This window comes from Diabrotica undecimpunctata, chromosome 1 (genome assembly GCF_040954645.1).
Source record: "Diabrotica undecimpunctata isolate CICGRU chromosome 1, icDiaUnde3, whole genome shotgun sequence".
Lineage (NCBI taxonomy): Eukaryota > Metazoa > Arthropoda > Insecta > Coleoptera > Chrysomelidae > Diabrotica > Diabrotica undecimpunctata.
Window position 1 is genome coordinate 150,240,950 of NC_092803.1, and position 281,881 is coordinate 150,522,830.

A 281,881-nucleotide genomic window follows, 5' to 3' on the forward strand; every position below is an offset into this window, starting at 1 on the left:
TCTTTGTTCAGATACTTGGATTTCTGGGTACTCCCTGTAAAATTCGGCATACAGTTGTCGATTGTTGATCGTTTTTTGACCGAGGTTTGTCACCTTATAATAAAAGCGCAAAATATTTTCATTCATGGACATGGCGGTCGTCCCGCTTGGGTGAGCACCGGCGGATGTTCCAGCGCAGCAACTTCAGCAAGTGGAGCTCTTGTTGTTGTTTGGCTCATTTGGGGTTCTTCATGTTATTGGGCTATAGCTGATTGTATGACAGGGGCCCGCCTCCTCAACACCCTGCCACCGACGTCCCGCATGCTGTCACGTCCAGCGCCAGCTCCAGACATGTCTTGGCGATCCCCAGGCAGCGACCTTAAATATAAATTAATATACTCCATTTTCATGGGTGTGCATTTTATACCTACTGCCAGGTGTTAGTTTTTGTTTCGCGACCGGTATCTCTGCTACCCTCTGGGTATTGGCGCTACGAATACCCAAAGAGCATCTTCCATTCACAGGAGGCCGCGTCTGATAGAAGAACTGACAAAAAACTCCCACAGGTAAAAAACTTTATTATTATCTTTATCCCCATTATGTTTTTTACATAACCTAAAGATCTATATATAAAATCTGTCATATCCATAGACATTTGTATTGTACATCTATGGTAATATCCTGTTACTCTTCTTCACATTGCGGCTACAGAATACCATAAAAAGGATTAAGGGAAGTATTACATTTTACAGTTAATAATTAATAATAAAGTTAATAATAATATGTTGATTATATGTTAATATATTTTTATGTGTTAAAAATATATCTGATAACTTTGTGGTTATCTACTAATTTCAATCAATGACGTAGAGCGCGACTTTTGATCGCTTACGGCTCACAAAATTTATAAACATTTAGTTTTAAATCCGAACACTTATTATATTATTTAAGTAAAAAATGATAATTTTCACTGTGTTATTAACTACATTAATAATAATTGTAGTAGCATGTTTGTGTTTAAATATATTTGTTAAATTTCAAACTGCTTGGTGTAGGAGCAATGTGTATCTAGGAGGAAAAACAGCTATAGTGACAGGTGGTAGTCAGGGTAAGTGTTTCATTTTGTTTTTGTTCTAAGAGAGTTTATCTAAGATAATTTTAAGGGAATCTAATAAAACCTAACTTTATCAGTTTGGTGTAAGGAGGGGCTAAAATAGAGAGAAACCTGTGCACATACGAATTTTTTAAGTGTGAATTTTTTAAGTGAATTAAAAGTATACCTTCGTGATTGGCATAATTATCTAAGAATGGACGAAGAAACGTAGATGCAGTTCCTATCACAAAAATAGACACTAGTATACGAGAAGCTATACGTTCTTTTATCAGGTAAAAGGCAAAATTGCGGTATTTTGCAAAGGGAAGCTGTTACGGAAATTTAAAATTTTCAACCAGAATATCGTCATAACTAGCAGCATCATTCTTGAGAGGTGTCGTACTTAAGTACTGAAAAATTACTTTCAGGTAAAAAATAAGCAATTCAAATTAACATTAGTAAAACTGTTAACAAAAATCTGAGTAAAACTGTAAATCAGTATAATTCTAAAATAAAAGAAGAGGCGGATGAAAAATAATCTCGGTGGAACCATCTCCATAAATTATTGTTAGCAAGTGAGATCTGAGCGAGGCTAAACTTTTGTTGGGCTGTTTAACTAAACATTTTCACACTTAAATCTGAATGAAATAATACAACAGGTCAAGATGAGTTGAGCAATTTCAGTCATAAACAATGCTTCATATATTAGTTTCTCTGCGATTACTCGTGTGCGATCTTATACATCTTGCAGTTTACTAGAGAAATTTTTGTTAAGTTCTCTCTAAATTTGGGTTTCTTTAAATGTTCTTCCATAGAGTATAGATTGTTTATTGTCAAAAGAAACTATTAGTTAATTGACTAATAAAAAAACTGACTGGGAGAGCTTCAAAATAAACCTTGAACACAAAATTAATCTTGCTGTGCCATTAAGAAACACTAGGCAACTTGATGACGAATTAGAAGTTTTTATAAAAAATATCCAACAGGCAGCTGGAACAACTATCCAAAAGAAATCAGAGAACTCATAGTAGAAAAAAGGAAGTTAAGAAAAAAATGGCAGCAATACAGAGCTCCACGAGATAAAACTAGTCTAAATAATGCTACACAAAAACTAAAAAGGGAGATACAGAATATAAAAAATTCAACAATTAATTCTTTTTTAAATAATTTAACAGCTGACCAGAACACAGATTATTCGTTATGGAAGGCAACAAAAAGAATGCAGAGACCAATTATTCATTCTCCTCCTATCAAGTTGGAAAACGGCAACTGGGTTAGAAGTAACGAACAGAAAGCAGAACGATTAGCAGATCATTTAGAAAGCACGTTTAAACCCAACGACAATGATGGTGAAGAACTGAGATGGAAAGAACCATTCCAAACTGAAGAAAGAATAACGTTGACATCACTTAGAGAAGTATCAAAGAGATAAAAGAGAATATAAATCCTAAAGAAGCTCCAGGATATGATCTCATAACAGGAGAACTATTAAAAAATCTACCAAGAAAAGCCATAGTTAAGCTGACACACCTCATAAATGCTGCTTTTAGATTGAGATATGTTCCCAGACTCTGGAAAGTAGCCGAAGTGATTATGATCGCCAAACCAGGTAAATCTCCTAATGAAGTGACATCCTATCGACCAATATCACTCATTTCGGTGATGTCAAAACTATTTGAAAAACTTCTATTGAAAAGATTAAAACCAATAATAGAAAGAAAAAATCTTATACCAAATCATCAATTTGAATTTGGTAGATTTGGTAGGTCTTCCTTTAACACTACTCTTTAAAGTCAACAATCCCAATTGTAATGGAGGTGGGACAGAAGCCACTGAGTTTGTTATTTAACCAAACGGAGGCTCGATTGATAGGGATTCCTCTACACCTTTATCTACTAATTGTTCCTTCATTTCCTTTTCTAGTCCGTAAAAAATAATTAACATCGGTTATTTGTTTCCGGGTCTTCAAATAACAGATAATTGGAAATTCATAGCGAATGAGTGGTGGAATTTTTTTCATTGCTTGGATGCTTTGGATAGAAAACTTGTTTAAATCATATCACCAGCAATTTGTGGTTCATATTTCTACAATTACATGAAGACATATAGTATGGATCTAGTTGCTATTACTAATGAAAATTATATTATGTGATTTCGGTACGAAAGAACGGATCTCTGATAGCAGTATTCTAGAAACACAATTATTTTTGAAAAATTGCAAAAAAACCTACTGAATATTCCACCTCACTCTGATATCGGAGAGAAAAACCTGCCATAGGTGTTTGTAGCAGTCGATGTCTTTTCCTTATGAACCGACAAGTTAAACCTATTTAGGGAAAGTGATCGGAACAGCACACAGAAAAAAAAATTTAATTACAGATCATCGCATTGTTGAAAATACGTTTGCATAAATCTAGTAGCCTGTTTTCGTAGTTTTCACACAGCCATCATTTTGGAGGTACAAAAATATTAAATCGTCAGTGATGACACGTCGACATTTAACTATACCTGTATATACATACACGAATTTTTTGATGGCGATAGTACAAAAGATTGTACAACCGCCAGTGAGTTGACGATGCAAATTTTTAAGCTTTACAACGAACTCATCCTGCTAATACGACAGTATCCGCCAAAGATACAGGAAACAATTTTATGACATACTTTGCAAAGGAAGAAGTGCCTTGGCAAACCGATTTTGTTAATTAAATGAACATATAGGGAAACGTATTTAATTTTTTTTAGATACGAACTATACAAAATATACAAATAATTCATACTTACAGTTTAAGAACGAATGCCTGGGAATATCTTGGTCTTCAAAAACGAACAAATCATTACCAAGTATCATTAAATGAGCTTAAATACTTTATCGGTGTCAGCTCCAGACTTCATTAATTTTTCTACCTTTTTCTTTCTCTTCATAAAATTCTTTCCATAATACGTAAGTTTTTTTCACAACTGCAATACGATCTGCTTTTGGATCTCTTGCCTTTAGTTTTTGTATCAGTTTTTTATTTATCGTCTCCTTTTTTCCCCTATCGTGGTACTTTTTGCTTTTAATGCACCAGAGGCATGGCTCCTGTTCATAAATCGAAATAAATTTTTCGAGACATTCTCAATGTCCCTTTTTGAAATACTCTGAGGCGCGATAGGGGCACTCTTATAGCCAGATGCTATTCGTGTGGGAGTCCTAAGTACAATAACTCGAACATGGTAACCCTAACCGATCAATGCAGGCTAGCGTGAGGTAATTTTTTCCTGTGTTCTCTGGCGACTTATCCACGAATCTGAACTGCTTACTCAGACCTCAAGCCTCCTCTCCGGGCTTCGCTTTATTCAGCTACTTGGTGCTCAAGGATTTGGACCCTTTGTACCTAGGTTTTGAGGTTTTGGTAATTTTTTTTGTGGCTTTTGCCTTTTGTTGGTGTTTTTAATTTTTTTTTGGTGGCAGAAGCCGGTTTTCAAGTTTATTGTGTTTTTTTAATGATGTTCTGAAATAAAAATCATATTAGTGGGTTTATACAGTGCTGTGAATATATATGTTACTAAAGCTACGAACTTATCTGCTATTTTACATATTGGCCAGTATCTGTTGTTTTAAACGTTTGTGCTTCCATCGATGGAACGCGTCATACGAACTTAATCCTGGCTTTTTCAACCATCATGTCAATCACTCTTACTTGCTGAAGTCCGCTGAATAAGAAACATTTAGCGATTTATCTGGCTACATTTACTGCTACATTACTTTAAATTGTTAAACCTTAATCCAGTATGACTTCCAGGTATTTAGCCTATCTTTTCTATTCGATGAAATTATTTTGCACTGTCAGTTGTTCCCCTTGGTTTTACCTCCTCTTTTAAAGAGTACTGCTTGCATTTTTTTCGGAATTTATGGCTTTTCATTATATATGCTCCATTCTTCTATATTGTCTAACGCTGTTTGTAAATTTTGCTGTTTCTGTATTTGGTCGCAATCGCTGTGTCATTGGCATAAAGGCTGAATAGTGTTCCAAGTGTTATTGTAACATCGGCGGTCTATACTCTACTCTACACAGTAAGGGTGACAGGACCGTTCCCTATATGGTACTCCAGCTTCCGGCGTTCTAAGTGTGGACAGGAACTCTGTCCTATTTGAACTCTGAAGCTCAGGTTGCCCAAGTATGAAGGGATTAGTCTCTTCATGGCTCCACTGTATCCATAGCCTCTTATTTTACATGTTAGTCCTTTATGCCAGACTCTATTAAAGGATTTGCTTAAATCCAGGAAGGCTGCTCCTATGTGTTGCTTATCGTTGAATCCGGCTGCTATGTAATCTGTTAGTCTGATTACTTGTAGCTCGGTAGAGTGGTTTTCTCTGAAGTCGAACTGAGGTTCTGGAATTATCAGACCGGAATTCTGGAATTCCGGTCTGCTTCCGACTGAAGTCTGCTGAGTATGACAAGCTTTCCACAATCTTGCTGACTGTTAGAAGTAGGATTATCGGTCTGTAGTTTTGTGGAAACGTGGTGTCTTTTACTGGCTTTGGAATCATGATGACATGGGCTTCCTTCCATCAGTTTGGGAAGACACTGTATCTCAATATTGCATTTGTTATATTTGTTAGAAATTCTATGGCTTTTCCCATCGGAAGCACCAACATCGATCGATCCCTTCCTCTTTAAGTGCCGTCTCCCGATCGGAGGTTGGATATCATCATCACTATCTTTACTATATCTTCTGCTGCTGTAAAGAGTTCTATAGAACTGCATTTAAACCAGTCCTTTAAATTTTTCAACCATGACGCTCTCCTTCTTCCTACACTCCTTCCTCCTCTTATCTTTCCCTGTATTATCAGCCTTAGCAGTTCATATCGCTGTCCTCTTATTACGTGTCCCAGATATTGTAACTTTCTTATTTTTATTGTGTTTATTATTTCGTATTCTTTGCCCATTTCTCGCAATACTTTCGTGTTTGTTCTGTGTCCATGCTATTCTAAGCATCCTCCTGTAACACCACGTTTTAAAGGACTGTAACTTATTTATGTGTTCTTGCTTTAATGTCCATATTGCAGTATCGAAAAACGTAGCATCTCAGTGCTCTTACTCTCAGTTCTAATCTAAGGTCTTTGTTGCAGAGAATTGTTTTCATTTTTACAAACGCATTTCTTGCTATTTCTATCCTTGCTCTTATTTCGGTTATTTGACCATTATTGTCTGAAATCCAGGTTCCTAAGTATTTGTATTTATTAACCCTTTCTATCGGTACATTTCCCAAATGCGTGTTTGTTGGTATATCGATCGACCCCGCAATTGGTCAAAAATCAACTGTTTAAAACTTGTTTAAGTCTTTCACACTCATACTCAATTCCACTTGCGTAAGTCTTACTTGCACCTTTAAAAAGTACAGAATTTCCACAAGTCTCATGACGCTTGTACAGTTAACCTTCTTGAGCAAGAATTAACATACACACGTTCCCGTTTACTTGTGCAATAAACTTGTGGATGTATACTGCTCAAGTATAGTGCAATGTCTATGGGGGCCTTAAGAGAACAACATTAAAAATAATGTATTCAATTAAAACCAAGTACATTAAATAAATTAGATAAGAGTAAATTTTTCCGAATTAAAGAAAAAGTAAAAAAAAATTTTTGTCAGCAATATTTCTTACCAAAATAATTTTTGAGTATTAAAAGAGTTGTAAATATGTGTGTTTGACGCTTTAAAAAACTGAATTGCTTACAATTATGTATACGGTTGGATGGATAATTTAAATTATGTATCGCATGAGTTATATTTCTATTTAAAAACATCGATAACATCACGGCGTAACCGGTAAAATAAAAATCTTGAACAGAACATGAGTTTGAAACTAAAAATTATACAGAATATTTTTAAGACATCAGGCATGTTTTAATTCATTCATTTTATTTACCCAATACTATATAGCTACTACGTCTAACTTACATAGAATATGATTTTCTTAAAAACAAAAATAAATAAATAAATTTTTCATATATTTACTGTTTTGTATAAAACTTAAGAGGTAGGTGGTTAAATGATATTAGATAAATAATAATGAAGAAAAATGCAACATTTTGTTTGTAAATAAATTAACGAAAAATAGCAAATACAACTGTGAATAAATTATGATATTAACTAGCCTTACTCATTATTGATGTCTGTATAAAGAATATAGACTCACCTTTTGAAATATTGATGTCGTAAGATTCTTAGCCAGTGGAATCTCGTTGGTACCACGTCGTCGAGACGCCGAGGCCCGATAGCACGAGAACCAAAAAACTCGGTGCGTTTCATTCGCTGCTTAGAGATGAAGTGTCGTCTTGAGATCGTCAGAAACCACCCTCTGTCCACGTTTCGAGTTGGTCGGTAGCAAGAGGGTATACCCATAAATCACTCTATTGTATTGCGATTTTGAGTGGCGATAATTTAAGTTAATTGTCATGGTAATACGATACTTTGCATCAGTTTCTATATTTGTGACACAAAATACAAAAGAGAAGCCAAATTCTCCGTACTTAAAACATAATAAATGAGATAGCCAGTTTAACAATTTTACGAAATAACAGGAAGTAATATATTTTAACAAAGTCGTTAGAATACAGCATTGACTTAGATCACATTATAGTACACTAAAAGAAAAATATTAAATGTAAAAATATGAAAAGAAATACTACATACTTTCCCAAACAATTACTTTAAGGATTCTGAAAAAGTCACGTCTCTGTAGCAAAATAAATAATTTTTACCTACAATTACATACGATGTAAGAAATTTATGCACGTAACTTATCTGTCCCTTTCTAAAGAGAATGCGAATCTTACCATGGGATCGAACTTATAATTAACTTCCTCTTCTTCTTATACGCTTCCAGCATCTAAACGTTCATCTGTCCTCCAGCAAGAGTAAAAATTCCCCCTACATTTCCAATTCCGTAACTAAACTCTTATCTCTTACAGTTACAATTTTTTTTCATCCAGGTCATTCTTCCTTCTATTCTAGCCAATAAAATCTATCATAATATCTCATAGTTATTACCTCCTATTATATGTCCCAAATATAAAACTTTTTGTTATTTTATAATTTGTAACAGTCCACGTTTCGTTTCAACTTTTCTTAACACTTTCTCATTTGTTACATCATGATTAAAATGTGATTTTAATTTGAGAGATCTTGTTTCAGGGCACTATGGACCATATTATTATGGACCATATATAATATTTTACCATGCTACGTTTTAAGCGTAGAAAAATTTTCCTGTCATCGCAGTTCTTATTTTAGATTTGTTCATCACCATGAAGATATTTGAACTCGTCAAACCTTTCCAAAAATTTACTATCTACTAAATTTGGATTTTTAGGACTGGTTATCTTGTTTGTTAATGATCATAAACTTTGTTTTATCAATAATTTTGATTAGGCCAAATACTTTTTCTGTTCCGTGTTGTTTACCTCTTTTAATTGGTTGTGGTGTTGGGCTTCCACTGCTAACATAACTGGGGGCAAGATTGAAATTTTCTCCAAAATAGTGTCAAATAAAAAAGAACATAAACATGACACTTTCTTACTTTATTATAAACTTCAACGTACTTACAATTGACATAGGACACGGTTGCGACTTACATTTGGTCGGATCAGCAAATATACTCACCAGATTGAGATATGAATATGAATGCTTTGTGTTTAAATTCGTTGCTTTTTAAATATGCGGCTAAAGTTCTTGCAAGGCTTGTTTTTTACAATAATAATTTTCATTTATTTATTTATTTATTGTTTTACCAATGTCACATTCGGATTTGACCTAATTTTAATTCGAATGTGTGTAAAACAATTTGATTTGGGTTTAATTAGAAATTTAATAGATTTATTAAAATTTCTTAAGATTTTGTTTTCCTTTACCGTACATGGTTTGAAATCGCTATCTGAAATATCTTCTTCACATAGATAAAAGGGGAGATAAAATACAGCCTGGCATACCCCCTTACCTTAATTAAGCAAGGAAAAGAGGAAGAAAAACGCGGATCAGGATGGCAAAGGGTTTCCTGGTTGAAAAATCTACGTACGTGGTTCAACACAACAACCACAAATCGATAGGCACTACAAGAAGAAGAAGACACCTCCTCTGCTATTTGCATTTCTTGAGTTGACAGTAAGTTTTTGATCCGGAGCTTCTGTCGATTTATTTCAATATAGATTTTAAATAATCTATAGATCCCTTGTAGGGGAAACCGGGGAAATACTGCGCACGGGGGAATATCGCGCATCAGTATCTTGGCAACACGGCGTAAGTATTGCAACATTCAACACAGTGCGCCGTCTCGTATTTGCTAGCCGACCACATGTTTGTAATATGACTACATTCGTAGTATTGGTTTAGACAAGGTAACAGATTGTTTGTTTTTCGTGTCGGGGTAATTTCGTGCTGCGCGGTATTACCCCGTGTAAGAATTTTTGCTGATATAGTGTTTTTATTGCATTTTAGATTCCAAAATGCCCCGTGCTTACGTTCGGGGAACTGAAAGATTAAAATGGATAGAAGATGAACTAAAAGCTGCGATCACTGCTATACGATCTGGGCGAAAAATATGGGAAGTAGGTCGATCATTCAATGTTCCAGAATCCACTCTACGTGACAAACTAAAGTCCAATAGCCATAAAAAAATAAAACTTGGCAGGAAACCAATTTTTAATGATGAACAGGAATCCACCATAGCCAACCATGTTAAAAAGTTGGCGAATATGTGTTTTGGAGTCACAGCATCAGAACTAAGGCGTTTAGCATACCAGTTTGCTGCAGAAAATAAAATAAAACACCGTTTCGGCTCGATAAAGAAGATCGCTGGTGAAGATTGGTTAGAACTCTTTTTAAAACATCATCCAGACATTAGTGTTAGAAAACCCGAAGGTACCAGTCAAAACCGCATTTCTGCATTCAGTAAAGATGAGGTTGAACGATTTTTTAACAATCTGCTCACAGTTATGGAAAAGTTCAAATTTCCTGAGAGTCGAATTTTTAATGTAGATGAAACGGGCATTTCTACGTTCCAGAAACCATAAAAAATTTTGGCACCAAAAGGTCAAAAACAAGTAGGATCCGTAATATATTGGGAAAGAGGGAAAAATGTTACCATAGTATGCGCTGTAAATGTTTCAGGACAGTTTGTCCCTCCTATGTTATATTCCCTCGAATACGTATGAATTCACAATTAATGAGAGGATGCCCAATTGGAGCAATCTACAGATGTTCAAAAAACGGTTGGACAAATGAAGAGTAATTTTTTGACTGGATAAAACATTTTTGTCAGCATATAAAGGCCTTCAGTGCTTCTCATATTGGATAACCATGGGAGTCACATTTCTTTGGAGAATTATACTTACTGCAGATCACACGGAATTGTTATGGTTTCACTTCCCCCTCATACCTCACACAGGCTTCAACCTCTTGACCTAACTTTTTTTAGACGCCTAAATAATGCTTTCAATCGAGAGTGCGACTTGTATCTAAGAACCCATACTCATGAAAAGATCACATATTTTGAACTTGCTTCCATTTTTAACAGAGCATACCTGAGAGTTGCCACGATGGACAAAGGACTATCCGGGTTCCGTGCTGCTGGAATATGGTCCATAGATCCTAATAAATTCTCTTAAGATGATTTCAGCTTAATAGATCACATTGAAGTTTCAGATATGCACGTTGTAATGGACTTAGAAACCGACGTTATCAATGTTGACAGGGCCCTTGATCAGTCGAGATGTGACGAAACTCTGCAGAGAACTCCACCGAGAAATACCGAACCCCAACCAGGACCATCGAGATGTGATGAAACTATGCACAAGACTCCATCTTATAATGCCAAATTGAAACCTGGAACGTCAGGAAATATTAAAACTCAGTTTAGTATACCCATTGAAAAGCAAGCTCCTCTTCCTTCCAAATTTATAAAGAAAAGTTCCAAATCACGTGCAAAACAACACTCAGAAATTTTCACTTCCACGCCACTAAAAACGCATTTAGAAATAAAACAAGAAAAGAGAATTATTAAGAAAAAGCTGAAGAGGCCAAAAAAAAAAATTAAACCAAGAAAAAAACAACAGGAACCGTAGGAAAACTGGCTACTAAAGCAAAGAAACGACCTGTACGCAAGAAAGCTGGAGTTAGAAACTTACATTTTGATGATTCTGAGTCTAAAAGTTATGATGAGAGTAAGCTTTATGATGATGATGAAATTAGATGATGTAGATCTAACATTAGAAAATGAGGAGTGTTTGGTGTGCGGTGAATTCGGACGAGACAAATAAATTTGGTACCGTTGTGTAATGTGTTCGAATTGGGCTCATTCAGTATATAGTGGTTGGGACTCAGCAGTTAATTATACCTGCGATATTTGTGCCAAGGTCGAACGAAAGATAGTCAGAAAGTAAAATTATCTCTCTAAAATGAGGAGTGTTTGCTGTGCGGTGAATTCGCACGAGACAAAGAAATTTGGTACCGTTGTGTAATGTGTTCGAATTGGTGTCATTCAGAATGTAGTGGTTGGGACTAAGCAGTTAATTATACATGCGATATATGTGCCAAGCTCGAACGAAAGACAATCAGAAAGTAAAATTATCTCTTTAATGTTTTTTTTTAAATTTTGTCTTTAAGAAAGCTGTTTTGTTTACAATATTTGCTTTATTACAATCAATTTTTTTTTCGAATAAAGATTTATTTAATTCTGCGCAGAATTACCCCGTACTTGGGGGAATATCGCGCAATGATAGTTTTTTAAAGTAAATTTTTTTCTTCAAAATCCGTTAAACTTTAATCCTATTTTTTATGAGAATAACGTACACAAGATATACAAGTTTCAGTAGTTAAATTATGGAAGTTTGTTTGCACATAGGAAACTTTTTGTAAGTATTTTACCTTAGGTGCGCAGAATTCCCTCGGTTTCCCCTATTAACTCCAATTTTTTTGAGTCTGTTTATTATTATTTGATGTTTTATGCCATCAAAAAAATTTTGACAATTTTTAAATGCTATAAAGGCTCTTTCCATATGTCATATTTTTTAATAATAAATTACATACATTACATGGCTTATCAATTGTATTTTTAAAATCAAATTTCATTTTACAGCTGACTTCACATTTTTTTTTGTTCTTGAATGAAACATTTTTAGAAATACTTTTAAGGCATGACTCATTATGCTTTTAAGTATGTAGTCTTCACAATTGTACGCGTTGGCTTTTTTTGGCAAAGTCATTCAGATAGTACTTCTCGTCTATCACAAATTTTGATAAATAGCCGACATAAATGTTTTTACTTACTTATTTACTCTGTGGCGTTAAAACCCTTCGTAGTTTTTAGCTGACTTGGCAAAATACCTTCATTCGTTTCTGTCTTGGGTAAGCTCCATCCAATTCTCCAGGCCCATAGCTTTAAGGTCTCCTGCTATGTTATCTCTCTAGCGGAGTCGAGGTCGTCCACGTGGTCTTCTTTCAGTTGGAGCTTCTTCCCATACCAGTCTTACTATTCTTTCGTCAGAATGACTTCTTAGTTGTCCCGCCAACTGGAGTCTTCTGGACTTTTTTCTTTTATTATGTTATCGTCTGGATATAGTTCTTCGAGCTCTTTGTTAGTTGTGATCCTATATGGCCTTGCTGCTCCATCAAGCAGAGGACCAAAGATCTTCCTTAGGATTTTTGATATTGTTATTCTACCCAATTTTTAGAACCATACTTTTCTTATTGCGGGATTTCGCAGAGGTATGATAAAAAAATACTGAACAACTGAAAAGACTGAAATGACTGAAACAACTATAACCACAGATTGTATATCTATAGGTATATAAATTATATATACTGCATTCTGATACGGCTGTGTATAGTTGTAGAATTTCTTAGTCTCAGTCTCCTTATCTGCCATTTACTTTCTTTCATTCCATCTCTCTTTTGTTTGTGTTTCTTGTTAGATGTTGCAGACATGTGGTCTCTTAAAATTAACAATTGTTAATTTAGTCTTGATAAAATCAGCGTAGTCCACGATAAGAATGATATGCTTCCCCTCTTCGGGCACTCCTAGAGTGCCATATGCTTTTTTTTTAATTGTCTTATTTTATTTCATATGTCCCTAATTATTATGTTATATTTTTCAGTGTTATTTTTTAGTTTACGCCATTCTTCCATTCTATTAAGGATCTCTTCTGTCATTCAAGATTGCTTTGATTCTCGCTTAGTGTATTTGACCAATATTCTTCTGCAGTTTGCTTCCCATTTGATTATATCCCATTTCTTATTGCTTATTATTTATTATTGCTTCCCATGTGATGATAAGTGTTTCGGAGTTTTTCTATATTATAGACTCAAGTTCTTCGTTTTTGTTAGTTTCCTTTAAAGCATCGATGTCTTACCTTATTTTTTTTGTAAACCTATTGGTTTTTCCCTAAAATTAAAGTGTTCTATTAGAGGATTGTGGTTTAAGTGAATGTCCGTTCTAGGACATGTGACCCGTCTCACGTCATTTCGAAAATGCCTATTGATCATAAAATTATGGATTTGATTTCTTACTATCTGTTGGCAAGTACCCTGGGAAAATTTTTATGTGTAGAGACGTCTTGAAAATATTATCAGTATATACAAAATAAAATTAAGCAGGCAAAGCAGATACTAAAAAATAGATGCGCAGACATCGTCTACTTGAAGGGGAACAGTATGGCCTTAAATAAATAGCTTTAATATTGGTAAATAAATACATTGTAAACGACTATATCTTGATTTTCGTTACTTCCTATTCTTATACTTGTCTAAAATACTCTTATATCTCCACATTTGTTATAATTATTTTAATCAATAGTTTTTTCCAGGAATTGGCTACCACATTGTCCTAAACCTGTTATCACGGGGATGCAAAGTAATAGTGGCTGATAGGCTTGTAGATGACGAAATCAAACAACGAATAATTAAAATAACAAAAAATCGTGAAGTTTATTTTGAATATGTGGACTTAGCATCGTTTAAGTCTGTTAGAGAGTTAGTTGAGAGAATTAAAAAGAAAGAAGATAAAATCGACATATTGATAAATAACGCAGGCATTGCAATGTGGTTTGGTCCTTTATCTGAAGACGCCTTGAGTGTAGTTATGCAAGTTAATTACTATAGTCCGTTTTTGATCACTCATTTGCTAAAGGGTAAGTAAATAATATCATTACATTACATCGTACTTTTTACTATCCATTTTTCCATGTATATATTGTGGTCCATTCATTCCGTTTGACTTTCCTTTGAATATTTATGGTTTTTAAAAAAACCATTATTTTGACGACGTTTCGGCAAGGTGGCACTTACCATTGTCAAGTTAGTTAGTCATTCTTCTTGCTAGTGCTTGAAATAAACTGACTCTCCCGGTCGAAGCGGTTACTTATATAGTCAATCTTGGCGCGCTTGTTATAAACGTTTCTTGGTAACGGTTCTTGTGATTGTTCCTGTGAGATAATAGGTAGGAGGGATCGTACTCGTCGGTCTTGTTGCTGTTTTATTTTTGTCTTTTTCTTCAATACCGTTTTCCATGTCGTTGAAAGTCTTTGAGCACCATCCCTTGGGTTGAGACTGTTAGGACTATTAGGAATAGAAATAGAAAAAAAGTATGGGTAGCGAGATATGGTAAAAATTTCAATAAGTGATTACCGGTGGAAATAAACTAAAAAAAATAAATCTATTTGCTCCTGTTCCACCAGTGAGTGCGGCAACTAGTCAGCGTCTGTTCACCTAGTTGGTGCAGCGTCTTTAGGATCCAGGAACTTAAAATACCTGTTGCTATAACAAATGAGTAACTGGGCCCAAATTACACGTAACGGTATAATCGCTAAGTTACCCCAGGTGGACAATCCACTAGTTTAAGGATGGCAGCAACTAGGGACTTGGTTTGTAGCAGACCCAGATCTATAAGAAAGTGCTCGAGCGAGTCTAAGTGCTGGAACAAAATCCCTAAAATGATGACAACCGAGCCAATCTGTAGCTCTAAATTGTGTAAGGTAAGCAATCTTTGTTTGTTACCCAGTCGATCTTCTTCTTCTTGTGGTGCCTATCCGTTACGGATGTTGGCTACTAGCATGGCAATTCTAACTTTATTGACCGCAGCTCGAAATAGTCCTGAAGTGGTCAAGGAAAACCATTTTCGTAAGTTCTATAGCCAAGATATTCTTCTTCTGGTCCCCTCTTTCCCTTTCCCTTTCCCTTTCCCTGTAATATAAGTTGCAGCAGGTCATATCTATGATCGTTTCGCATTATATGTCCAAGATATTCTAGATATAATTTTAAATGTTTTATCCATCCGACGTAGAACCTCAATGTTTGTTATTCGGTCCACCCAGGAGATCCTCAGTATCGGTCTATAACACCACATCTCAAACGCCTCGAGTTTTCCCATGGATGCCTCGGTTAGTGTCCATGATTCAACCCCATAGAGCAGCACTGTAAATACGTAGCATCTCAATAAACAGATTTTCGTTTTTAAGAGTAGGTCGTGGCTCTTAAATATCTTGCTCATTCTGACAAATGCTGACCTGGCTTTTTCAATTCTTTATTTTTTCTCAACTGAGTGGTCCTATTGGTCGTTTATGGTGGTTCCTAAATAGTAGTAACGGGGCGCTTGGAGTATTTGTTGCTGATCTACCAGTAATTGACTAGGTGGAATATGCTTCTTACTGATGACCATGTACTTTGTTTCAACATATCTTACAACATAAACTACATATCTGATGTTATTCAGGCGCTCACTATTTATGAGAATACCCTCTTCGATATGCTCTAAGGCCTGGCTCATGACGTGTTCCGAAAAGACGTTAAATAATAGGGGAGAGAGTATGCAGCCCTGTCGTACTTCTCTCTTTATTGCAACTTCTTCTGTTGCAGTTGCCTTTAGTATATATTCATGAGCTTATCGTGCTTGATTCTGTCGAAAGCTTTCTGGTAGTCGATAAAGCATACATAAATATCGCAGTTGACGTCTCTGCACCTTTGAAATAATACGTGAACCGCGAACAAGGCTTCTCTTGTAATTAACGCATCCCTGAATCCAAACTGCGTTCGTGAGATCTGTGACTCTCATTTCTGATAAATTCTTCTGTGTATTATCTTTAAGAAGGTCCTAAGAATGTGGCTCATTAGACTGATAATACGAAGTTCTTTGCATTTTTTTGCATTAGGTTTTTTAGGAATAGCTATAAATGTAGATTTTAACCAGCTCTCTGAGATTTTTCCCGAGTCATATATTTTATTGAACGTTGTCGTAGGCCATTTTACTCCTTCGTCTCCCATGCTTTTTAGAAATTCTGAATGAAAGTTGTCGGGCCCTAGTGCTTTGCCTGCTTTGGTTGCTTTATTTGCTACTTTGACTTCGTCTTGAGTGATTGGTGGTCCTGTGTCGTATTTCATAATTATCTGGTTGTTATCTCTATCGTCATCGAATGTCTTCTCAACGTATCTCTTCCATATATTCTTTGTTTGTTCAATGTCTATTACCGGGTCGCCATGATCATCAGTCATATGTCCTGATCTCTTGGGTTTGTACATTCCTGCTGCCTCTTTTACCTTCTTGTGGAGATTAAACGAGTCGTGTCTACTTTCCAATGATTCTATTTCTCTGCATTGATCTTCCAACCATTTGTTTTTGGTTTCTCTAATAGTTTTTCTTATTTCTTTGTCAATTCGTTTATACTCCCACATGTCTCTGTTTTTAGCCCAGTCGATAGATTTAAAGATATATAGTGGACTAACGATATGATTTTAAATTATAGAGTTTAAGTCATCTATATTCTTATCCTTTGCTACTAAAATTGTTCGTTCACTTAACGAATTGTAATTTTTGTGGTTAGCAATGATGTTCGGGAACACTTTATTAATAAGCTTGTCTTTTGTTGAGACAAAATGTTAAAAATTCGACGAAAATGAAAGCAGGCCATTTCATTATTCGACACAAATACGGCCATTACCGATAGCCAACAATTGCTTGTGGAACTCTTCGACAGAAAGAACGTTTGTCAATGTAACTTACTTATTTGTAGTAATTCAGTTTATTAACTTATCTTGCATTTGCTTCTGTTGTGGGTTTAACATTGGTACATTCGTTCGAACTAATTGGTTCAATGCATCTCAATCATATTCACTTCCGAGTTCCAATTCTCGATTAAATGTGACGTTGAATTCACGATTTGGTAAGGGGAATTCTAGCTAAACTAACAAACTGCCACCTGCAGTTTAGCGGGCAAAGTTATATATCTCCTCATTCATCTGTAGATTGGGATTCAATAAACTAATACATCCACTATGGAGGTGGATCTAACAGATCCACATTCAATTGGATAGGGGCCTTCTTCAAGAGTCACAACCTCTCTCTTGATACAAAAGTAAGAATGCTGCGATGCTACGTCTTCTCTGTTTCAGATTATGCGAAATGAATCCAGATATGCTCTTCTTCAAGCCATCCTGCAAGGAAAAATATTTGGAAAACGAGGTCCAGGAAGAAGAAGAAAACCTTGGTTAAAGTACCTTAGAATTTTCCGCGCTGCTGCAGATAAGACAAAGATTGCCATGATGATCGCCAACATTCGTAACGGATAGGCACGTCAAGAAGAAGACACTGACACAAATTCTAGTTGAAATGTCATGTCACATTTCACCCTTGTGCTTTTTCGCAGTTTACGTGGCTTTGATGGGAAGCATGCCGAAATATTGATCGCAAAAAATGAGCATACCTGAATTAGAGGTGCAGAAAAATTTGCTTCAAGCAAATTGAGCTGTTGAAATGCTGCGCTAAATGATGGGTATACTAGGCCTTTGACAGTTCAAAGTAATTGAAATGACATCGAGCAACGAGAAGTAATTACTATTTTATTGGGAATAAACCACAATTAAAGGTTAAAATAAGTTTATTGGCGTTTCAATCTCCACTTCGGAAATTGTTCTCAAAATAAAAACATAAATAAATTAAACAATTTTACATTTTAAAGTAGACGACTTTAAAAATGCCAATATGAGATTTTTTTCCTGGTTTTTTCCTCATCATTTACTATGGAATCGCTAACAGGAGAATTTAACTGTCATCATGGCATGTGGTTGTCTTTTTAAAGACGAATTACATGCTATGATTTTTTCTGATGGATATTCTCCAGTTAAAGTTGATTTTATGTAATCGAATGACCTATCTTACACTAAAGTCGTTCCGGGAACGCAACTGAGCAATATTGGCAATATCATATTAAAGTCGTCTAGTTTAAAATGTATAATATATGTCTGAACTGTCAACATAAATGAGTCAGTTAAAATTAAATTATAAGAAGAATTTTTTCACCACGAATAAAAAACAAAATTTGTTTAATTTATTTATGTTTGTATTTTGAGAACGATTTCCGAAGTGGAGATTGAATCGTCAGTAAACTTGTAACTTCAATTGTGCCTTATTCCCAATAAAATAGTAAATAGTTTAAAATGCCACAAGAAATAGCTTCAGAACAATATTGAGCAACGAGAAGTCAGGAGGCTTCTCTTAAATAGCGAATTAGCTAAACCGCAAATCTAAGCTTACTGAAAGCTTTTTAATTTGTTTATTTTTCTACAATTTTTTAAAAGATATTAGAACAGTTTAACATTATTAAAGTTAATTTAATTGTAAACCCAATCTATTATGTTATAAATAAACCTAGAAACGAAATAGTTTTTAAAAAACTGTTTAGATTCTTAATAGTTTTTATCAGATAATTAACCTTCTTTTTTAGATCTTTTAAAGAAATCACCATCTGCTAGAATAATGTTCACATCCTCAGGATTAAGCTTTCTTGCTCAATTTTCAGAGACTAGATTCAATAGTGATGAAACTAATGATTTAGAATATAATAGCTCAAAATTTTGTCTCATAGCCGCTGCAGATAGCTTTGCTAAAAAATTAAAAAAGTACAATATCACTTCAAACTCTTTTCATCCAGGTCTTGTTAGAACAGATATGTCACGAACATTAATGGATCGTCAAATGTCGTGGCCACAATTTATTTTAGGATTTTTTGTAACTGCTTTAACAATGGTTGTTGGGAAGGTAAGTGTTTGGCAATAAATGAAATCAGATATTTACGCTTTTGAACAGCGTTTTGCTTTTGATCCCGTTTTCTTTTTATTTCTTCTTCTTTATGTACGAACGGACGCTGAATCACGCAATTTGTTTAATATACTATGTTGTATGATTTTGGACTTCCGAAGTACCGGGTGGTCCAATAAGCCGATCTCTCGGCTATATATCAGAAACTATTCATGTTATAACTTTAAAAGAAAAAATTCCTTGGTAAAAGTGACCAAGAGAAATCGCTGGAAATAAGTTTCTGGGTTAACCGCTAGGGGGCGTAACCTGTAAAGAAAAATTTGAAAACCAGTTTTTTGTGAAATATGCCCAATTATACCAAGTGTTAAATAAGTAAACTAGAAAGAGGCCTAAATTCCGCACAAAGTTGTTCAAGTACTTTTTTTTTATTTTTTCAAATAAAGGGTGGGGTACAGTAGAAAAGTATTTGTGGATAAATACCTATAACTTTGGTTTGGATCAACCGATTTTAACGAAATTAGTGTCAATACAAAGAGTGTGGATGAATTAATTTACATCTACTATAAAATAATTGCATTTAGTTTTAATTGTCATGGGTAGAGGGTACTTTTGAATAGAAAAAATTAAAATTTGTTTTTATTTAAAATTTTTAATGGAAACACCTATTTATTGTAAATTATAATGGAACTGGATTAAATTCTTAACAAAATGGCGCAAGCCGCATGTTGATAGCTTTTGTCGAACTCGAGATATGAATAAAAACGTATAAACATAAGTAAGTATAGTATTGACTCACCCTTTATTATAACTTAAAATTAAATATGTGAAAGATCATACAAATGTCTAAATCATTAAAACTTAAAGTCCAATTAAATTTTCAAATTGTTTTCCATCGTTGTCCACACAAAGATATAATCTTTCGCACGTAGACATAACAGCTACCTCAATCTTAGTTGTGGATATACTATTTATTGCGTTTATAATGCGCTGTTTCATGTCGTCTCGCGTGGTTGGTCAAGTTTGGTACACTAAGTCCTTCAATCTTCCCCACAGATAAAAGTCTAGACATGTTAAGTCTGGAGATCTAGCTGGCCATGAAAATATACTTCCCCTTCCAATCCATTTATTCGGATAACTTGCATAAAAATAATCTCGAACTCGTCTGGAAAAGTGCGCAGGACACCCGTCATGTTGTTATAGCATATCTCTACTTGTTTGTAAGGAAATATCTTCCAATAAAATAGGCAACTAATTTTCCAGAAAATCCAAATATGTTTCTTCATTTAAAGTTCTATCAAAGAAATATGGACCTACGATCTTTCCATCAACTATACCACACCAAACATTAAGACTCCATCTACCTTGAACCTGCACCTCATGTATCCAGTGCGGATTTTCTTCAGCTCAATAATGCATATTATGCAGATTAACACCACCCGCACTATTAAACGTAGCCTCGTCTGTCCACAAAATTTTTGACATGATATGCGGTTGTTCTTCTAGCAGACCTAACATCCAATTGCAGTAATCCAGCCTTGCATCAAAATCTCTCATGTAAAGCTTGGTGGAGAACTACATGATAAGGATGCAGTCTAAAAAACAGAACAACAAATATTGGTGAAAAAGAAACCACTATATTTACTAAAACTCAAAAAATCTTGAAAAATCCACAATTGTTTCACAAAATAAATCGTGCATAAGTATTTTTAAGAAACAGATAAAAGGATAAAAGCGCCGTGTTGCCGTTTTTATCGGAATATTAAAATAACAGTTGAATCTAAAGTTTAAAGGGGATTCCAAGTTTCTGACCTAAACGTTCACTCTATATTATGAAAAACCAACCTGTGATGTTTTAAAATCCTTAGAAGAGTAGTTTTGGGTATGTTTAATTCTATAGAGATTTGCCGACTACTTATATGTGGATTCTGTTGAATTAAAGCAAGAACATTGATCGTTTAAAACAAAAGCAACATCGTTTAAAACAAGGACGATGAAAACTACCAGTTTCTCTTAATCTTCTTGCCTTTCTTTCAAATACTTCTTTGCCATAATGTCTCCTATCAGGATATCTTACAGAATATATACGTGAGGCAATAGCGGCATTTTGGTGACATTCGAAATAAACTACAAACAAATCATACAATTCTGCATTTGATATACTCATCACGAAATATTAGTACTGATAATTAATTGCTAATATTAGCAAAATTAATATCTATTGAAAAAAGTTCTTAACAATGTTTTGACTGCTGTCAATAAATAAACAATATATGATCTCCCCGTCAAATTCATTGTCGTAGCCTACTTAGTTTCGAAAAAACAATTTTTAATCATATGAAATAACAATGGTCAAAATCGGTATCAACGTTAAGATTCTTCTGCTATAAAAAAATTTTAAAGTACCTACTGACTTATTTTTTAATTTAATTTATAATACAGGGTGAGTCAATACTATACTTACTTATGTTTATGCGTTTTTATTCATATCTCGAGTTCGACAAAAGCTATTAACATGCGGTTTGCACATTTTTGTTAAGAATTTAATCCAGTTCCATTATAATTTACAATAAATAGGCGTTTCCATTGAACATTTTAAAGAAAAACAAATTTTAATTTTTTCTATTCGAAAGTACCCTCTACCTATGGCAATTAAAACTAAATGCAATTATTTTATAGTAGATGTAAATTAACTCATCCACACTCTTTCGAATGACACTAATTTCGTTAAAATCGGTTGATCCAAACGAAAGTTATAGGTATTTATCCACAAATACTTTCCCACTCTCTCCCACTCTTTATTTGAAAATATAAAAAAAAGTACTTGAACAACTTTATGCAAAATTTAGGCCTCTTTCTTGTTTACTTATTTAACACTTGGGCATATTTCCCAAAAAACTGGTTTTCAAAGTTTTCTTCACAGGTTACGCCTCCTAGCGGTTAACTCAGAAACTTGAAAGTTATTTCCAGCGATTTCTCTTGGGCACTTTTATTAAGGAATTTTTTCTCCTAAAGTTATAACATGAATAGTTTCTGATATATAGCCGAGAGATCGGCTTATTGGACCACCCGGTACACTGAGGATTAAACACACCACACACCAACTCTGGTCCAAAAAATATACAAATAAAAAATTTCGGACCCAGCTGATCTCTTCCATTCTTGTTCCCTAAAGTCGCTTTAAATTAAAGTTGCTCTTCTTTCTATTCGCGGTTATTCTTTCTCATGGCTAATTGTGATAAGCCAAGAAATGCAACCACAAAATGTGTTAACTGTGGACAAAGTCATCCAGCAAACTATCGATGCTACATTGTAATAAATTATAAAATATTATAAACAATTGTATAAAAAAAAAACTTCCCACTCATACCCAATGCGATAATGCCAAATAAAGACCCACCAATACTAGGTCAAAATTTTCAAAATAAAACCTATGGACAAGCAATATCACAAAATATAACTAAAGTTGCCAAAAATACACAATATCTAGGTACATCAAACGCAAATATCAATATTAAGCTCGAGTATTTCAAGTACAAACTAATGAAGATGAATGAGCCTATTACAAATTTAAAAGAGGTTATTCTTTGTATGTGGGTATATTTTATTTATTACAAATTTGGAAAAACGCACTCAAGGACAAATCGTAAAACAGAAATGGCTAATCAATTAATAATCCTTAAATGGAATGCTAATAGACTTCTGCAGCACCAACAAGAACTGCAGATAATTGTTATCCCATATGCCGATAATTCTAGATTATAGAAAAAAAATGATATATGTACCTTATTGTCGAAACACATTTCACCAATGAGTCATCTATAAGATTTAAGAGATTTATGACGTAAAGTTAAAGATGGAAGCGCAATTATTATAAAAGGTACCTACTGCATAAACAAGAAATAGGGCATAAGTCTGAACAAATACAAGCTACATATGTGAATGTTAAAACAAAAACCTACAAAATTGTAGTAACAGTATTATATTTCCCATCAAAGCATTCGATCAAAAAGGAGCAATATATACACTTTCTTAACAGACAAGGATACATATTCATTGTGGAAAGTGACATCAACACAAGGCACACTTCTTGGGGAACTAGATTTACCACAGCTAAAGGCAAGAAACTTCTGACAGCAAGCAATCAGCTTAAATGTGAGAATATTGTGAGAGACTATGTGAGAAAAGCTATTTGCTTATTTCTTTATTACTCATTTTAAAAGAGAAAGTGTCCTCCATTTTTTTTTAATAGTAAATTGTCAAAATTAGTTCAAACTTTCTATTTATGTGTAGCTTTTAGATGAAAAATGAAAAAATGCAATGAAGATATGTCTGATATAGAAGAAATTAATGACTCAGATGACGGAGAATGGAGCGAAGAAGACGGAAAGATTGTAACCAAAGGAGACCATAATTCAGGTTCAGAGATAGAGTTGGAAGACATTGAGGAAAATGAGGCTGTTTATGCTAGTGACTTCGGTTCCGCTATGGAAGTAGATTCTGACAGTCTGCCTGGCGAAATCGGTAATAACTTGATGATAGATGATTTGTAAAATGCACGATATCATTATAAATGATATCGTGCATTTTACAAATCTGTATATTAAAAAAAAGAGAGAGGGGGTTAATTATAGCAGAGAAAGAGCAGTTAAAGTTACAAGTAAATCTGAAATGATGGCTTTGTTTGAATTATTGTTTCTAATTGGTACTAAAAAAGGAAGTCGGACTAATATCCAGAAACTGTGGACAAATGACGGACCAGGTTTGCCAATTTTGAGGGCCTGCATGAGCTATAGGCGGTTTCAATTATTGCTGCGTTGTATAAGGTTTGACGATAAAGAAACACGAGAACAACGTCAAAAATTGGATAAACTGGCGGCAATTAGAGTATTTTTAGACAAGTTATTTTTAGACAAGACAACTGTAAGAAATATTATAATCACAGTTACTATGTAACCATAGATGAAAAACTGGAACCTTTTAGAGGACGATGCAGCTTTATCCAATATAAACCGACCAAATACGGTTTAAAAATTTTTGCGCTTTGCAATGCCGAAACTTATTATACCAGTGCTTTTGAAATTTACTGTGGCAAACAGCCTGAGGGACCCTACTGTAAATCTAACTCTCCATCTGATATAGTAAACAGACTAGTTGCGCATATAAAAACTACTAATAGAAATCTAACCACCGATAATTGGTACACCAGCTATCCTTTGGCATGTTCACTTTTGAAACAAAAAATTACAACCATTGGTACTCTGCGAAAAAATAAATCAGAAATACCTCCTGAGTTTTTGCCCCACAAAGATCGTGCAATTGGATCTTCGTGCCATGGTTTTCAAAAAGAGGTATGTATGGTGTCTTACGTTCAAAAAAAGTCAACATCTGTAGTATTACTTTCTACTATGCATGATGATGGAAAAATTGACGAGAAAACTGGAAAGCCCGAGATAATTCTTGACTACAATAAGACCAAGGGTGGCGTCGATACAGTCGACCAATTATGTGGGGGATATTCTGTTTCACGAAACACCAGCAGGTAGCCCTTAGCATTATTTTATGCTCTTTTCAATGCTGCTGGAATAAATGCCCAGGTTTTATATAACAGTAACCAAAACAACGCAAAGAGGCCAAGAAGAATTTTTCTTAAAAATTTATCATTTCAACTTATGAAATCTCACCTAGAGAAAAGGTCTAAAATGTCGTCGTTACCTTCAGATATTCAGTTATTTTTAACGACTTACAAACCTAAAGAAGATGCACAAAAACATGATGTACCAAGAAAAAAGCGGGGACGTTGCGCCATATGTGGAAGACAGAAAAATAAATTTACGTCACAATTGTGTGACAAATGTGATAATTTTGTCTGTCAATTTAATGGAAACTGATGAAAGTGACTAACTTTTTATGTTTACAGTGTTTGTTATGTAAAATATACGTTTAATAAATATTTAAAACAATTTCCTAAAACTTTATTTACTTATAAGCCATTTAAACAGTTCTAGAACTTTAATTTGCTGCTGGTAGCATATTTGCACCACGCGTCCACTCACGCGATAATTATAGGCGCGTCCGCTCGAGGGTTAAGTAAAAAACAATGTATAGTTAACTGTAAAACACAACAACGGTTTACAAGACCATCCTTTCTTAAAAATTGCGAAACGTAATACTTATTCGTTCAAACTAAGTTGGCACCACTGGCGCCATGCGGTTAAATAAATTTTCTAGTATTACAAATGACTTCTTTCCTTTCCGTTTAAACCCTTTCTTTAGATAAAGAGAATAAATAAAATGAAATAAATGTGTTGGAAATTGAAAACAATACTTATTTATTTTAAGTAAATTTTCATCAAGTAACTAAAAAATTAAAGAATCCGTTTCCATTGATAATAAAAACTTTTAATCTGTTTTAGACTGCTGAAGAAGGTGCTCAAACTGCCATACATCTAGCATGTGCAAACGAAGTTGAAGGAGTAACAGGAAAATTTTTCGCTGAAACGGTGCCAAGATTTAAGCCGGGATTAGCGCATGATAAATCGCTTTGCAATGCTATTTGGCTGCATTCTGAGAGAGTTGTTGGACTTAAAGATGAAGAAAAACTGCTTTAAAACTTTTTCATATAATGCGAAGTTACATAAATGTAAATGTTATAACAATTTTTATGAGTTGTTGTTTTTATTATTTAACGTCCTTTTTTTTTCAACATGAATTTTTTTAAATAAAAACAGTGTCAATGGTCATTGCAGCCGAGACACACTAATTTAAATAAAAACATTTATTATTATTCATTTATCAATGTAGTGCCACTATAAACATATAGTTTCAAAAGTTACCTACGCATCGCCCAAAATTTTCGCTATTATTAACTATTTTCAGAAACTACTGTTATAGATCATTTATAGAAAAATATCATATATTTTTTTAAAGAGATACTGTTTTTTTAAATAAAAAAATTTTGAAACTAAAAAAATTTATTTCTAATTAAAATGTATTTAACAATTTTATTATCGTGTATTTCCACAACAGATGTCGATGCAAGCCAGGATTCGAGCTCTAATACTGCTAACAAGTCGATCAGTCATTTCCTGTGGCAGATTCTCCCATTCTTCTCTACAAACAATTGTAAGTTCATGACGGGTTATAGGAGGTTTCTTTGGTCATGATCAGTTCTGGAGAGCACATCTCAAGCATGTTCAATGGTAGTCATTCTGTCATTCTGTCTCAAGGTAGTCAATAACTGCTTGGGTTTTATGTAGGCGGGCGTTATCATCCATAAATATAAAATTTTCACTCACAGCTCCTCGCAATATTCTCATATGAGGTTCTAAAATCCTTGTGATGTACCTTTGTCCTGTTAAAGTTCCGTCAATAACCACTAATTCCGTGGGTCTACCTGCCAAAACGAAATATCACTGCCACCAGCGAAAGAATGTATGGGATCGGCATGTGCTAGTTCTGCAGCCCTTGTTGACTCTCGCCAAACACAAATTTGCCAGCTATCGCTATAAGCAAATTCTGGTGTCGTCTGAAAAAAACACAAAATTTCAAAACCGTTGAGGGAGCTATATGTGTTCTTGAGGCCACATGTTCTTGGATGCGGTGCAAAACATGTCTAAGTTGTAGCTGAGGAACTCTTATTGGTCGACGACTCCTCAAACCTTACTCTAAAATTCTTCTTGTTATAACCAACGATACTCTAACTCCTGTTGCATGCCTAAGGTCTCTTTGGAGGGCTTGTACAGACAGAAGAATTTTTCCGAATAGAACTTTTGATATATCTATTCTGTTGTTCATTGGTAACTCTGAGTGTACCAGAGCGAGCTCTATTTGTATCGAATTTGCCTTCAGAAACCTATTCCATATCCGTGAGACATCACTCAATCACTCTGAGAAACACCCACTCTTTTCGCCACGAACCACTGTGAATGGCATTCTTTAACTAAACCGATAATTCTTGCACGGTCCAACTCAGAAATTAAATTACGCTTCATTATAAATCACGTTTTCACAAATAAATGTTTACAGCTTGTCAAAACCAGACCAATTAAATGAGTATTTAAATAAAATAAAAAACCAAAAAAGGTGTATTTTATATAAAAAAAGGCCTATTAAATATATGTGATAAGGGTACAGATTTGTAAAAGTGAAAAAGTCGTAAATACGAAGGGTGACGCATAACTTTTAAAACTATGTGAATGTAGATATATATATATATATATATATATATATATATATATATATATATATATATATATATATATATATGCTTTTGATGTTAACACCGGAGCTATTTGTGGTTTCTATGGTTTTGACTCCGCATTGAATAACTTTGGTTTTCTTGCCGAAGTTTCTGCAAGATTACATTTGCCATTGTCAACTCAGATTAGTTCCGCTTCTTCTAGATGTTCGAAGGAAACTCATCAGTTCGATGTTCATTAGTATAGAGATGGTCAATAAGCATGAAAATTTATGCAGAAGCTTGTGGATATTACCTGGTCTAAATTTTGTGTTGCTGAACCCAAAAAATCCGCGAATATATAATGCGATCAAGGAAACCATTTTCCGTTGAATTACTCTAATATACTATTTAGAATATTATCATTAAGCAAGTTTGTTCTGTCGTCGCCTAGTTCTTATAACAAACTTCCTTAGATTTTCAATCCATTTAATCTCTTTGTCGATACTCCATAAATATCGAACTCTTGAAGTGAATTCTTCAATATTTATCAACTTTGTCTTAGTCTAGGATACTTATGGAAACTAATTATTTGGCGTATAATCAGGAACATTAACACTACTTACGTATGAATAATACTTAAATGATTTGGTGCTCCATTTTGAGATATTGAGAAAATGTCTTATTCAGTGGGGATAATATTTATTAAACAAAAATACTTTTTTACGTGCATATTTCATAAAAACGTAATATTTTGATAAATATTTCACTCTAGCTCAAAGAACGCGCAACTTGTACACTGTTATTTACAAACGACATTCTATTCAGCTTTAACGTCAGATCAGAACTATGGAGCAAAATAAGTAGCAAGCAAGTAAAAAGCCTGAGAGACTTTCACACACCTTAAGTAATGACATTAGGGTGATACAATTCATTAGAGCGTGGAGGATTAACACGTGTAAACAGAAATCACTTCACCCCGCCCCAATACTCCAGATCACCCACTTACCTCCCGATAGCACACGTCATCTGTATTGCTTAGTCGGGCCTCGTATCCCCGCTCTGAGTTACGCCCAGTTCGGTGACTTGGCGCTTAAGGATGTGGGCCCCTCTTGCCGTTTTTTGGGTTTTGTTAGTATTTTTGTGGCTTGCACCTTTTGTTAGTGCTTTATTATTTTTAAGCCGTTTTTTGTAATTTTTATAGATTTTTTTAAAGGCTGTCTGCAACATATAAAATCAACATTAGTAAATACACTGTCATGATAAAGGTGAGCGTGTTTTCTTCTTCTGATATAGCTATGGTTATCAAACTTTATTATATGTTTGCTAATGTTTACTTTTTGGGTCTTCTGTACTTCCATCTATGGTACACATCATACCCTAATATTACCCGTAGGATCTGGTTTGGCTAGTCTTCTAACTCAGCGAATTTTGTTCTGGATTTTTTCTCCATAATATCCAGTACACTTATATGTTTTAGACCTCTGAATAGAAATAGTTCAGCGACGTATCTGGGCAAGTTTGCAGCTTCTTTAAGACAGTTGTGTGCTGTTTGAATCTTCTTTTTGTTGCTGTGACTTGTGTGTCCCCATGCAAGAGATGCATATGTAATTATAGGTAGTATGATGCTGTTTATCAGTCTTAATTTTGTTTTGCTGATTTGCTTCTTCTTCCTGTGAGTCCTCTTATTGTAGCTCTGGCCGTTGCTGTTCTCTCAACTGTCACGTTAGCATGTAGTGTGAATGTTAGATCTTGGTCCATTGTGACTTCTAGCTATTTCGCTTCATTTTGCCACTAAATAGGTCTGTCTTGCAGTGTTAGCTGTTCTTCTTGGTTATCTCTTCTCTTTTTAAAGATAACCGCTTGGTTCTGGATTTATTGCTATCTTTAATTGGATAGTTCATTCTTCTATCGTATCCAGTGCAATCTGTAGATTTTGTACTGCCCTATCCAGGTTTTCATGTTTTGCCGCGATTGCTGGGGCGTCTGCATAAAGGCTGATTAGTGTACCGGGTGTTCTTGGAACGTCGCCAAAAATAAGTGGAACGAGCCAGTGTACACTACTTATAAAATCTGATTAACTTGAGTTACTCATTTATGCCCCTACTAGCAGAGTACGGCCACTAGTTTGGCGACAAGAAACGCACTTTTACAATATTGAAGAAAAGTATTTCAGAGTGCGGAACTAACCACTACATGGTAAGATCAAAATTTTACCTACCGTATCGTCCGCAACCGCTACATCGAAATGACAACCAACCAGCACAATCAAAACCACTGAAAATAAATCCACCCAAATACAATATTGATGCACTGCAAAACGACTCAACATCATTTTTATATTAAGTTACGGCTTAACCAAAAATTAACAAACCTTATCCACTCTTCAGCTCAGAATACCTATTAAGAGATAATAACTAAAGTCAATGAAGCAACTTATGAAGCACTCGGCACGATCGAAAGGAACAACAAGGATGCTCCGATGTGGTGGACAAATGACATCGCTAATGCAGTACACAACAAGAAATAAGCATATCAGAAGTGGCAGCAAACAAACGACCCAGATGATAGACGAATATACGCAAGATCAAACAGAAAAGTAAAAAATCTAGTAACTAAAGCAAAAACTGTTTCCTGGGAAAGTAAATGCAAAGAGCTCAACAAATATCAACAAGATCAAGAGAAGCATGAAAAACGGTAAAAAGCTAGAGAACAAACAGAAAAGAAGTGAGTAAAATAGATTTAATAGAAGAAAGATCTTGGATCGAACATTACTCACAACTTCTGCTTAAAACAAGACCGCAATTCACGAACACCATTACAATAACATATAGTGATATACAATGAAGACGTTGAAATAACAGTGCAGGAAGTCGAAAATGCAACACAAAGTCTAAAAAATCAAAAAGCATGCGGACCACAAGGTATCCTGAACGAATTATTAAAACACAGCCCACAAGTCATGCGGTATTTACTGGCCTATGTCTTCACATTACTCTATAAAGGACATTGACCACCGGAGTAGACAAAAGCACATATTAACAACATCTACGAAAAATGAGATAGAAAGAATTGTTCAAATTACAGGGGGCTAAGTGTCATAAATTCACTCTCAAGACTTTATGGAAAAATAATAAAAAATAAAGTTAAAAAAGAGATGACAGATGTAGAAGAACAAAATGACTTTCGTGCAGGCAGATCCTGTATAGATAGCATATTTTCTCTAAAGCAGGTTATTTAGAAAAGATTAGCCCACAATCTTTTAACTGATGTAGTCTTTATAGATCTGACTAAAGCATACGATAGTGTACCACTTTTAATGTTCTGGGTAGCAATGGAAAAACAGGGAATAAATAAAAAAATATAAAAGCAGTACAACAGCTTTACAAAAATATGACGGTAAACATTAAAACTGAAAACAAATTAACTAGAGAAATTCCTATTAGTAAGGGTCTAAAGCAAGGCTGTTGCATAGCACCTACACTTTTCAAAGTATATCTGAATAAGGCGCTCTCATTGTGGAAAAGAAAATGCTGTAATATGGGTATTCCAATCGAAGACGAGATATTGTACACGATACACTTTGCTGACGACCAAGCCATTCTAGCTGAAGACGAGAGCGATATAGACTATATGCTTAGAAAACTGGAGGAGGAATACACCAAGTGGGGCCTTAGAATTATTAATATACAAAAAACCGAGTATTTAGTTATAGGAGAAAAATCAAAAAGCCTATAAATTGAAATGGGAACTATAAAATCAACTAACACCTTCAAATACTTAGGGTTCAAATAACATCAACTTTAGGTATCAACACAAGAAAATAAAAGAAGAGTTTATAAAACATTAATAGAAAGTATTGGATTTTACGGCGCAGAACTTTGGAAAATTAATTAAAAAAACATATCAAAAATTAAGGCAATGGAAATGGACTATTAAAGACAATATTGACATAATACTAGACTTGATAGGGTGAGCAACGTAGACATTAGGAGAGAAATGGAAATTGACCCAGACATAATAGATACTGTCGAAGCCAAAAGACTAAACTGGTATGGACACCTGCACATAATGTCTAAAAATAGATGGCAAAAAAGATAGAAAAATGGACTCCGCCTACTAGAAGAAAACAATGACCAATAAATGCACATATATTTTGCTGAATTTCAAATTAGTTTCAGTTGAGTTTCATCAGCAGGTAGTTAGCGATCCTTTGAAGTAAGTGGACATTTTAACCAGTGCAGTCATCAGTTCACAGTGAAGAAATTCCAGGACTAACGTTGTATGAATCCCAGGACGACACTGTGGGAATCCCATGACCAACTCAGCAGAAGTAGTCAATTCTTCTCAGTTATGGTTTCGGTGCATACATTTCGACATGGGTACCCAATTTTTTATGGACGGCCATGCCTCCTGAGGTCGTAATTACGACTGTGTGCGTGTAAGAATTTCAAATCAAAAGTCTATTCATTTTCCAATAGACGTTAGTTTATTTACTCTAAAACATAAAGATACATTATTGTATATTTCATTGCAAGAAAAAAGTTTTTTATTGCCGTTGTTCTGTTTGATGTAGCGACTCTAAAGATGGTTAAATAACCGATGCTAAAAAATTACATTTCCCTCGTATATAGTCAAACACAGAACAAAAACTCGATAAACAAGTCGTTATGAGAATATTTGTATTGTTTACAAATCTTATCAACTTATAAAATTTATTTGTTCATGACCTTCATTTTATTTAAAGAAAGTTTGGTATGTTTAGTAATAAACAAAATGTTATACAGAACAGCTAGAAGTATAACGTTTGTAACAAACAATTTTATTAACAATGAACGCTCGTATTTATTCAAGAGAAATTTTGCATCTAAGTTAATTTTTAATGAATACGGTAATCCAGTTGATGTAGTGAAAAAAATAACGGTGACAGTGCCAGAACCATCATCAGATGAAGTACTAGTAGAAGTCCTCTCGTCGCCTGTCAATCCTGTGGATATTAATATTATACAAGGCAAGTATCCAGTGAAAAAAATCTTCCCAGCAGTTCCAGGATCGGAAGCTGTAGGAAAAGTTATAAAAGTTGGAAAATACGTAAAAGACTTTAAAGAAGGTGATCATGTGGTACCTTTAGAATATAACTTAGGTACGTGGACGACGCATATGGTGTTATCTAAAAGTATAATTAAAATGGTACCAAATAGTCTACCTGTGGCTGAAGCTGCTATTCTTATAACAAATCCCCCTACGGCGTACAGAATGTTAAAAGATTTTGTTAAGCTAAAAAAAGGTGATACAGTGATTCAGAATGCAGCAAATTCTTCTTGTGGGCAATTAATCTTACAACTTTGCAAAATGTGGGGTATTAATTCAGTAAATGTAATTAGAGATAGACCAAATATTAGTGAGTTAAAACAACAATTGAAAACACTTGGTGCTACACATGTTTTAACAGAAGAAGAATTTCGCACTACTGATATTTTCAAATCAGGAACAGTACCAAAACCAAAGTTAGCTCTAAACTGTGTTGGTGGTCAAAGTTCCACCGAATTACTAAGAAAGTTAGATCAAAATGGTACTCTAGTGACTTATGGTGGGATGTCCATGCAACCCGTAAAAATACCTGTGTCCGCTTTAATATTTAAAAATATTAGTTTCGTAGGGTTTAGTGTTAATATCTGGAATAGCAAGACGGACATTAAAGAAAGGAATAGAATGTTGGATGAACTGATATGTATGTTTATGAATGGTGATTTGAAAATACCACCTTTTCGTGCTGTGGGTTTAGATAATTTCCAAGAAGCGCTGGAAGCAGGACTATTAAACAAATCTGGTAAAAAATATCTTTTAGAAATTAATAAATAATAACACAACTAGTATGTGTTTTTTATAGTTAATTTAATTTTATTTATATTATATAAACTTACTTATCAACTTGCTTTGCATTTTTTGTTGATTTTGCGCTACCACAACGTAGGTACAGGCTATCAATAAGAATTCTGTGTCAGGGACAACTTCACTAATTGTCTTCATACTAATTATTTATAGTTATTATATTCAGGCACTGCATTTATTTACGAAAATAAATTCTAGCGTCAAGGTGTTTTAAGATGTCCAATTACATCATTTTCTTATAGTAGTTGTACAGAATATTAAAGTTTCTAGGTATTGTATTAAAAAAAATACAAGGATTTTTTTTTAAATTTATTCATGCCCCAAACCCAAAGGGTCATTATTGGCGTAGTACAATTTAAAGTTTTACAATTATTTACAAGTTATTTAGTACATTTATGGAATATTTATAAGTATGATGACAAATTTTTCGTATCAGTTACGTCACTTAATAATGCTTGTAAGGTATCTTGTAATTTATATTCAAGTTTCTAAATGGAATATAAAGGACATTATAGTAAAATATGGTGAGCACTGAGTACAGTATCTTATAGGTGGCATTGCGGTTTTAATTCACTCTCCAGCAGATGTTTATGGGTGATGGTGGTGTGGCCTTTTCACATAGGAGATAAAATGTAAACACTTATTTGAGGTTGATTTCCTAGGTAATATCGAATGTTTTACTTCTCATAGTTTGGATGTTGAATAATTCCGCTTGGTCTGCCAAGCATTGATTGTTAAGTTCTTGATTATAGATTTTACATCTATATGTAGAATCGTTTTTTGTTTCTACAGCTTCTGGACTCAAGACTGCTAGTTTTCCCAAGGAATCTTCTTCTTCATTACCAACAATTTAGATATATGAAGGAATCCACACAAAGTTGACATGTATGTTCATAGTTTACAGTTGGTTTAATGCTGATTTAAGAGTTGATAAGTAGTAGACTTACTTAGTATTTACTAGGTAAGGGCATTTTGCACATCTTAACGAGGGTACCCTTTGTTGCATTGAGGATAGCAATTAACCAGCTCTGTAAATAGTTGTTAATTTGGGAAGTTTAATTAATATTTTTCTGCTATTTAACATAAACGCTTCTCCCACTTCCTCTATAGTTTTAGAGCCACCGGAAAATACAAAGATTTGAATTTAACCGTTTACTTAATTTATTTTGACAACTACAATATTTAATGTCAATCAAATATGAAATAATTTAATCATCATCTAAACATTATAATTCAACATAGTCAGCATTACAACACAGTCATTTAAAAATCTTGTTCAGACATATCGGTACCAACGTACCACGGTAAAATATGATATATAACCATCGATTTTAATCATAGACGTATATGTCTATGATTTTAATGAAGTTTTGGAATTAAGTGGTGTTGGATATTCTGTAACCACCGTACAACAGCCTATCGAACTCTATAAAATTTCTCCTTGGTGTAGTATCCACACTGGTGAATTACTAGCTATCTCACGTGCTTTCAAACATGCAGAACAATATCCAAATAGACACATAGTCATATGCACTGATTCACTTTCCTCTATACACTCCATTAATGGATACTCCACCAACCACCCTCTCGTCCAAGATATTTATGACACATATCAGCTTCTTATAAACCAAAACACTCTGATATGGTTTCCATCCTATGTCGGGATTAGTGGTAACGAAAAAGCCGATTGCTTTACCAAAAAAGCTGCATCATCCATGGACACCATTAACAATATACATATTTGCAACGATCTAAAAACTAGACTGAACAAGCTTAAACTATCCACCTCGCAGATTCACTGGAATAAAGTTACTTCAGCGCTACATGAAATTAAACCCTCATTGAATGCACTTATTTGTCCCAGTTTATCTCGGAAAAATATGGTAATCACATGGAGATTGCATATAGGACATATCCGTCTAAGACATGGCTATCTTATGACATCATTTCAAAATATCAGCACTGTAATACGACTCTCAACAGCTCTGTAACAGCTCGGTATCAATCATCATCATTGGTGCTACAGCCCTATAAAAGAGCCTCGACCTTCCCAAGTCTACTACGCCAATCAGTTCTATCCATTGCCAACTGTTGCCAGTTTGCTGCGCCTATTTGTCTACCATCCTCATCTACACCATCCCTCCATCTGAGTTTTGGTCTACCCCTTTTTCTACTTCCCACAGGTTGTGACATAAGGATTCTTCTAGGAGGGTTGTTCTGCTGTGATCTTGCCAGATGTCCTGCCCATCTTAGTCTTCCTATTTTTATAAAGGATACTACGTCTTTACCACCAAATATCATCAATACTATCTTCAAAGAGGTCCTAAGCAGCACCGAACAAATGAACAAGGTGATCAAATTCCTCGAGAAAAGTCAATTGATAACATAAGATAAATGTTATGTTAAATGTTTTTATTTTTTTTCTTTAAGTTAAATGTTAACTATATCATTTTGTTATTTATATCATATTATCATGTAAACCGTAAATTGTAACTCATGCTAATGACCATGGATGTCACATGCACGTTAATTTAAATAAAAAAAAATAGATTATGCTTCAAGTGAGGACATTCAAATCCATGAAAATGATCAAAGAAATCCTTAACAAGAAATATATTGCTGTACCAAACAAGCAAGACCAGCTTTTGTAAAATATAAACCGCTACCACGTAACTGCAATCTTTCTTTTAATCTCCATCTACGGGATGATTAAATGCTATGTGTCTTCTATACTGTTATACGCTACGAGAGATAAACATTTAAAATACTTATCCGCCATTAATAAGTTTTCGAGAAGAAGAGGTTTTCGAAATGTGAACCCTGCGAAGAATATTCCGTATACCATGGACATGGACTAGGATGACAAACGAGGAAGTCTTAGAAGCTCAAATACTAAAAGAATTGTTCAACTTGATTAACGTATGATAAATTGGATACCTAGACAATATCCTGAGAGGGAAAAGATATGCAATCGCAAACTAATTTTTCCAGCGAAATTTTAAGGGTAAGAAAGAAGTGGGTCGCAAACAAATGTCATGGTTATGGAATATAAAGAACTGGACAGGCATAAATCACACTAGCGAGCACTGTCATATCGTAAAGGATAGACGTCTGGCCTTAAGATAATTGCAAAGCACTCAACTGTAAGAAGATAAAAAGCAAATTACAGTAATCTCTTTCTGAAAGATTCAAGGTATATCAAATTTAAGCGGTCAGTACGTAGTTCAAGACACACATTAGTTGCTAATTTCTGCTACTCATGGTAGATGGCACCTACATACTATGGGTGAGAATCATGTCTTTCAGTCTTCTAATAAGAGCTTAGTGTGGCAGAAGTAATAACTTTTAAACAGCTTTTCCTCATTACAAAAATTTGTTGCTTACAGATTGGAGGTATGGCATTTAATAAGGCATGTAATAATTACAGTAAAAAGAAAAAACTGGTTTAGGTATTTATTTCTTAGTCCTTACAAATCACAAATCATTTTAAGTTAACTTTTGGAACTTTTGTTATTACAGTTTTATTTTTATAAAATAGTTTTAAATATTTTAAGGTAATATTTAAATATACGACGTTATTTATTGCAGCTAAATTATACACAATGTTATTCTTTTTACGCTCTGCCACCATCTTCGTTGGCTGAATATCACATTTATCAATATCCTAATTCATGGACAAAGCAACTCAGAGAATATTTTTTGATATTATATCATAATATCATAAGGTAGTGAAACTAAAGACAATAAAAAATGGTAAAATAAAGCTAATGATGGATACATAGTGTACATGGAGGTGTTGATTGATGAAATATATTGTTAATTCGCTAAACATAAATATTGATAATCCAACATACTTTATTTGTATTTATTTATATTTGTAGCTTGTGGTTAAATAGATATATTTATTTGATTTTTCTTTTAGTATCTTTATCTTTGGATACACATAAAGCCGTCGGTCCCCCTGGTCTAGGGTGCATCGACACTAGTCACTTAAAACATGGTTAAAGATGTAATTGGCTCCAGAAACCAGAAAGCACCTACCCCAAAGTATCTCTTCGGCAAAAATATCATACGACATTATTATTATTAAAACTAATAAAGGATGTTAGTGGTCTAATAACTAATGTGTAGGAAATACTGATAAATTTCATTTAAGAGTGGAACTGCAAAAAGGTCAACTTTGGATCATCTTAACCACTTAAAAAAATATACTTTTAGGTTTTTAAGTACGATGAGTTTAAGAAAGTAATATGGAAATGTTTGAAAATGCTTTCAGTAGCTAGATAAGCAATATGGAAAATAGTAATGGAAGAAAGTGTTGTGTGACAAAACTAAAAATCTTAAACGGTAAACTCTAAAATATCAAATACAATGTACTGCACTACATATTCGCAAATTAAAAAAGAAATAAAACAACGAATTATTACTTGTGTGATCCAGGATAGAAACATGTAAAAAACTTTGTATGGGCTTGTGTGGGCTTCCAGGCGATGAGATCGAAGGTATGTATGGCCAGAATCAGAATTAACGAATAGTCTTCCACATTTGGACAGTCTCTTGTATAGACTACTTGTATGTGGATCGATCTCAATGTTTTTCTATCCTTGTAAGTAATTTCTTTAGAGTAGTGTAAAGCTGTTAGTGACGGTAAATCTAATGTCCATTTATCGATGTGTCTGGTCATTCGTATGTTGAATAATTGATTAGATCAGAAAACAGACTCACACAAAGCATTACGTACACGCTTCAAACCATCGCTAATCAGCCCAACACAATTCCGTTATTTTTCTTATTTATTGCACTATTTTTATTTTTGATTCAGCCAACATTAGAGACCAACTATCTTAACTTTAAAATACCCTTATTTCGAACTCAAGGTATTTCATCGCCTATTCGATGAAGAAACTGCTCAATTTGACAAAACCCGAATCAAAGAGCATCAAAGATGCATCAGATCTGGTATTTTCTCCCTATTGTTTAAAACATACTCTCTTTTTCTAAAAATTTCTTTCTGTTTAAAAATATCTACTTCTTTTTCAGCAAAATTCTTTTATCCTAACTTTGCACTAAAGCCGGTATCTCACAGAACGTGGAAAGGTGCTGTTGGCTGGTTCACGTCGGCAAAGAGAAATAGAAAAAAATAACAGTGAAAAGGAAAGAGAACATGGTTGGCACTCCATGTTGGTGCGATATTAATAAATCTTTACTTTTTGATAACTACTCCAATGGAGTAGTTAACCTCGAGATCGATGGTTTATTCCACCAGTGTTGCTGGTAAAAATTTTAGTAAATTTGTAAGGTAAGACCCGTTGATTTGAATTAACTAATAACATGTGATGACAAGCCTACATATGAGAATAAATGTATGAAATCATCATTACAAAATAAAAAAAAATTTCTACATCTTATAAGCGAAGGTAAGCGTGGATTTGTGCTTATTATCTAACGCATCCAATAGTGGATGTGTAAAATAAAAAGAAAAATCAATAAATAGAATAGAAGTAGGACCATGAATTAGGATTGTGAATTTAAATATTGTTGACAATGTCCAATTATTTATGAGACTGGTTTTCTAAACTCTAGAGAAAGATTGGTGGCTATCTGCACGCAGGACCATAGCCTTTGTCCCAAAATGTACGGTAGAACTTTGGCAACCTGAATAGATCCCTGAAAAATAAAAAAATTATTTACATTATGTAACATAATTAATTGAATATGATTATTATTTAATATTATATATGGGTTTTATATTGTTATTCAACATGTTTATACTAATCTCCACTTCACCTTAATTGGTCATTCCTTAAGTTCTCTTAGTTCTCCTTTAGGTCCCTCTCTTATGATTTTACCAATTCCTTCCCTATAGCTCATTCTAGACTTTTCTGGTCTTTCGTTATTTTCTCTATTTTATATATTCCTGTTTACTCCTATAAAGTCAATTTCTGTAGCTTTGGGCATCTTCTCCACCTTTGATTATATTGATTTTAAAAGAACGGCATTGCCATCTTCACAGATAGTCAGACAGCGCTTAAGGCACTCAGTTCTGAAGAGGACAATTTTAAGCTAGTATGAGATTATTTAGGTACCCTAAATAAACTAGGAGACCGTAGCAAGGTTAGGGTAACCTGGACACGAGGGTCATAAGGGTAATGAAAAAGCAGATAAAATGGCCAAAAGAGGCTCATTCATTGGATCGGAACCTTTCTGCAGCGTTGCAAAGGTAGTAACAAGAACAGCTACAAGAAAGTGGGTAGCACAAAAATCCCTGGAATGGTGGAGGAATTCACCAAGACAACGACGGGCGAAACAGTTCATTATACAACATTCGTGAAAATTTACAGCAGACCAAATAGCAGACCAGCAAAGGCAGGAAAACCCGTCAAAGCCATACTAGGTCTGTTAACAGGGCACTGTAAGCTGAATAAGCAGTTAAGGAAGAAACAGTAGAGCACATTTTGTGTCAATGAGACAGCCTGGCAAAGTGAACTACAGTTAAACCATTCTCTAAGGTTCTTCAGCCAGGAGATGCGTCTTCTTCCTATGCTTCTTCTTCCTTGGATCCTTCCTTGCATAATAATTCTCAGTAGCTCATATTTTTCTCCTCTGGTTATGTGACCCAAATATTCTAGTTTTCTTCTTTTTATGCTGTTCATAATTTCTAACTCCTTATTTAGACGTCGTAGTACCTCAGCATTGGTAATCCTTTGAACCCACTGAATTTTTAATATTCTTCTGTAACACCACATTTCGAACGCTTCTATTTTCCTTATGTGTTGTTTCTTCAATGTCCAAGCTTCCATTCCGTATAGTAAGATAGAAAATATGTAACATCTTAGAGCCCTCAATTTGAGATGCAACTGAAGGTCTCTGTTGGTAAGCATTGTCTTCATTTTCACAAATGCTTGCCTTGCAGTTTCAATTCGGACTTTGATTTCTCTGCTTTGGTCATTTTTGTCATCAACCCAGGTTCCCAGATATTTATATGTCTCTACTTTTTCTATTTTTTCTATTTTTTTTTAATAAGATTAAGATTTTTTTAATAAGATTAGTAGACCACAATATATCTGAAAAGTTGGAGATAGATGCAGTGGAATAGACGAAAAGTAACCTGATTGAATCTATCTATCTACTGTAGACCATAATATTTTTAACTACAGTATATATTATATATTTTTTTATTTACTGGTCACATAACACGTTATTTAAAAGACTTTTAAGTCTTTGCCAAGCTTTTATTTTTGATTCATTTTTCTCCAAGTTTTCTTGCTGTCAGATGCATAAGTATTTTGATTTGTTTCCTTTTTTCTTAAACTCTGTTCAATATATGCCTCTATCAATTTCTTTTGTTACTTGGTCATGTTATATTTGCTTTTTGATTTCTACCGTTGAATTCCAGCTCTTATTAAATTTTTGTTTCTCTGAAAGTGGTTTGTTATACACCATTCGTACTGCAGCGAATTAAAATATTGTACATTTTATTAACTATTATACAAGTACTCAAGACTTTAGCAGCTATTATCCATGTATACACTTTCCATTAACATCTGATATACTTTTTATTTGGACCTGCTATAACCAGGGTTCTTGTATTAAGGCGATATCAAACCTATATGTTACAGATATTACTTTGAATGTATCTATATTTATTTTTTTTTATTACATATAAATAAAATTTTATAACTTTGAATTAAAATTAGGTTTGTTCCAACACTACGAAAATCCGCCACGTAACTTTTTACTATACTCTTTTTCTGCCCAAAAATTTACGAAACATTTTAAAAAAATTTCAAAATATATTCAACCAAAAATTTTATTTTCTCAAGACTTTTCATTTAACTTTTTAGACCATTTTCGAAATTATTTCATTGAACAATTGTAATGTTGTCAGATGATAGGCATTAGTATCATAGCCAATGATTAATTTCAGTTCATTTTTCATGTAATCTCTCACTAACTATTCCAATTCCCTTGATGGTTGTTCGGTAACATCATATGGGAGGTATGCTGATCTGAGAACTATCTCCTTCATAATTTCTCTCTCTATGTCCTTTATCTTTACTGTCCTTTAGTCTGTGGAACAGAAACCATACCCAGTCTTCTGTGTTAAGGTCTTGATTTTGCCTCTTTAGACGGTTCCTGATGGTTTTTTTTATCAAGATCTTTCTCGGACGCGAGTGAGGACCATGGGGCGCTCGGGAATATTATTTGGATCAATTATATTTAAGTTTGCTTTCTCCCACAGACCCTCAATAGTCTTTATTATTTCACTTCGAAGATTTTTTTATATACTTGTTAATACAGTTCACCCACAGGGCTCCTTCGCTAAACGATGTTTGATGGAACTGCAGAAGTTCATTTTGACCTCCGATAGGAGCCTCATCAAGTGCTTGCTCCAGTTTGTTAATGATCAAATTTGCTTGAGCCCGATCTAGTTGAGTATCAGGATGGTATCTGTGTGCTACCACCATTCTGAATACTTTTGTCACGGTGCTTTATGACCTAGTCTGCTCGTTAGAGCATCTTGGTTTCTTAGCAACTCTACGAGGGGGGTGATGGTATTCTCCATAAGTCTCTTTTATCCTCGGGTGTTGCTGATTTGGTTTTCTTGGGATTTACTATTTTCCATGCCCCAGCAGCCATTTTTGCCTTTTTTTCTCATCTTTCGTTGTTGAGCTCTAGTGGGTGTTATCTTTTTTTTTTATTATTTAAAGGCAGCCGCATCAACCATATTGGTTATTAGCGGATGAATTTAAGGAAAACAATAATGAATTACAAATAACAAATAAATAATATACTTATATGTGGTTCAATATGTTACAGTCTCTTAAAAAATTCACAATATTTTCACTGGTACACTCACTAAAAATATCCCTTACAACTGATAGAATTTTATTAGTTAGTCTTTCAGCACTATATTTGCGACACTCCGTTAATACGTGTTTTACTGTTAACGGCACGTCACAACTCGTAAATTTTGGTTGAGGTTCCTTCTTCATGAGATATTCATGTGTGAGTTTGCTGTGTCCTAATCGGAGTCTGGTTAATATAACCTGAAGGAACCGGCTAGGGGCGTTGTTAGTCCATCGTCCAAAATTTGGTTTAATTTCTTTTAACATTGAGGATTTTTCTTCCCAACATTTAGTCCAATTACATATCAGCTTTTGTTTAAAGTACGGATTGAGATCTTCTGTTATTGGTTTTATTGTCGGTCTGATATTTGGGGAATTTGCTATTTCTCGAGCATTTTTATCAGCTAGTTCGTTTCCTTTAATGCCTATATGTGATGATACCCACACAAAGACTAATGTTTTGTTTTCCAGCTGCTGCATCGTGTTTTTAATTAATTTAGCAATCGGATTGCAAGTGTACATTTTTGACAGTATATGGAGGGAATTGATTGAGTCAGTAATAATAAGGAATTTATCTGGTTTGAATGTTTGTATGTGAATTAGAGCTCTGTATATTGCATACAATTCTCCAGTTATCACAGTGGATTCTGTGGGCAATTTGAAACTTTTTATTATGTCTCTTATAACAAATGATGACCCTACACCAGAAGTTGTTTTAGATGCATCTGTGTAAACTTGGATATATTCAGGGAAAGAAGAAAGTATTCTATTATAATTGCTTATAAATATGTGTGGGTAAGTTTCAGATTTATGATATGATGATAGTTCTAAATTTAAAGTAGGCTAAGGTATTAACCAGGGAGGTGGCGTGTTTACGTTTGCTGAATGTGTTGAGGGAAAGTTAAAAATTTCAATAGAGTTTAAAATGTTTTTGATCCTTAATTAAAATGGTAAATGTGTTCTTATATTTATATTTGATAACGATGACTGAGTAAGAAAATGGTTGTCAGGTTGTAGTGATGATTGTTTTGAAGCGTAAGATAGACTAAGTAATTTCCGTCGTTCATGTAATGATGGCTCTCCAAGTTCCTACTCGAGGCTTGCAACAGGAGTTGTTCTATAAGCTCCAGAGATTATGCGTAATGCATTGTTGTTTATAATGTCTAAGATTTTTAAATTTGACCTCGACGCTGAAGAATATGAAAATTTTAGAAAATTCAAAAATTTAATGTTATTCTACGACCACGCGGCATCTACATACAAAAATATCTAAAGTTGCATTTGTTACTCCACTATTTCTTATTTTAGAAGCAGTAATAGCGCTGACATGACCGCTACCTAGTGGTACAAATAAGGAACTAAAATCATGATCAACTGATTGTTTTGTGTATAACCTTTGCCGACAGTAAAAAATGACAGTGAAAGATTCTTCTATATGCGTTTGGTTCCACTAAGCGTTCTACTAGGTGTTCTGTTACAATCTGACTAGATGTTTGCTTTAAGCTATTAGTTTTTTAAATTTTACTGGGAGTAAAAATCATTCTTCTAGTTATTCTTCTATAATTTAAACCGTTTTTCAAATTATGCATTTTTGTTATTCTTCAGTGCGTTTCTTGCGTTTAACTTAAAATTTTTCGGAACTATGAGTATTCGTTCTAAACAGCTAAAACACTTTTCATTATATGTTTTTTTTTTTAAATTACAATCGTTGTATTTTCTATTAGGCCAAATTAAAACTTTATTTGATTTTTACTGCGCAATACTTACCAAAAACTTTTTCTTTCGTCCTGGTTCTTGTCCAAAATAAACAAGTGAATCAAAAGGAACACTGAAGTTGCCCAAATGCTTTTTCTGCTTTATTGTTTCGAATCTACTCGGATCGCAGTCCAAATCTAATCGGATAATGCCGTCCTTGGGATCAAAGGAGATTGAAAGCCAAGTCCATGCTAAAAAAGCCAAGATAAATATTAAATTTTATTTCTTTTTAAAACTATAGTTTTAAAATTTTAGACAATATGTTTTCAGAACACCGAAATTACTAGAACATACTAAATTAAAATCAAGATCAAGATCAAATGACTTAAAATCATTTAAATCAAAATCATTTTGAGAATCGCATTAGCTACACTTTACGCTGATTTGTATACAAGTAGTTATTACCTGCCATAGGAGACTTCCGATGATGCTTAGGCAACCCCCAATCAATTTGCTTGATCTTACTCATTCCCTTCAGTCTATACTTCACTGTAAGCACACCTATTCTCGAGTTTGAAATTACTTGAAACCAAGGACTTAGTCTTCCAGGAGAATTCACCGACATGAGAGTTCCCAAATTATTTTTTTGCTGTCTTATTAGAAAAATTGCTGTGAACCCTTTGGGGTTGTTCATGGATAAAGTGACGTTAGTGGCATTGGATAGAAGAACGTTTCCGTATGGTAGCCTAAATTTATATGCCGGAAAATTTCGGATTGGACCTTCTACTGAAGAAACACCTTGATCCTTTGATGAGATATTGAGCAGCTGAAGAATATCGACTTCATCTAAAACAAAAATAGTAACATAATTATTTAAAAAGTGTTTCAAATATTGAACATGGGATTGCCTAGAAATTTTGTCTCCAACGTTTTATGTAAAAATGTGATTAATAAACTTAAATTTTACTATATACCTATACCTTAAGTGAGAAGCATATAATACGCGGTTCAATAAGTTTTGCGGTTCGATAAGGAAAACACAATTTTATGGTTTAAAACGCTTTCCACGCATGAATTTTTTTAGGTATTGGAATAGATGGAAGTCACTAGGGACCAAATCTGGTGAATACGGTGAATGCAAACTTTAATTCATGGATTTTAGCCATTGTCAAAATGCTCATATGGCACGGCGATGACATTGTCCTGATAAAAAAGATTTTTTTTCTTTTGCAATCCGGATCTTTTATCACGAATTTTTTCTTTCAGCTGGTCTAAAAGGTTACAATAATTTTCAGAATTTACTCTTTTACCAGCTAATAAGTAATGCACAAACAAAATGTCATTTCGTATCCCAAAAAACTAATGCGTACACATTCTTGGCTGATTTCTGGACACAAACTCGTTTCGGAGCCTAAGAACCAGATTTACATCACCCTTTAGCCTTTGATTCAGCTTCATGTTTATAGACCCAAGTCTAATTTATAGTGATGAATCAATGTACAAAATCCACTTCATCTTTTCGAAAACGCTCTAAATATTGCTGAAAAAGTCGCATTCGAATGTTACTCTAGACACTCGGGCTATTTACCTCCCAATTTTATCGGACCAATTAAAAATTAAATTTTTTGCTCAAAATAATTACGGGAATATATAGAGAATTAAATTCAAAGTAACTTTTGTTTTATAAAATTTTTTTAGAAATTCAATAGTTTCTAGTTCTGTTTCTAGTTCTGTTTGAGCTACTTATGGCTAAAAACATCTTGAAAAAGTAAGGTTTTACCGGGTTTTCATAAATAACTCAAAAAATGTGTCTTTGATCGAAAAAGTATGCAATAACAAGTAACAAAAATGAAGCCCATAAAAAAATAATGAGATTAATTTTTTATAAGATATTCTGTACATAATACAAAGTGAGATATGGTCGTTTAAAGAAGACATTTTTTGCAAATATTTGGATCAATGTATTTAACGTTAAATTGTAAGAAAAAAATTGATTTTTTGGGAGTAAAGATATAAAAGTTTTTTATAGTATATGAAAAGACCTTTAAAATGAGCATTACAAAAAGCCATTTGCATGTGAACTGAGTAAGTTACAGCTCGTTAAAGATGGATTTTTTCAATATTTTACCGAAAAAAGGGCAGTATAATTAACCTAATATCCACTGGAACCAAAATTAATTGTTTTTATTTTACATTACATTTTATTTGTGTTTTTCGTCATTATATCCAGGAGTCTGACTGATATAAAATGCACTATTTGGAAATAAATTATATCGTCTATTTTCAAAATTACTAAAAATTTTTCTTTTTTCCAAAATAATTTAAAAACTGTAATGTATACGTAAAAAATGATACAGCACAAAAATGTAGTTCTTTTTTCAATAAATATTCTCGTTTTTATATCGTTTAAATAAAGATATCACCGATTAAAATGTATGTCTTGGTGTGAACACCCACTGTTTTGAGTGCTTCAAACCTTAATTTTTCAATATTGAAAGGTAGTTTGGCTTTCCAATAAACCTAGCTTTGTAGCCCTTAAAATTGCCTTTCGAATGACTATGTAAACATACATCAAAGCTTGAAAATTAATTGACTTATTGAAGAAAAATCAATGATATTTTTGGGAGATAATTTTGGAGAGTGAAAAATATATGTATTTTGGAGCTCTCACATATCTAAAATAAGTATAATAGTTTTGTAGATGAATATCTCGTTATATTGAGTGCTTTCTACTGTTATTAGTTCAAGGGGTAGTTTCTAAGGGTTAAAAAAGTTGCAACGAAAGAAATAATGTTAGGTAAATAAGTTTAGGATTTTAATGTGTACAGAACTATTTTTAAGAAATATCGTTTCATAAGCAAAGAATGAATTTTTAGTTATCTAAATGGAAAATTAAAACATTTTAAACTATAAATAGGTTTTTAAGTATTTTTTTCCAAAAAAATTTTAAACTAATAAAACATCATTTCACAAGCGACGAATGAATTGTTGTGAATGATCTTATTGATTTTAATTCATATGTTAAGCATTTTACATCGTAAAAAATTATTTTTTAACTTTACTGGCGTCATAAGCGGTGGTTTTTTTTGATTCGTTCATTTTTAATCGGTAAACATTTCTATTAAAGTACAAATTTTCATTGAATATGTTTATTTTACTTAATTCAATTAGATTTTAATGCATAAAACATGCATGCATTTTATTTTCATGTGAGAAAATACCAATATTCCACCCAAGATTAAACATACGCAGAGGGCACTTCAAATGGACTGGTCGAAGTTCCTTTGTAAGGCACCATGGGAATGAATAAAAGGCCATAGTTTTCCAGGCCCTTCCTTCCTATATGGTGATATGGCGACCAACAAATAACACGAGCATGCGATCCAGGCTCCCATTGAGATACGCTACAAGCTCCACACCAGCAGCTAACGGTATGGTCGAACTATTCTGCAGTTCCTAACACTGTCCAGTGCCGGAGGTTTCAGCTATCGAGAAGTCACCGAAGCCACCAGTCCCAGAAGCCACTGAGGCTAACGGAGTAGCCGCGGAGTCACTCCTTGCCCTACTGCATGTGGTACGTACACCACGTAGGCGCAGGCATTTAACAGATAAGCGTAACGAGGCGACGAACTCTGGACAAAAGAACTAGGTTAAGAACATCATTGCGGTTTATAAAGAAAAGCAATATTATAAATGAAGTTCGTAAAACTGCTGATAGAAAAATTTGGAGACCTTGGTGGAGGTTGTAAGACAGAGTAATAGTGAAATATTAGTAAAATTTATGCTTAATAGAAAACTATTTATTGATCATAAAAAGAAATGCTTTCTAGAATCAATTTGGAGAATTGCTTATTATTCCAACATAGACAAAAGTAATAATTCGATACTTAAAGGTCTAGGTTTTGAAACGAGAATGATGCTAAAGCAGAACTAGCAATAGCATCGATTTGGCAATTAATAACACATTTTTTCAAAATAAAGAAAGTGCCACACAAAATGACATAGGTACATAGCGACTGTAAGATACTTATGTTTGATTTCCAATATTATTCGAAATACCCGAAAAGACCTAGTTTCTCGCTACCCAAACTACTTATCCTTAATGATTGAGTAATTTACCCCAAACACTAAATAGTTTACCTGGTTTACATCAATTACCGAAATCATTTTGTTTATTCAACTGAATAAATCATTTAGTTTTAAGTATGCTTATGTAATTTCAAGCGAGATTTTTTGATTATAAAAGAAACCGCTGAGATCTCACTATGGTTTAATGCACATTGCACATTAGCTATAAATTTTATAACTCTCATACTGAGTATTTACATTTCTGTAAAAGTTATTAGGTCAAATTTACTATTTACGATTAAGTTTATAACAAATTGATATCGAAAATCATTTTTAAAATATTACTTCTCCTAAAACTGACCTTTCACTGATTAATAGGATATTCTATTTTTTTTTTATCAGTGATGTGGCACACTTTTAATTTATTCTACCTGCGGCGATACAAGTATATTTGTTACAGTGATTACACCCTCTCAAACCTGTTCGTACAGATCATAGGAAGCAAAGAACTTTTCTAGTACAGAACAAACTTGTTCTGCTTGCTCTGAAGGTCCAGTATTTATCTAAGCAACTCCTGGATGTATAGCATATATCTGATTGTTTACCTTTGGCTTTTACTATAACTTCAGCAATGCTTCCGTGTTAAAATTAGCGCTATATCGACTTAACTCAAACAGCTTTTTTCATGTTTTTTTAAATTTCAGTTTTTCATTATTTTCCTTTCTTTTTTGGCTTTCGTGAGAAGTCAGCCTTTATTCTTTTTATTTAATTGTTTGATATTTTTAACTATAACCATTTATATTAACTGATTAACTGATTTGATTTTGGTATAACAAGGAAATTGATAAAGCTAGTTCAAGCCACTATGACTCACATGGAAGCGCAACTTCTAGTCCAAAACCAATCGATAGATCCCATCCAGATAACTATAATGTTTAATATAGTTTAACAATTTAATATATGTATGGAATATGGAATTGGTGATTATCAAAATGGATTCAGACCAAATAGAGCCACTACAGATAACATATTCATACTAAGAACGATACAAGAAAAAGCTTATGAATACGACATAGACCTATATAATATGTATATAGACTTTAAACAAGCTTTTGATAGTGTGAAAAGAGACAGAATGCTGGAAGACCTTTGTAATCTAGGTATACCTAAGAAATACATCAGCCTCATAAAAATGACGTTGCAGAGTTCAAAAGCCGCAGTAAGAGTAGATGGAGAACTGACTCCCCTGTTTAACATCAACATGGGAGTAAGACAGGGAGATGCCCTATCAACCATGCTATTCAACCTAGTTCTTGAGGCAGTCATCAGAACAACCAATATAACCGGCCATATAAACACCAAATCAGTACAAATTACTGCATATGCAGACGATGTAGCCATCATTAGTAGGAATAAGCCACGACTAATGGAAGTGTTCAAACAAATTGATCCTGAAGCAAGAAAAAGAGGTCTCAAAATAAACGAAGCAAAAACGAAGTATATGACAGTCAAAAGAATAACTGACAATGAAAATAATATCACAATAGACAACTATACTATCGAACGAGTGGATGCCTTTACATATCTCGGCACAGAAATCAATCAGAAGAACTCCGTAAGTAGCGAAATTAATGCACGTATTTCCAGCGGGAATCGTACATACTATACTAATAAAAGATTGATGACATCGAAATTATTAGACAAAAGAACCAAAATGACTATCTACAGAACACTGATTAGACCCGTAGTAACCTATGGATGTGAAACTTGGGTAATGACGAAAAAAGATGAAGCCCAACTCAGGACATTCGAGAGAAAAATATTGAGGAAAGTATATGGCCCGGTACAAGAGGAAGATGGCACATGGAGAATCAGGAGAAACGACGAGGTTAATGAGTTAAATGAAGGTTATGACATTGTAAGATTTGTGAAAAGTCAAAGACTGTCATGGCTGAGACATGTGCAGAGACAAAACGATGCAAAAACAACAAAGAAAATGTTACAATGGAAGCCCATAGAGAGGCGAAAAAAAGGAAGGCCCAGAACGGGATGGTTGGATGACGTGGAAGACGACCTGAAAACAATGAACATAAGACAATGGAGAAGAAGGGCACAAGAGAGATCTGAATGGAAGGACATAGCCAGACAGGCAAAGACCCATCCAGGGTTATGATGCCAAAAGAAGAAGAATGGAATATGGTATAAGAAAAATATCTGTAAACCCAAAAAATATATTGTTTAATAAGTCCAAGTAGACTGTGACGTACACAGATGATGTAAAGTAATAGGACAAACCGTAATAAACATCACAGAACTTTATATGTAGCTTGAAAAAAATGGGAAACAGGGCTAGCCGTCAACTTAAATAAAACTTAAGCCCTAATACAAGCAAGGAAACAACCAAATTTGCAAAACTTGACAATAGACGACGCAAATTAATATTAAAGTAGTTATAATAGAAATATGCTTTATAGTCACTGAAAATTTTTAGTTTAATAGTTTTTGTTTCAAAATATAATATAGATTTCTTTTTAAGTTAGTGGAAGGGATCGGTAAATAAACATCAAAGGGAGAATTTTTGCTGGAGTAGTCAAGACTAGGTCTTGCCATAAAAACATTGAGGTCTTCAGGCGATACTGGTATCAATAGTAAAAAAAATTTTTTAAAAAAGGAAAAGTAGATGACTCAAAAGTAGATGACTTATGGTACTCCACATATCTATTTTGACTATAATATTATAGGGTCCGTATCGTTCGCTCTAACCAGTTGTTTCTTATTCTTCAAGTAAGACTGGAACCATAAAGAATTACCACAAATTCCGTAGAGATTTAGTTTTCTTTATTAAAATGTCATGATTTACACAATCAAAAGCTTTGATATAGTCACAAAAAACAGTGGCAGTGTAAAGATTATTGATCAGTGCTTGGTAAACCCGATGTAGCACGGAAAACATAGCATCACTGGTACATTTATTAGATAAGAAGACGAACTCATTTTGTAATAAATTTTGTTTTTATCGAGAAAGGACATTAGTCTGGCTTTTATCAGTTTCTCAATAATTTTGAATAGTACCGGTAAGGAAATAGGTCTATAGTTGCATACATTACATCTTTGACCACCCTTATGAAGAGAAATAATAATGGCTGTCTTTAAGCATACTGGAGATGTACCTTTTTTTAGAGGAATTATTAATTATTTAGACCAGGACTTCCTACGCATTTTTGGGAGATTTGAGAACATTTTTATGGATAGTTTATTAGCGCTGCAGGAAGATTTGCTCTTGATACCATTGATTGTTTGGATTAGTTCAGATTTATTAACTGGTCTTATAAAAAATGAATTCGAGACCTTTTTGAAATTGGGGAGATAGAAAATGGGATTTTGTTGGCAAAATAGTTGATGTTATATTTTTACTCACATCAACGAAGTATTCATTTAGATTTTCAGGGTTTGGAAGGGAAAATGTTTGAGCTGTGTTAGTTTTATTTCGAAGAGATGGTTTAATATTGAGTAAGTTTCCTTTGCAACACTTTTAGCACTTTCCAGACCATTTTGATAGTATGCTTTTTCAGTTATTTTGATTAATTTTAGACAGGTTACTCTATATTTAGTGATATATTCAGTGACAGAGATGTTGCTAAATAATCACTGGAATTATAGTCCACGTTTACAGAAGAAAAGTACTACCCAGAAGTCAATCATAAATTTTGAAATTTACAAAAGTTCTGAGCGGAAAAGATCCTACTTCAACATCGGGTTTTCGAGGAGGGTTTGCTGAGAGTGTTAAACTTGGTGGATAATGCTTCATGATCAGATAGTTCCACATTAATAATTGTAGAGCGAACATAAAGTGAGAAATCTGACAATATAATCAATTATGGTAGTTGTTGTTTTAATTGTTCTTGTAGGAGAATTAACGTGTATTGTGAGACCATGCAATTCAAATATATTATTAACCAAAAACGTATTTTTTTTAATGGCCTTGGAATAGCCAATTGACCAGAGTATTTTGTAATTTGTATTCACAGAACAACAATCAGAGTTCGAGTTAGTACTAAATGTGAGTTAAAAGTAAATTAAATAATTGACTTGTTTTGACTGTTCTTTTTTTTGTTTGTTTGTGATTTTTTTTTTATTTTTATTTTGATTTTTATTTTGTTTTTATTATTTCCTTATATTACTTTTTTATATTGTATATAATATTTATATATATTTTTATTTTGTTTTGGTCATCTTTTATAATAATTTTGTTTTACATATTTTTTTTATTTATTTATTTTTTTTGTTTCTTTTTTTTCCATTTTTTTCATTTTTTCGTATTAAAAGGTTTATTACATGATTGGTGTGTTCGCAAATTGCTTACAAGTTTCATCTTAATTCTATGGTTAGTACATTATATTGTTTAAAGTTTATATTTACAATTTCGTATTAACTGATAAATACAATTAAAGATTTCTATGTTTCCAGAGAAAATTAATTCATTTACGTGAAATGGGAAACAGCCATTTAGTTTTCGTAAGTTTTCATAAAAACATGTAATATTTCCTTGTTGGTTTACACATTCTAATAGGATATGTGTTAAATCTCCATATTTATTACAAGTACAGTTTGAAGTGTCTGCTAGATTCATTTTGTACATTCTTGAAGGTGTTAGAGCATGATTTGACCTTAGCCTATTAATAGTTTTAATAAAACTTCTGTTGGACTCTGAATAAAACCACCTTTTTTTAAGAAGTGTGGGTTGCCAATATTTAAATGTTGACTGTCTTTCGGATTCCGTATAATTGGCTTGCCATTTTAATTCGAGGCGATGTTTGCGACATACATCTATATCTATGTAGAATATTGTTGTATATGGTTTCTCCGCTTGATAATGCTTCTTTTGTCAAAGCATCTACTATTATATTACCCTTTATCCCAGAAGGGCGTTTGATCCATGCGATAATAACTTCTCCTCCGAGCTTTGAAACCTCGTAGTACAATTTTAAAATCTCTATATCAAGATGAGTCAATTGCTTGGATTTATTTGTTACACATAATCTTTCTACTGCACTTTTACTGTCTGTAAATATTACACAGTTCTTCATTTCCTTTGTCAAAGCGTGAGAAAGAGCAAACTTTAAACCAAGGACGTAATTAATATTAAAAGCACCGAATAAAATTTTTCTGCTTTTTTGGGCAGGTTGTCTAACAAATTTAGCAGGTTCTGAAAACATAGTTCTTTGAAAAAGTCAAGTGATCTATAAATGCAAAGAATGTAAAGATTATGATTCTTATTATAAACTAAGGAAAACTCAAAGAAGGTTTCACTCAACAGAAAGTCTATAAGGGATGCTTATAAAAGGGATGCTTGGAGGCGGATGCTGGGCTGTAGCGCCATAGGAGAGAGATTTGATTTTTACATAAGCATAAAGAATATATACTTTAGTAATACTTTTAACAAATCTGTATTTGGTTATTTATATTAATTATTTCTACATATTTCTGAGTGAGGATTCCTCGTAACTCAGTTTCGTAACTAACTTTTCGTTTCAATTCTATAAAATTTTTTCGTCGGTGTCTGATGTATCTGTGTAATTTAAAATATATTCTATTATTTATTATATTCTAGGCTGAATTGCTAAGTCTCAGTCGCGTGTCATTTTGAACTATGTAATATACATCAATTTCCTATTAATTTGCCGATTTGATCGGAGCACACTTTTAACACAATTTTCGCATCTATTAGGACCGTACTTTCGCTTCAATAATTAAATAGTTAGTCTTTAAGTCATACTAAAAAAATTATTACATACATGGATATAACTCACCTTGAATTGCACTTGCTGGATACTTTGCATGCTTTTGATAAACATGACCATCATCAATTTCATTTTCTGAGGTATCAATAGCAAAAACAAAATTCAGATAAATGAGACAGAGCAATGGCGTGTATTTTATTATAGACGACATCTTGGGTAGCTAAAATCAAAGAAGAGACCATACTAAATATGTAACAGAGATAAATGATATATTTATCTTTAAATCTTAATGTGTTAATGGCCCTTAAATAAATAAATAAAATATCTAAATATATTTATTTATTCAAAAAGCAATAAAACATACTACAGTTTTAGCAAATATGACGCATCATTTATTTAACTACATTATCCTCTATTTTAATTAGACTACAAATTTAATATACGATTTTGGCTGTCCTATTAAACCTGAAAAACAAAACAACTCGAGCAATAAACTCGTAAGATTTACTGGAAAAAGATTTTCGCAATCTTTCAATATCTTGCTCCAAATATCTTACTCTCTCATCTAACATCGCCAAGAGTTTCTAATTTACGCTCTTTGATTGTGGTAATAATCTAGCAGTCCTTGCCTATTCTACGTTAGTCACACGATCCACCCATAAAATTGTTAAAATGCTTCTGTAAAACCATATCTTGACGGCCTCGAGCTTTCCTAAAGAAGCTTCATAAAGTATCTAAGCCTCTACTGCGTATAATAACAGAAAATATTTAGTAGGTATCTGATGATTGAGATTTATGTACCAAATGATAAGTCATCACTTCTAAAAAGAGACTTCATATTTACGAACGCTAACCTTGGTTTTTCTATGCGTTACTTTATTTCAGTAGAGTGGTTCCACTAGCTGTTTATATTGGCACTAAGGTATGTGTAGCTCTTTAACCTATCAATTGGCTCTTGGTTAAATGAAAGCCATGTACATAATATTTCGCGGGTACTGACTACCACGCACTTTATTTTTTTCGTATTAAGATCCAGTCCATATTCTCTACTTATATCGGTTATGAAAACCGTTTTTTAAGCTATCTGAAAAAATTACTGCGTCGTCTATGAATCTGCATAGCTAATGTTGTTAAGAAGCACTTCGTTGACTTTTAGGCCCTCCTGAAGTTCTTCTAATGCTTGATTGAAGATATGTTCAGAGTTCATGTTAAATAAGACCGGAGACAGAATGCATCCTTGTCTCACTCCTTTATCTATGGAGATTGCCTCCGTTAACTAGTCAACTACTTTAATGTTGACAGTTTGGTTGAAATATACATTTTATATACTATTTAAATGGGAATAAGCCACAATTAAAGGTTAAATAGCTTCAGAACAACATTGTATATGATTCTCTTCGCTTCTTTGAAGATGGTTATGAGCTTATTTTACCTTATCAAATGCTAGTCGATAAGAAAAATGTATGCGCACAGTTGACGTCTTTGCACCTCTGCGTAAGACATAGGCGTGGACACAGCGGGTGCCGTGGAACCCTCGATAACTTTCGAGAGGTGCAAAAATTGGGATTGTACACTTCTACAAACAACTAATATTTGAACATTTTGAGTAATATTAAATAAACGAGATCTTTTTCTTCATATGCTAATGGCAATATAAGCCTTTGTGGGTCTTGGCATGCTTAACAACGTTCTTCCATTCTGTCCTGTCGGATACTATCCTTCGCCACTGCCTGATGTTCATGGTTTTAATATCTTCCTGTACATCGTCTATTCAACTTTTAGAGGCCTTCCTCTTGTTCTATTTTCTTGGAGTTTCCAACTCTGGATTACTTTTATGTGGCGATTATCTGGCATTCTTTCTAAGTGGCTAAGTTAAGTCTTTGTGAGTTTACAAATCTAACGATATCTGCGCTCTGCATTCATTCATCCAGCTCATGGTTAATTTTTATTCTCTACGAACTATCGCTACAATAGGTTAGTGCAAATATCTTTTGATTTTCATCAGTGGTTAAAAGGGTCCACGTTTCACATGCATATGTGACTACTGATCTAATTACTTTTTTGTAATTACTAAGTAATTACTAAAGACTGTAGACTCTATAGACTGTATTACTAATTACTGTAGACTCTTCTAAGCTTAGACTCACGATTCACCAAATTACTTTTCATGAAGTCTATGTGTCCATGAAAGCACTTATTATCGATAGGAATCCATGCTTGTATCTCTTGACTGATGTTGTTGCTGTGATTTACTATTGAGGCTGTCTACCGTTAGATTTTCATGTCGATTCGACTTTGCGCACTCCATATATTTTGTTTTCCTTTCATTTATTTTTAGATCAAACGCAGAGGCTTCCTATTTCAAATCTATAGCTTTTTCAGTTAATACTCTTCTAGTGCAGCTTATTATGACAACATCATCCTTCATGTGGGCATATTTGAGTGGAACTTCTAGTCGTTACAGCCGTTCATATTTAGTTTTCTCATAATAGTTTCCAAAATTAGATTAAAAAGTTTTGTTGATAAAACATTAGCTTATCCAACTCCATTTTCAATATGAAATGCCTCTGTCATATCTTCATCTATTCTCACCATGGCATTGGAACCACAAAGTCATTTGTATAAGTTTCCTAACATGGATAGTTGTTTTAACATTTTTTGTCTACCTACTACATCAAACCCCTGTTTGAATATGTATTTGGTCTATAGTTGACCTTTTTGGTGTGAAACCAAATTAGTATTGACCAATTATTTGTTCGGAAAATTATTCAAGACGGCTATAGATAATTCCTGATGCTGTTCCTGCACTGTTATATCCCTATAATTTTCGCAGACTGGTTTGTCTTCCACCTTGTACATAGAAAATATGATTCTTACTTTCTAATCCTCTGGGATAACTTCTAGTGTCCATATGCGGCAGATTAGTTTTTGGATACGCTTCCATAGCACACATTACAGAATGTCCATAATTTTTTATCAGTTCTGCAGTTATTCCATCTGTGCCAGGCGCTTTGTTATTTTTCGGATGTTTTTTGACCTATGTATATAGTTTCTTTCAATGTTGGTAACTCAAGTATTTGTTCTGCTGTGTGATGAATTATTTCTGTTTCTTGGTTTTGTTCTTTTTCTGGGTGTGAGAGCTCTTGAAAATGCTCCTTCCACCTTTTCATAAGTTCCTCTTTCTAGTTGATAATTGCCCCGTTTTTGTTCTTGCATACTGTTCGTTATGTGTATTGCTTGGTTTCCTTGTAAAATTTCCTATTTTTTCTTTTTCTTCTGTTATTATAATCTTATTTTATTGTACTTTTCTATTTAATATAATGGTGTTAAGCGGAAGGCAATAGAAGATTTGTGTGAAAAACCATAGAAGTTGATACACAGCAAAATTAAACGAACTAGCACTGAAAGTCTTGCTGTAAAAGATAAAAAAAAATAATTCTTTGATAAAAAATTGATAAAAAAAATAATTCTAATTGCAAAAAACAAGTTATTCCCAAAATTCCAAAGCGCGTGCAGAAAGTGCATGACTCAATAAACTCCGTGGAAGTGACAACCGATCAAAAAGAACAATTTTTATTAAAAAGTGATCCGGTACAAGAGTTTGTTGGTTTTCTTGTGTATACAATTTAACATTTTTAAGTAAATTAGAAGCAATTTATGTTAATGGAACTTTTAAACACTGCATACATTTTTTACTTAACTGCTTACAGTTCACGGATTCACAAATGGACACATTTGTGTGTCGTTTACATTCTTTTTGGTTTCAAATAAGTTAGCAAATTGATATGTGACCTTAAATTGTTTAAAGACGGCGTATCAAAAATTGAACCTAAATTTTAGTCCCAAAATTGTGTATCCTGTAAGTGAAGTGTTTCCATCTGCGAAAACAAAAGGGTGTAGATTTTATCTACGACACTCATAGTGGAGAAAAATTTACAAAGTTGGACTGGATACTAAGTATTCAGGGAACAATGACGTCGGACTATCTAATTTCACTAGGCATCTAATTTCACTAGATATATGTTTGGTCTACCTTTCTTAGATCCATTAGACGTAGGTGTTTTGCTTTAGACTTTAGTAAGATATTACCAGCACATCACCAAGCTGTACAACAATTTACTGACTACTTGGTGGACAACTATTTTTCTGAAGAGGCATAATATAGTTCAGTTTTGTAGAAGTTTTAAAAGATATTCAAATTGACACATATAAAAATACGAAGATTTGTGAAACCAAAAAAAGTGTACCGAAAATTACATCAAGAGCGTCAAAAATTTGTTGTCACAAAATAGTGCAATTAAAGCAAAATAAAATTAGTAGACCTAATTTGTCTTATTTATAGCAAAATAAATTCCTTGTTTTTATATTTGTTTAATTTCATAAAAGTAGAGGATATCCTGGATGTTTTAACACTTGTATTGCTTTGTCTCATATATTTTCAAATTAGCACAAATCATTTCAGTAATTTAAAAAAATAAAATTAATAACTACAAGTGGGTTGTTGCCACTCAGTAATGTCAATTGTAAGAAAATAATTACATATATCACAATAATTTTGCTGATCACAATTTCTAATAAAATTTCTAAATCAATCACTAACATTTTTTAAAATAGGGACAAAAATGAAGCGAATATAATCTAATCTAAATAATCTAATTCCACTGTCTCGTGTATAAATATGTAACAATCAATATTTTATATAATTTCTATATACAATACAAGTACAAAAGTCCCAATTTTGCCGAGATCAATTTTCCTAGAACTTAGATAAATACTTAATTAGCTTTACCATGGGAGCTAACTAGTATACCGTCTTCGGAGTAAACTAGTATACAATTAAAAGGGTTTTTTGACATCGGGAGCGAACTAATGTGCTGCGAAATTTTTAAGACGTTTGAAAGAAATTACGAATATAGGAATCTTCTACATTTAATTGTTCTTCTATGTTATTTACCAAACTCTCGGTATACATACGTTTATGTTCTCGTCTAATATAAATAGATTTGTGTTATTCAAATCATTTTAAATGTAATGTATCCACAATTTAATGGTGGAAGTTTTAAAACTTGTTCATATTTTTAAGGAAGCTCTACAAATCTTGTCTACTCTACATCTTCTAGATTTTCTTTCAAGAGGTGCTCCCGCAACTACTCAAATCTTGTCCATAAAAACTAATCTCGTGGATAGAGCACGTTATTCTCTATAAATTTTCTTCAAAGCTCAGTTGCTTAGGACTAAGGATATACGGCTTCGACTGTCTTCTCTTTTAAATTTAAATTACAAAAATATGAAATTCGATCAGATTTGGGATAAATTTTGCTTTTAAATTATAGTTTAATAATTTTATTTCATACATTGTGTTTAAAATACTAAGTAGAGATGTTCAAATTTGCAAAATATATTATTTTTTATTTTAATTAATTAATTAATTTTTTATTTTTATTTTAATTAATTTTTTCCGGAATTCTTAGTAATTTAAATATAATTCAGTAGGTATGGAAGGTGATAAAATTGTAACGAAATCGTTAATAAGTGCCGGTAAAAATTGGGATACAATATTAAAAAAGGGAACACTGAAATATATTCCAAACAATAGAACTATTATACTTTAAATATCAATATCATAAATAAAACTCTTCTTTTGTTCCAATTATGTAGTTTTTCACAATTTTATTTAACAAAATAAAGATTTTATAGAGAATCACAACTACTTACTGTTAATATTATCATTATTCACTATTAATACAAAACATTTCCGATGTTTACAAACAAACAAACAAGAATAAACTGTATACTACTTTAAATTTATAAATTAAATAACGTTTCGTAATTGGAACAATCGCAAATTATGTTCACGGTTGGTGGTCAGTTACGGTGGAACAGGTTTTGCGCGTGCGTCATTGTATCGACCTGTTTTGACAGCAATATTGAGACGAATGTACTGTTGCAGATTTCTTGTGATAGATTAAAATACCAGGGAAACAAAAAAATCGATTAAACAAAAGAATGGCTTTGATTGTATTTAGACTATAAAGGGTTAAATAGACATGAACTCTATCACTTCCTTATAAAATAAAACTTTTTTTACGTACTTTCTGAAGATAAATTTCGGGTCTACGTAGTATACGAGGTACGTCATATTATTCTATCTTATACTGGATTCTATTCCAATGGAAACTGGGTATGTCGGTGTTTAATAAGAAATACAGAATACCATTATATACTATGATACCACCTTGTGCTGTCTTCGCCTGAATTAAACAACTACGCCTTGCTAGTAACTTGAAATGATCTGTTATCTGTTATAAGAAATTTTTTGTGACGAATTCACTATTAGAGATATTTAATGAAACAATAAAATGAAAATTGTTCCTTTAAAAAAAAAAGATCAAAATAGCGTTTGGTAAACCTTAATCCGGTTGTTAGAACCGGAGTTGTCACAAATTTCGTGAAAAACAATTGCAAAATAGCCATTCGATGGGGCTTTTCCAAGTATAAGGCGTCCTCTTGACGATCAATTATATTGCGCAGTTTTGCGAATTGTCAATATAATAAATCGTCTAAGGCTTATATTTGAAGATTGCGCAATGATTGAACGAAAGGTGGCCCCTAGACCTACAATAATATTGTCTAATACATTTATTGTACAAGGTTGAATCGCGCTTTCTATCCAAACGTTACATTATTTTGTACAATAATATGAAATGCGCATATTTTGTGGCAAATAGACATGTTCTAATGCCATCCACTAGGTATCTACACATCCAGTTTTGTTTGTCTACTAAGAATGTCTTGATGGGCCCCTAGACGAGTGACCCTGTAAGTTTCCTTGTCGTATATTCTTCTATTAATTATCCGTTAGTTTTCTATTAGGGATAGAGTTGTGTATTTGTCTGATTAGAGAATCCATTGCAACTGTCTGAATGACTAATGTCTATGCCATTAAAAAAAAAGGTATCTATACACATGAACTACTGCGCAATGTTTTCGATGCAATGGAGAAATATGACAGAATAAAAATTAAGCTCGCTCAAACTTTCATTCAATCATTGCGCAATCTTCCCTAAACGATTAATTATAAGTATTGCACAATTTGTAATATTGTGCAATATTATTATCAAGTTTTTTGTGTGAGAAAAATAGATAAACTTTGGATGACTGTATCGGTCTGAATTAAAAGTCTCTCTAGATCTTTAAAAGATAAATTAGTAGGAGCGGAGTGTTTGAGATTGAAGTTTAGGAGTTTTAGTTTTTCTGCAGAAAATTGAACGTTAGAGAGATTTTTGGTCCTGGATGGAAAGTTGGAAAATTTTTCGTATTTAGAACCAGAGAGTTGATCAGATCTAATCTTATCGTTGATTAAATGTTCTAATTTGTTGTTAAGTATATTAAATTTAATTGGATGAAAGTAATTAACCTTATCCTGAACACCTGGCATGAAAGTGGTGAGATTAATATATCCTAACGTTTCGAGTAGAGTCATACGTTACCTTCAGCTTACAGTTGATATAGTTTAGCTTACTATAGTGGTGACAAATCTCTTTCTTCAAGAGTTTGATCTAAACAGAAGTCCTTATGTAGGGAGATACATTTTTTAAAGTTTTGATTTTACAGAATGTTGGAAAAGCCTTATCTAAACATCTGGAGATCAACTATATATCCAATTTAATATTGTGTGACTCCGTTGTGTGGCTAATCGTAAGAAGTGTAGAGCAAAATTGAGCATAAGCCTAAAAATGATAATTCCCGGGAGATGGCTGTATACCATGTAAGTTAAAAAAACTTAAACATCAAAGTATAAAACACTTCTTTTGTAAGTGGTATATTTAATTAAAATTTAATTTAAATACCAAAATGAAATAAAAAGTTCAGAACGTTTTTGGACTAATTACTGTGGTGTCATTGTTTTCTTTTGAATACTGTATATCAATTTTCATATTATTCATGGCACTTTTCTCTTTTCTTAAATGAATCTCCTTGGCAGTGGTAAGTTCGGCCTTCTGGGAATGTTCACTATTTTCACAAGCCTCTATTTTTACTTTGAAATTATCTCATTTCTTACATGAATCTGTTATAGGAACATGAAATGATAAGTTGAACTCCTCAGTGACTATTTTTTCAAAGATGTATTTAGAAACAGGTTCGATGACTTTAGTTTTATATTCGGAATACATTATTGCCAAATTCAAATCAGGTGGCAAATACTGTCTTGTCTCACTTTTGTGTCTGGTGTGGTGTGAATCGTATTTTGGAAAAGTATTAATGAACTCCTTTACTTCATTCTCTTTATGCTCAGGGGTTTTGTTTTTTGGGACATGTTTATCTCGCTTGTCAATAGAGGAAGTATCAGCAACTGATTTATTTTTCAAAACCCTTGCGAGACACCTGTAATGACTTCTACCTCTGTTGGGATGTTATCTTTCTCTCTTTCGTCGTCAATGTCCTCGAGTTGGATTTCTGATTCGTGGATCCATGTCTCACCTCTTATATTTAGCCTTTCCTCGAAATTTTCTGCCCATCTTTCTAGTATCTAGTCCTGATCACCAATGATCTCCCCTGTTCTATTTCTAACGATTGATAATCTAGGTTTGAATTCTTTCCTGTTCTGGTTAATCCTCTTGTAGAACTTTCGCGTTTCTGCTTGTGCCTTATAGTTCTCTAGTTCTTTTAGCTGGCAATATCTTTGTGCCTGAAGCATGTGCTGGCAATCATCATGTTCATTGAGGAGGCTAAGTGTATTAGTCGAGTTCCGTTGTTGTTTGCAGGCATATCTTTTACATTTTTCACATTGTTTTCGGGTTGATCTATCGCGTTTTCGATCACAAAATATACAACGACTTGTCTGAGGGAGCGGTGTTGCCACATCTGTAATGCCTAACAGAACACGGGAGCGCCGACGAAGTTCCGAAGGGACTTGGGGAATCTTAGATCTAAATTCAATTAGACGTCTAATTAATTCCCATGTCAGTTCTTCTATAAAATCCGACCTTGCAACCTTTTTGTTAAAATGGTTAGATTTATAAATACATAAAGAATTTATTACTGCTATATTCAAAAGGTCATAAAAAATCACCATTGGATATCGACGAGTGTTTCTCGACACATATTTTTCACACAATTGGTCTAATCGGTCAACAGCAAATTTGGTCTGATTATACCTTGTAATAATTTCAGTTTTTTTAGCGTCTCCTGTTTCATGATCAATTTCATCGTCATGGTGCATGCTTGAAATTAGGATCACAGATTTGTTTTTTTTTGGCAATATGATACCAGTGTGCAATCTTCTTGAAATCCAAAATTGGAAGAGTTTATTATGTTGTTTTTATTTGGCAAACAATCTTTTGGTAATTCTGCTTTATTTTTTTTATTGTGCCAATATAAGTTAGCTTTTTATCACTAAGTAATTTTGACATGTAGTTAACATGGTTAAAATCATGCTATTTTGGTTTGAGAGTTGAGAGAACATATTTTTAAATCTGTTTCGGAAATTTGATAGTTTACCTGCTAATTCATTGTTGTTAATTTTGTTATCTGCTTTTATGTTTCCAATGGCACCATCTCTATAACTGATTCTGTTGAAATTATAAGTATCATGTTGGGTAGGTATATTAACATTTGGACTGTTAACAGCATTTTGAGTGGTGATTTGTTTTAATTTGTCATTGTATCTGACATTTAATAGTTTACGATAAACAGAACATCCTCTGTCATTAGAAGGATGGTCTCTGTTGCAGTTAGTGCATGTTGCTGGCGTGTTTTTTTGGTTTCTTGCAGTCCTTTGTGTTGTGTGATCCAGAGCATTTTACGTAATTATATGGTTTTGCACAGTACGTTTTAGTGTGACCATATTCTTGACATCGTGTACATTGTGGTATATTTCTTTTAATTTTCGGTGATTCTTCCCTTATTTTATAATGTTGGTTATACTGTAGTTCAAATATTTCTTTGTTGTTCGTTTGAGGCTAGAGGTCCACAAAAAATAATGGTAATAGTTCACGGCTCAATCTGTGTCTGACGTTTGTAACGTTCCTTACTGTATGCCCCTTTTTCTGGATTTCCGCTTTTAACTCATCTATCGGAAAGGAGTGATGTAGATCTCGAATTTCTGAAAAATTAAAAGAAAACAAAAAAAAAACAAGATAAAATATAAAGTAGGAAAACAAAAACACACTACAACTTCAAACATATTTATTATATACATAAAAATTATAAATATTACACTTATGCTGAGTATATATTAGTAGTACATCTAATACTGATACAGATTATGTAGCCTATTGCACTCAGAAATACGCAGAAGTTACAACAAATAATTGTAGAGGGATAACAAAACCTTAAGTTACTCGAAGGTTACACAAATCTTTTTTAAAATATGTAATAGTGCGGTATAGCAAGGTTTTTAACCTTAAATTCCATCAACACATACTGATTTTCTTTAAATTTTAACAGTAAGTAGGAAATACCTTGACAACTAAAATCTATCCTATTCCCAAGTGTTCTTTTACCTTGGAGGTGAAATCCAACTCAACTGGTGGGTTGGAACTTTTATATTGAATATAACCCCAGGAATCTATAGAAATATATATTCTAGGCGAAAAATGTTTTATAGAGTTTCAAAAATCAATACTTTTAAGACTTATTTGTGATTGAAAATTTAAATTTTTCTTATGTTTTAACATTTACATTTTATCGATAAAACTGTTCGAAACTGGTAGCTCACTACAAATGTAAATCTTCAAATAGAGGTTAAGGGTTACCGTCAAGGTCATAAAGTATTGCCGTACGGATGTAGTTGAAACCAATAAGGTTTTTTTTTGAAAAATTACGTTATGCACTAATTTGTTTAGTTGCATATACTTAAAAAAAGACACCATGAAATTTAAAACTCCTAACAATAACAATAATAAGAAAATACACTCAGGTGCAAAAAAATCGATCTATTCCTTATTTCTTCTTAATTTGAAGTTGTATAATTTTAGAGACATTAAATTACGTATGTAAATTTAGGTGTACCATCGTATACGAGAAGTAAAATAATATTTTTAATATTGCTTTTTATATTTCTTAAAACAAATTGGTATTTCAGGTTTTTGTTAAAAAGGATCTGAAGCAAGTAGATATTTATTGAATGTTGTTTTTAATTCAACAACCATACTAGTGTAGTGATTTTATTTTCAAAGCGTGTTATATTTTTATTTAATTATCCTTCCTAAATGTCTCTGACTCCGACAGATGCTGCAAGGGCGGAGACTTTAGTTCAAGATGGTCGTAGCCAATATTATGCAGCTGAAATATTGGGTGTTAGTCGATCTTCGGTTCAAAGAGCAGTTCGGCGTTTTAGCGACACCGGTAACTTCACAACAAGACCAGGATCAGGTCGTAGAAGGGTAACATCCGAAAGAGATGATCGATTTCTGGTCTCATCATGTTTGAGAAATCGGCATCTAACTTCAGTTGAACTGGCAAATCGACTGAGCGAAGTGAGAAATGTGGATGTAAGCAGATGGACAGTTTGTCGACGACTTGTAGAAGGTAATTTATTATCCAGAAGGCCAGCCCTATCTCCAATACTATCCATAGAACATCGCAGAGCTCGCCTTGCTTTTGCAAGAGAACATGAAAACTGGAGTGATGCAGATTGGAGTAATGTATTGTTCTCAGATGAGTCCAGATTTTGTCTAAGGTCACCACGGCCGAGAAAGGGTTTGGAGAAGACACGGAGAGCGATATTTTCAATGTAATATTGCGGAAAGAATAAGTTATCAGGGGGCTCTGTTATGGTTTGGGCTGGTATCAGGTCAGAAGCCCATACTGATTTAGTTATTGTAGATATAGGTTCTATGACTGCTGCAAGATATATAACAAGTATTTTAGATCAGCATGCGGTACCTTTTGCTCCTTTCATTGGACCTAATTTTATTTTTATGGACGACAACGCGCGTCCTCACCGTGCTAGAATCGTAAACCAATATATAGAGGAGGTGGGAATTGTCCGTATGAACTGGCCAGCTTGCAGTCCCGATCTCAATCCCATAGAACATCTATGGGATATGATGGGAAGACGTCTTCGAGCACGAGTACCACGTCCAAACAACTTGGCTGAACTTGCAGCGGCTCTTCAAGAAATATGGAACCAATTGGATCAATTTGATATCCAGAGGTTAATTACCTCAATGCCTAGACGTGAACAGGCTGTTATAAGGGCCCGAGGGAGAAACACTCGATATTGATTTATTATCAATGTTTTTCTTAGTTTCAGAAAGTTTTGAATATTCTTGTATTTTTGAGTTTTGGCGGATGTCTCTATAAATAAATGATTTTTTTGGATAATCTGTAAAAATTATTTTAATCTAACATATACTTTTACATATATACCTGATTTAAAAATTTTGGGTGGAATGCATAAAACGTAGTAGATGCTATTGCTTCAGTAAATAGTATCTAGTTTGTAGCATTTTCTTTTACATAAAAGAAAGGTACATAAAAGAGGTGCTTTGTTGAAAAGACCGTACTACACAACCGAAGTACTTGCTACTGACCTGAAGAATCTACTACTAAACGTAGCGCCAGCCGTAGTGCCCTTGTACGCATCACACCAATCGTATTAGAACTAGTTTTTTATGTGGTTTTTCCTATGCTTGTGTTTTGTGAATAATTATTATTAGAATAAGTGAGTAGTGAGTAGAAATGAGCGGATCAGATTCCGAAGCGACAAAAGAGTTAGGCGAGGATAAAAATGAGCAAGTATTGTTTGTTAATCTTCTTGAAAATTATCAAATTTTATTTGATAAAAGAATGATCCCAAAAATTAAACATGAAAAGGAAGCTGCATTGGAAAAAAATCTGGATTTAAAACAAATTATGAAGAAATTCAACAACAAAAAACATCTACGCCGAAGTCGTTCATCCACCAACTTCACCTAAACTGAAACAAATTCTACTAAACTAGCAAATACTTCAAAAGCGTAGTACATCTTTCTATGTATCTGGTAAATAGTAGCAAATACTACGGAGGAAAGCAAAATGCTTTGTAAGTGTAGCAAGTACTACAAAAATGTAGAATTACTTGAAGCATTAGCAGATACTAAGTATTATGCATTCCACCCAATATCTTCAAACGTTTTTTTTTTCAGCAAATAATACCCATGGATCGATTTTTTTGCACCTGAGTGTAGAAAGCACAAATTTTGTAAAAGTAGTATCTGAGGCAGATAATTACCTGTATTTTCTTTCCGCTCTTTAATGTTTTACGAAGCAACTTCTCTTTTTTAAAGGTAGTACTATTTTTGGATTCATATTGAAGTCATATTGCTTACGCAGTTTACTAATAATAACACTATTATTATATTTAATTTGAAAAGAAATAAGTTTTATTGTTAACCTGCATAAACAGGTTATGGGCCCAGCTGCAGAAATTTAGAAAAGTGTTTTTAAGTTTGTGTTTTGGTGAAAAGATCACCACACTTTTATCTGCAATGCCTGATGAATTAAGTTTAGTTGTAACATCCATGAATATTTTATTCGTTCTGATCCGTCAAAAGTTACGGTAAATTTTGTCAAAAATAAGTTAATGGTAGGAGATAATCGTTAAAAATAAAGAAAGTTGCTAGTGTATTTGTTCCTTCGCATGCCTTTGTTGGTCATGATAAATATACCGGTAAGGGCAAACATAAGTTCGTTGTTATTACTGTCATGAAATGGAGCATATTCGCTCGAAATGTCCAAAAAGATTGTCAAAAAATCATAAAACTGCTAATATGAGTAATGTTAAAAATAAAAAAATTGGATTTTTTGGTAGTTGCAGTCAGCTGTGATTCAAATAGTGTACATCTAATTGTGGATAGTAGTTGTACAAATCACCTGTTTATGTCAAAATACATTTAAATTTTGACTAATTCCAAAGCAGTGAATAGACAAATAAATCTAGCAAAGGTAGGTAAAGCTGTAGCAGCAAAATTTCATGGTAGTTTCTCAGTTATATCTAAAGACAGACTTTCAGTTACTTTGAATGCTGTTTTTGTTTGTGACAATCTTTCTTACAACTTATTATCTGTAGGACAAATTAAAGAAAAAGGTTTTCGTGTGATTTTTGAAAAGAAGGAAATAAAAATCATGAGTGATGATACTAAAATTATTACTGGAAGATTGATTGGTAATTGGTATTTTATAGAATTGCAATTGTATGCAGATGTATACAGGGTGCCCGTTTAGAAGAGTTATAAGTTAAAACACGTGTTTCGTCGCTCCTGATCTAAGGAATTTACTACTTTTGACTAAAGATTGCTCGGTAAGTAGGCATGTTTACTTTAAATTTTTTTTATACTGTAGTTTCCATATTTTGTAGTTCACATTACCCCATTATATTTTCTTGGCACTTTTTCAACTATATTCTTTTTTGCAGTTCGAAATGATACAATATTATTTGAGAAAAACTGACTAAGAATCTTGTTCTCTTGTTGCCTTGAAGAATGCTATCCAGACAGTCAAAGTTGAGGAGATGGGCTATTCAAAGCTAGTAAAGTTTTTGGTATTCAGAAAGCAACGTTGATTCGCAGAAGCAAAGAAAAAATAACAAGAATTTCTCCTGGCGAAAAGGGATTAGGTTTCTACAAAACGGTTTTTACCAAGGAACAGGAAGAAGAATTGTATAATTATATCTTAGACATGGAGAAGCGTTTATATGGCATTACTTTTCTCGATCTTCGTCACCTAGTTTTCCAAACAGCCATACAACAAAACAAAGAAACTTGTAGGTGTAGGTTTAGAAAACGGCACGCAAAGCTTTCATTACGTAAACCCGAATCAACATCTGTTGCAGGGACTGAAGCTTTTAATCGTTACAATGTTAAACAATTTTTTAATTTATATAGAGCTACTTTGAATTCTAAACATATCAAAAAAAAACGGCGAAGCTCTACATATTGGTTGGCATCAGGAGAGAGAATCATTCTCTCCTCTGATGCCAACCAATATGTACAGCTTCGTCGTTGTTTTTTTAATTTTAAACTGTTTGTCCTTGTGTTGTGTATCGTTAATGTATAATTTTATGTTTATGAGATTCTCAATAGATTGTTGAATAGGCCAAAATTTGACGAAATGCCCATGAAGATGCTCTAGGAGCGAAAGTACTTGGGCAAGATTTAATTAATAAACTGTGCTCGATATCTGCCTTTCATTTGATTAAAGTTAAAAAATAATATTTTTGGTTTACCTATATGTGCATATCTTCCTTAGATAGTTCACAATGCCCCATCCTGCCCTAATGAATAATTTTAAAAACTCAACATACAATAACAAAAAAAAAACGATTAATTTTACTTGAAAAATTTGTAATATATTTTTTTAAATAAAAATGAGACTTGAGACTCTGGAACTCTCTTAAACATGAACTCAAGAAGTTAGTCTACAAAAAGGTCGGTAGTACTTTCGATATAAGTAGTAATAATGGGTTCCAAAAGTTTGAAAAATTTAAAACTATGATTTTGAAAAAATTATGGTTAGAGTGAAAAAAATATTTTTAACATTTTTAAGAATACCTAAAATTTTTAAAGATTTACTGGGTAGATTTTAAAGTTAAGGGTAAATAGAGGTTAATTTCAAATGTCATCAAAATTAATGCTTGTTGATGGAAATCGCACGTTATATCTACCATATTTTTACCGGTGTACACTGCACATAAAAACAAGTTAGTGGGTGACAAATTATAGCATTATGATGAATATTTTTTCACATATTGCAATTCATATATTACATTCTGTTTGTTTGCAAAAATGGGTTAACAAATGTTTTATTTTATATTATTTTTTCGTAAGATTATTTTGACAAGCCTTTCTTCTTTTTGATTACTTTTTTTTAACTCTTTTTACTTAATTACTCTGCAAAATTAAATCTTTACGATATAAATTCTAAAAAAAAATAAAAAAAAGAAGCCTGATAAGCAAGAAATGTACGTTTTTTCTGTAGACGAGGGACATCTAGAAAGTAATAATAATAACATAAGATAAAAATCTAGGTAAATACCTTATATAGGTTGGGTAACGGTTTCCAATTTCTTAAAGCCAATATTTTACAGTATCCTCATTTATTAAAAACTGCTCTTTAAATTTCATGAAGAGATGATACTACTTATGAGTATACCACTACCAATCCCACCATTCATAGTAGTCCCTTTACGCGAATATAGTTGACTGATAGATTTCTATAAGTAAGATAAAGAAAGGAAACAAAATCATAGAAACGCAAAAAAAACGCATAAAAAGAATAATAGTTATACAGACTAGTTCCAATGGTTTGACATTAGACGACAAATTAAAAGTAGAAGAAAAGTTTTGGAAGGGCACAATAAATGAAGAATACAAATAAATATACCAAAATAAATAAACGATGTCGAAGAGGTGAAAAAGAAAAGAAAAAAATATACATCTAGAAACCTACAAATGTAAAAATGATATGTATATGACCTGCAAAAAATACGATGAATGTTCAGAAGTATTAGCGGTACGCGTAAAATTAGAAATATGGGAATAGTTTTTTAAAGGACACAACGAATAGAAAATTTGTGGTTGCGAGACAAAAATGACTGCTAAAGAACCGTAAGACATAGCTCAAAAAGATGGATTATGTTGAAGAAAGAAACATCATAAAGAAAAAAAAATGTAAAGATATACAAACGGTAGGTATATAGAAATAACCAATAAGAATGAACCTAGAGGAAAAAATAAATAGAAAAGTATCGAAAACTAAAATAGAAAATATTTTCATTGATTTACAAGAATGATCGACTAACATACAGTGAAAATAATCATCCTCAAACGATTGATACAACCAAGGAGTATTAGTGTGTTAAAACACTTCCAATAGAATTCAAACCAGTTTTAAAAATATTAAAAAGAAAATACCTGTGCACAAATATAATAATAAAAGTCCAAATAATTGATGTGATATGTTGTATAATTCAAAGAAACTGATTAAAAAGTGCTGAAAGTGCTAACAAAAGTAATTCGGTACTAAAAGTACTGAAAATGGGTATTTGAATCTCAGACATTTATTACCTTATATACCTAATAATAACCATAAAAACCCGTATAATAAATGTGTTTGGCATAATTTGGTATAAAATGTATGAAATATAGATATTATTAAAAATATATTTATAAAAAAAAGTAAAATATTCATTATTTTATTTACATAATATTTACGTTGGCAATAACTAATAAAAATTTTAAACAAATACGATAAGGAGTACAGTCAATACTCTAAAGCACTGCTTTATTGGTACGCCTTCTTACACCATCACGGCAATCACAATTGCATTCCTTATTAACTTACAAAGAAAATAAATAGACCTACAGTTTAAAAGGACATTCATGTTTCTTTCTGCTTGACAATTTTCGCCGCATAGTACACCAACTTGTTTCTTAGTTCGGAAGTCATTCGGTACTTCAATGATAAGTACGCTATGATTCTGAATAGAAGAGTGTAACCGAATATGTAAGCAAACTGATGGATTGGTATATTGTTGCTCATTCCCATGTCAGCTAATAACTTTTGTGGATCCCTAAAAAATCATATTGATTTTAGTCTTGTTATTTTCGTAAAGGTGAAATAAAGGTATACGGATTCGTTAATGTCAATTTAATTTAAATAAGTAATACGCAGAGTATGCGAATTATAAACAAAGACCGAAGAATAGTCAATGATACACCATAAAAACGACAACTAGATAAATGCATTATTAAATAATTATATACGTAATATTTCCCTAAATAATAATTTTCTCGGGAAAAGCGCATAGACCCTTGGTGCGGGAGTTAATTGGTACAAGGTTAGCTGCTATCGTTCGATTTTCAGCATGTGACTTTTCTTGTCTTTATAATAGGTCTTCTGTCTGCTCTCGTCCAATTTTTTGTCCTCTGGGTATGAATAAATGGCATCAATAGTTAATGTATTTTGTCGGAAGTCTTGTTGCTCTTCACTGAATAGAAGGGAACAGTTCTCGTTGAGAATTATCCCCGTTGAGCTCTCCCATACCTTTAAATTGATGTTATTTTTTAACTTCACCCTGAATATTTTCTTTACTTTACACAGTACATTTTGACAAGTGATGAATGACAATTATCGGATGCTTTTGATCCTGACTTATTTTGGTTCTGAAAGAAGCTAAGGTACAAGTAGATTGGTCATACAGATCTAAAACTGTAGCCGTTTAAATTTTATTGAATTTAAAAGTTTTGACGGTACTGTACCAAGCCACGCCGTTTATTTTAGTTCCCATATTATTAACCCTATGTGTCTCGAATTTTAAGAAAAATGCTTAATATCGCCGATGACTACGCTTTCTTTTCAAAGTTTTCTCTATAAGCTAATGGAGTACCTGAAAAATACAATATTTGGTATATATCTTACTTGTAGTGACAGTATATGTCGTTGCACTCCATTTCCGACCTGTCGTTTAAAAGCGTCGATGATATTCCTACCAGGCCATATCGTACATAGCTTAAAGACATGAAGGCTTTCATCATTGGTTCTATACCATCTTTATAGCCCATTCCGTACACAGACAACGCCAGAAGGATAGCTAAAACGTGCGGTGCAACCACGGATCCGCTCTAAAAAAATGTAATTATAAGTCAAATACGGAAAGTGCTAGATAAGGAAGTAATTTTTTATAAAACAAGTTTATAAATATATCACATTTTAAAAACCAGAAATGTTTTGAATAAAAATGACTTTCAAGTCGCTTAACACTGCAATTAAAAACATGTTTATGCCATACGCTGGAATATGTTTAAGTATTATGCATTAAGATTTTTTTTAAATGAGAATATGAGTCGTGTGCTGCCTCATTTGAAACTTTATTCAATACTCGATGTAGTGATATAAACACTAATATAATTAGAATATAAATCGAAAATCCAATCAGGATTCGGCCCAAATATGTATTTTCTATCGTTGCGAAACAAACAGACGACGAATGCACCGAAATGCACTGGTATAGTCGAGTCGACACGTAATTTCGTGAGAAAATTTATAGGAACCAGAGGAGTAAAATACTACTAAAATGGCAACACTGTTAGAGTTACCACTACTTTATTGAACAGTAGCGTAGATATCTAATTTTTAATTAAATAAAAGTTTTTATTTTTATTTAAGAAAAAGTTTCATTTTCTATAAAGTTTAAATAAAAAATATTGGTGTTGTTAACTTCTGTGATATATCTAGGAAGTGATAACACTAATCGACTCGGCTAAATAGAACTTATTGTAAAATAACAATACCTATAAAAAATTGTTAATAAAAGTAATTATCACATACAATTAAATAAATTTTTTATGTACAAGTATTTTAGTATACAAACGTTTTAATAACACAACTGCTCATAAGTTTTAAAACTTATGATCACATTTTATCCCTGATAACTTAGTTATTGTAATAAAAAAAATAAAGAATTAATTTTTTAAATTATATACAGCGTATTCTGTTAACAACTTTGGTTTGACACCGTGTGAGAGAAGACTTAGTATCTCAATAATTTAAAAATGGGTAATAGGTCTAAAACTTTTATGAACATCTTTTTTATATATCTAGCAGGTATTTTATAATAACCTAACCTGTACTTTGATTATTTTAAATTAAATTATGTTGTATGTTTTTGTTCTATCATGAAGTGTATTTGTACTCTATTTTCAAAGATATATAAGCAAAACGAGAATTTGTACAATTACAATAAAAATAAAGGTTTCAACTAACACCTAGTTGGAAATAAGAACTTAATAATCTACTCATAATCACTGTTATCACTAGTATCAGTTGTATCTTCTATATTTATAGTTCATTTGGTTAATGCTGGTAAATATTTAACATAGTCATTTTCCACTGCGATTACATGTTTGATTACACTTTTCCAGTTGGTTGCTGTGATCTTTGTGACTTCTCTTCTAATTAACTGGAGAGCAGTAGACAAAAATTTAGGAGCCACGTTTCTTCTTCTTCTATTACCTTTAAGTTGTGTCCATATTAACTCTATTGGGTTCAATTTACAATAGTAAGGAGGAAGTAATTGTAATACTGGGCATACCAAGCACGGTATGCCGATTACTGCGAGTACAGTTATCAACAACATATTCCTTCTGGTACTGTCTACTGTCAACAACCTCCAACAATTCCTTTTTACTATATGATGCTTCAAAGTACAAATCTTTCTCAAACAAATTCTTGAATTTGTAATTTGTTTCAAGTAATATTTGGAATTTTCTCATTAATCTTGAATAATATGATACGTTGTCCATGATAATCACACTATATTTAGGTAATCTCGGAAGAAGAGGTTCCTTTAATATTTTTTTGTAGGTATTAATAATACATCATCGATCCATCTATTTTCTCCACCGCAGTGTAAAATTATAATTCTCTGTCCTGTCATGTAGGTAAGATGTTTCTCCTATAGTCTTGTAGCAGATTGCTTTGGACACTCTGATAAACATGTTTCTACAATTGCTTCTGATTTAGACAATTTAGAACACAATTCTTCATAAACATGTTTCAGCATATGTTTGGATGGTATCATCAGAGAGGTATTGAAAATGTCGCTTACATTTTACTACACGGCTTTGTAAAGATATTCCAATTGATTAGAGGGTTCCGCTGGCTCTTCAGCTGCAGAAGTTAGTTTTATAAAAACTAACTTCTGTTTTTTTCTTCAAAAAAAAAACATTAAACGTTTACATCTATGGTTCCTGAGTTGAACTTTTTTTATACTTCATTTCCATCATATTGATAGCTGAAAGCATTATAATTGACGCTCGAACTTCTTGTGCGATATATATGTATATATATATATATATATATATATATATATATATATATATATATATATATATATATATATATATATATATATATATATATATATATATATATATAGATTTTTCAAACCATGATTCACAAATTGAACCCTCCTATCCTCATAATAATCTAGATTCACGTCTTTATTTTTTTTACAGATATTAATAATAAATCGTCGATGCATCTATTTTCTACACCGCAGTGTAAAATTATAATTCTGTCCTTTATTGGGCGGTAATGAATTAGAACACTTTTTGTTATTATTCGTCCAACTTTTTTCGCGGTGTCATGAATACCATACCAGGTTTCATCCAAATAAACAATATTTCGTTTAAAAATAAAGTTTAAAATAATATAAAATATTATACCTGCCTACCCAATTGTAAACCACTGGACGGTCGAAACGAAATTTATTGGGATAAACTAGTTTATGGTTTCGGTTGCTCAGGCAAAAATTGTTATCTTACGCAAAGAATGCATCGATGATAACTTTATCTGAGCGACTGTACATATTTTACCAGGCTCATCTAAATGTAAATATCGATGAGAATATTAAAACTTTGTATTATTATACATCTTAGTCATTGATAATTTTGCAGTTAATAACTACTCCTGGTAGAGTACTTTTATTTTATTTTTTATTGTCTGCTTATATTACAGATAAATATATTTTTACACAGTCTCACCGAAATACGAGGCGACTATGCGCCGATTTATAATTTGAATCCACGTCATTCGTCTAGAGGCAGAAATCCCTTCGTGAAAACGGTCAGAGTAAAAAGTACAATAAAAATAAAATAAGGACGCCAAGAAGCAGAAATATGCATATCAGCGAATGATGGTATGCTGTAATGAAATCAAACCTTAACTTTCTATTTTATTAAACAACATAATTGTTTATAGGGGATGGCCAAAAAATATTTTAATTTTTAAATTAAATAATTTATACAACAAGAGGTATGTATGTAATTTATTTAATACAATCACTCTGTATATACTGAAGAAAAATATATGAAAAAATGATGTCAAACAACTAATAAACAAAAGGGAAACCTGGCTTGGAATAGGAGCTTCGATGAGGTTTTTACATGGCAAAGATATTTTAATTTTTTACGAAATTAATTTATAACTGCCCTTACAGACATTTTCCAAATAAAAATGATCGTAATTTGCCAAATGAATACATATTATTTTCTGCAAGATGGTGCAGTTATTTTTTTAAAATATGTTTTCCTATGAGATGAATTGGTAGAAGAGGAACAATAGAGTGCTAGAGTGGAACAAATTTAAATAATTGAATGTCATTCATAATTTAAAAATAAAAATCGACCTATTTCGAAAGTGGTCTAGTCTCAAAAAAGGGTTTAATCATCTGTAGAGTTAACATTAAACTCAACATACTTTTTATATAAGGACGAAATATACCAAAAAATGGATGGATATGCAATGGGTGCAAGTATTTCTAGTGTCATTGCTGAACTGGTTCTGGAAGATTTAGAAGAATCCACCATGTGTCATTTAGATTTCAGTTTACTATAAAAATTGAACAACATAATAAAATAAATTTTCTGGATATCACCTTACATCGCAATAATAACACAGTGGTTTACATAAGAAACATGGTCTTCACGATATCTCAACTATAAATCTCATCATCTATTCTCCCATAAAAAGTCTGTAATTATAAGTTTTGCTGATAGATATATAAAACTAACAGATCCAGAATACAGACCAACTCAATAATAATATATAATTATAATAATAATAATGGATAAACAGGTTGATAATTTAAGAACTTATTTTCAGGTGCAGGCTGAGACATCTACCTTACATCGAGCAATTTGCGCAGTAGATGACACAACGCCGCTAAAACTGAGGGAACAACAAATGAGCATAAACCATCTGACTAAGCAAGAAAAAATGCGCACCTGGATGAGTAAACCTCTGCATGGGCGACATCTCAATGAGATCAGCCAAGAATATGTCGACAATACAGCGTCGAACTACTGGTTGATATCAGGAAAGATGTTTCCCGAGACTGAGGATTTCCTACTTGCCATTCAGGATCAGGTCATACCAACTAAAAATTACCTGAACTATATTGTTAAAGATCCTCAAGTCCAAAATGACAAATGCCGATATGTATGACAAGCCCAAGAAACCATCCAACATCTTACCGGGAGCTGCCAGGCGTTTGTCGGAACTGATTATAAAGAACGCCATGACTTAGTAGGAAAAATTATCCACCAAGAACTAGCTGACAAACTGGGACTTCTCCAAACCGACAATCTTTCTTATTATCAATATCTCCCTGACAGAATGCTTGAAAATGACAACTACAAGCTATACTGGGACCGCACTGTGCTCACAGACCAACCAGTGGCACATAATAAACCGGATCTTATACTAGTTAATAAACTTACCACGCAAACAACGCTTATTGATGTGGCGATACCTAACACCAATAATTTTCGTGTTAAATACAACGAAAAGATCGCCAAGTATAGAGATCTAGAAATACAAATTAGGAGACAATGGACAATGGAAAGTACCCAGACAGTACCTATTATTCTATCTACTACTGGTGTTATTCCCAAAAACCTCCTAGCGAACATAAAACAGCTGGGTCTAAATGAACATCTTTATAAGGCCATGCAGAAAGCTGTACTCCTCGCGACGTCCAGGTGTGTACGAAAATTTTTGGGAGATACTCCAGCAAACCAAGTCACCTAGGGCTCCATAACACGGAAAGAGTCCCACCAGAGCTCAATCCTTTTGATACCGTAGGTATCTGGGATGAGTGAATTTTCCCCTTAGATTGAGTGTGAGCCGTATGGCTAAATCTGGATAATAATAATAGACTATGTCGACAATATAGCGTCGAACTATTGGCTGACATCAGGAAAGATGTTCCCCGAAACAGAAGGTTCATTACTCGCCATTCAGGATCAGCTTATACCCACCAAAAATTACCTGAAATATATCGTCAAAGACCCTCAGGTCCAAAACGACAAATGCCGATATGGATGTCAAGCCCAAGAAACTATCCAACATCTTACCGGGAGCTGCCAGGCATTTGTTGCAACTGAATATAAGGAACGGCATGACTCAGTAGGGAAGATCCTCCATCAAGAGATAGCTTTTAAACTGAGACTGTTACAAACAAACCATCTCCCATATTATCAATACGTTCCTGAGAGTATGCTTGAGAATGACAACTACAAGCTATACTGGGATCGCACTGTGCTCACAGACCAAACTGTAGCACATAATAGACCAGATCTCGTGCTAGTTAATAAACTAACAAGACAAACAACGCCAATCGATGTGGCGATACCTAACAACAATAATCTACGTGTTAAGTACAACGAAAAGATCGCCAAAATCGCCGTGGAAATACAAATAAGGAGAAAATGGAGAATGGAAAGTACCCAGACGATACCTATTATTCTTTCTACCACTGGGGTCATTCCGAAGAACCTCCTAGAAAACATAAAAAAGCGGGGTCTAAATGAACATCTATATAAGATCATGCAGAAAGCTGTGCTACTTTCGACGTCCAGATGCGTGCGAAAATTTTTGGGAGATACACCGACGTACCAAGTCACCTAGGACTCGATAACATGGAAAGAGTCCCACCAGAGCTCAATCTTTTTGATACCGTAGGTATCTGAGATGAGTATATTTTCCCCTTAGAGGGAGTGTGAGCCGTATGGCTAAATCTGAATAATAATAAAAAAAGCAAAAAATGCCATTCTAAATAATGCATATCCCAAACATCTAATCGAAACTATTTTCAAATCAAGACTAAATAAATTTTATAACAATACAAATAAGAATAAACCCAACAGTCTCAATACTACGTATACAACTCTTCCATACATAAAAGTTTATTCTAACAACTAACGAATCTTTTAGCTAAACATAACATAACTATGGCTCATAAAGGCAACAACCTTTTAAATAAATCCACAAGGAATCTACGTTCCTGTATTTGGCTGTATACCTTATATTAAAAAATTAATTAAAATCCTTTGTAAAAGGTATATATTTAAAAACCCAAACGGGCTGTGTTAGACAAAACGTTTTCGGAATACATCATTCCATCATCGGTGTCCCAGAAAATATGTAACCACTTAATTAAAAAGAACATGAAGTTAAAATTTTTGACCAAGGTTAAAGAAAAGTGTGGTTAATACTTACTAGGAGTACATGAATGTAGCCACTAAATATATGGGTAAAAACCCGTTAACAAATAATTAGTTACATTTGTTCGACATTATATCTTATAAATACTTATGATGTTAAAGTTACCGTTGGATTAGGTAACATGGCGACATATGACTCCACGTTGAAGTTGCAAGTCCTGAGACGGTGTGTCTACGAGGACTTTATGGAAGCAACTGATTGAAATGACAATGTTGACAAGTTAGGACGGAAGTCGTAACAGAGTAGTCAATATAACTGTATGTGTCTACTTAAGACAAAAGCCAACGTTATTTAAAATTGTTAGAGTAAAAAATTTTTAAATTAATATAACAGTATCAACCATCAGTGTTTTAAATTTATTTTAAAATTAGTTATATGAGATGAAATGTAGAGAAAAGATTGTGTGGTTATAGTTAGGCAACCAACTATACATGTGTGTGGTCCAAATTCCAAAGAAACTATGTAATGCTACAAATATACTATACAATATGTGGGAACTAATTAGGTTCCACTAACGTGAAAAGTTAGTTACGTTAATTCTATATAGTGATTATTTGCATATAATTTGCAACTATATTTGCTAGGAAAACAACAAAAAACTGACATATTTGTGTACAGTGTCAACTTAGTTCTCATCAATAGTTGGTACAGATTTTGTAGATACCTGAATCGGGTATCTGATGAGCGATTCCGCATAATTCAGTTTCTAAATTAATTGATCTTGCGTCAAGAATGAATGCCATTCTAATAGGTGATTTGATATTGGCCGTGACTCTATATCAGTGTGGTAATCGGTTAAAGTGAGTGTTTAGGACAGAAATAATGTTGTATGAGCAAATTAATTGAAGTGGCTCTTTGTAAAGTTGGCCAGATGGTACAAAAAGTTACCAACGGCGAATGAGTAAACAAAAAGAATTACTCAGCATAATCAAAGAAAGGAAAATACAATACTTAAGTAATGTGTTGAGAGGTGAAAATTGCCATTTGGATCGCCAACCTTCGAAAGGAGACGGGAGGATAATAAAAGATATTAGACAGATCGACCAAAAAATGATTATGACTAGTTTTTTGTTTCTTTTTTTTTTTAAACCATTGTGTACGTAGTAGTGATAGTCATGCTTTAATAATTTTAAATAATCTTACCAGTATACCACAATTGGCACCAATTGCATATCCTAATCCCTGAGAACAAAATCCGACGTTGATTGCAATTATAGTAAACATAAAGAATCGTTCCCATTCTATTGGTTGGCCCGTCATGAAAAATACTATTGTTATGAATATCATTCCATAACCAACCTAAAAAAATGCTGAATTAAAGTAAGTAAATTTTAACTTTTATATTCTATAATCATTAAATAAAAAATACTTTTGTTTCGACAGTGACAATAAAAAGTAGATGGATTATCGAATTTATGCTTTATAGATGTTGTATTGTCAAAGTCACTTCTACTTCTCAAGCCATGCTGTTGTACATTTGGCAACGATAAAGCTAGAGGCCAGTTTAATAGCTGATTTGTATTATGTTTTAATCGTATATTATATTCCATATTTCTGTCAGAAACTAAAGCAAGCAACAAGGGTAAACATTTTTTGGTAACGTTAATTACGTGAATTGTGAGTCGTTGGATCACAATCACGGTAAGTTATGTTTTTGTCATTCTGTACATTTAACCTCTAAATAAAGTTACACCAGGAAAAGTAAAACAGATACCCTTGAAATTTCTGAGATTGGTAGTGGATGTCGTGGCAGGCAACGGCCATACCACACTGAATATACCCATGATACTATAACTAACAAGATAAGTCAACGCGCATGTTCTTGCATCTCTCTCGCACACCTGTGACGTAAGCCCGAGACAACTTTAATGACGCCAAGTTAAATGCTCTATCTGTTGCTATCTTGTGTGCTTCAAAACGTAGTGAATGATACTTTTATTTATTCATTGATGTAGTAAATACTTTGTATATTATATTGTTATATAAATTTTGTTGTGAAAACATTCAGTTTACTGTTTTAATACCACCTAATTTATTTATCGTACTCTACTTCCTCTCGACTACCTGTAGCTACTTTATAAAGAAGACTAATTATTTGGTTGTCATAATGTATTGTGCAGTGGTGGGTTGTTTAAACAATTATAATAAAAAAAGTAAAACTTTTTCGAAGTGTCGTTTTTTTTGTGTTTCCTAGAGACAAACAAATGCGTAAAGTATGGGTCTTCAAGTGTTTTCAGCGAGACAAATTGCATGTAGAAACCGCGAGAATATGATCAAAACATTTTACAGAAGCTGATTATTGTTTAAAAGAAAAACTCTTGAGATTGCCTGACAAACAATGGAATATTACTACTAATAGTATAATTAATTATGAAATTGTCACTAAAGAGATCTTTTCTTCGCTAAACCTTCCTAGTGGTGATACAGAAATTAACCCTGAAGATATAATTGACAGTCATCAAGATTTTATTAATTCGAATATAAAAGACCTGGAATGGGATGGATTGGAAAATTTAGCCGGTTTCATTGCATTTAAGTTACAAAAAAAGAAATACTTGGATATATTCCGGACGCTAATGATAAATCGTTTACTTGGGTAAACCACGTTTCTGAGGGCAGAAACCAACTCAAACCTCTAGTTAGCTACTCAAACCAACACTGGAATTTGTAACTAAATGTAGGGAACTGGAACCTATTTTTCGTAGTTATTATGGAGACACATTAAAAATAACAAAAAATTATTTAAAAAAACTTAATAGAAACTGCAAAATATGGAAATGTTAGCGAAGATGTAAAATTACTTTTTTTAGATGTAAAATGTATTTTAAAATACAAATTCTAAATAAAAATATTAAAGATAATTACAATATCCGCAAGAGAAAAATCATAAAGATTGTAAAATAAATGTCTAAATGATATTCATAAAGTCTAAAGTATGACCTGCTTTTCCTTTGTGGTTCAAATTCTTTACATTTTACCGGTCTTTTATATTTAATTTATGTTTTGTAGCAATATTTATTTTGTTTGTAATATACACAATCAAATCGTAGATTCATATATTTCTTTAATTAATTTTACAAATTACTTATTAATTTTCAAACCACGGTTTCACTGAAAGTAACTAGTTATGACTTCTTAGTGCAAGATATGGCATCGAGGTATACTTACCGTTAACAGTTTAAGTTTCGAAGTTGTTCATTACAATAATGGAACAACGTTGCCATATGATGCATCGTTAAAATAAGATACACACAAGTCCCCTGACTTTGTCTCGCTATTACGTCATGCGAAAAGTCGATTAAAATTAGAACGGCAAGTGAGCATATCTTGTTTGTTATAATATGGAATATACCGGTTCTCGCCCGATCACCGAAGTGAAGCAGTGTCGGGTGCGGTGAATACTTGGATGGGTGATGTCGTGGCAACTATTTTTCCAACGTACCTAAATACTCTGAAGATAAGTAAGTATCCAGACTCCATAATACAACAAGCCCTTCAACGCAATGCAAAGAAAATCGATGATTTTCTTAAAAGTAAGTTTATTGTGAATTATGACATTTTTAGAAATAAAGTTAATTGGCATTTAAAGGATACATACAAAGTGAAATCGAAGAGTGGCGGACAATGGCGTTTGGTTTTTTATTTTAACTCTTGATACCTAAAGTGGTTTTGATATTGGCCATTAAACTCTATATCAGTATGGTAATCGATTAAAGTAAGTGTTTGCGACAGAAATAATGTAGTATGAGCAAATTAATTAAAGCGTGTCTTTCTAAAGTTGACGGGTCTTAGCTGTAGAATTTGTTGGTGAATTATAAAAAAATTACATTTACAAAAATTTACAGTATATTTTATCTGGAGCTTTATGTCTTTATGTGTGCTTGTATCTTTTGAAATAAAATAAGATATGTTGTATATTCGCCATCGGCTTATACGAGGATAGATTGATATTAAACTAGCCTTTGATAAATGGCACTACTTGATACCGAATTGGTTTCGGTGTTGACATTTGCCATTCATGACATGACGTCTGTCAAAATTTTAAGTCTTAAAAACAATAAGTTTGGTTTTTACAGCCATCGAAAGCAAGCAAATTTTGTGTTTTCGGAGAAATGGAAAAAGAGTATCGTTCGGTGATTAAGTTCCTCCACAAAAAGGGTAAAACGAATGTGCAGATCAAAGCGGACCTGGACGAAGTTTATGGTGAGCTTGCACCTTCGTTAGCAACAATAAAATTTTGAAAAGCTGAATTTTTTCGTGGTCGTACGAGTGTTTTTGATGATGAGCGTCCCGGGAGGCCAAATGAAGTCGCCACGCCGGAAATGATCAACAAAGTCCCTGACATGATTATGGCAGATCGTCGAATTAAGCTCCGCGAGTTAATAGAGGTCCTAAACATTTCCTACGAACGCGTAAACATTATCATCATTTGGACATGAAAAAGCTATCCGCGCGATGGGTGCCGCGTTTGCTGACAATCGATCAAATGCAAAAACGTGTGACCACTTCGGAGACGCTTTCGGCGATGATACAGTGCAATCCGAACGATTTTTTTCGCCGATTTATCACCGTTGATGAAACCTGTGTGCATTATTTACACACCGGAAACCAAAGAACAGTCGAAACAGTGACTGTTTTCTGGTGAGAAATCTCATAAAATGAAGAACTGATGTCGAAAGAGCTAATGAGGAAACTAATTTCTATAGATGAAAAAATAATAATACATTCGAATTATAAATTATATTTTGAGGATTTCATTTTACAATACCAATTATAATAAAAATAGGATTATAGAAAACAAAAATGGCGAACTATGAATACAAGTTAGAATAGAATATATCTATTTCCACAATCACAACTTATTAATAACAAAATATTGAAATGAGAAAATGTCATATAGCCTGGGATCCCACTGTAGGATCACTACGTTCATCACATAGTTAGTCAAACACAAATTTTTACATACATTTAAAATTGGTAGAATCTATCTATATAAAAAGCTAGGATGGCAAGTCACACTGTTTGTCCAATAAGGTAACTACGCCACCTAGGAAAGAAATCTGAACTACCAACATCTACCAAAATTAAATATAATTAAATAAAAACTATAAAAATGCTGTTGAGACATTTTGGCATTGGAGCGTGTGATGCGTTAAATGAAAGGGAAGTATGTAAAGAATATATTAGGATAGAAAAAACAAACAAAGCGACTACCAAAAGGGCACTATACAGTATCTTCATTATTAATGCACGTATAGCGACATACGAGATATCATAGAGCACTATGAATACAAATATTTACTATAAGACAAATTTTGATTTATTGACTTAAAAAAGGTCTCTGGCTAAGTACTAATAAACAACTAATCGAATCCTAACATGCGACATAGAAAATGAAAGGGAAGGATATAACGAATATATTCAGATAGAAAAAATAAACAAGGCGACTACTAAAAGGGCACTATTCAGTATCTTTAATATTAATGAAAGTATAGCGACATACGAGATGTGATAGGGTGCTATGGATAAAAATAGATTTACCTTAAGACAAATTTTGATTTATTGACTTAAAAAAGGCCTCAGGCTAAGTACAAAATTAACAACTGATCGAATCCTAACATGCGACATAGCAAATGAAAGAAGAGGATATAACATGACAAGTCGGAAGTGTAAAGTGATCATACTGATTGGATTGGATCGTCTCATATACTGATAATAGCTTGCCAGTCAAAAAGTATTATAGTAAGTACATGTTATTGCTTGTCAAACCAGTGTCGTTGCGCCCTAACTTTGTTTGATGGGAGTTTGATGAACTACGATATTGACGTAGTGATCCTGCTGTGGAATCTTATACTAATATGAATGTAAGATATATAGAGTTACGCAGACTCCCTACAAGACATTTCAAATTCATCCATACAATAAAGTCCAATACTTAAAGTGAACTCGTAAATTTCTTTTTTGAAAGAGTGGTAGGTGCTCATTTTACAAAATCTACTCGGCATCATATTGAGAAGTCGCAGGATCATACATTCGACTCTTTATAATGAATTGGAAATAATTAAGAATAAATTGATGGAATATTTTAAATCTTACAACAGCAGCATTTTTTGCCAAATCTATTGCGCATTTACCTAGGAGTGAATACAAAATTGGAACCGTGGACATGCGAGAGTGAACCTACTGATTCTTTATAAACCAATATTCTGTGTCCACGCCTCGTTTGCTTATGACATAAATAAAAATAACAAATCTTAGAGTATTTGTACGGAGAGTGAATTTAGAAGAAAAAAATCGCTTGTTGAGTTTGTTAACCCAATGTTCCTTTTGTGTTTTCTGTAGTATATGTGTGTATGTGTTGGATAAATGCCTTCTTTTTATATAAAGTCAGCTTATTTTCCAGTATCTAAGATAAGTGCCGATCCGAAAAATAATTTCTGTTTAATCAATAGTAAAATTTTGTATAGCATAATAAAGTACTTACCAACATTGGAATGTTTACTATCGTACTAGCCAGAAAATAGGGCTTTAAGCTAAACCATCGATTAAAATACTCTCTTTTTAGTAGTTTGACTTCAATCGGAACTGAAAATAAACAAAATAAATGTGAGAATACGGGATTGAATGCTTTCAAATTGAATGGGGCATAAAACCTGTATCACAACACGCGTCTCAATATAACTAACACCAAATCTAAACTTACATCAAATATATTTATTTCGAAATTATAAACAAAAACAAAAAACAGCAAAACGAAGCAAATTCGATAAAAACCAATCAAGGAATAAAAGAAGGTTGTAGTATATCACCCAAGTATATACATGTAGTATATTACCTGTAATCAAACGACAAGGGAAAAAGCTTCAAATAATTACTCAAGGAAAAGTGGTTAGTGCAGAAAATATGGTCGTGCTCATGAGTTCCGAAGATGTCCAGCATTTGGTAAACTGCGCAATAAGTGTTTGTATTACAACCATTTCGAGAAAATGTGTAACAACATGATCAAACAGAAGTTAATGAGATTTAAGAAGTAGATATGGACAGTGAACAGGAAGAATTTATGGTAACATCAATTGAGGTAAATGAAATAAAAGGAAATAAGGAATGGTCTGAAAGGTTATTAATTGAGCAATATGGAATATACTTTAAAATAGATACAGGTTCACAAGTAAACAGTATATGAATCTACTTTTTGAATAAAATCAATAGCAATGATGAAACTAATCAGTGAAAAATGAGGTTAGAAGCTTATGGGGGATTTAAAATAAAACCTGTTCCTGTTGGTATTACATATTACACTAAAATGTTTATTTAAAAGGAAAATATTTCAACTAGAATTTGGTATAGTTAAAGATGTTTAGATTTAGATTTGATGCAAAGAGCAGATAACATAGATTTAAATATAACAAAAGATGACTTTATTAAACAAAATATTGATGTATTCATTGGATTAGGTAAATGTCCTTAAAAATGCAAACTAAAACTCAAAGAGAATTTTGTTCCCGTGCCTAAGCCCCGGCAAAGGGTCCCTTTAGCTATTAAAGAGAGATTAAAAAGTCAACTGTTAGATTTAGAAAAACATGGCATTGTAATTAAAGGTGAAATTTTTTTAAAGTTATAGTTCCGGATTCTTTGCGGTATAGAATGTTAAAGTTGCTTCATGAAACGCATTTTGGGGTTACAAAAACACAGCAAAGAGCGAGCCAGTTGTTGTTCTGACCAAATATGAATAATGACATAGTGGATTTGGTTAGAAATTGTGTTGATTGTGAGAAATATCAGGGAAATAGCGGCTGATACTTGTGAAATAGAAGAAGATCTTATTTAATCGTAATGGATTATCTCACAAAGTGGATTGCAATTGTTCCGTTGCAGGCCAAAACATCCCAGTCAATAATAAATTCGTTTAAGACTATGTCGTATCTGATAATATGCCTTTTGGCTCTAAGGAATGTCGAGAATTCTCTAAGGAATTGAAATTTAAATTTGTTACATCTAGCCCTAGATATTCTAGAGCAAATGGTAGGCATGGCAGGCAGAACGAGCCGTCCAGATAGCAAACAAATATTTTCAGAAAGTGTGAAGATCTTCAGTTAGCCTTATTAGAATATAGGAACACACCGCTATTAGGATCAGATAAATGTCCAGCATAACTCTTGAATAATCGTAGACTTAGAGTTAAACTTCCAGTTTTACATGAAAAATATTTACCAGAACTGGTAGACCTAAAACGTAAAAAGAATAAATTGGATAATAAAAGAAAATTGTACAAGCACTACTATGGTAGAAATACAGCTATAAAAGAAGAATTAAGTGTATGGGATAATGTGGTTATAAGAGAAGATGGGCAATGGAAACCTGCTGTGGTTAGACGATGTTTGAAAGAGCCAAGATCATATGTCGTTGAGAAAGAAAATCGGACACTGGCAAGAAAAAATAGCTATGACTTGAGACCATCTAATAATATGTCTAAACATCATATTAACCTAGCAGATGATTTTGATCGCAATCAGAATGACAGGCCTTCAACATCAACGGTCTGTGAGAGTGAAATACCGAATCAGTTTCCTACCAGAAGTAAAAGATTAATTAAACCTCCATCTACATATAATGACTTCGAGATGTACTAGTTGTGTAATTAGTCTTTATTTTAGAATGTTTTTTATTTTTAGTTCATTATTGTAAGTTCTATGTTTTATTAGAAGGAAAATATGTAATGAGACTAAATAGCTCATAAATGTAAAGTCATGACAGAAATATGACATGGGACCGGCGGCACGAGGTCTCATGCCAAAAATAGAGGCTAAGCATTTTAGAATAGATTATCGTTATACAAGAAAGTAATAAAGATGTTAAAGAAACAGTTCAGTACTAAACATTATTACATATCCAATGTACCTTTTTTTATTAGGAATAGGCCTCAATTTTATTTTAAAATAAGTTTATTTGGCGTTTCGAGTTCCATTATTTATTGTACTATTCCACGTATTATTTTTATTGGACTTGTAAATCAGTTTTTATCATATAACTTAATTATAAATAAACATAATTGCATGTTTGTCTTTCTGATTAGGTTGAATCAATATGTGGGCAAAAATGTCCAACACTGATATATATATATATATATATATATATATATATATATATATATATATATATATATATATATATATATATATATATAATATATAAATAATATATAATATATAAAAATTTTTATGTTTTACGAAAAAAAAAAAAATACATACACAGTAACACTGGCGACATCACATGAGTATACACGAAAAACACGTTAATCGTTACACAATATTTAAATATAGGTAGAACTTGACTTGCTTCATTTCCAATCTGGTAAAATATTCCACCGACTAACGAAGCCGACAGGACGTGATGGAAGAATTGTATGGCCCACATGGATTTATTTCTTTTCATCTGTAAAGCCATGCGACATAAAAGCACGGTGAATTGTGTCCAGAAAGATGTTGGGTATTCTATGTCATGGACATTCATACCTAAAACAAAGTACATATGCAACATGTATATCTAACAGGATGGTTATATTTAAACTAGAATACAAATTTTAATTAAAAAATCCTTCATAAAAAGGTATATTTATTTAAAAGAAACCTTTCGGGCTATATTATAAAACGTTTTCGGAATGACTATTCCTTCATCAGTGCTGCTACCTGGAAAAAGTATTTCCACTTCAACTAAGACAAACGTAATGTTAAATTTTCACTTAGGTTAAAGCAAATTGGCTAACGTATAACTCCCTAATTGAGGTTGCTGGCCCTCAGAGGTACTCTCTATAAGAACCTTAAGTTACAACTAATCAAAATGACATTTCAGGATGGATGCATGAACAAAACAGTCTATCTAGCCATTGTGCATAATTAAATATGTGCATAGATAAAAAAATTTACTTTTTACAGTATCAGACAACAATATGTTGTGGTTAAAGTTAATCTACCCTAGCAAATCGAGGATGAACTGAAAACATAATAAGGACCTACATGTTTTAAATCAACATTTCATCCTCTTTGGCTCGACAATCTGCTGTGGATCCTAGCCTGCTCTAAGATTAGTATCCATTCTGTTCGGTTTCTTGCCATCTTCTGATCTTAGTATCCCTAACTCGGTCTCAACTCCATCTAACTACCTAATTCGCGGTCAGTTTAGTTGTCAGGCATTCGTATTATGTGTCCAGGTCCAGCACATCTTAGTCGATGTGTTTTTACGCCCGAGCATCTTACGCTCGAATATGAGGACCGGCCTCAGCAGTGTTTTGAATATATTAATTTTAGTTTTTCTTTGGATATTTCTTGACTGAAATTGTTTTTGGAGTCCATAGTATGACCTATTTGTAACGTTTAGTCGTTTTTTAATTTCTTCGCTTATTTTATTGGTAGTAGTCACTAGCGAGCCAAGGTATGTGAAACAGTCAACACGTTCAAAGATATGACTTCCAAATGCTGTTTCCTGTTCCTCATTTACTATAAGAACCTTAGTAACAAACATGTACTTGGTTTTGTCTTCGTTGATGACTAAACCGACATGTTTCGCCACTGTTTCCAATTCTAGGAAATATTGCTCAACATTTTGCATGCTACGCCTTATTATGTCAATATCATCAGCGTATGCTAAGATTTGTATCGATCTATTGTAAATATTACCGCCGTATCTAATTCGTGTCTCGGACTGTCTTTTCCAAGACAAAGTTAAATAGGAGGCAAGCCAGGTATCCCCTTGTCAGAGTCCATTCTTTATCTCAAAGGATCGAGAATTTTCTCCCTGTATCCTAACGCTGGCTTTAAGTTAGATATTGTCATTCTATTCCGTTAATCGGATAAGTTTTTCTGGTATACCAAACTCACGCATTAATTGGTATAGTACTATTTCTTGACACTGTCGTATGCGGCCTTGAAGTCGACTAATAGGTGATGGGTTTCAATGTTAAATTCTAATGTTTTTTTAAGGATCTGTCTTATTGAATGTCTGAATATCTAGTCAATTGTTGATTTTTCTGGAGTAAATCCGGCCTAGTATTTTTCAACTATGCCAACTGTGTAAACTTGTAGCCTCTCGTAATATTTGCTAGTATTTTGTAAGCAGTTGTTAACAGAGTTATACCTCTGTAGGTGTCACACTGGAGCTGATCGCCTATTTTATGTAATTTGCATATCACGCCTTGAGACCATTCACACGACATGATTTCATTTTGCCAGACAAGAAGTAAAAGATCAGTTCCTGGTGCTTTATTATTTTTAAGCTTTTTAATGACCTGGACAACATCCACAGTGGTAGGTGATCTTTCGTTTGGGTTAAATAGATTCTAATCATTTCGGACTGCTACGGTGTTATCTGCTTCTTCGATATAATAGCCGTTAAATTTTGCGTCGAAAAATTCAACCCATCGCATCGGTTCAAGATTGAGGTCGTATCACTTAGATTATTTTCTTCTCCATCCTTACAGTTCCCTATTCTTGGCTTAGACTCTACTCATTTTGTTTACATTTCTGTAAAACTTTCGAGTTTCGTTTTGATTTCTTAGCCATTCCATGTTTTCTAACTGCTTTTCTTCAAATTGCTTTTTTTCTTCTATGTAATCTTTTTACTTCTCTTCTTAGGGTCCGGTATTCCTCCTTTGCTCTTCTTGTGCATCAAGCTTGATTTGTCTTTAGGTATGCTCTATTTTTGTTATTTGTTGCTTCTTGGCACTACTCGTTAAACCATTCCATTTGTCTAACTGGTTTGGTTTACCCCAATATTTCCGATGCCTTCTCAGTTGTTATATTTCTACATTTTTTCCACAATTCCTCCACATTTTCCCCCGCTTCCAGGCTCTCTATTTCCTCATCCATTTGACTCCTAAATCAACATTTGGTACCTAAAAATTAGATGTTAGATATGTGTATGCTGAATTATTTATTATCAAAGACTGCCGTGTAAACTTATTTATGTGAGGATTCGTACATTGTAGAAAACCAACTAAAGAAAAGATCTAATTTGATGTGGGTGGATTTATGAGTGAATATATGGATTAATTAGATGTTACTGTAATGTTATATCACCTGAATATAAGTTATATTATATGATTGAACTTATATAAATTCTTAAATAAATTCTATAAAAACCTGAGTTTATGGGTGAAAAGTGCGAATGAGAGATCAATGCATGATTGTAGTTATAATATTGTGTGGGGGTTGTAGATATAAGAAATAGTTTTTTGTAAAATTTGTAATTTAAGGACCATAACGGAGTTTAAAGTATGGTTCCACGTAAATATAAGAACATTCCTTGTATCGGCATCAGTTAGTTTACCGTACCGGAAACCTGGAGACGCATCGTAAATTGTAGTATGCGAACCGGTGGTCTATGGTACAATAAATTATTGATTGTGAATAAGCCTTTCTATTTATTTTCCTTTACCTAAAATGAGGAAATTCTTGTTCACCAGATCCCTGAAACCTAAGTTATTCTATTTTCATTGTAATGAATTTCAAAAGTATCACTAGACAATTTTTTTACGAAATTTATTTCGTAATAAGGAACAGTATACTTATTCCACCTAGTATTATTAACTTCTATATCTAACTGTGCAAAAATACAAGTTTTATCCTTACCTGCTTGTGTGGTTTCCTGGTAAATTTCATATATTCCTAATGTTTTGTGACTTTGTAGAGGTTTTAACTTTTTATCTTTCATGTTGATTTTACCGTTTTGAATTTGGCTTTGCAGTATTGGAATGTTGTCTTGATTTGTTTGGACTAATTCTATAACTAAAATATTAAAAAAATATTTATTAACGCTCCTTGTTGGGAAATACTTGTTCGATATATCACTTTTCTTTTGCGAAGCAAAAGAATGTATATTATTAATGCTGATAAATCTGATATATTTAGAAAAACTCGCTGTCTATTCGCTCCGTGCGTGACCATGATAGGGGTACTTTGAAACGATGCCAGCGTGCGTAGCGGCGAAAAGTGACAAAATTGGACCTACCTTTTTACGCATAAATTTTATCAAAAATGTGTGCAAATACATATTGCGGATTTAATTGTGCTAATAATAGCAAAAATAGTAAGTGTAGTTTTTATAGGTTCCCAAAGATTACATATAAATTAGAGAAAAGAAAAAGATGGATCCGTGCTATTAGTATGAAAGAGTAAATATCACATAACTTCATTTTTATGCAATTGAAATAGGAAAAATTTAAATAATTTACCTTAAATGATATTTTATAAGGCTTCAAGCTAACTGCAGAGTGCCTGATGACTTCAGCTTTTATATCATAACTTTTACTATTACTGTTTTTAAATATATGCTCTTTCACGTGCACAAAAACTTGATTTGCCAGTACAAGATTTTTCCCTTTCTTTTCCGTTTATGGTCGAAAAGATATATTATGATGAATTTTGAGAAACCCAGTTTTTAATACTACATTTATTTTGTACATAAACTGAAAAAATATAACTAAAAAGTTAATTATTAATAATTGTCAATTTCGCATGTATTTAACAATGTCAAACATATGTCATATGTTTAACTTGAAAATTGGTAGGTCCAAAACTGTCAGATGAAGGCGGTAGGTGTCGCGTCAGTCACGCACGGATACTTATATATAGTAATTTAATAGTAATAAAAATATATATTAAATATATTTTACGTAAAAATATCAACATGTTAAACGTAATAATGCGACAATCCTACTCTACCGTTTTTTTACTTTTTTTATATAATTAAGAACTTACTAAAATCAGCTGGAGTTGACGTTTCTGGACATTCACAATTTACCAACGACATAAAAGGTACTAATTGATTTGGTGACCCGTTATAAACACAATATCCATTAGCCATAATATATACCTAAAACCAAAACTTTTTAAGAAATAATTTTTTAATATTACATATAAATAACTAATATTCGGACAATATGACTATAGTTACAATCAAAAAAATTCAAAAAATTTCAATTAAAATAATATTCAAAGAAACTACAGCACAAGCTAATTTGATAAAAATAAGAATAATAGATACACCTCGGGTCCATAGCTCAGCATATTAGCGCCACATATTCATTGTAAGTAACATACTTGATACTTGGATCGAGTCACGCGTCAGCCAGAAAGTTATAATAATAACTGAAATTATAATATAATAATTAGAAGTCTCTACTGGAATCAGACAGCAAATCTCAGAGTTGAAGGTGAACACACTGACTATGTGAAAATCATGCGTGGAGTGAGGCAAGGCTGTATTTTATCTCCTCTAATCTTCAATTTGTACTCTGAAAGAATATTTATCGAAACTTTGCACGAAATTGAAAAAGGTATTCTACTAAATGGTTGCCGGCTAAACAACATCAGATATGCAGATGACACCATAGTATTTGCGGACAACTTAGAAGACCTACAAGTTCTTATGAACAAAATCACGTATTACAGTCAACAATATGGACTCAATATAAACGTTAAGAAGACAAAGCTTATGATAATTAGCAATGAAAGAATAACAGAAGATCAACTCTACGTCAACCAATCCCCTGTAGAAAGAGTGACGCACTACAACTACCTCGGCACCATAATAAATGAAGAATGGACCAACAGGAGATTAGAGCACGCATCGGAAAAGCTAGATCCACCTTCAATCAGATGGGGACCTTCTTCAAGAGTCACAACCTCTCTCTTGATACACAAGTAAGAATGCTGCGATGCTACGTCTTCTCTGTCCTTTTTTATGGGGTTGAATCGTTGAGATGTGTCTATATCAGCGAATCCTTAAGATCCCGTGGACTGACCGAATCACAAATGAGAAGGTCCTCAGAAGAATGAATAAGAATCGAGAAGTACTGACCACCATCAAATCTCGAAAGTTACAGTTCTTCGGACATATTATGCGAAATGAATCCAGATATGCTCTCCTTCAAGCCATCCTGCAAGGATAAAAATATTTGGAAGGTCCAGGAAGAAGAAGAACATCTTGATTAAAGAACCTCAAAATATGGTTTAATACAACATCTGTGCAGCTTAAGCGCTGCTGCAGATAAGATAAAGATTGCCATGATGATCGCCAACATTCGTAACGGATAGGCACATCAAGAAGAAGATAATATAATCCAAAATACATCTGCGTGTCGGCCGATGGATGAACAGTACAACGAAAAGAAGATGTAACAAATACTCGGGAGTAGTAGTTAACAAAAACTACTATTCTTTATAACTCTATGCAATAACTGTATGCAATGTTGTAAGATGTGGATTATTCTTATTTTCCACTCGTTTGAGTACAAACTCATGGAACAACTTAATAAAACAATTGCAACTTTTATGCATGATGGTGTTATTTTTCTTTAGAATATTCGTCATGTACATTAGGTTAAATTTGTTTGTTAGGCCACTATTGAAATTTGGATTTTTTTTATTTTCAGCAATTCTATCCTGAACGGCTTTAATATATGGACTTTCGTTCAGATGGATAATTTCACACAATTCGTCAAAATACTGTAACAACCATTGTAGATAAAACATTAACATACAAAATTCTTTACGAAAAGTGGCCCTACCCTCCAATATTAAACACTGAGGCTGATTATTTACTTGACATTGAATTGAATGAAATGAATAAAGACATTGAATTTTCGCAGACTACTACACATTTTCTGGGAGCTGTAGGTATATAAATTATTTTTCATCTTATTTTATTATTAAATGAAGCATTATTTTAAAGATTTTTTCTTTAATATCTCGTAAAACATCAGGATTTTTTGATTTGCTGATGTTTTTTTGTATTCGAAATTTATTTAAGTTATTATTACTACCTATACTTACTTGATCAAAAATTTGGAAGAGCGAAGCGGGCGGCTGATGGATTGTACATATCACAGTTCTTTCGAGCCTAGTTATTTTCTTAAGAAGATCTATACATTGTTTAATAGATACATTATCTAATCCCCTAAAAACAAAATATTCAATTAGAGATTCTTCTTCTTAAGCATTAATTATGCAATGCAATTATTGCAATGCACTTGTCAGTGTTTACGTTTTCTTTAATTCTCTGCATGAATTAGAGTAAAATTTGACCACTTTATTAACCCAACTTGAAGTTTTAGGAGATTGTCATTCCCGCTACAATAGACCAGGTAAAACAGGCAAAAGCTTAGGTCAGTTGGTTTTACAAAGTTGCTTATTTTATCAACCGTGGTAGTTATTCCACCAGGTTCTAAAAAAAACGTCTTGAAGAATGATAATTTGTTTTGGTTTCTCAATACCATTTGGAGATTTATTTTCATTGTTACTATTGTCATCAATAAGGGAAATTTCTAACTTGTCATGGATTGCAAAATCTTCGTCACGAAACAAATCTCTATCGAATGGCATAATCTCACATTTAAGAAAACTATGCAAAGAAATTTCCATTGATGCTGTCCTTAAATATGATTTTCCAAACAAATCCGCAGTCTGGTTTACGGAAATTATTCTTCCAGTATTACTTATTAACCAGTTTTCGATTTGTTGGCAATACTATGTCTTTAAAGGTCCCATAAAAGCTACACCTAACGGTTGTATCTTATGATTTAAGTGAGGAGGTAGGCATGTTTACAATATTATTTTCTTGTATGCGAATAGTGTCCGACTAAAATTAAAATAACAGGATCCTTGGCAGATGCCTTAGTATAGAAAATAAAATGATCCATCTACTGCGTAAATAAGTAGGATTAAATGCACCCAGAAGGATGACATCTTCCAATTGCTGCAGGAGGTGCTCCATCCATCAGCTCTGCTTTAAAGTTTTTTCTCGGGAAGATCATCATTGGGGGAATGGAATACCCATATGCATTCAAACGTATTACAACTGTAATCAGCAAACCTTTTTCCGAAGTTATTAATTCTTCAATCTGCTTTTTTCCTTTTAACCCTACAACTTTAGTATGATTATGTTGAACTGCTGATATCCTAGACTCATCGACACTATAAACCCTGTGTAAATTAAATTTGATCTTTTTGAGTTCTGGTTTTAGAATATCATAAAATTTCTTAAGATTTTCTTTGGTTAATCCTTTGATTCTAGCTGCAAATACACCTTGTGCCGTTCGAAAAAAAAAAAAAATTCTTGTTATGCATTAATCAATTCCTTAGCAATTTTATCCATGCAGTAGCCTTCGCTTTAGTAAATGGATGTGGCATATTATTGGGCAAAGCCAACTGAAAGGCTAAACGGCAAATATCTGTTGACGTTAGAACATAAAACGTCCTTTCAAATTCCAAGCAGTATGCATTCAACTCCTTTTCTAATGTTTCGGGAAGCACTGGCTTACGACCTAGAGTTGATTTTTCAAGGTATCCTAGTTGATTTTCCTTCTTCTAATGCAGCTTTTGGTATATCGTATGCTATCGCCGCTTTCAAATATCAGTATCCAATCTCCTTATTTAGTATATCCGAAATTGAAGAGGAAATGTGTGTTTTATTTCATTGCTTTCTTTTTTAGGGGACATTCTGTAACAAAAACATTCTTCAGTATAGATACATAAAAACGTTTCTTATATTGGGTATCTAATATTTAGAATGTTTCTATGTCAAATATTAAGCACATTTCGAAATTGCAGGTTGAAACGTTTTTGCAGGTTTTTATAAATTTTTTTCAATATAATAAATTTAAACATTTTTAAAGACTTATTTTATTACAAATGCTGAGATCATTAGTATGCGAATTTAAGTATTGTTATTATAATTTTGTCTTAATTTGTTACTCAATGAAACGCTATATAATTCTATCATTCATGGGAATTTTTGTTTTCAAGTAATTTTTGTAGATTTCTTGTAAGTCTAACAGTCTATAATCGTTTCATATCTTCGGATGGCTTCTAATCACTTTATCCCTTTGGACGCTTTTCAACTGGCTATGACTACACCATTAATTTCATCTTTGTCTTCCTCATATTACTATATTTTCCACCCCACATTTCTTCTCGTTTCTTATGTGGCCTCTATATTTCTTAATTTAGTCATTTCTGTTACTCTACAATGCGGAATAAGACATAATTTTGGTCTTTTAGTGCATTATCTCGTTTCAATTCCATGTCATAATTAGGTCTAATAAATATCTTCTACCTATACTGTATACTTTCCCCAATCTTTTCCTTCAAATTGTATCCCTTAGATACTCTAACCTAGTTGCTATTTTGTTGATAAGACTTTTTAAATACTGGGGAGCTCAATTCGTAGAAATTTCAACCTTGATGCATTCGACAATTTTTTGTTGAAATTATGCAATTACATATGTCTATAAATTAATTATTCCTCGATTTCGGCTATAATTATTATAGACCATGTCAATTTATTTATTATTCAGTATGTATACTGAAAATTCAGTATGTATCTTAAAAGCGATTACAGGTTCTATTGTTTTATTTAATAAACTATTAAAAAGAAATTAGTCTAGGCATCAAGAAAATCAATGGTCAAAAAAATCAATCATAGTAACTATTACACCTTTTCAATTATTAAATATTTGTAGTAAACCTTGAACAGAAGTTGTTACTGATAAGAAATCATTGTAATTTAATGTAATTAACAGATGTAACAACTTTCGCAATTACTTGTTAATTAGACAATTAACAGCATGAAAAGTATTTTTAAGAGGTAATAAATTAAGCCTACTCGATTTCTTTAAACGTAACGTTATAGAGTGATTAAAATAATTTTTTATTGTAATTCAAATTAAATAGGATAAACATAGTAACAATAAACTAAATCAAAATGATAATTTTTGTGTTTAAAGGGGGAAAATGGATACATTATTATAATTACTACTACTGTAACAATAATACTTTAATACTTATATCTATTTTCATCCTTAAAACACAAAAATTGTCATTTTGATTTAGTTTAATGTTACCGTATTCTTCCTATTGAACTTTAATTGCAAGAAAAAACATTTTAATCACTTTATAACTGTGTGAACGATATTAAGATAAAATAAATTAAAATCATGTGGTTACCGAAATTCGCTACAATACAATCAAAAACTAAAATGTAATGCAAAACGTAATAAAATGTAGAACACGAAAAAGAACTATGAATGTTAATGAAGTAGATGTTCAAAATGTTCACCGCGAACGTCTTGGCAACATCCTAATCTCAAATAAAACTGTCTTCTAACATTATTTAACATAACAGGCGTGATCGACCTAATCGCAAGCGTTATTCGTTCTTTTAAGTCATTTAAATCAGAAGGTTTAGTTTTGTACACATGGCTCTTCACATATCCCCATAAAAAGAAATCTAATAATGTAAGATCAGGTGATCGCGCTGGCCATTCAATTGATCCTCGCCTCCCTATCCACCGATTGGGAAATATTGTATCGTGGTACTGCCGGACATTAAGTTGGTAATGTGGTGGTGCTCCATCCTGCTGAAACCATATCGTATTCGCTGGAACTTGAGGGTTTTCTCGATCAGGATATAAATTTACCAACGTTGGAATGACATCATTTTGAACTAGTGCCAAATAATTGTTGCCATTCAAGTTGCCCTCAATGAAAAAGGGACCAATGATATTGTTTTCTACAATCTCTGCCCAAACATTAACCTTTTGAGGGTATTGAGTGTGTTCTTCTGTCATCCAGTGAGGATTTTCCGTGGCCCAGTAGCGGCAATTTTGCCGATTAGCATGACCGTTAAGTGAAAAAGTACACTCATCAGAAAACATAACGTCTTCTGATTGGATAATATTGTTATCCAACATGTCCATCATTTGCTCACAAAAAAAGTTCTCCTATCAAAATCGTCTTCCATGAGCTCCTGAGTAGGTATCATCTTATAGGGATGCAATTTATTTTCTTTTAATATGTTTACTATCGATGTATGGCTAGCATTGAATGTAGTGGATGCCTGTCTACTCGATGTATGTGGATTTTCCTGAAACTCAAGCAACACATCTAATTTGAGTTCATCACTCAGTGCATTGGCAGTTGCTTTTTTTATCTGCCTTACATGACCAAACTCGCGAAACTGCTTCTCTATTTTACTTATTGTTCCTTGGGATATAGGCGGTAAATTAGAAAATTTCTCATGAAATAGGCGAGTTACTTCCTGTTGTGTTCGGGTGTTATCTTCGTAACCAATCATTTGTAAAACTGTTATTTTATGTATTTCCTTTAATCTAACCATTTTTCAGAATTGAATTGAACGAACTTTTTACTTAAATTAAAATACTGGCAACTTAAATAAAACAATTTACTAATGCGTGTTAAAATAAAGTTACTACGGAAATTCTTTAAAGTTTTTTAATGGTTACCATCTAAAAACCACATTGCTATGGTTTTTGTTCACTTTCTCATTATCAAGACCTAAACGGGAAATAAGTTTTGAGTATATTTTAGCGAATTTCGGTAACCACATGATTCTAATTTATTTTATCTTAATTAATCTTAATAGACTTGAAAGCGACAACATTTTTGAATGGAGAATAAAACGACCTTTCACACGATATATCACAAGCCTATACTTCCTATTTTAAAAATTGGGGGTTGTACCTATCATTCTAAGGGGGTTGAAGGTAGGGGTTGCATTTTCACGTTAAAGAATGTCAAGTTATAATTTAAATTTGACGTGTTTCGGATTTTTTTATAAATATGTACAGTAACCTAAATAATGAATTTATTCCATTTGGCTTTTACACACTGTATATTATAATATTGGGTTGTTTTAACAAACGCTTAAAAATGGAACTACATTGTTATTACAAAATGAGCGGAACACTTTTTTTGGAAGCGAATTTGAGAAAATTACTAAGCATATAAATTCAATTAATTTTAATAGACATATTTTAGCTAAATAAGTTTCTAATACCCAACAAGTAAAAAGTCAGATGAATTAATTGAGTCGTACCTTTATTAAATCATTAAATTTTTATTAAAAAAAAAAAAGAAAAAACAAAAACAAAACCTGAATGGATGGCTAAACCGACCCTTAGTACCAGAACATTGAAAAAGGAAAGAAAATTTTGTCATAACACAAAAAAGAGATATACGACACATAAGCAAACTGATCAAATCAAATAGAAACATTTTAATACATATGATTAAATAAAGAAAGAGAACGAGAGTCTTTTTTTAACATCTCATACTACACATTTTAACTGCCAATTCGGTCTATAGTCTACAGTTGTGTCGAGTAAAAATCTAACTTAATTGAATTAAAAGGTTTAATGCTACATCTCACTATGATCTCACTAACTCTATTTATATGTTGCAGAGATTTTGAAGAAAGAATTTAAAAAAATTACACAGAATGAGTATTAAGCTTACTAATGAATTTATATGGACAACTGGAAGATGAATTTAGGGAATCAATAATAGATATCTCTGTAAGAATTGGAAACTTACTAGAAAATTAAGTTTACAAAAATAGAAGAAAACATTTATCGATATCATCACTATATTAGCTAAGCGTTACTTCTGATACAACAGACACATTGATACACGAGAAATAAAAAAGCCAATAACACAAGCTAAAAAGTCCTACGATGTCTCAATAATATTCTATTAAGTCAAAAAATTAGAAAGGAAAGAAAACTTAGTATAAATGAAATTTATAATATATAATATAATATTTAATTAAAATTAAATATTATACTATATATTGCACCTTTCACGCCGAAACGTGGATAATATATTAGAAAAACAAAAAGCTAGTAAAACCAGGGAGGATGGAAGTACATGGGTATATAAGGAAGATTAATCAAAAATATAGAGTTGTCCATACGTGTTTTGGACCTGTTTAACTTATGCTGAAACGAACACTATCCAAACAAGTCTTATGGTTCTAAGGAAATACTGATACATTTTCTATACCTCCTTTTATTGCGGTAATTGTTTTTGTTATTTCATTCTTCTTCTTTTGGTTAGTCCATACAACTTTGTTGACAGCTGCTCTAAATAGATGTATTTAAGTCATTCCTGCCCACTGTCTGATGTTCTTCAAGTACGATGTCCTTCTGCGCCCTTGAGATCTTTTGCCTTCTATCTTGCCTTGTAAAATTAGTTCTAATAATAGACTTTTAATCATAATTTCTACATCTTTATTTATACATTGGATCACGGTGTTGTTTGTAACATGATGTATATTGGAAATTCTGAGCATGTGGCGATAGCACCACATTTCGAAGGCTTCTAATCGTTTGGATGTTGCCCCCGTCAAGGTCCAGGCTTCGACTCCATATGAAAGGGTAAAAAATACATAGCATCTCAAGACTCGTGTTCTTATATCAATGTTCAGGTGCATATTACATAAAATCTTCCTGAGGCGATTGAAGACAGCTCTCGCCTTTTCTATACGACATCTTATTTCCTGTGGGTGGTCCCATTCCTTTTTTAGGCTGCATCCAATGTATGTAATTTTGTCGATTATTTTCAAGGGTTCATTATTAGCTGTGAATTGGTGCTGTATTACGTCGTTTTTACTTACTACTAAGAATTTTGGTCTTCTTACAGTTTAATTTGCAGATCCTCCGCATTATCAGCAATCAAAACGGTGTCGTCCGCATATCTTAAATTGTTTATGATTTCACCATTGATTTTTATATCTTCTCTTAAACCATCAATAGCTTCCCTGAACAGCATTTCCGAGTAAGTATTGAACAACGTCGGTCATAAAATGTAGCCCTGACGTACTCACCGTTTTATCGTGAATTCTTGTGAGGTTTCGTTGTCTACTCCATGAGTTCTGGCGTCTTCCTACTGATCTTTTTACCTGTACTTTCCCTTCCAGTATAACTTGAAGTAATTCATATCTTTCGCCTCTCAACACATGACCCAAGTATTGCATTTTCCTCTCTTTGATTATTCTTAGTAATTCTTTTTGTTTACACATGCGACGAAGTACCTCAACATTAGTAACTCTTTGTACCCATGGAATTCTCAATATTCGTCTGTATATATACATCTCAAATTTCTTTTCTTCTATTCTTTTTTCTATTTCAGAGTCTATTGTTCAACTTTCACAGCCATACTACAGTAAGACAGAAAAAATTTTATCTTGTAAAAAATGTTTTCATGCTCATGAATTCTTTCCTTGCATGTTCGATTCTTGGTAGGATTTCTTTTTTTGGATTACAATGACTATTGATATTTGTTCCCAAATATTTTATGGAATTTACCTGTTCTATTATTTGACCCTTGGCATATACATGTACGTTTATTGGAGTCTTTGAAAATACTAAAGTTTTAGTTTTGGAAACGTTTAGATGCAAACGAACATTTCGCTATGGTGAACTACCGCATTTATTATATTTTGTAGTTCTTGTGCGTTGCTTGTTATTAAGACGGTATCATCAGCATATCTGATGTTGTCTATGCTGATTCCGTTAATCTTAATTCCGCCTTGGACCTCGTCTAATGCTTCTCTAAATATAGACTTCGAATACAAATTAAATAGTAGCGGTGATAAGACGCAACCCTGTCTCATTCCTCGTCGGATTTGTATATCTTCGGATGTTGTGTGCTCTATTTCAATTGTTGCCGTTTGGTGCCAGTATAGATCTGAGATAACTCGCAAGTCTTGTTCGTCAACTCCAGTTGTTCTCAGAATTTCGATTATCTTTTGATGGTTAACGCAGTCAAATGCTTCTCGATAGTCAATAAAACATGCATATACATCTACATTCATGTCTCTGCATCGTTGCGTTAACACATTTAAAGCAAAAAGATCCTCTCGTGTTCCCAATCCGTTTCGAAATCCGAATTGAGTGTCACTCATCTGGAACTCGCACTTTTTGTAAATTCGTGTATGGATAATTCTGAGAAAAATTTTAAGGACATGAGACATCAAGCTTAATATTCAATAATCATCGCATTGTGAGGAATTCGATTTTTTTGGTAATGCTACGAATGTTGATTTTGGCCAGTCTGTCTGTCAGTCTGAAGGCATTACACTGATCCCTATTTAGTTATTTGATAACATTTTGTCACTTTTTTTTTAATCGAGGACATGTGTGAAAGATTTCAGTGATCTGGAATCTCATCACCTGTTTCGATATAAAAGATACGATCCTTACGCCTTCATATCTCAACAGTTCCAGTTTTATGTTCTTTCGCCATATATCTGAGTCACATATCGTTATTTTCGTTCAAATGCCGACGCTGTGTTGGACCGTTGCGTGATAATTTTTTCCGAGTGTCGGGTAGCAGGCCCGGCGCCCCAATCCCTATTCTTCAGAGGGCCATAATAGTTCCTGTTCGTTACTCAAAATCATTTTCATATTCAATCTAGGGATGTCTAAAAGTATTTGATGCCTAAAGATAATGTGATGATCGACAAATATTTAAACATTTAAACATATTTGAACATTCTCATTGCCGAAACGTGACATTTTGAAATTTATTTGGATGAAGTTGTCAAACTCGATCGTGTTGTCATAGGGATTGAAAATTGCACTGAATGCAATTATCAGTCTAATGTTGACATGATTGGGTGAAAATGTTCCACATGACACAAAATGATGAAATTTGAATGGTTGTTAGAACAGTCGAAAAATTATCATAATAATTATATAGACAAAAAATGTTCAGTATAGGAAAATTACAGGACATTTTGGATTAATGTCTATGTTGTTTTCTTTGATAATTCTCTGAATACTAAAATATTACCTACCAAACTATAATGAATCACAAGGCAATTACCTATTGTAACAAATACCATTGTATTTTTTATTTGAATGAAAAAGTCATGGTATCTGTTTCCATACAATAATCTTCCTAAAACGTTTTATACACTGTTCAGGGTTTCCCAAATTGGTATGTTTTGCAGGGTATACCAAAAACTAGAGGAGATAAAAAAAGTAGTTAAGTAGATGATTGCCCAATCAAATCATCAATAGCTCCTAAATATCTTCTTTATTAATAAAAATTTGATTGGAACTTTTGATAAAAATATTATGGAAGCGTTCAGTGTCATACGAAAAAATTTTTTAGGGGATCTCACTAAAGGAATATAATACCAACTTTTTTTTGTTTTTTAATACCAACCTTTTTTTTATATGGGACAGCCTATATATTTTGATATTTTTCGTTTATATTTTTAATTCCCTTTCACCTGATATGCCATGTTATATATCTATTTTCAGTTTTTGAAGCTACTATGCAGATAATGTGGCTATAGTTGTAGTTTATAGTTATGTTAGAGGCACTTAAAAATAAAACATTCGCAATAATAATAACGCATTTTAACATTCTATTATGATAATATTAATCCCTTAACAGTTTTATTTAGCAAAAATAAAATCAGTACCTACCTAATTTGAAAGTAAAGTAAATACTTATTGCTAATTGTTGGTTCAAAGTGAATTATTATTTTTAAATTATTGTTTCAATATTTTATAAATAAAATGGTCACGAAATGGAACACACTGTATTTTATTACATTTTTCGTTTCTATTTATAATTTTTGATCCGATATCATATTATTGTCTTCTATTTTTTTTTTAATATTGTTTTGAAGCTATTTTCTTGTGACATCTTAATACAATATAATAGCTTTATTGGGAATAAGCCACAATTTTCCTTTAAAATATTTTTATTTTGACGTTTAGATTGCATTATTTTTTTTTATTTAAAATAACATATTGTTACATCTTGTACGAATATTTATCTCGTAGAGAACCTAGGTTATATTAAAAGGTAATAGGTAATAGTGGAGGTAAGATTTAGCGATAAAGATCTCATATCCAGTACAAGAATATATTTTTTTAAATTATAAATTAAAGTGTCTCGGAAACTATGGGCCATTGACACTGGTACAAGTTTATTACAATACGTTTATGTTTACATACATATACAATATGTTTGTATACAAGTTGGGATACATTAACAACATCTTAATATAATTACACTAAGTAGTAAAGGTGACAGTCTTTTAGGAAACGAATTATGGCACTTTACATGTTTGTAGAACCAAGTAGATCACTTAAATTATTTTGAAACTCGTAATAGTCTCTTTGAGGTTTGTAGTGGACGCATTCTATTAGTAATATGTGCTGGACTGTTAAGGACTCATTACAATGTTCACAGCGAGGATGGTTTTCAGACGACATCAGATATCCATGAGTAAGACGAGTGTGACCTATTCTGAGCCTTCTGATAATAATATTGTCTTTTCTGCTCATTTGAGGCATGGTGATGGAGGTAACAGTTGGTTGAATTGTGCGTAGTTTTGTATTTTGCACATTCCAGTGTATTTGCCAAGTGCTTAGTACGTTGTTCTTGATACTGGCCTTTAGGTCTTGGTGAAGAAGGATGTTTTGCATATTTTCTAAGAAGCAGGCCAGATTTGCTGTATGATCAGCGTTCTCATTTCCATTAATACCAACATGGGATGGTATCCAGATGATAGTTACTGAAACACCATTTTTTGACTGCTGTTGGCAGATACTGTAGATGCACTGTACAATGGGATGTATGGAGTATATATTTCTGATTGAGTCAATGGCGGAGAGAGAATCGGTGCCTATTGCTAATGATTTCTTATTAGCAATGGGCGAGACTAATGCCTTGAGTATTCCATATAGTTCGGCGGTGTGTATACTGCATCTGGGAGAAAGCCGATATGATGCTACTGTTGTATTTGAGGTATTGACAGCACAACCGACGGCCTGTTCTTCTTTGGAGGCATCAGTACAGGAATATTTAACTGACATAATGAAGTATATTGGAATGACTCAAATCCTTACTAAGTTCACAGGATTAGGAGGTAAGAGAGATTCGGTTTTAACGTTTTTGAAGTGTTTTGTTAAGCATATTAAATTAGTTTATCTTGTATTTGATGATACACTAACTGCTGCCGGATATATTGGTATCTTAAAAACGAATTTAAATAACAATTTAAATGAGAAATACATATTTGGCCGTGAGGAATAGATTTTTGTTTTAACAAGATTGAGCACCTGCTCAAAATGCAGAATTCGTTGGAAATTATTTAAATGAAAAATTTCATATTCGGGGATTGGAACTTTGGTTCGTGTTCACCAGAACTAAATCCTCCTAATTAAGATTTTATTTGGCGATTTAAAAAAAAACAGTATTTATAAAGCAAGAATAATTCCAAAGCATTTATGAAGCATTTAGAAAAATAAAGCCAATGCGTATACTCAATTGAGTAAGATCTGTAAGAAAAAGGTGTCAATTATTACTATAACAAAACGGGGGCATTTAAAATATTTATTATAATTTTTAAATTTTTGTAAAATGAATTCTAGTTGTTCCTTTGTGTATTATTGTTGATTTTATGTCTATTATAATGTTAATATTTTCGTAAAATTAATACTGATTGTTAAATAGTTTTTTGTTGCTAGTAGATTTCCATTTTTTTTTTAAGTTGATTGATCTTTTTTCTGGTAAATTAAACTGTGAAGAATTATTATCAGTAGTAATATCCCTAGGACATTGATAACAGACGAGATAATTTCATGACAATCGAAAGCTCGTTCCTTGGTAACAGCACGAAGCCGAAGGCTGAGTGCTGTTACCAAGCAACGAGCTTGAGAAATTTGTCATGAAATTATGAGGCATTCATCAATGTCCCAGGGATATTCGGCGGATAATTTTTCGAAAAAAAAAAAAAATCATAACTCAACATAACGAAACATTTATTTATTAAAAGTAGAGTTAGTGAAAGTAATTTATTTGTATTTTTTGTATTTTTTGAAATTTATTTGGATGGAGTTGTCAAACTCGATCGTGTTGTCATATGGATTGAAAATTGCACTGAATGCAATTATCAGTCTAATGTTGACACGATTGGGTGAAATTGTTCCACATGACACAAAATGACGAAATTTGAATGGTTGTTAGAACAGTCGAAAAATTATCCCCATAATAATATGTTAGACTGTGTTACTGAGTGTTTCGTTTTTAAGTGTGTATAACATGATGTCAAATAAAGAATTTATTTGCAGAGTAGCTCCAACGACTGAAAATATATATATAATATGTAATATCAGTGTAATGAGTCCGCCACTTCATAATTCTTTAATCACTTTTAAATAAAATTTTTAAATCCATATTCCATTAATATTTCTTAATTTTTAATTTCTAAGTTGGCATTAAACAGCGACTCCAAGCGGCAGTTTTGGCAGACATGCTTATCCGACTGGCCATTAGCGCTCACTCTGGTTCTAATTTTTAAGAAGACAAGTTGAGTTAACTAAAAAGTAGGCGGCGGGAGCAGCGCTAAATTTGTTTTAAGAATAGTATTTTTTTTTTGGGGAAGAAAAAGATGAAAAAGTTTTAGTTGTTTTGTTGTGTATACCATTTGATTTATAGCCACTCTTAGCCGCCTACTAAAGAAATTAATATCCAGAGTCAAGGATTCCTTATTTTTATTTTTTTGGGATTCATTAGAAGGAAAAATAATTAAGTTATTCCCTATTGGATTTGTACCTTTTCCCGTCACCCTTAAGCTGTTCCTTCAGATATACAGGTCTTTGTAAGACTATTCACGGACAACTTCAGGGAACCAGCCGGAAAGACCTCCCTCATTTAGAGTGTGGAACACTGTTCATTCGTATTAAGTTTTATTTATCAATTTTAATAATCTTTTCGTAATATATTTTTTTCAACTTTAAATCAAGTATTTCATGTAATAATAAAGACCCGTAATTTTTTTTTTAATAATACTAAATACCTAACATTTAAGGACCAATTGTCAACTACAGGTTGAGGTTTTAAATCCTCCCTATTAACTCTGTTGTACGGTTTTATGTGTACACATTTAATCAGAGAGTTGATTGATATTTTATTATTATATATTTAAACCTTTAGGCATCTATACCTTCAGGATAGTGTCCTTATTACTTAATTTTGGAGGACATTTAAAGGACATTTAATTGAAAGCCGAAGTACAGAGTTACATCTCGAGTAGGCAAGTAAATTACCTTTTTAGGTAGTCATTAAATTTTTTTTATATTTTATTATTTGTAAATTCAGATCATCAAGGATCAATTGTGTATAACCAGGGAATTTTTTTTAGTATATAAAAAACTAGGTTAACTGTACATATATGGTGGTGGGTAGCATATAAAGTATTACATTGTATTATATTTGGATAGGTATTAAATTTGTTGTAACACTAAATATTTCAATTAATACCTGTTTTCCTTTTCATTTCAGCAATAGGGGTATACAGCTTTACAACATACCTTGGAAGGTATATGTTAATACTTTCCTGACGATCAATCACATCTTACAGCAACTTCCATAGTTTATCACTTTCATTTACATTATTCATATATATTTTTTTATTATTACTTTGTCATTCATTTTACGGTCTCTGTAGGGCATGCAAACTGGCCGAATCCTCTTTTGAGTGTTAAGTAGTCACTCTCCGGCACACAAAGTTGGTATTATATTTCCCTAGTGAGACCCCCTTAAAAAATTTCTCGTACTCCACTGAACGCTTCCATAATAGATGTATCAAAAGTTTTAATAATAAAGTTTTTAAAAATTTTTCTTAATAAAGAAGATATTTAACCCTAAAATGTTTCAATAATCGCCCTGTATCTCGCTAATGTGGGGAGCGATTGATGATTTGATTAAGTAATGGTTACTTTAACGAAAAAAGAAGTCATGACATCTTAACTACTTTTTTTCTATCTTCTCTAGTTTTTGGTATACCCTGTAAAATATACCAATTTGGGACACCCTGTACAATAAAATCACATGTTAAGTTTTGGACGATTATTTTTAAATTGTATCTACCCTTTTGTATTTTCTATAAATTACACATTCGGTACCAATATAATCAATATTTGATAAAATTATAAATCAATGCCATTAAAAAAAACCAATTTTATAGAAATGTATTTTGTATACTTACGTTGTTGGCTCATCTAAAAATATTACAGGAGGGTTATTAACTAACTCTAAAGCTACACTCAGTCGTTTTCTTTGTCCACCGGACAGGTATTCGGTTTTGGTATCGTAACATTTTTCTAGACCAAGAAGTTGGATTACTTCATCTACCTGTAAAGAAATTATTTTTATATCATAAGCTATAGATTTATGGATTATTATGTTATTTATTATATTTACGGGGGAAAAACTAGTATTAGCATTCATAGACCTAAGAGCAGCATTTGACACGATAGAAAGACATATTATAGGGAAATGCTTGAGGAAAATAAACGTACCTAATGCATTGATAAAAATTATAGAAAGGACTTACAAAGAGGTAAAAGGAAGGTTACAAATAACAGGGGAAAGATCGGAAGCATTTAATTGGAAGAGAGGTATTAAACAAGGAGATAGTCTCACCCCTTTGCTATTATATCCTCAGCGCCAAAGGAGATAAGGAAGATAATCAAATAAAGATAAAATGTAAAAACTCAGAATTGGAAATAGTAAGAACTTACGAATACCTGGGAAGTATAATAACTAATGACGGAAAAATAGACTGGGAAATAACAAATAGAGCAAAGAAATCAAACAAGTTATATTATGCGTTAGCCCCAATAATGGGAAAAAGAGAACTTGCACGAGAAATAAGAATAAAAATATATAACACAATAGTGATACCGACTGTGCTCTATGCAAGTGAAAACTGGACAATTCTGGAAAAACATAAGAGCAGGATAAACGCAATGGAGATGAGACATTTAAGAAGGATAGTTGGAAAGACAAAATGGGATAGATTAAGCAACGAGACTATTAGGAGAATGGCCAACCAGCCAAAATCACTCGAGGAATTGAAAATAATGGCAGGAAACAGAAAAGAATGGAAGAGGTGGGTAAATGGAAATTAAAATAGCTAGCCCAAATCCGACACCCTGATAGGGTAAAAGGAAGGGGAGAAAGAAAGAAAGATGTTATTTATTGATTTATGAGCCTAAAAAAATCCATATCATATTAAAGAAGCTTTAAACAAAAAAATTATTCTGAATAATTGACAATTAGTACAATATTATGTATTTATTATGTAAACTTTAAAATTTACGTATATGAAATTGTCACGTGTGATTGCAAGATTTTAAAACGTAATGTTAGAGCTAGAAAGATCATAGCTTGATGAACAATTTTTTTAAGGTTTTTGTTCTACGGACAGACAAAAAACACCGGATCTCATTAACTTCTGTGTCATAAATGGCATCGCTTCTAATTACTTAAATATCAGAGATATGTAAGAGAGTTAAATATACAAACATCATTTGATTTATCTTCCGATCACTCTTCTTCTTCTTCTTCTTCACGTGTCATCTCCTCTAAGAAGGTTGCCAACCATCATGGCAATTCGCTGCTGCAGAGTACTTTTTTCAGTTTGTTGAAAGAATTTCTTGCCTGTCCTATTCTTGCCTTAATCTCTTCTGTGTACTCATTATTTTCGTTAATTATTGTACCCAGATATTTATATTTTTCAACTTTTTTAATCTGTTCTCCATGTATTGTTATGTTTTCTTGGCGCTGTTGGGTTTTTGTAATTACCATAAATTGTGTCTTTTTTATGTTTAGGGACAGTCCGTTTTCTTCACTAACTTCTATCACTCTGTCAACCATTTGTTGTAAATCCTCAAGACATTCCGCTAATAAAATAGTGTCGTCGGCAAACCGTATATTATTGATTTGTCGGCCATTTACTTTTATTCCCATAGTTAGTTCTTCTAGTGCTTCCTGGATTATTTCCTCTGAATACAAATTAAACAAAGTAGGAGACAGGACACGGCCCTGCCTGACGCCCTCTCAATCTGTATTTCATTTGAAAAGACGTTGTTCTCTTTTACCACAGCGATCTGATTATAATAGATAGCGCTAATGATCCGCTAATATGAGACATCAGTCTCTCATATCTAAGTTTTTCTTTTTCAAGTAATTCGATAAGACGGTTATGTCTGACCTTATCGAAGGCTTTGTTGTAATCCAAGAAACACATACACGTATACTGACTGATTAACATCCATGCACCTTTGCACAAGTACATTCACAGCGAACAAGGCTTCCCTCGTTCCCAGTGCATTTCTAAATCCAAATTGTGTGTCACTTATATCCTGCTCAAGTTTGTTGTGTATTCTCCGGTGTATAATTTTTAAAAATATTTTGAGCGTATGACTCATTAAACTTATTATCCGGTGGTCTTGGCATTATTTTGCATTTGGTTTTTTTGGTAGTGTTATTAATGTTGACATCAGCCAATCTCTGCGAATGATTCCTGTACTGTATATTGTATTGAATAAGTCGACAAATATTCCAATTTTCTGTTCTTCTATTAACCGTATTATATCTACAAGTATTTCATCAGAACCTGTTGCCTTGTTGTTCTTTGTTCGCTTTATCGCCTCTAATACCTCATCTTCTGTTATGTCTGGTCGTTGTCGAACTTTTCCTGCTCTAGTACTATCTCAGTCCATTCGTCTTTAAATAGCTCTTGAATATATTCCTGCTATCTTTTAAGCCTTTCACTGACGTCTATAATTATTTTGCCGTTTTTATCCAGCAGTATGTTTGATATTTTCTTAATATTAGTGCCTGTTATTTCCCTAATTTTTTTATGAAGGTTTAACTTATCATGTTTCTCTACCAACTGTTCAATCTGTTCGCATCCGTCACTATACCATCCTTCTTTTGCATCTTTGATCTTTCTCCTTATTTCTGTGTGTATAATATTATACATATTTTTGTCTTTGGTTTTATAGGATCTTCTTGCTTCCATGAGATCCAGGATCTCATCGGTCATCCATTCATTTTTGTTCTTGATCAGCTTAGGTATTAGTGTTTTCTCACATGTACGTATAAGAGCATCTTTTAATATATGCCATTTCCTGTTCGCATCTTCAGTAGGAATAATTTCTATTTTGGTGAGCTCCTCTTTAATTTTTAGTATGACTTGGTCTTTTTGTTGATGGATCTTTCAAACGGGATACTTGTATCCTCTCTACTTTAGTTTTAACTACAAGCTTTTTTAGATTAATTCTAAACCTTCCTACAACTGGGTTGTGATCTGATCTCACATCAGCTCCGGGGTATGATTTTACTGATTTTATGGAATTTCGGTATCGTTTGCAGATGAGAAGGTAGTCAATTTGGTTTCTGATGACGTTATGTTGGTTGTCTGCTGGAGATTTCCATGTATAGAGTCTCCTGGGCGGCAGATCATAATAAGTATTCGCGACAATAAAATTGGTCTCTTAGCAGAATTGAGCCAATCTGTCTCCTCTCTCGTTAAGGGTGCCCAGTCCAAAGTTTCCAATAAAATCACCTTGACTTCCTCTACCGATTTTTGCATTTAGATCTCCCATGACTATTGTAACGTCTCTAGACTTGGTTACTTCTAAAGCTTGTTGTAATTCATTATAAAACTGTTCGAGCTCTTCATCCGACTTTTCTGCAGTGGGAGCGTATACTTGAATTAAATTGACTCTAGATTGAGCTGTTTTTAGTGTTACCATCATAACTCCATCCGAGATGGGTAAGAAGCCAGTTACAAATTTGTGGTTAGTTTTGTCAACTAATATCGCTACTCCGTTCCAGTGATTTGTGTCATTGTCATTACCAGAGTAGTAAATCCACAATAGATCAAGGCGGATCTGTGAAAAAACGGCTAAATTTGGATGTAAGAGGTGGCATTCGGAGTTTTGTAGAAATAGTTAGGTGCTTCAGTAATAATAATTAACTTATCCTCCCTCTCTAATAGGTTGGAAACATTATTAAAAATATTAAAATATTTAAAAATTACTAAAAACATCGATTTTGTTCTACTTTTCTTGCTTACTTTAGAACTTTTTAGAACAACAGTTCATTTTGAAGCAAAGTCGCAATAAAATAAAATAGCGACAATTGAATTTTCTATAAGATACGGCTAGTTAGAAATAATTTAATTTATTGCCCTTGCTACAAAATAGCAATAAATACAATAAAGGGGGAACAAGCCTTTTTCTTATTCAATGGTTTTCAACCACTTAGGACCTTCATAATTCGTCTGAAAAATGTTCATATTATATTAAAATATATCATCAAATTTTATTTATATTATCTTATAGATTCGCATAATAATTTTGCAATCTAAATTAAAAAAAAAATGAATTTTTTAAAAACTTGCACCACAAAAACTAGGCCCTATAGAAATTTGCCAATTTTTTGCTGATAAAATGCACTTTAAATATCTAATATTATAGTATAGTACTTTTTGGAATTGAAATCGAAATATTGGAACGGCCTCAGGAATGTTTTAAAATGATAAACAATTTTTTTGATTTATAAACAAATAGAATATCTATGTAACTATTAGCATAAATTAAATTCAGGCAACGGCGTTGAAAAAGACTCGGCAAGACGTTTCTTATAAAAGAAAAAAAGTTGAATTACGAGCAGCGCATAATAAGATGATAGATAATCTTTAATCCATTACATTTTTATTTCTAAGCTCTTTCTCAATAAAATTTTTTATATCCTCAAGATCTTTATAATATATATTATAATAATAAAACTCATCGGTATTGCGCATAAAAAATACCAAGAAAATTAGATTGAAGAAAATTGAATTTCACATATTAAAATCGGTATAAGTAAAAAAAATGTAGTTTTTCGGATTTTAATAAAGCAATTTTTGTCAGTTTTTTTTAATCCGACTAAATTTAATTCGACTTTTTAATCGAATAAAGCCATCTAAAAAACGCATTACCAAATGCTAGAGATGCTTAAGTTTTGTTAAAAATAAATAAATTTATTTATACTCTAGTCAAAATCAAATGAATAAGCTGAATTTTTCTAAAAATGTTAATTTTGGAACCCCAAAAAATATGCAAAAAATGTAGGTAGGTACTATTTCCGCCCCCCCCCGGATTCCCCCTAAAAGCACCCTCTTCCCTTCATGACGTGCTTCTTGAACTTCTTCATGCGCCGAGCTCGATAATCGAGCGTTGGCTATCAAATTGGCTATAGTAATTTTGTTGACGGCAGCTCGGAAAAGAGATGCAGAGAATCTGTTAAACCAATCTCTCAGTTTTCTAAGCCATGGCGTTCTTCTTCGACCTGGCCCTCTTCTTCCGTCTACCTTGCCTTGTATTATTAAATGGAGTATATTATATCTCTCTGACACAATAACACAAATCGCCAACTTTTGTTATCTGGGTGCAAACTTAAATAAACAGTGGGACCAATCGACGGAAATTAAGATAAGGATCGAGAAGGCAAGATCAGCTTTCGTCAAAATGAAAAAAATATTTAACAGCCACGATAAAAAATTGACAATAAAAGTTCGTTTACTAAAATGCTACGTATTCTCCGTTCTTTTATATGGCGTGGAGTCATGGACCTTAACTGAAGCATCACTGAAGAGACTCGAAGCATTTGAGATGTGGTGCTATAGACGCATGTTAAGGAATTCCTGGATAGACAGAGTTACTAACGAAGAAGTACTACATAGAATGGGTAAAAAGCGCGAACTAGTGATAACCATAAAACGTCGCAAACTAGAATACCTGGGCCATATAATGCGCAATAAACAACGATACACCTACTTCGGACCATAATTCAAGGTAAAGTGCATGGGAAAAGAGGTCCAGGACGAAGACGAATATCCTGGCTGCATAAGCTGTGAAAATGGTTTAACTTAACCCCTACCGGACTTTTCAGGGCAGCAGTCAAGAAAGTCAGAATAACCATGTTAGTGTCCAACATCCGTAACGGATAGGCACCATAAGAAGAAGATATCTCTCTGGGTGGCGCATAACATGGCCAAAATATTCAAGTTTGCGATTTTTAACTGTTTTGACGACTTCCGTAACCTTTTCCATCCGATGCAAAACAACTTCGTTTCAAACTCTATCCACCCAACTTATTCGTAGGATTCTCCGATACACCCAGATTTCAAAGGCTTCCAGTTTCTTGAGAAGTGTATCCGTCAAAGTCCAACCTTCGACACCATACAAACGAGTAGAGAACATATAACATCTCACTAATCTAATTTTCAGACTTAAAGTAATATTGTTTCCACATAACAGTTTCTTCATCTTAAAGAATGCAGCTCTGGTCTTCTCTATCAGTATTCTAATTTCTTTGCTCATTTCCCAGTTCTCATTTAGATTACAACCAAGGTAAGTGATACTGTTAGTTCTCTCCAGTTGTTCACCATAAGCTGTTACCACTTCCGGTTGTATTGGCGTTTTACTGACGACCATCATCTTTGTCTTTGCGGTGTTTAGCTTAAAGCCATATTCATCACACGTTGTGGTAATCCTATTAATTAGATGTTGAAGTTCTTCGTAATTGCTTGCAATTAACACTGTGTCATCCGCATATCTCAAATTATTAATATTGACGCCATTCATTTTTATACCACATTGAACATTATCCACTGCTTTATTAAAAACGAACTCAGAATAGATGTTAAATAGTAGCGGGGACAAAATGCAGCCCTGCCTTACTCCTCTTCGTATTTGAAGCTCTTCAGAAGTGTCCCGGCCAATCCTGATGTTTGCACGTTGATGCCAGTAAAGATTTTTAATATTGCCTAGGTCTTTATCTTCAATACCTACCTACTGAAGAATGGCTATCATTTCAGTATGTTTTACTCGATCAAAGGCCTTCTCAAAGTCAATAAAATACATATAAACTGGATGTCTGACATCTTTGCATCTCTGTACCACAACCTAAATACTAAATACTGCTTCTCTTGTTCCAAGGTTATTGCGGAATCCAAACTGTGTGTCACCAAGTTGTTGTTCTATTTTTTTTATATCCTAGAGTGCAAAATTCGTAGAAATATCTTTAAAACATAATTCATCAAACTGATGGTTCGGTAGTCACTACATCTTTTTGCATTTGCTTTTTTAGGTATCGTCACAAAAATCGACAGCCGCCAATCCGTTGGTATATAGCCAGTTCCATAAATTTTATTAAACAGATGAAGGAGAGATATTTTACCTGAAATTTCGAAGAGCTTTATTATTTCACTCGGTATTTCATCTGGTTCCGTCGCTTTTCGGGTCTTTGCTAATCGTATTGCTTGTTCAATTTCGTCCATAGTTATGTCAGGTCCTGTAACTACTTCGTTAATTTCAAGCTCGGGCCTTTCATTACTAAACAGTTTCTCAATATACTCTTTTCATCTGTCTATTTTATGCAAATTAGTGATAATTAGTTTTCCGTCTCTACCAACGATGTTACTTGCCTGTTTTTTGTTCTGACCTCTCAGTTCTTTTATTTTTTTATACATATTAAATGAATCATGTTTTCCCTGTAATTCTTCCATTTCTAAACATTTGTTTTCGAAGTATGTTTGTTTTGCAGCTCTTATTTTAGTCCTTATCTCTTTATTAATTACTTTATAAATTTCGATGTTTTGGTTCTTAAAATTGCGTCTTTTTTCCATTAAGTTCAAAATCTCATCGTTCATCCACTGTTGCTTTTTTTGACTGCTCTCTTTTAAGTTTGGAGTTGCTTATAATCGTTTTGATTTGGTTCCAAAGATCCTCGATGGATTCTTGTTGTTCATAATTCTCAAAATTGCTCTCTAAATGACGTGCAGTCATTTGTAATTTGAAAGTTTAAATTCGGTATTTTTTGAGCATATTTCTAATGCCTCACATTTATTGCTAAAAATCATCCGAAATTTCATGCCATAGGTTTTGAAAATTGGACTTTAAAAATGGAAATTTCATAGTAACCGGTTAATGGAAAAGTGATGTTAATGATTTCATGATAATCGTAAAAAATGGCAAAAATCGCGCAACGTTTATTTATTTAACACTTTTACAATCTGACTTTAATTGCGGCAAAAAGCCAAAGTCGCATAAGAAAGATCGATCTTCTCCTTCAAAAAGCTTTCTGATTCTTGTCGATATGATACTCTAATCAAAAGATATCGAATTTTTACCGTCGAACTGATAAAAATTTTATTTAAAACTAATTTCGCGTGCCTAGCCGTGTCGCTTCAAGCGATATTTTTGAGAATGGTTTATTTTACACAAATTGTGCTGATGAATATTATTGTTTAAAATTGTCTCAGCTACATTTTTTATTTCAAATATTTTTTCTACGACGCACAGATTCTTGGTAAACCGATTTTTTTCGTTTTTTTCCCTACGAGGGGTTGTGGTTTTAAAAGGAAGTCGGGAGGTGGGAATAGTAAACTCTTTTGCATATTTTTGGGGGCCCAAAATTAACATTCTTAAAAAAATTTTTCAGTGGCATTTTCCTCTGACAAATGGAGTATAAATAAATTTGTTTATTTATAACGAATAAATAAAGCAATAATTTGGAGTAATTTTTATTTTGTACGTTTGTTTTATTCTTGAATATGATCAGAATTTTACGTATGCTACATACAATATACAACGAACTTGCTCGTGTGAGTGGGTTTACTAACGTGAATGGGTTTACTCCGAATTGAGAAATTATTGGAGAAGGATATGAGGAATTTACTCCCGTTTACTAGAAAAATTGAAGGAAGTAAGAAAAAATTATAGAGAGTCAGAAAAAATTAAGTGAGGTGACTGTAAATGGCAGTTGGTTTGATCCCCGTTGCATGGCGACGGGCAAAATTACTAGTATATGATATAAATATCTTGAAGATATAAAAATTTTTATCGAGAAAGGGCTTCGAAATAAAAAGGTAATGATTTAAAGATTATTATCAAAGTGGATTTCAATTCCAAAAAGTCCGTTAGATATATTAAGTGTGTTTTTATAAGTAAAAAAATTGGCTAATTACTCTATGGTCTAGTTTTCGCTGTCCAAGATTAAAAAAAAATAATTTAAAAAAAAAATAGATTGAAAAATTATGAGGAAATAATTAAGTTCAGTTATAAGCGAAATTAAGTGTTTTGGTACGCCTACTTCTTTTAGTATCTACCATAAGTGTAGCCACTTACTGATGTCGAAAGCTTTGCCACAATCTATAAAACAAATGTATAGTGGGATATTGAATTCCCTAGATTTTTCTGTTATTTATCTTAACAGGTGTTCTCAAGTACCTCTACCTTTCAACCAAGTTTTCAACCAAGTTTGCCCTTGAGGTATTTCCCTTTGTAGGAAAGTTTTCAGTCTCTCATTGATTATGTGTAGCATTCTTTTGCTGTCATGAGAGATGGTTCTATAATTGTCGCATTTATGGAAGCTGCCTTTTTACATTTTGTTACAGAGCAAGTAAAGCAATTCTATTTCGGTTTCCTCTGTGGCATTGAACATTTCTACTGTTATCATATCTTGACCTGATGCTTTGTCCTACTTAAGTTTACTGATCCCCAGTCTTATTTCATTCTCGAGTAAATAAGGTTTTTCTTTTATTTTTTCAGAGGTTTGGTGAACAAGTTCTTGGCGTTGAGCATCTTTATATAGATCCCGGCAATAATCTCCATCATCATCATAAGTGGCTCAACAATCCGTTGTGGATCTTGGCCTGCTCACAAAGAAGTCGCCACTCCTGTCGATTCCTGGCAACTTTCCTCCATATTCTGACCCTTAGAATCTGTAGGTCTTCCTCCACATCATCAATCCATTTCCTTCGTGATCGTCCTCTGCTTCTTGTGCGCTCTGGTTTTGAAAATGTTAATCTCTTCGTGTATTCGTGATCTGACATCCTAGCAATGTGTCCAGCCCATCTAACTCTCTGCACTTTAACGAATTTCACAATATCTGGATCGGTGTATAACTGATATAGTTTAAAGTTGTATCTTCGACGTCATAACCCATTTTCATTTACGGCTCAGAATTTTTCTCTCAAAAATACCAAGAAGTCTTTTATCATTTTGAGATAAATGTAATCTCCATGTCTCTGCTATATCTTCTCTGTTGGTTTTCAGTGTTCTTGTGTCTTCAATGACCCAAGTTCTGGCTTTAAAGTCACTTGTTATGTAGTGTACTTTTCTAAATAGATTTCTGGGCTGATTGTTCAGCTGATATTTTTGATGAAGTTAAGATCATATAATTGGTTAAAGAACGACATGGTATTCGATACAAAATTAGTTAATAGCTGTTTTTAAATAATTTATACAAAAATATGTGCAGAAAAGTAAATAGAAATAACAAAGTCAGAAAATAACTATAACAAATATTTAAAACATATAAAAATGTAATAAATTGAAAGAGACCTAAATTCAGATATGAACAGAAAATCCTTTCATAAACTTCTTTTAATTAAGAAAACATTTTAGTAATTGTCCATTAAATTCGATGCTTGATTTTATTTGCGTCAAATCATTAGAAAATCTAAACCAGTATTTTTATACAATTCACAGAAAACATTATATATTTTTTAATTTCATTTTCCTGTTAAGTAACTAGCTGTTTTTACCACAAAATATTAAAATATGCAGTCGTGATTTGCGTACCGGAATATTTTCCTGATAAATAAATAAAAATGAGGAGAACATACTCTACATTAATTTAAATAAATTAATATTAAATTATTTTATGCGATGTTAAAGAAAACAAAATAAATACGTAGAATATATAGAAATTACTTTATAAAAAGAATATTTGAAAAATTTGTTTACTGTTAGTATTATTGTTTAGTTACTAAGGTGGTGAATAAAAACCTGAGAACATTTTCAATTTCTGAAGAAAGCCACGAAAGTAACGGATACAACCTACAAGACACATGTTCATAATAAATAAAAAAAAGGGTGTGGCAGTCCAGTGGGACTGCCGGTAGAAGTTATACTTCTATACACGCGTTCGCCGTTACAAATTTTTATGAGAGTCAATCTGCACAATCATTACATATGTAATGCTATAGGTAAGAGAGAGCAGAAAGAGAAACAGAATTAGGTATATAGGTATATGGTGCATTGTTTGCTGTATATAAACAACATTTGACTTGTAATAGGAGGATTTCATCAAAATATAATAATATTTTGATGAAAATGTATATTTTTATTTTCATATATGTATGAAAGGAGTTGAATGCAACAAAAAATTTTTACACATACTCTGCAGTAAAATTCATTGTTTATTTTGTTTTTAATATAAAAATACAATACAATACACTGCAACATAATTCAATATAATAATACAATATAAATTAAAATGCAATAGTCATAAGTATTTAAAATTGACAATATACATAACTTACTTACGCATATGTTTAATATACGCATATAACTTCAAAAACTGAGCAATGAATCGCTGTTGTAAAATTTTTATTCTAAACTCCATTAAAAATTTGTAAAATCGTTATTTTTATATAGATAAACAAAAGTATCATTTTTAATCCTACCCTATTATCGAATTTTTCGTTTCCAACAATAATTTTTTCAAAACAAATTTTTTTAGAGCGGGTTAGAGTATTTTTTATATACACCTGTTTGTAAAAATTTTACAACTGTCAATTTATTTGACATTGATAAATACAATATTCAATTGTTGTATGTTATGTATATAAGTACACATTTGAACTTTCTTGAGATATTTACAAGTTTGAATTTATAATTTAACATGCGTAACGAGGCTTGTTACCCCCGTGCAAATTTCCAAAGTCGAACGCGCGTCTAGAAGTATAACTTTAAAAACCAAAAACTCGGATTATGTTGTAAATTTTCATTTTATTTTAAAATTTAGCTTTTTTGCGTATATTATATATATTTAATAGAATTAACGTGGGGTTTTTAAATATTTCAAAAATAAAAAAAGTAAATTCATATTTTGATTCGAACTCACATACACCAGCGTATGAACCAAACACGTAAAGTATTTGCCAATTAGACATGACATATACGTATTTCAAAATTGACAGTTCTCGGTCATACAGTGATTTTGAAATACAAAAGTCTAAAATAATTATGGACATTTAATAAATAATTCAAAACATATCACATAAATATTAATATTAATAAATATTATATTATAATTCTCGAGAGAGGAAGAGAGAGAAAATATATCTTCTGTCTCTCTCTCTTACTCATTATCTTACATATGTAATGATTTCACCCATTTACTCCCATACAAATTTCCAACGCGGAGCGCACGTATAGAAGTATAACTTCAAAAATGTGGTTAAAATATTGACTGAGTGTAAAATAGTGACGATGATATTTAGAGTTTCTTATATATATATATATATATATATATATATATATATATATATATTCTTATATATATATATATATATATATATATATATATATATATATATTGTTATGATGTGTTTTTTGTTTGAATGATGAGCAATGAGTATTTTTAATAATATAATATATAGGGTTTTTATCGCGGTTCTCAAAGAATTAGCTTGTAAGTACTTTTTTAAATTATCTTTATTATAACTATTATGAAACACACATATATATCTAACCTAGCCAATGTAAATTTAAAATAAACTATCTTTAAATTGATACTCTTATAAAACTAATTAAATTCTATAGACAATGTAAAATTTAAACAAACTATCTTCAAAATTGAAATTGTTATGACACTAACTAAATTATATTAACAAAATTTTGTACCTTTCTTTCACTGAATGCCTAAATGAACTGTTTTCCACTATATATATATTCTAATCACCATTGAAAGTCTTCGTACTTCGGTTATCCTTGTTTTTGTGAAATTTCTTTTTCCAATTATCAGCTTCTACCAATTTAAGATATATTTTTCTTCATCAGCATCTATACACCACCAACCAAACCAGCAAACAGCATTTATATTTATTCTTCTTTTCAATATACCAATATCCAATTATTATAAGTTGATTTATACTAATCTCCAACCATAATATAATTTAATTTCTTCCAATATACCTTTTTTTATCTTCAATAATTATTTGTGTATAATTATAAATGTGCATTAAATTATATGCATAATTTTTAATCTTCATTTAACTCACTATATTAAACATTTTGACTATTTGTACTTGATTCACTGACTCATAATAAACTGCTTGACTTCTGACTAAAAACTTCCAAAACTAAAAACTGCCAAAAACTCTTCTGACTGCACTATCTACAACTTTTCTGACTAAAAACTTTCAAAAACTGCCATCTTGAATCCAAATCACGGGTATTTATATCTTTTGGACATTCTAGAACCATCTCGTAAGAGATCATGTTCCAATTTGTTCTATTTCATACTTGTATGAATTTTCTGGAACAAACCATTTCGCAGACATGGCCATCTCCGGAGATCCAGAGAATTCCATTATTTTCTATTAATAATTTTGTTTACATTTAGGCTTTTCAGATCAGAATATATAATTAAATTAGTAACTTAACATTCTAATTTAATAAAATACACATTTCAAACAATATATTATTATAACCCACTTTATATTCGTAAATATTTTTAAACGTCACTTCAGAGTATAAATATCTGTCAATCTCCGAGAGTATTTTTGGTTGCCTAAGCACATGGCTCACTTATATATATTTACAATATTAAAATACAACTTTTTACAATTATTATGCTAATTTATTAAAAATGCCCTCACATAAATATATTTTTATTAAATTCTCTAGTATATAACTTATTTAAAACAACCAAATATCTAATATTATGTAGTATATAACTTATAAATTATTTTCTATAAACCCTAATCGTCACAATACCCCAAAAATAATATTTAAAATAAATAATTTACTTATTATTTTTTTAAATATTAATTTTCTCATACCTTATTAAATTTAATAAATCAAATTTTTTTTTTATTTATTTAAAATGTGTTAAATACATCCCTGTTCTCTGTCTATGTCAAAACAGAGAACAACGGATCACAGTTCGGCTATTCTATGGTCAAACTGTCATGTCAAATGGAGAATGGATTTTATCAGAGAATAAAATATAACCTTAATTAAAAATATAATGGATATTGTGTTCTGTTTATTTATAGACAAAATCTAGGAATTATTTCCATTCAAAATAACTTTCATCAATATAAATTGGTAAGTTTTTCCACTTTATTATATTAGAAAGACATTTTTATAGCAATTATAGTATCGAATTTTGTGTCTAACCCCAAATTATGATTTTTAGGGTACAAATTAATTTCCATATATACAAAATTCAACAAGTACGATGTCAAATTGATTCAAAATAATGAAATCTACCATCTACCATTTAACAAATCAAGTCTATTGAACAAAATGGACACATCAGTAAGTTATTAGTGTTATTATATTTGTGTTAAAGGTATAGAAATCATTATTCAATCTCTTCATGATACTTAAAGATGTCATTGATATGAAACAGGCCTCTTAGTCTGTTCTCTGCATCTATTAACACATAACTATTTAGTCCATTCTGATTTTCAATTGTATATGGACCTTCAAACATTGGTTGTAATTTCTTACAACGGTTTTCTTTAACATTACTTTTTCTAAGTGAACGAATTAATACTAGGTCTCCTTTTTGAAATGTGATTGGTTTTTTTATATTTCGATTTTGTCTTCTGATATATTTTTCAGCTTTCCTCCTAATTCGGTTATTCACTTTCTGCATTACTTGTTCTAACATATCCTGATTATATTCACTAATCCACTTTCTGTTTCCTATATGGCCAAACATTAAATATTCTGGTACTTCCTCTGTATTCAAATTATGTGTATTATTTAAAAAATATTCTACTTGTGGTATATGTTGCTGCCAAGTTTCGTGTTGATTTTGACACAGTATCCTTAAATATTTTATAACTTCTTTAATATATCTTTCTGCAGGATTTGCCTGAGGATGTCTGATACTTGTAAAATGAATGTTGATTCCCTTTTTCTCACAAAATGTCCGAAATTTTTGGTTGTTAAAATATGTAGCATTATCTATTATGCAATTTCTAAATGGTCCTATTTCTTCGAAAAATTGATTAATATATAATTTTAATGTTTTAACATTTGTTCTAGAGCAGGGATATAGTTTAATAAATTTTGTATATAAATCAACTATCACTAGTATATGTTTTTTTTTTCTGTTGGACTGAGAACTAAAATTGAAATAAAATCCATGGAAACTGTATTTAGTTTTTCATATACAACATTAGATTTATATGTGTTCTGGTTTTTGAAATTCTTTTCTTTGTTTAGTTGACATATTGGGCATTGGGTAGTAATTTCTTTTGCTATACTTATGTCATTCTTTGCAAAATAATTGTCCCTAAATAGCATCCATAGCTTTCTTGAACCAATATGCATATAATTGTTATGTAAATTTTTCAATATTTTCTTTGCTAAAGTTCTAGTTATTACATATACTTCTATGCCATTTATTATTTTATAATATACCCCATCTTTCCTAAGGACTTTTTGTTTTTCACTCAAATTGATCTGATCTCTTATAATTTCTTCTTTAGAATATAATCCAGTACTTTCTACTAATTGATTTAATCCAATTTTTATTGTTCGCTGCCCTTTTTGTGGTGTATTTTCTAACCTTGATAAAGCATCTGCCACTATATTGGATTTTCCAGAAATGTATTTGATTTCAAAGCAGTATTCACTAAGTATTAGACTCCACCGATGTATTCTACTGTTTCCATATTTGTTATTTAATATAGACGTTAAAGCTTGGTGATCTGTTTCTATTGTAAATTCATTACCCAACAAATAAAATCTTAATTTTGTGACACAGTGTATTATACTTGCTAGTTCTAATTCTGAAACTGAGTAACCCTTTTCATGTGGCTTTGTGATTCTTGAAATAAATTGTATTGGGTATTCGACCCCATCATGTATTTGTAATAATACCCCTGATAATCTCTCTATTGATGCATCTGTTCTTAGTATGAATGGCTGTGTATAGTCAGGATAGTATATTTTCAAATTTGACAGAAAAATGTTTTTAATTTCTTGGAATGCTAGTTCTCTTCTCTGATCCCATCTCCATTTTACACCTTTTCTCAGTAGTTCAAGTAATGGAATTTCTTTTATACTTAGATCTGGTATCATCCTTTTATAATAATTAATTATTCCAATAAATCCTCTTAAAGTTCTTAAATTGTGTGGTGTTTTATATTCCTGAATGACTTGTGTCCGTTCTGGATCCATTTCGATTCCCTTAGTGTTAAGTTTATAACCTAGATATATGACTTCTTTTTGAAAAAATGTACATTTTTCTTGATTTATTTTTAGTCCAACTTTGTCTAATCTATTTATTATAATTTTTAGGTGTTTCTCATGATCTTCAGCCGTTTTAGAAAAAATTAATATATCATCAATGTAGTGAATTACAAAATGTTCATATTGATCTAAAATATCATGAAGACATCTACATAGAGCACTGCAAGATGATTGAAGTCCAAATGGTACTACTTTGAATTGATATACTACTCCATCTATCTGAAATCCTGTATACTGTCTACTTTTTCTTTCTAGAGGTATTAACCAAAAGCTATGCTGTAAATCAATTTTAGTGAAAAATGACATTCCTGTAATTCTTCCTAATATTCCATCTATACTCATTGGTGCTTCAAATTGCTTTTCAGTAATCTTGTTAATATTCCTTGCATCCAAACATAACCTGATTTCACCTGATCTTTTTCGTACTACTACTATGGGGTTGATAAAACGTGTATCTGCCTTCTCAATGATTCCATCTTCTAACATATTATTAATTGTTTTGTTTACTTCTTCTCTGTATTTATATGGTATTGGGTATGATTTTGTTTTAAAATCTTTTTCTTCTTTAACTTTTATACTATGGATATAATTTTGTGCAATTCTATTTTCTTTATTGACAAGTCCCTTGTGTTGCTGCAATATGGAAATGACTATTGATTTATATTCTTCAGGGCAATTTAAAACTTTAATCATATCTTCTTCTTTACAAATCAAATTATTCTTCATTATGTACTCATTATTCCTTGCTTCCAATTTTACGCACTCCGCCTCGTAGGCATCCATCTGCTTAAAATTTCCATTCCTTAAATATTCACTACCATTATTCTTTACATTCTTTTGGGACATTTCCCTATCATCAAAATACATTTCTTCTTCATAAACATCATTATTTTCTTTTAATAATATCCTATCAACTCTTATTCCTTCTTCCACCTCATCTTTCTGCATAAATTTAATTATTTGCCCTTCCAAAGTTACCATTTTTTCTTCAAAATCTATCTTTACTTTCTTCTTTTCCAATTCATCATTTCCCATTAATATATCAACACATAAATCCTTGACAATAAATCCTTGCATATTAATTTCTTTATTAAGAATATTAATTTTAAAATTGGCTAGTTTATCAATTTCACCCAACTTCTTATTATTTGCACCAATAATGTTAATTTTTGGAATCTTTATTATATCTGATAGTTTTAATGTATTAAAAATAAAATTCTCCGAGACTAAAGTACTTTCTGAACCAGTATCTATCATAATTTTAATCATTTTATTTTTGGCCAAAGCATTTATATAAATTAAATTAATAGATTCAATAATTTTCTCTTCATCTAAAGAAATAAATTCAGAAGGTTTTTCATAATAGCAATGGCCTAACTTGTAATTCAGAAAGTTTACTGCACAAAATTTTGATTATTAGAATTGTCAGATTGTATCTGACCACTTGAATCTGATGTCCTATGTCCTTCCCTACTATGACTTCTACTCACATTTTCCTGCCTTGTAGTACTTCGTTCCCTGTCTTCGCAGCTTCTATTCCTTCGAACACAATTTACCTGTCTGTTATAGTTAGGTCGCTCTGTATTTCTTCTATTGTTAAAATCTTGTCTATTATTATTAGTACTGTTATTAAAATGTTGTCTATTATAATTAGTATTATTATTAAAGTTTTGTCTATTATAACTATTATTATTATTAAAGTTCTGTCTATTTTGATTACTGTTATTATCATTAAAATTTTGTAAATTATTACCATACCTAGTGTTATTGTTATATGATTGTCTATATTGTTGAAAGTTATTATTGTTTTTTCTGTTGTTATTATTACTTGTCATATTGCCTCTTTGTATTCTTTGAATAAAATTAATAAAACTATCTATTGTTTGAATATTTTGTACAGTTACTGTTTGGACAACATCAGCATCAAAATGTCTAGATACATTTAAGACTGTTTCATCCTCTCTAAGTGGTGGTTCTAAATATTTTGCAACTGTTATCAGTTTCAATGCATAATCTACCATATTTGATTTTAAATTTTGATTATACTTTCCAAAATATAGAATTTCTCTAAACTTGGCTTGCTCTAATTCACCCCAATAATAATTTAAAAATTTATTTTCAAATGTTTGAAAATTATCTAAATCATTTTCAATACTAGCAAACCAAGTTGCTGCATTGTCATTTAATGTCATTCTAATATAATCTTTAATATCATTAATATTATTCACAAATCTTAATTTATGTTTTAAACTATTTATGTATACTCTAGGATGCAAATTTTTTATATTACCAGAGAATTTAATCCCAGTCTCATTTGTTAAATTTAAGTAAGGTCTCCCTATGTCTCTCATTTGTGAAATCTCATCTATTCTCTGTTCCACATTTCTTATTTGATTACTATTTATTTGGATATTTTGTTGTATATCGTCTAATTTTTCTTCTGTGTTTCTCCTGTCTTCGTTAATTTTTACTTCTAAGTTACATTTCTGTAACTCTATTTTCTGTTCTATATCTATCTTATTATCTTGAATAATCCTCTTTACTTCTGTCCTCTCATTTTCTATCCTTTTCTTGTAGTCATTCCGTATACTTTTTATTTCATTTGCTACTTTTTTCTCTGCAGCTTCAAGTTTTTTATCCATTTGTTTTACAATTTTATTATTATTATCTTCTATTTTCTTTTCTAATTTTCTATAATTCTCTTCCAATTTCTGTTCCATTTTTTTCATGTCTTCTTTGACTTCTTTTGAATTCTCTTCCAATTTTTTCGTATTCTCTTCCATTTTCTGTTCCATTTTTTTCATGTCTTCTTTGATTTCTTTTGAATTCTCTTCCATTGTCTTGTTCATCTGCATCATTAATGACATCAAAGCTGCCATATTGACATTTTCCTCTCTTTCTGGATTCATTTCTGCAGTATCTTGTGGAACTTGAACTAAACTCTCCTCTTGTATAGGTTGTGTTTCTACTTCCACATCTTCTTCATTCTTTTTGCTTCTTATACCTTTCTTTCCTTGAGACATTTTGAGACTTTACTTGTTCAAATATAATTAAAAATAAAATCTATAATTTTTCCTTTCTACTGATAATTAATTTAGTTATATGAGAGCACTTATCTTCCCAAACTAATTCTTTTAAATAGAGAGCCACCGCGTTGGTTGCCAAATTGTTATGATGTGTTTTTTGTTTGAATGATGAGCAATGAGTATTTTTAATAATATAATATATAGGGTTTTTATCGCGGTTCTCAAAGAATTAGCTTGTAAGTACTTTTTTAAATTATCTTTATTATAACTATTATGAAACACACATATATATCTAACCTAGCCAATGTAAATTTAAAATAAACTATCTTTAAATTGATACTCTTATAAAACTAATTAAATTCTATAGACAATGTAAAATTTAAACAAACTATCTTCAAAATTGAAATTGTTATGACACTAACTAAATTATATTAACAAAATTTTGTACCTTTCTTTCACTGAATGCCTAAATGAACTGTTTTCCACTATATATATATTCTAATCACCATTGAAAGTCTTCGTACTTCGGTTATCCTTGTTTTTGTGAAATTTCTTTTTCCAATTATCAGCTTCTACCAATTTAAGATATATTTTTCTTCATCAGCATCTATACACCACCAACCAAACCAGCAAACAGCATTTATATTTATTCTTCTTTTCAATATACCAATATCCAATTATTATAAGTTGATTTATACTAATCTCCAACCATAATATAATTTAATTTCTTCCAATATACCTTTTTTTATCTTCAATAATTATTTGTGTATAATTATAAATGTGCATTAAATTATATGCATAATTTTTAATCTTCATTTAACTCACTATATTAAACATTTTGACTATTTGTACTTGATTCACTGACTCATAATAAACTGCTTGACTTCTGACTAAAAACTTCCAAAACTAAAAACTGCCAAAAACTCTTCTGACTGCACTATCTACAACTTTTCTGACTAAAAACTTTCAAAAACTGCCATCTTGAATCCAAATCACGGGTATTTATATCTTTTGGACATTCTAGAACCATCTCGTAAGAGATCATGTTCCAATTTGTTCTATTTCATACTTGTATGAATTTTCTGGAACAAACCATTTCGCAGACATGGCCATCTCCGGAGATCCAGAGAATTCCATTATTTTCTATTAATAATTTTGTTTACATTTAGGCTTTTCAGATCAGAATATATAATTAAATTAGTAACTTAACATTCTAATTTAATAAAATACACATTTCAAACAATATATTATTATAACCCACTTTATATTCGTAAATATTTTTAAACGTCACTTCAGAGTATAAATATCTGTCAATCTCCGAGAGTATTTTTGGTTGCCTAAGCACATGGCTCACTTATATATATTTACAATATTAAAATACAACTTTTTACAATTATTATGCTAATTTATTAAAAATGCCCTCACATAAATATATTTTTATTAAATTCTCTAGTATATAACTTATTTAAAACAACCAAATATCTAATATTATGTAGTATATAACTTATAAATTATTTTCTATAAACCCTAATCGTCACAATATATATATATATATATATATATATATATATATATATATATATATATATATATATATATATATATATATATATATATATATATATATATATATATATGTTCGGATAAGTTTCCGCGGTCAGATGAATGAAAATTACTGAGTTCTCGGGAAGAACCGCGTTGAGAATTTAAAACTCGACGTTTCGGCACCCATTTTGGAGCCATTATCAAGAGGGATACGGTTCGGTTCGAGTTCGGGGTCTCAATCTGCCTACTCCCCTCACTCGAGACGTACCAGTATCGTGTTCTATATTGCAAGAACTGTCTCTCGGCACTGAGGTCTCAATCTGCCTACTCCCCAGTGTCGAGTGACAACCGGTCTTACCCTGTGTGGCTGCTTTTATACTCGCTGTATGCGCGGGAACGGTATGCGCTGACGTGGTCTGAACTGACGTGGCCTGAGCGGTGTGGGCGGGAGGTCGCTGAAGAAGGGGTCGCCATGTTGCCGGCAATCGTTTCGCGTCATCGCGCGTGTTCAAGCTGTGAGGCCGTTTTTCGATTTCGATAGCTTCACGAATGATTCTCGCTTTTAATGAGCGGATGGGAGCGATGGTTTTTGCTTTTTCGAAATCTATTTTGTGGCCTGTCTGAATATGATGTTGGGCTAGGGCTGAAGTGGTATCGGAATGTTTGACTGATAGAGAATGTTCGTAAATACGGTTATGGATTCGTCGGTTTGTCTGTCCTACGTATGTACGTGGGCAACTGGAACAAGCTATCTCGTAGACACCATGGTCTTCATTGGGGATTTGGTCTTTTACGGATCTAACGAGATTGGACAATTTGGAGTGAGTGGTGAAGATGGTTTTGATATTAAGAGGGATAAGAGTTCTACTGATCTTGTCAGTGACACCTTTAATAAAAGGTAGAAAGATTTTGGGTTGATCCGGCGGCAAGGTTTCTTTTTTGGATGGAATGGGGTTTAGAAGTTTTTGAATGCTTCTATTGATTTGGGTTTTGTGGTAGCCGTTTTGTAGGAGTGTTTGTCTTATTGAATTGATTTCGGATGACCTGTGATTGTTGTCGCTAAGTCTTATGGAACGGGAAATAAGAGTGTTGATGACTGAATTAAGTTGGGCGGGGTGATGATGTGACTGGGCATTGAGATAGCGGTTTGTATGAGTGGGTTTTCGGTACACGGAATAGGAAAAACTGTGAGGTGGATTTTTCTGAATAAGAACATCAAGGAATGGCAAAGACGCTTCAGACTCAACTTCCATCGTGAATTGAATGCTGGGATGTATTCCATTCAGGTGGGAGAGGAAGAGATCTAATGTGTCTTTACCATGGGGCCAAATGACAAAGGTGTCATCAACGTACCGTAACCAGCAGGAGGGTTTGAGATTTGACGAGGACAAGGCTACTGTTTCGAAATGTTCCATGTATATATCTGCTATTACGGGAGAGAGGGGCGATCCCATTGGGGCACCTTTGATTTGACGATAGAAACGATTTTGGAACGTGAAATATGTATTAGACATGCAGTGTTTTATAAGAGATAATGTGTCTTGGGGAATTTGATGTTTAGAGTCCAAGATGGAAATGGTTTCATCGATGGGAATGTTGGTGAATAAAGAGACAATCTCAAAACTGACTAGTATGTCTGAGGTCGAAATAGAAAAGTTTTTCAGAAGATCAATGAAATGAAAAGAGTTTTTGACAAAGGACGAGGCGTTTTCGGCTAATGGTTGTAAGGATGAAGCGAGATGTTTTGCCAATTTCTGAGTGGGGCAGTTGTATGCACTGACGATAGGTCTTAGGGGAACATTGGGCTTATGGATTTTTGGAAGGCCGTATATCTTTGGAATTCGGGATGATTTTTCTCTGGGTATAAGAGATTTTTTGAGGTCTGGAGATAGAGTAGACTTATTTATAATGGATTTGGTCGTTTTTTCTAGATATGTGGTTGGATCATTTGGGACATGTTTGTATTCTGTGGAATTCAGAAGTTCGGACATTTTGTCGAAATAGTTAGAAGAGTTGAGAATGACGGTGGCATTACCTTTGTCGGCCGGAAGGATGACGATGTCAGGGTTGTTGTAAAGTTCTTTGAGGGCACGTCTTTCTGAAAGACTGATATTTGAAGGTGGCGGTTTGGAAGTACGGAGAATTCTGGCGACATCTTGTCTGGCAACTTCGGCTTGGTCGGAAGGAAGATGGGAAATAGCTTCTTCAGTTTGACAAATAATTTTCTCAGTTGGAATGGAAAGAGGAGTGACAGAGAAATTGAAGCCTTTTGACAGAGCTTTGGTAGCTGAATCGGATATATGAATATCTGAGAAATTATGGACAACAGTAGAGATTAGATCTCTTCCTCTCCCACCTGAATGGAATACATCCCAGCATTCAATTCACGATGGAAGTTGAGTCTGAAGCGTCTTTGCCATTCCTTGATGTTCTTATTCAGAAAAATCCACCTCACAGTTTTTCCTATTCCGTGTACCGAAAACCCACTCATACAAACCGCTATCTCAATGCCCAGTCACATCATCACCCCGCCCAACTTAATTCAGTCATCAACACTCTTATTTCCCGTTCCATAAGACTTAGCGACAACAATCACAGGTCATCCGAAATCAATTCAATAAGACAAACACTCCTACAAAACGGCTACCACAAAACCCAAATCAATAGAAGCATTCAAAAACTTCTAAACCCCATTCCATCCAAAAAAGAAACCTTGCCGCCGGATCAACCCAAAATCTTTCTACCTTTTATTAAAGGTGTCACTGACAAGATCAGTAGAACTCTTATCCCTCTTAATATCAAAACCATCTTCACCACTCACTCCAAATTGTCCAATCTCGTTAGATCCGTAAAAGACCAAATCCCCAATGAAGACCATGGTGTCTACGAGATAGCTTGTTCCAGTTGCCCACGTACATACGTAGGACAGACAAACCGACGAATCCATAACCGTATTTACGAACATTCTCTATCAGTCAAACATTCCGATACCACTTCAGCCCTAGCCCAACATCATATTCAGACAGGCCACAAAATAGATTTCGAAAAAGCAAAAACCATCGCTCCCATCCGCTCATTAAAAGCGAGAATCATTCGTGAAGCTATCGAAATCGAAAAACGGCCTCACAGCTTGAACACGCGCGATGACGCGAAACGATTGCCGGCAACATGGCGACCCCTTCTTCAGCGACCTCCCGCCCACACCGCTCAGGCCACGTCAGTTCAGACCACGTCAGCGCATACCGTTCCCGCGCATACAGCGAGTATAAAAGCAGCCACACAGGGTAAGACCGGTTGTCACTCGACACTGGGGAGTAGGCAGATTGAGACCTCAGTGCCGAGAGACAGTTCTTGCAATATAGAACACGATACTGGTACGTCTCGAGTGAGGGGAGTAGGCAGATTGAGACCCCGAACTCGAACCGAACCGTATCCCTCTTGATAATGGCTCCAAAATGGGTGCCGAAACGTCGAGTTTTAAATTCTCAACGCGGTTCTTCCCGAGAACTCAGTAATTTTCATTCATCTGACCGCGGAAACTTATCCGAACATTTTATTCGCCTCTACGGGGAGGAATTTTTCATTCTTACCAAATCTTTTTCTAATCTTCTAACACGCAAATACCGTCTTCTCTGTGATCTTGCTTTTCTTAAATCATGTCGTGACCATCAAGTCATTCCAAAATCTTTACAAGTTAAACATCACACCAAATCTTCATCAATTTCCAAAATTCTTAGAGCCACTGGTTTTTCGCTTCTTAGAAATTCAATTCATTCCACCCGACGCAACTTAGATACAACAAATTCCCAACTTCTTAAAACCTACAATGACATCCACTCTTTCAATATCCATCCATTATTATGGGACACTTTCGATCGTCTTTCTCACCAAAAAGCCCAACACATTTCTGACAACAAAACCCAAACCCAGAAACGCAAACTGGACCAACTTATCTCTCAGCAAAATCCACCGCCCATTTCAAATCAACAACCTTCTACTGTTGTCCATAATTTCTCAGATATTCATATATCCGATTCAGCTACCAAAGCTCTGTCAAAAGGCTTCAATTTCTCTGTCACTCCTCTTTCCATTCCAACTGAGAAAATTATTTGTCAAACTGAAGAAGCTATTTCCCATCTTCCTTCCGACCAAGCCGAAGTTGCCAGACAAGATGTCGCCAGAATTCTCCGTACTTCCAAACCGCCACCTTCAAATATCAGTCTTTCAGAAAGACGTGCCCTCAAAGAACTTTACAACAACCCTGACATCGTCATCCTTCCGGCCGACAAAGGTAATGCCACCGTCATTCTCAACTCTTCTAACTATTTCGACAAAATGTCCGAACTTCTGAATTCCACAGAATACAAACATGTCCCAAATGATCCAACCACATATCTAGAAAAAACGACCAAATCCATTATAAATAAGTCTACTCTATCTCCAGACCTCAAAAAATCTCTTATACCCAGAGAAAAATCATCCCGAATTCCAAAGATATACGGCCTTCCAAAAATCCATAAGCCCAATGTTCCCCTAAGACCTATCGTCAGTGCATACAACTGCCCCACTCAGAAATTGGCAAAACATCTCGCTTCATCCTTACAACCATTAGCCGAAAACGCCTCGTCCTTTGTCAAAAACTCTTTTCATTTCATTGATCTTCTGAAAAACTTTTCTATTTCGACCTCAGACATACTAGTCAGTTTTGACATTGTCTCTTTATTCACCAACATTCCCATCGATGAAACCATTTCCATCTTGGACTCTAAACATCAAATTCCCCAAGACACATTATCTCTTATAAAACACTGCATGTCTAATACATATTTCACGTTCCAAAATCGTTTCTATCGTCAAATCAAAGGTGCCCCAATGGGATCGCCCCTCTCTCCCGTAATAGCAGATATATACATGGAACATTTCGAAACAGTAGCCTTGTCCTCGTCAAATCTCAAACCCTCCTGCTGGTTACGGTACGTTGATGACACCTTTGTCATTTGGCCCCATGGTAAAGACACATTAGATCTCTTCCTCTCCCACCTGAATGGAATACATCCCAGCATTCAATTCACGATGGAAGTTGAGTCTGAAGCGTCTTTGCCATTCCTTGATGTTCTTATTCAGAAAAATCCACCTCACAGTTTTTCCTATTCCGTGTACCGAAAACCCACTCATACAAACCGCTATCTCAATGCCCAGTCACATCATCACCCCGCCCAACTTAATTCAGTCATCAACACTCTTATTTCCCGTTCCATAAGACTTAGCGACAACAATCACAGGTCATCCGAAATCAATTCAATAAGACAAACACTCCTACAAAACGGCTACCACAAAACCCAAATCAATAGAAGCATTCAAAAACTTCTAAACCCCATTCCATCCAAAAAAGAAACCTTGCCGCCGGATCAACCCAAAATCTTTCTACCTTTTATTAAAGGTGTCACTGACAAGATCAGTAGAACTCTTATCCCTCTTAATATCAAAACCATCTTCACCACTCACTCCAAATTGTCCAATCTCGTTAGATCCGTAAAAGACCAAATCCCCAATGAAGACCATGGTGTCTACGAGATAGCTTGTTCCAGTTGCCCACGTACATACGTAGGACAGACAAACCGACGAATCCATAACCGTATTTACGAACATTCTCTATCAGTCAAACATTCCGATACCACTTCAGCCCTAGCCCAACATCATATTCAGACAGGCCACAAAATAGATTTCGAAAAAGCAAAAACCATCGCTCCCATCCGCTCATTAAAAGCGAGAATCATTCGTGAAGCTATCGAAATCGAAAAACGGCCTCACAGCTTGAACACGCGCGATGACGCGAAACGATTGCCGGCAACATGGCGACCCCTTCTTCAGCGACCTCCCGCCCACACCGCTCAGGCCACGTCAGTTCAGACCACGTCAGCGCATACCGTTCCCGCGCATACAGCGAGTATAAAAGCAGCCACACAGGGTAAGACCGGTTGTCACTCGACACTGGGGAGTAGGCAGATTGAGACCTCAGTGCCGAGAGACAGTTCTTGCAATATAGAACACGATACTGGTACGTCTCGAGTGAGGGGAGTAGGCAGATTGAGACCCCGAACTCGAACCGAACCGTATCCCTCTTGATAATGGCTCCAAAATGGGTGCCGAAACGTCGAGTTTTAAATTCTCAACGCGGTTCTTCCCGAGAACTCAGTAATTTTCAGTTACTGTGTTACTGAGTTCTCGGGAAGAACCGCGTTGAGAATTTAAAACTCGACGTTTCGGCACCCATTTTGGAGCCATTATCAAGAGGGATACGGTTCGGTTCGAGTTCGGGGTCTCAATCTGCCTACTCCCCTCACTTGAGACGTATAAGTATCGTGTTCTATATTGCAAGAACTGTCTCTCGGCACTGAGGTCTCAATCTGCCTACTCCCCAGTGTCGAGTGACAACCGGTCTTACCCTGTGTGGCTGCTTTTATACTCGCTGTATGCGCGGAAACGGTATGCGCTGACGTGGTCTGAACTGACGTGGCCTGAGCGGTGTGGGCGGGAGGTCGCTGAAGAAGTGGTCGCCATGTTGCCGGCAATCGTTTCGCGTCATCGCGCGTTTTCAAGCTGTGAGGCCGTTTTTCGATTTCGATAGCTTCACGAATGATTCTCGCTTTTAATGAGCGGATGGGAGCGATGGTTTTTGCTTTTTCGAAATCTATTTTGTGGCCTGTCTGAATATGATGTTGGGCTAGGGCTGAAGTGGTATTGGAATGTTTGACTGATAGAGAATGTTCGTAAATACGGTTATGGATTCGTCGGTTTGTCTGTCCTACGTATGTACGTGGGCAACTGGAACAAGCTATCTCGTAGACACCATGGTCTTCATTGGGGATTTGGTCTTTTACGGATCTAACGAGATTGGACAATTTGGAGTGAGTGGTGAAGATGGTTTTGATATTAAGAGGGATAAGAGTTCTACTGATCTTGTCAGTGACACCTTTAATAAAAGGTAGAAAGATTTTGGGTTGATCCGGCGGCAAGGTTTCTTTTTTGGATGGAATGGGGTTTAGAAGTTTTTGAATGCTTCTATTGATTTGGGTTTTGTGGTAGCCGTTTTGTAGGAGTGTTTGTCTTATTGAATTGATTTCGGATGACCTGTGATTGTTGTCGCTATTAAAGGTGTCACTGACAAGATCAGTAGAACTCTTATCCCTCTTAATATCAAAACCATCTTCACCACTCACTCCAAATTGTCCAATCTCGTTAGATCCGTAAAAGACCAAATCCCCAATGAAGACCATGGTGTCTACGAGATAGCTTGTTCCAGTTGCCCACGTACATACGTAGGACAGACAAACCGACGAATCCATAACCGTATTTACGAACATTCTCTATCAGTCAAACATTCCGATACCACTTCAGCCCTAGCCCAACATCATATTCAGACAGGCCACAAAATAGATTTCGAAAAAGCAAAAACCATCGCTCCCATCCGCTCATTAAAAGCGAGAATCATTCGTGAAGCTATCGAAATCGAAAAACGGCCTCACAGCTTGAACACGCGCGATGACGCGAAACGATTGCCGGCAACATGGCGACCCCTTCTTCAGCGACCTCCCGCCCACACCGCTCAGGCCACGTCAGTTCAGACCACGTCAGCGCATACCGTTTCCGCGCATACAGCGAGTATAAAAGCAGTCACACAGGGTAAGACCGGTTGTCACTCGACACTGGGGAGTAGGCAGATTGAGACCTCAGTGCCGAGAGACAGTTCTTGCAATATAGAACACGATACTGGTACGTCTCGAGTGAGGGGAGTAGGCAGATTGAGACCCCGAACTCGAACCGAACCGTATCCCTCTTGATAATGGCTCCAAAATGGGTGCCGAAACGTCGAGTTTTAAATTCTCAACGCGGTTCTTCCCGAGAACTCAGTAATTTTCATTCATCTGACCGCGGAAACTTATCCGAACATATATATATATATATATATATATATATATATATATATATATATATATATATATATATATATATATATATATATATATATATATATATGTATATATATATATATATATATATATATATATATATATATACTGAACAGACACAAGAGTAAGAAAAACAGTAATGAACGACATAATAATAAATATATCCTAAAACCATACTTGATAATAGAGCTAAATATAAATAGATCATGGATTAGTGCTCAGCAAGTCATACTTAATATAAAAAACAAAGATAAAATTACTCGATACGAAAAGTATAAGAAGAGTGCAACATTTTTTTAAATTATAATTTTCTCTTTTTATTTTTTTTTTAATATAAATATAATACCTTCAACATACTATGGATACGCTACTGTGTCCATGCGCTTTGAAATACTTTTTTTACTGACTAGTCAAATTACAACATATTTGTATTCAGAGTAAGGACTATTGAAGACTTCATCCCTCTTGAACCGCGGGGGTTAGATTTGGAAGCGTATCCAATTAGACACACCATACTTACTCTTATAAATTGTAGGCATCTTTCTAAATTAATAAATTTCAATTGGTTAAAAAGTTTGACCCTGTTTGCTAGCTAATCATTTTCAGAATTAGAGGAAGTGCCATGTGTCACGGGTAATTTCTTAAGAGAGTTGGTAATTTTTTAAATAGAAAAGAGACATTTTTGTTGGTGTCCTTCTAGAGTGAGGACCTTAAACAATGTCAATTGTTAAGCATACTATAAGATTTAAATTAAATTATCAAGTTTAGAGTTTCCCTTAACTCGAGTTAAGTCCTGGTCTGGTAAAGATTAGATTTTTTTCTAACAATAAAACACTGAATGTTTTTTTTAACACTTTTACAAAATTTATTACAATTTATTATCACTACAGATATTTCGACAGAGTGCCTTTCTCAAGAGATCTAATTTTCGTATGCGTTTACATTTTATAGTCTTTAACTGAATAAGTTGAGGATAACAAAACTATTTTTCTTAAGTTATTCATTCAGAATTATGTCTGTATTTTTTAATTTGTTAGTTTCCATCGACTCTAATAAAGATAGCTGTAGGCCTTTATTTTTGATGTGAAGAATTTAATTGATCATTAAAATAATGACTATAGTCCAGGATGTAGGAGAATAAACGCAGAATATGTTTTTCTATTATTAAAAGTCCTTTTATGTTCTGCCATAAGTTTGTTAAAAGTTCTACCAGTTTGACCGACGTAAGTTTTTGGGCAGTCGCCACATTTAAGTTTGTATACAACACTGTTTAAGTGCTTTTTCTTCTGGCTTTTGTTGTTCTTAATATATTTGCCCAAAATGTTGTTTGTTCTGAAAGCTGGTGTTATTCTTACCTTTTTTATGTGTTTGACAATTTTTGTTAATATCTTGCCTGTATATGTAATCGAGCAGAAGGTACTGGGTTTTTTCTCTGGTGGTGTAAATACTAATTTTAGGTCTTTTTTATGTAGTTTTTGATTTCAAATTTTATTAAGTATGAGTACAACCAATAAACATTAAATACAATTTTAAACCTTTAACGGTAACATCAGATTGTTACATTTCCGGAAACGCTTTCTGGTTAAATATGTAACAACTTACTTTAAGGATGACAATGTCTGTATTCCTTATGTTAAACGAACCTTGTACGAACCATTTGTTAAACTAAAGTGCTGATTTGTTTTTTTTCATCTGAATTTTAACTCTTTGTCGAGATAAATCGTTTTTTTGAACTTATTTATTTATTCCACTGTAAACAAGTTCTCTGATGAAATATTGAATTTAAACAATAGGTATGCTAGTTATATTTCAACAAAAAGAAAGATGAAGCCACGTAAGTCTTAGTTAAGTGTGTTGACAACATTGAATGAATAATTGTAACTTTAATATCTTTTACATTTTTACTATTCGGAACATAATTTTTTGTTACTTTTTTCTAGATCTAAGATTTATTAACTTTCTTCTTTTATTTACAAAAAGTTAACTGGCGGCCATTTTCTATCATTTTTGTCTTATCTTATATATTTATCTATGTATTTATCTATCCATCTATCGTATCTCATCTTATCTTTGGTACCTTGTTCGGTTATAACAAATAACAATTTCAAAAGCTAGGTTTGAACCCACGACTCGCTCTCCATCAAATATTTAGCTGCCGTTCGCAATCTATTATTGGTGACCTTTCTAGCTACATAGAAAAGGGTTACACATTGGTATAAGAGGTTAGAAGAAAAAACAAAAACAAGCATAAGTCGCGTTGGCATGGGTAGTGAATCACGAACGTGAGCCTTCCTTTCATAAGGTACGCTCCAAGTTAACTATTAAAGGCGTGAAATACTAAGAATAAAAACGGGTGTGGCAGTCCAGTGGGACTGCCGGTGGAAGTTACACTTCTATACACGCATTCGCCGTTACAAATTTATTTGGGAGTCAATCTGCACAATCATTACATATGTAATTCTATAGGTAAGACATAGCAGAAAGAGAAACATAATTAATAACAACTTACTAACAATGAAGGATTGAATCAATATTTTGATGAAAATGTATATTTTTATTTTCATATATGTATGAAAGGAGTTGAATGCAAAAATTTTTTTACACATACTCTGCAGTAAAATTCATTGTTTATTTTGTTGTTAATATAATAATACAATACAAATTAAACTGCAATATTCATAAGTATTTAAAAATGACAATAATATACATAAAAAAAATACACTACAATACAGTGCAACATAATTCCATATAATAATACAATACATATTAAAATGCAATATCCATAAGTATTTAAAAATGACAATAATGTAATAATATTAATAAAAAAGTCCTCCCCGACTGGGAATCGAACCCCGGTCTCCCGCGTGACAGGCGGGGATACTGACTACATACTACCGAGGACATGACGCAAATATATTTCAAAATTGACAAATCTGGATCATACAGTGATTTATTGAGAATATTATTTTGAAATACAAAAGACTAATATAATTATGAACATTTAATAAATAATACAAAACATATCACATAAATAATAATATTAATAAATATTTTATTATATGTATAATATAATATGTATATATATCTTTATATAATATTAAATTATATATACAAAAGGAACATTTTTGTATTCGAGAGAGGAAGAGAGAGAGAAAACATATCTTCTGTCTCTATCTTACTCATTATCTTACATATGTAATGATTTTACAGATTCACTCCCATAGAAATTTCCAACGTAGAGCGCGCGTATAGAAGTATAACTTCAAAAATTTCTTTTCCCAAATCCAATTTGATCATGATAAGATCAACCTTGTTCGATTTTTGGATCATGTAATCAGACGTGAGCAGTGCAAGAAGATATATGTGTTAATTATGACTACTCAGATTTTAAGAACAAATGACACAGACACCAATAAGTTGGTGATATATCAAAATGAGCCAGGTTTTTGGGAACAGAGAGGATTATAAAAACTAGAGTTTCGTGCAGCTGCAAGAAGAACTGTTATTACAATGGAACTTGATGGTTTTACACGAAATCCATGTAATCATAAAAATTTTAGTAGCTCCTTATATGCAAGAACTAAAAAAATTAAGCAGAGCATGAAGTCCTGGTGTTTTTTTTTTTATAAAAACCCCTAAATAAATATTCTAATATAAACTTTTAAAAGTCCTTACTAGCTAAATATCAAAGTATGATTTGCAATTGCACTGAAAGAGTTTCTCTCATATTAATATATATTTTTTTCAATTTTGGGGCTAACAAGCTCCAATAAATACAGAAAATGGTCCTCCAACATTCTAAGAAAATTTTTAAAATATTCAGGGTACCTGAAGATGCCTTTAATTAAATTAGTATGACTTGTTTGTAGAATCTAATCTCTTGTAATGCGTCGTCTTTTCTTCCTTTTTGTTGTAAAATTTTGTAAAATCCTGTCTGCTGTCACTCCATATATAACTTGACATGCTTCTACCACCAGGCACTGCATATTCGCGACTAAAGCAAATATTTGTCGTGTAAACTCTTTTTACGAACTAGACATAGCGATAGTCGTGAAATTAGTAAGATTCGTGATACCACAAGTGTGGCTCTTGCTCGTGATTCACAACCTATATCAACGCGTCTTATAGGATTGCTGTAACGTGTAATAGAATTGTATAAAATTAACAGAGAAGAGACAGAATCGATTATTAAACCTAATTATAGTTTTCACTACTGATTTAACTTACCACAGCCACTTTTTGTGTATGCCCTATCGACGCGCTTAGTTTAAGATTTGCTGCTACCATCATTGATTCTCTAACACTCAACCTCGGTTGTACTAGATCTTCTTGCATGATGTACGACGAAAGCTTGGTGAAAATTCTCATATCTCGAGGCTTTCCATTAATTTTTACACTACCTTTAACTCCAGCTGTCCTGAAACAAAGAAAAAACATTATTGTTGAAAGCTACTGATGATCGTGACGATCCACGTTCCGAGCTGAAATATCTCTTGCATATACTAAGAAGTTCCATATAAGATGTAACATAAAACTTCTTTACAATTCAATTTACAGTTTTCTGGGATGCGAAGGAATTTTGTTTTTGGATTATTGCTAACTGGTGAAACAATAAATTTTAACTATTATTGTAACCTTTTAGACCAGCCGAAGAAAAAAAATCCCCGAGAAACGATCCAGTTTGCAGAAGAAAAAATTATTTTTCATCGGAAAAATGAACCGTATCATATGAGCATTTTGACAATGGGCAAAATCCATGAATTAAAGTTCGAATTGTTGGAGCATCCACCGTATTCACCAGATTTGACCCCTAGCGACTTCCATCTGTTTTAATACCTAAAAAATTCATACGTGAAAAGCGTTTTTCATAGAATTATGAGGTTATATCAGCTGTGATAGCATATTTTGCAGCCTTCTAAATTCTCACTTCAGGGATGGAATTCATAAATTGGAATCTCGTTGAAACAATTATATTGATATTCAGGGAGACTATATTGAATCATCATCATCATAAGTGGCTCGACAATCCGTTGTGGATCTTGGCCTGCTCACAAAGAAGTCGCCACTCCTGTCGATTCCTGGCAACTTCCCTCCATCTTCTAACCCCTAGAATCTGTAGGTCTTCTTCCACATCATCAATCCATCTCATTCGTGGTCGTCCTCTGCTTCTTGTGCCCTCTGGTTTTGAAAATGTTAATCTCTTCGTGTATTCGTGATCTGACATCCTAGCAATGTGTCCAGCCCATCTAAGTCTCTGCACTTTAACGAATTTCACAATATCTGGATCGGTGTATAACTGATACAGTTCAAAGTTGTATCTTCGACGCCATAGCCGATTTTCATTTACGGCCCCAAAAATCTTTCTAAGAATTTTTCTCTCAAAAATACCAAGAAGTCTTTTATCATTTTGAGATAAGATCCACGTTTCAGCCCCATATATCAAAACTGGTCTTATTAAGGTCCTGTATATATTAAGCTTTAGTGCACGTTTTATATTTTTATTTTTTAAATGTCTCTGGAGGCCGTGAACAGTTCTGTTTGCTATTGCTATGCGTCTTTTTATTTCGTCGCTTGTCGTGTTTGTTGCGTTTACTAGCGATCCAAGATATGTAAATTCTTTGACTTGCTCAAAGGTATGGTTGTTAATTTGAATTCTTTGTCGGATGTTTTTTCCTCGTTTACCACAAGTCCTAATTCACTTGCTGCGTCCGCAAGCCTTGTAAAACACTGCACCATGTCTCTCATACTTCTGCCCACTATAACTATATCGTCAGCGAATGCGAGAATTTGCGTCGATCTATTGAATATTGAATAATAAATTGTATTTCAAACTATAAAATGACAAAAATAACAAATTTAATTTTTATAAAAATAAGAAATAAATAAAGGTTGGTTTAAATATTCCATTCTAAAATTTTGGCTTCTATCACTTTGTTTAAAATGTTTTTGTATGAAAAAAACTCTTCTACAGCAGCACTAGTGATGTGATCATATTTAAATTTTGTAATCTTTTGGAAGTCCATATCAGTATTTTCTACTAATATTAAATATTTTTTAAATTTTTGGAAATCTCCAATCTTAAACATTGAATTTCATCATTGTTATCAGTGGCCTCTTCCAAATTGTTAACTATTTTAATACAGTCATACAACATCATTCCATGACATTCCTTGAAAAAAAAATTACTCTTCAACTAAGCCAAACTTTTTTTGTGTCTTCTTAATTTAAGATCGTTTGACAATCTTTAACTGCCTTTCTAGCTGACCCGAATAGGTTGTAAACAACGTTTTTAAAATTTTCTACATACTATATTGCAGCATCCAACCGCGTGACCCGCCTTGCCAAAACAGGTTCAGGTAGTAAAGAAATGTTGGTACTCGTTTCTTGAAGAGGTGTACCCACAAAACCTTTAATTTATTTTCTTTTCATTAAGAAGAGAAAGTAGTTGCCTTATAGTTTAAGCTAATTTATTTAAGCCATATGCTAAGCCGGTATAATGGATTAAATTTGGGAAAACTCTTTGAGTTTAAAGTTGTTTTGACCATATACGCTGCTGCATCAGAAAGAATTAGTTTTGTACAGGGAACAGGTCCTGCAAGTAAAAGCTTGCTATTGCTGCATTTACAAATCTGGACACTGTGTTTGTGCTGTCCAGGTCCTTGAAGCATGTTAAATATCCTGTGTTTGGAATTTCTTCATCAAGAACTCCGATTAAATTTACATAGTGGCTGCCAATTAGTTTTTTTATTTCTTGAACAGTTTGATGGTACACAGAGCTAAAATAGTTTTTTTTCTTTTGTTTGGTACGTGTTTCTTACAATACTATTGACATGCTCTACGGTTTCGTCTTCTCGTTCACACTTCCTGCGTAGAGGTGGGTCTACTAGCTCCAGTATGTGGAGGTGTTTGCTTAGTTGACAATAACCAGTTAAAAAATAACTGTCAAGCGTAGGTTTTTTCTGGTTATTCCCAAGTACTTCCTTGATGCTGACTTTTCAAAGTTACTTAGTGCTACCCTGGCAAGTCTATATTCTTGCCATTCTTCCCATCTTTGACAGTTGTCAATTTCCGCGATTGTTGTAGTTGACCAACAAAAAAGATCCCCAGGTCCTAAGAATCTTAGGCCTACCCCCTTTCTAGCTAATTGGTCAGCAATGCGGTTGCCTTTATTCCTATTGTGTCCTATAACCCTCCTCATGTTGACGCTATTACTATCCTAAGCTTGAGTTAGTGACTCGTGACACTCCATTACTAACCCTGTAACACGTGGTCTATTCAAGGTTAGTAGCGCTCGTCTCCTATCTGTACAGACTATTATAGTTTTCCGGATATACCTTTGGATTATCTCTTTTGCGGCTATGGAGATATCAGCCAGTTCTGTCTGTACTAAGCTGAAATTTTCGCCCATACCCCAGTTTATTCTTAGGTTCAGTGACCTGGAGTATATTTCGCATCCTAAGCCCTCTTTCATTTGACCTTTTTTTACATACTTGACATGTTTGACGGCGCATCAGGAGTGCTCGAAATAGAGCAAGTGTTATCCACGTTAAATGTTAAAAACCAGTTATCCACGAATACTTTACGCTTTTATTGGAACACTTTGAAATCATCTATTATTACTACAAAAAATTGAAATAACAACTCATAATGTAAAATTTTTGAATTTGTGATGTACATCAGTATTATACCTTTCGTTGTTATGAAAATGAGACAAACAAAAATTAATTTGCAATCTGTCACATAAGATTAGTTGTTATTACTGGTTGTACATTGGTCAAAAATGAGTTCTAAAATTGATTACTTAAATAGTAAAGCAGAATCGCGGTTAATATCGCAAAAATTGGAAGACGCTTATAAAAGAGAATACAAGTTTATTAAATGAATGGAAAAGCAAAAGGTAACAAATACAGATGAACGAGTTGTTGTCACCTATGTGGGCTATCCATTTGAAATTGGTAATTATGTTGAGGATAAACAAACGGGTCGATTTAAAAAAAATCGTAAAAGTGCATGCATCTATTAAGGCAATTAACAAGAATGACGAGGCCAAGAAGGCGTATGTTTTCAAGGATGACGATTTGCGGAAGTTTTGCACAAATGCTCCGGACATAACGTATTTATTTTTGAAGGTGGTAGCCATTTGCGGTAGCTTTGGCTCTCACATCATCCAGCCTCAAGAGTCCACTGCTGAACATAGGCCTCTTCCTCATGTTTCCAACCCCGTCTATCTTGCGCCGCTCTCATCCAGCAAAGAATTGCTTGGCTCTCACAGAAGATGTGAATTGTGCGATTTACGCTTACATGACATCAATGAAGAAGGAAGCGTATTACTTATTACTATCCGACCATCTAAGACTTTGATGGCTTGACGTTTTACAGTTGCTATGCAATTAATTATGAGCGTTTGGTGAAGACGTATTTATTATTGCGCCCCAAAAATGTAAGTATAGATCGAGTTTTCTTGCGGTATGATAAAGGAAAGTGTACTAATCAAGTAGTTGATATTAATACATTTGGATAATGTCCCTTGTAAATTGCACGTTATCAAAAATTGGACGATCATGAGAAATACACGGGACATGCGTTTCTACGTACGTCCCCTACAATTATGGCGAACAGTGGCATGACAATAATCCAACGACAAGAAGGATGGAAATTGGCAGATGTGGCGACTGGTTACGTTGAAGAGAATATTACCAATAAGAAGAACGTTTCAAACATTATTGGGAGTGCCATTAATGGAAGTACAATCCCATTGGCTTCCGAGAATATCGGTAGTATTAATTTGAACAGCATTTCCTCTGATTTAATAAACGGAAGTATAAATATTTCAAACAATACCAACAGTACTTTTCACATTCATGGAAAAGATCAAGAATTTCAAACATATTGAAACATTCTTTAGTAATATTTATTACTAAATAATTTAATACATTAGCTAAGTACGGAATAATTAGGTATATTATTATTATTATATTAATCATGTTTCACTAATTCTTTAAATATTTATATGCATATTTAAATTCGATAATAAAGCTCATGCTCATTGCGACTGGCTGAATGACAATTGTCCAAGCCAAGAACAACAAAAAAAAAAGTAATATTTTATTCATATTTTATTTATTTGACGATACACGTTATGTATTACTGTCAGGTCAGATAAATAATTAAAAATATTGATGTTGCCACGGTAACTTTAAAACACGCGCGTTTTTGAAAGTTAAATTTAAACACGCTGAGGCGTACTTGCGCGAAATGTGGTACCAATAAAAAAAATGTATAAATCTTAAAGAAAAGCAAAATAAGCAATTAAAACACTGTCTTTTTGGTATATTTTTGATTCAATCTTGATTCAATGATTTATCTTAAACTATGTACTATTTGCTTATAATATTTATGAAAAGCATAATGACTGAAAATCCGGACTCTAGTAATTGCATTTGATAGTGATAATAATAATAAAAAATATTTTATTTATTAACTGGTTCGACGACTTTTAATTATTCTTTCTGTATATTTTATTTTAGATAAGATTTTTGAAAACTAGTTTATAACAAACTGTATTTTTTATGTAGAAAAAAGTAATAAATATAGGATTATAAAACAAGATTATTACGTCAAAGACTTTTATTAATTAGATAAATCAATCATTATAAAAAATAGACATAACCAGTTAATAAAATCCATATATTATTACATACTAACTATTTTTTGGAATTAAAATTGATGACTTTTTATGTATTAAGTCATTTGCTGTATGCCAAAATCTATATCATAATATTAATGGGTCTATTTTCAAAAATATAATAAAAACCAAATTTATTAGTAGTTTAAACTGTCTGTCTAGGTCTAATTAAAACAAAATGTTTGTATTGTTATTGAAATAAGAATCAGATGTTTTTTGAGAACTTTGGTATATTTTTATAAAACATTTTTTTGGTCAAATTATCTTATTATTTTTTTTTAACTAGTTTCACCTTATTTCCACTAGCTGGCGTCGCTGTTGTATTTTCTCATTTTTACTAATTTACCATTTTTTTCACTTTTTTCAGTCCGTGGTTCATTCTTTTATTTCTCCCATGGGTTTTCTCTCTTTTTGGATATTTATTAAGTCAATGTTTTCCTGATTTCTTTTTAGCTAGTTGTTTTTTATTGAGTTAAATATGCGTCGTTCTTCTAATTCGGCGCTTACTGCCTCCTTTATAGTTCTATAAAATTTTTGTTATTTTTGCTCTTATTTTTATGTATTTCATCCCGATAACATTTAACTTGCTATCGTACTTAGGTTGTCTTTTCCATATATTATATGTGCTTAAGTGGTCTCCAATGAATATTGTTTCTCGTCTATCTTTCGTAGTTCTGTCGTTCCACTTGGCTTACCCAGCTCCATTTCATTTGACTAAATGTTACCAATTACAGCTTTAACCTTCGTTCTACTTCGTACGTCTTCATTTCGAATATGTTCTCTCGGAGAAACTCCGAACATAGCTGGTTCGATGGCCCTCTGTGTTGTTCTTAATCTATTGGCTGATACCTCCGTAAGTGTCATGGTCTCCATTCCATAGGTCATAACTGATAGAATTCAACTATTGAATACCATTTTCTTTAAATTTATTGGTATCTTTTTGTTTTTCAACACAACACTGAGCCTTCCTACTGCTGCCCAAGACATTCGGATTCCTCTATTTATTTGTGCCGTTTGATTCTGTTGCCTAACTTGATCGTGTGACCTAGGTATATATACTCTTCGACATTTCCGATCTCACTTCCATCTAAGTCTATTGTGATATTTTGAATTGTCATCACTTTTGTTTTATTTAAATTCATTTTTAAACCTATGTAGAGTAGTTTCTCTGTATTGTTACTTATCAGTACTATGTCATCGGCAAATCTCAGATTACTTAAAAATTTAGCATCGATTTTAATTCCGCATTGTTCCCAATTTATTTTTTTGAACACATCTTTTAATGCGAGAGTAAATAATTTTTTAATACCTAAAAGGTTAGATTGAAGATATTTCTGGTAATTGGTACTGTAATGCATACATTCGTTAGTAATTAGGGTTCTTTTTTGCAAAATTAGTCTGTTTGTTTTTGGTTTTCTCGTCTGAGCTTATTCAGGTCCACCATCTTTACTTGATTTACTAAAAGATGTGTTCATTCAAATTAGTAAGTAAGTAACCGTTCTCCTCTTTCGTTCGTATTTCCTAGACCATATATTCCTCTATTTGGAGTTATGCTTCCCTACTTTGGCGTTAAAATCTCCCATAATTATTTTAAAATGAGCTCTTTCTATCATTGCCTTAGAAACATTTTCATATAATTTCTCTATTTCTTCATCGGTTAATTGGCTAGTGGGAGCGCATACTTGAATTATTTGGATGCTGTACCTTTTCGATAGTTTAAGAACGATGTATTAGATTTTATCGAACAATAGTGCCATGCCACCGACATGCGTATTGTATTCTTTTTGAAACTGATAGAACATATGTCCTGAATGGAGTATTGTACATTGTTCTGCTGGTAGTCTCATTTCACTTAGATCAAGGACATCTCATTTGGTACTAGTTAGTTCTTCTTCCAGTTATTTCATTCTTTCAGGTGATTTAAGGGTTCTGGCAATAAAACTGGCAATATAAATATGTTGCTTTCGGTGTTTTATTAAGTTTTTGCCTCCCATAGATCACATGAGGCTGACCTCCTAGAGGTGTTGTTTTAAAACTCATTTAGTGTGTGTTGGCCATAACTCGCGACGCTGGCTAGACGAGCTGACGGGAAGTGTCGGGGGAGGATATACGGAAGTTATTTGGAGTTCGTGTTGGATAATACAGGAGTTTGGGCCTGGTTTTTTTAAAAGTAGAAAGTGGGGGAAATACCAAGAGCCCGCGTAGGCAGGGGTGCTAAATCCCTAAAGTAGGTCTACCCTCTATCGGGATTATTAAAGAGTACCTAGTAATAGTGGTGGTCCGATATTATCTGTGATTTCTAATGAGAGTTCTCTTCTTTTATCATTAAAAATCATTATCAAAGAGCATAAGGGGATAGTGGAGAACCAAAAAACGTCAGGACCTTTAAATTATAGGTTTGTATGTGTCTGTGTGTAATTTAAATTTAATTGATAGTAGTGGTCTATTTGTAATCGCGTTATTTCGACAAGGCCCTAAAACACTGACAAGATCTCACTAAAAAAGATCAAATCAGTCAGTATTGAGTGAACAACTAGATCTATTGTGTAGATCTGATTAGATTATTTGAAATAACTATAGTTTTATTAGTAGTCTAATGTACGAACAAACTTAGAGGTATCACTTATCTATTTTTATTTAGAATTAATTGATTAGTTTATGGACAAAGTAAATATATTTGATCTTAATTATTCTATATTTAGTAATTTAATTTAGTAATAATATTTGTTTTTTTTATGTCATAACAGTTTTCAAAATTAAAAATAAAAATAAAACATTGTTCCAAATATTTTACAGACAATTTGAAATATGACCAAAATATATTTCTTGGCTATTTTCATTCAAATGTTTATCAAAATTAGAATAGCAATTTTAAATGTTTTATTTGCAACAAGGTGTATTTGACACTAATACCAATTAATGGCTAAACTATGCAATTTAGGACTGATTTAATGCCGATTTTCTTCAGATCATCACTATAAATATTTTGCAATTTTTATATTTACCACACCGTATAACATAATTTTATGACAATTTCTTCTTACCACTTACGTAATTGATTATTGAGGTACGTCGGTTTAACTTTCTTTTCAATGTTAATACTACAGCAGAATATTGTAACAGTTAATTTCCTTTTTGTTGAAATTAAATTTCATAAAAGTAAAAGTTTAATACTACCACTAGACTTTTTTTTGGTTATTAGCCGAAGAAGTAAAAATTCGTTGTACGATGTAGAAACAAGAATAAATAAAAGACAGATACAATAGAACGAATAGTTCAAGGAAAAATCGTTAAATCTAAAATTACTCAACTTAAAAGCAGAAGAAGTCATGGTGAAATATATTTAAACAAAAAAACAATGTAGTAGGACAGTTGCAGCCAAGAAAAATTAATTGTGTGAGACAAAATGTCGGAAAAACCAAGCAAATACAAGTATATAGGGAGACGAATAAACAAAGAAGCTTAGAAATCTATAAAGAAAAAAAACCTAAAATAATGAAAAAAAAAAATGGATGGTGCAAGTAATAAAATGAAAGTGTTCCACCAAACTTACGGCCAGTTTCACCAACGTGATTTAAGTGAAAATTTTATCTTAAGAAATAATTTTTACTTAAGTCCTTTGAGTTTCGTTCCACCAACTAAAAATATTTACTTAAGTACAAATATTTTTGCTCAAGCTCAAGTCACCTACTATGATGGCTTAGGCAAAAATTTTAACTTAGAGCATGAATTTAAATTCATCTTCTGTCATATATTGACATATAAGAGGTTAAATTTCTACCGTAATCTGTAGTATATAAGATATAATGGTTTATAGTATATATACCTACAGTGTAGGTATAGTTTGTTGTGTATACGTGTATAGATTATAGTGTGTTATTTTTTAAAAATGGATTAGACAGAATAAATTTGCAAAATACACAAGAACGATCACCATTTACAATAAACTAGCGGACCAACTCGACATCGAGTTTTTTAAATGAAATTTTTATTTTGCGAGAAAAATATACAATATATACAATGACCGGAAGTAAAAATATTTTTATCAATAACTCAAAAACTATAAATGATAATTTCGTGAACTTACAACTTTGAACTGAACTTTGAACTTCGTGAACAACTTTGAACTTTGATACTGAGGTCGACCTCAAAACCGGAATGCAATTTTTAGTTCATCAAATGTCGACATGGATATCATTTAGCAGTTAATTTTGCATGCTGATCACGAGTCCGGTGTCAGATTTGCTCTATCTTGACGTTTTATGCGCGTTTCGGGTCACTTCCGGTGTCGGATCGCAACCGGAAGTACATATTTAGATTCGTCTCGACGAGACCTTTCGATCAATATATACATTGTGGGGTCTAAAACTTAAAGTAAATTTTAACTTCCGGTCATATCAAAACCGGAAGTGAATTTTTGTACCAAAAGTAGATCTTGACAATCTCATACGTAATACTAATAATATTCCGAAGTCGAGTGTCTGCAAAAAAGAAAGATGATTAACGAAAGAAGAAGCTTTGGCATATTATGTGGACTGCAAGTCATCTATCCATTCATATAAACAAACTCGAAAGTGAATCATGAAAGCGGTACATCAGGTATTTCCGTCATTTTGTGCCTTTACTGCCCAAAGATTCTTTTGGAACGCCAAGTTCAGTACAGTACAGCTTTAGATGTGAGCCTTATAACAAATTTTAGCAGTTTACTAAGAGCTTTATCTACTGGTTATTATATCTATATAGAAAAATTTCTAACTTTAGCATAGGATACTAGAAAGCTGTATTTAAATCTTTATTCATGGTATTATATGCCTGTTGCTGTGCAAAAATTCTGGTGCACAGTGCAGATGTTATTCAATCGACTTTTCTGCCAATTGGAAGCTTTCTGAAGAAGCCCCAAAAGCTCGTAGTGAAGATGGCAGAAGATTCCAAGAGAACACAATACTCGAAAGCGGTCACGTATTGCCACCAACAGAGATCTACTTAATATGTTAATCACATCTGACCCTCTAATTAACAGCCTCAGAGAGATTCGGAAAAAAGACAGGGTAATCTTCCTTCTGAAGTCTTAGATTTAACAATACCACCTTAAGTAAATACATGTGCAAATGTTACAACTTTTACTCGTGATATTTACTTGCAGGTTTATACAGTCGATGATTCTTCTGTGGAAAAATCAATAAATTGTATTCTTGCAAAAATGTAATTTTGTAAGCATATGATGCAATTTTTATTTTCAATAATACAGTATATATTTAATTTCCTCTTTAAACATTCTATAAAATCTATAAAAAAAATTATTTCGTAAAAATTAAAAAATGATGTTTCTAACAATATTAAATACAGCCATTAGAAGCAAAAAAATGCAATAACTACTTTGGCCAGTTAGCTTGCTTTGGTTGAAACACTGTGCGAGTGTCCGAAACTTACATCGGTCAAGCTGGTAAAACAACAAACGTATAGCACAACACAAAGGGCTTTCAATAGTAGCAAAACAGATTCTACCTACCGACTTCACCTTCTAGACCATAATTATTCTTTTAATGGCCTTTCCAAATTCTTCACATTCAAAAGTCTTAAGATATCGTTATTACAATCTAAGAAAATTAACAAATTAAAAAATACACATAGGCATAATTCTGAATGACCAACTTGAGACAAATAGTTCTCCCCTCCTTAATTTATTCAGTTGAAGACTATAAAGTGTAAACGTATACAAAAAATAGATAATACACTAATTACTCCCAACGACCATAGATTTGACCACGACTTCCGTGTAAAAACTGAGAGAGACATAGAAAGACGACTCGCCACCCCCTTCGATCGACAGGAACCTCATGAACATCCGATCAACAAACATTCGAACATTTCTGCCAAATCGGCAGTTCGAATTCACCAGGACTTGACAACATTGCCAGATACTGCGGAAGCACCTTCCACCAAGCGTCACACTCTACCTGACAAACATTGTCAATTCTACTCTCAGACTCTGCTACTTTCCATCACCACGGAAAAAAGCAAACACAATTATGATTCAGAAAGAGGGCAAACCCAGGACCGATCTAAACTCTTATAGGCCAATTTCACTACTAAACGTCTTGGCTAAGGTCTTCGAGAGGATCATTAAGGAGAGACCACAGAACATAATATCATCCCTACATTTCAATTCGGTTTTAGAGAAGGTCACTCTACCTCAACGGCATTGACAGAAATCGTCACACACAAATCTATCATTTTTCTCGATGTTCAAAAAGCCTTCGACCAAGTCTGGCATGCTGGATTGGTCAAGAAACTACTGAACATCGGCCTGCCATTTTCATTCGTTAGAATTATCTATTCTTATGTCACTCAACGTAAAATCACGGTAAAGATGCGAGGTCATTTCTCAGCCTCTTTTACTCCAACAGGAGTTCCACAAGGTTCCGCGTTGGCACTAATTCTCTACACGATATACAATAGCGACTTTTCCAACCTACGTAACACCCACACCCTCACTTTACTCTAACTCAGATGACACTGCTCTCGTAACAACATCTCGAGGCACAGATTTTCTATGTAGGTTTGCTCATAATCACCTTGACCTGGTCGACAGATGGTGAGGGAGATGGAGAGTAACACCTAACTCTAATAAAACATTATTGATTCTATTTAGACACCCCAATCTCAGCGTATACACTACACACAATTTAGCCCCAAGAATCGACCTCAGACTCTGGGGCGACCGACTCCAGCTCCGTAACCAGATAGATTACCTTGGTGTGGTGTTGATAGAAATACTCAACTGGAGGGCTGATCTGGCTGCAACCTGTAACAGGGTGAGGAGAAGAATCGGTTTACTCAATGCCCTCTGTGTTAAATTTGGACGGACACACTCACGTATACTCATTAACACATACAAAACATGAATTAGGTCCGTGATTAAATATAGAGCAAATATATGCCATGTTCAATCACGGCCTTTCACAACAACTGCTGGAATTGAAACGAGAAATCCTGCGTAGGGTAAACTATACACGGCACGACTACCTCTCCGCCCATCGCCTGTCGAACATCCAGCCCATCAATGAATGGCTTTCTTCTCTCAGCCCGATTTATACAATCAAAACCACCCGTCGCCAAAATTTCAGAGCCCAAAATATCATTAAAACTAACTGTGCTCATCCTTCGGCAATGTGTTTGTCAGACACCCCAAACGCAAACTCCTTTTCCTACCCACTAAATTGCTACCTCTAGCCAGCAACGAACTCCCTAATGGATACATTAATATCCTGGAGGCAACTCCACTTTTTTACCGCCATAACTAATAAATAGCTCACTTCGAGCTTTGATACGAACAGGGAGGGATCGGTTTTCTGTGGTATCCCGATCCCATTGCACAATTACACCTGTCTATTATGAGGTTACAGCCACAGATGCCCTCTCCGCGATTCATAAGATTTATACATTTATTAATTAAATTCATTCACACTTCATAACTATATATTTTTTACTAATAATTTCTGAAAAGGACCGTTTTAGTACAAACCCTTTCAACTCTGACTACCCTGGACACCATCTCATCCGCAGGATTACATCCACCGACGCGTACCACCAGTGAGACATAATCCAGCGACGCAATGCCGACATACAATAAAACAAACTACGTCCTGAAGAGGTGTCACACCTAAAACAGGACAACAAAATCATCCAAAAGAAATACAACCAACAGAAAGAACAACAAGACAATAATGGAAGAAAAATAGATCACTCGAAAAAGGCACTGTGCCGAAACAGCTGTAGTGATAAAAAATTATAATTAATTTTGTGGAAATATTAAAAACAAAAGTGTTCAGTGTTAGATAAAATGCATTTTTATCAAGTAGCGTATGGGTCCATCAACTACTTATAACTTATATCAGTTCAAACATCCAATTTATTCGGTAAAAACACGCGGTGAGAACAACTAAACATTTAATTACTTAGATACTGTCTTTGAAGTAAATATCAAAACTACCTGAAAACAAGTGTGATTTATTAAGGATAACCCTAAATAAGCATTAATACAGATCTGCCTTATGTTCCACCCCCGGAGCCGACTTGGCAAGATTCTTCAAATGTGTGAATTACTACCAACCCACTATTTCTTTTTTTATTCTGCTTATGATCTTTCCACTCTTAAGATTTTAGATATGCCAGAAATCGAAACGTTAAACGTATTTATGTGTGTGTGTGTGGATGGAAATATGATTGCGGATTACTAGATCCATTCGCCTAACGAATTTTTGTTATTTGAAATCGTTATTTCTGCACTTTGTAATTTTTGTTTTACATTTTTAATATCCTTAACTAATAGACATTTTACCAAGTTCTTATTTTTGTTTTTAGTTTTTGTTTTTTTTTATATTTTCAATTTTTTTTGTGATAGTTTTCTTTAAATAAAGTATTTGTTTTATAATTTAAGTTTGGGTCCCATATACCTATATTTATTACTTCATTCTAGAGAACCCATTCACTTGTTCTTTATAACACCGTTATTTACCTTGTAACTTTCACTAAATTTTAAACCAACTAAATATCATTACGAAAACATTTATGTAGATGTTCCAAAATAATAATTATTATATAATGAAAAATAAGAAGAACATACTTTTATAGCTCAAGGTTGTAAGTAGAAAAAAAATGGTATTGATTTATAATGGTATTGTGTCAACTCTTATAAATGTTATTTGGTTCCTCATAGGATTAAGGTACGGTTTTTGTTAACAAGAATAAATGTTTGCATATGCTAATTATAATAATAATATTTTATATGCTCAAATATTTATTTATGGTAATCTGCTTCCTATTGTATGACTTTATTCTTTATGGTACTATTTAATTATAATTATTAATACAAAAATATCGAGCCAAAGCCAAGTTTATGTTTATTTCTTTTTAGCTGCCACTACAGGGGTTATTAGTGACATAATAGTAATTTACGTAACAAGTTCCGAAAGTGATATTTTACGAGACGAGTAGGAAGTTTCCATAGGTGTAAGTGAATTGTCGCCATACCGTATCATAAACTTTATTAATACCAAAGAAGACTGCAATACAATCCTGTTTATTTACAAATGCCTCATGTATTCACGTCTCTAAACTCTAAATCTATTAAGTTGTCTGTAGTGGATCGATTTTGCCTAAATCCGCTTTGTTGGGGAATAAGAAGTTTTTGTTGTTCTAAATACCATTTATTTGCCCTTTTTCTTGTAAACACTTTACATATAATTGGTTAGAAGTATAGGCCGATATGATTTTGGGGATGTTCGGGATTTATCTGGTTTAAGAAGAGGTAGTATTATTGCTTCAGCATTGGCTGGAAGATGAAGTAAAAATGGTAAAGGGACACTATCTGCTCCGGGGCTTGAGTCTTTGATGTAGAATCGAGTAGACATCGAAGACGACGCTCCCACTGAACCCAGTGAACAATCCGATGAAGATGTTGAAAATTTTCATAATGAAGTTGACGATAATCGTGCGTATGCGTCTCGACACCATTTTACTGGTAAAGACAGAAAAACTCACTGGATGGCTCATACTCCACAACTAGACTTAAAAAACTGCTGATGATTATATATTACAGAAGAAATAATACAAAAATGGTGTATTACAGAAATATCTATATAGCCAAAATACAAGACAATTATACCAGAGAAAGAGATTGCCAAGACACTGACACTACATAGATATAAAATATGCTTTTATTGGCCTATTATACATGACTGGGGTACGGAAGACTCAATATGTAAATACTAAAAAGGAACTTTGGAAGAATTCGATATTTGCACCTGCTTGCTTTATTTTTCATTTTTTAGGAAGGGAACTAAGATTTGACGATGTCAATAACAGAAACGAAAGAAAAAAGTAAGATAATTTGGCTGCTATTATAGAAATATTTGAACATTTCGTGTACAGATGTCAAGAAAATTAGCCAGTTTGAGAGTATTGTAAAGTAGATGAAATGTTAGAAAGTTTCAGAGGACTTTACAAATTTCGGCAATAGATTGCTAACAAATCTACTAATTATGGCATTAAAATATATGCCTTAGTAGATTCTACAATGTTTGATACCTTCAATATGGAGATATGTGCAGGAAAACAGCGGGATGGTCCTTTCCTTCTAGACAACTGTTCATCTGCGGTTGTTGTATAGCATATCCTGTATTAGATACAGATATAAAGATTACACTTCACAATTGTTTCACGTCAGGGCCGTTAGCGAAAGAATTACTTTTTAGAAAAGTTACACTCGGGGAAAGGGCCCTGTGGAAAAACAAGGGGAAATTTCCACCAGTATTCATACCAACAGCAGCAGTAGCATGTTTGGTTTCCAGAAGGATATTGTGTTGCTATCGTATAAACCAAAGCCTAAAAAAAGGTACTGATATTGTCTACATTTAACTCCTGTGATTATTACGTTCTACAATCTAACAAAAGGAGGAGCCGGTGTGGTTGACGAATTAAAATCAATGTATTCTGTTTCCAGATTTTGCTGTCGCTGGCCACTTACAATTTTTTTTAAGGTTTTTTACGTTGCTAAAGATATATTTAATGTAAACTATTTAGGATATTTCCTTTTGTTGTTCACAACATGGTAAATTTTTTTTATATTTATAATGTACTCAAATAAACCTTTTTTAACTTTTAATATACAATAAATCCTTTATCTTATCAGTGCTTTATTTTTATTTATAATAAAAAAAGAAAACTATTACACTAAACCAAACTTTAAAGGGATTCTGTGTGACATGTACTCTCAAACGCGAGTGTGAGAGTCTCTCTCGCTTTAAAAAATAAATAACTTTTAAGTGCGCTAGTTATCCAGGGTTAAATAGATAGAGTGGTACATACTTTTGAAACGAGTACCTCAATATAAAATAAACACTAATTTTATTTGAAGCGTTATTGAGCTATTTTCATCTAGCTTCTCTCTTTGTAAGTAATAAGTAAGTAAAATATTGATAGAGATCAATAACTATATCATATTTTTCAGTTTTTGGCAGATGTTCTCAAAATGTTGCCATACTTGTACATATATTGCTTATTTTTAACGCCCACTTTCTTCATTATTCACTTTTAAGTTTCATTACTGCTGTTACATAAGCATTACGTATACAAAACCTCTTAAAAAACTGTTTATCAAGTCCCCAAAATTTACACAAATTATATAAAAATTCACCAACAAATCAATTAGTAATGTTAATTAACAATGACGAAACGACATGTTTGTTTAAATAAGGTGTTAAATTTCTTATTGGAATAGATTAAGATGCAATTAAGATAAAAATTTGTGTTCAGTGACGTCAACCTCACCTCGGTGAGTTCAGTAATGTCAACAATATCATTAATTTCCATAAATATTCCCTAATTTAATTTTTACCTCAATTTCCATCTTATTCTTGGGACTTATTAACACGTGAAATATAAATCAAAATTCTATATTATGATTTGTTCGCACTGATAGAAATCCATTACCTATACGACACGATTGTGTTGGACATTTATTACCGGTTTCATCGCACGTGGTACATGTACTTTTAGTACCCAATTTACGTTGGTATTTGAGGCAGCAATACCAAGTTTATTACTTTCTGTGGTTTTGCGAATTGTGACGGCGAATAAAGGTAGGTTTCACTTAAAATTAATTTGAATAGGGTACTGAATGTAAAGATATATTTAGAAAACGTATTTTTTTGCGCGTACTTTGAGGTGGTATTACAAAATAAATGTAAAGGATTGGAGCCAACACACACAGAAAAGACGAGGTCAGTACTGTAATATTTTTACTTTTTATAGGGTTTAAGAGAGCACTAAATTTAAAAAAGCTTGCAGCCAATCCATATCGGCTGCTTGAACTCCTTGATGAACTGGAGTCCGATTTTGAAGTAGAAAGCGCAAAGAGATGGGTTTTTTGCCCTTCGCACTAGGTTAGTGCGAGTTAATAGCAAAATTAAATTAGTAGGTATCAGCTCGCAACAAGTGAGTATATCTATCACAGAAAGTGATGGAGTCGAAGAAAGCTGGGCAAAAATTGTGAAAGAAATATTAAGAAAAATAAATCGTTCCTCAGAGGAAGAACTCCATGGTTTTGTACAGAAGTGAAGGAAAAATGTAATGAAATACATGTCAACCAAGACACAAGAGGCATAAGGTAATTACAAGACAATAAGACGAAACAGATGCACTTATAAGGAGAATCAAAACTGATCATCGGGCACGTTTTTTCAAGGTCAAAGACTGAAGGTAAAGGAACTAGATCCAAAACACATAGAAAATGATATGGATTTATTATATCTAAAAAATCCACAAGGAAACAAAGTTCCTGTATTTGGCTGTATACCATATATTAAAAATTTTGAATAAAATCCTTTATAAAAAGGTATATAAAAAACCCAGTTGGGCTATGTTGCATTGACAAAACGTTTTCGGAATAAATATTCCATCATCAGTGTCAAGTTAATACATGGATGTAGCCACTAAATATGTGGGTAAAAACCCTTTAAAAATTATTAAATAAGATTTGATCTACATTATGTCTAATTTACATTTAAGATGTTAAAGTTACCGTTGGATAGGTAACAGGGCGACATATGACTCTACATTAGTTGCGAGTCCTGAGACGGTATGTCTACGAGGACTTTGTCAAAGCAACTCGTTGCTTTCTAAGCATCAAATTCGTTGCAACAAATCTAAATATTCTATCAATACCACAGTGTATAAAAAAGTGATTGGTTGGTTGGACAAAAACGTAAAAAAGGACTGGAATTTTTTTGTTAATATATATTACAGAGAAATAATTTATACATTCATAACTTTTTAGGCTTAGTTTTCTACAATGCAGTAGTTTCACTTTGTTAAAAATGTAAGTCAGGCTTTTTTTATTTTTAATACAGGACCGAATTGTTATATTCGTGTGCCAATGTTTCTGTGTTGGTTTTCCCCTGTAATTTTTTGTATAAAATATTTAATCTTTATAAAAAAAAGTTTGCAGACATTTTCAATGTTTATCGGTGTTTCCAGTTCTATTCGCATACGCTTTACCACATGTCACATGATACAATGCGATATTACTATAAGCATGTGAAGCAGCTTATCTACAGAATATAACCGACTATCGGCAGCAATCAGACTAGAGGTTAACCTGTTGTAACAACAATAATTGAGACAGCTGACCGCTGGATTGGACTACCAAGAAAAAGGTAAATTCTGGAAAAAAATCAAAATCCTAAACTCCCAAAATCAGTCATATCTCAAACACAACAATCAAATAATCATCAATCCACTAGACAAGGCAGAAATATTTAAAGACACACTTCAAGGTACCTTCATAACCCATGAAAAACCCAACTTCAGACAAAGATTCCAAAGAAATTCCAAATATCACGAGATAGTGGCCTTAATAGACTTGGAAACCATCAAGAGACTGTAGCCTAAGCAAAAACACAGCACCTGGCCTAGACAACATACACAGGAGATGCCTCAAAAAACTTCCTGAAGTCATATTCCCGCTGATAGCCGAAACCATCAATGCCTACCTCCAGCTGGAATATTTCCCTGCCCCCTTGGAGAGTATCCAGCACAATCATGATCACCAAACCAGGGAAAATACTAACTAATGCGGAATCCTACAGACCTATTTCACTACTAAACACTCTAGACAAGATCTAGGCACCTAAAGGAAAGACTCGTAGTAACATTCAACATCATCAAAAACTTCCAATTTGGAATCAGAACTGGCCACTCCACACAAAATGCATTGATACAAGCCGTAACTTTTATTTATCAGGCATTGAATTCGTACAACAGGCAAGCTATCGGTATCTTTTTAGATGTGCAAAAGACGTTTGGTCATGTTGGCATGCAGGACTGATTGAAAAATTGAAACAAGCCGCCCAACGGTACGGCGCGCCGTACCCATTCCATTCCTGAGAATAATCCAATCTTACTTAACCGCTCGGACTCTACGAGTCAGAGTCAAAAACCAACTATCCACCGCAATTTACTCCTTTTGCAGAAGTACCTCATGGCTCAATAATTGCGCCAATATACATACATACAGTCTATAAATAAGGCCTTCTAATTGCCCACAACTCGTCTGAGAGTATCCTGCTATACGCTAACGACACGGTCCTACTCTCCTCATGTTCATCTAGGTAGAGGACACTCTGTGTTCGATAGAGCACTAGCAAAACTTGACCAAATAGTCGATTGATGCAACCAATTGAGAGTAACTTCAAATCCATCAAAAACTCAACTCAGCTTATTCAGAAACCCCAAATGCTCTGATGCATTTGGGGTTTGGACATGCTCTAATGACTAGAGCTGGAACAACGCAACCATAATGCTTAACGGAAAAAGACTAGATTTCAGACCGTCAGCATCATAGGAAATGGGTGTCGAATTTAGAAATACACTCAATTGGAACGCTGGCATTAGAAACACCCTAGACAGGGTAAGAGACCGCCAAACTCCTAACAGCACTAAGTTGTAAATTCGGGGGCACTAGTCAAGTTACTCTCCTACACACATATAAAACTTTCTTAAGACCAATTATCGAGTACATAGCGAAAATCTACAACCCACTAAATAAAAGACAACTTAATCAATTCATCGCCACTGAAAGAATCCTGAGGAAAATCATGGGTAAAAACTATGACTATCCATCAGCGTTATTCCATCAAATAGCAAACGTAGACTCAATCCATGATATGATACTTAACTTAAGTAAGAATGACTTGAACAACAGAGCAAAGAAGGTTCTCAAAAGACCTTGCCATCAACGAAGACAAGTACAAGTTCCATTCCCGCTTTCTAAGCTTCTAAACATAGTAGGTTCAAACGAACTTTCTGATAAGTACTGGATGAGATCTTAGAAACCATCCAAATGAAATATCGCTGGCAATGGCCTGCATTAGCCAAAAACGCTGATCAAAGAGCCGTTCCTAACACTTAAAATTGTTTAAATAGTAACTGCATGGATTAGGCATTAAATGGTGAAAAGTAACTTCACTTTCTCTAATAAACATACAAATCAAACAAATCATAAACTAATAGCAAAAAAAAACACGAACTTGAGAAAGAACTGCGAGCAAACTATCAACCAAAAATCCAGCTTCTAGCACATATTCCAGCCCTAAACTATAATACTCTTAATAATCTACCTATCCAGACCTCCCGTAAAACAAAAGGGAGCAGCATACCTTGAAGAGGCGAAAACCTATAACGTTCATCAGTTAGCCCCTGAATAGGGGTTAAGTTAAATAGACAACGAACAACATTTTTGTCACTTCCATTGTGGTGTTTAAAAAAGTATTTTATTTTAATATTTATAAATAAATAGTGTTTGTAAACAAACATCCATTATGTTATGCAGTGAAAACTTTTTTATCATAAAGAAGATCGTGTAGGCTTATTTGGCGAGAAAGAGCAATAACCTAAGTGGTATGGAAATACCGTATATAATATTATGCTTTCGCTAAATGCGCTAACTTGTTTGGGGACCAAATTAGCTAATATGTAAACGAGGGGTTCTGGACAATAAAAAATTGCAAACGTACTAAAATAGAATAATAAATATAATTCTATGGTTTAGAATCATATAATAAAAGCAGAAATGTGGGCTTTAAGATCATACAAAAGCAACACAAATAATGCGAGAACATAATCAGCCCAGAAAGTGTTTAAATAAATCCAAATATAAGTAACCTTATAAAATAAGGTCGGTTTTCGACAAAAAATCGATTTGCTTATTTTCTGATACTAGGATGGACAAAATAATAAAAGTCAATGTTTAATTTCAGAGTAATATATATGATTTTAGATTGAATTTTATGTTTTAAACAAAAAAAAAAATATTATCAAGAACTCTTTTGTCATCACAATATTAACATGTGAAACGTTATAAACGTCACATATTTATTCTTTTTTTTAATAATAATTTTATTTTAATTTCTTTTGATTTTTTTTTTCATCTAATAACTTTATCTTCTATTTTATTATTTCTATTCTAAAAATAGTTGGCGCTCAACTTTTCGATCAACTTACTATTTACAAAATAATCTACCATAATCTAAACTCTAATATTAGTTGTCACTTAATATTCTTATTCTTTTATTCAGACACCATTATGCTCTATGCCGTGAAACATAAAATTTCTATGCCCACTTCAGTCAAACAAGGATATCTGTCAATTGACTACTCTTTGACTTTCGTCAAATCAGCTGTACCTACTTTAATTTTGAAGAAAGAGAAATTATTGTTTATATATAAGAACGCATGCTTCTATTGAAGATTTATTTATATCGTTAAAACTTCTCTTGGATTTTTTGCCCTTATTAATTTTTTCTTATTCACCTTTTGGTGAGATATATTGAAACCACATGGGTGAAACTTGCTGAGCGTCGTTAACGACTTTCCACAGACCATGGCCGACCATGCAATAACAACTGCAGCTGCTATTCAGAACTCAATGGCTACCTGAATATACATACATGCAAGTATCAGCTACATCTGAAACCAACAGCTACATTCTACAATTCTCTCCAAGAAGCTTAAAGACAACAATATTTGCCATAAGTGTTATTTTAAATCTTTATGTAAAGCTGTAGGCAAGATTTGCTCTATTTTCTTTAAACTTAATAATGCAATTTCTAAATTAGATGTCTAAATTTCTAAATTAAAAAAAAATAAATATGATTAGTTAATACTTTAGTTTATTTGTCCCAGCCAAACTCATTTTTTAAATTTATTTTTAGATAAGATAAGACGTTCTCATGCCTGAGAGACTGAGCTAAACGACGCCTAAGAATTGTCTTCCAAAGAAAGTTGTGAGTTTTATTATTCTACACTGGCTCCCAACTTTCGGAGGTAGCTATATTGTTACCCATTAGCACCCACCGTTTCCGATGGATCGTTCACCATCACATGTGGTCGCTCACCAACCAGATGGACTGGACGACTTTTAAACCAGTTCCCCCAATATATTTTTTTAAATATGCCGGGAGACTTATGTTATGCTACTATTTTTCAATTCAATTTCTTCCAACATAATATCTGTTTTTTTTATAATAATTTCCATCGAAGTTTATTTCATAGGTAGGATCGCTCGAATATAGTTTGGTTTGAAACAGCGTGTTGAGATATCTATTATGATCTTGTCTTTGTATATGGGATGAGGGCTGTCTATATCGACTTTTGTCCTCCTCTTTTTTGAAACCTTTGTTATTTAATGACCCGCTCTGCTCTATGTGAACGTTTCATCGGATACCCATGGGCGTTTATATGTTTATCTCTTTATTAGTAACTCTCTTGTCGTTTTTCCATTACTAAGGATAGTGATTTCTTCCAATATTCCTAACAATTTTTCTTCATTGGTCTCTATCTTCAGTATCTTCATTATTTTGTGTTTTTCTAGATATTCTACCAAACGAACATTTAGAACACTCTCAAAAATTTTGCCGAAAATGGGAATGATTGAGATGGGACGATAATTTCCAATTTCATCTAAGCTTCTTTTTTGAACACTGGTAGCACTTTTGTTACTTTGAAAACATCTGGAATAATCCCTTCAGAAAGACAATTATTATAAAGTATAATTAATTTGTCAATAATTATATCGATTGTTTCCACAATTATTTTTTTGTTTAAGAAATAAAAATCCGTGCAGTGTGAATTTTACCTATGTGTGATATGAGGGAGGCCTATGTCCAGCCGTTAACGCGTACAAGTTGATGAAGATGATGCTGATGATCTAAAAATTAAGTGACACCATAGGAGGTGTAAAATATTAAGGCTAAATTAGCTACTAAATCACCATAGGTGTTAACCCTTTCAGGACGGTTGACCGATATATCGGACAGAAAGAAAACTGCCACACGGACGACTGACCGATATATATATATATATATATATATATATATATATATATATATATATATATATATATATATATATATGTCACTATGTTTATCCGTCTCCAAAGACCAGTGTATGATTAAGCAGCCAAAATGTTAAAATAAAATTGGCAGGTAGACGACTGGCGAATATATCGTGAGCTCATAATTTGCCACACGGACGAATGTCATTTATATCAGTCACCGACCGATATATGCGACACTCGGCTAGAGAGAAAGATGCGCACGCAGCATACAGATTACTTGAAATTTCCGGTCGCTACGTCGCCACATGTTTCAGTAGCACTAAAATGTCATGCAACGAGAACGCCGGGCCTTCGAGCAAAAGAATTAAAGTTAATAATAAGACTACAAATGATTATTCTTCGTATTGTAGATTAACCCAACAGAAAGTGGCTAATTTACTAAAAATAGTGGACACACCTTAGTTTTCTGATAGTGAAGAGAAGCCATTTTCTGATAATGGGAGTATCTATTTGCCAACTGGAGAAAGTGATCAAGAAAGCAGTGCTGAAGAAGAAATTGATGAAGATATAAGCTTAGAGAATTGTGACAACTTAGATGCAAACGATCAAAATAATATTGAAAAAGATTATAGTGACATATAAATCCAGTGGGAAAAAATCAATTCGTCCCCAAGTAACATTAATTTGATGATAGTCAGAGCGGAGTACAGGACATGATGAACTTAACGGAAAAACCAAAGGTAATAGATTATTTTTTGAAAATTTTTACCGAGGATACAGCCAAATATATAATTGATGAAACTAACAGGTACGCTATGTAAAAAAATGATAAAAAATGGAAACATCTTTATTTAGATGAGTTCTTTACCCTTCTTGGATTGACTATGCTTATGTCCAGAAACAAAAAGCTTGAAGGAAAGGAGAATTGGTCAAAAGATCCTCTTTTTTGTACTCCGCATTTTTTAGCAAACAAGTGTCAAGAGACAAATACAAATTATGAAATATTTGCATTTCTCTAACAATAAACATGCAGAAGCTGGAGATCGCTTGTATAAAATAAAAGAGGTTTTGACACAAATAAAACAAAGATTTTAGTCACAATTCTATCCCTTTGAACACATCGTTATTGATGAGAGTATGATATTATTTAAGGGAAGACTACTTTTTAAACAATACATAGAAACCAGTCTCATTTGGGTATAAAACTTTATGTTATATGTGACTGCGAGACTGGTTTTGTTCTGGATTTTATTGTTTATGTTGGGAAGAATACATATTCTACCGAAGAAACTATCAAAGGCTTGGGTGTCACTGGAAATGTTTTGGCTCAGCTTATGAAGGCCACTAAACAAAGGCCACTCACTGTTTACTGATAATTTTTATAGCAGTCTAATCTTGTCACATTATTTGTATGAACATAAAACAAATTCTTGTGGGCTAGTTAGATCTTAGAGGCTTCACATGCCTTCTTTGCAAGAAAAATTAAAAAAAAGTGAAGTAGATTGGAGAAATTCTGACATTTGCTTGGTGTTTAAATGGAAAGACAGAAGAGACTGCATTATTGTTATGATGATAACAACAATGCATGAAAATAAAATGATTGTTCTTGACAAAATTGATCCTACTACTAAAGAACCAGTAAGGAAACCAGATTGTGTTATTGAGTACAATAAACAAATGGTACAATGGTAAAATGGTAAAATGGTACAAAAAATTATTTTTTCACACAGTAGATATCTGTGTACTAAATGCCCACGCTATGTTCTTGACAAACCAGACTATGCCAATGCCGCTAGCCAAGTTTCAACTGAGTCTTATACATGAGATTTTTAGAAGGTAAGTTTTTGTTTTCAGTCTTTCTTTAGATACATTATAGCTTTTTTTAATTTCAGATATAAATATCAAGTGAAAAATCCCAGACATACCATACTAAAGAAAATTTTTAAAAAAATGCACTTTTCTACCAAAAAATTAAAAAAAATATTTTTTAACGTTTTTCAATAAAAGCTATATAATATATAAATTCATTACATTAAAAAATATCTATGTCTTTACTCAATAAATAGTTTTATTAAACATAACGTGTTAATTTTTTTATTCTGACCGATATATGTGCCATCCGTTCACAAGGCATGCTAAAAACTACCGTCTGTGTGGCGTTGCAAGGGCAAATATGTGCCGTCTTGAAAGGGTTAAGGAATAAAAAAACAATAATAGAAAAGCGCTTTTTGCACTTTATGACAATATACCAAAGATAGTATCTCGAAAAAAAAAACATAAATGACAGAATTTATTTTCAATAAAAAATACTCATAAAAAAATTATAAATAAAAATATTCGATGTACTGCCTAGATTGGCATACTTACTAAATACATATTAAAACGAACATACTTTTTTAAAGGAAAAAACCTTGAAGTAAATTTTAATCTACACCTGCCTTTTTTTGATCGTTTTATTCCATAAAATTAACAATTTAATAGCCAAAAAAATATTAATTATGGGAAAACCCCACGAAAATTGATTAAATTTGATCTTATAATGTCATATTGTTGACAACATTATTATTTTTTTAGTTCTACTTTGTGTCGTTTGTTTCTCGTTAGGTCGTAAATTTACACTTGTTATATATAAAATAAAATAATAATCATGAATTAATTTGAATAATTGAATGAGGCTGATTCACTACCTTTTATAAATTACAAATTATCATTAAACAGCTTCTTGTGGTTAGTCAAACACAAGATGAGAATTATTTACAGTAATAATCGAAATATACAAATTTTTTAAACTGGTAGTAAAAATGCTATTAAATTTTAAGTGGCCAGAAAAAATCATTTGTCTGGTCGGTTTAGTATTACATTAACATAGCTTTTTATTTTCCTGTTTCGTAAATTTTTTAAATATCAAGAAATTTTTAGAATATAAATAATCGTGTTTATAGAGAGTAAAGGATAAAAATAGCAATCCAAATGAACATCATAAACAAAGTAAAACCAATAAAAAACATATATCTGTAACATTAAAACTTTATGAGGCTTCTATTAGCCTCAAATCCTGAAATCATCAAGGTTATCCTGACCTTGTTTACAGTAGACCTAAAGAGTTCATTAGTGGTACAGCCAAACCACTCTCTCAAATTACGCAACCATGACATTCTTCTACGGCCTGAATTACGTTTTCCTTCTATTTTTCCTTGCATTATATTTTGAAGTAATGCATATTTATGTCCTCTCATCAGGTGACCCAAATAACCTAACCTAACCTAACCTAACAAAAACTAGAAAACCACAAATCCTAAGACGGCGACGGTGTTTCAGCAGAGTTATTTAAACACAGCGTACAGTAGATCATCAATTTTGTGCAAAAAGTGATTTGTAAAACTTGGTTTGGGGAGCAAATGCCTGAGGAATGGAGCCTATACTTGTTGCTGTTGAACCAACTAAAATGCAATAATTTGCATTGCAATAATTATAATAATTACAGCCGAATAACTCTCCTGAATACCGCAGACAAGATATTGTCAAACATCTTGTATGAGAGATCAAAGCCTGATACCGAAGCGTTTTCCTAAGATAATACATACAAGGCAGGTTTCGGGCGAAATGTACCATCTGTTTGTCGATTTTAAAGGGGCATATGACAGTGTTACAATACCAAGTCTGTACAACGCTATGGATGACTTACGAATTCCAAAAAAACATTGATGCAAGATTAAATGTCACAATGACTAAGATGCTGTCGATAGTCAAAATTCAAAACAACGCCGCATCAAACCCATTTAAAATACATCCGAGATTAAGACAGGGAGACGCGCTGGCGTGTCAGCTTTTAAACATAGCCTTAAAAAAGACGTTCGAGGCGCTAAATTGGAAGCAAGCCATAAATGAACTCGTGGAAGGAAGGACTATCAAAAACAGTTTAGGACCTACGAAGTTCCCCGTACGAGAAGCGCAATTGCGGCCTCACCTGACCCCTATGAAAAGTTTGCCAAAGTTAGTTAGTTAGGAGATGGAAGAGGTCAAAGAAGCTAGTCCTGAGAATTACAACTCTCAACGTCGGGAGTATGACAAGAAAAGGAAGGTAATTCATCGAAATCATGCAGAAGGGAAGTATTATATATGTGGAAAGGTAATAAATCGAGAGATCTTGGAGATGGATGCAAGTTAATATATAGGAGTGCAAACAGTCATAGCAGAAATGCAGTGGGTATTATTTTGAATAACGAGTGGAAGGAAGATCCTGTAAGGGTAATCAGAAGAAGTGATAGAATAATGAGTTTCCAACTTAATACAAACGATACCAACGTGAACATCAGAAGTGCGTCTACGCCCACAGATCGGGTGTGAAGAACGGAAAAAAAAGAATTTTGGAGTCCACTTGACTGCAAGATGCTTGAGATTCCTGTAGACGAAAAATATTTTATTTAAGGTGATTTGAATGAATATGGGTATAGAAAGAGCGGGAATAGAAAGAGTTCATGGAAGTTTGAGGATGAAAATAAGAAATGATGGACGGAAATATTGTGATTGACTTTGCAGTGGCATGGCATTTGTCTGTAAATAATACGTTCTTTATGAAGACCAGTATATTGCCGATAGAAGCGGGAGAAGAGAAAGTCAGAAGGCAAAACAGAGGATGCAATATCCCAAATGAGAACGTATTACCAGAAATAAAGAGAGATGAGGTTGTCCAGGCGTTAAATGGGATGGAGAATGGTGAGGCAGTAGGATTTGATGGATGATGATGGAATACCTGTGGAGTATTGGAAGGCTCTAAAAGAGGGAAGGGTGGATCTTTTGTGGCAAATAATGAGTAGCATATATGAAGAAGAAAGGATGCTTAATGTATGGAGAGAAAGTGCGATGGTATCATTATATGAAAATAAGGGAGAAATTCAGGACTGTAAAAACTATAGAGGGATAAACTTAATGTGGCACACAATGACAATTTGGGAGATGGCAACTATAGAGTGAAGGTTAAGGGGGAAACATTGATACGAGAAGAACCGTTTGCGTTTATGCCAGGAAGGCGAATGGATGCCTTGTTTGCTTTGAGACAGTTGATAGAGAAATACGACAAGAAGAAAAGAGAGCTACATTCGGTATTTATAGATCTTGAGAAGACATACAACACAGTTTCTAGACAAGAGATATGGATATGTATAAGAGAGTAATGGGTACCTGAGGAGTACGTAAGGCTCGTAAAGGATATGTATTAGGGAACGTACACCAAAGTAAGGACTTATATCAGATTGATCGAAAGTTTTCCAGTGACGATTGTCACTGAACCCGATATCGTATAAGTAGAGAAGAGCAAATAAATGCTGGAGAAGAAGTTGGAGGTTTGGAGAAGGGCTATTGAAGAGGGAGAAGTTAAGGTTATCAGGTTGAAAATGGAGTCTATGTGGTTGTGAAAAGCAGGAATGATTGGGTACATCGAATCGCTTGGAGAAAAAACAAGTAGGTGAATTTAAATACCTTGACACCTAAATGACGGAAAGTGGAACACTAGATCGAGAAATTACCCACAAGATACAGGCTAGTTGGTTTCACTGGAAGTGAATGAGTTGGGTATTCTGTAATCAAAGAACTGCAGCCCTTGCTGAAAGAAAAGATATACAAGAGTGTGGTAAGGCCTACGTTGTTGTGTAGCGGTGAAGTGTGGCCTATAAAGCAGATTCAGTAAAAGAAGATAAAGGTAGTTAAAATGAAAATGTTACGGTGTATGTTGGGTAAGACTAGAAGGAACAGGATCAGGAAAACGACTTAATTAGGAAAAGAGCCGGCATAACTACAGTCTCAATAAAGATTCAAGAACAAAGACTGCAATGGTTTGGTCCTACGTTCCCGTCAACCTATGTGGACGAAAGATAGAGATGTTAAAAGTTTAATGGAAAGAAAGGTAGAGAAAAACCCAGGATAAAATGGAGGGAGTGCAAGGCAGAGGACGTGAGGGAGAAAGATTTAGGTGAAGAAGACACAACGGACAGAAATGAATGGCGAAGAAGAGTAAGAAACAGCGACCGCTAAAAAGATAAAAGTTTAGGAAGAAGAAGAAGAGCTCAAGTGCTACTATAGTATAATTGATATTAATTGATCCATAACAATAAAAGCACTATCATGGTCAGGTCATATTAACATAATTAAGTGGTCTCAAGAACTCATATATAAACAAAGGCCATATAGAAAGAGAAGGAAAGCTAGGCACAGATCAAAATTTAAATACTAGGTGGAGAAAGCTCTAACATCATTAGGAGTACCAAAGCGGCAAACTCGAGGAAGAATAGATAGAAATGGAATTTAATTTTAGGACAATCAAAGAATCATAAACGGATATAGAGCCAAGGAAGATAATAGATGATTAGAGATCTCGGTGCTTTATATATATTTATAGTAAAATTAAAAATATATTTTTAATATCAATATATAGGCTGTTTTTGACCAAGTATCACCTTTTAATTAGAAAATAAATGATTTAATAGTGATAGACGATTGACTCATTGGATTATCGAGCTGCTGACAATCTGGTATAATAGCTGGTTCTAGAACATTATGGATGGAGTTCTGAACAATCGAAACATTTTTCCAAAAATACCTGCCTTTCACCAAGTCTTCAATAAAACCTTCGTAGTCCTTCATAAGGGCATAAACAAAATTTGGACTATTTATTTGTAACAACTCAACTCTAAACCTTTCAACTAGATATGTTCTTGGCGCCATTGCAATCTTACACACCTAAGGCAATAATAAGATGAGACGCGGTGGATACGACGTCAAACTTAAAGAGCTGACCTTAGTGTAAACTGATGGGGAAGTGTAGTGTATATATCCTGTAGCAGACAGTCATTCCTGTGCTACTTACATGTGAATAGAAAATTGGTTTCTAAGGACATTTACTCTTAAGCAGCATTCCTTACGCTCTGCAGTTCCATACACTGCATTTGTATTGGATTTAATCTTACCAATCAGTTCTACAGCTTCCTGTAGCTGTTTAATCCTAGCCCACTTTGAAGCGAGAATTGATTAATAATGTGAAATTGTTTTAAAAATTCCTATTATACAGAATAAAATTAACACAATTTATTGGTAAACAATCTAGCAGAAGTGGAATTCCAAATTTTTATTTTTAAGTACTTTTGTTAATTACTTTAGTAAGACACATTATTTGACAAAATTTTATAGATTCCGTATTTTAACAGTTTATTTTGAAATAATTGTATAAGAAACCAACATTCTATATTTTAAAGATTACTACTCGTATTATTCTTAGCTACCTATTTAAAACCGCCGTTTTCACAATCGAACACAATTTTTACAGAAAAACTAATTACATATCTTGCAATTTAATCTGACGATTTGCAGTTATGCATATTTTGCTTTGTTGACTTTATGTTGCAATATTTATTCGCAATTCGGCAACCAGCTTAAGCAAAAAATTGTTGTTCCATAGCTCACTATTTGTTTCCTTGTTATTATGATTATTGTTGCGAATCTAACAACCATGCTGGAAATTAGTGCAATCCTTACTATTTATTTTTTTACAGAAGTAATAAAAAGTGGTCGATTCCAAATACAATCTAGTGTTATTAAACTAATTAGTCATTTTTAACTATTAGGAAACAAAAATATGTGTTTTTCGGGAAGCTTTAATTTGTTTATTAAGATATAATTAAAAAATATGCTATTCTGTTGACTACGTTTAGCGGTAATTGTACTAATTACATAAGTGCCTTTTTTATAGTGACGTTTAAACCAGTATAATTACATTGTTATAATTTGCTAAACATTTCTTTCGATATCCACTTGTAATCGCCGTTCTGACTAAACAAAAACAATTGAGAAAGTTAAAAAATAATTTGACTCAAAAGATTAAGATAATTTCTGATTTCTTTCAGCCTCACAATCCCTAAAGTATCATAAAATGACTGTCTTATATAGTATTTACAGTAAGCATAAACTTTGTTGTCTACATATCTCTACAGAAACAATCGTTTATTTCATCGATATTATTCACTGAGAAGTGAGTTTATCAAGAAAAGTTTGGCTAATTGGCTTAGTTCCAGTGCCATAAAACAAAACACACACACACACACACACACAAGAAAAGTTGTTGAATGTATATCACACACAAATTACACATGATTCTCAAGTAAATTTAAGTTTTTCAGTGCAGTCAAATAACAATTGGACTATATTATGGACTAAATAATACCACACTACACATTTAATTTGTGTACTGGTAAATTGTGTCTATGCAGGGATACTTAAATACGTATTCTCCATAGCCCATAAACTGCTTTCTTTATATTCTACTTTGCATATACATAAGACAAAATTTCTAAAAATACTACAAGAAAAATCTGGGTCCTGATCAGATCTCTACCTCATGTTTATACAAAATATAACAAGCACTTATTATCACAATAACTCTGATAAGATGATATATTTATTATTTTCTTTTACGATCGCTTTTCAAACTGAATAATTTCTACTTCTTCCAATATTTGGATATTGAATATGATTCACTTTATTTGAACAATACCGAAAATCTCGATAGTCCCTTCTTAATGTTACTCTGGAAAATCCGTTGCAGGACTATTACATACTTCGCCGGTAACGTGAACTAGTAACATCCCGTCGGTCTCTAAAACCGACTTTTTTAAAAATGAATATTTTTTATTGTGATTTTAATGTGGCTAAATATTTACTATAGCTGTATTTAAATAATTATATAGTAAAAAGGCTAAAGGCCAGTTCCATTAACAAACTTGAAATGTGGTGCCTGTGTTGAATGCTTAGAATATCATGGACCGACAGGGTCAGAAATGAGAAAGTACTCAGAAGAGCGGGCTTACAGGATAGGGAACTTTTTAGTTATGTAAAAAGTAAGAAGACTGCATACTTGGGACACATATTACGAGTAGAAAGATATACTTTTCAGCAACTGATACTCAAAGGGAAGATAGAGGGTAGGAAAGGTCTGGGACGTAAAAAAATGTCATGGCTGAGCAATATTCGACAATGGACAGGAATCCACAGCTATGAAATGCTTGGCAATGCTGCTAAAAACAGATTTATTTAATCCTGACTATTTAACATCTCACCTGATAAGACGATGTACGGGGGACGCCTACGCAGAAATGCACGGCACCTTAAGAAGAAGAAGAATATAGTAAAAAAAGTAACTCTTAAATATTTTTACTTTTTGGGGTAGATACTGTTTTTTTCTGACCTTCTTTGGTTATGTTAGTACTAAAGGGATTTGAGGTTTATTTTTTCGTAACGTTCCAATAACAGTTAAACGATGTTCACGTAAAAGTAACAGTGCAAACTGAACGCTTGTGAAAAAAGCGGTAAAAAATAATGTTACTTTTTGAAAGGTAACATTATTTTTTATTCCTCAAATCAGTTCACAGTTCCTCCATTTTTGATGAATAGTACATCTTTTTATTATATTATGCTTTACAGTTTTCATTTATAATACTAATAATAATATTATCGTATAGCATCTCTGCCGGGAAGATCTTTTCGGACAGGTTCCAGCGCCAATTGCATCTGTAACCTTGTTTCAAGTAGCTAGTGTCGATTCACACCAACCCATGCAAGCAAGCAAGCGATTTAATTAAACCAAGACTGTAAGACATGTTCACCCCTTACAATTACGTTTGGGTGTAACAATTCATTGGAGAGTCCTCTACGCTGCGCCTGTCTGGAGTACTGCAGTTTTAATAAAGGCGTACAGAAATCAGCTCACCCAAGCAGATAAGAAGAGTCTATTGAGGGTGGCGTGTGCATACAGAATGAGTGGGGTGAGTTATCACCGGGTGTATTCCGATCCACGTGCCAGTGAAGGAAAGAGGACGACTATATAAGAGAAGAAATGAAGACATAGCAACAGAACGTTTAAAAAAAGAAGAAAGGGAGAGGTCCATAATGGTGTGGCAAGAGGATTGGGCCGAGATGAGAAGGTTGGAGCAGCGGACGAAGTCGTTGATTTCTAATCTAAGAAGATGGATGGATTGCGGGCACCGGTGTTTGGATTACTTCCTGACGCAGATGCTCACCGGACATGGTTGCTTCAGGGCATACCTTCACAGATTTGGAAAGGCAGAAAATGACTAATGCCTGTCTTGTTAAATATCGGACACTGCCTCTCACACTCTATTGGTATGCGATAGATGGATATGTAAGAGGATCCTGCTTGAGAGAGAGCTAGGAAGTAGGGTGCAATCAGTCACAGAACTGGTGGAAATGCTTAGGTCGTCAGATCGGTGGAGAGCAGTTCAAAGATATGTGAGGAAAACATTGGAGAGAAAGGAACAAGTAGAAAGGCGACCCGAAGGGAGGCAGAGTGTCCAGGAGCAAGCAAGAAGATAAGGCAGATGGAGAAGAGGTGAGATTGAACATGAACAGGGAGGAACAGAGGGAGAGAACAATTCAGTCGTAGTGAGAAAGTGCTAGAATGCATGAAAATTGTGCGAGAATGAGAGATCGGGTAAATGTCGTGCCGATGTTGCTTCCCAATTAGGGCGATCCACCCGGTAAATCACCGCTAAGGAGGGTGTTTTTTTAGCAGGTAAGTCTCTGGCATTGACGGCGATGGTGTCCGAACAACTCTTGCGCGCGGCCTCGGATATCATCGTGGTCACGCTGGAAGAGTTCTCCATATCCGAGGCTGGAAGGCGGTTCTGCCCACCTTCTAGAACCGAGGTATGTTTCGAACATTTGGACCACCCGCTCTTATAAAAGAAGAAAAGAAAAAAGCTTTTCATGTAATACGCTATATCTGCTGCAAACGTAATTGATCGGAGGTTAGTACAATTTACATATAAATTAATTGCGGGATAGTTGAAAACAAATAAGAAATGTAATTTAAACAATTTTTTTGGATAACATATATTGTACTTACATATATCCCGCCAAAATATTAAGCAACGTTGATTTTCCTGCACCAGAAGGACCAAGAATGGCAGTTAACTCTCCAGATCTGAACTTTCCATTGATCGATTTTAATAATTGCCTCCATCCTACAAAAAATTTATTAAAAATTAATATATTACGCAAACTAATATAATTCGTAAAAACTAATACGAATTTTAACAACTTGCTTAAAAATATCTCTATCTTATGGGTTTTGGGTTCGGGTACTGATACTGTTTAGTTTAAATGTATAATCTAACAAGCTGTCTAAGAGACTGATTCAGATTCAGCTCAGCGTGCTGATATTGTTAGAGGTGTAAAATTACATAAACAATGGAGCATTTGATAAAACAGGTAGATCCCTAGATGGTGCGATAATTTAAACAATTTAGGAGGCTAATATTGAAGAACAAACAGACTTTAAAGCCTACATACAAGAAGGAAGAAGTAAAAGAAGAAGAAGGTAGATTCATTTTTTATGGAATTTCAAGCCTCAGAACAATAGAACCTCGCTAAGCTGAATAGTTATAACTGTGTTAGATAGCTTGTTAGACTATATGACCTTCACTTTCCTCACAATATAAAGTCTATTATATTTTAAAACGGGGAACATAACTCTGTACGATAATAATAAAGGAAATGTTGAGTCGTATATATATTTAATGCAAAAAATCGAACTATCAATGTTTAATCTAAAGGCTGCTTTAAATAGAAGATGTTAGCATGGGCAGCATTTGGAAGTTTACAAACAGTATTTAAATCAAACTTAACAAATATTTTACAAGGCAAACACTTTCGATCAGTACGTATTGCCCGTTCTGACATATGAAACTGAAACATAGGCTTTTAACAACAACATAGTCCACAAATTTCCAAGTGACTCAGAGTTATGGAATAAAGAATACTTAGCATCGATCTCAACGAATCCAATGCGATCAGGTCAACACCATCTTTATACAGGTCACAAAATTGATTTTGAAAACTCCAAAACCGTAGCCCTCATTCGCTTCTATAAACCAAGAATTATCCGAGAAGCCATAGAAATTAAAAAGAGGCCAAATTTTCTCAATAAAAGCGATGACGGCATATAGTTACCTCCGACAAGTAGACCCCTCATTAAGAAAATATTGTCCGCTCCACCCGCCAATCAAAATCCTATTGTCAGAAATGTTCGCGCCAACCCCCGCGCCAATCCCCGCGCCCATCCCAACGCTAACTCCCATGCCAACCAAACCTCCCAAACCACGTCACCAACGACTGTATAAATGAACAGTCCACTGTTCCCAATGACAGTAATGCATCGGTTAATGTTAAATATAGTAGTGTCTGGGGGCTCGGGAGACTGAGACCTCGGAAGCCCTGGAGAATAAATCAAAAATGATGTCAAAATATCGGCGCAATAATAATCGACGTGGTTTAACCCGGTAGACTGTTGTGTTGAATATTAATGTTTGTAATAGTATTAATCTTAGCTCTAATAGTTATAAGAAGTTCTAGTTCAAATAAGAAGAAGAGAAATACAGACAGTCCTTAAACTAAATGTACTAATACAGATGATATAAACCGAATGGCCGATCACGAATGGATGCAAAAAACAACGAACATAAATCAATAGACACACCTAAGGGAGTTTTTTATTCGATGTAATATACTGATTTACTTTACGAATAAACTTTCTACGACAAGCTGGTTTGCCCTAAGTACGAAATGGAGAACAGAAGGACAAAAATTACCGAAATATATTTAATTTTTGAAGCGAAGCTTCTAAACTGGCCATTTATTTTTGTGAAATTGTCAGTTGCATTACATTTTCTGTAGTAAAATGCTGAGGCCAGCATCACGGAAGTTTCGCCACGACACGGCGTCATGAAAGTAGCGCCACGAAATTTCGGTTCGTGTTTCGCAGTCACAGTTAAAATCTATAACAAAAGTAATAAATAAATAATAAAATTATTTCATTCGATTTTAAAAATATTATTTAAATTTTAAAAATACAGAAAACAGTATGAAGCTTCGTGCTAGTACACAGTACCGCCTACTGTACTACTTATTTTTATTAAAAAAGTGACTGAAAAACATATCTTTAAGAAGAGTATCTGCAAGAAACAAATTTCTGTAATTGTTTTATAAAGGTCGGAGTATTATGCAATAGAAGGCATAAAGCGCTTATTTTTTTTCTCTAAGACTGTGTTTTACGTTCACACTGTGGTTTATTTCGGTCTATATATGTCGGTATAATCATTCCATCCAGAATTCAATCACTTAAATTGTTTCCCTTTATAAGCATTTGTTAAAAATTTTATCCAGAGAAAATTTAATACATATTTTGTTTTACTTTCACACTCTAAACATTCATAAACATAAGTCTTGGATGTTTATAAAGAAATATCATTATAGTAGGCCAGTGTTATACAAGAAATTAGTAATGAACTTGTAACTTCATATGCAAATGTAACCTATTGCAATTGATTGTGCGTTACATAATTTAAACCAGTCAGATAAGGATCTTTGATGTTTTGCGTGAAGTTGATTTGATAGTACAGTTTATTTATTATTATTTTTCTAAAATTTAAATTTTTTAAATATTGTGTTTTTACGACTTTTTTTAATCTAAAGCGAATTAATACATAAATTAATAAATGAATATTTATATATTAACAAAACACGTGAAATTAGTTCCTCTTATAAAATTTACTAAAAAAAGAGGTTTTAATAGCTGTGGAGCTTGACCATATTTTATATTTTCGATATAATAATCTCGAAATCATTTATAACTTGGTTGTATCGTAGATAATTATAGGAATTCAATTGAACAAAATTAAAAATGAACTCAAATCTCTTAAGCTATGTTTCCATTGGTAGAAAGAGAAATCAGGTGGTAAAATCTTTCAAATCTAATAGAAAAAAATTCATTCAGTTAACCGTTTTCTTTCTTAACCCTTTCTACAATAAATGTATTAACGGTCAAGAAGGCTTTAGTAAGACTCCGCCTACATTTATTATATAGTATGTTAATCTATGATATACTAAAATACCATTATGAAAATTCAGCTAGTCCTAGATTTACAAAGACAATCAGAACTACTAAAAAAGTAAAATTTACGATTGCAATTTCACTTAAGATCAATAAAAAATATACGTCAATGTAAATATTTAGGCTAACTGTTGATGTACTATTTACAAATGTATGATTTAACGAACATCAAATTTAGTACCCCAGCAACACACAAGTAGTACACATACGCGGCGTAGTAATCATTATAATTAAAACATAATCAAGTATGTCACTAATTCCATCACAATAACTGATAGAAACTACTAATATATATCGATTTATTGCCAATAAAAACTAACATCATTCAGGTATACGTATCAACGGCAGATAAAACAGACGAAGCAAAACAAAACGAAACAAAACAAAAAGAAACGAAATAACATTTGGCCAAAGTTGAACAAGGACGCGATGGAGATATAATAGGATCGTGGGGTCTAAAAGAGCGAAATAAACGCGAAGACTGACTGAACACCTTCGCAATGCGGGAGGAACTAGTAATTACCAACACCTACCTCACATTATCATAGAGAATCACATGGCGATCACCTCAAGACACATCACACGTTGTTCAAAATCAAATCAATTACATCTTACATTGGTAAAAACATACTTAGTTAAAAAAGTACAGAAAACCAAATCCCACGAAACACATACACAAAAAAACGAGAGGTACAACAATATATAAAAAAAAAAAAAAAATATATATATGTCCATGAATCGGAAACAATAAACATTGCAGAAGAAGAGTTAAATAAACTAACAGATATTAGGTAAGAAATGCTAGAGCAACACCTGCGCCAAAGATAAACAGTAAAAAAAAAGCTTGTATGAACAATAAGGTAATAATGATGACGGGTAGGAGAAGGAGAGTCAAAGTAAAGGACAGTGTAAGATATCAGCAAATTGACAAAGAAACAAAAAAGGCAATTAGACAAGTAACAAATATGTCGATGGAAGAACAGCCTACAGAAATCAAGACACTAGACCGCAAACACTATATGTTTAACTTCCACAAGAAGTACAAGAAGGCAATAGGTTTATACAAACCTAAAAGATCGACAAATTTAACTAACTTTCAGGAGAATCTAGTAATTGACATAAAAGAAACAAAAATATGCAAAAAACACCACTATGCAGAAAACAAAAGGCCATACTTGACCACCAATCATCGAAATGGAAGTAGAAGCCTCAATAAAAAATATAAAGCCGCGGGCCTACATAGACGATATTAATATGGACGAAGACGTAATAAAATGGCTTACTTACTTACCGCAACAAAACGGAAAATTTTCATAGCAATGGCTAAAGTCTACCTTCGTAACAATACCTAAAAAGTCAAACGCAAAGAAGTGCGAATACTACAGAATAATAAGCATTACGAGCTATCTTTTGAAAAGGTTCCTGAAATACAGATGATAAACTAATACAGAAGGCGTTCGTGAAAATATACAGAAGAATATATAAAAAATGCGAGACAAAACATGATAAACATACAATTCGGGTTAAGAGACGCGTTGGGCGCCCGTGAGGTTCTGTTCGCAGTCCAAGTTCTCTTTCAAGATGTAGAGACGTTAATTGCGAGGGCGCTTCATTGATTGTCAAAAGGCGTTCGATAAAATTAAGCACACCAAGCTAATGAACATACTGGATTCAAATAAATTAGACAGTAAGAACATACGAATAATTATTATGCTACTATATATATTATGAACAATTTACAACAATCTGGGTAAGAGATCAATTGACAGAAGCAATATAAATATAGGGAGGAGTACAGCAAGGATGCGTACTGTCTTTAATAACCTATAACGTATATTTAGAATACATAACCCTAGCAGATATAGACGAAAAAATACTGTTAACGGACAAACCACTGAAGGACAAACGTTACGCACATGATACCGTCATCTTTACAGATAGTTTAGAAGGACTGTAGACACTTATTATAAGAATAGCAGAGAAAGTGAAAAATTTGGTTGAGATTTTAATTTTAATGACTAAATATATCAGTAAAAATAGCATTACACCTGGACAACTGTTATTCAACCAGCAATCAATAAAACGGGTCACCAATTATTGGTATTTGCAGTAAGGAGATAAAAGTAAGGATTGAAAACGCAAGATCAGCATCCATCAAAATGAAAAAGATTTTCAGTAGCCACGATCTACAACTCCCCGTTAAGTTTTGCATGCTGAGATTTTATGTTTTCTCCGTTTGTTCTCCGTAAAAAAAGCATCGTAGGAGGTGTTATCGAATGCTCCCTTAATATCGAAAAATAGACCCAAAATCACCTCTTGGTTTATTAGAACGTACTCTACTCTGTACAAGATGGCGCAGTTTCGTTTCCGTAGACAGTTCTGCTCGATACGCATACTGTCCCTGATACATCGGACTTTCAACCAATACATCATCTCTAATATATTCGATCGAGCAGTTTTACTAGAGTCTTTAATACGAGCGACATCAGACTTATCAACCTCCTTCCTCCTTCTGCCTCCTTCCAGGTTTCATCAGGTTTGGGTATAAAAGCCACCCTTATTGGTCTCCATACTTTTGGTATATACCCCAGTCTTAAGTTAGCCTGTAGTATCATACTTTTTTTTGGTACAAAGGGTGATTTCCCTTCTGTAGAAGTAATGGATAAATCCCGTCCGGACGCGATAATTTATGGGACTCAAATGAGTTTATCGCCAATTTGACTTTGTCCTGTTTGACCGCTTGTTTTGCCACACGACAGTTTTTCTTTGAACCATAAGTCATGGTATCCATCTCCATTCTGCTGACATTTATCTAGTGGTATCAGTTTTGTTTTAGAATAAAAAAAGTACACAAAAGTTTCAGCACACGTTTCATCTGAAGTAGACTGAGTACTGAGTAGTAAGTAATAAAATTGTCTACTATAAAGGCTTCTCTATCCCTCAGTGCGTTCTTAGATATTTTCGTTTAATAAATTATCACTGTCAGTATGAATGCTAACATTCGGTATCGAATATGCACTGGAAGAAGAAGAATGTAATTTGTGAATTACGACCATATTATTAGTGTTAAGAACAACGAACTTACATGACCTACTAAACTGTTTCAATGGTAAATGCATTTTCACACATATTTCTTTTGTGTTTATGTACTTAAAAAATTATCAGTTTATGTAATTTCATATATTATGTAGAAGGATGTTAACTTTTATTTAATAATCGTAACAGATATTACTGCCTTTTTAATATTTCAAAGGCAAGGTTCCCTAAATGTTAACTCAGATAATTATAGTATATAGTATCGTTAACAGTTTTTTAAAGATGTAAATTCAACTACAAACCGTATAACAGTTAATTCATTAGTCTATTTCTGCGTTCTCGAGGTGTATCTATGTAGTTCCAGCAACTACTTTCAGATTACGTCTCTCTAATAAATGCATAGATATACAGTGCTCAATCAGTCTGGTATTTCTGGTAATAATCTATTCATTGGTTCAAAATTCTCGAGCTGTAAGGACGGTCATTATTACTCACGGTCACCAGCAAATGGCATTATTATTGGCTCTTTAACTCCATCACTATATCTTACAGCCGTCATTTTTCCAATAATTAAAATTACTAAGTCAGTGCGTCCATTATAACATATGCCCACCGCCCTCACCCCAGACATAAATTGATCTGCCACCAAAGAGAGTGGTTGAACCCATTAAATGCTTATTATATCGTTGTTCTCTTTCTCTTCATACCAATATTATACCGTCAGACGTATATAAACCGAATCTTGATACGTCAGAAAAGAAGCAACGTCTCCTGTCTTGGAAGTCCCATTGATTGTGTTTTATCGTCCAACGAAATCTGCATGCACGTTGCAAGTCAATCGTCGGTGTGTAGCGTATCTTCTTGCGCTTAAATGATATAATGTAACCGTCTTCTGATAGTTTGACTAGAAATAACCCTTCCAGTAGAAACCATCCTTGCCTGAAGAAGCTATTAACCTTCGATACAGTCTATGTCTTGTTTTGTCTTGATGTCAGGACCATGAAACGATCTGGAGTATAAGTTGTGGCTTTTTCCCGTCCTCTTCCATATGTAGAAGCTGCAGATCTTGTCTCTAAATAGCTATTCCATGCCCGGCTTACAACACTCTGAAACACATTCCGTCACATAGCGATTTCCACTTGAGACAGACCTTCCTCAGCTCCAACGCATTAGCTGTTTAAGTTGCACAGTCCCTAATCATCTTAAAGAAATATTACTAAACTAAACTTTATTTTAACTAAACTAAGTTTATTTACTGAAAAGTAAAATACAGGCTTTTTGTATATAGAGTTTTATTACATCTGTTTTTCGATAAATAATGCGTCTATCCACGTTTTTGAGCTGGATTATCTTTTGCACATCATCGGTTTCTGATCACTAGTTAAGTCGGCTTGGGGATAGGCTTTTACTTATTTTATTGCATTTTGAAAACATTTTTGGATCTTGGTTAACAAATATATTTAATTGTGAATTGTCTTATGAAAATACGGATGATTCCCATGTGTACAGTCGCCTAGGTGGTAGCTAAAAGAAGGTGTTACGAACAACTTATTTAAGTTCTATACAGAATTACACCATCTGGTTTCCTGGGGATTCGATATTTGTCGCTCGAACTGAATAGACGTAAATTATCGTGCACGCCGAAAGAGACCAAAGACGAAAACAATTAACGACGGGAATTGCCATGTCTCTGACAATATTATGGGTTTTTTCACCCTTATAGTTTGTACGTTTCAAGTTAAAATATTGAAATATCTGTTAAAGTTGAAAAAAAAGTTTACTTGAATTGGTCACGAAAGCTGCACCAACTGCATTGTTAGATTTTAAAGCATCTATATATAATATAATAAAGACGTTTTGACAAGATTCCAGTGTATTTGACGAAATACTTTTTATTACTAAGTATTTTCGACTTATTGTTTCAGCTTAGATATAGACTACATTGTGGAATATTGACTGACCAAGCGGTGTGAGGATCCGCGATTTGTGGATAGAAGATTTCGAAGGAAAAGTTTAATTTTTCGAATATGTTCTAACTCTTTCATAGTATGTGGTTACATCTGCGCGTCCACGATGATTCCTTTTCGCGGTGGTACCACGATGATTCCTTCCCGCTATCGCCGAACACTATCCTGCTAATTAACACATTTACACAAAAGTTAAGTGCATTTTTTTCCGAATTGATTACATTTTTATGAGTTAGGCCAAGTGTTTTCTTGTTTTCAACCATATATACTTATATTTTATTTCCGTATTTACTACTATAATTAATTAACCAGCCAATTTTCAATTCATCCTTGTTTAAACACTGTGGTTTCCTCAGTTTATCTTTAGCGTTAAAGAATCTTCTTTATGCATGTCCGACGTGAAGTTGTTACTTTAAATAGTTTTTTCTGAAAGACAGTATACTGCGTTTATGTCATCAAAAGATATACTTTTAAATGCTCGTAATACGATCCTTATACTAGAAAAGTGTACCTAATAATAATAAAGTGATAGTATTCTGCGTATATGCCCTCAATAGGTGTACTTCTAAGTGCTGGTAGTAAGATCCTTAGAACATTCTTTTGAATTGTATGAAGAGTGATAGTATATTTGATTTACTACTTTACTAGACAATATTAGTCACCAAAATGGTTACACGTGTAATAATTAGAAAATGTCAAGAATACGGCTGCGATAAAAGGCTATTTTAAAATAAGTCGTGCAATCGGCTGAATCGGTGGTCTATGCTATGATTTTCAATTTTCGAGATTTATTGGAAAATTTGTCGGTTTTCTAGTAAATATTTGTATCAGAAACAAACTTTTTGGTGTTTTGGCAATTTTTTGCATTATTTCAAAATTTAATCGTGATTTATAATTACGTCAGCGCATTTATCACAAATTTTTTCATTGTTTTGTGAAATTTTCAAATTGAATTAAGTAATACAAATTAAAATTATTGGGACAACTCTTTAGATTATTAAAAGACTTTAATAAATTAAATTAAAAAATTAAAATTGTTATAATCTACATCGGGCCGATAATTTATGATGTCTTCCTCGTATATAAGCAACGTCACATTGATATGATGTACAGCTTAATGGTGTTATAACTAATTTGTAATTTGGAAAAATTATATAGCGATAACATATAAACATACGTCGTTTAAAAGATAATTTGTTTTGATTCAGTTAATTGATTTCTTTATGCTTTCTATGAAATTGAATTTTTGTGTGCTATTTAAATTAATAGTGCTCCGAAATGATTTCCTTTTATTAAATCAGATTTTAATCGGAAGCTATTTTCAAAATAAATTTTTTATTAAACAAACTATCTGGTCTTTCACATTAAAATTAAATAAATTGTTTAATTTTTTTCTCATGATTGAATCTAGCCTTAATAATAAGCCTCAAACATCAAGGGAAACATTTTATGACTAACTACAACAAGCCGTAGACCAAGTTAAAGAGAAGATGATAATACTGGGGGATTTCAACGCTTGGATAGGCAACCAAGTAATACCCAGAATTAAGCAAAAACATAACGAGAATGTCCCATCTATTAACACACAATTTAGACCGCTTATCTTAATATTTTTACGTTAATGTATGTACAAACTGCGGTTTGTATGGATATGGATGATATAAACCGTAGTTTTTAATTAGAATCAAATTTTCTTATTAAAGACTGTTGACATTGTTAAAAATAAAGATAACTACTTTACTCTTCATAAAATTTATATTTTTTGACAAAATTAAAAAAAAACGAATAAAAAAATTAATATCTGATGATTTTATTTTAGGTTTTAGAACATGCAGGCCTTTATGAAGAATATTTTTTTCCATAAAACTAAAAATAAAAAAACTCAATTGGACAGACACACTGATTATCTAATAGAGTCACAAGCAACACTTGAACAAAAAAGTACTTATTTCAATATCCATTTATTTAAAAAATCTAAATTTTAATATATTTCAAGTTTTCTTGTAATTAAATTACAAAATATTTTATGTTTTGTCAATTACTTCAACAGAGGTTGTTCGGAAACCATTGCAGTCAACGCCAGAGATCTATCTCCTAAAAAACACCCTCCTCAACCGTGAATTACAGGACGAACCGCTCTGATTGGGATGCAACGTCGTCACAACATTCACCCGATCTCTCATTCACGCAAAATTCTTACGCCTTAATGCACAATTTTTACGTATTCTCGCAGTTTCTCACTACGACTAAATCCTTCTCTCCCTCTGATCCACCCGGTTTATGTTCAATATCTATCCCTTCTCATTCTGCTTTATCTTCTTGGTTGCTCCTGGGCCTTGCTCTTTCTCTCAAGCAGGTTCCTCTCAAGCATACCAATAGAGTATGTGATATAGTGTCCGATATTTCACAATACAGTGATTTGCCTTTTTCTACCATTCCAAATATATAAAGGTACGCCTTGAAACAACCATGTCCTGTGAGCATCTGCGTCAGGAAGTAATCCAAACGTCGATGCCCGTAGTCCATCCATCTCCTCAGATTAGGAATCAGCGACTTCGTCCACTGCACCACCCTTCTCATCTCGTTCCATTCCTCTTGCTACACTATAATGGACCTCCCTGTGTCTTCTTTTTTAAACATTCTGTTGCTATGTCTTCATTTTTCTCTCGTATATTCTTCCTCTTTCCTTCACTAACACGAGCATCGGAATTCACCATTAATTCTAACTCCCGCGCCTCGGCAGAGACTGTTCTGTATGCACATGCCACCCTCAATAGACTCTTCCTATCTGCTCAGGTGAGCTACTTTCTGTATGCCTTTGTTAAAGCTGCAGTACCAGATACCTCATACAGGCACAAATGACCGATGGTAGGAAATTTATCCTCGTTGTCTTTCCACCAAGATAAGATGTCCACTTTTCTGTATTCTCGTTCTTCTGCTAGATACCATTCCAGTTCATCGTTAAGGCGCACGCTTTTTTGTACAGTGGCAAAATTTTAAGATCGTCGTCACCACAAGAGAACCTAAAAGAAGATAAAACTTCGTTGTATGTTGCTTCCCGGTATAGGCTATTTTTTTCATATTTTTTATATAATTTTTTGAGTTTTGTCAATGTTTCTTTATACGGTGGTGTCGTCATAATTTCGGGTGGTGGTTTATTAGGAGGGTCTAAACAATTTATTCTAGATCTATTAATTATGTTTCATCAATATGAATTAATAAAACAAAAAACCTTTTAAGTTCTATATATTCTAAATATCTTTACGTTGCAAACATAATGCAGATACTTGTATAACTTCAATTACAAAATCATTCCCATAATAATAAACGTGCAGTTTTTGCAGAACATCCCGCGGGACAAAGCGCCAGTGCCGTCCTGCAGAAAAATCGCTGTCCTGCCCGCGTCCCGTACCCACTGTAAAACAAAACAAGGCTCAAAGAACCGATACAAAGAATCAGACATTTTTTGAAGAGGATTGGAATTACAAAAACAAAATTAATCAGAACAGGAATGTGCAGAAATATAAACATCAAAGCTAACATCATATAGAAATAAATCATAAAAGAGAATATTATTGGTATTAAAAAATATGAAGGTATTGCTTTTTTTCAGCAGTGTATTGCTAGTGATCTAGAACATCACTGGTACATTAAAGATTTTAGGTTGGTGCTCACCAGTTCCAGCACATTTACTCAATGCCCTTCTAAAATAAATTATAATTAAAGTTGAGCAAAAACAAAAAAGAATTTTGTAATAAAATTTATAACAGTTTTGTATTGTTTATCTTAATTATAAATAATTAATGTTAACTGTTAGAATCTTATTTTTTCTTCCATATTTACTTAAACAAAATACTTTTATTATAACTGATAATGAATCCGTGTTAAAAGACGCATAAGAATATCAACTTGACTTTTTGCCCTTTATTGTCACTACATTGTGTGCTGATGTATATCATTGTCATGTTTTTTAAATAAAATTATTGCAATGACGACGTTTAAATGGTTTATCAAAACAGTATTTTTACACAAATAATATTTACGATTCTAGTAAAAAAATCTTCTGCAAACTAACAACAGTTTTTAAATAAAGAAAATTTGCTAATTTTTAGTTTAATTAGTGATTCTAATTAAATACAGTTCATTCCAGTTAAAACAAGCCGTTTTGAATGAATCGGTTGATGTTGGTCTGTAAAAAATCCTTAAAAGTTTTCAACTGTAGCATTTAAGTTAAAACCAATCATCTGTTAACCGCTCCCACTTCCAACCAACACTAATATCGAAAGTTAAAATGGAAGTGAATTAAAGTTACAATCCCCCTTAATATTCTTCTGAGGCTATTTTATTATAGCATTTTACTACCTTTAATAGGAAATAACAACTATTTCAGTTGAAAATACGTTTATTTTGAAGTTTCAATCTCCCCTTCAGAAATCGTTCCCAAAATGCAAAAAAGTTACCTTTAATTATAAAGCTATTTTAATGCTGTATCTTTCTTCTTTTACTAAATTTAAACATACGGTTTTCTTAATAATTGACGACTAGTGCATTTGGCTTTAACTGATACTCGCACCAATACGTTTCTACCCTTTATTTTTACCGGGTCATAGCAGACACGACTTCATGTATATTTAACTAGATCATCGATGCCATAATACTATATTATAGTTTGGACGTCTTTACTTTTTACTTGTTTCTTAATTCATGGTAATAACTTAAGCAAACAAAGAAAACTAAACAATGGTTTACCTCAAGGATTAGCCCTGACCATGATATTATGTTTGGATATGGTGACGATCTAGCCTTTGCTCTATAAACACGTTGACCAATGACCCTAACAAATTGTACAAATATTTCACCAAGTTGCGATTACTCAAACCTGAATAAAACTGAAGCCAGCTGCTGCTACCTTAGCAACAATAAGGCAAACTACAAATTAAAGGTACAAATAAATAACATAGTGCTACCCTATCAACTGTATCCAAAATATCTTAAGGTAATCTTAGACAGAACTCTATGATTAAAAAAAATCTTGAAACAACAGTTCAAAAAATAATTATCCGAAATCATCTTATTCAGAAACTGTGTAGCACTAGTTGGGGAGAATAAACAATACATTACGAACATTTGTAATTAGTCTGGTGTATTCTGCGGTCGACATAGAGAGTATTGCAGAGACCTGGAAAAATTACTGCTCAGACTTCAAAAGACACTTTGAAAGATGCATTAGTCTTAGAACACAAGAAACATACAGTTAGAGAGGCAGAATCAATCATCCAAGAAGGCTATCAACCAACTAAAAAATAAAAAAACCCAAGGATCGATGGCATACCGGCTAAAAGTAATGAGCGAGATTGACGTAAATGTAATACTGGATATGTGCAACATGATATGGATCACAGGTGAATGGCCTGATGAGTGGTCCACTTGGTCCAGTGATTACTCTCAGAGATAGCCGAAGAACAATTTGAATTTGTACCAGGAAAAGAAACGCATAAGCAGATACTGAACATCAGACAGGTAATAGAAAAAGCGAAGGGAACACAATATGCCAATTCTACTCTATTTGGGAAAATATGGAAGTACCTTATCACTTAGTTAACGTAATAAGAAATAAGTATAATAAAAATTTAGGGGAAGTTAAAATACACGGAATATATTTAGGTGCGTTTAAAACAAATATAGGAACTAGACAGGACTGCATACCATCACCATTATTATACAACATATATTCTGAATATAGTACAATAAGTAAAGTAGTAGACGCATGGGATGTAGGAATCACGAGGTATAGGAGGCATTAAAATCAGTAACCTACGATACGCAGATGACATACTTATCCTAGCAGCATATGAGGTCGAAATAATTACTATCATCGAATGGCTAAGCCGGATAAAAGCATATAATTCGGACTTCGGACTCAGATCAAGATCGGAAAAACAAAAATAATGATCGTAGATATAGCAAATAATAATCTACAGCACATACACCAGGTGGTGAATTTCGAAGTGGAAGACAGATTTGTATACTTGGGCACCCTGATAACCAACAATGGCAATTGAGCATCAGAAATCATGCACAGACTAGCAATGGAACGAAGCGCAACAACTAAATTAATTAAAATATGGAAAGAACGAAATTAACAAAAAATACTAAGCTCAGGTTGTTCAACGACCTTATTTTTTACATTGCCAAATACGCTTCTAAAATATAGACTTTCAAAAAAAATCGATAGGAGTACAAGCTTTCAAAATGTAGGTCTATAGAAGAATTCTACGCGTGTCCTGGACAGAACACAGAACCAATCTGTAAATTCTGGAAGAGCTTTATACTAAAGATAGGTTATTAAAAAAAGTAAACCTAGCATAACCTAAATTACTTCGTCCAACAGGCTATTAAAAAAATTGTACCAAGCATACCTAAATTCTTCATAGCTAGAAGAACGGGAACCATGAAACTGTAGGTAGTAGAAGGAAGGGTAGAAAGCCGAAGACCAAGAGGAAGATCTCCAGCACGATGGGCAGACCAAATGAAGACTCTGGTGGGAAAATTTCTACATGAAGCCGTCCATATAGCACAGGATAGCAGCCAATGGAGACAGCAAGGTAACAATATTTATAGTGTCACCACGCTCTGACAAGGACTCAAGGAATGAGGAGTAGGATTCTGCAGCCCAATATTGTGCACCAGTATATATAAACAGCGCACGTACAAAGAAAGTGGAAACTCAGTTTAACAAAGCAATGATTAGTGAATGCATCAGATCTACTCCATCTTATTGGCCCCAGACATTCAGCCACATAGCCCTACCTGCTCTTAGAAGACAAGACGCCATGATAAAAGAATATAGGAAAATAATTAGTTAAACACACAACTCCCCAAATCGCCAATGTTACTAGCACAACAACTAACAGCAAATAATTTCAACATCAACTTTAGCAGACGCTAAAGTTATAAAAAACGCTACAGATTAAATTGCTGGCAACTTGTTTATGATAAAGAAATGAAACGGGAAAAAGATTAGTTGAATTATATCAAGAAGCTGGTCTTGTAATAAACACCTGGTTGCAACTACCAGAAAGATGCCTATATACCTGGAAGTTACATACCTGAAAGTAATAAGGAATCAACTAGACTGCATTTTAATAAACCACCGATTTAACAATAGTGAAAACCTATCCAGGTGCGGACATGAAGTCAAATCATGATTTACTCCCTGCCAAGTTGCAAATCAAACTTAAGATACTTACAAAGCCATTTGAACCAAATGGCCAAATATGCCTTAGTTCCCTTAGAAACCCTGACACATGCGACCAGATATCTCAAAGAATTAATCCGGAAATAAATAAAACATTAATCAAAAATAGAACCATCCATGAACACTGAAATGACATTTAAATACCGATTTCGCAAGAAGAATGACATGTATATGCACCCACTGCAGCAATAGGCAGCAAAAGTTGTCGCCAATTGTCTAATCTAATCTATAATAGTCTCCCGTTTTATACCGCTGTCGCGGCTTTGGGAGTATAGCAGGGTAGTCTGCTATATCTAGGGCCTACGGTATACAAGGAAGGTAACATGGCCAGTGCTACGCTTCAACCGTCTATTATTACCCCTGGTTTTACCCAAGGTACTCATTTTTATTCAGGCTGAGTCGACCTGGGGCCTATAGACATTTTTAAAATGTCTAGATGTTCTTGCCGGCGGTGGGATTCGAACCCCGGACCACCAGCTTGCGAGTCAAGCATCCTACCGCTTGCGCTACGCCGACCCTAATCTAATCTACCAATTCAAAATGGTCCTCATGATAATCAGCTACCTATTCTGGTATTAAAATTGATACCAGACCAATATTGATGTAGGTTCTTGGGATTGACAATCTCATAAAATTGCTGTAAAAAGTGTAGAAGGCGAATCCTACCTCGTTTCTAGAGGCGAGGTACAGGATCTATTCACGTTTAGGGTAGCTTTTTCTTGGCTGTAAATAGATTTAAAAGTCTTAACCAAACAGAAAAAAATCGCTAAATAAAAGGACATTGAAATAATCCAATACAAAACATAGATTAGTGTCTAAATTTTGGAAGATGTAGAAGAAGGCTGTAAACGAAATGTCTGTATAGATAGATAGATAGATCTTTATTTAAATAGAAAAAACCTAATATACATACAATATAAAAAAAGAACACTATAAATTTTTGATATATTGTTTAAGTAACATTTTGAAATTATTGAGACTAGTACATTTTTTTACAGATGTTGGTAACTGATTAAATTTAAGGAAGCTTTTAAAAAAGAGCGAATTCATCGTACTTTTATACATAGTTCTATTTACATATATGTCATCTAAACCTCGGTTATTATAAGAATGAATACTTTTGTTGAAAGAAATGCATTCTTGAAAATATTCAGGTGATAAGCCATTTAATATTTTGAAGACCAAAATCATGGTGAAATAAAACAGTCTATTTTCAACAGAGAACCAATTTAGAGTATTTAACATCGTCCCAATTGGGGTACGGCGATTTGTTTTAAGAATTATTCTCATTCCCCGGTTCTGTAATTTTTGTAGCATGTTAAGTTTGTTAAGGTTAAATAAATATAAGATAGATGAGCAATAGTCAAAATGAGGTTGAATAATTGTGTTATATACTGTTATTTTGTATAGTTGTTGTATAGAATATTGTCAAGTTGGAATCCCAAATATTTAACTGTTGTGACAATTTCAATTTTTTCATTATTAATATTTAAATTTATGATTTCAGAATCAAGCAACCTATATTTATGTTTGGTAGTGAAAACCATTGCCTTTGTTTTTTTCACATTCAACTTCAGTTTATTCATTTTTAAATATCTATTAACCATATCTAAAATAGTGTTCATTTTTTAAATAGCTACATTAAAATTTTCATCGCTACAAGAGATTAGAGTATCATCGGCAAAAAGATTAATAAATTCACAAATTACAAAAATATCGATATCGTTAATGTACAGAATAAATAAAAGGGGGCCTAATACACTACCTTGAGGAATTCCGGTATTACTATCCATTTGAGATGACAATTGGTCTTTAAATCGAACTTTTTGTTTGCGATCTTGTAAATAATTTTCTAACCACGCAATTACTGTACCTCCTATACCATACTGTTTAAGTTTAGAGATCATTATTGTCCTGTCAATGGTTTCAAAAGCTCTTTTTAAATCAAGAAGTACACCGACTACGTACTTATTTTTATCTAAATTACTCTTTATGTGACATAATGTAACTTGTAACGCTGATTCACAAGAGAATTGTTTTCGAAAACCTGATTGATTATTAATTAAAATTTTATTGTTTGTTACATGTTCTATAGAAAGTTAATGTTGTTGTTTTCCAAAAAGGAAACATATGGAAAAATAAAAGTATGTATACAGGAATTGTATTTTGCCTTAAAGGCAAAATAGAAGGCCGTAGAGGTGTAGGAACAAAACAGGTTTCTTGGTTAACAAACATTCGTGAATGGACTGAGATATCAAATGCAGAATAATTATTCCATGTGGCAGAAGAACGAGATGGCTTCGCAATGGTGATCGCCAACGTCGGATAACTCTGATATGGCACGAAAAGAAGAAGATGCACGAATTTATAGAAATGATAAAAATATGGACCAGAAACATTGTGCATTGGAAATCACGCAAGCACAGTCGTAGTAGACGAAGACCACAAAAACGGTGGCTAGACGACATCAAAGCAAAAGTAGAGAAAAACTGGCACCAAATAGAACAAAACAGAAAAGAGTAGAAAACTCATGGGGAGGCCTTTGTTCAGGAGTAAATGCAAACAGACTAAAGAAGAAGAAAATACAGACAATACATCCTTGTATGAAATACTGTCACTCCCTATTTGATTCCAAACCCGTACGGACTCAATATTTGATCATTCGGCTTTCTCTAGTTGAGGATCGTCTTTCTGTTTGTAAAGTGCTAAGTTTGGGATTTTTTTTGTGATTCTTTTTATTGACAAAAAAATTTGAGTTACATTTTTTGCTTGGACTACTTTATCAAACCAAATAATTCTAATAACAATAATTAAGGTCTCCTGCAACAAGAATTCACAAAAGTTAAAAAGTGGAGTTGTTCTTCAAATTTGTTGACCTAGAAAACTAAATAAAAATCGTAGTTTTTAAAATTATTCACATTCCTTGTATCCCTTAAAATAAGCTCATACTAAGAAAATTATTATAATGAATTATATCTCTTGCTAGATCTATTTACATTAAAATATTATTTATGAATAGGAAATGAAATATTATTACGATGAATCATTAATAGACGAACATTAACCGGTGTTAGAAACGGATTTGTAAATGGAATTTGTTTTATACGAAGACCCTGACTTAGATGACAATTGAAAGAGAAAGAATATAATAAATGAATAAAGCAATTAAAATGTTTTATATGCTCTTCAATTCGAATGCTCCAGATAAAGATCATTGTTGTTGGTAATCATTTATTTGACATATTTAGATACAAGCAAAATGGGGAAATGCCTGTCTGGAAGTGATGCCGTACTAGAAGCGATGAGGGTCCTACACGCGCTACCTGGAAGGGGGTTCCTCTAAAAAAAAACAGTTATTGGGACCAAAAAATTGGACACAGGGAAAAGGGACTCCCTGCTTATAGTTAGTGAATACATGTAGGTAGTGCTTCGAAAGTGATGCCGGCGTTACGGCTATACATGAATTGGCTCCCGCTTGCGGCTAATAAGCTCTCTACTGATAAAAGGGTTTGCTTGAATTGGCTCCCGATGAAATTTTTGGAAATTTAGGTAGGTAGGCGATGGATTTTATTGGGGTGGATGGCCAGTACAAAATTGGATTTTTCCATTATTCTTTAAATTCGTATACCCTTCGCTGCAATGTCTCATAATATTTAATTTTAATGTTCATGCTACGACTCTATATAGAAGGACTGACCACCATTTAATAACTTCAATTTGGATGTCTGAGCTTAGTTTTCAGTTATAGATAATTTGCTTCCATTTATTGTACATGTTCCCAGCCTGTTCTATTTGTTTTTATTTGTATATCTGGATCCTACTTATCGTTTAGTACTACTCATAAGCATCTGAATTTGTAAACTTGTTATAAATGAGTGTTATTTAGGTCAATTCGACAATTTTCATCGGTTTTGCTAATCACAATTACTACTTTAGTATTTTGAAGATTTATTGTCAATTCCATTGCTACACTTGCATTATTAACTCGCATATAACTCTGCCTATAACTGTGTCCATTTATATTCTTCTCCTCCTTTTTCTTTTTCTTATTCTTCTTCTCTATTATTTGTAGACACGACTCCGTCTGTTTTTTTATGTGGCTCCAGTAAGTTGTCGTTCCATTATTTTCGTGGTCTTTTTACTGATCGTCTTCACACTGAGGAACCGTCTCTTGCCATCTTTACTACACTATTTGTTGTCATTCGGCTTATATGATCGTTCCATTCTCCTCTTCTATTCCTTACCCAGTTCTTGATGTTCTCCATCTTGTATCTACGTCTTATATCTGTACTTCTAGCTCTGTCCCATAGTGTTTTACTATCAATTTTTCTAAGTGTTTTCATCTCTGCTGTTTCTAATATTCTTTTTGTCCTCTTTGCATCAGGTCGTGTTTCTGTCGCATAAGTCATTATTAGTCTGATGATTGTTTTGTAAAATCTGCCTTTCATTTCTTTTCCGATATTTTTATTTCTCCATATTGTTTCATTCAGGCAACCTCTGTTTGCCACTCTGTTTGCTCTATTCTATTTATAGTATATTTTGTAACGTTTGTCTTTTATTGTTCTCTGCTATCAGAACGATATCGTCTGCATACTTGATATTGCTAATATACACTCGCGATCATAAAATCCGGGTCACCTTGAAAATCACCGATATTTCATTTTTAACGAGCTTTATCGTAAATATTAATAACACAAATACAAACTAATGCATGTTTCTGATAATTGTTGCGGTTTCCTTTGTAACAAAGAATTCCAATGGTGCCGATTTCACGGTAAAGTGCACACTTCCCAAAATGAACGCTACCTGTAACTCCGCTTGTTTTAAATGTCTCGTTTGTACTTCGACTTTCTGTTCAAATGCAACGGACAAACGTTTATTATTGCCACCATTAGTGTTTATTAATGCCATTATTAGTGTTTATTTTTTGACAAAAAATGCCTTTGACTGTTGTTAAAACGGCACAAATTGTTGCACTTGTGGAAGACGGTCACACTCAACGGCAAGTCGCAAGAACTGTTGGCGTAAGCCTTTCTACGGTTCAACGAGTGCTTCAACGCTTTCAGGAGGCAGGTTTGCTAACCAGGCGACCAGTTTCTGGACGAAGAAGAACGACCAAGGCACTAGATGACCGTTTCCTTGTGTTTCAGGCTTTACGAAACCGGACCTCAACTGCGGTTATGCATCAAAATCGTCTAGAGGAAGTACGAAATCGCAATTTTAGTGTTGCAACAGTCAGAAGAAGACTTCGTTCTTCTTGACTATCTTCTCGGGTAATGGCTAGAGGACCGCCACTTCGCCGGGTGCCTCGAGTTGCACTACTAGCTTTTGCTGGACAATACGCGCATTGGGGAATTAACGATTGTAGCAAAGTGTTATTCTCAGATGAATCCCGTTTCTGCCTAATTGGATCCGATGGACGTGTAAGAGTTTGGAGGAGAACCGGTGAACGATTTTCACAAGCTTGCATTGCTCCAAGAATGCCATTTGGTGGAGGCTCGGTCATGGCTTGGGGAGGTATATCTTCCGACTTCCACACAGAATTACCTTCATCGAAAATGGGTCCCCAACTGCACGAAGGTACATTACGGAGATTCCGGAAGAACATGTTATGCCAACATGGCAGGGCTTGGAGAAAACGCCGTTTTTATGCAGGACAACGTGCGACCGCACGTTGCCAGGATCAGTATGTAATACTTGGACGAAGTTGGAATTACGAGGGTACCCTGGCCAGCTAGGTCTCCGGACCTGAATCCCATCAAACATATCTGGGACGATTTGAAAAAATGTATTCAAACCCATACACCTCCTCCTAACAACACACAGGAGCTTAAGGATCTGTTAGTGAGAGAGTGGAATAACATACCACAACATGTAATCCGGAGAAAAATTGAGAGTATGCCCCGTCGTCTGCAAGAGGTTATTAGAGCAAGGGAAGGCAATACACGATACTGGTCATTGAAATTTCACTGATTTTTTACCACGTTCTGTATTTTCCATTTTTTTTCGTATGTCTGTTTTATCAACAATTTGATTTGTTTTCTGTTTTTTTTTCAATAAAAACAATAAAAAACCATTCTTTTTTCTTTCAAAACAAACATTGATGACAAATAAAAAATACATTAGCCAAAAAAAAGGTTATTACTGCACCAGAGGCAAAAATATTTAAGAAACTTGAAATTTTCAAGATGACCCGGATTTTATGATCGCGAGTGTATTTACTGTTTATTTTTATATCAATTTCGGCATCGGAAGCGCTTATTTGAATTCTTTTCCCCAAAATAATATAGGGTTTTATTAATATTCTTACTAATTCATTCCCTGACTTCAACATTTTAATTTAATTTTCATAAATTGAATGTTTTTTTAAATAAACTAAAAACAAAACTGTCAAAAACTACCAAAAATCCTCATTGAATGTTTTGTAATGATATTTAATGTAAATTGTTGTTTTTGCGTACTAAACTTTTTCTACGATATTTAATCGAGTATATGTTGTATCTAGTTCAAAATAATTCTAATTATCGTTAACGGATAGTTAATATACATAGGGAGAAAATCTATTCTCTCGGATTCAGATTCAGAAATGTTTATTACTTTAAATTACAGAAATTGCTCTACTAATAAAACAAATAGTTATTCCGTCTGGGGGCCTTCTTTGAATATGCATTCAGAATTCAAGTTAAAGAGCAATGGAGACATAACACAGCCTTGTCGGACACCAGATTTTTTCTGCCTGGCTTCATTTTATGTAGTTTATACAACAATTTTTCATGCTGGATTCTATCAAAAGCCTTATGGTAGACGATGAAACAGAGATATACTTTTTTCTGGTGATCGAGGCATTTTTGAATGAGTGTTTAAATCGCAAACAACGCGTTCCCAAGGCCTTTTTAAATCCAAACTGAGAATCACTAATGTCCATTTCACATTTTTTATAAATTCGAGTCTGTATGATTTATAAGAATATTTTTGGTTAGTGACTCATTAAGCTACTTAGCTATGAATTCCAAGTTAAGCCATTCCTTTGGTGTTACGACACTTTCATACATTGGAAGTTAAAAAGATGTGTTGCAGTTTTATGTTGTTATCATTAAACGATTGTTAATCTATATAGAGTTTAATTATATAAAACAAGTGGCGAAAATTCAGAAACTGGGCTTGGCAACGGAATATTTGAAAGAATCAGACATTTCGTGTTATTTAAAATACGTGTTTAGTCTTTATTTTTTGGAGTTTGAAGACGTAGGCGATTGTTTTGCGATTGATAGTGAAGCAATTTTATCCAGACATTTCCACTTAGCATGTGATCCGAACATAGTACGTCTCTACAAAAAACGACGAATGCATGCGAGAGTTCCCATTCAAAATTCAATTTTTTTTTTCTACTTTCCATTCGAACATTTTCCAATTTTTGGAGGTTCTGAATACCTATATTAAAGTAAGAAGTAGTAGTATTCCTCAAAATGTATACCGAAAACCAATACGTCTTAAACGTCTTAACGAAATATTTTGCCTACCACATAGGGTATTGTTATAAGGGGTTGAAAATTGGGACAGAAGTTACTGGGGCAAGCAAAATAAACGAAATTTATGCGAACGGCACTCAGGGTTTATTTGGAGTAGTTGGGTCGTGGATCAGTTGAATGGCAAGGAGGATGGATTGGGGCAACTACAAAAAAATGAAACAAAGGGGTACTTATATGAATCTCCTGGAACAAATGGACAAACAAAACAACAAGAAGGACCTCTAGCTATTTAAAATAAGGACGCCGCTTCGAGGTGTCAAATTATAACGACATATGTGAGAAACAAATTGTGTTGGGGAATAAATTTAAAAATTGTAACGAAAATAAATTAGACATTTATTGTTGTCTCACCACAAATAGTTATAAAAATAGACAATACAAAAATACTATATTAAGTAATATTCACAAAAGTAAATACAAAAATAACAAAGAGAAACATTTACTATTGTTACTGGGCTATAATTTATAACAGAAATAAATTATTACAAATAAAATGTTATCTTTACAAACTTTTATGAAAGCAATGATTAATAAAAATGTTTATTTTTACTTTTTCTTTAAAATTGAAACACAACAGTTATCTGGATTGCACTGGGGTTTTACACAAAAATGCTGGGGGTGGAAACTAGACTTCACTGGAATTTCTGGGGGTAGAACTGTGGCTTAAACTCTCTGCCACACGAACAAAAACTGTATATTACACTGAGAATTATTGAGGTTGAAAGTTAGGGCACTGGAACACAAACTTTGGAAACTTTTCTCCTTAAAAAACTGGAACAGGTAGAATTACACTGCAACTACACATTGAACTTCACCATTAACTGCCACTACATACTAGATTTCCATGAAAAGAGGCGAAGAACGAGAAATAAAAATTCGACGTAGAATTTGGACTAAACGCTGGAAGCAGTTGTCTCTGAGAACGCCTCAGCGAGTGTCGCAATTATCTTTTCGGCTAAACCTTCTCAGCGATCTAAATGGATGTTTATTTTTAAACGCAGAATATTAAACGGCTTAATCTTGTTTGGATGATGTGAGTAATAGCTTATAAATCTATTGCTCACGTGCGTTTTCTGAACAATCAGATTTTCAACGCATTATCTGCAGTTCTTACAATTCTCATGTCAAGGAATGATAGAGAATCTTCCACCTTTTCCTTAACTGTGAATTGTATATGTTGATTCTAATGTTGAAAATGTTAACTGTTTAATGAATTTTTTATTTAGGAAGTGCCAAAACTAGATCATCTACATACCTTTTAATAAAATGAATGAAAAAAGTGCAATTGTTGATACAATAATTGATAACATCATGTATAACATAGCTGTATGGGGTCTAATGTTTCACCCATTCTAAGTAGTATAAATATATTTAAAAGGAAAAATATAGGTATAAGAGTTTTACGAAACAATGAATATTGAAAATTAAAATACGGTTTCGGGTTTAATTAGTAAAGATTAGGATTTTGGTCAGAAATATTTGCATAAATTGTATATAATAAGAAAGTGGGATATTGTTTTTCTGTGTAGTCATACACAATAGATTTCGACATTGGTTATTCTAAATGGGCTAGCATGACATAGATTTTGTGTCAATAAGAGATAATAGGAAGAAGGGGCAAAATGTAGTTTCTTGCAGTATTGTGATTGGTCAAGGAGGAGATTTTGAGGAATGGGTAGAAGAGAAAACCGAGTAGGGATTGGAAAAAAGAAACAGAGGAGTTTGACTTGAAAGACAAGGTGTTTTTGGTTTCTTCGTAAAATTATAAAAGGGGCTAGGCTGTCCATGTCTATTTAAGAAGACACCATATTCTGAGAGTTAGACGCAGCAGCAGATTGGAAATTTTAATTTCGATAAGAAATAGTTTCTTTGGGCAAAGATCGAACAGAAGAAGAGGGTAATACCTATAGAAGAAGAAGTTTCAATTTATAAATTAAATTTCTTTTTAATTTTCAAGATACATTCACAGGGAGTTTAGAGTGGATTAAAAATATATTATCAGTGATTAAATAAAAACAATTTTCTCATTAATTTCTAGAACTGGAAAACAGGTTAGGAAAATATGATTTTTGTGTTGTAGACGTTGAAAATTTATGTTATGATTTTGTTCTGTTAAAAAAATTTTGTGTTTTTTATATAGCAAGTTTATTAATCTTATGTTGATACATGATATTGATAAATTTTATAATTGATATTTTTATTAAGCTTATTTTCATTCAATATATTGATGAATTTTACATTTGACATTTTTGTTATTTATTATTCCTTTTGGTAAAAGTATATATGCATTTGTCCATTAAATAGATATTTAACATTGTCTCCATGCTAATTAACTTCTTTTATTCTCCTCAAGTAATAATTTATCTCGTTTTTTAACTATAACCAATGTTTGGATGTTTGAACAAAGCGACTTTTTATGTCCTATTCAAAACGTAGTCACCATTAAAATGATAAAATATACAGTTTGGTATAGTCCTCCAAGATATTCAAAAAGGTGACTAATACATTTAATATAACAGCCGAATTGTACGAGGTCTAAATCAAATACGCCGTTTACTAATAAGAAAATCAACACAATATCAGTTCACAACATTTTTATTGATCTCCGTACATTTTACTCGATGATATGCGGTCTTTTACAGTGAGCCAGCTGTAACAACAAATGCATTCACGATACGTTTTAGCAAATAATATTTGGTCACCACAAATAATCCGAATTCGTAATTACTCACTCCTTATCAGTGGCGTTTCATGAAAGCGTGTTTAAAGTCTTGTATTAAAATTTGAATTTATTTGAGAATTTATTGAATAAAATAAAAACAGTTAGACTACGTTTTTTTTAATAAAATGTTTAGATAATTTATTGCCAAATAACAAATATAACAATTGTTAGTAAAAACGTTTGTATTTATACGTATTTATGTTATGATTTTTAATCGTAAAGGCTCTGTACTGAGGTATTAAGATTTTAGAATTTGTAAATCTTAAATAATATTGTTCTAAATAAAATTGTTTTGAATTGGAAAAACTATTTTGGTCAAACTAGTGTACTAGGTACAGTTTATATTATGTGGTTTACAAGACTTAAAAACCGATTTTAATCGCTTGAGAATGTTCTAAGGGCTCTTCTTATTAAAGAGTGACATTGAGTACCTAAAGTTAGCCAACTGTAGTGTCAATTACAGAATGCGTGTTTTGATTTGTTGCGTATCAATTAACTGAAATAAAATCTTAAAATAAATAGGTTTTAACTTTCAGGTATTTTATTTTGTTTCATGAATTTATACAATAAAATCTTTAGTGTTTCTATAAACTATTCAATTTATGGTGATATAAATAAGCTAATATACAATAAACTAATCACAACTGAACCAAATTTTTAATAATCTTAAGAGGTGGAGTTATAACCTCTCCAATTAACTTGTTTCCACACCACCCATGGGGTAAAGTTTTCGGTGCGTTTTATTTGTACGTGGTGTCCCCAATAGACCTAATCCACAATGCAATATTCATTCAGAGTCTGTTTCTGACTGAGATGAATTTAAATGAGATTGTTTTATTATAAGAGTAATCAATTTTTTCACAACACTGGTAAATGTGACTGTTTCAATTAATTTTAAAAGCACATATGTACCTCATCTATCTAGCTATGGAAAACTCGAAACGGAAGTGGAGGATCAAGTGAATAAAGCAAACGAGCCGCAGGTTGCCTGAATGAAACAATATGGAGAAATAAAAATATCGGAAAAGAAATGAAACGTAGAATTTACAAAACAGTCATCAGACCAATAAATGCGCGGCAGAAACACGACCGGATACAAAAAGGACAAAAAAATGTTAGAAATAGCAGATATGACAACCCTTTGAAAAAAAGATGACAAGACAAGGTGGGCGGCATTAATAACTGCGTAAAAAACAGGTATAATGGAATGGCTACATAAGCCGAATGACAACAAATAGAGTAGTAAGCACGGCGAGAGACGGTTCTCCAATTTGAAGAGGATCAGTGTAATGATCACGAGAACAATGGAATGACAACTTACTGGAGGCACATTGAAAAAACAGATAGTCATATTAACACAAAAAGAAGAAGAAAATATGTACCTCATAATTTTCCAAATTATTTTACTCCATTGATTCTGCAGAACTGTCTGTTGAACTGTCTGAATCATTTGATCCTAATTGTATTGTCACAGGCTCAATAACAGTATCCACCATGCCGTCCAATCTCCACATATCGTCTTCTACTTTAATAACATGGCTTATCGCATTGCTCCAATCAGTTGAATGTATATTGTCCAAACTAGCTTGCAAGAGGCTCTGGACATCAATAATTTTAAAAGTGACATTTTCTCGAGCTACATATCCTTTCATTTGTGCCCAAATTAATTCTATTGGGTTTAGTTCACAATGATAAGGTGGTAGTCTTAAGACGGTAATGCCATGAAGTCTAGCCATTGTATCCACAGCATACTGACGATATGTACTACGATGTTGTCTAATAATATTCATTAGCTCCATTTTAACCATATCCTCGCCGTATGGAATGGATTTTTCTTTTAACCAATTTTGTAAAACTGCTTTTCTGTCACTCATATTAGGAATTCGTTCAACAAGTCGGCTATGATAGGATGCATTGTCTAATACTACCACTGAATTAGGTTCAATACGCTGAAGAACGTTTTCGAACCATCTTTCAAAGCATGTGGCGTCCATGTCCTCATGATAGTCGCCTGTTTTCTTTGATACAAAAATGAGAGCACTATTTTGCAGAAAACCTGTATCACTACCGATATGAGCTACAATAAGACGCTGACCTTTGCCTGATGGTGCTCGTAATCCTGTTGATAAGCCTTCTATAAATGCTTGACGAGGAGTTGTTACAGTCGTATCATGCCAAATTTTGGAAACTGTATGACCGGCATTAATCCAAGTTTCATCAAGATAATAAATTTTTCTTTTGGAAAGACGATAATCTCTAATAGAGCGCAAATATCTTCGTCGCCATGCTACTATTTCCTCTTTATCTATTAAAATTGATTTTCGAGATCGTTTCATGTAACGAAAATTTAACTTGTGTAGAACTTTTCTTAGCGTTTCGGCGCTCATTTGAGGAATCATATTGTTTTCCAGTAACTTGGTCCTAACTGTTTTGATCGTTGGGGGCTTATTTTCTAAAAAGAATTTATGTACAGTCCTCCTGATTAAATTCAGTTGTGTTTCATCTAGATCTAGAGGTTTTCGTCCACGCTGGCGAGTTTTTGGCGCACTTAAAGTTGCTGTAATTTTAACTATCAACTATCAATTTAACTTTAACTAATCTAAGTATTAATGGTTTTACTTCATTACAATATAATAATTAATTCTTGATTTTTTTATTACAAATCCAAGCCTTAATCGTTTTGTTTTAAATCTTACAATGCGTTTACTTGTCGTTTCATGATTTCATTTAAGACAAACACGGCAAATCAATAGATTTAAATTTACCTCGAAATAACGAAATATAGGTAGTTGTTAACAATAATAATATTCTAACAATAATAATAGTCTAAAATAACAATAATAATCTACGAGTTTGCAGTGAAAACTTTCCGCTGTAATGTATCAAAATTCACTCACGTTCACTGTGCACTACAGTACGCTACTGACACTTCTCAAATTTAACCATTATCAGCAGCTGCAAATATATGTGTCATCGTCTTCAAATTTTTGTCGGAGTATAGCAGCTCGAATTTTAAGTAGTATTCCAAAGAAAGAAAGCTACAAGGACGTATATACCGGGTGGCCAAAACATCTTAGTATGGGATATTATTTCTTGAGTTATAAATAAAGACAGAGAGGAAAATACTTCTTGACCACGTATTATGTTATGTTAAGATATTTTAAAATGCCATGAAACAGATACTTCATTCAAGGGGCATCTTACATGACCCCCTGTAGCTGGTGAAGTTTTTTCGACAGGGGGTCATGTAAGATGCCCCCATCTTCAGTTTTTAATAATCAATAAGTTAAGTCTATTGCATTTACCTTGATAAAACCATGAGGATTATATTTTAATACGGATGTCCTTCGAAAGTTTTTTAAGTGGCCATACAATGTTTTTTAACAACTTTTTATTTAACTGATGATGGAATGATTTAATTCCGAAAAGATCTTCTTAAAATAAAAATTTAAGCTTGTAATAAGCAATTTTTTTTTATACCTTAATACACACGAACGCCACGTGCTTTGTATTCAACAGGTATACTAGCCACTCCTGGATATTTCCACTTAATGGTTTGTTCCAGTTTCACTTTTAATAAAAATACAAATTTTAGATGCTAGACCCCACAGAGGAACGGAATGTGGCATTGACAACTGTTTAGTAAAAGTTAACAGTAAGATGCCGCCTCAACCAATGTTAGAAAAACAACGTAAAGAGTAATGCAAATATAACAAAGGTCAATGATAAGAAATATAAGCTGATACATTTAAAGGAAAAAAGGATAAAACTTAGATATACATTAGATTAGATATAAATTCACTTAGACTTACATATAAATTCATAGAAAAATAAACGCATTAAATTCTTCTTCTTAGGGTGGAATGTTGGGCTACGTGTAGCAATTGGTCTACTGTTAAACCTGTCCACATTTCCATAAATTTTACTATTGAGAATTAGCCGACGTAACTCGTATCTTGGTCCTCTGATTATGTGTCAAAGATATTCTAGTTTGCGTCTATTAATGATATTTAATAAAGGTCGTTAATGTTTTGTTCTTCAAATAACTTCTTTTTTCTGGTTCTGCTGGCCCATGGAATATTCTTCGATATAACCACATTTCAAATAACTAGATTTTGTTCATGATATCGACATCTTGCAAAATTTTCATCAATTTCCAAATTCAATGAATTATTGGAAAATAAGGGCCTGTATTTTGTGAACATCCAAGGTATTTAAACCGTTGTACTCTTTCCAGCATTTGCTGAATAAATACCAGTTGGGTTGAGCCGATATCGTCTTTACTGGTCACCATATACTTATTTTATGTAGAATGTTTATCGATAGTTCCTAATTTTTGCAAGTGTATTGATTAGTTCCTGCAGGTCATCGATGTTTTCAACTATAATTACAGTATCGTCGCCGTATCGTATATTGTCCATTTCTCCTCCTATGATAATACCTTTTTGATTGTCTTTAGTCTTCTTAAGTATATTATTAGAATATACGTTAAAGAGGATGGAAGAGAGTAGGTATACAACCCCGTCTTAGGTCTCGATCAATGCTGATTGGCTTCGATTCTCTGTCGTTTGTAGTAAGAATGGCTGTTCCAGTAAAGTTTAACAATAGAGTTGGTGTATTTATCGTCTAGTTGGATGCTCTGCAAGGCGGTTATTAATTTGCTATGCTGCACACAATCAAATGGGTTTTCAAAATCAATGAAGCACATATGTACTGGTTTTCTTACTTGCCAACAACGTACCGTTGAAGAAGAGTTTCCATAGAAAAAAGCGCTTCTTCAGTTCCAAGACATCTTTTGAAGCCTAACTGCTCTTGACCAATCATCTCTGACATTTATTGTTAATTCTATTTCGAAGGATATGAAACAGTATTTTAACTACGTGGCTTATCAAACTAATCAGTCTGCTCTCTATTAGAGAGCATTAAAGATCGAATTTAACCAGCCTGATGGAATTTCACCGGTATCATATATTTAATGGACCTGAAAAATATTTTAATTTGCAAAGGCAAACAAAACATATTTTAACAAAGCGAACAGAGTTAAAAGCGGTACTAAAAAATATGAAACATGAGAAAGAATAACTAAGTATATAAAAAATGGCGTACCACGACTGCACTTAAAAAAGTACACAGATCTAAGAGGAAGGGGGGGCGAGACCGGCACCGCCTCACAAAACTAAGTGATTTATTTTTTTTTAATTATATATAAAGATTATAAAAATGGTCAGTTCTGGCACTTTTTTCAAATGCATAATTGTGCATTTTTCAAAATCACAATATATGAATTATTTAAATTTTCCTGGTGGGTCGTTAGGCTAAAGCAGCCTGTAATAGTAGAAAATAAAAAAAAATTATTACAAATATTTTATATTTGTTTTTAATTATAAACTTCATTATTTGAATAATTATTACATACATATTATTTTATAAATTTTCCTAAAGCCTATATTTCTTTATAAACAATGTTATTTCTTTATTAAAAAATATTTATGTAATAACTATTTTTTATAAACCAGTACGTATTGCGTATAATATATATATATATATATATATATATATATATATATATATATATATATATATATATATATATATATATATATATATATATATATATATATTAATATATATTATATATATATATATATATATAAATATATATATTATATATATATATATATATATATATTATATATATATATATATATATATATATATATATATATGTATATATATATATATATATATATATATATATATATATATACACTTATCAACAATTGAAGTGGATATTATGAAAATGTGTATTTTATTTTTTGTTCATAAGGTCAAATAGAAAAATGAAGTGATATAAATAAAGATTTATTTTTACTTCGTATTTTCATACAGATGAACCGAAAGAAAGAAATTCTTTAAGAAAAAAAAAAGAAAATAAACAAAAATTGTAAAATTAACAACCTAAAATTTCTATTCCTGCTCAATTTCTAATATCCCGAAAAGAAAAATTAATAGTGTGTGGGACCAACTGCTGCGGTATACGTTCCCAAATCGCGCGTAATGTATTGGCCAACTGATCTAAGGTTTGGAGCGGTTGAAGGAGCCTGTTTTGTTGCCTAGACATTTCGGCCCAAACATGTTCAATGCAATTCATATCAGGTGAACACGGTGGCCACTCCATTCTTCCATGCCATGCGCTTCTATACACTCACTGACAATTCTCGCACGGTGAGGGCGAGCATTATCATCAATCAGAACAAATTGTTTTATTATTGCACCAAAAAATGGAACAACTATTGGTACTATGACTCTGTTTCGATATCGTGTAGCAGTCATTATCTCATTAATTAAGACGACTAAGTCCGTGCGACCGTCAAAACATATGCCTCCTCACACGCAAACGAATCCACCTCCAAAAAGAGTATTTGGGACTCTCAAATTTTCATTGTAACGCTGTCCTCTTTCCCTCCACACCAATATTCGGCCATCATTTGTAGACAAACGAAATCTGGACTCGTCAGTAAAGAGACAATTCCTCCAATTTTCGAAATTCCACTGATAGTGTTCCATCGCCCAGCGATATCTGCATGCACGCTGCTCCCTAGTTAGTCATGGATGGGTAGCGCGCCGTCTAGCCCTTAAATTGGATGCATGTAACCATCTTCTGACAGTTTGACTGGAAATCTCTCATCCAGTAGCATGCCTGAAAATACTGTTAATTCTGGAAGCCGTGAATGTTGCGTTTCTTCTTGCCGTCAGAACTACAAAACGGTCTTGCCGACGAGTTGTAGATCGTTCTCTTCCTCCTCTATGCCTGTATGTTGCAGATCCAGTTGCTACATACCGATTCCATGCACGACTTATCACACTTTGCGACACATTTAGCCTTATAGCAACCTCTTGTTGAGTTATGCTTTGTTGGATCCAACGAACTAATTGCTCGAGTTGCACTAATTCTAAACGTCTTTCCGTCATAATTTTTTTGTGATACATAGATTTCTTGACTTAAACCACATGCAAAAAATATTGGCAATAAAGATAGCATATAGAGTATAGTACAGGCAATTATTTTAAAAATAGTTAAATGTTAATTTTAGGAATTTTAAAATTATCCACTTCAATTGTTGAGTAGTTTATATATATATATATATATATATATATATATATATATATTATACGTCATTGTCAAATCTAATAAAAAGCTCTATTCAACCTACTGTCAATTTTTTTAACGAAAAAAACTTTCTGTTTAAAAGTTAACGTTGTACCTAGCAATGAAGCTTTCAAAATTTCTAATATTATAATATTAAGTTTTATAAAGTGTCCTCTGAAAATGTTATTGTGATTCATTCGTTAAACCAATGTTTGTTTTATTTTTAAATAGAATTTTAACTCTATTTAACGTGGTGCTAGTTTGTCTTTTTCGAAGATTTTTTACATACCATTTCAATCTAATGTAATGGCCGCAATCTTAATTTAATCAAGTTAAATAGATATATAGTTAAAGAAATATATTAACTGAAAAGTAAATATACTGAAAAAAAAAGTATACTGATAAATATACGTAAAATACTCTAGGCCTGAATAATATATTTTTTAATGAATCGACCTTGATTTTTCCTTTGCAAATTTCGTGAGTTGTATAGTATGGTTTCAATGAAAAAGATTAATGAGATATAATTGGACGTGAAAGATGAATTATTATATAACACAATTCGTGTTATAAATCATATTTTGGCATATATGTGATTAACATTTACAATAAAAAAAATGTTAAAAAAACTATTTGCCAAAATTAAGTTTTCACTTAGACAACCTTGGTTTATATATTTTATTCTGAAACTGATTCTTTGTGACATCATAAGAAACTACTCAACAATCGAGAATTTCAGTGATTCTATACGAGCAGTTACCATAATAAATTTAATAAAACTAATACGTTAATAATAATATAATCTAATAAGTTAGATAACAATAATCTAATAAGTTAATGAGGTGGTAGATGTTATTAACGAAGAAAAGTTTCACAATTTTTTTATGTTTATCTGGCCAAAACTCTGTTGATGGCAGTAGTAAAAAAATGACAAATTTATGAATGCTTTGGCCTTAAACAAACCACATAAAAATACTAAAATTAAGTGTTGAAAAGCTCATTGTGGACAACAGCAAATTCGAAATATTGTAGTATGAGTCATCAAACGAGCTTGTATTTGTCCACCTCTGAAATGTGGATGTGGATACAAAGGATGAAGACATGATAGCAGTGTGTGTTTTTCTGTCTCAAAAATAAAAATTTAAATTTTCACAAATAGTTTAAATTATGAAGAAAAATTTGCAGGATTGACATAAATGACTGGGGCTGAGATGAGATGACTTACGCCCAATATTGGAAGAATGAAGCTGAAATAGTCATATAGAACTGACATGTCTCAAAAATACTCATTCTACATAAAATATTATATAGAAGTGACCCTCACAGAATTCATGAGATTCATTTACAAGTACTAATTTTTGCTTAACATTAAAACTTGATTAGAGAAATTTGTTAAGCAAATTTTACAAAATACAGCCATACTAGCACGAAATATACACGTCAAAATTATTCCGTAACGTCAAACTTTCGTGTGTGTAACTGTATAAAAAACATGATTATTTTTTGAATTATCGCTGTAGTATCTATTTACATAAATAGAAATGTTTGACTTTGGTATAGATTTGACTTAACATGACACGTGTTACATGAAAAATATAAAATTTTTGCTTATGTTTAGATAGTATTGTAAACCAATTTCTTAGTGACATCAAGTTCAATTTAGTAATGAAGCAAACTAACTCGTTTAGTTAAGCTGGAAACAAATGCTTCACTTATACTCATAAATTAACATGTGTGATATTATTAACATTTTATCATCCGTTTAAGAATGAATAAGACCTTAAAATATTTTTATATCTTTAAGATATGTTCGTATAGTCCAGGGAAATAAGTTTTTCTCAGGACATCTGCATGACCAGGGACCCGTTTCACAAAACTACTGTTGTTAGTAACAATTGTTAATATTCAGCACTTGTAATCACAAGTTGTTAATAACTAACGTTTCACAAAAAAAATATTTAACTTGTTCGTTACATGTGTAAATTTGTCAGCAACAAGTGTACTTCACGCATGTTAGTTACAAGTTTGTAAATAAACATAACCTTAAAATAGTTTTGTTGACAATTTACTAGTTAAACGTCAGTCGTTATGTAAAATTCTGTGACAATGTCGAAAAGTGTCTTAAATTATAATTTTAAAAGATTTTAGAGATAAGAAAGCAATTCTTTTCGGCAGCTTTTCAGACAAATTAACAAAAAAAGACAAAATAGAATGTTGGAAAACTGTGCACCAAAAATCCACCAGTTTAGGGCTTGTGCCTCCAAATAAGGATTAGACTTACAGCCGTGATGTATTTTGGTAAAATTTAAAGAAAACAACAATGGTAAGTGTTAGCGTTTAATTTGCCAAAGTGTAAGCGTTTCTGACATTTTTTTTTGTATTGCAGAAGAAAGTTGATAACAGGAGGAAAACTGGTTCAGGTCGAGGCACAGATTCTAAATTTACAGAAATGGACAATGTAGTTCTCGACATTCTTGGGCCGGATACTCCAATTCTGTGTAGTCTCGGCATTTCCGAAACTTGGGAGCAAGATCCTGAGAAGGAGCAAGATCCTGAGAACGTTGAAGAAGAAATAGAAAATTCAAACCCTTTGCAAGATCACGGTGCAACAAACAAGTAAAAACACTAATGTGTTTATTTCTACTGGGAGCAGCAGTTACAGCTGATACATTATGTTACAATTAAATTACTTAAATGCACGAAAAAATCGAGACACTTTATATTTTAAAAAGCGAAATCTTTTTAAATGTGATTTTGAGTATGTTGTCTGAATGGCGGTCATAGAGTGAATGAATAATCAATGTATACCATTTTTCAAAGTAAAACACTTGCACGTCACCATTTATACAAAGTGACGTCACTTGTATTTAAAATTTCTAGAACGTCAACCTTATAGTTCAAATGTTTCTAACACAGCTAATAATACGAAACCCATACGGAACTGCTCGATCTTTCATAGGCGTCAACATGGTGTAATAATCAAAAAAATGTAATCATCATTATATTGAAAATTTTAAAATTATATTGATTAAATAACCAAAAACATTTTTTATTATTAATAATATAAATTTTATGAAATAACTCTTCAAGTCTAATATTGCACAAAATAATAATTTTAATTAAATAGATTAGATAATTGTACGCGACTGATACCGGAATACTTCAAATTTTATTGACAGTTCAGCGTGTGGCAAAAGTGTTGCCGATTTTTTAGAGTAAGAATTTTGTTTATGTTTTGATTTCTTACACAATTTGACCATAATATAATATATATTAATAAATTATATTTATAAATACATATTAAATTTAGACTAATAGCTTTAAAAACTAATTATTGTTGTGTATTGTGATTGTGCTATGTCAAAACAAATAAGTAGTCTGTAGAAAGCTGAAAAGCTTTCATATAAGATAGATAATTTTGAACAAGAAATAATGGCGGGACGTCTTTACTATTACAGCCCTAAAACAGGTAAGTTTAAAATTTAGAATATATAATTTTGTATTAAAATGTTTTCTTATGTATTTTAGTGTGTTGCAGTAGTCTTAAAACTAAGTGTATTTACTGTTAATATAATAGTTTTACAAATAGTTGACATTAAAATTCCTCACTGACTAACTATTCTGATGTTTTGGCAACGCTGTGGGGTTCTGACGTCGTAAATCTTGAATGACGTGAAAGCATTTTTATGTGAAAAATGCTATATATTTGTTTCTATTTAAGACGTAACCTTTAAAAAAAAGGTCTGTCTTCACGCGACATGTAAACATCACAACCTCCTACTATGCACTTTCAGCCTAATGGCGTTTATTTTATATTGTTCGTTGTTTCAATAAATGTCTATATCGCTCAAAAGCGGACGGTTTTTCTAAATTTCGACTAATTACGAAAGGAAACTAAATTAGCCACAAGGTATGTTGATATTTCAACAATAGTATTATATTATATTTTAGATTTGCTGCGATTCGAACTCTCACCATCTAGGCTGGGACAGCAGAGATAAGATTTGTATATCTTAAATAGAGGCACCGAACCTACCTTTATTAATATTCGTAGCCAAACAGTCATAGATATCACGCTAGCAACAGCTGAAATATCGAATAAAATTCAGAACTGGCTGGTATCGAAGGACATCTATGTCTGACCACCGCTGGCTAATCTAGTAATATTAGTCTGGAAAAAAGCCTTATCAAATCGCGCGATCCTACGAGGACGAATGTAGAACTCTACAAGCGACTCTTAGAAGATGCTCTGCGGAATGAAAAGGCTTCAACTCCAGGAACTAATACAGAATTGGAAAGGTATACGGTATCTATCCAAAACAAAATAAGCTATGCCTATAAAAAATCCTGTCCCATAAAGATGGTCCAGGAAAGTCGCAAAACCAACTCATGGTATTGCACTGAACTGGAACACCTTAGGAAGATAGCAATAACAACTTTTAATAGAGCAAAATGCACCAAACTCAAAGATGATTGGGATTCTTATCAATCAAATCTCCCACCACTCAAAATGTTTGAGTGGTGGCGATACGGTGGGGTAAGACGACCGTTATGGCGTTACTGTGTAGTGTCTATCGATATCTAATGGGTGACGGACGATGAGAAAAAATTTCTACACGGGACTCTGCGTACGTAAATTTGTTAAGTTAACGATTTGTCACAAAAAGCTGATTGAAGAGAAAAATAGGTAAGATTTTAAGTAACATTTTTAAGAATACCTAATATTAACAGTTATTATTATATTTAACATACTTTTTATTTATTTATTTGTTGTTTTATAGATATGTTATTTGTTTTCAATATAATCTACGCCTATAGTATAAATAAATTTATTTTTTTTTCAGAATGGATATTTTTGATATTAGAACCAGGAATCAACTTTTAAAGTGGTACCCAGAAGTAGAAGCAGAACCGATATCAGAATATTCTGACTCAGAAAATGACGCTTCTTCTGTACATAGCATTCATGAGACGAAATACGGAGAAGTCAGAAAATGATGAGAATTTTGAATTATGTGACGCAATTACGAACCTATGGCAATAACTGCGGTTCTCTCAGAATTTCATCAATTTATTGACAAAGATGGAACAGTTTGATTAAAACATAAAAGGACTAAACCTGTATCAAAAACAAAAAGACAAAATATTGTTATTCAACTTGCAGGTGTAAAAGCAGTAGCATCAAAGTGTTGTACTCTTCGGGACTATTGGAAACTATTTTTCCTGATAGTACTCTAGAAAATATTGTACAACATACAAACAAACAACTTGCGGTTATGCGGAAATTGTATAAACTGGAAAAAGATTGTCCGGCAACAGATTTCCATGATATGTGCGTTTATTGGGCTTCTATATTTGGCTGGAATAAAAACGGGGCAGCATTTGAGCACTCATGAATTGTGGGCGAACGATGAAACAGCACCTATATATTTTGCTGACACTATGATACAGAAGCGCTTCCATGTCCTTGTGCGAGGTATTCGTTTTGATGATCGTCAAACCTGACAAGAAAGGAAAGCTGTTGATAATTTAGCTCCTATTAGAGAGCTATTTGAAAACTTTGAAAAAAAATGTTCTCAATATTATACTTCAGGGTCATACGTCACAATCGACGAGATGTTGGAAGATTTTCGTGGTAAGTGCCGTTTTCGTCAATATATAGCAAATAAACCTCAGAAGTATGGCATTCAAATCTACGCGCTGGTTGATGCACGAACATTTTATATCCACAGTATGGAGAACTACGCTCAGAAACAACCAGAAGGCCCCTACGTACTGCAAAATGATGCATCGAGCGTTGTAAAAAGGTAAATAAAACCCATTGATAATACTGGTCGAAATATTACAATGGACAACTGTAAAAGGTCGGCCAGTTGATAGCCAGCATGTTTACATATGGCCAGAATGAAAATCACTGCACTGTAGTCTCGTACACCAAAAAAAAAAAACAAAAACTTTCTAATGTTATCAACGATGCACGATGCCGATTCAATTGATATAGAGTCTAGTAAGAACAAACCAGGGATGATAAAATTTTATAACTTAAATAAAGGTGGCGTGGATGTTGTAGATAGGATGAAGTCAGATTACAATGTAACCAGAATTAGTAACAGATGGCCATTTACTCTATTTTGTACCCTTCCCAATATAGCTACTGTAAATGGCCAAATCATTTATATGAGTAATACTAACACCTTATTAGAAAAAAGAACTTTTATTTCAAACTTAGCAAAAAAGTTAATAAAACCACATTTACAAAAACGGTCTTCAGTTTCAACTTTTTTCATAAGCCTAAAGCAAAAAATTCGGGATATTCTACAGATCAGGATCAATCCAGTTTCACAACCGACAAATTCAAAGGACAAAATAAAGTGCTCAAATTGTCCTGCCAAGAAAAATAGATACACACAACACTCTTGTAATTCTTGTACAAAGGAGATATGCAAAGAACACACTGGAAAAACAACATTGGTGGTTCTTGAGAGTGATGCATCTGCATAAATCATAAATTTGTAAAATCTAAATTACTGCAAAAAACTTATGTTACTTATATTACAAATCTAATACATTGTGCTTGTTAACTTGTTTACTTTTGACTTAACCTTCGAAAACAAGCCCACATAGTTTAATTTTATAAGGTCATTATTGATTTTATACTTATTTTATTTAATACTTATACTTATTTGTCTGCCAAACGTGGTGCGAATTAGCTGTATGGTTTACATTTTGTAATCAGACACTTTGTAATATAAAGAAAAATAATATATTTAATTAGACCTGAAAATAGCATTTTTATGCTGGCTGTAATTTTTTTACAAAGTGAGAAAAAATAATCTCTACATGGGACCTATGGTGTAACGTAACTTAACGGGACCTATGCCGGGTTAAAGGTGAAGATTGCAGCTTTCTTATACAATCTGTGCATTTTGCCGCAAATGAAGTCAGTTTGTATAAATATGTTCAATAAATAAACGTTGGGCGATTTTTGCCATTTTTTATGATTCTCATGGGGTCAATAAAATTTATCAATTCCATTGACCAAATTGTACAATGCATATATAACAAATATTTATTTAACACCTTTATAAAAACTGACTTTATTGGCAGCCAAATACCAAAACTACATACATAAGCTGCTTTCTTTATGTTTAAACCTTATTTTGATTTTTGTCGATAGGACACTCTGATGAAAAGATATCGAATTTTTACCGTCAAGTTAATACAAGTTTTATTTAAAATTGATCTCGCACGCGTAACTGACTTTAAAAATCGCCGGTCACTTCTAGCGTTGTTTCTGAGAAAAAAGTTAATTGTACATCAAAACTGTTAATAAATATTTTTATTCAAAGTTATCTCAGCTACATTTTTTATTTGAAACATTTTTTTACTGCCTACAGATTCTTGGTAAATCAATTTTTTGATTTTTTTTTGTTTCCACCCCTCCCCATCCCCTACTACGAGAGAGGGTTTTACGAAAAAGCCGGGTGGTAGGAGTAACAAACTTTCTAAATATTTTTTGAGGTCACAAAATTGACATTCTCAGGAAAATTCAGCTTGTTCGTATGATTTAGAGATAAAATATCTGACGACTGGACTAAATAGTTTTACACTATCATAAGAAACATATTGTGGTCTTTGCCAATTTGCTCCTTACAATTCCAATTCTGCTCTTGAGTTTTATATTCAGAAGTTGAATTTTCATTAAAAGAAAAACACAATATTCTTCAGCAAGAATATGAGTAGACAGGTGATAGACGAGAATGCAGCAACTACAGAGGTATAACTCTCCTGAGTATCCCTTCCACAGTTTACGAACGAGTACTGGAGAAAAGACTACTACAAGAAGTAGACCATAAGCTGGAGCAGTCACAGAGCGGTTTCAGGAAGGGAAGAAGACCATGTTTTTACACTCAAGCATCTAATACAAAATGCACGAAATATAAGCACGGAACTATACCAAGCCTTCATAGACCTCGAAAAAGCATTTGATAGAACCCCGCGAACCGAAATAGACAAAAGCCTAAGAAACAAAGAAGTACACAGCAAACTCAGAAAAGCTATTATGAGCCTATACAAGAACACAAGAAACAGTGAGAACAGATAATATGGAATCAGAAGAGTTTAGAGTCAATGATGGCTTACGATAAGGAGGTGTACTAGGCCCCATCCTGTTCAATATTGTACTAGATGATGTAAGGAAGGAAACTAGAGAAGAAACATCGAGAATATTTGTTGGACATAGAAACCTGGAAATGATACAGATAGCGGAGTGCGCATTTGCAGATGACCTCGTCGTATTTGGAAGAAACGAGGATGCACTTAAGAGAAACAGAATGGACAGGATACGGAACGATGAAATAAGAGAACGACTTAAAGTCCAATCAATAGAGAAGAAAATCGAAGAAGCCCAACTGAGATGGTACGGCCACATGGTAAGGATGGATAAAAAAAGCCAAGTGAAACAAGTGTGGGGAGCGAGAAGAACCTTGAAAAGACCGAGGGGCAGACCCATGAAGACCTGAGACGATGAAATTGCCGCCATCCTAGACAGGAGAGGAGTCACCAAGGAGCAAGCGAAGAAATTGGCAAGCAACAAGAAGAATTGGAGGAAGTTTGTATATGAAACCTAAAAAGAGACTTTACACCCAACACCTTAGGTTAGAAGGGTTATTGATATTATATATAATATATATATATATATATATATATATATATATATATATATATATATATATATATATATATAAGAATATGAGCAGCATTTGCTATTGCCTCTGCGTCAGATTTTTCTAATAAATCATGAAATAAAATTGATACACTGTGTTTTAAGGTTTCTTCAGGAAAGCTAGATTGTATATCTTTAATCTTCTTCTTCTTCTTTTCATGTAGACATGACTCTGTCTGTTTTTCAATGTGCTTCTAGTAAGTTGTCGTTCCATCGTTTACGTGATTTTTCTACTGATCGTCTTCCTATTGGAGAACTGTAGTATATCCGTACTATCAATTGTTTCATTCAAACAACCTGCGGTTCCGTTTGCTCTATTCCCTTGATCTTCTAGATATCTTAGATACAGATATCTAGATATCTTAGAATCTTACTTCATAAAGATATAGTGTCAAGGCATTCGTGAATTTTCGGCAGATATTCTCGAAATTAAAATACTATGCTGTGAGGTTCAACCCATCTCGCCTCGCACAAACCACTAAGCTGGTGTACCATCATATTTTTAAGAACTGCGTTGCGTTTTGACGGAGCTTTAAAAAAAGAAATTACTTCTTTCATCGTTTCATCGCATTCCTCACAGATTCACTGATAAAAATTTAATAATTAAAAGATTTAAAATATGATTAAAGAATGGAAAATAAACATCATTAATAGCTTCATTTTTGAAGATAACTACTGCACCAACAGTTTCTGAAATCATTACAGAGCAGCCATCTGTAGGCAAATCCACACAATACTTAACATCCAAAATTGCTTTTTCAAAGTCTCTAATACAACTTGAGCTAACTTTAAAAAAAATCTAATAACCAACTTTGGGAGGAAGGCCGATCGCCCCCTTATATCCGCTTATGCCTTGTGAATAGGAAACAGTTTATTTAGATCTAACTTGTAGATCCCAAATTGTTAGAATTACTCAGTGCTACAACACTACTGCACTAATATGTACTACATACAATATAAACTTCTAATTTTATAGAACCTAGATACGCAAACGTGCATAAAACAATGAACATAGAGTTCAGTGGAACATATCATCAAGAACTCGCAGGAAAGGAAATGGCAATAGAAAAAAAATTAAAAGCTACGAAAATCTTTTTACTAAACGGAAGAAATTGCGTTTCAAGTAATTTATATTTTTGTTAACAGAAAATTTTAAACAACAATGTTAATATAATTTCGGTATGTATTATTGTGTGAAAGTGATTACATTGCAATCATTAAGTTTTTGTTGTACATACTCATGTAATTACCGTTTTTTCGATGACTAGACATTTTTCAATTAGCTGCTTTATGATAAAAAAATCATCTATTGTTGATTGTAAAATATTTGTTTATGTGTGGTATTATTCCTAAATAATAATGTGAAATTATTACTCATGTTAGATGGTACTCTTGTTGATACAGTTATAATAAATATCATTTTAATAATGTATCAAAAACTGTATCTAAGACATTGACCTATTCTGAAGTATAGAACAAAAACTATCTAGTCCATTTTAACTTATTTTCTAATTAAACTTTCTCTAATTCAGCTCCCATAAAATAATGACACTTCGTTGGAAGAAATTACAATGACTAATCATTTCTTAAATACCTTTTTTTTAAATTACCGTTCGACGAAATAACAGTTAGTAAAATACTCTTAAAAGAAAATGCTAAGAATAAAATACGATAACATATAAAAATTTTCTGCAATCACTTTATCGACGAAGGTGCTTTTTTGTTTCGAAAGAAAAGTTGATACATATCTATATGACCGTGACTTTATCGCTTTTGCGTGATAAAATCTGACATAAGTGTTTCTTTTTGTGACTTTGTAAAAGTAAATAAAATAATTTAGAATACGTTTAATTAAATCCTTTTGATACCTTTATAGTATAACCGGGATAACTATATTTGTCAGGAATTCAATAAAAAAAGAAACAAGGTTGTTCAATGTTAATCCACATTATTTGTCGGGTCATTGGTTTGTGGTGAAATAATTCCCATATTTGGGAATGAAATTTGTCAAACAAGTACTAACCTTTCAGTTAATTTTGGGTATTGTTTAAATATATATACACATCGGTTTAGAACGTCTTTCGACGTTGTCCGATACCTAAACACCATCTCTTCCTATCTTCGCAGTCGTTTGTTGTTAAATTTCTTTCGCTCATGGACTTGTTTACGCCGTGTTGCCATTCTAATCTGGGTCTTCCTCTTTTCCGTCGACCTATCGGTTGCCATTCTATTACTTTTTTGGGGAGTCTTGATGCTGGCATCCGTTGAACATGCCCATACCACCTTAATTGTTTATTCTCTATATCTTGAGTTATATTTTCAATATTCAATCTAATTATTACGCCACTAAATGGCCTTTTGGACTGTAATTTTTATAGTCAGGACGAGTTTTCTTGAAAATTTGAATTTATATTACTCTTACCTCTACTTCACTTTTGGACTTGCGCCCAGGGTTGCTTTTACTTGTGGGTGAAAACCACCCCTTCTTGGAGGTGAAAAAACATACATTTAAAATAACTCCGGAAATAAATCTTATATACTAAAACGCTAAGCCCTTTTCTTGTCCACCACTTTACTCAAAAACCATATTAGATAATTAAAATATTTTTTCGGAATATTATTAGTATTACGTATGAGATTGTCAAGATATACTTTTGGTACAATAATTCACTTCCGGTTTTGATATGACCGGAAGTTAAAATTTACTTTAAGTTTTAGACCCCACAATGTATATATGGATCGAAAGGTCTCGTCGAGATGAATCTAAATATATACTTCCGGTTGCGATCCGACACCGGAAGTGACCCGAAACGCGCATAAAACGTCAGGATAGAGCAAATCTGACACCGGATTCGTGATCAGCATGCAAAATTAACTGCTAAATGATATCCATGTCGACATTTGATGAACTAAAAATTGCATTCCGGTTTTGAGGTCGACTTCCATAATCACTTTTTTTTTACTTGCATTATATTTGATGAATGTTATGTATATTCTTGCTTATATTGTTTGTATTGATCTCTTAATTTTTCTCGCAAAATAAAAATTTCATTTAAAAAACTCGATGTCGAGTTGGTCCGCTAGTAAACTGACTAATTCTAAACAACTTTTGTTCTATAGAGTTTTTTGACTAAATTATTACTTTTTGAGTTATTTGCGACTGAAAATGTTTATTTTTCAAATTAAAAACCATGTTTTCTGACGGTTTTTCACAAATAACTCAAAAAGTAAGTAATTTATCGAAAAGAAAACTTGTTAGCAAAAATGTAGAATATAAAAGAACAAAAAAAGTTATATACTTACGATGTCTGCAGACTTAGTAAAAGCAGAGTCGAAGCTCATGAAAAGTAGGTTCTTAATTGTCAATCCAACCGAATATTTCAATGTGAAATAACGAAAACATGAAGTACTTTATTTATGAATTTTTTTATATAATCTGAAAGTTTGAAAAAATGTCTTTTTTTTAAATTTAAAACGTATTAGTGATCTGAAAAATCTTAAACAGTAAAAAATATAAGTTTTGCTTTTCTGAACATTTTTTTGTTGTTGTTCTGAAAAAGACAACCACATACCATGATGACAGTAAAATTCTCCTGTTAGTGATTCCATAGTAAATTATGAGGAAAAAACCAGGAAAAACACCTCATAATACTATCCAGACATGGTAAGTATTTGGTCGTACATTTAGTTTACTTTCAGTAAACACCAAATTCTGATTTTATATGTTTGTTATTTAAAAAATACCGTCGTACCGGAAATATGGCAAAAGGTCAAAGTCATATACTTGCCTAAGGTAGGTAAAGTATCAGACCTAACACCAAAGTCATAAAGACCGATAAGCCTATCTTCTTTTTTATTAAAAACGCTGGAAAGCTTCTTGATAGGTACATCAGAGACGAAGTGCTAAAAGATAATCCTCTAAGCAATCGTCAATATGCATACCAACCTGGTAAATCTACGGACTCTGCGTTGGATGATCTAAATAGGCTTATCTCAAAGTCAATGGAAGACAAAGAGATAGCAATGGCCGCTTTTTTAGATATAGAAGGGGCATTTAATAATGTTACCACCAGCTCTTTGATAGGGGCTATGAGTAGACGAGGCGCACCTGCGGTAATATGCAGATGGATAAGGGCATCCCTGGAGAATAGGACAGTAATGTCCATTCTGGGTAAAGCAACCATCAAAGCAAAAGTAGGTGGAGGCTGTCCACAAGGAGGAGTTCTGTCCCCTCTACTTTGGGCAACCTTGGTAGACGATCTCCTCAGAAATCTGTCCACACAAGGCTTTTATTGTCTAGGATATGCTGACGATATAGCAATCGTTGTCAGGGGCAGGTTTGCTCAGGTAGTGTCTGAGAGAATGCAAGCAGCCCTAAATATAGTTGACGACTGGTGTAAACAAGAGAGACTGATAGTCAATACTCAGAAAACACAAATTGTCAACTTCACCAAACAAACAGCACTACAAGGCCTAAAACCACCGGTGCTGGGAAGAACAGAGATTTTATTTGCCAAAGAAACAAAATACCTTGGAGTATATTTTGATCATAGGCTTACATGGAATACTCACATTCTAAAAACCACACAGAAAGCTACTATGTCCTTGGGCAGATGTAGAAGAATGTGCGGTAAGAATTGGGGAGTTAACCCCAAAATGACTCTATGGTTATATACAAGGGTTATTAGACCCATGATAACCTATGGCTCGGTGATGTGGTATACAAAGACGCAGCAAGTGGGAGCAATGAGGCTGCTAGGTAATACACAAAGGCTAGCATGCTTGTGTATTACGGGGGCCTTAAAAACAACTCCTACTGCATCGCTGGAAGTCCTGTTGAATCTACCACCACTTCATATCTTTATACAGGGCAAAGCCAGATCCGTGATGCACAGATTAATCCATAGTCAGCGACATATAAGCCAGATGCATGGTACTGACAACAGAAAGCTAATCGAGGAGCTAAAAGCCGATATTGTGATGGGGAAACCTATCGATGCAACAGTTACGAGATATAGCTTTAACAATAAGTTCACAATTAAGATACCAGGCAGGGAAGACTGGAATAAAGGTGTACCCATACAAGCTGCTGCTACCTGGTACACGGATGGCTCAAAAACATCCGAGGGTGTGGGAGCCGGCATAGTAGGGACAAATCAAGGGATAGATTTCCCGGTAAGTCTATCTAAGGATGTGACAGTTTTCCAGGCGGAAATAACTGCAATCCATCACTGCGTGGAAGAAATAGAAAGGCAGGAAAGAACGTTCTGTTCAGTTGCCATCTTCACAGATAGTCAGGCAGCGCTTAAGGCACTCAATTCTGTAGAGGTCAATTCTAAGCTAGTATGGGATTGCGTGTGTGCCCTAAATAAACTAGGAGACCGTAGCAAGGTTACGGTAGCCTGGGTAACGGGGCACGAGGGTCATAAGGGCAATGAAAAAGCAGATGAAATGGCCAAACAAGGCTCATCATTGCCATTTATTGGACCGGAACCCTTCTGCGGAGTTGCTAAATCAGTAACAAAAACGGCTACAAGGAAGTGGGTAGCTCACAAATCTCTGGAATGGTGGAGGAATTCACCAGGACAGAGACAGGCGAAACAGTTCATTACAGAACATTCGCCAAAATTTACGGCAGACCTAATAAGCAAAGACAGGAAAACAGTCAAGGTCATAGTAGGTCTTCTAACAGGGCACTGTAAGCTGAATAGGCACTTGAAGCTGATGGGATTATCAGATGATGACCTGTGCAGATTCTGTCACCTCGAAGAAGAAACAGCATTGCACATTTTATGTCAGTGTGACTGTCTGGCAAATGTGCGGTTCTTGGCATTAGGAGAAGAAAATCCACCGGCAAATAGCTACATCGAAGGTACAGTCTCGAAGCTACTAGACTTTATAAAAAAAGTCAGGCTAGAGAATATTATCTAGGACTAGAGGACCACAATAGATCTGAAAAGGTCGCAGTGGAATAGGCCGAAAGGTCACCTCTCTTAATCTAAATCCTCGATATGTTACTGACTTACTAATACTGGTATTTTCCTTTTAATAACTTCCTCTTTTAATATGGGTAACCACCTCCTACTACATTTTGCCGAGGAATTTGCGACTCAATTGGTCTCATTTAGCATAATTAGAGCCCGTTCGTTCACTTTTCTCTTTTTACCATCCTAACAGCAAATTTTAGACCCTTTGACAGCATTAAACTCTCCGTTGCATTTTGTTCCTGGTTTTTCCCCTTATAATTTACTATGGAATCACTAACAGGAGAATTTTACTGTCATCATGGCATGTGGTTGTCTCTTTAAAGACGAATTACATGCTATGATTTTTCTGACGGATATTCTCAAGTTAAAGTTGATCTTACAAATAAAGTCGTCCCAGGAATGCAACTCGGCAATATCATTTTAAAGTGGTCTACTTAAAAATGTATAATGTATGTCTGAATTGTCAATATAAATGAGTAAAATGAGAAAAAAAAATAAAATAAAATTATTATAAGATTTTTTCACCAAAAAACAAAATTTTTACTACCTAATGTTTTTATTTTAAAAACGATTTCCGAAGTGGAAAATGAAACGTCAATAAACTTACTTTAACCTTTAATTGTGGCTTTTTAAATAGTAATTTTTGTTTTGTACGAAAAATTGGTTAAAATACACCTGTTCAAAGTTTGTTTACACTCTCGATTAGTGACCCTTTCAACTACAACCCTTTCAAAAATAAGGGTTACAAAATTAAATAAAATGATCTTATTGCCCTAAAAAACCTACAAAATGGTGTTTTTAAGTACGTAGCATAAACGTTAACCGAGTTATGGGTAAAATACCAATCACATATTATAGAAGATATCAGATCGCGTATAGTGGAGCATTGTAAGATAAACATAATGTGGTATTAAGGCACATATATATATATATATATATATATATATATATATATATATATATATATATATATATATATATATATATTCACCCATCCTTACAAACTAATATAATGGTTCTTTTTTTTAAGTTGTGTGTGAGAGAGAGGGAAAATGGCTTGGAAGCAGGTTATTTAGCCACAGATTTTTATTTGTTATTTTTTAGCATATTTTGATTTTTTTATATCTATTACCGTTGCATTTAGGCAATATTTATTTCTTTCAAATATCATGGAAACAGTAAATACTCTATACCAAGTGGAAATATACTTGTTTTTGTTGTAGTCTGTAATGTAATTGGTCCATATATCATCTCTCGTTAATTTTGCATTCCAGGAAAATATGATTCAAATCTAATAGAAACATTATCACAGAAGCAAACTGGTGTATTCACTATTCTTAATTTATGCAGATTTGCTGCATATTTTCCATGTTGAGTTTTTAATCTCACAATAGAATGCAATAATATACTCAGTGACATTAGAAGTGTTACACCCAGAAGGAATAATTTCTTGAACTTAATTTTTTGGCAACATGGTAGATTTATATCAAGAATGCAACGATAACGTTTTCAAGAATTTTTATTAACAAGTAATCAAAAAAAAATTAATAATGCGTTTGGCGACCCCGTAGCTGAATACACTCCTGTATACGTCTAGGCATTGACAAAATGAGATGATCGATGTATGCTTGTGGCACCTCGTTCCAAACAACTTGAACTTCATGTATTAACTGTGCCAGAGTCTGTAGAGGATGGTGCAAAGTAGACAGTCTCCTTCCCATCATATCCCATACATGTTCGATAGGATTTAAATCCGGAGCACGGGGTGGCCACGGCAAAACATTAACGCCAGCTTCTTGGAGAAAGTCCATAGTTTGACGAGCAATATGGGGACGCGCGTTGTCTTGCTGAAAAAGGACGTCTCGACGGCCGTCAAGATAAGGCAGTAAAGTGGTTTGTAAAATGTCATCAACATAACCTGCAGCTGTCATATTGCCTCGAATAAACACAAGTGGTGATCGGCTACCATAGGCAATAGCCCCCCAAACTATTACACCAACTGTCATGTGTATATGTCTCTCAACAGCAAACCCGATATCTCGTCGCTCTCCACGGTGGCGTCTTACCATCCTACGACCATCATGCATTCCTAAACAGAATCTTTATTCATCGCTGAATGCTACATTACGCCATTCTGTCACCCAATGCTGCCGTTCTCAGCACCAATTCAAACGTTGATGACAGTGATCCCCAGTCAAAGGAACCACTAGTCGTGGGCGGAATGAAACCAGTCCAAAGGCTCGAATGCGACGATATAGTGTACGCATACTAACAGGTCTACCTACTACTCCAAACCATTGGTCAGCAATTTGACGCGTAGTAGCAAAACGGTCTTGCAAAACAAGTAATCTAAAGCGCCTATCTTGATGCTCGGTTGTGCGCCTCGGTTGACCAGTAGGTCTTCTTCGTGTTCCTCTACCTTCGTTTGTTCACACACGACAGACACGCATAACCGTCATTGCCGTACAATTAACGCGACGGCCTATTTCGCGATACGACAAACCCATATCTCTATACGCAATAATTCTGCCCCTGTCAAAATCGCTTACATGGTGGTAATTTTGATGTCTTCGAACTCGAGGCATTTTGTTACACTGAATACAATTAGACTAAGGAATAATAACTAAAAATTTCTATACAAACCGGTTTTTACAAATCGGTATCTTCACAAAAAAATTTAAAGGTAAAACTCTATTTTTACAAAAAGTAGAAAAGATAAAACATTGATATTGTTATCATAGCATGTTTTAAATGTTGTCATTCTGTTGCCAAAAAATTAAGTTTAAGAATTTATTCCTTCTAGGTGTAACACTTCTAATGTCAGTGAGTATACAATAGTAGAACTATCCCGCTTTGGTAGCTTATATTTATTTATTCAGGTGGCGAAGGGAGTTGTTGATGCAAAGAAAAATATGTTGACATTCTTGAAATAGTGTTTCATTGTAAAAAAAATTAATTCATAACATTTTGTTACAAAAATTTACTGTATTTATAGTTTCATTAAAAAAATACTATTACTATTCGAATTTCTTCGTAAGGAGTGGTTTTTATAAGTGTATAAATTATATGGTAAAAAATTAAAACAGCGGCAACGGCACAAGTCCAATTTTGAAGTGGAGGGTAAGTTTAACCTGAAACCAAATTTTTATGGACATCAGTGGAAACAAGTTATTCAATAACATTGTTTTAATTATAACTATTCTGTGGGTGAGATTTAGAGGCTAAACTGTGATAATATCTTAAATTATGTGGTTTAATCTTAACTAGCGTTTATTTACTTTATTAAAAGATGATTTGAATCAATCACCCGGTTTAATTTATAATTATACGATTTTTTTCTAAAAGGGTTAGTGTTCATCCCTAAAAAATAAAAAGTAACCAACGGCAAAGTCCAAAAGTGAAGTGGAGGGTAAGTAAAACCTGAATTCAAATTTTCATGCAGTTCGGTGGTGACTCGGAAAATTACAAGGTATCGCCGGATTTCACGTTCATTTACTGGCCTAAGTATATGAAATTGTGTAAAGTAGCAATCGTAGGAACAGCATAAGATTTTTTTTCTTTACAAAAAGCCCCATTAACCATGACAGGTTATTAGCGGGTGTTGAAGGATTACAATATAAGTTTCTGTCAAATAAATATTTATTCTTCGAATAAATTGACATGTTAACATCACTTTAAATATCTATAATAAAGAAAATTCGTCAGTTTAACTTAAAATTATCAAAATTGTATTGCAGGTAAACGTGATTAAATTAGACGATGTGAATTGTATATACATATATATTTTTAATTTAGATTATTGTCACCATCATTATTCCCTGATGAAGATGGCTATGTGCAGTGAGGAAGTAAACAACGCTTGTTGCTGCAAAGAAGAAACCCTTTTATTGAATTTAAAGATGTGGATTTTAAAACTAGGTTTGGATTATCTAAAAATTTAGTAGATTAATTATAACACTTGTTCGGTGACCCATAATTGTTAATTGCTATTTGTTTTTATGCTACAGGATCATTTCAAATATGCTGCATCCTACGAAAAATGTCTCATTACATTGCTCTACTCTGGGACTGTGCCAAGCCTAGTAACATCAAAGTAATCCAGATATTCCAGAATAAAGTACTGAGGAACATCGTAGATGCGCCTTGGTACGTTAGGAACAACGACCTTCACCGGGACCTCAAGATGGAAGACGTCAATCAGATAATCAAGAAATTTGCAGGGAGCCATGAACAACGACTCCATCATCATGTAAACGTCGAGACATTACGAACCTAGAAAGAAGGCTCAAAAGAACAAAGCCTTTTGAACAGGTATAATGAGTGAGTGAAAAGCAGAGTAATGTGTTGTGCGAGTAAGCATGCTAAATTTAATGCTAGTTATTAGAAATAATAGGAAAGATACTAGTGAGTCGACACCTAATTTTAAGATTTCATTAGTAATTTAAGTTAGAAACAAATTGATAATTGGTCTTACTAACCAGATTTTAATGTTAGTACACTTCTGTGTCTTAAGTAAAAAAAAAAAAAAAATTACATTGCTCTATTTACTTCTTTGGTCCTCTATTACAAATGCCCCAGAACCTCAGTAAATAAGGTGCAAAATAATTTCTACCAAACTTCAAGATTTCCGAGGCCCCTTGGAGGGATAGATTGCACACATAAAAATACAAGCATCTGGAGCGTACATGACTCAACAATGTTGTTCTGATCTTATTTTCTTGTGGCATCTTAATACAGTTTACTATTTTTATTAGGAATAGGCCACAATTTTACTTTAAAATAAGTTTATTTTAACCTTTTGATTTCCTCTTCGGAAATCGTTCTCAAAATACAGTATTTATAGAACTGCCTTTTGAGAAGGGCCAAAAACTGCCTATTTCTTTGTTTTCAGTAGTGTCTTTAAATTTCTCAATTATTGAAACCAGATTTTTTTTCCTCCTCTAAATAATTTTTGGTTCTTTCACGTTTTCTATACGTTTTTAATAATCAAATTTGGAATCTATTAACGCTTAACGCATAACGCTTTTTAAGAGGGAATATATTTTCATCTGTCACTAATACTCCAGTCTTCAAAGACGAAAGTGCCACTAAACCTAAAAACATCTTATGAACAAGCTGACTTTTGCTGAGAATATCTCAGAAACAACGTTTGAAGGGATTGCAATATAATTTGCAGTTTTTATATAAAATTTGTATCAACTGGACGGTAAAAATTCGATATTTTTTGATGAAAGTGTCCTATGGAGAAAAATTAAGGTGAGTTTTAAAGATGAAGAGTGCAGCTTGCATATGCTTTTTTTGATTTTGCCGCAAATGAAATTAGTTTCTATAAATCTGTTAAATAAATAAACGCTGGGCGATTTTTTTTATCAATTTATCATTTCTATTGACAGGTCGCTGTGAAATTTCCATTATTAAAGCCAAATTTTGAAAACCTATAACATGAAGGTTCTATTTTGAATTTTGGGCAAAAAATATGATTTACATATATTTATATATATATATATATATATATATATATATATATACATATATATTCATATTAATATGACATTTGTATACCCAAAAAAAAACCCTAAATTTAAACTTTCACATTATAAATGATCTCACTTCACGAGAAAGACGACATTGGTGGAATTTGTAGCTGAAATTTGTGAATTGCCATCTGATCTTTTGTACTTGTGCAATAGAAAAGAAGTTTTAAACGGTTTAAATAGTTTGTAATGTAAAAGTTTAAATTCAGCGATTTTAGGCATATTTCAAATGACGCATATTTGTTGCCAAAACTCGAAATCGAAATTTCATGCTATAGGTTTTGAAGATTAAATAATGAAGTGGATTTGCTAGCTTTAAACGTTATTTCTGAGAGAACGCGGCATCTTTTCTGGGGTCCCAAAATTGACATTCTCAGCAAAATTCAGCTTGTTCTTCTCGTTTCAAATATCTGACGATTGGACTATATGAAACCTAGGTTCACTAACTGCTATTATATTGATACATGTTAAAGTTATATTTCCCACATCAAATACCAAATCATATTTGCAACAGATTGTAACATTTGGGAAACGTCATTATCAAAATTCTGAAAATTACATGTTCAATATCAAAATTATCGGACAGTAAATAGATGAATGTATAAATATGCCTTTCGAAAATTTATCTGTCTGTAATTCCTCAAATTTATATTACGGAAATATATTTATTGTCAGTATACTTAATTGAAAAAAATCGGTTAGATAGCCAAGCGGGGTAGGCGGCCGACTCGCATTGTCGTACGGCCGTAGCGTCCTCCTGGTTTTCAGGAGTTTCTGGACGATCTACGACCGCCGCTCTTGAAGAGGATCTCAAGTTTCGAGAGTCCATCTTCGTATTTAAGGAGTTTATTAGGATATCGGCCGTTACGGGCAAGAAGATCCGCCGAACCTCTGTGGTAGGTGAGGGGACACCGGCAATCAGAATTCTCTAACCGTTCGAGCTTTCTTACAGATAAAATGTTCTTACATGAATTATATATATGTTAGAATTCTGATGCGTGGTGTATACCTCAAGTTCCACAGAGATGTCGGCCTTCTCACGTCGTGGAGCCGTGTTCCCTCTCCTCGAGAGAGGTACGAGAATGCCGGTCGTGTCGACCCTTCCTGCTGCCAGTCGCTTCGTATAGCTACCTTTTCGCTAACAGTATTTGATATAGTTACTATTTGCGTAAGGTTTCGGAGACGAAACGTTATTGCAGCTCAACCTGATCGGAAAAGCAATTACAAGTCCCCGTCGGGGCTTTTATTCGCTCTTTACCGTGACAGGCCCAAATAACGCTGTGGTCAGTTCGACACGATGTGAGGTAGTTCTAAGACCAATGTCTTTTCTATCTCAGTAAGTCGTGTTCTACTGTCAGGAAGCGTTTTGCAGTCGACACGCCGGTTCTCTTCCACTTGATGATTTAACTTCTAAATTGAATAACCATTATCAAGTATTTTCTTCAACTCAGGACGTCTTCGACGATAACAGGATAGCGGTAATAAATAAAACTCAAAGGTAGCTTGGTAGCGCACCGAACCAACAAGGTCTAACGGGGCTAGTAGAGTATGTGCGACTGGACCCCGATCGGAAGATGTGCTGTTCTTTTATACACATTGTGTTTGAGAAAATTCAGCACACTTCCGCCGAGAGGCCAATGACAGCGAAGTTAATAACGAGCGCTGTGATTGGCCGGCCAAAGTAACAATCTTTGTCGTGATTGGTTACCTTGGCGACAGCATTCGCTTTACTATCGAAATACTTTAGCGGACGACGCGACGCGACGTTTTGGGCCCTGGTGGTGACAGAAACAAAAAGGCTAACGTAGCAGTTAACGTAAAATTCTAAAATATATATATATATATATATATATATATATATATATATATATATATATATATATATATATACGCTACTATCTGGCTAGTATTTTTGGTCCTTTAGTTAAATAATCAAAAAAACATTATACATCGATTTTTCTTTTCTAATAAAAACGCAACGCATAATCTTAAATCTTACTGTGATTGTCGGACACACTGTATATATAGAAATATTTGAAAAAGTGTACATCTAAAATAGTATAGTAATCCTACCACAGGCTTAAGATTTAAATTAACGGCAAAAATGTTGCATGTATACATCTTCAAAATAAACAAATAGTTTTTATACTAAATAGGTATAAACTTGTTATTTATAATTAAATTTATTAAATTTTCAAGTTAAACTTGAAAATATTTACTTTTATTATTGTTGAGATTTTTTTATGTAATGTAATTTTCTGTGAAAATAGTTCCTGTGAAGGATTACAGATGAATGAGACATATTTAGATTCAAAAATGACTATTTCTATTTTCTTATAGCTATATAACTATTTTCTTGTGTCATGTTGCTCACTGAATATTTTTAAATGGGAGTAAATCACAATGAATTGTAAGAAAAATACCAGTTTTTATTTTATTTCAACGTTCTGATTTCCAATCTAGAAATAGTCTTAAAAAAATCCGAAATAAAATATGAAAACAATTTCTGGATTGGAAATCGAAACCTCAAAATAAATAAAAAAATCTAATTTTTATTACAATTCATTGGGGCTTATTTCCATATAAAAATATAAAGCAAAAATAATTAGTTATTGATTCATGTATATATCAACTCAACTTGTTAATTAATTAATAAGAGATTAATTTATATAAGTTTTTAATATATCAACAAGTGTTCTTTTTATGGGTACATTTTGTTTTAATAAACAAGATATTATATTGATGTATTTTTAAATTTGCTCACCCCCTTTATAACTGGAATCAGAAATCGAGTATGTTAAATCACTGAATTCAATATCAATTGGAGGTTTTTTCGCTATTGTATTTAATTCAGTTAAGGGTTTAAATTTCGGCATCATAACCTCCATTTCACTACCACTGGCTTCACTCATGTTTGTCAATTAAACTACTATACTACCGAATGCCGTTTTGACACGAACACGCAACTCTACGATAAATCCTATGGTCTGTGAAACCGAACTGATTTGATGCAGTCGACCAACTAAATAGTTTCTTAGTCCGCGCTACGGCAGTTTTTAAATCAACTGGCCAGCTTTAAGGAACGTTTCAGAACTATGTGTAGGGGAAATGATCAATAATCGCCGCGTGCTAGCCGTTGGTAATGGAAGCCCATTCGTTTAGTCGGTTTGTTGACGAAAAAGTGATAGTTGAAGTTCTCTGCCAAAGGTAACGTCTTCTTTCGCGTTGCCACCACTCAGGTACTTACCTGCCGGTGGTACTTTCGCTGAAATTGATAATAAGTTGATTGCGACGCGTTGATTTATTTGACAAGGGAGCGGGAAAAAGGTTATAGAGTGCATTTCAAGAGTTACATATTAATAATATATTTTAAATGTACACACACACTGCCAGAATTCTTGTACCCTTCTGAATATTAAAAAAAAATTACAGTAAAATTTTAGCAAAAGTGTAAAATTCAGATAAAATTCAATATTTTATTGGCCCAAATTTTTACAAATTAATCCTATGTTTTACGTTAAGTGTAACAAAAATTCAAAAGTTTTCGTCTTTTTAGAATATAATAAAAATATGCTTTATTGTCACTGAAAATTGTATAATTTTATGGACAAAGCTTACAAAAAGTCAGAAAATAACAATAACAATTAAAATTTACTGAAACTACATATGTACGGGGTGTAGAGTTGTGTTATAGAGATAGCACCTTTTATCGGAACGACCACATCGAGCGTCATAGACGGGAGATGGTTCTTGATAACTGGTCCTCATAAGACAGCTAACTCTCACTTATGGCTCCACGTGCCACACCCCGGGCAACTGCATTGGTCTGCAGGCTAAACTAAGTGAGGGTAGCCAGATATGGCGAAAATTCCACCGAGCGATTGCCGGTATAAGCAATCCCACACTTACTGGCCAACGGCTTCGGGCGGATGAGTTGGTAAGTGGGAGGGCACTCTTTTGTCCTAGTGCTAAGAAATTGGCACCAAAGGCGAATGAATCAAGTAAATGGTCAACGGCATAAGGATGCAGAAGGCAAGGAGAAACCACTGCATTAAAGATCCAATTGGATATCTCTAGTACAATTATCATGGCAATGAATACTAAAGGAAAGAAAGAAACTGATCATGGGAATCGGAGGCCAAGATCCGGCAGGGGAGGAACAGACAAGGACTCCCAGGTCGTTAACCGGCGAAACCCTTGTCAAACTTCGAAACAAGACAAACTAAAATTATCAAAAACAAAAATAGGTACGTGGAACGTCAAAAGCATGTATCAACCTGGTAAAATGCATAACATCCTTCAGGAAATGGGAAGACTGAATATAAATATATTAGGAGTAAGCGAAACATGGTGGCCTAACTCAGGATATCTTTCAACAAAAACCGGTACCTTATATTATTCGGGAAACACTGATAACCAACATAGACGTGGAGTAGCAATTATTGTCGATACCGAGGTCAACAAGTCAATAGAGGGCTTTGTCCCAATCTCAGAAAGAGTGATGCTACTACAAATAAGGACATCACACACAAAACTAAATCTGATCCAGGTATATGCGCCAACGACGGATGCAACAGAAGATGAAGTAGAAATATTCTACCAACAAATTGAAGATGCACTGAAAATGACAAAGAACAGGGAAATCACGGTAGTTATGGGCGATTTCAATGCAAAAGTCGGCAAAGGAAGAGCTGGAACAGTAATGGGAGACCAAGGACTAGGGGAACGTAACGATAGAGGCGATCGTCTAATACAATTCTGCCAAGAACAAAGTCTAATAATCACAAACACGTTCTTTAAATTACCAATGAGACGGTTATATACATGGCGCTCACCAGCAGATAAACCCGAAAAAGTTGTAAGAAACCAAATCGACTATATAATGATTAAAGAGAGATATCGTAACACCATCAAATCAGTTAAAACATATCCAGGAGCAGATGTCGCATCAGACTATAACCCACTAATCGCTAATGTCACGGTTAAGCTTAAACGTATAAGAAAACCACAAAGAACTGCAAAATTAGATGTTAGAAAACTGAAAGAAGTTGATATAAAAATCAAACTTCAACAGAAAATATACGAAAACATTGATAAATTAGATACTAACCCTTACGAGATAAACGAACAATGGGAAACACTAAAAAACTGCCTCCTCGCTCCATGCAAAGAGATATTAAAAGAACCGACACGAAAGAAAGACAATTGGATGACCGACGAGATACTCGGCATGATGGAACAACGAAGACAAGCCAAGAACAAAGACAGTCACAATTACAAAATCATTAACAACGAAATCAGAAAAAAGATAAGAGAGACAAAACAAACTTACTATGAGGAAAAATGTAAAGAGATAGAGGATCTTCAGAACAAATACGACCTATTCAACATACATAAAAAGGTTAAAGAAATGGCAGGACTGAAAAAAAGAAACCACAATACAACTCTTTTAGATAAAAATGGAAATACTATGATAACGACTGACGAAAAACTAAAACGATGGGAAGAGTATATGGAAGAGCTCTTCGACGACGAAAGAGGAAACCCACAAGACTTGTCTTTTGAGGACAGAGAAACAAGTGCAGAAATTACAAAGGAAGAAATAATGTATGCACTAAAGAACACCAGAAACGGAAAAAGCCCGGGGCCAGATCAACTGCCTATTGATATCCTTAAAATAATAGAAAATGAGTACATTGATGTCCTCTTAAAGCTTTTTAATAAAATTTATCAATCGGGTGACATACCCAACGAATGGTTGACCTCAACATTCATTTGTCTCCCAAAAAAGAAAAATGCTAGAGAATGCACTGACCACCGTACCATAAGCCTGATGTCTCACACACTTAAATTGTTTTTAAAGATCATTCATAAACGCATTTACAAAACACTTGATATGGATATTGAAGAAACTCAATTTGGATTCCGTAATGGCGTAGGTACCCGTGAAGCTCTATTTGCATTCAACGTACTAATCCAGAGATGCTTGGATGTGAACCAAGATATGTACGTCTGTTTCATAGACTACAACAAAGCTTTCGACAAAGTCCGCCACAAAGAGCTAATGGAGATCCTCAAAGCAAAACAAATACAACACAATGACCTTCGAATTATAACAAATCTATATTATAAACAGCAGGCACACGTACGCATTAATGAACACACATCAGAAGAGTTCGAAGTTAAAAGAGGAGTGCGACAGGGGTGTGTATTGTCACCACTACTATTCAATGCATACTCTGAAGAAATTATGAAAAGAGCTCTTGAGGGAGAAACAGCAGGAATCAAAGTCAATGGAACACCAATTAACAACATTAGATATGCGGACGATACTATCATAATAACAGACAACCTCCGAGATCTCCAAAAGCTAATGAACAAGATAGTTGAGTATGAAGAGGAATATGGATTATCAATAAACACCAAGAAAACCAAATTTATGAGGATATCAAAAACCCAAAATAATGGTGAAAGCCTGACAATTAACGGTAGTGCTTTAGAACAAGTTGAAAACTACCACTATCTTGGCACAATAATTAATCACACAAACGATTACTCCAAAGAAATCAAAGTTCGAATAGAGAAAGCACGTACAAACTTCAATAAAATGAGAAAGGTACTTTGTGCAAGAGAACTAAAATTGGACTTGAGAGTTAGGCTGGCAAGGTGCTATATCTTCTCGACTCTGCTTTATGGGATAGAAGCATGGACACTTAACGCGTCGACTGCTAAAAAGTTGGAAGCACTTGAAATGTGGGTGTATAGAAGAATCCTGAAGATATCATGGACCGAGCATGTAACAAACAACGAAGTCATGAGAAGAATCAACAAAAGAATGGAAGTATTGGAAACCATCAAGACACGAAAGCTGCAATACCTGGGGCATGTTATGCGTAATGAGAGATACAACCTACTTCAATTGATTATACAAGGGAAAATCCAGGGCAAGAGAAGTGTAGAAAGAAGAAGAATCTCATGGTTGCGTAACTTGAGGGAATGGTACGGATGCAGATCAATTGAACTATTCAGAGCAGCAGCATCTAAGATCAGAATAGCCATGATGATTGCCAACCTCCGTCGCGGAGATGGCACGTGAAGAAGAAGACATATGTACACATACAACTACATAATCCACATGAAATTAGAATAAGAAATAAGTGATTCACAGATGGGTTTTAGAAAGGGTCTGGGAACTAGACAAGCATTATTTGGAGTCAATGTTCTGACACAACCATGTTTGGTTATGAATCAGGACATATATGCTTAATTTATAGATTTAAACATAGATTTTAAACATAGATAGTAGAGATCTACAAATTATATCGAATCTGTATCAAAATCAGAAAGCAAGAATAAGAGTCGAAGGAGAACTGACAGAGGAAGTAAGTCTACTTAGAGGAGTTTGACAAGGGTGCATACTTACACCACTCTTATTTAACGTCTACAGTAAAGTGATATTTCAAGAAGCTTTATTGAATATTGTAGAAGGTATTTTGGTCAACGGAAATAGCATTAATGATATTAGATATACGGACGATACGGTCATATTTGCAAGTGACATGGAAGATTTACAGTACATAATACAATATGTATACAATGCATGTGAAAGGTACGGACTTCAAATGAATCTCAAGAAAACGAAATCAATGATATTCTCAAAAAAACCACAAAATGTAGATAACCTGATCATGAATAATACAACGATCGAAAGAGTAACAACATATTAAATATTTAGGAACGTGGTTAACCGAAGATGGAGATCAAACAAAAGAAATCAGAATAAAAATGGCAAGAAACACGTTCATAAAATTGAAGAACTTACTTTGCAACCGTAACCTTAATCTAGAGATCCGCACAAGAATGCTACGTTATTACGTTTTTTCTACTTTACTATACGGCATGGAAGCGTGGACAATAAAACAGTCTGAAATCAAAAAATTACTCCTCCTTTGAGACTCCTTTAAGATGTGGTGGTACAGGAGAACCCATAGAATATCTTGGACTGAAAAAGTAACTAATATAGTGGTGTTACAAAGAATGAAGAAAGAAAGTAAAGTCATAAAAACTGTTAAAATTAGAAAGATTCAATATCTGGGTCATATAATGAGGGGCGGGAAGTACGTTTTACTTAGGTTAATTATGCAAGGAAAGATACAAGGGAAGAGAAACCCAGGACGACGCAAAATATCCTGGCTAAGAAATTTGAGAGAGTGGTTCGATTGTAGCTCATTAGAATTATTCACAAGCGCGGCCAATAAAATTAAAATAGCGATGATGATTTCCAACCTCCGATAGGAGAAGGAACCTGAAGAAGAAGAAGAAGAAACTACTTAAATCGTCAATATCACATAATAATAAAATAAACAGTCCAAGAGCAATTATAGCTGAACAACTAACTAACAGTGGTATTTTACAAAAAAGAAAAGTAGTCGGCCTAGAAGTTCCACACCCGAACAACCATCCAAAAGAAGATGCATTGAACCTAGACCCAATATATATGTACAAACAGATCAGGTTTCACACTGGCCAACCTGGACTGTAAATATGGAAAGATGTAAGATGATAAACTGTAAGGAAAAATCAAGGGTTCTAATAATATTTTTTATACATAATGTTCCCAAATAGGCACATATTTTGTTTTCTCAAAAACCGGATCATTTAGAAAAAATGTGTAACGGTGAATTCTACATACATCTATTAAGAGTAATTTAGTATAATTGTATTTTATTTTGTCAAAAAATAAAATAAAATAAATTCATGCGGCTTAAGTTAATGATGATTCCATGTAATCCAATGAACTATTTTATAATAAAGTCGTCCCAGGAACGCAACTCAGCAATATTGGCAATATTATTATAAATTCGGCCACTTTAAAATGTTTAATATATGTCTGAATTGTCAAATAAATCAGTCACATAAAATTAAATTATTAGAAGAATTTTTCACCAATTTTACCATTTATTAATGTTTATATTTTGAGAACGATTTATGAAATGGAAACTGAAACGTCAATAAACTTATTTTAAACTTCAATTATGGATTATTCCCATTAAAATAGTGATTGTTTTAAGGTGCCACAAGAAAATAGCTTTAGAAAAATAGGAAGTGATTTCAATAACAATTAAATTTTATAGCAAAAGATTCTTCTTCTACTGGATATACCAGACGTTAATTTTTATTTTAATTTTTTATAACTTATTTTTAACTTACTTAACTTTTAGGTGAGGATTTTATAAAATTTGCTCAAGAGTTTATCAATTTGGGTCCAGACTTTGGTAAATATGATGTCAAAAACATATTAGCTTCTGCTAGTGTCGCTATTGTTCGGTAAACTTTTAATTTTGCTATTTTTAATTACTCTAATAGCTAAAGGATTTTAAACATTATTTTTCATAATTCTTGAAAAGTAACTATTCCTTCATTTTTGATCTATCCTTATTAGAGGATTATTTGTCAGAAGAAAATACAGCAAGTTCATTTTGGACAGTAGGTGACGTTGAAAGTTAGATGTGGTATGCTATAGGTTAACGCTTGATTACCCCTTATACCCGTTTTGAGTTTGGCAATTAAATCGCTTATCGTATAAAGAGAACAAGTCCGCAAAACTTAGTTTTGAGAAAAATTAAAAATTCTAACTAGTTTAGAAACTTGAAAACCTATCAAATTTTATGCTACATAAATAAATTTTAAAATGAAACTAGTAGTGTGACATGTGATACAGCAAATTTGGCTTTGAAAACTATTAACACCAAAAGGACTTTTTTAAAGGCTATGATTTGTTTCCTTCATAAAATAACTGAATAAAAGACGAAATAATGCTCCTGCTCGACAGGTGATAATTAATTTACTTATAAAAAAAAAACGTTTATTTTTACAAAAAAGATCTAAGGTACCTACACCTTAAGACTTAAAGACTTTTCTTCTTCGGGAATGTAAGTCAAGACTTTTCTTTTGGAAAGTTTTTTATAAGCTTATTTATTTTTAAAATAACAGAATCTAATAAAGCAGTTGATCTCTTATCATTTATTAGGAGCGAAGTTGAACGAAAAGCTCTTGTACTGACAATACATACAAACTGAGAAATGCTTTTTTGCATACCTGAACACGTTCTTGTCCAGCTAATACGTGAAACACAAAATTGCTAAGGCGTTATTGTTTAGGTTCTTGATTCCTTGATCTGCGTATCTTAATATTGTTCTGAAGCTATTTTCTTGTGGCATTTTAAAGTAATTACTATTTAAATGGGAATAAGCCACAATTAAAGGTTAAAGTACGTTTATTGACGTTTCAATTTCCACTTCGGAAATCGTTCTCAAAATAAAAACATTTTAAGAACGATTTCCGAAGTGGAAATTGAAACGTCAATAAACGCACTTTAACCTTTAATTGTGGCTTATTCCCATTTAAATAGTAATAACTGCGTATCTTAATTTCTTTAGCATCAAAAAGAACCATTAAAAAAAAGCTTATTGCTTATTATTATCTTGCTTATTTTTTGGTTTGCCTAAATAGAGCGTTTCCAAAATTGATTTCTTCTTCCCTCCAAAAAATTTCTTAGTGTATTTAAATTTACATCTTTAAAAAACCATCATTAAAAACAAATTGTTTAAGAAAGGTAGTACTGATCAACTAGGTAGATTTGAAGAAACAAATTTTAAACAGAAAATAATCAAATTATTACAATACAAGTTATTTAAAATAATTTTAAAGATTTAATTATTTTTTGGTCTTAAAATACTAGTTTTTGTATAAGATGGCCCCTTTTTATAACAATTACGAGAATATGAAGGTGTATAAATAGATTTCCTCCCAACATAGCCTTTATCTATATAGCGTCACCCTGTACATAGTTGTAAACCTTGTACAAGTACATAGCTCTAGTCCTGCCCTGTTTGTCGAGGAAGTTTTGTAATTCCTTTTTGACTAACATAACTTTTTCCAAATAATCGAGTTTTAATTCGTACATTTGTCTAAAACTCTTGACAATATATCTTTCACACCGGATGAAATGAAGCATCATTTAAGGAAACTACGAAATAATTCATCACCTGGATTAGACGGATTTACCTCCTTTTTCCTCAAACAATGTGCAAAATCTGTAGCCATCTCTATATCTCTCATAATGAATGCTTCTTTTAATCAAGGTTCTCTAACCTCGTCCTGGAAATTGGCTTCAGTTACTCCTATATTCAAAAAAGGAAATAAACTTGATTTCGATAATTATTGTCCAATCAGCCTGGTTCCTATTTTCGGAATCGATTATTTCGGAGGCTACGTCTGAGTTTCTTCTTCAAGAATATGTCATCCCTCACCAACAACATGGCTTTATCAAAGGTCGTTTAACGCTCACAAACTTACTTTATTGTTAAAATGATTGGTCATTATCTTTAAAGAAAAGGAATCCTGTCGTTGTAGTCTACTTAGACTTCTCCAAAGCTTTCGGCCGTGTTCCAAAACGTTGATTACTAGCTAAATTGGATCACTATGAATGGTATCCTCGGAAAGTTAAACATTTTGATTTAAGATTTTCTATCCGACAGATAATTCAGGGTTCGAGTTGGGGAAGACCACTCACTAGATAAGCCAGTCAAGAGTGGAGTCCCACAAGGATCAGAACTTGGACCGCTACTTTTTTGTGTCTACACTAGTGATATTTCGCTCATTGTATCCAGTAAGGTTTCTATTTACGCTGATGACACGAAATTATATGTGAATCCAACTATTAACCAACATGTTCTTCAACAAGATCTTGACGCAATATTCAAATGGTCCTTAGAATGGTTACTTCCGCTTAACATTGAAAAATGCGTTATTTTACATATCGGCAAAAATATATCCCTTAAACTCGGTAACCTCCCACAACGATCTCGGAGTGACAATTAATAGTAACTTAAATTGGTCTAATCACATAGTGTCGGTGTGTAAACGTGCAAACTCGAAACTGTTTTTGATCCGTAAATGTTTTACACGTATATCTCTGACCTCTGTTAGTAAACTTTACTCAATATACGTTAGACCTATTCTTGAGTTTGCCGGATCAGTGTGGAATCCAGATTTCAGTCGCGATAAAATTCTACTTGTAAATGTTCAGCGTAAAGCCACAAAACTGGCATACGGCCGTGTAAGATCTGACTATGAAGATAGACTATCCATGGCTCGTCTTACGACATTCGACCAGCGACGTCTTCGAGGTGACCTAATTATGTCCTTCGGTATTTTAAAACATAATTTTGGAAAACTAAACACCATATTCACTTTGAATCAAGACGAAAGATTAAGAGGCCATCGATACAAATTAAAGAAGGAACAAACTACTGCAAAGTCCAGGGTGAACTTCTTGCCAAATAGAATCTTTAATGTCTGGAACAATTTGGATCAAGACACCATATCGGCAACTAGTGTTAACATCCTTAAAAATAAAATTGATAGCGCTTTATTTTATTTATAGGATTGTGTTATTTTCGGACAGCATTATTTATTTATTTATGGTTTCACAATTCAACTTTTGTATGATATACTTAATTGTTTAACTTTACTTTACTTTAACTTTATAATTGTTATTAGTTTTATAAGGATATTTTTTTTATTTTTTTTTTTGCTTTTTGGGCATAATAGGAGCTCGCTCCTCTGCCCTTATTTGTTATATAATAATAATAATAATAATTATTATAATATAATAATAATAAATATTAATAACCACCAAAAAAAGAAACCTTTTAACTGCCTTCATTGACTAAAAGAAGGCTTTTGATTCGTTACCGCATGAATGGCTTATAGATATATTGAAAATATATAAAGTCAACGATAATCTCGTGACCGTTTTGAAGCATATAATGGCAGAGTGGAGGACTAAAATTCACCTTCAAATACCTGGTGAAACCAATATCGAAACTGAAGATATCCCTATTAACCGGGGCCTTTTCCAGGGAGACTCGTTAAGTTCACTTTGGTTCTGCCTAGCGATTCACCCACTATCTCAGCTGCTGAACTCCACTGACGCAGGATTTAGCATCAAAAATAACAACACTGTTGTGGAGAAGCTTAATCATCTGTTGTATATGGATGATTTGAAACTAATGGCTTCCACTCGAAACCACCTAGATTAGATGCTAAAAACTGTAGAAACTTTCTCAAATGATATTAGTATGCATTTTGGACTAGACAAGTGCCGTATACTAAATATAGTCAGAGGAAAGGTTCAGCCCGGAGGTTTCAATAGGCAAGACGGCCAAAACATCGAGGCAATGGGTGAAAATGATATACAAATATCTCGGAGTACAGCAAGCGCGAAAAATTGACCATAAGTTATGAAAACCGAACTTACTTCCGAGTTCGTACGAAGAGTAAGACAACTAAATCGGTCATATCTTAATAGTAAAAATTTGTTTAAGGCATTAAATACATACGCCTGTTCCGCGCTGACCTACTCATTTGGTATTATAAAGTGGTCAAAAACGGATATAAAAAGTCTTCAGCGGAAACTAAAAACACTTCTCACAAAGGCGCAAAAACACCATCCACGCAGTGCAGTAGAGAGAACAACATTACCGCGATATCAAGGGGGAAGAGGACTTATGGACATAGGTGAGCAATTGGATAAACAGGTTGCTAATTTAAGAACTTATTTTCAGGTGCAGGCTGAGACATCTACCTTACATCGAGCAATTTGCGCAGTAGATGATACAACGCCTCTAAAACTGAGGGAACAAGAAATGCGCATACACCACCTGACTCAGCAAGAAAAATGCGCACCTGGATGAGTAAACCTCTGCATGGGTGACATCTCAATGAGATCAGCCAAGAATATGTCGACAATACAGCGTCGAACTATTGGTTGACATCAGGAAAGATGTTTCCCGAGACTGAGGACTTTCTACTTGCCATTCAGGATCAGGTTATTCCAACTAAAAATTACCTGAAATATATTGTTAAAGATCCTCAAGTCCAAAATGACAAATGCCCATATGGATGCCAATCCCAAGAAACCATCCAACATCTTACCGGTGGCTGCCAGGCGTTTGTCGGAACTGATTATAAAGAACGCCATGACTCAGTAGGAAAGATTATCCACCAAGAACTAGCTGACAAACTGGGACTTCTCCAAACCGACCATCTTCCTTATTATTAAAATGTCCATGACAGAATGCTTGAAAATGACAACTACAAGCTCTACTGGGACCGCACTGTGCTCACAGACCAACCAATGGCACATAATGGACCGGATCTTGTACTAGTTAATAAACTTACCAGGCAAACAACACTTATTGATGTGGCGATACCTAACACCAATAATTTGCGTGTTAAATACAATGAAACGATCGCCAAGTATAGATATCTAGAAATACAACTCAGGAGACAATGGAGAATGGAAAGTACCCAGATAGTACCTATTATCCTATCTACTACTGGTGTTATTTCCAAAAACCTCCTAGCGAACATCAAACATCTGGGTCTAAATGAACATCTTTATAATACCATGCAGAAAGCTGTACTCCTCGCGACGTCCAGATGTGTACGAAAATTTTTGGGAGATACTCCAGCAAACCAAGTCACCTAGAGCTCGATAACACGGAAATAGTCCCACCAGAGCTCAATCCTTTTGATACCGTAGGTATCTGGGATGAGTGAATTTTCCCCTTAGAGGGAGTGTGAGCCGTATGGCTAAATCTGGATAATAAATAATAATAAATTCTTCTCATTTTTTTTTCAGTTTTGCACGCTCATTTTCAGTTTCTCTTCTCTCAATTTATTACTTTTACTACTTGCATCAGATATAATACATGATCCTATTATTGTTTAAAATAAAAACATTTTACTTTTATTGGGAAAATCACGCACACATGTGCTAGAGCTAACCGAAGTAAAAAAATAAACAACTGTAAACAAAATGACAGAAACAATGGTGGCGCCACAAGAATTTCTGTATAAAGGTCCCAAGTCCCCGACTACTTGTATATCTTATTTTTAATTCGTACTAATGTGGACTTGTCCCATTTATACAATAAGCGCTTCAATTAAAAAAATATGGATATCAAATTTTCCACATTTTACTCCATACATTTTAAATATATAAAAGAAAATTGTATTTGATAATTTATACACTCGTAATAACTCTTGTTTAAGCTTTGTTGATAATAAATAAATATAATTTCATTTTTATTAAAAATATTCACGCAGTGCTTTAACATAAATTCTTCTTATACAACCTAACAATCACTTTAATAACTTTTATAGATTTCATGTTTATAGGAAAATAAAAATCTAATGTACAAAGTTTATTAAATATATTATATTCAGTTACATAACATAGTAGTTAAATTTCAAGAGCGTGATATATTGATTACACCTTAATATACATAACAAAATATTTTTTATTTTGTTTAATTTAATTCAATTAAAAAAATAGTCGGTTTGACACTACAAATACTAAAAAAAGGACGTTTAGTACTTTGAACTGTATCTGATTATATTTCTGTGCGTCAGAAATATACTGAGTGAGAAGAATCAATTTTTTGCTTATAAATCAGCTAAAGAATACATTAAATTTGTCGATATTTTAAACTTGAGTGTGACTGTTTTTTTTGTCTAGAAATTTTGTCATAAACTGATAACATTAATGTATTTGTCTTTAGTCATAAACATGGTTGAATTCTCTAATTAAATTATCAGTAAGCTTCTATCTTGAGTCATCATCATCATCATTCTGGCTTCACAACACTGCGTGTATCCTAGCCTTCTCAAGAATTTCTCTCCAGTCGTCCCTATACATCGCCTTTCTCCGCCAACCACGTATTAATCGATTTGAACCTTGTTCTGGGTCTTCCTCTACTTCTCTGATCCATGGGTCTATCAATGAACATTTTTCTAGCTGTCATTTACGTTTAGTGTTAACGAGTGCTTCCAGGTATACAAATTCGTTCACTGCTTCGAGGATATCGTGTTCTATAATAAGTATTAGCGGGATTTATGGTTACGTGCTTATTTTTATGTACTTCGTTTTGTTGGTAGACAGTTTCTCTTGGATTCGTACTCTATATTCAACTTTTTTAGTTGGTAACGTTAGTTTTGTTAAATTTACCAACTGATTTAGTATATTTAGCTCTGTCATTGCTTTGTACTGTTCTCGTATATTTACTACAGAGTCGTAGACTGCTCTGTAGTCTATACATTTGTGATGATTATCTGTGCCACATTCCAGTGTTTTTTCTCAAAATTTGTCTTCGGTTGGCTCCTCTGAAACTATTTCCTATTCTATTTTCCTTCTATTCGTTATGCATATGGTGCATACGGTGACATAGTATTGATAGAGAAGGCAAATGGATAAAAACTACCAGTATTTCTGGCCTTCGTAGACTATGAAAAGACATTTTATAGTATCTAGATGTGGATCCTAGAATATGCTATTAATAATTATAGAACAAATTCGAGATATAGAGAATTAATACATATTATATATTGTTTGGGAAAGTATTTAGTTTTTATTTCCATATTTTACATTTAATATTTTTCTTTTACTGTAATACTATACTATGATCTAATTTAATGGTATCTTCTTACTACTTTGCTTTAAAAGATTATTTTCACTTATTTCGTAAAATTTAATTCTTAAACTGGCTTAAACACATATCTGTTTTTAAGTTCAAAGATTCGACTCTCTTTGTTATTTTGTAAATACGTCGCAAATATAGAAACTGCTGCAAAGTATCATATTTCTGTGACCATTTCGTTAAAATTATTGCCATTCAAAATCACAATACAATAGAGTGACTTATTGGTGTGCACTTGACTCCCTTACCCTACGAACCGAATAGATATATGCCCAGAGAGTTTCGGACTATTTTATACGAAGAAATAGACACTTCCTACCGAGACAGTCACCGAAACACACCCAGTTTATTGGTTAACTAGTGTTTTTAGCGTCGGCACCGATGTGATGTCGTAATATACTACTGCCTGCTACAATAATTCATACACCAATATTTTAAAAGGTAAGTCCTATTCTTGGTATAGATAACAGCAATAAGTTAAAGCCAGCTAATTTTCGTAATTTATTCACAATTAATATTTGCTATTTTCGCTTATTTATTTACAGTCAAAATATTGCATTTTTTCTTTCATTCTTATTATTCTAACTTCATTTAACCCGACCTCTTAAGTTTTACATAAAACATTTGGATACTTCGAAACCGATAATAAATAATTATAACTTGATTCAATTTATTTTATTTTGTTTCACTTAATTAATAAGTTTTGTTTCTTTTCAATTTAACTTTGATCGGTCCTTCAGCCTTTTTTGCATTATTTTAAACTTAATATACAAAATTAAATTGGATCATATTTACGTAGCAATTTTTAAATGTATTTCTACTTTTTTAATTCATAATATCAGTAGGTACTGTTATACATATTGATTATACATATAATATATTAAATTTATCATTTATCGTAAGGTTGGTCACCCAAATAAGGCCACGTTAACGTTTGAAATTTTTTTTAAAAGGTGGCAGTTGAATTAGAAAATTATCTATATACTATATTTTTTATCCACAAATTGCCAATTATATTAAACACATGGAAAAACTGATACCGACCCATCTATCGCAAGATCGGATGGCTTGGCAGCTATACTTCTGACTGATCTAGTCACTTTTGTCAACGAGTCTCGTCCAATTTTCATGCTCGCTATGACTCGACAAGATTGGAACTCTTGGCAGCCATATTGCTGGCTGATCTAGTCACATCTGTCTAACGGTTCTCCTTCCGATCTTTCGATGTTTGGTCTGATTCGGCGATTGCGCTCCCTTGAGGTAATTTTTTACCCATAAATTGCCAATCGTATTAAACACATGCAAGAACGGATACCACGCTCTACTCGGCATTATATGCATTCCAATCTAAACTCCTCTGATTATGCTAGTCGTGTTTTATCACCGGCACAATTGTTACAATTTTCACCAAACTGACATTTTCCTACCGTGGAGCTCATCGAAATATCATTACTTCCCGGCTGTCGTCGAATACTTTCTTCTGAAATGTAACACCACGCCGAGATTTCTACGCTGTTCTTCTTCTTGTTTTTTCGTACCCCACGGAATTCTTATAGGAAAAGAGGCCAACGGTATTCTGTTTGACACAGAATTAGTTTCTTAGTTTAGTAGAAATTCTACTGATTCGACGCTATTCTTTTTTAACTGATGGCATTGTACGCGTTGTCAATTTGAGCACAGTTTCAGATGTCGTCCAACAATGTCCTGTGGTCAAAATATGACCGCTGCTTATTTGTCAATTCATATTTTATTCTTACTTAGTTCCTTATGAGTATATCCATCTTTTCATGTCTATTTTTTACACTTATACTTTCAGCTGTTCTTAAAAACATTTGTTTTTGGAGCGGGAGAATGTTTGGGAAAGTATTTAATTTTTATTTTTATATTTTACATTTAATATTTTTCTTTTAGCGTACTATAATATGATCTAATTTAATGGTATATTCTAACTACTTTGCTTTAAAAGATATATTTTTTGTTATTTCGTAAAATCTCATTGTTAAACTGGCTTAAACACATGTCTGTTTTTAAGTTCAAAGATTCGACTTTCTTTGTTATTTTGGAAATACGTCGCAAACACAGAAACTGCTGTAAAGTATCATATTTCTGTGAGCATTTAGTTAAAATTATTGCAATTCAAAATCGCAATACAACAGAGTGATTTATTGATGTGCACTTGGCTCTTTTACCCTACGGACAAAGAAATAGACACTTCCCACTTTATCGGTTAAGTACTCTTTTAAGCCTCGGCACCGGGCGTCCCTTAGCGTCGTGATGTGGTACTATTCTACTACCTGCTACAATTTCATATACCAATATTTCAAAAGGTAAGTCCTATTCTTTGTATAGATAACAGTAATGAGTTAAAGCCAGCTAATTTTCATAATTTTTTCACAATTAATATTTGTTATTTTCACTAATTTATTTACAGTCGAGATATTGCATTTTTTCTTCCATTATTATTATTCTAATTTGATTTAACCAGCGACCTCTTAAGTTTTACATAAAACATATATGAAAACTCAATTATGATTGTAGAACTAGACGATAATACAAATTCCATCCCCATTAAGAGAGGACTTAAAAAAGGCGACGTAATATCCCCAACGCTTTTTAATCTAGCCCTAGTCTTCTTCAAAACTACAATTAGTCAACATATGGTATCAACGTTAATACTAACAAGTTAAACCACCTCAGATTCGCTGACGACATCGTGATTATATCGAACATATTCGAGGAACTACAAATTATGATGGAGGAATTCCCAGACAGCTCCCAATACGTCGGCAAAAATAAATACGACAAAAAGGAAAACAATGACAAACACAAGCGACAGACGTATATAAATGGCACTAGAAGAGAAAGCACGAGAAGAGCAAAACTCGCATGAGCAGGATTTGGAAAACTCAATTGGATACTTAAGAACCGCAAAATACTTTAATACTTTATAAGCAAAGTATTTAATCAGTACATCCTTCCTATCTGATATATAGATGTTAAACCTGGACATAAGGTAAATATGAAAAGCTAGCCACAAGAGAAAGGGCAGTGTTAAGAGCAATATTAGGTATACGATTGTCAGATATAAAGAGTACGTAAGATCAAAAACAACTTGAGAATATTACACCAAAAATTGCCAAACTCAAATGGAGCTTCGCAGGTCATACTGCTAAACAAAAAGACCAACGTTGGAATGCCACAATACAACATTGCAGACCTAACAAAGGTAGACGACCAAGAACAAGACCACGGATGAGATGGGTGGACGACATAAAAAGAATAGCCGGAACAAATTGGAAATATGTTGCTCAGGATAGGTATCGAAGGAAGGATTTGGGAGAGCCCTATGTTCAAAAATAGACGATACAAGGCTAAGAGGACAAGAAGAAATGAAGTTTAAAGCAATTAGTAATTTTTCGTGGCAGCAACGAATGTTTGCACAGTTTCAGTGTAAAAAAAGTTAGGAAACCGATATAAAGCAGCATATAAAGCATTAAAAATTTGAATTAAAAAACATTATAACTGCAACGTCATCGATTTTGATGTTTTTTTCTTTTTCAAGAAAAATCTAGACAGATACAGATTATAACTATGTACTATCCAATAAGAATTCTAGATACTATGCTTAAATAATAACTTTTGATCTTCTGCTGTTTATTTCAACGCTTAATAGTTGGAACTGACTATAACCCCAGCTTTTTACTTTATGATTAATTTAACTATAATTTGATTGTTAAAGTCGGTTCGCTATATTTACGCGGGTTTCGGATTAAAAATTTTATTGTAAGTCTTCTTCTTCTCGTGCCACTCCTAGCGGAGATTGGAAATCATCATGGCCACTGCGACTTTGTTAGCAGCGCGCCTAAAAAGTTCAATCGAACTACACCCGAACCATTCACGTAGATTACGAAGCCACGATATTTTTCTTCTTCCCACACTTCTTTTGCCCTTAATTTTGCCCTGCATGATATTTCTTAAAAGTTCGTACTTTTCACCTCTCACAATGTGCCCCAAGTATTCCATCTTTCTAGTTTTTATCTCATTTAGAATTTCGCATCTTTTGTCTAAAGTTTGGAGTACTTGCGTGTTAGTGACGCGGTCCATCCATGATATTCTGAGAATGCGCCTATAGCACCACATCTCGAAAGCTTCGATGTTTTTTGTGGTCAACTGTTTTAGTGTCCAAGCCTCTACTCCATACAACAGGGTAGAAAAGACATAACACCGCAGCATTCGTATTCGTAACTTTATGTTGATATCACGATTGCAAAAGAGTTTGCGCATTCTATTAAAGACCGATCTAGCGATTTCTATTCTACATCTAATCTCTTTTGTTTGATCAGTATCGTCTGTGATCCAAGCACCTAGATATTTATAACAGGACACACGCTCAATCGTTGTATTGTCTATTACAAGATTAGCTCTGATGTTCTTGGATTTCGTGATTACCATAAATTTAGTTTTTTTCAAATTAATTTTCAAGCCGTAACTGTTACAATATATATTGAGACTTTGAACGAGATGTTGTAGTTCTACTAGCGTTCCCGTTAGGAGAACCGTATCGTCAGCATACCTTATATTGTTGATCGTCTCACCATTTATTATCAGACCAAGATCTTCTTATTGTAAGTACCCAGTTTTAATTACCTGCTCTTTGGGGAAATATCAACTGGTCAAATGAAATGAAAAATAATCCATAACTTTTTTTAATTAAATAATAATGGAAAATCTTTTATATAATTGAAAGTATAATAAGGAGAATTACTTCATTACTGGAGTCTAATGTGGCTAATATAAACCTAATAATAATTTTATATTACACTTCACACAGAAAATATGGTCTATGTATATTTGTTCCATGGAGAGAATTTCTAATGAAAAATAAAAAAATTTTACTTGCCAACAAAAATGAAAATCATTATCATCAAAAATATCATAATCGTCATCATCACCACTGTCATCACCATTAATTGTTATTATGATTGGACGTTTATTGGACGTGGATTTCGTTTATTTTATTTTCACGAGTCCACCAATCTTCTATTAGTTTCTCGCACTTGAATATACAGTTGCACCACACTTCTGGAGTTACAATTGAAAGTGCCTTTCGCCAAGTTTCCCGAACTGCGTCGTCGCTATAACCGTTAGGCCCAATACGGTTGTCATAATATTGTTTTGCTATTCCCCATATATATTCGATGGGATTAAACTGGCAATGATACGGTGGCAGACGTAAAACTTGATGACCGTAACTTTCAATAATCTGATCCACAACAAAGGTTTTTGGTTTTGCGTGGATATTTGTCAAGCGTAATAATTCTGATTTTAAAATATGTTGTGTAAATGGTATATGTTCCTTTGTCAACCATTCTTTAATTTTATTAACAGTCCAAGAATTCGTTGGACTTTTGTTTAATACTTCAGAATGGTAAGGTGCATTGTCTAATATAATTACGCTGGGCTCACTTAAACCTGGGAGAAGTTTTTCATGTAACCATTTTACAAACATTTCTGTGGTCATATTATCGTGATAGTCACTTGATTTTGATTTAGATGAAAATATTAAATCAGCACCTTCTATAAAACCCGATTTCCCTCCTGCATGTAAAATTATGACGTGTCGCTTCCCTTCTCCATCAGTATGTTTGATAGAGTTTACGTTATCATCTTGCCATATTCTCTTGTTTGCACCCCTAGAAAATATCCATGTTTCGTCTAAATATATAAAATTTGCCCTTTCTTCTTTTAATTTAGAATATTTTCTTAGAAAGTTAATTCTTTTATGCACAACAGAACTTCTTTCACAAAGGGCTTTTCTGTTTTCCTCCTTTTGAAATTTGAAACCCAAATTATGTATCACTTGCCATAGACTTGTTCTGCCAATTTCGTCAAATTTTCTATCTTTTAATTCCGAGAGAATTGTATTTAAGGTCACATTTTCCTTGTTGGCTCGCATTTGATAAATGGTATCACGAATTTCAAATTTTTTTCCATCTGGAATATCTTTCGTTTTCAATGATAGGCGAGTTTTTCGGTGATCTTCTTGCGGCCGTTCATTATTGCGATTTTGTAATACTCCTCTTAGTTTGGTTTCCCTAATTCCTAGAGCATCACATACGCGTTGTTGAACAGACATTACCGATTTTAAAGGACCGCCATTTTCTTTTTCATCCGTAAAATACTTATGTACACTACAAATTAGACTATCTACATCTAACACACGTCTAGGCATTTTTAAATATTTCCACCAAACATACAATGTCAACACTGGCAAAGAATCAATTCAACTGCAATATTGTAACAAATTTATACCTACCCTAATGTTATTTTAATGTATTTTAAAATATGACCATTAATGCAGTTTTTACCTAATTTTCTGGGAAGTCGTTTACTGCAACTGATTATAAATGAGTCATTAGCATAATTTTGTTAATCCGAAACCCGCGTAAATATAGCGAACCGACTATAATTTTATCCTATCATTTATCTTCAGTATGTAGTAAATTGGTTATTGGGCGTATGCATTTCAGTGCGTAAAGACTGGAGCTGGCAATAGCTAGTAACTATTGTAAAGAAACCTGCTATTGAGATAAATTTTTTATTTTAATTACCTTTAGACAGTAGCGACATCATCCACTGCGATTATTTTGCGATTGTTTACTATCTTAACTTTTCAACTTATCATCGTTATATTTGTATCAATCTAGAACATATGTATGTTTGTCTAGCAAGCCACATTCATTTAATATTTTCAGTATATTCTAATGTAAGCGGTATTCTGTACAGTTTAAATAAATAATACTATAAATAAATCTAACCGTGAGTTTAATTTCTTGATTTCAGGTGTTAAGTGATTTTTTTAAATAATATATAAACGAAAATAAATTGTGGAAGAAATACAAATAATAAAAACATTGAATTGTTAAAGTGTATTCGGGACTATAAAAATATTTGCGAACAATTAGAGAACTTTAATAAAAATATTTGCAATCAATCGGAGCATTATAATAAAAATATTTACTAACAATTGGCATTCATTGTTTGTTCTTACTCTGGTAAAAAGTATTTAAATATTTTTTAAAGGCAATTTTAAAAATACTATTTAAAGACAGTAAAAGTTAAGTTAGGTTTAGGCTTAGGTTAGGCTTAGGTCTACTCATAGGGTTTTAAGGTCACACAAGCGCCCCTAGCATGACTTAACGACTGCTTTTGTAATCCACATCGACCAAACTACGGTAGTGTATCAATTCAAAAAGGAATTTAAAAAAAATTGGTGTCAGTGTTGGTAATCAACCATATACAATCCAGCTTGGTAAGTCAGTACCATAGTCACAGAGCTAAGACTGCCACAAGGCAGTATACATTTGCGTTTCTTCATTCGACGACGTTGCTGAAGTATTTGATCATGACGAAGTTGTAGGAACAATTAGAGGAATTAGAAGATAATTCCAATGGTTGTAAAAAGATTTTTTTAAAACTATTGAAGATCATAATTAATATGATTTCCAACATCCGAAACGGATAGGAACCAGAAGAAGAAGAACCAAACAGAACTGCACAAGCACGTGGTTATAACGATGTATTTACCAATGAAGTCCAAACAACACTTATATTAAATATTGTGTATACATGTAATGAAAATTACATTTGGAGTTAACTTTAAATATGGTCAGAGTTAAATTAGAGAGAGATGATACATTTACAACAAAAACCAAACTGAATGTATCAGCTACCATGGCACATTATTATCATATCATTAACCCTTTGCACAAACAATAATTATTTTTAACTTAATAATGTTTTCCATAAGCAAAATTTCGGATGAGTTATGGCTTCATCCTTATCTACATTACTAGCAGATATATTCATGAAGGATTTCGAACAAAATACTATACACAAAAAAGACAAACAATCCACAGTATGGTGTAGATAATGTAGATTATATGTTCTCCATTTCGTCTCATGGACCAGAAGGATTAAATAATTTTGTGATGGACATTTGAATCAATAAAATTCACCACGAAAACAATTCCTTTTCTGGATGTGCTAAGCACAAAAGAGGAAACAGGATAAGTAACCAAAATTTGCAGAAAACCAACCCACACCAACAGACATTTAAATTATCACTCAAATTACAACGTAAACATCAAACAAAAAATTATCGAAGCATTATATTTATGATAGAACTCCAAACATTTCGAATAAAAAGACGTTTAAGGAAGAAATAAATCTGCTACCTCCAATAGTGCTGCACGACTTTGACGTAGGTTCGGAAGCTTAAGCTGACTGTTCAGATAGGGCTGTAGTCTGGCGTAGGAAGTGGAACAAGTATGTGTGTGTGAACGAATGGGATCTCCCTAATAAGGAGCTCTCCATTGAATGAAGAACGGGATAGGCCTAGTGAATGGGAAGTATAGAAAGGTGTAAAACGACCAAGCTAGAACAGTTCCTGTCACCACATAGCTCTCTGGGGTAACCGGGGAATCTTTCCCAGGTATTATTATTATTAAGCAATAATTCAATATTAAAATTGAAAATTAAAGATATTAAAATCTACTGACATCGATTAAAAATGTTAAAATCTGATAGAGTGTACTAAATCCATAACATTTTCCATATATATTTTTATCGTATGTACATTTATTAAACTATAGTATACAAAAAACCACTAGGAATTTCACTTTTAAATTTTAAATATATATTAAGTTTAATTTTCCGTCATAGTTTTAAGATTGATCTCATCATTTGTTTGTAATTTCTTTTTACATACTTTTCAAATGCAATTTTCCTAAGAGCAACTTTTATCTCTCCCTTGAAAATTTGTTTTCTATTTTTGAGGAAATGACGTACCTACTATGGAGTGTCGAATTGTAAACAATTAAAAGAACTGAATGACGCACTAGAACAACAGCAGACACCCTGAGCAATAAATAAGAATAGTTATCAACTAACAATAATGTCGTTTATTTTAGTCACAATGAAAATTTCAACATTGTTTTACAAAAAATGCAAATCGTAATATATCATAATCAAATTATATGATGAATCGATTAAAAGAGATTTCACAATTTATTTTTGTCAGAACTAATCCTTTACCTGGACAAATTTGTTTATTGTGGTAGATTTCAACATAAAATATTACAAAAATACCAACATTGTTTGTTATTTTTATGGAAAAAGTATTAATTTGATTTTGTCGCGTAAAAATTCTTTAGTAATGTCAATAATTAGTAGGTACCTATAAATTTGTTTACACACAAACATAGCAATTATTGTAATGGTGATGTTTTTGTCCAAAAATTGATAAACAAAAATTCAAATAAGGTCGATGAAGTTTGTATTATATTATAAAATATATATAAAATATATTATAAAATGTGAGTCCAGTCTGGCTTTTACAAGTTTTCTTGATAACCCTGAGTTTTGTTTTAATTATATAAATTTTCACTAGTAGTTTAAATTAGTCTGTTATAGTTTTGTAATTCAACAGCTGTTAATAGTCTACCTGGATTGCGGTTACATTAGATCTGCCGATATAAGTGTCGTTCCGTATGATCTCTGTTTAGTTTATTATATTTTATATTTTGCTGCTGTAAGTCATGTTCATTTTCTTCAATGTCTCTCTTCATTCTACCTTTTTTGCTGCGCTTAGTAGAGTGCAACAAATTTAAGTTTGGGAATGTGACGTAGTGTTTAGCGCAGGTGGGCGGACTCTTTCTACCAGTGGCGGGCAAAAATAGGTAGATTTAAAATAATTTTTCATAAAGATATTCAATTAAGTTAAGAATGAATTTGTTAATTTTTATTTTCATAGTTTTTAATCATTATGAAGTTTATAGTCAGTTGCACTCGAAACATAATGAGTAAAATATTACTTCAATAAATAACAAAATTCCTCAATACTTACAATTTTTTAACATAACCACGAAGGAAGGGTTTCAATAATGCAAAAAAAAATAAATGAGTAGTTTATTTTAACTAATTAAATAATATATTTATTTGCCTAAACAAGAATGCCTTAGTTATAATTCCTCGCAGGATTCCAAGATATCTATTCCTGGGCTTTCTGTAAATATATTTTACATTAGAAAGATAAACCAGTATTAACAACAAATTGCGTAAGTGGTCCAGAGTAGTGTCTAACAAATGTTCTGTTTCGATTTAAATGATTTTATATTTTTGCACGTGTTTACATTAACACTTCTGAAAATTTTGTTTTTGCTATATTTTCAACATCATTTATATTAAATGTTGTATTGTAAGTTGCCACTCTACCTTTTACTAAAGCACATATTTTTTCGATAGGGTTTAACTCCGGATGATAGGGAGGCAAGCGAAGAACTTTATTTTCTATGATGTTCAAGCTCATAACATAATACATAAACAGGTAAAAAAAATGTCATAAAATTATCGTACAAATTATTTTAGAGGATTTTTAGACGAATTAAAATAATCACAGTATATTAATATTTTTACTAAATGTTGTTTTATCAAAAAGTTTTTGCCAAACGACTTACCTCGTTATTAGTTTCGTATACAGTCGTTAATAAGCTTTTAATTATGGCTTACATTACTGTTATTGTTACAACAATTGACTTTTTAATTATAAACATGTACCTGATTTAAAAATTCACACGCACATTAACGCACACACCGTTAGGTAAAAATCCAGTCTCTCCTCCAGCATGAACAATAATCAGCTTTTTGCCCTTAAAAATGGGTTTCTTAAAGTTTTTCCACTTTGATCTACTCAGTGATACGGTGCAGTATGGCTGCTGTGTACCTATATATCTTTCATCGGTATAAATTATGGTTCTACCCTCAGATCGAAATTAAATTAGTTGCTTTAAATATTCTGTTCATTTTAAACGAATATCATAACTTTTCATATAGATACACTAAATGACTTAATAATGCACTATTTACTACTACCAATATACTAAGCACTAATCTAAAAAAAATTAATAAAATGTCCAACACGATTAAATAACAAGTAAAACACTCTCTGCGATACGTACTTCTCAAACTACGACACTGGCAAGCAGTGCTCTAGCCGTTTGCATGATAACAAGATTCACTGCGCATCGTCGAGTTATGAGTCATATTCCCAAACTTAAATTTGTTGCAGTATACCTATTGCCTTGCGTTCGATAGTCCTGTCCTTAAAGTAATCGTTTTTGTAGAGAATGTTGTATTCTTTTGGAGATCAAAAGTTTGGGTCTTACATATAGCTACAGATAGAAGTTTTTGCTACGCTAAGTTTTTTTTAACAGAACATCCTAACAAATCCTATTCCCACGTCTACATTCATGACCTCTGAGCAATGTGTGGCGTGCAATGGGGATACGCTATGTAGCTACAAAAATTGCACCCGAGAGAAGCGATGGCGAGTTTCCGGCGCCATAAAACTGGAACAAATCGGTTAAGGTATTGTAACCCTAACAGAAGATTCCCTGGTCCTCTAAGATCAGGGTTAGGACGTAGTGCCAGTACCCTGCTCTCATAAAAATGTTATAGGCTGAAATTCCTAGTAAAGAGAATATTATACAGTACGCCAAAATGATCCAAATACTAAAAAAGCAGCAATTAATAACCCAGATCTGAACATAATTAAAAACCTTTACTGAAGTCATACCTCAAATCTCAAAATTGAATGAACACACCGAATACACGAAAATCATGCCTGGAGTGAGCAAAGGTCATATTTTGTCTCCTCTAATACTCAATCTCTACTCTGAAAGAATATTTAGCGAAGATTTGCACAAAACTGAAAAAGGCTTCCTACTAAACGGTTACCGGCTAAACAACATTAAATATGCAGACGACATCATAGTATTTGCGGACAACCTAGAAAACCTACAAGTCCTTATAAACAAAATCGCGTATAACAGTCAACAATATGGACTCAATATAAAAATAAAGAAAGCAACGCTCATGATAATCAGCAAAAAAAAATAACTCAAGGTCAACTCTACGTCAGCCAAATCCCAGGAGGAAGAGTGACGCACCATCAAGAAGAATGGACCAACAACCAGGAGACCTCCCTCTTGTATCATTCAAGTTACTACGATTTCGAAACCTGAAAAACGTGCCACACAAGTAAATTGATATCGACCTATAAGCCTACTCGCAATAATGTCGAAAGTATTAGAAAGGCTGCTATAACATAAAATCGAACAAGTTGTTCCCATAAACGAAATTATTCCACAACACCCATTCGGATTTAGACGTGAACACTCAACCATTCAACAATGTCACAGAATAGTAAATATAATTAAAACCCTTCTCGAAGAGAAAATATACAATCTTATATACTAAAAGGCTAAGCCCTTTTCTTGTGCGCAATACTCCTCCTAAACGGTGATAGATAGGAGAATAATTTTTTCGAATAATTAAACAGATTGTTGAGTAGATTCCCCCTAAGGTTTAAAATTTAAAAAATTCGAACAAGTTTAAACATGGCAGCCATAAAATGAATTTTTCCTATAGTAAAGTATAGGAATTCAATATTATACACAATGCAACAACGCGTCAATTCTCGAATGCTGGAATGCACCAACAAGTCTTTCCACTTAAGTAATAACGATAATGACCACTCAAAATTCGGGATCCTCCTGTCTCCGATTTTAATTTATGGGGTCTGTTTTACACTATCTGATGAGTTGGTATTTTTTTATTTTTATGTTTAGTTAGAAAGTATTCTGTTTCCAACAAGTGCAGCGTGTGTGAGGTGTTGTGATTGATATTTAGAGATTTAGACTACGTTTTGAGTTTAATACTTGAAGCATTAAATAATGAGGTAAGCATTACTTCGTTTTTAATTCATTAGTTAGAAATATATTATTAATTTTGTTGGGAATAAGCCACAATTTTACTTTAAATTAGGTTTATTTTAAATAAATAAATAAAAAATAAACTTATTATAAAGTAAAATTGTGGCGTATTCTCAAAAAAGTGGAACAGTAGGCGGTAGTGTAGACTAGCGCGGAGCATCATACTGTTTTCTGTATTTTTTAAATTTAAATAATATTTAAATATAAATTTAGTTAGTTAGTTAGAGTTCTCAAACCGACTTCTTTTTCTTAAACGTGGCATTTTACAATCTAAAATATGCAAAAAAAACGCTTGAAGCACTGTACGTTAGGGCGGTACTAAGAGAGACGAAAATTCGCTGCTATCTCTCTACTTTCCGTCGGACACGATATCACGCTAATTGAGCTGAACACACCGGGACGGCTGACCGATTAACACACCGTAGGTTGCCCCGTACTGACTGCCAGAGCGTCGAAGTACCACTGACGCCGGTCGCCCAGCACTACTCTCTGGCTCGGTTTGCCAGAACTCTACTGAGTCGTTGACCAAATTCTTTTGTTTTTATGTACCGCCAACGCGTACCCTAAATTACTTCGTCACAGTCCGAAGTAGAGCGTTGCTTCTTACCGTTTTCCCCTAGAGTTTCTGGTGATTGCGCCGTCTGCTCCACGTGTTAAAATGGATCATGCCATGTGCAACCTCCTAACTCAGCTCAATTCTTATCGCTCGTGTGTCGCTTCGTATTTTGTATTATTTCCCAACGAAGGTCTTCACATTTCGTAATTTTTAAACATTCGTGCTTGTGTCAAAACTAGGTCGAATTGTTATTCTTTGTTTAATTTGAAATGTATACGTTAAACTGTGTCGAATTTATTCTTTATTTAATTTAAAGTATATAATGATTTTTTTTATTTAATTCTAATTATTCTTTTCTAGGCTAACTACCCATTATTTTGTTTCTTTTATTTTCTTGCTATGTTGACTTGTTACATACCGGGATAACTGATTAACGATTGCATTTGGGGGGTGGGGTTGTTTCCCTTGGGTATGTGGCAGATACATTACACACATTATGGTATCGTGGCCACTTTTTTTATATAGTTCAGCTGAGAGATTATCTATTGCGGGTGATTTGTTGCTGACTAATTTTTTAAATACTCTTTAAAAATCGTAGGTGGTTCCTAAACCCTCATCTCTTATCTCTTTCAAATTTTCTTCTGCCTGCCAATCTATTTAATACATCTTTCTTTGTTATTAATACATCACCACTCGGACTTTTTAATATTTACAAAAAGCATGACGATTAAAAATCATTTCATAATTTTGAAGTTTCATAATAGCTTGTACTGGTCTAGTGGACTGATACCGTGTGTGTTTTGAGTCACTTGATAGTTTCCAAAAAGTGACTGTTTCAGTTTTTCTGTTATAAAGCCTGCAGCGTAAGTTTCCATAAAACAATCCTATTGTTTTAGGTGTCCTTTATCATCTGCTTACTCAGGAATACATTTCTAGTAAGAGTTATGGTGTTTTCAGATCTAGACATTATTCAGTATTTGAAGTATTTGGTAGCTGATCCTCTTTTATCACGTTCATCAGATATTTCATTGCCACGTATTCCCCACCAGTGTAACACTGTTAGGTCCACCACCCAGTCCAATTCTTCTCGGCATAGATTTCGTATTTAGAATTCTAAAAAATGACAAAATAAGCTGTTAAATATCGTCTGAATGAGCAAAATTAAAGGTCAAAGAAAACCTGATCGCAAGGACCATTCATGTGTCAGACATTAGAAACTGGTGCGACATACATGATATTAGCACAGTACTGAGAAGAGCAGAATAAATGATCTCTGTACCTTAAACAATCAGCCTGAATCCGCCTACATGCTGCATATTGTATGGCACTAAAAAAACAAAAATATATATTAGAATAGTTTCACTAACAAATATTATAATTTTGAAATATTATTTGATCTGATTTATCTGTCGGGCAGTGTATGGTAGTAATAATTAAATCAGTTAATTATTGAGTATATGGTGCATAAACATTTCTACAAATTACCACTTTTATGTTAAAATCTGAGCAAAATATGTTTGCCCATAATTAACACCTATTAAGTTATTTTTAAAGTCTCGTAGACAAAATACTGTCAATTATTCAAGTCAATTAAATTTAGTTGCTTATAATTATGGGTAATATATATATTTACTGTCATCTTCGGTTAAATAGTTTTTCTCTAATTATTTATTATACTTAAAACATAATGTGGCTGCTGACGTAAATGGGTAAAAAAGGGGGGAAGTGAATTTTTGCATTAAAAAAATTATGATAAATAGCACATACACAAATTGTTATTATCAATAAATCTTATTATTAGCAAATATTCACTATGAAAGGCTACAAGTTTACACAGTGGACTTAATAGGAAAATAGGTCGGATTAACTCCAAAAAAATTAACAACTGACCAAATGTATTCAATATGACAGATCTTCAAGAAAACATTACAATTTAACATTGAAACCCATCATCTATTCGTCGACTTCAAGGTCACACACGACAGTGGCAATAGAACAGTACCATAAAAAGCAATACGTTAGTATGGTATACCAAAATAACTAATCCGATTAACGAGAATGACGATATCTAACTTAAAAGTTAGTGTTAGGATACGGGGAGCGTACTACCAAAAAAGCAAGGGAAGAAATTAAAAGACAAATAAACATTACACATAGGGCATCCTATGGACTCCAAAAATAATTCGACTCAAGAAACATCCAACGAAGAACAAAAATTATTATATGCGGCCTCATTCTTTATATATGGGGCAGAAACATAGACACTAAAAAATGAACGATTTTTTGGAATATTTAACCTTAAATTGCTCCGCAAAACATTTGGAGCTATAAACGACCAAGGGTAGTGGTTCTCTTGTGGCGACAGTTCATAGAACTGTAATGTTTTTATTATTAATCTAATTTATTGTTTTTTATTTATTATTAAAGGTTCTACACGTATAACACTTATAAGTTTATTTAAAGTCTTTATTTGCATAATATAACTAATTTATATTACACTAATAATTATATAATTTATCTACGTGTGTTACATTTTAAGAACTCCAAGCGATGTTCAAAAACTAACTGTCCTGTTTACAAAAAAAAATCCTCTTTAAATATAAAATGCCGTTAGTTCCGGAATCGCCGCGATTCTCCATCGAAGAGCACAGAAGGTCGCTCATACTGGTTTTATTCGGTCTGCTTCTGGAAATTTCAAGTCGTGGGTAACCTAAGGAACACCTGCAGAAAGAGGAAGCGACAGCGAATTAGATAGTTACTTGAAGTTGAGACCGAGTCTCTATGTTATGAAACACTATGTCGGTTTCCATATCGATACCCTAATGCTGATAGGTCGTAACCCAATTTTAGAAAATTGTACAAGAGGCACAAAAAACTGTATAGCATAATTATAAAAGATTGCTTGTGTAATGTTTTCTTAAATAAATAATTATGCAATGGCTACTAAGTGAGTTTATTGTAAAAATATAAATTTGTTTAATTTTGATCAGGGTACCAAGGGATACGACATATTGTAACCAACGTCATGGCGGCTTACGAGTATATCGAACTCTTAGAAAATGTAGTAAGTTATTATAACTCAAGGTGTTCTCATAAAAGTGTGGTTTACGTCATTTTAAATCATAATCCTTATTTTTTTATTTTTATTAATTTCAAATAAAAACAGATACAAAATTTGTATCTGTTTTTATTTGAAATTAATAATGGTAAATTAATAAAGTAAACACACATTTAATGCGTGTTTACTTTAAATAAAATGTAGCAAACTAAGCGAATACCATTTAAACAACGTTACAGTTAACATTTTTGGGAATAATTAAAATAAAATAACTAAATAATAAGTTTAAATCTTGGCTTTCTTTTTTTGATTGTTGTTATTGTCTTTGGTGATTAAGTCTTCGTGAGGCAGCGTATCATAGAAGTAGTGCACATCTGCAGGTAATACAGACTTTAGATCTTGAAGGTCCTTCCATTTCTTTGTGGTTATTTTTAATCTATTCGAATAAAGTTGATCGTAAACCAAATCGTGATTGACGGTGTTCTTTCTCTGAGGAAGGAGCTGTAGCGAAAGTTTTTAGAGTCATTGTAGTTTAGAAAAAAAGTGTGGGTGAGATAGGATACTTCCAAAGGTGCAGGATTCTTCCTGGCTTCTAATATTACCGAAATATAGTCTGAGGGTAGGAATATTTGCCGATTTTTTAGTCTTCGTTCAATTAGACTGTGGGTAGAGTCACACTCCATCTGAGTGTGGCCTCTTTCTAGAAATTTTTGCTCAACCTCGACTTCATACTTGGAAGCTAAAACCGATAAACCATTCGCAAGGACGACATTCCTATTCTGATAACCACAGCCATCCGAGAATATTATAACATTTTTCTTTTCAAAGGTCAAATATTGTTCTAGATGTTTTATTAAACACGTAGTGAATACAAAATGAATCAAGGTCTGCCTCAGTCTCATTCCAAACGAAATTCATGCTGCGATGGTTTTCCAAGTTATATACTGTAAGGTTATGTACTTGTAGCTTTGTTTTATAGTACAAAGAACTAGCCTGTAACACTGGACACAATTTGTGTTCAACAGGATGGCTCTGGTTTTATCGGTTTCTTTTTCGACGCGTGCTAGGTCTTTTGCTCTAATGTGGGATGCGTATTGTTCATCTGTAACCTGTTTCATCTTGTAAGATGAACATATATCACATTGGTCCTTGCGTGGTTTAAACAATGCTAAATTCATTTCGTCAAATTCTGTCGAGAATTTACAATTTGATAATGGTACCTCCCTGTCTTTACATTGTTCTTTATAAAGATTATATACTTCAGTTTTCGATTTGAAATTATGTTCCAGGTATAACTTTCCAGTAGACTTGCGGCAATAGTGGCTCTCTATTTTAGGCAGCCTGTTCAGAAACTCTCGTAAATTCTGTACTCGCAAAATGTCCTGTTTTGCTTTTGGTGTAGACTCTCTTTTTTCTTAGATCCTTGTTTGTATCATGTCACAACTTTCTAGAAATCTTTTTGTGTCGCACTTACCCAGTTCTGTACCATCTTTTCTCCTACTCCTAGTGTCTTAAGAAACATGAATTTGCAGACTTGTAATTTATCGCCTTTTACTGTGAGAAAGTATTCGTAGGTACCACTTCGCCTAGAAGGTCCATCTACATAACATCTTTTTTTCTCCTTGTATGTAACCATATAAGCGAAGAACATCCTTTTTTGTTCCCGGGACATTTCCCAAAATTTTAAAAATATTTCTTTTCTTAAGTTTTCTGATATTGTTTGGCAAAAGCGAGTCGGAGCGGTAGCGCAAAACTTCGAGACACAGGCTGGCTTCATTTTACGTTCAGGGCGTAGAATATCATGTTTCACAATGTTTTGTAGCCTTCTATAACCAGTATATTCCCTTCCTAATGTTATGGAATACTATGCGTTTATTTCTTCTCCGGACTAACTCTTTGTTTTGGAATTAAACAGAATATATTGACATGTATAAATTTATTATATTAGAGGATGAAAATTACACTCCCCTTGTTATTTCTTAAAACTATGAATATATAAGTTCTGTTATCTACAATTATTTAACGATGTTTCTGGATGGATTTGAGTACAAGAGATTGGACTCAAATATTAATATTAAAATAGCAAATACGGATAGCTTATCGAACAAAGAAATAAGAGAAATAAATTATTATTATTCCATAGATACGAAATATTAGGTGAATAAACTAGCGAAACTTATTTATTCTAAATAGGAAAATATTTATGAAGAGTATTGATTCTGATTTCTAACAGCAAATAATTATTAGTGATTATACATGAGAACTTTTCATAATTGTAAATAACATATACCAGGTGACTAAAAACTATATAGAAATACATAGATACTTTAATTATCTTACATGTGAGTAGGTAGGTACATTACACCTCCTTTTGTAAGAATGAAAATAATTGTAAAATGAATTTTCATTTAAATGGTATAAAACATTTGTATACATTATTATTTTATTTTAACACATTTAAATAGTTTCTTTTAGTCTCGATAGTCTTTCACTTCGTCTTATCGGTGTAGTCTCTGTGAAACTAGTCTCTTCACACTTTTTGGATTCACTATAATTATTGTCTTTATTATGTTTACAATCTATACTTAAATCTGTCTCATGTACATGTTTTCGTTTACTTTGACATATATTTAGTGTTAAACAATTTGTAATTTGTTGACAACTATGTGACGGATTTCTACGAAATCGTCGGTAAAAATATTTAATTATCCTGTATAAAATATAAAGTAACATACATTTTATCAAAAATAAGATTGCATAAGTGAAATAAGAACTATTTTTTATTGTGTCTGAAAAATTAATATTTGTTTCTGAGGTCATTTTCTCTAAATTATCTAGTTTATGGCTTGCTAAATTTAATGCATCTCGATCGAGATTATTTAATTGTAAGGGAACAAGGTGTAATTTGGATTCATTATTTATCTTAATATCATCACAACAGACTTCTGGAAGGGATAAATCTGGAATGATAGACTGAAAATTACTTTCTTTTGGATTTGAGACAGATATCAAAATAGTTGATCCGGTGTAAGTTTTGCAATTATTCGAAGTAGAAAAAATACCTGTGTTTGAAAGAACAATAGATATTGGCGTACTAGTCTGACAGCTTAAAGTTAAATCTGTTGGTTTGGGTAAAACATATATCCAAGAATTTGGTTTGTTTAATTTATGCCAAATTTCATATTCTGTTTGAATTATACGAGTATCGCAACTAGATGGTATGTTTGTTATTGAAGTTAACAATTCAGTTTCACAAATTGGATTAGTGTGTGTAAATCGGAAAGTATCAGGATTTTTGCAAATAAGTTTTTCTTCATCTAATGAATAACAGTCTTCTAATGTATCAATAGTAACATAAATGTTTCTATTTTCTGAAAGAACAAGATATTTGACAGATGGAAGAATAAAGGTAAGTCTCTTTAATGTTGGATGAATTATAGGAAGAGATATTAGTTTAAAAAGAGAATAAGGAGTATTACTAACCAAAGGTATACTAACCGTAATTAAAATCTTGTTATCAAAATATATATATTTAAGTAAAATGATATCGAAATATTTATGAGCATAATCGATAGTCAATGGAAATGGATAAGTCGATGTACTAGGTAAATGCGTTACCGTTTTAGATAATTCTTGAATTAGTTGCTCAGGTGTTATAACAGAAGGATGAAGGTTATTATTTCTTGCAAATAGAATAACGTTTATTAAAGTAGAATATTCTTGTTGTAATTCTGTTATAAAGAAAGTTAGTAAGGTAAAATGTTCTTCAATTTTTTGTTTTAAATCTAAATTAAAATATTTATTATTCATTTTATCTGTGTAATTGGTAATTGATTCAAAATTTTTATCAAAAATCACTTTGTTTCGGTCTAGATTTGTAATAGAGTTATTAAAATTTGCAATCGTGGCTTTTACTACATGAATTTGTTGTTTTAGTAAATCAAGAAGATGATTTTCGTTACTTTCAGCTTTGTTAATAGCATTATTGAAATTTTCAGCATCATCACTGTCTAAGGTACCGAATAAGGTCCTGAAAACAGATCCAATTGCATTAAATAGAGCGCGTTTTGGTCTAAAATGTTCATGCAGAATTATGTTTTTTAAAGTTTGTTCATCTTGAAAGAGTCTAGGTATGATTTGTCCTAAGAGTTTTAGTGAAGTATCGCATAATCGTAATTCAATAAGAACTGGTTTGTTTTGACACAGTCTTAATGTTTTTTGATAGGTGAGATCTACAAAATTTAATTTGTCTGTAAAAGGTTGTAAAGGAATATGACTTAATATGTTCCAATGAGTTTCAATAAATTGAACATTTTTTATGTGTTCGTAATAGATTCCAGGTGATTTGTTGATAGGAGTATTGGTATATTTCTTGTGAATTTGTTCACTATTTGTCAGCCATATTATTGCATACCTGAAACAAAAGCATGTTTCAATCTATTCATGTGAACTTTTATTGGTTTTTTATTTACTAAAATTGTGCAATTGACAGGAGAATTTATCTCTAGAATTTTATAAGGTCCATTATAATTTTGTGTAAGTTTTTTGGTTTGACCCTTCTTTGTTTGCTCATTTTGGAGATATACTAATTGTCCTTCTAAGAAAACGGTGTCATTAATCTTTTGGTCATAATATTTTTTACTGACTACTTTAGATTCTAATAGATTCGTTTTTGCTAACTCATGAGATTTTCTAAGCTTAAGTGTTAAATTATCTAAATAATCTTCATATGTATATTTGAGTTCTACTGGTCGTATTATACTGCTAGGTAGATTAGGTGTATATCCAAATATTAGTTCATATGGTGTGAATTTGGTTGAAGTATGATTAGTTGTATTATATGAAAACATAGCAAAATCTAGCCATTCGTCCCAATCGGATTGATCAGCTTTAATATAATGTTTAAGGTAGTCTGCTAAAGTAGCGTGACTCCTTTCTAATGCAGCATTTGATTCTGGATGATAAGCAGTACAATTTATATGTCTGATTTTAAAAAGCTTGGCGATTTGAGAAAATAATTTGGAAGTAAAATCTCGGCCTTGATCAGTAACTATTATATCGGGTTTTCCAAACTTGCAAATAAATCCACGAACCAGATTTTCAGCGATAGTCTTGGTTTCATGATTCGGAATTGCATAAGCTTGAGAAAATTTTGTTAAGTCATCTTGTAATGTTAATATGAACTTATTACCTGACTCGGTTAAAGGTAAAGGACCTACTATATCTAAAAATATTTTTTCTAATGGATTTGAGCTTGTTGTTGTTATCTCCATGGGCTTTACGAATTTTTTTCTAACGAGTTTATTTTTCTGACAAGATTCACAGGTTTTTATAAAGTTTTTAATATCATTTTTCATATTATTCCATTTGAAATGTTTTTTTATACGATTGTATGTCCGATGAAAACCAGAGTGTCCAGCCGTAGGACTAGTGTGATTCTCTTGTAATATTGTAGTTATTTCCTCAGGTTCAGGATTTGTTAGTATATCATGATAAATGATAATAGATATATCAGTTTTTCTAAAAATAAATCTAATCATAGATCTAATTTTTCCCCAACTTAATTTATCGTAGCTAAAAGTTATTCTGGGTAGGCAAATTTTTAATATTTTATCGTTTAATAACCAGTCTCTTAATTTTATTAGGGAATTAAATATATCTTCATAAGAGGTATTGTCCCAATAATTATTTTTTATAAATATGTAATAAAAGTTTTTATTTTGATCAGAAATATATATAATGTCATTTAGTCTTGGATTTTTGGCTTTCAATTTTTCTATATGACTGAATTGTTTATTTATTTGTTTCTGAACGATCTCATTAAAATTTAAATCTACGGAAACAAACAATGCTAAATTTTGTGAAAATGATGTAATCTTTTCATTTGTTTCTTTTATATTATCATTTGTTATTAATATAGTTTCGGATTTAGATAAGAACTGTGAATAAGTGTCATTATTTTCTTTACTCATTTTGTTTATTTGTAAGGTGATTGTTGCCGGGTTTTTGTTTTCTTCGCAAATATTTGTTTCAGATATGGTTAAAGGAGGACGACTTAAACAATCAGCATTTTGATTTAATTTACCTGGTTTATAAATAATTTCATAGCTATATTCTTCTAATGCTAATCTCCACCTAACGAGTCTTGATCCGGGATCTTTTACATTAAATAGCCATGTGAGTGGTTTATGATCCGTATAAATGAAAAATTTATTTCCGTACAAATATGGTCTAAAGTGTTTAACACTCCATACAATTGCAAGTAATTCTTTTTCTGTTGTGCTATAGTTTGATTCCGCTTTGTTCAAGGTACGACTAGCATAAGCAATAGGTAAATCATCTGGTACTTTACCTTGAGAAAGTATGGACCCTATTGCATAATTACTAGCATCCGTTGTTAAGACAAAGGGTTTGGTAAAATCTGGATACTGAAGTATTGGTTCTGAACAAAGTATTGATTTCAGGTTCTCAAATGACTGTTGTTGAATGCTTGTCCAATTAAATTCAACATTTTTCCTCAGCAGTTTTGTTAAAGGTTGTGTTAAAGCACTGAAATTTTTTATAAAGCGTCTATAATAACCAGTGAGACCCAAAAAGCTCTTAATATCTTTTTGTGTTCTGGGTATAGGAAAATCTGTAACAGCACATACCTTTTTTTCGTCCGGTTTGACACCAAATTCAGTTATTAAATGTCCTAAATACATTACTTCGCGACGAAAAAATTCGCACTTATCTGGTTGTATTTTTAAGTTGAATGTAGACAATTTTTCGAATACTTCTTTTAATCTTTTATTATGATTTTCTAATGTATCGGCATGAATGACTATATCGTCGAGATAGACAAAACATCTGTAATTTTGTATTCCTGAGAGGACAGTATTCATTAGCCTTTGAAAAATACTGGGAGCATTTTTTAATCCAAATGGCATTCGTGAATATTGATAATGTCCAGACGGAGTTGAGAAAGCAGTCTTTGGAGAATCCTCAGGATCCATTTTGATCTGGTGAAATCCTGATGTTAAATCTATTGTTGAAAAATATTTTGAATGACCCAATTGGTCTAATATATCGACTATATTCGGAAGTGGAAATGAATCTCCTATAGTAATATCATTTAGTCGTCGATAGTCTATAACAATTCGCCATTTCTTCTTTGCTGAAGCATCGGCCTTTTTTGGCACAACCCAAAGGGGCGAATTCCATGGCGAAGTTGATTCTTCGATAATACCTTGATCTAGCATACCTTTTATTTGAGTTTCGACTTCATGTTTGTGTACTTCAGGATACCTGTATGATTTAGTGCTAATAGGTACATTAGAATTTAAAGGAATTTTGCAAGTTATGGCATTTGTACTGGTAAGTTGATCTCCTTCCAGATAAAAGATATGATTGTACTCCTTGCAAATAGAAATTAAAGATGATTTTTCTTCACTATTTAAATGATCTGTTCTCAAGGCATTTTTTAATTTAGCAATTCTGTTAGAATTCGTATTATCTTTATAAGAAGACATTTTTCGTATATTTGCATTGTTTTGTAAATTTGGAATTTTTTCTATTGCTACTTGAATATCGTTTAATTCAACATCCGTTTCAGTAGTGTTTACGATTGAGGTTAAAAAGAAATCATTTTTTACTTTAACAACACTAGGACATAAAAATACACCTTTAAAGATTTCGCGTTCGGGACATAATCCTTCGCTTAATTCATTATTTATTACTTTAATTTGAACAATTGTTTCAGTTCTTGCGGATAGAATAGTTTTATTACTTCTTGAGTTAGAATTAGAGTTTTGATTTAGTATAAGATCGTCTGAACAGGATTTTTCTTCTGAACAGGATTTTGATTTATGATTTCGTGAAGAGTTACAAGTTTTATTTGTGCATATCTCAGTGGATTTTACACATTTTGGACTTGAATTTTCTTTGGATTTAGAGTTAGATTTAGATTGAATTGGATTGGATAGTAGTTCTTCACTACTTAAGGTTATTTGGATATCATTGGTTTCTAAATAAGAATGATCCTCTATGGATTTAGCATCATAAGGAAATATTTCATCGATATTAGAACTTGTCTCGATATTTTGATCTCTCAGAAATTCGTCATTGTCATTGTTTAATGGAGATTTTATATATTCGATTGAAATAGAACAATTTTTAAAGTTTAATTTATTTTCTTTATAATCAATTTGGCATTTATTTATTTCAAAAAAATCGCTACCTAATATACCGTCGAAATGAAGAGGAAAATCGTCTTCTACGACATAGAAAACATGAGTTTGGACAAAATCTTTTATCTTGAAATTTACGTTACAACTACATATAGTTTTATTTGGATTTAAGACATTTTTATCAATGCCTCGTAGAGTAATAGACTTAGAATAAATTTTTGGAATGTTTAGTATTTTTGAATATTTAATTAAAGAAATATCTGCGCCTGTATCGATTAGAAACTTGCAAGAGGATGGATTAGAATTATTTACTAAGGGTAAATCTACATAGGAAGTGACTGAGAAGTTGATGGTTGTGATACGGCCTGAACTGAACGAACTCCTCGAGAATCGACCGTTGGTTGTCGAGGATTCTGGAAGTTTAAAGAATTTGTTGGATTTTTGTTTTTATTGTTAAATTCGCGTTTTCTACATTCTTCTATAACGTGACCTGGTTTTTTGCAGTATCTGCAAAAACGTTGGGAAGTGTTGGTATTTTCTTTTCTTAAGTTTGGAGGAAAATCAGAATTGGAATTTGAATTTGAAGGTTTATAATTTTGATTTTGAGAATTTGACCTTTGAAGATTTGAATTAGGATATTTTGGGTTTTGAAAACTAGAATTTTGAAGATGTCTAACATTTCTATCTGAATTGTTTTTATATCGACAGTTATTTGAGGAATGGTTATTTCGTTTGCAAATATTACAGAATGGTCTGAAAATTTCTTGTCTTGATAACTGTTCTTGTTCTTCGGCAATTGCTATAGCAACAGCTCTTTCTAAGGAATCTGGATTTCGGGCTTTGATTAAAATAGAGAGGTCTTTGTTTAATCCTCTAATAAAGACATTTAGTGCTTGAGTTTTTAAGAGTTTAGTACATGCATTTCTTGCATCTGGAGATAAGTCTGGATCAAGTGTATTTATTAATTTTATATAGCAATTTTCAACTTTATTTGCAAATGACATTACATTTTCACTGGGCATCTGACGTAAGGAATGTAATTCCAATTGCCACTGACCTTCAGTTCGGCGTTCAGAATAAGCATCTAATAAGAAGTCTTTTAAATCTTTCCATTCGTCAAATGTTCTGTTTCTAGTTATGGCCCTAGCTTTATCGGTTAATTTAGTTTCTATAATGGCTAATAAGATGGGTTTGGATTGCGGATTTACTAAATTGTATGCTTTATCACAATTGTCTATGAATTCGTATAATTTTGATTTTGTACCATCAAATCGAATGAGAAGTTTTTCAGCTATTTCAATTGATACTGACATTTTATTTGAATTAGAAGTAGAAGAATTTGAAAGAGAATTTGAGTCGGGAGAAGGTACTTGTTCGTCAAATAAGTTACTTATATCAGGATATAAAGTAGACATACGTTTACAAGATTTTTAAAATATGAGACAGAATTTAAGATAGAATGTACTTACAAGTAGAATATTGTTGTTGGTCGCATAGTCTATTATTCCACGGGTTCACCTCTACTTCCGATGGAACTACAATTGGGTTATGACTGGAACTGGATTTCGAACTGGATGTACTGGACCCCAATGTAATTAGTTGTAGTGGCGATTTTTCCACACTGACAGTTTTTTTTTGAATGATTCCTCGAAGGAAACAAGTCAATTCAAAAATTCCTCAGTTCTCCTTCTATCAGCAATCAGAGGAACTCTGCTACTAATATCCCACGTTCTGACACCAAATTTTGTTATGGAATACTATGCGTTTATTTCTTCTCCGGACTAACTCTTTGTTTTGGAATTAAACAGAATATATTGACATGTATAAATTTATTATATTAGAGGATGAAAATTACACTCCCCTTGTTATTTCTTAAAACTATGAATATATAAGTTCTGTTATCTACAATTATTTAACGATGTTTCTGGATGGATTTGAGTACAAGAGATTGGACTCAAATATTAATATTAAAATAGCAAATACGGATAGCTTATCGAACAAAGAAATAAGAGAAATAAATTATTATTATTCCATAGATACGAAATATTAGGTGAATAAACTAGCGAAACTTATTTATTCTAAATAGGAAAATATTTATGAAGAGTATTGATTCTGATTTCTAACAGCAAATAATTATTAGTGATTATACATGAGAACTTTTCATAATTGTAAATAACATATACCAGGTGACTAAAAACTATATAGAAATACATAGATACTTTAATTATCTTACATGTGAGTAGGTAGGTACATTACACTAACATTCTTGACTGTTTTGTCTGGTTTTTATCCCAGTTCTCCGGATTCGCAACTTTGCGCCTTTTCATTAATCGGACTTCTTGATCTTCTGAATCTTCGATGTTTTCTTTGAGCCTCTCACTTTCTAAGTCAATATCTTCGGGTTCTTGTACATTTCTTTAACCGCCCAGCTCTGCGTCATTAACTTCTTCTGATTCAATGACTTACCTATTTTATAGCTGATTTATAAACTAATTTTAAAGGTCAAACGAATTACTACCAACACGCTTTGCCATTCAAGCTACACTGTGGGATAAGATGAGTTGGAAGTAAACAAACAACGCGAGCGGGTTAGGACTTGTTAGAAATCGCGGGAATGGCCACCTTACTATTTTATTTAGGTTACGAGAATTTAACAACATATAGGGATGCACGGTTGGTTGCCTATGACACAAAAATATGAATTTTCAATTTTTTGTGGGTTACGATCTGTAAGCATTAGGCTATCGATATATAGAGTTTTTGAATCTATATCCATGTAAAATTTCACTTTTTAAGTAATAGTTTTTTTGTTACATGACATTTTTTATTACACGACGTCGTTACATGTTACATCACGTTTCATTATTGTCAAACATGGGGTATGTTAGGGATTATAACCCCTAACTATCAAATGCAAAAAAGGCTTACAATATATTGTATATAATTTAAGTTGTAATGGTAAATATAAAAGTTTAATAATCAAAGAAACAATGAATACACAAGGAGCTAAATTTAAATACCAGAACAGAAATATTTGGTATCCATAATAATTAAGTCACATTAGTTGGTATCAATAAAAATTAATAGTTTTGAATATTGTCTTTAAACGATTTGTTAAAGCATGTAAAAAGCATTTTTTTTCTGTTTTATTTCTAGATGCAGTGTGATGCATCAAGTAACGAAAAACTTGCACATAGTTTCTGAAGAAAAAGAATCCGTAAACTCTGTTGTTACACCAAAATCTAATTTTTTTCTATATTTCCAAATCAATATTATTAAACATGTAATTTTTTAGGTTTTGCTAATACTGGAAAGAGGAAAAGGTTTTATAAGAACGAACCAATTCCTTCAAAAATAAAAAAAACGGCAGGACTGTGGTGTATATAAAGAACTAGCAAAAAAAGATAGAGTACATAAAATTTCAAATAAGTTTGCTAAAAGAAGAGGCTTAAAAAAAAACCACTTGCTGAATAACATGAGTTGGAGATTAAGATATATGGCTGACCTAGAAAACAAAAAGAACATTTGAATTCTTTGACGTGAATAAAATAATTAAAAATTTTAAGTTTAAAAGCTTTGTTTTTACCTCATTTTTTTAAATAACAAATTAAATTCAAACTATTTTCATTATGTGTTATATTTTATTTTAAGTAGTTATAAGCAAAATGATTTAAAATGAGAAAAGCCCTCATTCTGTTCTGTTCTCGCATAATGCCTTGGTTTCTATCAACTTGTAAATGTACTTCAGCAGCCTAAAAATGAAATTCATTTGTATTGGTTGCTTTTCTTCATGTTCTTATATGGCAATATTGTAAAGAATTGCAGTTGCGACTATTGTTGCATGAATGACATCCAATGACACCCGCATATTCATTGAGAAGATAGGAAACCTACGTTTCCACACCCCATATGATCTTTCCACACAATTTCTTGTTCGTATATGTGATTTATTGAAAAGTGTTTTAGCAGAAGTAATGGGCTGCTCTAAGGGAGTGATTAAAACATTATTATTAGCATACCCGCTGTCCCCTAAAATAACACTTGTTCCAAATTCTCTATTTTTCAACCTTCCTCTGATTCTACTGTCATTATAAATTATCTGATAATAGGGCGAACCAGGTCACCGTGTAACAACATCCATTATCTTTAAACGTGCATCAAATTGTTTGTAAATTTCATGGGAAATATCCCTTCCGATTTTTGTATCTTTTTGCTTCATTTCCACTTGGAGACATTATACAAACATGAGTGCAGTCAATAGTACCAATAACATGAAGGAATCTGGCAATGGCATAAAAACCTTATTTTACTTCCAAACGTTCCATGTCTGTTTCTGGAAATTTTATATATCTTTGTTGTAAAAATGCAATAGCCTCAGAGACCTGGGTGGCAATAACACATGCAGAGGTTTTGCTTACTCCAGCAAAGTCTCCATATGTGAGTAAAAAGTTACCTGTAGCATAAAAACGCAAGGTAAGAAGTAATTTTTTTTCTGGTCTTATAGATTGATTGAGATCTGCTAACGGTTTAATTTTATTTTCAATAACATTTAGTATTGTGGCACATGTTTTCTTCTGTAACCGGAAGCGATTGAAAAATTCTAATTCATCAAATTCCACAAAGTGATTCAGTCTAAAAATTAATTTTTTTAATTCAAACCTCTCCAACTCTCATTTTTTTTTCCATAAAACTTACTGAACTTCGAACAATTTAGGTTGTCGATATACTATGGCTTCCGTTTCGTCCTCATCGGAATTGAAGACATTTAAATCTGCTGTATGCGTTTCGAAAATATTAATTAAATTAAAAATGATTTAAAAAGCAACAAATAATATCACCTATAACCTTATTCGCTCATCAATCTGTCAAAGAATATGATATACACTGCTGACCAATAGAAGGCCAGAATAACTTTATCTCTAGTATTTTCTCCCCAGCTGACATGGTTAGGTTATCTGTTAGTTTATACTGAGAATAAACTTATTCTGAACTTGTAGAACATAATTTTTTGTTATTATACTGTGTATAGCTTATACTAGGTATATACTTGAATTGTAGAACCGGCCCTTACAGTTATATATCTCAGTTTGTCCATGTTCAATAGAAAAAAAACTTTTGAAACCTCATAAAAATGCCAAGCCATCTTACACTGTACGAAATAAGTACTGGCGAAGCTGTAGTTCTGCTTATCGTTCTAGTAAAGCTATGCAACTTTTATTATTGTTCTTTTTCTGGGTACGATTGGTTGCCTACTATTAAGTGAGATAAAAGTTGTTTTAAAGAAGAATGAATTTATTAAAGAAACTATGATATATATTTAATGTTACAAATGTGTCAAATTTAACAATAATTAAACAATTATTATTAAAAAGTAATTTTCTTAACTTAAAATTATGTTCAGTGTTTTTTGTGACGCATGTATCAGACACCTAATTTAAAAGTAAGTAATCACGTCACCAAAGTTAAGCTTACTTAAGTTCTATATTCAATTAATAAATTCTTAAAGGTCCTGGGTCTGTTAGTATATAAATTAAAATACTTTGTTGATATGGATTTCGCAATAACTGATATTTTGATGCTGGAACTCTGCTACACCGCAAAATTATTGGAAATTATATGCTACGATCTGTTTCTTATTCTGTAAATTTCCAATATTTCCAACTAACATGTGGTAGGTCAGGAATAAATGGATATTTCCATTATTAAAATGTTCACATTCAAAAACTCATCAATTAGCACAATATTGATGTTGAAAGTTACCGTCCCCTCTGGTTTTGGTGGTGGTATAACAGAAATACCAGCTATAGATACCAGAAATAGATTTGCAATAATGTTTCACTAGGTAAAAAATTAATTCTACAACAAAACATATCCTCTAAACTTATAATTACGAGGATGCTACCTCATTACGATTATGTATTGTTTTATGGTGTCGAAATTTGTTCCTAAGGGTAAGAATATTGGACCGTACTGAAACATATCAGATGTGTATCCCTTGTGAGTTACGTGAAATGCCGTATAAAGAACATGTTACCAATGAATGGTAAGGGCAATAAAAAGCACAAAATAACAACATATAAATAACCTAATATCAAAAAGTATTATACTTAAGTCACTTAATGAGAGTTTCACGATATTCAAGGCTAATATTTCAAGATATGAGCTAGAAGGATCTGGAAGAGAACAGAGCTCAACAACCCCGACATATTTCGACAAAGGCAAAAATAATACCAAAGTGTTAAACCAAAGTTAAAAACGTTCACTATTGTTAGGTTAGTTCCAATATGAGTGGGCGCTTAACCACCCTTCTCCTTGACCTTAGAGGTCTGTTCTGGCTACTCTATTAGTAAACATGTCCATAGACAGTGAGATTATGTATTGTTATATATACTTGAAAATAACTTTATTTAAACACAAACTTGTTTATAATACTTTAACAGAATGACAACTATAAACTTCAAAAATTCAATTACAACTAACTGTCACGGGCACTGGCACTGGTACAAAGTACACAGCATCTCCGGCTTTTCATTAGCTAATGTCTTTTGTAATATAAAAAAGAAACAAGGTGGAGTTGCTATTTATGTAAAAGAAAATCTTATGTATTCTTCTCTTAATCTAGATGAATATAAAGTAGAGCAAAATTCAGAGTTTTGTGTAATTTATGTACCTTCAATAAAAAACAAAATTTTAACTGTATAGCATTTTTCATATAAAAATGCTTACACGTCACAATTTATATAAAATGACGTCACTTATATTTAAAATTTCCAGAACGTCAACCTTAGAGTTCAAGTTTTGAACAGAACAAATAAATACTCTGTAGAAAGCTGATAAGCTTTCATATAAGATAGATTATTTTAAACAAGAAATAATGGCGGAACGTTTTTACTATTAAAGCCCTAAAAGAGGTAGGTTTAAAATTTAGAATATATAATTTTGTATTCAAATGTTTTCTTATGTATTTTAGTGTGTTGCAGTAGTCTTAAAACTAAGTGTATTTTTACTGTTAGTAATAATAGTTTGAAAAATAGTTGAAACTTTTAAAAATTCCTCACTTACTAACTATTCTGATGTTTTGGCAACGCTGTGGGATTCAGACGTCGTAAATCTTGAATGACGTGCAAGCATTTTTATATGAAAAATGCTATATACAGATCGGATAAGGGTGACTTTGACTTGTTTTTGGTGAATTTTGGGAATATCATAGCCTCCTTGCTCAGTAAAGCAGACAAACTGATCATACTTGGTGATTTAAATATAAATTTTAAAATTGAATCTGACCCTTCTTTTGTTATTCAAGATCTATTAACATCTTTTTGTCTAAAAGTAACTATAAACGATTATACTATAATCATATCCCAGTCCAGTAGTTGCATCGACAACATTATGACACATTTTTCTGAAAATATCCCCAGAGTGGGCGTATTTGAACCTTGTTTTTCTGACTATCGAGCTCAATTTTTATTTATTGACTCTGAGCACAAAGTTGTTGACACTAATTAAACATTGTAACGGTTTATTACTTCTTGTGGTTTATATAAGCTTAAACGTGCGCTAGCTAGTACAAATGTGGACTTTTTCTGATATTAATAATGATCCTGATTTTTTGACAGGCTTTCTCACCAAAACTTATAACAACTTATAATTAAAGCATTTAAAGCACTAAAAAAAGTACGACAAACTGCTGAAAAAATACCCGTGCAATGGTTTAATAATGAATTAAGTTCTGACAGATCTAATCTTTCTCTTATTAAACACATTGCAGATGCCACTAAAGATCCCGATTTGTTCAAAGTATATAAACAACAAAAATTTTAATATAATCGGCAACTAAAAATTACTAAAAAGTAAGCTTACTGTGATTTTATTACTAGTTCCAATAATAAACCTAGATATTGCTGGAAAATAGTAAATTTTGAAAGGAACAATACAAGATCCAGTTCGGTACAACCTGATTTACCTCCAGACGAAATAAATCAATTTTTTACTACAATTGCAAATAATATAATTACATCTCTTCCCACTAATAATAGTAAGTCCTTTTTTTTCGTCCCGTTGTGGAAGAAGAGGTCTCTCAAATAATAAAGTCTCTTAGTAATTCTAATTGTAGAAACGTTCACGAAATTAACATAAAAATTTTAAAAGAAACTTACCAAATAGTTTTAACACCTTTCACTCTGAAAATTATTAATTTAATTTTATTAACTGGAGTATTTCCAGAAGTACTAAAATACTTAAAAGTGCTACTTATCTACAAAAAAGGAGATTTCTCAAAAACTGACAATTACAGACCCATAAGTATTGTTTCTTGGGCGCCAGTCAATTAGTTTTCTGGTTATTGTTTTATGGTAATTAGTTGACTGGCGCCCAAGACAAGACAAACGCAGCAGAGGACGACCACCAACACGCTGGATGGACGACATTAGACGAATATCCAAGAAATGGCAATAAGAAGCACAGAACCGTGAAGAGTGGCGAAAAATGGGAGAGACCTATGTCCAGCAGTGGACAGAAGAGGTTGCATGATGATGATGATGAATTACTGTTTTTACTTTTGGGAAAATACTTGAAAAGGTTATTAAACAACAATTTTATTCCTATTTTAAGTCTAATAATTACTTTAGCAACTCCTACTTTAGCAAGTCCTTTCTTACGTGTGGAATTGGATAACCATACTGGGTCACCCCTTTCAAAAGCTGTACCTGTAGCATGTATGTCAAGCATGGCCTTGGATTTATCACTTTGAAGCTTTAAACTTTTACGAGTAAATTTGTAGACTTTTTCCAATTTTTTTTTTCAAATTTTCGAGGTACGTCAGGGATGAACGTTCTTCTTCGCAGGGAGGCAATCTTATAAAAATAAGACCTTGAGGAAGCTTTATTTCTCTTGCGGTGATCATAATCGAATAATCGATACATTGAAAGGTATTGACAAACAGTTCTATTAGGCCTTTTAATCATTTCATCTAATTGATGATGGAGAGGCGTAGTGCGAGTATTCTTAATACCTAAGATTTTCATTAATTCTTGACATAATTATGATTTAAAATTTCGTATGAATGCTTCTGCTGCAGTAGTCGCTTCTTAATAAGGAATGTGTGTAATTTCAGGCTATTTTAAAAAATAATCCATCGTGACCATTAAGTACTTATTCTTTCTTTCTTTTATCGGTAGTGGCCGAGAGTATACACTGACACTGTTAGTCGTTCAAAAGGCTCGGAAAGATATTGTGGTATTTTATCACTTCTTGTTTGAGGATCTTTTCTACAATTACACAAATCGCATTTCTTACACCAATCTTCTACATCTTGGCAACAATTCATCCAGTAAAATCTGTCTCGAACTCTAGCGAGTATTCTTTTGACTCCAAAATGTCCTCCAGAAAGGCTGTTATGAAGTTCTTGCAGCACAGCTTTAATGTGTGATTTTAGCAGTACCACTTGGTGAACTGTACGTACTCCATCGGAACTTTTCCACTTCCAATATAATAGACCATTGGAAAGATACAGAGATTCCCATTGAGCTCAGTACGCCTTTATAGTTCCACTGTATTTTGTTATTTCCTGCCAAATAGGTCTTACTCCATTTTTAAGCCATTGTCGTATGACTATCATGTCGTATGAAGTCATTATCTTTCTTTTAACTTTTTTTAAGGGGTCCAATCATTTTCTTTTTCCTGTATAACTGTGGTTACCTAAAGAATTACTTCTGCGTTTGTCCTTCTTATCCTTCTTATTTTTTAAAATTCATTAGCCACTGTTAAGCGCTATGCTTAGTTCTATTTATAAAATTTTTGTTATCTGTTCTTGAGATAATACGGCGCCAAGACCATGCTGAGATATGTCACAACCCAACAAAAATTTGTCGTTTTCTCGTGGATATGCTAGGATAGGTGCTATTCTGAGTCGTTTTTTAAATCTATTAAGGCATGTTGATAATCCTGTGTCCAGTCCTGTGCAGTCGATGAAGGGGCCTCGCAATGCCGCCAAAATCCTTAATAAAGTTTCTAGTAATACGATCGGAATCCAAAAAAACTTTTAACTTCCTTTTCCTCTCTCGATATAATCTTTAATAACTGAAATCTCTGGATCAGTTTTAGTTCCTTCTACTGAAACGATATGTCCTAAATAGTATGCCTATCATTGAAATAGTGAACATTTCGTATAATATAGCTTTAAATCAGCATTTCTCAATCTGTCAAATACCTCGCTTAAGTTTTTTATATGTTCATCAAAGGTTTTGGACATAATAATTATATCATCAAGATATACTAGGCATGTTTCCAGAAAAGTCCTCTCAAAACTATCTTCATCGGACGTTTAAACGTAGCTGGAGCAATACAAAGACCAAATTAAGAAAGTGAAACCTGCAGAGACTATTGCCAGTTAAGCTGTTTTGTCTCGATCATTAGGATATACTTCTACTTGCCAGTAGCCGGTTTTTAAATCTACGGTTGAAAACTAATTAACACCTGATAAACTGTTTAGTGTATTATCTATTCCTTGCAATGGCAAAACTGTCTTTATGTGTGATGTTGTTTCTCCTTGAGCTCGTTAGCTTCTTTTATTTTTAAAACTGTGTGGGGTTCGGGACTATTCATTTCTTTATCAAAATATGCAGATCTTATATTTACTATTACCAACCGCTAAATATTTCTTTGATCCCACCGCTGTCACCAATGTTACACTTCTTGAAAATAACTTTATTCAAACGCTAACTTGTTTACAATATTTTAAGATAATGACAAATATTAACTTTAAAAATCCAATTACAAATGTTTACTTCAAAAATTCTTCTTTTTTGTCAATGGACTTTTTATATATGGAATAAGTCTCACGGAACTGACGTAAAAGTATATATATATATATATATATATATATATATATATATATATATATATATATATATATATATATATATATATATAAGCGGGGATCCTACAGCTTCTGCCGCTTCCCGCATTTCGATCGCCATCTTTTTCTATCTCTCCAGGTGTCTTTATCAATGGCTCTGTCTTTCATGGTTTCCATAACACCTTGTATCCAAGACTTGGCTGGTCTTCCTCGTTTCCTTCTATTACTTGGATTGTATTCCATAGCTCTTTTTGGCCATCTGTTGTCGTCCATCCTCTGTACGTGTCCATACCATATTAACTGTCTAGTTTCTATTCTTTCAGAAGTTGTATGTACTCTATCTGTTTTTCTTCTAATTTCAGAATTAGGTATACGTTCTACTCTTGATATACGGCAAGCTCTTCTTAGGTAGTCCATTTCAACCGTGTCAACTTTTTTCTTTCCTTTTAGTGTCATTTGCCAACATTCTGCTCCATATGTAAGAATGGGCTCTACAATTACTTTGTAGATAGTCATTTTAGTTCTCATAGTAGCTTTGTTGGACCAAAGTATCGAATTCAGAATTTGAACACTCTTCCTGCCTTGTTGCACTCTATAGTCTATATCTCGTTCCGTTGTTCCTTTACTGCAGATAATACTTCCCAAATATTTGTATTCGTAGCACCTTTTCATTTGTCTAATTTCCAAATCCGGGTCTTCGTCTTCACTACCTATTCGCATATATTCTGTTTTAGACATATTCATACTCATCCCCCATTTTTCGTATTCATCTTTGAGCTTTCTAAGCATATAATCTGCATCTTCTTCACAGCTTGCAATTAGTACTTGATCATCTGCAAAGAACAGCGTTGTCAGATAATGGTTGTTACGCTTCAACCCCATTCCCGCACATTTTTGTCTCCACTGGTGCAGTGCTTCTTGGATATATATTTTGAGTAGGGTGGGGGAAAGACAACATCCTTGTCTCAAGCCTTTCGTTACTGTAAATACCTTTGAGAAAGTATTTCCTGTTTTTACAGTGCTTTGAGGACATTTATAGATGTTCAGTATTGCTTTTAGATATGTTTTACTAAGGTCCGTTTTCGTCAAGACACTAAATAAGAGTTTTAAAGGAACTGTATCATAAGCCTTCTCCAGATCTATAAATACCAGATGCGTAGGGAGGTTTCGAGCTGTTCGTTTTTCAATTACTTGTTGAAGGGTAAATGTGTTGTCCACGCACGATCTTCCTGCTCTGAAGCCGCTTCAATTTCTTTAT

General features: G+C 33.1%; 4 protein-coding genes across 4 annotated transcripts; 2 read left to right on the forward strand and 2 right to left on the reverse strand.

Moving 5' to 3' along the window:
• The first annotated feature begins 854 nt into the window (after positions 1-854).
• LOC140440812 (retinol dehydrogenase 13-like) lies at positions 855-27,266 on the forward strand. Its single transcript, XM_072531179.1, has 4 exons — positions 855-1,087; positions 13,918-14,241; positions 18,826-19,139; positions 25,553-27,266. Exons 1-4 carry the CDS (start codon positions 937-939, stop codon positions 25,745-25,747), a joined length of 984 nt encoding a protein of 327 aa, XP_072387280.1. The 5' UTR covers positions 855-936; the 3' UTR covers positions 25,748-27,266.
• A 4,787-nt stretch (positions 27,267-32,053) lies between these two features.
• Positions 32,054-33,189, forward strand: LOC140432359 (enoyl-[acyl-carrier-protein] reductase, mitochondrial-like). The gene has a single exon (XM_072520207.1). The coding sequence runs from the start codon at positions 32,092-32,094 to the stop codon at positions 33,175-33,177; it is 1,086 nt and encodes a 361-aa protein (XP_072376308.1). The 5' UTR covers positions 32,054-32,091; the 3' UTR covers positions 33,178-33,189.
• A 3,458-nt stretch (positions 33,190-36,647) lies between these two features.
• On the reverse strand, positions 36,648-59,443 carry LOC140432360 (kielin/chordin-like protein). Its single transcript, XM_072520208.1, has 5 exons — positions 59,276-59,443; positions 53,630-53,780; positions 44,217-44,597; positions 43,824-44,002; positions 36,648-38,874 (listed from the first exon to the last, which is right to left on the reverse strand). The coding sequence occupies exons 1-5, from the start codon at positions 59,288-59,290 to the stop codon at positions 38,764-38,766; spliced, it is 837 nt and encodes a 278-aa protein (XP_072376309.1). The 5' UTR covers positions 59,291-59,443; the 3' UTR covers positions 36,648-38,763.
• A 4,291-nt stretch (positions 59,444-63,734) lies between these two features.
• LOC140432361 (ATP-binding cassette subfamily G member 4-like) lies at positions 63,735-231,797 on the reverse strand. The gene is made up of 12 exons (XM_072520209.1): positions 231,371-231,797; positions 175,654-175,771; positions 141,391-141,580; positions 108,482-108,627; positions 94,441-94,564; positions 92,365-92,479; positions 91,237-91,392; positions 87,862-88,125; positions 85,098-85,198; positions 79,757-79,912; positions 71,966-72,168; positions 63,735-71,117 (listed from the first exon to the last, which is right to left on the reverse strand). The coding sequence occupies exons 1-12, from the start codon at positions 231,516-231,518 to the stop codon at positions 70,925-70,927; spliced, it is 1,914 nt and encodes a 637-aa protein (XP_072376310.1). The 5' UTR covers positions 231,519-231,797; the 3' UTR covers positions 63,735-70,924.
• Between the last annotated feature and the right edge of the window lie 50,084 nt (positions 231,798-281,881).

What these genes read in the sequence shown, in the direction of transcription:
- LOC140440812 (XM_072531179.1), top strand. Translation starts at nt 937, where the DNA reads ATGATAATTTTCACTGTGTTATTAACTACATTAATAATAATTGTAGTA. An exon ending in AGTGACAGGTGGTAGTCAGG is followed by an intron (nt 1,088 to 13,917) that starts GTAAGTGTTTCA and finishes AGTTTTTTCCAG; the next exon opens with GAATTGGCTACCACATTGTC. An exon ending in GATCACTCATTTGCTAAAGG is followed by an intron (nt 14,242 to 18,825) that starts GTAAGTAAATAA and finishes CTTCTTTTTTAG; the next exon opens with ATCTTTTAAAGAAATCACCA.
- LOC140432360 (XM_072520208.1), bottom strand. An exon ending in TCCAGCAAGTGCAATTCAAG is followed by an intron (nt 44,598 to 53,629) that starts GTGAGTTATATC and finishes TTTTTGTTTTAG; the next exon opens with ATGAAGTCGATATTCTTCAG. An exon ending in GACGAAAGAAAAAGTTTTTG is followed by an intron (nt 38,875 to 43,823) that starts GTAAGTATTGCG and finishes TTTATTTTTCAG; the next exon opens with GGATCTATTCAGGTTGCCAA.
- LOC140432359 (XM_072520207.1), top strand. Translation starts at nt 32,092, where the DNA reads ATGTTATACAGAACAGCTAGAAGTATAACGTTTGTAACAAACAATTTT.
- LOC140432361 (XM_072520209.1), bottom strand. Translation starts at nt 231,518, where the DNA reads ATGAGTGAAGCCAGTGGTAGTGAAATGGAGGTTATGATGCCGAAATTT. An exon ending in TGATTCCAGTTATAAAGGGG is followed by an intron (nt 175,772 to 231,370) that starts GTGAGCAAATTT and finishes AATTTTTTGTAG; the next exon opens with GATGGAGGCAATTATTAAAA. An exon ending in TTTTTAGATGAGCCAACAAC is followed by an intron (nt 94,565 to 108,481) that starts GTAAGTATACAA and finishes TTTTGTTTTTAG; the next exon opens with GGGATTAGATAATGTATCTA.